This window comes from Oncorhynchus mykiss, chromosome 7 (genome assembly GCF_013265735.2).
Source record: "Oncorhynchus mykiss isolate Arlee chromosome 7, USDA_OmykA_1.1, whole genome shotgun sequence".
In the NCBI taxonomy this organism is placed as follows: Eukaryota; Metazoa; Chordata; class Actinopteri; order Salmoniformes; family Salmonidae; genus Oncorhynchus; species Oncorhynchus mykiss.
In genome coordinates this window covers 56,521,202-56,741,371 of record NC_048571.1, presented here as the reverse complement: position 1 = coordinate 56,741,371, position 220,170 = coordinate 56,521,202, and the positions used below count along the sequence as shown (strand labels likewise).

At 44.3% G+C, this 220,170-nt stretch overlaps 4 protein-coding genes across 20 annotated transcripts in view; 3 read left to right on the top strand and 1 right to left on the bottom strand.

The window, feature by feature from the left end:
- Positions 1–21,184: 21,184 nt before the first annotated feature.
- myog (myogenin) lies at positions 21,185–24,496 on the top strand. Its single transcript, NM_001124727.1, is given in 3 exon segments — positions 21,185–21,757; positions 23,265–23,364; positions 23,459–24,496. Coding segments are annotated over 3 exon segments (765 nt in total). The 5' UTR covers positions 21,185–21,217; the 3' UTR covers positions 23,584–24,496.
- A 62-nt stretch (positions 24,497–24,558) lies between these two features.
- ppfia4 (PTPRF interacting protein alpha 4) lies at positions 24,559–135,480 on the bottom strand. Of its 14 annotated transcripts, XM_036983576.1 has the most exons (31): positions 134,842–135,478; positions 134,356–134,705; positions 53,228–53,329; positions 52,995–53,159; positions 52,845–52,919; positions 50,486–50,557; positions 44,319–44,540; positions 43,845–43,991; positions 42,172–42,306; positions 41,827–41,910; positions 38,678–38,809; positions 38,451–38,513; positions 38,165–38,256; positions 37,825–37,954; positions 37,004–37,200; positions 35,690–35,918; positions 35,427–35,462; positions 35,076–35,203; positions 34,768–34,898; positions 34,587–34,671; positions 34,252–34,333; positions 33,859–34,059; positions 33,485–33,547; positions 31,006–31,032; positions 30,602–30,777; positions 30,302–30,399; positions 29,327–29,502; positions 27,062–27,130; positions 26,737–26,923; positions 26,373–26,468; positions 24,559–26,189 (listed from the first exon to the last, which is right to left on the bottom strand). In XM_036983576.1, exons 2-30 carry the CDS (start codon positions 134,608–134,610, stop codon positions 26,410–26,412), a joined length of 3,618 nt encoding a protein of 1,205 aa, XP_036839471.1. In that variant the 5' UTR covers positions 134,611–134,705; positions 134,842–135,478; the 3' UTR covers positions 24,559–26,189; positions 26,373–26,409. The 14 variants fall into 14 exon arrangements, with proteins under 14 accessions (XP_036839471.1, XP_036839474.1, XP_036839470.1 ...); XM_036983579.1 differs by having other exon boundaries at positions 43,845–43,979; positions 134,356–135,479; XM_036983575.1 differs by having other exon boundaries at positions 134,356–135,478.
- Positions 135,481–136,777: 1,297 nt separating this feature from the next.
- On the top strand, positions 136,778–142,129 carry tmem183a (transmembrane protein 183A). Its single transcript, XM_021609806.2, has 8 exons — positions 136,778–137,002; positions 138,665–138,754; positions 138,864–139,034; positions 139,300–139,459; positions 139,642–139,822; positions 140,378–140,458; positions 140,575–140,733; positions 140,904–142,129. Exons 1-8 carry the CDS (start codon positions 136,939–136,941, stop codon positions 141,087–141,089), a joined length of 1,092 nt encoding a protein of 363 aa, XP_021465481.1. The 5' UTR covers positions 136,778–136,938; the 3' UTR covers positions 141,090–142,129.
- Positions 142,130–148,360: 6,231 nt separating this feature from the next.
- tfeb (transcription factor EB) overlaps positions 148,361–220,170 on the top strand; it is a 110,639-nt gene continuing 38,829 nt past the window's right edge. For 2 of the 4 annotated variants that reach the window (XM_036983572.1, XM_036983569.1), the window contains exons 1-2: positions 148,361–148,643; positions 188,268–188,379. The gene's annotated coding sequence lies outside the window, so the exon portion shown is untranslated. Of the gene's footprint in view, positions 148,644–186,023; positions 186,160–188,267; positions 188,380–220,170 lie in introns of those variants that run through there. The other 2 variants (XM_036983570.1, XM_036983571.1) reach the window with 2 other exon arrangements.

The window sequence follows — 220,170 nt, the reverse complement described above, 5'->3', positions numbered from 1 at the left end:
GTGTGTGTGATTAAGTTAGGGCTGTGTACAGTGTTGTGTGTGTGATTAAGTTAGGTCTGTGTACAGTGTTGTGTGTGTGATTAAGTTAGGTCTGTGTACAGTGTGTGTGATTAAGTTAGGGCTGTGTACAGTGTGTGTGTGTGATTAAGTTAGGTCTGTGTACAGTGTGTGTGATTAAGTTAGGGCTGTGTACAGTGTGTGTGATTAAGTTAGGGCTGTGTACAGTGTGTGTGATAAAGTTAGGGCTGTTTACAGTGTTGTGTGTGTGATTAAGTTAGGGCTGTGTACAGTGTTGTGTGTGTGATTAAGTTAGGTCTGTGTACAGTGTTGTGTGTGTGATTAAGTTAGGTCTGTGTACAGTGTGTGTGATTAAGTTAGGTCTGTGTACAGTGTTGTGTGTGTGATTAAGTTAGGGCTGTGTACAGTGTTGTGTGTGTGATAAAGTTAGGGCTGTTTACAGTGTTGTGTGTGTGATTAAGTTAGGTCTGTGTACAGTGTTGTGTGTGTGATTAAGTTAGGTCTGTGTACAGTGTGTGTGATTAAGTTAGGTCTGTGTACAGTGTTGTGTGTGTGATTAAGTTAGGGCTGTGTACAGTGTGTGTGATAAAGTTAGGTCTGTGTACAGTGTTGTGTGTGTGATTAAGTTAGGGCTGTGTACAGTGTGTGTGATTAAGTTAGGTCTGTGTACAGTGTGTGTGATTAAGTTAGGTCTGTGTACAGTGTTGTGTGTGTGATTAAGTTAGGGCTGTGTACAGTGTGTGTGATTAAGTTAGGTCTGTGTACAGTGTGTGTGATTAAGTTAGGGCTGTGTACAGTGTTGTGTGTGTGATTAAGTTAGGGCTGTTTACAGTGTTGTGTGTGTGATTAAGTTAGGGCTGTGTACAGTGTGTGTGTGTGATTAAGTTAGGGCTGTTTACAGTGTTGTGTGTGTGATTAAGTTAGGTCTGTGTACAGTGTTGTGTGTGTGATTAAGTTAGGGCTGTGTACAGTGTGTGTGATTAAGTTAGGGCTGTGTACAGTGTTGTGTGTGTGATTAAGTTAGGTCTGTGTACAGTGTTGTGTGTGTGATTAAGTTAGGTCTGTGTACAGTGTGTGTGTGTGATTAAGTTAGGTCTGTGTACAGTGTGTGTGATTAAGTTAGGGCTGTGTACAGTGTGTGTGATAAAGTTAGGGCTGTTTACAGTGTTGTGTGTGTGATTAAGTTAGGGCTGTGTACAGTGTTGTGTGTGTGATTAAGTTAGGGCTGTGTACAGTGTTGTGTGTGTGATTAAGTTAGGTCTGTGTACAGTGTTGTGTGTGTGATTAAGTTAGGGCTGTGTACAGTGTGTGTGATTAAGTTAGGGCTGTGTACAGTGTGTGTGATAAAGTTAGGGCTGTTTACAGTGTTGTGTGTGTGATTAAGTTAGGGCTGTGTACAGTGTTGTGTGTGTGATTAAGTTAGGTCTGTGTACAGTGTTGTGTGTGTGATTAAGTTAGGTCTGTGTACAGTGTGAGTGATTAAGTTAGGTCTGTGTACAGTGTTGTGTGTGTGATTAAGTTAGGGCTGTGTACAGTGTGTGTGATTAAGTTAGGGCTGTGTACAGTGTTGTGTGTGTGATTAAGTTAGGTCTGTGTACAGTGTTGTGTGTGTGATTAAGTTAGGTCTGTTTACAGTGTTGTGTGTGTGATTAAGTTAGGGCTGTGTACAGTGTGTGTGATTAAGTTAGGTCTGTGTACAGTGTGTGTGATTAAGTTACGTCTGTGTACAGTGTGTGTGATTAAGTTAGGTCTGTGTACAGTGTTGTGTGTGTGATTAAGTTAGGGCTGTGTACAGTGTGTGTGATTAAGTTAGGTCTGTGTACAGTGTGTGTGATTAAGTTAGGGCTGTGTACAGTGTTGTGTGTGTGATTAAGTTAGGTCTGTGTACAGTGTTGTGTGTGTGATTAAGTTAGGGCTGTGTACAGTGTTGTGTGTGTGATTAAGTTAGGGCTGTGTACAGTGTTGTGATTAAGTTAGGTCTGTGTACAGTGTTGTGTGTGTGATTAAGTTAGGTCTGTGTACAGTGTTGTGTGTGTGATTAAGTTAGGTCTGTGTACAGTGTTGTGTGTGTGATAAAGTTAGGGCTGTGTACAGTGTTGTGTGTGTGATTAAGTTAGGTCTGTGTAGTGTTGTGTGTGTGATTAAGTTAGGTCTGTGTACAGTGTTGTGTGTGTGATTAAGTTAGGTCTGTGTACAGTGTTGTGTGTGTGATTAAGTTAGGGCTGTGTACAGTGTTGTGTGTGTGATTAAGTTAGGTCTGTGTAGTGTTGTGTGTGTGATTAAGTTAGGTCTGTGTAGTGTTGTGTGTGTGATTAAGTTAGGTCTGTGTACAGTGTGTGTAATTAAGTTAGGGCTGTGTACAGTGTGTGTGATTAAGTTAGGGCTGTGTACAGTGTGTGTGATTAAGTTAGGTCTGTGTACAGTGTGTGTGATAAAGTTAGGTCTGTGTACAGTGTGTGTGATTAAGTTAGGGCTGTGTACAGTGTTGTGTGTGTGATTAAGTTAGGTCTGTGTACAGTGTGTGTGATTAAGTTAGGGCTGTGTACAGTGTTGTGTGTGTGATTAAGTTAGGTCTGTGTAGTGTTGTGTGTGTGATTAAGTTAGGTCTGTGTACAGTGTTGTGTGTGTGATTAAGTTAGGGCTGTGTACAGTGTGTGTGATAAAGTTAGGGCTGTTTACAGTGTTGTGTGTGTGATTAAGTTAGGGCTGTGTACAGTGTTGTGTGTGTGATTAAGTTAGGGCTGTGTACAGTGTGTGTGATTAAGTTAGGGCTGTGTACAGTGTTGTGTGTGTGATTAAGTTAGGTCTGTGTACAGTGTGTGTGATTAAGTTAGGTCTGTGTAGTGTTGTGTGTGTGATTAAGTTAGGGCTGTGTACAGTGTTGTGTGTGTGATTAAGTTAGGGCTGTGTACAGTGTTGTGTGTGTGATTAAGTTAGGTCTGTGTACAGTGTTGTGTGTGTGATTAAGTTAGGTCTGTGTACAGTGTGTGTGATTAAGTTAGGGCTGTGTACAGTGTGTGTGTGTGATTAAGTTAGGTCTGTGTACAGTGTGTGTGATTAAGTTAGGGCTGTGTACAGTGTGTGTGATTAAGTTAGGGCTGTGTACAGTGTGTGTGATAAAGTTAGGGCTGTTTACAGTGTTGTGTGTGTGATTAAGTTAGGGCTGTGTACAGTGTTGTGTGTGTGATTAAGTTAGGTCTGTGTACAGTGTTGTGTGTGTGATTAAGTTAGGTCTGTGTACAGTGTGTGTGATTAAGTTAGGTCTGTGTACAGTGTTGTGTGTGTGATTAAGTTAGGGCTGTGTACAGTGTTGTGTGTGTGATAAAGTTAGGGCTGTTTACAGTGTTGTGTGTGTGATTAAGTTAGGTCTGTGTACAGTGTTGTGTGTGTGATTAAGTTAGGTCTGTGTACAGTGTGTGTGATTAAGTTAGGTCTGTGTACAGTGTTGTGTGTGTGATTAAGTTAGGGCTGTGTACAGTGTGTGTGATAAAGTTAGGTCTGTGTACAGTGTTGTGTGTGTGATTAAGTTAGGGCTGTGTACAGTGTGTGTGATTAAGTTAGGTCTGTGTACAGTGTGCGTGATTAAGTTAGGTCTGTGTACAGTGTTGTGTGTGTGATTAAGTTAGGGCTGTGTACAGTGTGTGTGATTAAGTTAGGTCTGTGTACAGTGTGTGTGATTAAGTTAGGGCTGTGTACAGTGTTGTGTGTGTGATTAAGTTAGGGCTGTTTACAGTGTTGTGTGTGTGATTAAGTTAGGGCTGTGTACAGTGTGTGTGTGTGATTAAGTTAGGGCTGTTTACAGTGTTGTGTGTGTGATTAAGTTAGGTCTGTGTACAGTGTTGTGTGTGTGATTAAGTTAGGGCTGTGTACAGTGTGTGTGATTAAGTTAGGGCTGTGTACAGTGTTGTGTGTGTGATTAAGTTAGGTCTGTGTACAGTGTTGTGTGTGTGATTAAGTTAGGTCCGTTTACAGTGTTGTGTGTGTGATTAAGTTAGGGCTGTGTACAGTGTGTGTGATTAAGTTAGGTCTGTGTACAGTGTGTGTGATTAAGTTAGGTCTGTGTACAGTGTGTGTGATTAAGTTAGGTCTGTGTACAGTGTGTGTGATTAAGTTAGGTCTGTGTACAGTGTTGTGTGTGTGATTAAGTTAGGGCTGTGTACAGTGTGTGTGATTAAGTTAGGTCTGTGTACAGTGTGTGTGATTAAGTTAGGGCTGTGTACAGTGTTGTGTGTGTGATTAAGTTAGGTCTGTGTACAGTGTTGTGTGTGTGATTAAGTTAGGGCTGTGTACAGTGTTGTGTGTGTGATTAAGTTAGGGCTGTGTACAGTGTTGTGATTAAGTTAGGTCTGTGTACAGTGTTGTGTGTGTGATTAAGTTAGGTCTTTGTACAGTGTTGTGTGTGTGATTAAGTTAGGTCTGTGTACAGTGTTGTGTGTGTGATAAAGTTAGGGCTGTGTACAGTGTTGTGTGTGTGATAAAGTTAGGGCTGTTTACAGTGTTGTGTGTGTGATTAAGTTAGGGCTGTGTACAGTGTTGTGTGTGTGATTAAGTTAGGTCTGTGTAGTGTTGTGTGTGTGATTAAGTTAGGTCTGTGTACAGTGTTGTGTGTGTGATTAAGTTAGGTCTGTGTACAGTGTTGTGTGTGTGATTAAGTTAGGGCTGTGTACAGTGTTGTGTGTGTGATTAAGTTAGGTCTGTGTAGTGTTGTGTGTGTGATTAAGTTAGGTCTGTGTAGTGTTGTGTGTGTGATTAAGTTAGGTCTGTGTACAGTGTGTGTGATTAAGTTAGGGCTGTGTACAGTGTTGTGTGTGTGATTAAGTTAGGGCTGTGTACAGTGTTGTGTGTGTGATTAAGTTAGGGCTGTGTACAGTGTTGTGTGTGTGATTAAGTTAGGTCTGTGTACAGTGTGTGTGATTAAGTTAGGTCTGTGTACAGTGTGTGTGATTAAGTTAGGGCTGTGTACAGTGTGTGTGATTAAGTTAGGGCTGTGTACAGTGTGTGTGATTAAGTTAGGTCTGTGTACAGTGTGTGTGATAAAGTTAGGTCTGTGTACAGTGTGTGTGATTAAGTTAGGGCTGTGTACAGTGTTGTGTGTGTGATTAAGTTAGGTCTGTGTACAGTGTGTGTGATTAAGTTAGGGCTGTGTACAGTGTTGTGTGTGTGATTAAGTTAGGTCTGTGTAGTGTTGTGTGTGTGATTAAGTTAGGTCTGTGTACAGTGTTGTGTGTGTGATTAAGTTAGGGCTGTGTACAGTGTGTGTGATTAAGTTAGGGCTGTGTACAGTGTTGTGTGTGTGATTAAGTTAGGTCTGTGTACAGTGTGTGTGATTAAGTTAGGTCTGTGTAGTGTTGTGTGTGTGATTAAGTTAGGGCTGTGTACAGTGTTGTGTGTGTGATTAAGTTAGGGCTGTGTACAGTGTTGTGTGTGTGATTAAGTTAGGTCTGTGTACAGTGTTGTGTGTGTGATTAAGTTAGGTCTGTGTACAGTGTGTGTGATTAAGTTAGGGCTGTGTACAGTGTGTGTGTGTGTGATTAAGTTAGGTCTGTGTACAGTGTGTGTGATTAAGTTAGGGCTGTGTACAGTGTGTGTGATTAAGTTAGGGCTGTGTACAGTGTGTGTTATAAAGTTAGGGCTGTTTACAGTGTTGTGTGTGTGATTAAGTTAGGGCTGTGTACAGTGTTGTGTGTGTGATTAAGTTAGGTCTGTGTACAGTGTTGTGTGTGTGATTAAGTTAGGTCTGTGTACAGTGTGTGTGATAAAGTTAGGGCTGTTTACAGTGTTGTGTGTGTGATTAAGTTAGGTCTGTGTACAGTGTTGTGTGTGTGATTAAGTTAGGGCTGTGTACAGTGTTGTGTGTGTGATTAAGTTAGGGCTGTGTACAGTGTGTGTGATTAAGTTAGGGCTGTGTACAGTGTGTGTGATTAAGTTAGGGCTGTGTACAGTGTGTGTGATTAAGTTAGGGCTGTTTACAGTGTTGTGTGTGTGATTAAGTTAGGTCTGTGTACAGTGTGTGTGATTAAGTTAGGTCTGTGTACAGTGTTGTGTGTGTGATTAAGTTAGGGCTGTGTACAGTGTGTGTGATTAAGTTAGGTCTGTGTACAGTGTGTGTGATTAAGTTAGGGCTGTGTACAGTGTTGTGTGTGTGATTAAGTTAGGTCTGTGTACAGTGTTGTGTGTGTGATTAAGTTAGGGCTGTGTACAGTGTTGTGTGTGTGATTAAGTTAGGGCTGTGTACAGTGTTGTGATTAAGTTAGGTCTGTGTACAGTGTTGTGTGTGTGATTAAGTTAGGTCTTTGTACAGTGTTGTGTGTGTGATTAAGTTAGGTCTGTGTACAGTGTTGTGTGTGTGATAAAGTTAGGGCTGTGTACAGTGTTGTGTGTGTGATAAAGTTAGGGCTGTTTACAGTGTTGTGTGTGTGATTAAGTTAGGGCTGTGTACAGTGTTGTGTGTGTGATTAAGTTAGGTCTGTGTACAGTGTGTGTGATTAAGTTAGGGCTGTGTACAGTGTTGTGTGTGTGATTAAGTTAGGTCTGTGTAGTGTTGTGTGTGTGATTAAGTTAGGTCTGTGTACAGTGTTGTGTGTGTGATTAAGTTAGGGCTGTGTACAGTGTGTGTGATTAAGTTAGGGCTGTGTACAGTGTTGTGTGTGTGATTAAGTTAGGTCTGTGTACAGTGTGTGTGATTAAGTTAGGTCTGTGTAGTGTTGTGTGTGTGATTAAGTTAGGGCTGTGTACAGTGTTGTGTGTGTGATTAAGTTAGGGCTGTGTACAGTGTTGTGTGTGTGATTAAGTTAGGTCTGTGTACAGTGTTGTGTGTGTGATTAAGTTAGGTCTGTGTACAGTGTGTGTGATTAAGTTAGGGCTGTGTACAGTGTGTGTGTGTGTGATTAAGTTAGGTCTGTGTACAGTGTGTGTGATTAAGTTAGGGCTGTGTACAGTGTGTGTGATTAAGTTAGGGCTGTGTACAGTGTGTGTTATAAAGTTAGGGCTGTTTACAGTGTTGTGTGTGTGATTAAGTTAGGGCTGTGTACAGTGTTGTGTGTGTGATTAAGTTAGGTCTGTGTACAGTGTTGTGTGTGTGATTAAGTTAGGTCTGTGTACAGTGTGTGTGATAAAGTTAGGGCTGTTTACAGTGTTGTGTGTGTGATTAAGTTAGGTCTGTGTACAGTGTTGTGTGTGTGATTAAGTTAGGGCTGTGTACAGTGTTGTGTGTGTGATTAAGTTAGGGCTGTGTACAGTGTGTGTGATTAAGTTAGGGCTGTGTACAGTGTGTGTGATTAAGTTAGGGCTGTGTACAGTGTGTGTGATTAAGTTAGGGCTGTTTACAGTGTTGTGTGTGTGATTAAGTTAGGTCTGTGTACAGTGTGTGTGATTAAGTTAGGTCTGTGTACAGTGTTGTGTGTGTGATTAAGTTAGGGCTGTGTACAGTGTGTGTGATTAAGTTAGGTCTGTGTACAGTGTGTGTGATTAAGTTAGGGCTGTGTACAGTGTTGTGTGTGTGATTAAGTTAGGTCTGTGTACAGTGTTGTGTGTGTGATTAAGTTAGGGCTGTGTACAGTGTTGTGTGTGTGATTAAGTTAGGGCTGTGTACAGTGTTGTGATTAAGTTAGGTCTGTGTACAGTGTTGTGTGTGTGATTAAGTTAGGTCTTTGTACAGTGTTGTGTGTGTGATTAAGTTAGGTCTGTGTACAGTGTTGTGTGTGTGATAAAGTTAGGGCTGTGTACAGTGTTGTGTGTGTGATAAAGTTAGGGCTGTTTACAGTGTTGTGTGTGTGATTAAGTTAGGGCTGTGTACAGTGTTGTGTGTGTGATTAAGTTAGGTCTGTGTAGTGTTGTGTGTGTGATTAAGTTAGGTCTGTGTACAGTGTTGTGTGTGTGATTAAGTTAGGTCTGTGTACAGTGTTGTGTGTGTGATTAAGTTAGGGCTGTGTACAGTGTTGTGTGTGTGATTAAGTTAGGTCTGTGTAGTGTTGTGTGTGTGATTAAGTTAGGTCTGTGTAGTGTTGTGTGTGTGATTAAGTTAGGTCTGTGTACAGTGTGTGTGATTAAGTTAGGGCTGTGTACAGTGTTGTGTGTGTGATTAAGTTAGGGCTGTGTACAGTGTTGTGTGTGTGATTAAGTTAGGGCTGTGTACAGTGTTGTGTGTGTGATTAAGTTAGGTCTGTGTACAGTGTGTGTGATTAAGTTAGGTCTGTGTACAGTGTGTGTGATTAAGTTAGGGCTGTGTACAGTGTGTGTGATTAAGTTAGGGCTGTGTACAGTGTGTGTGATTAAGTTAGGTCTGTGTACAGTGTGTGTGATAAAGTTAGGTCTGTGTACAGTGTGTGTGATTAAGTTAGGGCTGTGTACAGTGTTGTGTGTGTGATTAAGTTAGGTCTGTGTACAGTGTGTGTGATTAAGTTAGGGCTGTGTACAGTGTTGTGTGTGTGATTAAGTTAGGTCTGTGTAGTGTTGTGTGTGTGATTAAGTTAGGTCTGTGTACAGTGTTGTGTGTGTGATTAAGTTAGGGCTGTGTACAGTGTGTGTGATTAAGTTAGGGCTGTGTACAGTGTTGTGTGTGTGATTAAGTTAGGTCTGTGTACAGTGTGTGTGATTAAGTTAGGTCTGTGTAGTGTTGTGTGTGTGATTAAGTTAGGGCTGTGTACAGTGTTGTGTGTGTGATTAAGTTAGGGCTGTGTACAGTGTTGTGTGTGTGATTAAGTTAGGTCTGTGTACAGTGTTGTGTGTGTGATTAAGTTAGGTCTGTGTACAGTGTGTGTGATTAAGTTAGGGCTGTGTACAGTGTGTGTGTGTGTGATTAAGTTAGGTCTGTGTACAGTGTGTGTGATTAAGTTAGGGCTGTGTACAGTGTGTGTGATTAAGTTAGGGCTGTGTACAGTGTGTGTTATAAAGTTAGGGCTGTTTACAGTGTTGTGTGTGTGATTAAGTTAGGGCTGTGTACAGTGTTGTGTGTGTGATTAAGTTAGGTCTGTGTACAGTGTTGTGTGTGTGATTAAGTTAGGTCTGTGTACAGTGTGTGTGATAAAGTTAGGGCTGTTTACAGTGTTGTGTGTGTGATTAAGTTAGGTCTGTGTACAGTGTTGTGTGTGTGATTAAGTTAGGGCTGTGTACAGTGTTGTGTGTGTGATTAAGTTAGGGCTGTGTACAGTGTGTGTGATTAAGTTAGGGCTGTGTACAGTGTGTGTGATTAAGTTAGGGCTGTGTACAGTGTGTGTGATTAAGTTAGGGCTGTTTACAGTGTTGTGTGTGTGATTAAGTTAGGTCTGTGTACAGTGTGTGTGATTAAGTTAGGTCTGTGTACAGTGTTGTGTGTGTGATAAAGTTAGGGCTGTTTACAGTGTTGTGTGTGTGATTAAGTTAGGGCTGTGTACAGTGTGTGTGATAAAGTTAGGGCTGTTTACAGTGTTGTGTGTGTGATTGAGGTTTGTTTTCCAGTGGGGTATACTGTATTGGTATGTTCCAGATCGTGAGTGAGGGTATGTGTTGTGTGTTTGTGTCAGTGAATGGGGGGGTATGTGATACAGTGGGGTATGCCCTGTATGTAATATATGTATGTATACTGCCAGTTAGTGGGATGCCAGTGTGGGGCAGGGCAGTGGACAGACTCAGATCATTCCTGTGATTTAACATGACACCACTTGCACTAAGACTGCGACAGCTGCGTATGCACATGCCGCCCATTCTGTTTGTTGTAGGGGCTTACGCTGCGATAAAAGGCCCAGTGAGGAGTAGTGTGGCTGGGCCCAGAGCATTACTCTTTCCCCCCAATTTAGAAGGCTTTTCACCCGGCCTCCAGGGCTCTGGAAGAACACAGGTGGGACGCTTCATCCTGGAAAAGGATGAATGGGAGTATTCAAATGATGATTGGTGTCATATAACCTTTACAAATCACTCAAATTACATGATGTAAGTTCTTCATTACTTAACAGCAGACACGGGGGACACTGGTTGGTTACATACAGTAGTTATGATGATGGAGCAGACCTTAGTGTTCTGGTTGGTTACATACAGTAGTTATGATGATGGAGCAGACCTTAGTGTTCTGGTTGGTTACATACAGTAGTTATGATGATGGAGCAGACCTTAGTGTTCTGGTTGGTTACATACAGTAGTTATGATGATGGAGCAGACCTTAATGTTCTGGTTGGTTACATACAGTAATTATGATGATGGAGCAGACCTTAATGTTCTGGTTGGTTACATACAGTAGTTATGATGATGGAGCAGACCCTAGTGTTCTGGTTGGTTACATACAGTAGTTATGATGATGGAGCAGACCTTAGTGTTCTGGTTGGTTACATATCGTAGTTATGATGATGGAGCAGACCTTATTGTTCTGGTTGGTTACATACAGTAATTATGATGATGGAGCAGACCTTAATGTTCTGGTTGGTTACATACAGTAGTTATGATGATGGAGCAGACCCTAGTGTTCTGGTTGGTTACATACAGTAGTTATGATGATGGAGCAGACCTTAGTGTTCTGGTTGGTTACATACAGTAGTTATGATGATGGAGCAGACCTTAATGTTCTGGTTGGTTACATACAGTAGTTATGATGATGGAGCAGACCTTAGTGTTCTGGTTGGTTACATACAGTAGTTATGATGATGGAGCAGACCTTAGTGTTCTGGTTGGTTACATACAGTAGTTATGATGATGGAGCAGACCTTAATGTTCTGGTTGGTTACATACAGTAGTTATGATGATGGAGCAGACCTTAGTGTTCTGGTTGGTTACATACAGTAGTTATGATGATGGAGCAGACCTTAGTGTTCTGGTTGGTTACATACAGTAGTTATGATGATGGAGCAGACCTTAGTGTTCTGGTTGGTTACATATCGTAGTTATGATGATGGAGCAGACCTTAATGTTCTGGTTGGTTACATACAGTAGTTATGAACCACCACATTCAATTCTCTGTTAACAGCACTGGTGGACATTCATGCAGTCAGTTCGACATTTGCACGTTCCCTCAAAACTTGATCTCCTCTATTTATCCAATTTGAGAAATCTACTTTTATAGGACTGCATAAATTGCTATATCTTTATACTGACTGTCCAAGATCCTTTTCCTTAAGGTTCATCAATATTTACTCTATAGTGCTGTGTTGAAATCAGTGAGAACGTATAAGTATGATGGTCTAAGAGCAATCCTATCTTCTGTGTGTTAAAACCAAACCATTCCCCTGATCCCTATTCCTGTACAGTATGTTACACCAAAACCATCCCACCAATCTGAATTCATGTACCCTGTGGGTTACATCCAAACCCTCTTCCCTTCTCATCTGTCTTCAAATGTAATCAATCACATTTTTTTATAAAGACCTTTTTACATCAGCAGATGTCACAAAGTGCTTATACAGAAACCAAACCTAAAACCCCAAATAGCAAGTAATGCAGATGTCTTGTATGAGGATGGCAGGATGGTTGACAATTTGACCCCCCATGGCTCTTCTTCGTGGCGTAGCGTCTTGATAAACAGTTTGAGGGCTGTCTTAGAGGCTCCATACGCTGCTAGGCAGGGGAAGACATGTAAATAAGATGTGAGATAACTAAACTAACTACTTCCCACAACAACTGATTGCCTTTATGAAAATGAATGATGTACATGGTTCTGTTTAGGATTATCTTGATAGGGTTGGGCCGATGTATGATAACTAGACACCAACCAATATATTGTTTCAACAATATTATCGTCTAACATATATACCACCAATAACCGATATTCAATAAATAGGATGAACATTCGGAAACTCTGATCTGACCACGTGCGGTCATTCTCACGACTGGGGGCGGGACCACATTGATATTTAAATTCTTATGGGGCCCCTGATTAGTTTATCAATACCCCTATTTCTGCTGGTATGAGTCTATAAAAGCGTTGGATGAACAGTTGAATCAGTTTGGGAGAAGACTTCTTGAAGTGTGGTTGGTAGCTTTACAGTAATTTTTACATTGAAGTAGCTAATGCTAACACTTTTTTTATTCAACAATGGGCATAACATGCTAATGGTGTAGTTAATGGTGTAATTACCTTGACATGCTTTTCAGATAGTGACTAGACAGAAGCCACTGAGTCTTCTTTATTCTAAATGGAGAAGTAAAATAAATACAAACGAATCAAGCTAATTTCTAAGGTAAAAACCGGTTGCTATCCAGTCAGCAGAACACACTGTTGCTCCTCAGCATAGGCAGCTATCTATTGCTACTTTTTGTTTCAGCACCTTGCCCGACCTGTCTCCCCTTTTCACAGCTAGCACGCATATGTTAGTCGTAGCAACAGTAACTATGGGGTGGAGTAAGGAATCAGCATCCAAAACGTTTGTTTGTGAAGCGGATCGGCGCGACATTCGGTAGGCACTCAGATCTGGCACTAACACCAACAGACAGACACGGAGAGGGGTAGAGGGCGGTAGCGTTAGGTATCTCTGCCCAACAATACATCTAATTGATTGATTGTTGTTATTTAGAAGTCTTAAAAGCAGGGGCACAACTTTCACTGAGGACAGACATGTCCCGCCCACATTCTAAAATTGCATTTTTGTCCCCCCCCAGTTTTATAATGTGGAATGTGACACAAAACAGGGCATTGGTTTGCTTTAGGACCATACTGACGACTCCGAGTAATCGGGTAGGCTGTTATGTCCCACCTCTAAAACCAAAGTTTCGCCCCAGTATAAAAGTATGCCTACTAGCCTGAAGGATGATTCTTTGGAGAGCATAGAGATAGATAGATGGCTGGCTGGCTGCTACTGCTTGAGCAGAGATGAGACGATGATTTAGACTCATCAAATAAAATAAATGTATATACACAGCTGAAATATTTTATTCAAGTATAGTAATGTGAATAAAGGGTGGTTTATTAATAAGTGATATGCAGCAATGTGCAGTCACTACCATCATAGGGGTTTTATTAATGAAATAATAGTCATTATCATATATATATGATACTAAAAACAAATATGTAATATACACAACCAAAATATAAAGTCATGTGAATAAATGAAGGTTAGAGCCTAATAAGTGCTACTAATAAAAATAGTAATTATTACTAGCACTGGGCAGTCACTAACATACCTTTTTTGTCCAAATCAGGGGGGTATTCCCTTACATCAATTATTACTAGCACTGGGCAGTCACTAACATCAATTATTGTTTTCTGTGATATTACATAATTTAACCCACATAATACATTTACTATAAAAATAATAGTAATCAAAATCGAAACTGAAAACTGTGATTATTTCTAAAAAAACAAACCGAAACTGACCTCAAATGGTTAGGGTTAGGGTTAGTCAGCATCGCCATGACATCGTCTGCAAGCGTGATTGGGGATTTCTATTGGAGAAGCAGTCTGCCTATCTTCATACTGTACTGTCCTTGATGTCACTTTTAATTGACTAATAGGTAGATTGATTGATTAATACACCCTTGCCTTCCCCACACATGGGTACATCAACCGACCACAACCATGGGCATGTGATATGTGTGATCGGTTGATTGGCTAATGTATTGATGGTGTGATTGACATACAGTCATACTTTCCCTTCTCCCATTTAGCTGTAGACTGACAGGTTGTTGTGTAGAGTTCCCCATAGCAACAGCCCATCTCCTTGACGATGGACAAGGGGGCATCTGTCGCTGTCGCAATGGTTATGCAGTCCATTATATTTTTCTAAGAGTTGAGAGCCGAGCCAGAGAGAGGATACATTCCTGGACTAATACAGCCACACTCTGGGTATCTACACTAGGAGACAAATTGGATCCTCAACCGCTTCCCCTCCTCAAATCCTAATCTCAACCATCAGATGGAAAAATGTCGAACTGGCCATAGATCCGTGTGTAGGAACAACTTCATCCTACTCTGTCATCCTTTTCCTTACGATCTACAAGGACATTTACATCTAGGTCATATTATTGACATACAGTACTCTCTTATCCAGAGCAACTTATAACATGTACACTACAAGAAGGAATGAATATTATTAATTGTAACAATTACAGCTTTAGAATAAAGACTACGATTTAAAACACTACCCCTCTCCTCTCCCCCTTCACTCCCAGCCCATCTCAGCTGTCCCGCAATGTGCTGCTGCTTGTCATTGAGGAAAAGTGGAACACTGTTGGCAATAACCAGACCACACACACACATGCACCCAAACACACACACTTAACATTTTTTACTGTGGATATTCAAAGTGAAGAGGTCTGTTTTGACAACAGTGACAATGCCTGTCAAAATGTCCAACCAGGATATGATGACTACTCAGACTACTCATCAGTCAAACAGAGCTGTGAATGAGTCTCAGGGCTTGTGTGTTGGATTCCAAAGATAAACTAATATAGAACAACTGCAGACCAGAAGTAAACATTGTGGACACCCTGGTGACTGTACCTCACTGTTCCCCTTCACTTCTAAATGCAGAGAGGGGACTTTTCCCCAACCTGGGGGGTGTCGGGGGAGTATACGGCTGGCACACACAAGTTCTCAGGTTCTGCTGAAAATGAGGTGGGGAGGTGTGTGAGTGTGTATGTGTAGGACAGATTTTTTTTAGGGGGGGGGGGGGGGGGTTATGAGTGACTCTAACACACTGCTGCCCCCCTCTTACTGAGACCCACACAGGCATCTTTGTACTCCTTCCACCATCAGTGACCATCCATCACTGGCTAACCTGACAGCCCCCCCCCCCCCCACACACACACAAGCCTGCACTCAACTGTAGTAATATTACCCTCTACCCTGTCCCAGACCACTACTCAACCTAGCCATGTCCCAGACCACTACCCAACCTAGCCCTGTCCCAGACCACTACCCAACCTAGCCCTGTCCCAGACCACTACCCAAACTATCCCTTTCCCAGACCACTACCCAAACTATCCCTTTCCCAGACTACTACCCAAACTATCCCTGTCCAAGGCCACCACTACCCAACCTAGCCCTTTCCCAGACCACTATCCAAACTATCCCTGTCCAAGGCCACCACTACCCAACCTAGCCCTGTCCCAGACCACTACCCAACCTAGCCCTGTCCCAGACCACTACCCAACCTAGCCCTGTCCAAGGCCACCACTACCCAACCTAGCCCTGTCCCAGACCACTACCCAACCTAGCCCTGTCCCAGACCACTACCCAACCTAGCCCTGTCCAAGGCCACCACTACCCAACCTAGCCCTTTCCCAGACCACTACCCAACCTAGCCCTGTCCCAGACCACTACCCAACCTAGCCCTGTCCCAGACCACTACCCAACCTAGCCCTGTCCCAGACCACTACCCAAACTATCCCTTTCCCAGACCACTACCCAAACTATCCCTTTCCCAGACTACTACCCAAACTATCCCTGTCCAAGGCCACCACTACCCAACCTAGCCCTTTCCCAGACCACTACCCAAACTATCCCTGTCCCAGACCACTACCCAACCTAGCCTTGTCCCAGACCACTACCCAACCTAGCCCTTTCCCAGACCACTACCCAAACTATCCCTGTCCAAGGCCACCACTACCCAACCTAGCCTTGTCCCAGACCACTACCAAACTTAGCCCTGTCTCAGACCACTACCCAACCTAGCCCTGTCCCAGACCACTACCCAACCTAGCCCTGTCCCAGACCACTACCCAACCTAGCCCTGTCCAATGCCACTACCCAACCTAGCCTTGTCCCAGACCACTACCCAACCTAGCCCTTTCCCAGACCACTACCCAAACTATCCCTGTCCAAGGCCACCACTACCCAACCTAGCCTTGTCCCAGACCACTACCAAACTTAGCCCTGTCTCAGACCACTACCCAACCTAGCCCTGTCCCAGACCACTACCCAACCTAGCCCTGTCCCAGACCACTACCCAACCTAGCCCTGTCCAATGCCACCACTACCCAACCTAGCCCTTTCCCAGACCACTACCCAACCTAGCCCTGTCCCAGACCACTACCCAACCTAGCCCTGTCCCAGACCACTACCCAACCTAGCCCTGTCCCAGACCACTACCCAAACTATCCCTTTCCCAGACCACTACCCAAACTATCCCTTTCCCAGACCACTACCCAAACTATCCCTTTCCCAGACCACTAACCAAACTATCCCTTTCCCAGACTACTACCCAAACTATCCCTGTCCAAGGCCACCACTACCCAACCTAGCCCTTTCCCAGACCACTACCCAAACTATCCCTGTCAAAGGCCAATACTACCCAACTTAGCCCTGTCCCAGACCACTACCCAACCTAGCCCTGTCCCAGACCACTACCCAACCTAGCCCTGTCCCAGACCACTACCCAACCTAGCCCTGTCCCAGACCACTACCCAAACTATCCCTGTCCAAGACCACCACTACCCAACCTAGCCTTGTCCCAGACCACTACCCAACCTAGCCTTGTCCCAGACCACTACCCAACCTAGCCCTTTCCCAGACCACTACCCAAACTATCCCTGTCCAAGGCCACTACTACCCAACCTAGCCTTGTCCCAGACCACTACCCAACCTAGCCCTGTCCCAGACCACTACCCAACCTAGCCCTGTCCCAGACCACTACCCAAACTATCCCTTTCCCAGACCACTACCCAAACTATCCCTTTCCCAGACCACTACCCAAACTATCCCTTTCCCAGACCACTACCCAAACTATCCCTTTCCTAGATTACTACCAAAACTATCCCTGTCCAAGGCCACCACTACCCAACCTAGCCCTTTCCCAGACCACTACCCAAACTATCCCTGTCCAAGGCCACCACTACCCAACCTAGCCCTGTCCCAGACCACTACCCAACCTAGCCCTGTCCCAGACCACTACCCAACCTAGCCCTGTCCCAGACAACTACACAACCTAGCCCTGTCCCAGACCACTACCCAAACTATCCCTGTCCAAGACCACCACTACCCAACCTAGCCTTGTCCCAGACCACTACCCAACCTAGCCTTGTCCCAGACCACTAACCAACCTAGCCCTGTCCCAGACCACTACCCTACCTAGCCCTGTCCCAGACCACTACCCAACCTAGCCCTGTCCCAGACCACTACCCACCCTAGCCCTGTCCCAGACCACTACCCAACCTAGCCCTGTCCCAGACCACTACCCAAACTATCCCTGTCCAAGACCACCACTACCCAACCTAGCCTTGTCCCAGACCACTACCCAACCTAGCCCTGTCCCAGACCACTACCCAACCTAGCCCTGTCCCAGACCACTACCCAACCTAGCCCTGTCCCAGACCACTACCCAACCTAGCCCTGTCCAAGACCACCACTACCCAACCTAGCTCTGTCCAAGACCACCACTACCCAACCTAGCCCTGTCCAAGACCACCACTACCCAACCTAGCCCTTTCCCAGACCACTACCCAAACTATCCCTGTCCAAGACCACCACTACCCAACCTAGCCTTGTCCCAGACCACTACCCAACCTAGCCCTGTCCCAGACCACTACCCAACCTAGCCCTGTCCCAGACCACTACCCAACCTAGCCCTGTCCCAGACCACTACCCAACCTAGCCCTGTCCAAGACCACCACTACCCAACCTAGCTCTGTCCAAGACCACCACTACCCAACCTAGCCCTGTCCAAGACCACCACTACCCAACCTAGCCCTTTCCCAGACCACTGCCCAAACTATCCCTGTCCAAGACCACCACTACCCAACCTAGCTCTGTCCAAGACCACCACTACCCAACCTAGCCCTGTCCCAGACCACTACCCAAACTATCCCTGTCCAAGACCACCACTACCCAACCTAGCCCTGTCCCAGACCACTGCCCAAACTATCCCTGCCCAAGACCACCACTACCAAACCTAGCCTTGTCCCAGACCACTACCCAAACTATCCCTGTCCAAGACCACCACTACCCAACCTAGCCCTGTCCCAGACCACTACCCAACCTAGCCCTGCCCAAGATCATTACCCAACCTAGCCCTGTCCCAGACCATTACCCAACCTAGCCCTGTCCTAGACCATTACCCAACCTAGCCCTGTCCCAGACCACTACCCAACCTAGCCCTGTCCCAGACCATTACCCAACCTGTCCCAGACCACTACCCAACCTAGCCCTGTCCCAGACCACTACCCAACCTAGCCCTGTCCCAGACCACTACCCAACCTAGCCCTGTCCCAGACCATTACCCAACCTATCCCTGTCCCAGACCACTACCCAACCTAGCCCTGTCCCAGACCATTACCCAACCTAGCCCTGTCCCAGACCATTCCCCAACCTCTGTCTCTCTCATAGACCCCCAGACAGGGCTATGAGAGAGACAGACAGAGAAACAGACAGGGCTATGAGAGAGAGACAGACAGAGAGACAGACAGGGCTGTGAGACAGACAGACAGGGCTATGAGAGAGAAATACGGGGCTATGAGAGAGATAGACAGGGCTATGAGAGAGACAGACAGGGCTATGAGAAGGACAGACAGGGCTATGAGAGAGACAGACAGGGCTATGATAGGGACAGACAGGGCTATGAGACAGACAGACAGGGCTATGAGACAGACAGACAGAGCTATGAGTCAGACAGACAGGGCTATGAGACAGACAGACAGGGCTATGAGAGGGACAGACAGGGCTATGAGACAGACAGACAGGGCTATGAGACAGACAGACAGGGCTATGAGAGAGACATACGGGGCTATGATAGGGACAGACAGGGCTATGAGAAGGACAGACAGGGCTATGAGAGAGACAGACAGGGCTATGATAGGGACAGACAGGGCTATGATAGGGACAGACAGGGCTATGAGAGGGACAGACAGGGCTATGATAGGGACAGACAGGGCTATGAGACAGACAGACAGGGCTATGAGACAGACAGACAGGGCTATGAGACAGACAGACAGGGCTATGAGACAGACAGACAGGGCTATGAGAGGGACAGACAGGGCTATGAGACAGACAGACAGGGCTATGAGACAGACAGACAGGGCTATGAGAGGGACAGACAGGGCTATGAGACAGACAGACAGGGCTATGAGACAGACAGACAGGGCTATGAGAGAGACATACGGGGCTATGATAGGGACAGACAGGGCTATGATAGGGACAGACAGGGCTACGAGACAGACAGACAGGGCTATGAGACAGACAGACAGGGCTATGAGAGAGACATACGGGGTTATGATAGGGACAGACAACGCTGTGAGACAGACAGACAGGGCTATGAGAGAGACAGACAGGGCTATGAGAGAGACAGACAGGGCTATGACAGGGACAGACAGGGCTATGATAGGGACAGACAGGGCTATGAGACAGACAGACAGGGCTATGAGACAGACAGACAGGGCTATGAGACAGACAGACAGGGCTATGAGAGGGACAGACAGGGCTATGAGACAGACAGACAGGGCTATGAGACAGACAGACAGGGCTATGAGAGAGACATACGGGGCTATGATAGGGACAGACAGGGCTATGATAGGGACAGACAGGGCTACGAGACAGACAGACAGGGCTACGAGACAGACAGACAGGGCTATGAGACAGACAGACAGGGCTATGAGAGAGACATACGGGGTTATGATAGGGACAGACAGCGCTGTGAGACAGACAGACAGGGCTATGAGAGAGACAGACAGGGCTATGAGAGAGACAGACAGGGCTATGACAGGGACAGACATGGCTATGAGAGAGACAGACAGGCTATGATAGGGACAGACAGGGCTATGAGACAGACAGACAGGGCTATGAGACAGACAGACAGGGCTATGAGACAGACAGACAGGGCTATGAGAGGGACAGACAGGGCTATGAGACAGACAGACAGGGCTATGAGACAGACAGACAGGGCTATGAGAGAGACATACGGGGCTATGATAGGGACAGACAGGGCTATGATAGGGACAGACAGGGCTACGAGACAGACAGACAGGGCTACGAGACAGACAGACAGGGCTATGAGACAGACAGACAGGGCTATGAGAGAGACATACGGGGTTATGATAGGGACAGACAGCGCTGTGAGACAGACAGACAGGGCTATGAGAGAGACAGACAGGGCTATGAGAGAGACAGACAGGGCTATGACAGGGACAGACATGGCTATGAGAGAGACAGACAGGCTATGATAGGGACAGACAGGACCATGGTGCATCCGAACGGAAGCCTGTCAGAATTAGCCTGTGAGCTATGAGGTGAGACGAGTCTTGAGGGATTAGCGACAGGCAGCTAGGCTAACACTCTGTCCAGGGTCAGGACAACCAAGGCCATCACAAATATCTTACCTGATGTAAATCTCACTGTTAAGACACATACCAGGCAATGTACAGACTGTACTCGACAGTGGAGAATTGGCCCACAGTCACTCAGGGGTGTCCAGTTATGTGTCTCCATCCATTCTCTTGGGCTTAAAGCCAAATAATAAGGACTTTCTATTGGATGTGGAAAACATGTCGAGATTTAACTCCATGTCCCCATGAACTTCACACAGATAAAACATCAGTCAAACATATCCATACTGAACATCTTCATACCTTATTTTCAGAATGAATCAAAATAACTTTCCTTCAATTAATAACTTCAACAAAAGCTGCTGTGATACTTTCTGTCATCGAGTATGGGGATTTGAGAGTGGAGGTGACAGCTGTGTGTAGACTGTATGGTAGGGGACTTCAGGTATGATGTCGTGGAGGGGGACGTGAGGCAGGGAATAGCTCACTAAGGCAGCCATCTTTGATCCCATGGTCAGATCTGAGGTAATTAGACCAATTTCCATGGCAACCAGATCACATTCCATTATCTACTACGCCATTGGCCGACGCTCTACCTTGCACACATGCACACACACACGCACACACACGCGAGTGAGTACATAGACATAGCTTCCTATGCACACATATACACACAAACACACACACACACACACACGTACATACACACGTTCCTGAAGCCCTGGAGAGCAGGGCCCAACAGAGATGTGAAGTTTAGATGTGCAGCAACAGCTAAACGCCGTGTCAGGTTTCTCTGGGCTCGTGCTAAATTTAACCCTCTGATCCTGCAGCAGTCAGAGGGTTTAAATGCCAACCTGCAGTTGCTGCTCCACACCAGTTGTTCTCCACACATCTTCCTCTCTCCACTAACCCAGGCCAGAAGTGGGAGAGGCTCACTCACACACTCTCTCCAACACACTCAGACCTAACACCCCTATAGAACACACACAGTAGAGCCCAGAGGAACCAAACCAGAGTCTTCGCCCCCTAAACTTCAGCGTCGACCAGTATGGAGCTTTTCGAGACCAACCCCTACTTCTTCCCCGACCAACGCTTCTACGAAGGGGGGGACAACTTCTACCAGTCCCGGCTGCCGGGTGGGTATGACCAGGGGGGCTACCAGGAGCGCGGGGGTTCCATGATGGGACTTTGTGGGGGTCTATCCGGGGGGGTTGGGGTAGGGTTGGGTGGAGGTATGGAGGACAAGGCAACCCCCTCTGGTCTCTCCCCCCACCCGGAGCCCCACTGCCCCGGCCAGTGCCTACCCTGGGCCTGCAAGCTGTGCAAACGCAAGACAGTGACCATGGACCGGCGGAAAGCGGCCACAATGCGTGAGAAGAGGAGGCTGAAGAAGGTGAACGAGGCATTCGAGGCCCTGAAGAGGAGCACCCTGATGAACCCCAACCAGAGGCTGCCCAAGGTGGAGATCCTGAGGAGTGCCATCCAGTACATTGAGAGGCTGCAGGCACTTGTCTCCTCCCTCAACCAGCAGGAGAACGACCAGGGAACACAGGGCTTACAATACCGCACCGGACCTGCTCAACCCAGGGTGAGTAGGAGACAGGAACGCAGGGAGGAAGAGATGGACGGAGTGAGGGATGAAAGAACCACACCAACCTACAGTAGAGGTCTGGGAGAAAGAGCAAGGTAGAAGGGAGGAGAGAGGGATGGAGGGAGGTTAACAGAGATACATGATAATGGGAGTGGTTGAGGAGGAAGAGAAAGAATATGAGGAAAAGGCTAAATGAGAGAAAAGATGTGAATAAAGTGAGAGAGGGAATGACACAGTAGAAGAGAGGCGTCAAAGAGGGAGAGGCAGACTGGAGAGGGATGAAGGGAATGAGGAGTGAAGAAAGAGGGAGAGGCAGACTGGAGAGGGATGAAGGGAATGAGGAGTGAAGAAAGAGGGAGAGGCAGACTGGAGAGGGATGAAGGGAATGAGGAGTGAAGAAAGAGGGAGAGGCAGACTGGAGAGGGATGAAGGGAATGAGGAGTGAAGAAAGAGGGACCAGAGACTTGGAAACGGATGCAAATGACATGGATGGGAATAATCACCCCCAACATTTAGGAAATAATGTTATTTGAGTACATGTAGGCCTACAGGCATTAACAGTGCTTTAGGTAAGGCAGGCGAGGCGGTTGGGTGTGTTAGTTGTAAAGGCTTTTTATATGTCTGTGTGTGCTAGTGTGAGTCTGGTAGGAGGGTAGGTCTACGTCTGGTGTGTAAACTCTGATATATGGTGTTCGCCGCTCGTAGAATACAAGGTTTCAACAGAACAGTTCCAGAACAGAGCTCTTACATTCATTGACAAATGTCATAGACAAGTACTGCGGACAGAGCCCTCATCAAACCATCCACTAGCAACACAGACAGAACAGCACTTAGAGTTGAAACATTGAAACATATTGAAATATTGAAACATTTCACCCTCGAGTGCGTGAATTCCCTTGGGAGTGCTGCTATGGCTATTGTTTTAAAAGACATGCGACATACATCATTTGTATCCCTCATAAGTACTTCAAACACAGCACTCACCTAATCTTGATTTAGTTTCATCTTAACCTACCAGCTTTCAGAAACAGTTGTAATGGATAATGTGTTATGACACAGTAGTACAATCAATTATTCATAAAGTAATTGATGAAGCTGTGTGTGTAGTGAGTGGAGTTGTGGGTAGTGTAGTGTGTGTGCTTCACTTGGTAGAGCATGGCGCTTCCAATGCCAGGGTTGTGGATTCGATTCTCATGGGGACCAGTACGAAAAAATCTGAAAATGTATTCACTCACTGCTGTAGCGTCTGCTAAATGACAATTAAAAAAATAAATTTGTTGATGAATCATTGAAAAAGAGACAGGCAACACCAGCTTCTTAGCTACGACAGACAAAGATGATCAATAGTGTCAATAGTGTGTGTTTGTCGTTGTGAGTAGCGTAGTGTGTGTGTATAGTTGTGAATGAGATGATGTGTGTGTCACTGGCATCGTCTGTGTGGGGTGGGGCGTGACGTGTCACACAAAGCGGGGTGAATGACAGTGCCTTGTCTCCATGGTAACAGGTGTCGTCGTCGAGTGAGCAGGGATCAGGCAGCACCTGCTGTAGCAGCCCAGAGTGGAGCAACACCTCAGACCACTGTGCCCAGAGCTACAGCAACGAGGGTAAACACACAATGTATTACATTTCAGCAATGCACCCTGAACTTGTTGAAAATGTTAGCTGTTTTGACGCTCTCTCTCTCATGTCTCTCTCTAGACCTCCTGAGTGCAGACTCTCCAGAGCAGACTAACCTGCGCTCTCTGACGTCCATCGTGGACAGCATCACAGCAGCAGAGGGGGCTCCGCTGGCCTACCCTGTACCTGTGGACATTCCCAAATAAACCCAGAGCAGCAGACAGACATGTGTGCTGTTAACAGGTCCAATACATCACAAACCATCTTTTTTTACTCCCTTCCATGAGGAGGTAGTCACTGATGGGATATAACTGGATAGGTGAAAGCTATGCAGCAAAACCTACTGTACACTCCACCATCCAAGCATGTTAGATCAGTGACTACTTCAATGAAGGGAGGAAAGAAGGCCAGGCCCTGTGTGTCCCAGCTAGTTGCAAGCTAGCACTTGGACACCACACAGCACCATACACACCCACACACCATACAACACCATACACACCAACATAGGCCAGGAGGTTTTTCCAGGACTAACTCCTGGCCCTAACCTAAAGCCCTCACACCTCTTCCAGGCCTGAGGCCTTATTCCCTACCTACCAAACCCTGTGGTCCACGTCTCCCTACCAGTAGGTTACGGGTCAGATCCTAACCTGAGAACCCACTGACATCAATCTATGCATGTTTTAGGACAAAAATCCAGTTCCCTGTGTGGATCTCAAGTTAGAACTGAGGCCCTAAGTGCCACTGGAAAGGAGCAACGAGAATTATGGTTTTCTGTCCTGACTTAATGCAGAAAAATATATGTTTCCTCCTTTTCTAAATCTTTCCCTGATCTATCTTGCATTCTGTTTGCGTGTGTTATGCTTAAAAACATTAGTTTATTATTTGTGGGGCCAATATGTACCATGGCAGTTTTGACCAATGCATCTGCTTAATTTAAACTGGTAATGAATGCTAGTGATGTAAATACGTTCCGTTTTCTACAGAGTGGTTTTGCTATTTTATTTTCTATTTTTTTTGCTAACTTATTTTTGAGTTTTATAATAAAGATTGTTGTGTATTTGTAGATGTCCCAAGAAGTGATGTTTCTGTCTAAACTTGCATTAAAGACCATTTTCAATACTTGGCCGCAGTTAACGTCTTAACCAACCATCACCTCAAAATGAACACACAACATCAACATGTATCTTTACAAAAAACAGCTTTACTTATGTCTATAGTGTCATAAATACAATACACTTTTTAAATAGCCAAATAATAAAATCTTGATTTGTCAGCATCATTTCACACCTGGAATAAATACACACACAGTACTCGTAGCTGCCACAGTAACACATTACATCTTTTAGACACCTTTAAAACATTGGCTGTAAAATCAAAAGAAATACACCCATCCAACACTTCACTAGTTCACTGACAGAGCTCTCTCATTGGAGGAGAGGAGGTCATACACACAACACGTGCTAGTGCTCGGGCAGCATCATTGGCCACTTTCACATCCCCATGGCAACTGGACAGGAAAGGGGCGGCAGGGGAAAAGTCCATATATGGCATCATCACTGTCTCTGTCAGGTGTCCTGTTTGTGAGGATTTCGTTTGGCTGATGCCTAGCAGCAATTTACTGTTTGATTTGAAACGAAGTAGAGAAAAACAACACCATCCATCCATGGAGGTTAGTCTAGGGTTTGGCTTTCGTAACATGCTGTTTCCCTTAAGTCTCAAATATTGGAGCCTATTGCTTTCATTTACACACACAGCTCATCCTGTATCCTCTCATATCTACAGGATCACCTACTCTACTCATGGTAGCTACATCAGTGTCAAATAGAGGAAGGAAACAAGTGGAGATAGGAAAGAGCAGGAGGAAAGGAGAAAAGGAGATGGGAAAGGAGGATAGGAGATATGAAAAGAGAGAAGGAAAGTAGGGATAAAAGGCAGGAAAGGTAACTGAACCGTTTAGGTCTGGACCCAAGAACCTGTGGCTGAGAATCATAGTAGTAGTATCACATAGAGTAACAGGCCCCTGCTTAGTGAGTCCTTCATATAACTCCAGACACTGACAGCATATAAGACACACAGAGGTCCAACACACAAATAGAACAGTCACCACCGAATACAGGGCATTGGGTTTCATACAGCAATGATATTATAATATTCTCCATAAATAATTCCAATATATATATTTATATATATTTATATAAAAAAACATATGTCATCCATTTTATTTACAGAGAGACAATAAATGATTAATACCTTGCATAACCGAGGGGACGACGTGTAGGTGGAAAACACCCAGGAGCTAGAGTAGAGTTAGACTAGAACCCACAAATTAGCAATTAGGTCTAGAACCCACAGAGTAGGAATTAGGACTAGAACCCAGAGATTCGGAATTAGGACTAGAACCCACAGAGTAGGAATTAGGACTAGTACTCACAGATTCGGAATTAGGACTAGAACCCACAGAGTAGGAATTAGGAATAGAACCCACAGATAAAGAATTAGGACTAGAACCGACAGATTAGGAATTAGGACTATGCGGGAGCACGACACCACAACAACAAGGCTACTGGGGGTACTGGGTTTACTGGGAATAGCAACTGGGCCGAGTCTCCTTTACAGCAGCGAGTGTGGCAATGAGCACGCTCAGAGTTCAAAGGTCAAAAAGTCAGAGGTCACCTCCGAATTGCACGTGTCCCACGGAGAAGGTGAGAGGTGACGCTGGATACAGGTCCCTTAACGTCAAGATCTCTCCCAAATTTGGCATGTCACTCTCGAAAGGCCGCAAGCATGTGTCCATACAGGTCATGGGAATAAACTGAGAGAGATACAAAGGAAGACAGAAGGAGAAAGCGAGGGAGAGAAAGAAAGAGGGAGAGAGAGAGGGTTGGCAACTGGGGTGGAACTAGCATGAGGTTTCCCTAAACCTTTTGTTAGCATTGCTCAGTCAGGAATAGGCTAATGGTCCTAGCCATTTGTTAGCATTGCTAGGATGTCTTACCTGTTAACGTTAGCTCCTGTTAGTAAGTGGAGTGGAGTTAGCATGAGTACGTCCGTACAGCAGAGGGGTCGAGTCTCTGGGGAGCCGGGGGAGGAGCTAGACAGTGTGTGGCAGAAGTGGGCGTGGCCGAGCGGGACAGAGAGGAGACAGCGTGCAGTGAGACAGGCAAAGCAAAGAGACCGGCACACACTCACACACGCATAAATGCCCTCACACACATCAAGCGTTAAGATGAAATCATTTTGTGGCTGTTATTGTTAGGGCTTGCATTGTCAGTGAATCGCAAAATACACTCAAATCACATCCACACGACTGCAATTCATTTAACTACGACCTCACAGTACCCCTTTCCAAACACACACACCTTCTGGTTGCAGCTGTTTCCTGGGCACCAGGGCCATGGATGGGGGCATGGACATGGAGGGCATACGGAACCCAGCGGGCAGTGTTTCCATGGAGCCCGCCATCATGCCCATTCCCCCTCCTCCCTCCCGCGCTCGGAAACGCTTACGCCACGATGGAGAGCGGCGGAACGTCTTATCATCCCCACTCTACACAGAGAGAGAAAGTAAACAAACAAACAGCCATGTAAAAGCAGTCAAAGTGGTTATAAAGAAACAGAATCCATATTTCACAGGAAGACGGCAAAACTGAAACACTTGTGGGTCCATTATATCCTTATTACTCACCTCCTCCAGTCTGCGGTCAGTGCCCAGAGCCAGGACGTTGTTGAACTCTCTCTCTAGAACCTGCCGAGCCTGGCGCACACACACACAGCATTTATACAGCATTTATACAACGGGTGGGTCTAATCCTGAATGCTGGTTAAAAGTGCAATCCATCCCGTCTATTCCACAAGTTATCACCGGCTAAATCTATAGTGGTAAAATGCCTATTTTGCCTCTGTTCCATCTGACAGCGCAATCCACTGTCTCATCAGCCCAGCCAGGCAATCTATATACTTTATCTCCACTATAAAAAGCATCTAGACATTATCTCACATTTCTTTTAGACAACAGTTGAGATTTGTATAAACCTTAGTGTCTGTCTCTCCGACATTTGCAACATTGTTTCAATTTTCAAATTTGATCTCCAACTGTCCCACAGTAATGAACGTGTAGGGAGTGGGTCAAGAGTTGGGACGAAAGAGAAAGGCAGGCAGCGTTTCTCAGCCAGTCGAAATCATGAATCAGCTGGCATCATTTTTATGGATATATATACAAAGAAATGTCAATTGAAAAAGGGTCAAACGAAACCAAATGCAGCTAGTTTGCAGTCTTCCCAGCTTCAGATTGAAGTTATTGTGTTAGCTGTGTTGTTGGCTAGCTCCTCTGAACAACAGCGTCCTGACGAGAGAGCACATTTTCTATGCCTGGTGAAATGGTGCCTAATTAGCTCATTGTTATGGTTGTATCCAAATAAATGTCACTAGAAAACAACTTAAACAAATGCAACTACTGTTGTTGATTTTTCTTCACTGATTGGCGTGACTCTAAGTAAGTCGTAGTTGGCTAGCTAGCAAGCAAAGGGATAAGAATGTTTCCAGCCAGAATGGCAACCGAACCAATAGAACGAATGACCAGCCGGCTTGGGTAGCAACCCTAGATTTGTTTCGGGACTATATCTTGTGGAAGGATGAAATAGTATGACAAAAGTTATCAAAATAAAGTGTTTAATTAAAATATGTCAATCATTGTTTGAAAATGTTGTTAACCCATTGTATAATAGTGATAATGTTTTCGAAGCCAGTGGAGGATATATTGGCATGGTTTGCCGGCCCGAGACGAACTCCCATGCCAATATATCCTCCAAACACCAGCTTTTCTGGCATTATCACTTAAATAGACAGCTGGCGTTACTCCTAGGGCTGTGGCAGTCATGACATTTTGTCAGCCGGTAGGTAATTGTCAAGCAAATGACTGCCGGTCTCACAGTAATTGACCGTTATTTAACATAAACATGTTTAGCATCTCCGGGCTTCCACACCATAGACATTTGACTGGTAAACTCATGGGTACACTCGCAAAGGCTGCTTGGTATTGTGGTGCAATAATTTATATTGTAATGCAGAATGTTCATTCAAATAATACTAACTAATGTGGCTCATGCAATGGAATGTATACTTCCTGCTTTGCTCCAATGGGTGCACTCAAAATGGCTACAAGTCCACCCATTATGTCATCATTGACTGGGGACGTCCGTTCTATTATGTGTAGGCCAACTGTAGGACAGTGAGAACAGCAGTAACGTTATGGCTAGCCTCAATAAACCTAGTTTCTCTCGGTTTGATGCAGTCAAGTCAGGTACTATGTAATCGGATGGAATGATAAATAACTAGCAAGAAGTTAGTCTAGCGCACGATAACAGTGGTTGCGGTCTCTCCCTCCATGCCTGCTCTGGTGTTCCGAGCCTCCAGTGTCTTACTCACACAAACACACACACACTCGGCCTCTGCTCCCTAATAGTCTAGAGCTGCTCGCTCTGTGCCTCTCTCTCTCTCCCTTTCTCTACAGCTCTGTTTTGATAAAGTAGCGAAACAATGGGCTTTTCTGCTGCTTCCCTCACTCAGATCGGACCGGTTGTCTTGTAGGTCCTTTCAGAACGGGTTTTAAAAATGTATTTATGCATATTCCGGTGCTTTCCGTGTCCATTTCCAAACAGGAGCCCTAATTCTCATCATCATTTGTCCTCATCATTCAGATTATTCACATTTAACCATGAAGTGTTTAGAGAGTAATTAGAGGGACAATAGAGCACTGAGTACCAGGCAATTAGCGTTTGGTAAACTACCCATCAGCAGCATTGATTTGAGCAGTTTTGAATGCCAACGGTCACAGGGAATTTGACTGGGTCATGACTCGTGACTGGTGTGGCGGTAATATACTAACTGTGACAGCCCTAGTCATTCCTACACAGCGCTAGTCCCTCGACCAAGGGTGTGTGTCTGTGTGTACCTGTGTGTTCTGCATGGGGATCTGCAATATGAGAGCCAGGCTGCTGTAGTCGAAGGTCTCATCCAGAGCAATGAGAGCCCCGTGGACTCCACTCTCCATCAGGTTGGTATTGTAGTCCTTCAGACCTATACTCTGGACCCAGTGCACTACCTGCTCATTGGTCCACACTAACGCATCTACAGAGAGGGGGGAGGGGGTATGGAAAGAGGGGGAGAGGAGAGAGAGACGGGAGAGGTGTATTACTATCACAGCATATAGACCAGTGCATCTAATAAACAGACAGAGAATATCATATCAGAAGTATTCACACTCCAATAGTGTACTCTCAATGGCATACTGCCTTTGTTCTGAATAAGCACAGCTGTCACCCAGCTTTTTCAGAGAGGAACAGGCGGTGTGTGTGTGTGTGTGAGGAGGGGGGCTTCTGATGTGACAGGACAGCTGAGTCAAGTTCATATGCAGTGCTGAAGGTCATAAGGTAGCAAAGCTTTAGCTGGCTCTCTGTGTGTGTGTGTTCATGTGCGTGTGCGTGCGTGTGCGTGCGAGTGCGTGTGTGTTCGTGTGCGTGTGTGTGTGTGTTCGTGTGTGTGTGTGTTCGTGTGCGTGTGTGTTCATGCTTGTGTGTGTGTTCGTGTGCGTGCGTGTGTGTGTGTGTTCGTGTGCGTGCGTGCGTGTGTGTGTGTGTGTGGAGATAGCAGTAAAAGGCTCAGCTGTCCATACATAGAGCTCCAACCCTCTTAAATCCCGTGTGGCTCAGTTGGTAGAGAATGGTGCTTGCAACTCCAGGGTTGTTAGTTTGATTCCCATGGGGGACCAGTATGAAAATGTATGAACTCACTACTGTAAGTCGCTCTGGATAAGAGTGTCTGCTAAATGACTAAAATGTAAATGTGCTGTGTCTGCAGACCACTGAGACAGGATCTCACATGATGATATTTATAATGAGAGATCCTGTCTATGAGTATGGATGTTTACCTTTCATGTCGTGCATGCTCTCCTCTCTACGACGGTCCAGGTCTTTCCTGTCGTAATTGAGTCTCTTCAAGCACATAATCCCATACTGCAGACTGGCCCTGATACACACAATATTATTTGTGAATTTTATATTCCCACATTTTTATGGGTTAAATGTCATTGTTGACTGCACAAATTGAATACATATGTCATCACTGTTATGCCTATTTTTCCTATATTGATATTGAAAGTGTAGCATGGCAGCTCCAAAGAACGGTTGCTGTTAGCCGTGGTGGCTGGCTGGTTACCATGGTGACTGACCTGTGAAAGCTGTCAACCATCTTGAGGTGTGTGCGGAGGTCTTTCTTGGTCAGGTGGTCCAGCATGCGGGCGTCCACCAGACACTCCATGAAGTAGGAGCGGTACTGAGGCAGACCCAGGCTGGGCAGCCACTCATTACCGATCCACTCATGGTTCATATCCCCGTATGCCAGAGTCTGTGTGTCAGGAGGGACACAGTTAGTGAGTATGTTTGGCTGAGATTAGATACAATTGAGAGGTTCATCTGTGTACGTGGATTAACCAAAAGGGTAGGCGTGTGTGTATGTGTGTATGTGTGTGTGTGTGTGGTCTGAGACTGTGCTCTCTGTGACATGGTGACTACCCCCCTGGCTCAGGTAATTGTTGTGATAACAACGACAGGTGTTAGTGGGAGGAGTTCTCACCTGAGCCCAGCTGCCCTCCTCATTCTCCTGAGTGATTGACAGCGTGGCAGAGACAGGACAGATTGGGTTAGACGCATGCACACAGTTAGCTAATGCTAATCACACACTGAGCTCTACAAATCTCTCCCTCGCCCTCCATTTGGCAACTCTGACCACAACTCTCTCCTCCTGATTCCTTCTTACAAGCAAAAATTAAAGCAGGAAGCACCAGTGACCAGTGACTCGGTCTATAAAAAAGTGGTCAGATGAAGCAGATACTAAACTACAGGACTGTTTTGCTAGCACAGACTGGAATATGTTCCGGGATTCTTCCAATGGCATTGAGGAGTACACCACATCAGTCACTGGCTTTATCAATAAGTTCATCGAGGACGTCGTCACCACAGTGACTGTACGTACATACCCCAACCTAGAAGCCATGGATTACAGGCAACATTCACACTGAGCTAAATGGTAGAGCTGCAGCTTTCAAGGAGCGGTACTCTAATCAGGAAGCTTATAAGAAATCCCGCTATGCCCTCCGACACACTATCAAACAGGCAAAGCCTCAATACAGGGCTAAGATCGAATCGTACTACACCGGCTCCGACGCTCGTCGGATGTGGCAGGGCTTGCAAACTATTACAGACTACAAAGGGAAGCACAGACGAGAGCTTCCCAGTGGCACGAGCCTACCAGACAAGCTAAATAACTTCTATGCTCTCTTCGAGGCAAGTAATACTGAAACATGCATGAGAGCATCAGCTGTACCGACTGTGTGATCACGCTCTTCGCAACCGATGTGAGTAAGACCTTTAAACAGGTCGACGTTCACAAGGCCGCAGGACCAGGCAGATTACCAGGACGTGTAGTGCGAACATGCGCTGACCAACTGGCAAGTGTCTTCACTGACATTTTCAACCTCTCCCTGTCCGAGTCTGTAATACCAACATGTTTCAAGCAGACCGCCATAGTCCCTGTGCCCACGAACACTAAGGTAACCTGCCTAAAAGACTACTAACCCGTAGCACTCACGTCTGTAGTCATGAAATGCTTTGAAAGGCTGGTCATGGCTCTCATCAACACCATTATCCCAGAAACCGTAGATCCACTCCAATTTGCACACCGCCCCAACACAGATCCACAGATGACGCCATCTCTATTGCACTCCACACTGCCCTTTCCCACAGAAGGAACACCTACGTGAGAATGCTATTCATTGACTACAGCTCAGCGTTCAACATCATAGTGCTCTCAAAGCTCATCACTAAGCTAAGGACCCTGGGACTAAACACTTCCATCTGCAACTGGATCCTGGACTTCCTGATGGGCCGCCCCCAGGTGGTGAGAGTAGGTAACAACACATCCATCACGCTGATCCTCAACACGGAGGCACCCCAGGGGTGCTTGCTCAGTCCCCTCCTGTACTCCATGTTCATTCATGACTGCATGGCCAGGCACGACTCCAACATCATTAAGATTGCAGATGACGCAACAGTGGTAGGCCTGATCACTGACAATGATGAGACAGCCTATAGGGAGGTCAGAGACCTGACCATGTGGTGTCAGGACAACAACCTCTCCCTCAACATGATCAAGACAAAGGAGATGATTGTGGACCACAGGAAAAGGAGGCCCGAGCACGCCCCCATTCTCATCGACAGGGCTGCAGCGGAGCAGGTTTGAGAGCGTCAAGTTCCTTGGCGTCGACATCACCAACAAACTAACATGGTCCAAGCACACCAAGACAGTTGTGAAGAGGACACAACAAAACCTATTCCCCCTCAGGAGACTGAAAAGATTTGGCATGGGTCCTCAGATCCTGAAAAGGTTTTACAGCTGCACCATCGAGAGCATCCTGATCGGTTGCATCTCTGCCTGGTATGGCAACATAATTACCTCAATTACCTCGACACTGGTGCCTCCGCACATTGACACATTGACTCTGTACCGGTACCCCCTGTATATAGCACCACTATTGTTATTTACTGCTGCTCTTGAATTATTTGTTATTCTTATCCCTTACTTTCTTTTACAAAACAGCATTGTTGGTTAAGGGCTTGTAAGTAAGCATTTCACTGTAAGCTCTACCTGTTGACAAATACAATTTGATTGACATTTTTTGAGTGATCTGAGTCCCATGCACCAATGTAACCGACCAGGTACTGAACCCAGAAAAGCCATATGGAGAGATGGATCAACTTTAACACCAGAATGCTGAGACGTAATTCATCACAACACACCCAACACAACCTAACAGACAACCAGCATAAATCTACACACAATAACCCATCAAAACAACAGAGCCTAATATGGGGCACCAAAGACATGCTAACCCAGGCACAAACAAGGAGGCAGTATGCGTTGTAGTTGTAGGAGGCTGGGGATGAGCGTTTGCAGAAGCAGGCATATGTGTAGCACAGCGGGGCAGAGTGTGTGTGGGTGTGTGATGTGTGTGGTGTGTGTGTGGTGGGGAGGGGGTCACACAGATGGCACTGACCGCTTTAGTGGAGGAAGCCAGGTTCTCCATCTCTTCATGGGTTAACCACACATTTCCGGAGGACTGTGCAGAGAGGGAGAGCACGCACGAGCACGCACACACAATTACAGACAGACAACAAAGAAAAGCACGCACACACGCATACAGTGTCTGTAGTGAGAGGGAGTGTGTCAGGCAGGCAGTATCTGGCACACTGTTGAGAGAGTAGGTTTCCCGCTCCACCCCATGCAGCACAGTGGACAGAGTGAAGAGTACTGTCAACTCCAAAAGCACTATCATTACAGGGTCAGTGAAGTGACAGGTGATGGGCAGTGTGTGTGTATGTACCATGAGCGGTACAAAGAGGCTGTGTGTGTGTGTGTGTGTGTTTGTACCGTTCTAGAGGTGAGCGGGGCAGAGGGGCTGGTGAGGGACACCATCTCCTGGATGGCCAGTCTCAGTTTGAGGCGGTGCAGGGGGTTACTGATGCCAATCTCCCTCTGGATCTCTGTGTCCGACAGGGCCGACATGATGGCACCGCTCTTCACGTTGGCACGACACGCTGCCACGTACCAGGCGGGCATCCCCACCCACAACTACATTGGTGAGAGAGAGCATCATCTTCATCATCACCACCACTGTCAACATCCTAATCACACACAGTATAACACTCCAGGTGATTATATGGTAGGGCAAGGTTAAGGTAGAGTAGGGTTTAGGGGAATCTGGAGGCTAGGGATAGGGTAAGGTTGTGGTGGAGGTTAGGGGTCAGGAGTTAGAGGTTATACCTCTAGCCAGGAGACCACAGTTGGTCCATCCCACTGAGCGAAGGGCAGTCCTCTCCTCCTGGCCTCCTCTAGCAGCTCATGTCTGACACAGAGACAGGGGAGAGATAGAAACGGAGAGAAAGAGAGAGGAGAGTAAACAACTAATGTTGGCATGGCCTCTGGAGCACATGAATGTTTTATTCTACTACGGAACAGAGTGAGGCCAGGGTTTCACAGCTTCCAAAATGTATTCACAATTCAACTGACAGAGACACCACCAATTGACCTTGCATTTAGACAGAAAGAGAAAGAGAGAGTGTGTGTGTGTGTGTGTGAGTGGTAGGTAAAGGTCTTACTTCTTCTTCATCCTGCGGTCTCTCTCTGCCTGCGTGCCCAGCTTGCCCAGAGTCATGGTGTCTCCGATGCTCATCTCAAAGTCTACTGAGACACACAACACAACAGACATAGCATCACTCACACATACCTGTACATACAGTAGCCTACAGAAGACAGAGATTACAGGTCCAGCTGAGTTACCTCCCGGCATCAGGGCAGGCAGAGGGTGTCCCTCCCTCCCCAGTGTCCCTCCTCCCTCCATCCTGCCCTTCTCCTTGCTCTTCCCAAACAGACGACCTATAGATGACTTGATGCCCTTCTTCGCTTTACCCCTGTAGAGAGAGAGAGAGAAAGAGAGAGAGAGTGAGCGAGGGAGAGAGAGAGAGAGAGACACAAAGTATAAGTGGGATTGAAAGAATGTGTGTGTATGTGGGGGAGGGGGGTTGTATGTATGTGTGTGTGTGTGTGTGTGTGTGTGTGTGTGTGTGTGTGTGTGTGTGTGTGTGTACCCTCGTCCGTCCTCCAGACTGCCAGTGAGCTGGGCGAAGTTGGTCTCCAGTCTCAGACTGCGGGGAGAGGAGGGGGGAGACGTCTCACACTTGATAGTAGCCTTGTCCTCACGAGCTTCCACTGGAGACTGGAGGGAGAGAGAGAGGTGAGAAAGAGTGAAGCCACCTTTATCTGTCAGGAGGCTTCAAATAGGAGCTTTCTCAGAGAGGCTGTGACAACACCTTGTCCAGCGGGAAGGATCCTGTCTTTCCAATCGCAACCTTGAAAACTTTGTTCATTTCAGTAACTCTCCATATCTGGGAGCTGTACTGCCTCTCTTAGTTGTGTAGATAAAGAGAAAACTGACTTACTGCTATTTTTCTACGGTGTTTCCTTAAGTCGCTAGGCTGTTAAAGACAGGAGGGAGGCACAGACACACCAACACATAGTTAGAGGCAACCAGTTGTTAGACATACAATCAAAACCAGTTACTGGGGTTACCGAAGAGAGAATGAATAAGCAGCAGTTGAGTGACTTTTTGTTTCACACTGTAAACATTGTGTGTGAGTACATCCATCCAAACATGTTTTCAGGTCAGTCCTCTCTGATGGTTAAGTGCATGTCTGCGTCTCACCAGGGTCATGATTCCCAGCTGGTGGCTGGCGTTGTGGGTGTTGTGTTTGGGGGTAGAGCGTCCGCTGGTGGGAGGGGACGAGGAGGAAGCCAGGGACTGGGCAGTGGCTGAGCTGGGCATGGTTCGGGGGCGGAGTGTAACGTTGAGTCCGTCCATGCTACCACTGTTCACACGAGACTCTATCTCATCTGCCCTAAGGTCAGCAGACTCCCTCTCCACCTGGATCATCCTGAACACCAGAGAGTACAGTGGGATGAGACACAATAACTACATCTTACACACATAATAACTACATCATACACACATAATAACTACATCATACACACAATAACTACATCTTACACACATCATAACTACATCATACACACAATAACTACATCTTACACACATAATAACTACATCATACACATAATAACTACATCATACACACATAATAACTACATCATACACATAATAACTACATCATACACACAATAACTACATCATACACACAATAACTACATCATACACACATAATAACTACATCATACACACAATAACTACATCATACACACACAATAACTACATCTTACACACATAATAACTACATCATACACACAATAACTACATCATACACACATAATAACTATATCATACACACAAAATAACTACATCATACACACACAATAACTACATCATACACACAATAACTACATTTTACACACATAATAACTACATCATACACACACAATAACTATATCATACACACAATAACTACATCTTACACACATAATAACTACATCATACACACAATAACTACATCTTACACACACAATAACTACATCATACACACATAATAACTACATCATACACACATAATAACTACATCATACACACAATAACTACATCATACACACATAATAACTACATCATACACACATAATAACTACATCATACACACATAATAACTACATCATACACACATAATAACTACATCATACACACAATAACTACATCATACACACATAATAACTACATCATACACACATAATAACTACATCATACACACAATAACTACATCATACACACATAGCAACTACATCATACACACATAATAACCAGCAGTATAAAGCATGTTCCCTGGGTGAGTGAGTTAAAGAAAAATGGTGCATCAAAAATGGGGGAAAGAACTTGCACATCGCTCTGCCTAGGAGTAACACAACCCTCAGGAAAGGAAGAAGCCAAGGCTTCAGATTCTGGAAAATGCTGGAGATATTATGGTGGAAGGTAGGGAGGGAGATTGCGATAGTTGTCTGCGTTGGTGTGTTCTCCTACCTGATCTCCTCGTTGATGGCATCCAGCTGCTCCTGCAACATCAGAGCCAGAGTCTGTGCATCTGATTGGCCGCTGGGTGAAAGGAGGACGGAGCTAACATCATCATCTAGGTCTGACTCAGCCTCCACATCACTGCCCAGGAGGTGACTGACACTGCCACGTAGAGATGAGTATTCCTGCTCAAACACCGCACACACCTGTATGGTAAATACACACACACACACACTGTTAGACACCGCACACACCATTACGATAGATACACACACACACACACACACACACACACACGTTACACACGGCATACACATGTACGACAGTTACACATTGCACACATCAGATTACACACAGTCTGCTCAGATACCCAAACAAATCCACACTCACACCTCATATACTTAAACACTTTAGAAACACACATGTTAATAAAGACATACCACTTACATAACACATACGTACGTCCAAGGTAGCAGGGGTCAGAGAGAGAAGCATTGGTTAGGTGAGAGCTGTATGTAATGAGGGACAAATGCAGTGTGTTAAGCTTAACAACCATCAGCCATATTACTGCCCTCATCAGGGCCATCAGCCATGAGGGAGAGGAGGGGAAGAGAGGAGGAAGAGAGGAGACACTAACAAAGGGGAGGAGAGGGGGCATATGTGGAGAGGAAGACAGGATATGTGGTGTTTCATGACATAGCTTGGAATGGGCACAGAAATTGGACACACAGGCCGAGGGGAGGGTACCAAGTTTGGCACAGGTGTGTGCGTGTGGTGTGTGTGTGTGGTGGGTGTGTGGTGTACGTGTGTGTTTGTGAGTATGTGGTTACCTTGTTGGGTTCGTTGCGTAGCGCTGCCAGGCGGCCCTTCTGTGCCCGTCTGATGACAGCAGAGCTGTAGTGCCCATCCTGCCCTTCTACCACTGAGAAACGCAGGTCACTGGCACTGCCCATGTGAGACCTATACACACACACACACACACACACACACACACACACACACACACACACACACACACACACACACACACACACACACACACGCACACACGCACACACACACACACACACACACACACAAAACCTGGTCAGTATAGGGTGCTAGTATGGGGCAAGTGTGGGACTAGTGTGTGTGTATAGTGTGTGTGTTTGTGTGTGTATGTCTGTGTACCGTGGGTGTGATCCATCTCCAAACACTCCACTCCGGCGTTTCAAGTGGTCGATCTCATTCCGCAGCTTCTCAATCTCACCAATCAGACGCTCCTGACGAATGAAGGCATTGTCGGATTGAACAACATCAATGTCCAATCACAATATTTGTAACAGTTCAACTCTCATCCAATACATGTGGCTCTCCATAAAGTTTGTGCGTGAAACGTTTCAATGAATAGAACGTTGGATGCATAGAGGGATGTGTGTTGTGTTGTTCATGTGTTGTGTGTCCAGGCCTGACTCACCCTGGTGTGGTGGAACTCCTCCAGCTGTTTCTGGGAGTTCTCCAGATCCTGAATCAGGGAGTTCTGGAACAAACAGGAAGAGGATAAAACATCACTGTTCAGCTATAGTTTGGGAATCACTAGTTTATAGAGGCCTGAGTAAGTCGTATTTGTGTGTGTGTGTTGCGCGCGTGTGTGTGTGTGTGTTGCGCGTGTGTGTGTGTGTGTGTGTGTGTAGCGTGTCATGCCTTGTCCTCCAGTGCTGCCATGCGTTCTTTAAGGTGAAGCTGCAGTCTCTCGTTAGACTCAGTGAGCAGACGGTCTACTGTGTCAGACAAACGCTTGTTGTGTTCTTCATTCATCTTCTCTCTCTGACGTGCCTGAGAGAGGGACGGAGAGACAGAGAAAGGGAGTGAAAGAGAGAGAGAGGATGAAAAGTTCATGACTTTTGTCACCCACATACAGAAGTACTCCATACACTCCATGAGCACAGCACTAGAAAACAGAATGAGAGAGAAAGGACTTGATTTGACAACATTGTATTCTGCAGTCAGAGGAAACACTACCTTGACATCATACCACAACCACACACACACATTCACAGCTGGTTCCTCATAGAGCTACTTTAACTATACCCATGAGCTCACATGCAGAGATAGAATCTAGACGTGTGAATTATTCCAATTGTAAATATATATAGTCAGAGCTCTGTGGGGTAACAGGCTACAGCAGGAAACGTGTGTATTCGGCTCATATTTATAAAGCAAAAGGCATAGTGAGTGTGTGATACTCTAAATATGGAGTTGTCCCCCCTTTGCTGCTATAACAGCTTCCACTCTTTTGGGAAGGCTTTCCACTAGATGTGGGGGCTTGCTTCCATTTAGCCACAAGAGCATTAGTGAGGTTGGGTACTGATGTTGAGCGATTAGGCCTGGCTCGCAGTCGACGTTCCAATTCATCCCAAAGGTGTTTGATGTGATTGAGGCCATGGCTCTGTGCAGGTCAGTCAAGTTCTTCTACACCGATCTTGACAAACCATTTCTGTATGGACCTCACTTTGTGCACAGGGGCATTGTCATGCTGAAACAGGAAAGGGCTTTCCCCAAACTGTTGCCATAAAGTTGGAAGCACAGAATCGTCTAGAATGTCATTGTATGCTGTAGCGTTAAGATTTCCCTTCACTGAAAAAATAGCAGACCATTATTCCTCCTCCACCAAACTTTACAGTTGGCACTATGCATGGGCCAGGTAGTGGTCTCCTGGCATCCGCCAAACCCAGATTCATTATCTGGACTGCCAGATAATGAAGTGTGATTCATCACTCCAGAGAACGTATTTCCACTGCTCCAGAGACCAATGGCGGCGAGCTTTACACCACTCCAGCCGTTGCTTGGCATTGCGCATGGTGATCTTAGGCTTGTGTGTGGCTGCTCGGCCATGGAAACCCCTTTTATGAAGCTCCTGGTGAACAGTTCTTGTGCTGACTGTCACACTCTGACCATTATTTGCGTTGTTTGTTTCTATGTTTTGAATGGTCAGGGTGTGATATGAGGGGGCATTCTATGTCTATGTCTAGTTGCCTGTGTCTGCACTGTTTATATATAGTGTCACGTTCGTTTGATATTTTGTTTGTTTGTTTAGTGTACTTCGTGTTTTTTCGTTATTCATTAAAAGTATGTATTCACACCAAGCTGCGCTTTGGTCTCCTCACTACGACGATCGTGACAGAATAACCCACCAACAATGGACCAAGCAGCGTGGTAACGGCCAGCAGCAGCAAGACTCATGGAGAACGCAGGACTCATGGACTTGGGAGGAGATTCTGGACGGTGAAGGACCATGGGCACAGCTAGGGGAATATCGCCGCCCCAAAGCAGAGCTGGAGGCAGTGAAAGCAGAGAGGCGCCGGTATTAGGAGGCAGCACGGCAGGGTGGCTGAAAGCCCGAGAGGCAGCCCCAAAAATGTCTTCGGGGAGGCACACAGGGAGTGTGGCGAAGCCAGGTAGGAGACCTGCGCCAACTTCCTGCGCTTATCGGAGAGAGAGAGGAACCGGGCAGGCATCGTGTTATGCGGTGGAGCGCACTGTGTCCCCGGTGCGTGTGCATAGCCCGGTGCGGTACATTCCAGCTCCTCATATCGGCCGGGCTAGAGTGGGCATCGAGCCAGGTACCATGAAGCCGGCTCTACGCATCTGGGCTCCAGTGCGTCTCCTCGGGCCGGCATACATGGCACCAGCCTTACGCATGGTGTCCCCGGTTCGCCAGCACAGCCCAGTGCGGCCTATTCCACCTCGCCGCACTAGCCTGGCTACGTGGAGCATTCAACCAGGTAAGGTTGGGCAGGCTCGGTGCTCAAGATCTCCAGTGCGCCTTCACGGTCCAGTCTATCCGGTGCCACCTCCACGTACCAGCCCTCCGGTGGCAGCCCCCCGCACCAGGCTCTCCGTCTCATCCCTACAGGTGCTCCCGCCTGTCCAGCGCTGCCAGAGCCTTCCTCCTGCCCAGCACCACCAGAGTCTCTCGTCTGTCCTGAGCCGCCAGAGTCTCCCGTCTGTCCTGAGCTGCCAGAGTCTCCCGTCTGTCCTGAGCCATCAGTCAGCCAGGAGCTGCCAGACCCGTCAGTCAGCCAGGATCTGCCAGAGCCGTCAGTCAGCCAGGAGCTGCCAGAGCCGCCAGTCAGCCAGGAGCTGCCAGAGCCGTCAGCCAGCCAGGAGCTGCCAGAGCCGTCAATCAGTCCGGAGCTGCCCCTCAGTCCAGAGCTGCCTCTCAGTCCGGAGCTGCCCCTCAGTCCGGAGCTGCCCCTCAGTCTGGAGCGGCTCCTCAGTCCGGAGGCGCTCCTCAGTCCAGTGGGGCCTTTAATTTTTTCATTTTTCATTTGACCTTTATTTAACCAGTCAAGTCAGTTAAGAACAAATTCTTATTTTCAATGACGGCCTAGTTAAATAAAGGTTACATAAATAAAATTTAAATAAATCACGGGGTTTGCGCCACCAAGATTTACATGCTAAAATCGCCACTGCTACTGCCACTGTTTGTCTATGGAGATTGCATGGCTGAGTGCTCGATTTTATACAGCTTTCAGCAACGGGTGTGGCTGAAATAGCCAAATCCACTAATTTGAAGGGGTGTCCACATACTTTTGTATATATAGTGTATATGAGGATCTCAGGGTGTGTCTGTGTGTGTGTGTGTGTGTGTGTGTGTGTGTGTGTGTGTGTGAACATGAAGAGACAAAGTCAAGGGGCCAGGCTAATGTGAAGCGTCGGCCTACGCTGCACTCAGAGAGAGGTCAGAGAAAGCCTGCAAGGCAAGACTACATGCACGCACACACGCGCGCACGTGCGCACACACGCACACACACACACACACACACACACACACACACACACACACACACCCTGCTCAGTTCCTGGTTCTTCTCCTCCAGTTGTGACTCCAGCTGTCTGAGTCGCTCCTCAACGTTGCCATGTCGCTCCTCGGCCTGCAGGGGGAGTCACAGGACCCAACTCAATCAAACCTGCATTCCAGTATTTACACACCGAGCTCTTTTTCACATTGTCGAAAAACAGTTATTGTTTTGGTTACTGTGAAATCCTACAACTATTACCAGATACCTTCCCCTTACAGCTAGATACCCATCTGTTGTCAGAATAACAAATGTACGTGCATCAAGTTTGCTATGGTGTGTTCGATTGACATCCAGCCTCCGTATGTTTAGGACTGTGACTGTGTGTGTTGTTACCTTGGTGAGGGCTGCCACCCTCTGTGCCAACTCTGCCTCCACCTCTGGTAGTGTCTCAGCCTTCCTCATGGTCTGAGCCAGCCTCTGCTCTGCCAACTCTAACAACTCCTGCAGCTGACGCACCTTCTCCTCACTCTGACAGAGGTGGAGGGAGAGAGAGAGGGAGAGAGATAGAGAGGGAGGGAGAGAGAGGGGGAGGGAGAGAGAGGTGGAGAGGGGGGAGGGAGAGAGATAGAGAGGGAGGGAGGGAGAGAGAGAGGGAGAGAGAGAGAGATGGAGAGAGAGGGGGAGGGAGGGAGAGAGAGAGGGGGAGAGATAGAGAGGGAGGGAGAGGGGGGAGGGAGAGAGAGAGGTGGAGAGGGAGGGAGAGAGAGAGGGAGAGAGAGAGAGAGGTGGAGAGGGGGGAGAGAGATAGAGAGGGAGGGAGAGAGAGAGGTGGAGAGGGGGGAGGGAGAGAGATAGAGAGGGAGGGAGGGAGAGAGAGAGGGAGAGAGAGGGGGAGGGAGAGAGATAGAGAGGGAGGGAGAGAGAGAGGTGGAGAGGAGGAGGGAGAGAGATAAAGAGGGAGGGAGAGAGAGAGACGGAGAGAGGTGGCAGGGAGGGAGATAGAGAAGGAGGGAGAGAGAGAGGTAGAGAGAGGGGGAGGGAGATAGATAGAGAGGGAGTGAGTGAGAGAGGTGGAGAGAGGGGGAGGGAGGGAGATAGAGAAGGAGGGAGAGAGAGGTAGAGAGAGGGGAGGGAGAGAGATAGAGAGGGAGGGAGAGAGGGAGGTGGAGAGAGGGAGATAGAGAAGGAGGGAGAGAGAGAGGTAGAGAGAGGGGGAGGGAGAGAGATAGAGAGGGAGGGAGAGAGAGAGATGGAGAGAGGTGGCAGGGAGGGAGATAGAGAAGGAGGGAGAGAGAGAGGTAGAGAGAGGGGGAGGGAGATAGATAGAGCGGGAGGGAGCGAGAGAGGTGGAGAGAAAGAGAGAGATGATCACATACATATTTGAGATGTTTGGACTCAATGTCATAACTTAAAATGTTGTATTTTTATTATCAGTGGTTACAAAAGCAGTGTTTGCTCCATCTACACTGAGTGTACAAACATCAGGAACACCTGCTCTTTCCATGATATACACAACTGTGGGAAGCATTGGAGTCAACGTGTGTGTGTGTGCGCGTGCGTGCGTGTGTGTGTGCGTGGGTGTGTGTGTGTGTGTGCTAGTGATATATTTACATCATTTCCCATCAATTCCCATTATTAAAGTGGCTGGAGTTGAGTCAGTGTCAGTGTGTTGGCAGCAGCCACTCAATGTTAGTGGTGGCTGTTTAACAGTCTGATGGCCTTGAGATAGAAGCTGTTTTTCAGTCTCTCGGTCCCAGCTTTGATGCACCTGTACTGACCTAGCCTTCTGGATGATAGCGGGGTGAACAGGCAGTGGCTCGGGTGGTTGATGTCCTTGATGATCTTTATGGCCTTCCTGTGACATCGGGTGGTGTAGGTGTCCTGGAGGGCAGGTAGTTTGCCCCCGGTGATGCGTTGTGCAGACCTCACTACCCTCTGGAGAGCCTTATGGTTGAGGGCGAACCAGTAATGACCCCCTCCAGCCTCCCTGAGATGTGTATGTGTTCGTATGTGTCGTTCCCATGCACAGTCGATGGGGACTTATTCAGCATGTATGTGTGTGTTACCTGTCGGTGCAGAGAGTCCTTGGTAACCAGTTCGTTCTCCAGTTTGTCGTTGAGGTCGTGGATGTGTGTGGTTTCCCTCTGAGCGGCCAGGTAACGTTTCTCTAACGTTGTAATCCGCTCCTCCATATCCTCCCTCTGCGCCAGCCCCTACAACAGGCATACAGTAAGAGAGAAAATACAGTGTGTGTGTTCATACTAGGAAACTCAGTAACGGTACCCCCTGTATATAGCCCCATTACTGTTATTTTATTGTGTTACTTTTTATTATTTTTACTTTAGTTTATTTGATAAATATACTCTTGTAAGTCAGCATTTCCCTGTAAGGTCTACACTTGTTGTATTCGGCACATGTGAAGTTTGATTTGCCTATTCATGTGGACACTGGCGAGTTCTATACAATCAACAGTGTTTATGTTTATGAATGAGACATATCGATTCCCCCTTCTCTTCTCCTCTCTCCTCAATTACGCTCACCTCTCTCTGTTCCCTCTGTTGTTTGACTGACAGCTCCTCGCTGCGACTCAGGTCTCGGCGAGTGTTGGCTAGCTCCGCCTCCAGCTCTGCCACTCGTGTACTGAGCGTGCCCGAACGCTCACGGCTCTGAGCCAGCTCATGATTGGTCCGATCCAGAAGCTCCTGCAGCTCCACTGACCTGCTGCCATCGTCATGGGCGTCTATGGAACCGTTAGGTAGCCTCTGAAGGGTCACACACACACACACACACACACACACACACACACACACACACACACACACACACACACACACACACACTTGTTTTTTCAGAGAGAGAGAGATAGCTAGAGTAAGGGGAGGTTGCATGTTGTCATGATGATGCTGTTTACACTTGAAGAGCGTATCTTCTGCTAATGTTTGAGGTCTTAGTGACTCAGAAAGGCACCATTTGTGTGGCGTGTTTGTCTGATGTGTTTGTGTGGTGTGTGTGTGTGTTTGTGTGGTGAGATGTTGTTTTGACGTTTCTCTCTCACCCCAAAGTAAAATGAATTAAGTGGTGTTAATGAACCTTCAGGGAGACACATTGAGACAGGCAGGGCAGCGGGCAGCCCTACCATCAGGACCTCCCTCCCTCTCTCCTATTCATCTTTCTTCATACGCACGCACAGACCCACATGTTGCCACTCAGACTCCAATTATTAGATTTTTCTCATTCATATCATAGCTAGAGAACATAAGAGTATCTGTCTGTCTCTGCCCCTTCCTGTACAGTTCCTAGGGCCGCATTTCCCACACTCGGTTCTCTGACCCCAAGGGGTGCACGTTTTGGTTTTTGCCCTAACACTACACACCTGATTCCAATTATCAAAGCTTGATGATGAGTTGATTATTTGAATCAGCTGTGAAGTACTAAGGCAAAAACCAAAGCGTGCAGCCAGGGGGGGCCCCAGGACCGAGTTTGGGAAACACTGTCCTAGGGTGTGTTAGGCAAGGTCTATTTAAATCATTCCAGGAGCTGCCAGTCTGTCGGTAGGTATTAATCTAAGGGTTAGGAAGGAGGTAAGGGCTGTGGTGAGGGGAAGCGTGTGTGGCTGGGTGGGGGTTAGACTACAGTGAGTTGACAGGTCTCTGGGGCAGTGTGTCGCTGTGAAGTAGGGGAATCTGGACAAATCTCTCTCTCTCTCTCACTCTCTGGGGCAGTGTGGCGCTGTGAAGTAGGGGAATCTGGACAAATCTCTCTCTCTCTCTCTCTCTGGGGCAGTGTGGTGCTGTGAAGTAGGGGAATCTGGACAAATCTCTCTCTCTCTCTGGGGCAGTGTGTCGCTGTGAAGTAGGGGAATCTGCACAAATCTCTCTCTCTCTCTCTCTTTCTCTGGGGCAGTGTGGCGCTGTCAAGTAGGGGAATCTGGACAAATCTCTCTCTTTCTCTGGGGCAGTGTGGCGCTGTGAAGTAGGGGAATCTGGACAAATCTCTCTCTCTCTCTGGGGCAGTGTGGCGCTGTGAAGTAGGGGAATCTGGACAAATCTCTCTCTTTCACTCTCTGGGGCAGTGTGTCGCTGTGAAGTAGGGGAATCTGGACAAATCTCTCTCTCTCTCTCTCTCTCTCTGGGGCAGTGTGGCGCTGTGAAGTAGGGGAATCTGGACAAATCTCTCTCTCTCTCTGGGGCAGTGTGGCGCTGTGAAGTAGGGGAATCTGGACAAATCTCTCTCTCTCTCTCTGGGGCAGTGTGGCGCTGTGAAGTAGGGGAATCTGGACAAATCTCTCTCTCTCTCTGGGGCAGTGTGGCGCTGTGAAGTAGGGGAATATGGACAAATCTCTCTGTCTCTCTGGGGCAGTGTGAAGTAGGGGAACCTGGACAAATCTCTCTCTCTCACTCTCTGGGGCAGTGTGGCGCTGTGAAGTAGGGGAATCTGGACAAATCTCTCTCTCTCTCTGGGGCAGTGTGGCGCTGTGAAGTAGGGGAATATGGACAAATCTCTCTGTCTCTCTGGGGCAGTGTGAAGTAGGGGAACCTGGACAAATCTCTCTCTCTCACTCTCTGGGGCAGTGTGGCGCTGTGAAGTAGGGGAATCTGGACAAATCTCTCTCTCTCTCTGGGGCAGTGTGGAGCTGTGAAGTAGGGGAATCTGGACAAATCTCTCTCTCTCTCTCACTCTCTGGGGCAGTGTGGCGCTGTGAAGTAGGGGAATCTGGACAAATCTCTCTCTCTCTCTGGGGCAGTGTGGCGCTGTGAAGTAGGGGAATCTGGACAAATCTCTCTCTCTCTCTCTGGGGCAGTGTGGCGCTATGAAATAGGGGAATCTGGACAAATCTCTCTCTTTCTCTGGGGCAGTGTGAAGTAGGGGAACCTGGACAAATCTCTCTCTCTCTCTCTCTGGGGCAGTGTGGCGCTATGAAATAGGGGAATCTGGACAAATCTCTCTCTCTCTCTGGGGCAGTGTGGCGCTGTAAAATAGTGGAATCTGGACAAATCTCTCTCTCTCTCTGGGGCAGTGTGGCGCTGTGAAGTAGGGGAATCTGGACAAATCTCTCTCTCTCTCTCTCTCTCTCTGGTGCACTGTGAAGTAGGGGAATCTGGACAAATCTCTCTCTCTCTCTGGGGCAGTGTGGCGCTGTGAAGTAGGGGAATCTGGACAAATCTCTCGCTCTCTCTCTCTCTGGGGCAGTGTGGCGCTGTGAAGTAGGGGAATCTGGACAAATCTCTCTCTCTCTCTCTCCGGGGCAGTGTGGCGCTATGAAATAGGGGAATCTGGACAAATCTCTCTCTCTCTCTGGGGCAGTGTGGCGCTGTGAAGTAGGGGAATCTGGACAAATCTCTCTCTCTCTCTCTCTCTGGGGCAGTGTGGCGCTGTGAAGTAGGGGAATCTGGACAAATCTCTCTCTCTCTCTGGGGCAGTGTGGCGCTGTGAAGTAGGGGAATCTGGACAAATCTCTCTCTCTCTCTCTCTGGGGCAGTGTGTCGCTGTGAAGAAGGGGAACCTGGACAAATCTCTCTCTCTCTCTCTCTCTCTCTGGGGCAGTGTGGCGCTGTGAAGTAGGGGAATCTGGACAAATCTCTCTCTCTCTCTCTCTCTGGGGCAGTGTGTCGCTGTGAAGAAGGGGAACCTGGACAGATCTCTCCCTCTCTCTCTCTCTGGGGCAGTGTGGCGCTGTGAAGTAGGGGAATCTGGACAAATCTCTCTCTCTCTCTCTGGGGCAGTGTGGCGCTGTGAAGAAGGGGAACCTGGACAAATCTCTCTCTCCCTCTCTCTCTGGGGCAGTGTGGCGCTGTGAAATAGTGGAATCTGGACAAATCTCTCTCTCTCTCTCTCTCTCTGGGGCAGTGTGGCGCTGTGAAGAAGGGGAACCTGGACAAATCTCTCTCTCCCTCTCTCTGGGGCAGTGTGGCGCTGTGAAGTAGGGGAATCTGGACAAATCTCTCTCTCTCTCACTCTCTGGGGCAGTGTGGCGCTGTGAAGTAGGGGAATCTGGACAAATCTCTCTCTCTCTGGGGCAGTGTGGCGCTGGGAAGTAGGGGAATCTGGACAAATCTCTCTCTCTCTGGGGCAGTGTGGCGCTGTGAAGTAGGGGAATCTGGACAAATCTCTCTCTCTCTCTGGGGCAGTGTGGTGCTGTGAAGTAGGGGAATCTGGACAAATCTCTCTCTCTCTCTCTCTCTCTCTCTCTGGGACAGTGTGGCGCTGTGAAGTAGGGGAATCTGGACAAATCTCTCTCTCTCTCTCTCTCTCTGGGGCAGTGTGGCACTGTGAAGAAGGGGAATCTGGACAAATCTCTCTCTCTGGGGCAGTGTGGCGCTGTGAAGTAGGGGAATCTGGACAAATCTCTCTCTCTCTCTCTCTGGGGCAGTGTGGCGCTGTGAAGTAGGGGAATCTGGACAAATCTCTCTCTCTCTCTCTGGGGCAGTGTGGCGCTGTGAAGTAGGGGAATCTGGACAAATCTCTCTCACTCTCTGGGGCAGTGTGGCGCTGTGAAGTAGGGGAATCTGGACAAATCTCTCTCTCCCTCTCTCTCTGGGGCAGTGTGGCGCTGTGAAGTAGGGGAATCTGGACAAATCTCTCTCTCTCTCTCACTCTCTGGGGCAGTGTGGCGCTGTGAAGTAGGGGAATCTGGACAAATCTCTCTCTCTCTCTCTCTCTCTCTCTGGGGCAGTGTGGTGCTGTGAAGTAGGGGAATCTGGACAAATCTCTCTCTCTCTCTCTGGGGCAGTGTGGCACTGAGAATTAGGGGAATCTGGACAAATCTCTCTCTCTCTCTCTCTCTCTCTCTCTCTGGGGCAGTGTGGCACTGTGAAGTAGGGGAATCTGGACAAATCTCTCTCTCTCTCTGGGGCAGTGTGGCACTGAGAATTAGGGGAATCTGGACAAATCTCTCTCTCTCTCACACTCTGGAGCAGTGTGGTGCTGTGAAGTAGGGGAATCTGGACAAATCTCTCTCTCTCTCTGGGGCAGTGTGGCACTGAGAATTAGGGGAATCTGGACAAATCTCTCTCTCTCTCACACTCTCTGGAGCAGTGTGGTGCTGTGAAGTAGGGGAATCTGGACAAATCTCTCTCTCTCTCTGGGGCAGTGTGGCGCTGTGAAGTAGGGGAATCTGGACAAATCTCTCCCTGGGGCAGTGTGGCGCTGTGAAGTAGGGGAATCTGGACAAATCTCTCTCTCTGGAGCAGTGTCGTGCTGTGAAGTAGAGGAATCTGGACAAATCTCTCTCTGTCTCTCTCGCTCTTATTATGATTATAAAGCTTTATAACATAACCCATACATCCCAGGTAAACTTCCAACCATGTTTCTAATGCTCAATAAATCCTCTGTCCAGAGTATTAGGTCATCTGACCCTCTTGTGGGATTTCTGACCAGGCACAAACTGTCCTCCATGTTTAATTACATAAAGCTTCATTATTCCCCATGGACAGAAACAGACATTGTTACATAACACGTGCTCATTTCAGAGAATAATACTAGGAGAGGGAGAGAAGACGGGGCTCTTTGGTAATACAGTAGGGCTCAACTGCATTGCAATCATCACAATGGCAAAAGAGCTTTAAACCACAGAGTAGATTCTGCATTTAGCCTAACTCATCAGCAGTGTGTGTATGTGTGTGTGTGTGTGTGTGTGTGTGTGTGTGTGTGTGTGTGTGTGTGTGTGAGAGAGAGAGAGAGAGCGAGAGAAAGACAGATAGACATATCGATAGACAGAGAAAGAGAGAGGAGGGAGACAGATAGACAGAGAGAGGAGGGAGACAGACAAACAGACAGAGGAGGGAGACAGACAAACAGACAGAGAGAGGAGGGAGACAGACAAGCAGACAGAGAGAGGAGGGAGACAGACAAACAGAAAGAGAGAGGAGGGAGACAGACAAACAGACAGAGAGAGGAGGGAGACAGACCTACAGACAGAGAGAGGAGACAGACACACAGACATAGAGAGGAGGGGGACAGACAAACAGACAGAGAAATGAGGGAGACAGACAGACAGAAAGAGAGAGGAGGGAGACAGACAAACAGAGAGAGGAGGGAGACAGACACACAGACAGAGAGAGGAGGGAGACAGACAAACAGAAAGAGAGAGGAGGGAGACAGACAAACAGACAGAGAGAGGAGGGAGACAGACAAACAGAAAGAGAGAGGAGGGAGACAGACAGACAGAGAGAGGAGGGAGACAGACAAACAGACAGAGAGAGGAGAGAGACAGACAAACAGACAGAGAGAGGAGGGAGACAGACCTACAGACAGAGAGAGGAGGGAGACAGACCTACAGACAGAGAGAGGAAAGAGACAGACAAACAGACAGAGAGAGGAGGGAGACAGACAGACAGAGAGAGGAGGGAGACAAACAGACAGAGAGAGGAGAGAGACAGACAAACAGACAGAGAGAGGAGGGAGACAGACCTACAGACAGAGATAAGAGGGAGACAGACAAACAGACAGAGAGAGGAGGGAGACAGACAAACAGACAGAGAGAGGAGGGAGACAGACAAACAGACAGAGAGAGGAGGGAGACAGACAAACAGACAGAGAGAGGAGGGAGACAGACAAACAGACAGAGAGAGGAGGGAGACAGACAAACAGACAGAGAGAGGAGGGAGACAGACAAACAGACAGAGAGAGGAGGGAGACAGACCTACAGACAGAGAGAGGAGGGAGACAGACCTACAGACAGAGAGAGGAAAGAGACAGACAAACAGACCTTCCAGGTGGGTTTGGTAGCATCATTCCTGTCCAAAGATTCTCCCTCCTTCCTCTGCCTCACAATGATCAGCTGCAGACACACACACACACACACACACACACACACACACACACACACACACACACACAGAGGGTCACCTCTAGGTCAAAGGCGGAGTAGCAGGCATCTAACTGATTCTGGATGCAGGTTTGTCTACACTAGCTTGTGTTTGAGTGCTGGTAGGTGTTTTGTCTTTAGGCCAGAATGAAGGAGGAAATCCAAAGCTGCATCACGTTGCTCTTCAGGGACTCACACACACACACACACACACACACACACACACACACACACAAACACACACAAAATAGAATTTGAACAGTTCTGACTTTTCCATTTAAAAAAAAATGTGTTTTCCTACCTTGTCAGGACATTTGGGTGAATTGTTAAGACATTGGGGTCCTGACAAGGTAGGAAAACAAGTATACACACACACACACACACACACACACACACACACACACACACACACACACACACACACACACACACACACCTCTGAGCTGAGATGATTAGATGTGATATTGTTGTCCTGGTGAGGCCCTCTGGTCCCTCAGAATGTGTGGGAGTGAGATGGCTATGCCTCCTCTATCTACCTGTCCTTCCATATCTCTTTGTGTATCTATTCTACAGCTTCCTACAGCAGCACCAATGGAAGTGCTGATCCCAGTTCCAGAGTTCTAACAGGCTGTGACTGTCCCCAGTTGAGACAGATGTTCCTGGCTGCTGCAGGCCCAAGACTCCCCATCCCATCACTTCACACAGGAACATCACAGCACCAGGTACACACTTCAGGAATATTCAGGGAACTCTGTGGAATGGGCAATGAACGTTTCTCTAAACGTTGCTCTAAACTTCCTTACTCTTTTAGTACTGCTTCTATAATAATCTGAGAGAAAATACAATGTGTTTTCCTGGCGATATTGTGGCCATTAAAATTCTTATCTCAAACAGTTTGTGAAAACTGCATTTCTGTTCTATTCTGTTATGTTCTATTCTGTTCTGTTCTATTCTGTTGTATTCTGTTGTATTCTATTCTATTCTGTTCTATTCTATTCTGTTCTGTTCTGTTCTGTTCTGTTCTATTCTGTTCTATTCTATTCTATTCTATTCTGTACTATTCTATTCTGATCTATTCTATTCTGTTCTATTCTGTTCTATTCTATTCTGTTCTATTCTATTCTATTCTGTTCTATTATATTCTATTATATTCTATTCTATTCTGTTCTATTCTATTCTGTTCTATTCTGTTCTATTCTATTCTGATCTATTCTATTCTGATCTATTCTATTATATTCTATTCTGTTCTATTCTGTTCTATTCTATTCTGTTCTATTCTATCCTGATCTATTATATTATATTATATTATATTCTGTTCTATTCTATTCTGTTCTATTATGTTCTATTCTGTTCTATTCTATTCTGATCTATTCTATTATATTCTATTCTGTTCTATTCTGTTCTATTATATTCTGTTCTATTCTGTTCTATTATATTCTGTTCTATTCTGTTCTATTCTATTCTGTTCTATTCTATTCTGATCTATTCTATTCTGTTCTTTTCTATTCTGTTATATTCTATTCTGTTATATTCTATTCTGTTCTTTTCTATTCTGTTCTATTCTATTCTGTTCTATTCTGTTCTATTCTGTTCTGTTATATTATATTCTGTTCTATTCTATTCTGTTCTATTCTATTCTGTTCTATTCTATTCTATGCTCCAGTGAGTTGGGGAGACAGTGGGTGAAAGGTGCAACACACAGTACAGGACCAAAAAATGAACCTAACAAGTTGTTATTTTGGATCCCATTTGGGTTTTCCTGTGCACAGCACAGCTTGTACTGAATGTTTAGTTTAATTTGCCTTTGTAATGGATTCTAGTTGAACAGATGAGGACAGGAGAAAGGGAGAGAGAGAGAGAAAGATAGAGGGAACAAATTATTGAATGAACAAGTAAGAGACATTTTAACAGAAAGAGAGTGTGCCTTGGATCTGTGTGTGTGCTTAAGAGAGAAAGAGAGCGGTCGAGGGAGAACACAGAGAGAGAGAGAGAGAGAGAGAGAGAGAGAGAGAGAGAGAGAGAGAGAGAGAGAGAGAGAGAGAGAGAGAGAGAGAGAGAGAGAGAGAGAGAGAGAGAGAGAGAGAGAGAGAGAGAGAGAGAGAGAGAGAGAGAGAGAGAGAGAGAGAGAGAGAGAGAGAGAGAGAGAGAGAGAACAGAAAAGACAGTCCCTTGGTTGCGTGTTGGTCGTTCAGAAAAGCTAGCAGACTGAGGGCATCAGCAGATGGCAGGTGAGGACACACACACACAAACACACACACACCTCCTGAGTTGTGGCTGATAACTGTCCCTCTAGTGTAGTCACTCTCTCAAGAGCCACCCGAAGCCTCTCACGCACCTGTAAGACACAACCAGTGTTAGTTTGGATTGGAATAAAAGCCCGGTTTTCAGTGAGATAAAGGTACATTTTTACCTTCTCATCCAGGGCTTTGTGGTGTTCGAACAGGGACTTGAGGGCCTTGAGGACCTCCACCTCGCTGGAGACCCCAGAGGGAGGAGGAGCTTGTCTCTTCACCACGGTCATCCTCAGACTGCGCTCGTGACGAGACACCAGACACTCCAGATGTTCCAAGAGAAGCTAGAGCAGAGACATCACACATGTTATACACATATTATACACTCAGTAACGCACACACTCACTCTTACCCTGGTGTTGTTCCTCTCAGCTTTCAGTTCAGATATCTCCTCTTCTTTCTCCAGCAGCTGTTCCCGACACACGTTCAGCTCCTTGGTCAGAGTGGCAAACTCCTGGGAAAAAACAGAAGATAAGATTGATGAGTTCACATTTTCTAAAGAATTTGCAGAGCATCAGTAGTTCACAGACAGTGCTTGTAGAACCTTCCACATTCACATCACATGTTTATCCCAGACCATTTCACCTGCACCACCATTTCACCTGCACCACGGGCCCCACCATATCACCTGCACCACAGGCCCCACCATTTCACCTGCACCATGGGCTCAACCATTTCACCTGCACCACGGGCCCCACCATTTAACCTGCACCAAGGGCCCTGCCATTTTCACCTGCACCACAGGCCAAACACCATTCACCTGCACCATGCCAGGGAGATACTGTGTATTCTATCACCACTTTACTTGGGGTATTTATGTCCAATCCCCAGGAACCTCTCCTCTAAACAGCACAGTGTCAGTCAGCACCTGACAAAGTGTCCCAGTTGTGAGTTGAACAGATGAATGCTTACTATACATACAGGGGGACAGGATGTCATTACATGGCATAATACAGGAGCAGTGACACATACAGTAGTCTGTTAAAACCCACCTCTCTGTTCTCTAATGTTGATGCTTGTTACTTAGGGGATAGGGCTGAGAGAGAAGGGGTGTGTGTGTGTGTGTGTATTACTGCATGTCTCTTGGCACTATGTTGGCAGATCCCTGAGTCTCTGGCTCTGATCCAACTCCAATACCCTGCAGCTTTTAATACTCTGACACGCAGACACACACACATTGATAAAGACACGCACACACACACATCGATAGACCCATGGACACACACACACACATATACGGAGAGAGAAACATGCAGTGTGGTGGGTCTCTAGACTGGGTGGGCCCTGTAGCAGTGAGACTGCAGTCTTGCGTGGTGTTATGAGTTTGGAGAAGCCCTCAGTACTAAAACTAATCAAAACAGCTGCTCCTCTCAGCCTACGTGGGCTAGGCCACACACACACACACACACACACACACACACACACACACACACACACACACACAAAGACACACACACACAAAATGTGACAAAGACAAGTGTCTGTGCTCCCGTCTCTATAATGACTATTCTGTTCTGTCCTGAGTCACTGAGTTTGGATTTCACATGAACACAAACACACAAACACCCCACAAACACACACAGAGTATGGTTTTCAGATCACCCAGACTGGTAGCAGAGAAGAAAAGAGGAGGGAGAGAGGGAGGAAAAGAAGAAGGAAGAGGAAAGGGTAAAAAGGGTCAGTGCATTCATTTTACCATTGTTTTTCACTGGAGGCCAGTGGAAACCTACCAACAGATGTTCCATCTCACGGTCTCTCACTGTCTATTTCAATCAGAGCAAAAGCCTCATCACCCCCCCCCCCCCCTCTTCCTCATCCTTTTAGCTGCTCTCTCCTCTCCCCCCTCTGTTCCTATCAGCTTCTCGTGCACGTCAGGAAAAACCAATTGGGAGAAGCATGGATTCATAAACGCTTGAGAATAAACAAAAGGGGATTGAAAACACGCATCCTTGATCAGAGATGAGTGTTGTTCATTCTCCCCCCAACCCTCCTCTCTTTATCTATCATCCTTCACACAGAATAATCAACCAAAATCATGGCTTTGTATTTGAGCTGTAATTCTGAGTGTGTTGAATGATGTCATGGTGCCCTCCAGACTAGTTAATAAAAGATCCAGACGGCTTTAGTGCTTGTTGTGGTTCCATGGACCATGGTTACCCCTGAGTGAACTGGAGCACAGAGGACAGATACTGCTGCTATCTCTCTCTGTGTCTCCATCTCTCTAATACACACTCAAAGGCTACATATTGAAGCTGGAAAATCTTCTGGAAGTCCGGAACAGGCCATTTTGTCTGCCACAAACCACAATCCGATGTGTGAGATGTGTTGGTATTTCTGAGTTAGACTGTGAGCCGTTGCCAAGCAATGCTGAGCTCAGACATTGTAAAGGGATTTCTCTCCTTGGCTTCCTTAAGCAGTTTGGGATTAAGGGATGAAAGCAATATGCTGGACTGAAAAGTGTATGTTGGTGTGTGTGTTTCTCGTTCTCTGTGTGTGTATGTAGGATGTTGTACTACAGTCTGACAGACTCAAACTCTCTAAGGAAATCAATTCTAGATTCCACATCGAACAGACAACAAAACACACACACACACACACACACACAATATCAACACACAAGTACACATTCACTATATTTCAGAGCCAGATGAGTCATTTTAGAACAGTCAGTCAAACACATCCAGTTACTGTCTTTACAGCTCAGAGAGAATGACCTTCAGTAAGTATGGGTATGTGCGTACTGCATAAATATAATAAATACTTGTATTAGAAGTGTGTGTAAATGTGAGTGTTAGGTTTTACCGTTTTAGCCTACGTCCTACACTTAGGCATTTAAATGAAGCCAAACCCTGAGACACGCAAGTGACACAACCCCCTTTACAACCTCCGAACACACCATGGTGTGTGTGTGCCTCCAGTCACTATTATAGATAGGATAGGAGAATTGGCTAATCTTGTCGTGGTGTAATTGACTTGTAAACCCCTGTGTTTGTCTGTGCATGTGTTTAGTGTCTCAGTCCTCCTGGGATTGGTGGAAAGATAATTAACGCTACACTTCCTGGACCAATCACATTAGAGGAAAGTGTGCTGGAACTGTCAATCACAATAAAGCCCAGCCTCTGGAGGGACTTACACATTGTTCTCTTTTTAAAGACTGCTCCACAATCAGCACTTTTTCTCAAACAAGGACACACAAAAGCACACACTCTCTCTCTATCTATGGCTGAGTGATACTTAGGGCTCTATTTTCGGCTGGTGTTAAGCCTGCACAACTGTCAAATGCACGCTTGTTTGCAATTTCGACCTGTTAATGCCAGCGCTCTTCTATTTTCAAACCCTAGCATCAGGATTGGTCATTTATCTGCCTTATATGAGCTCGCTTGCGCTGAGGTGGAAGGGTTCACACTATATCACAATCTCTGAGGTGGAAGGGTTCACACTATATCACAATCTCTGAGGTGGAAGGGTTCACACTATATCACAATCTCTGAGGTGGAAGGGCTCACACTATATCACAATCTCTGAGGTGGAAGGGTTCACACTATATCACAATCTCTGAGGTGGAAGGGTTCACACTATATCACAATCTCTGAGGTGGAAGGGTTCACACTATATCACAATCTCTGAGGTGGAAGGGTTCACACTATATCACCATCTCTGAGGTGGAAGGGTTCACACTATATCACAATCTCTGAGGTGGAAGGGTTCACACTATATCACCATCTCTGAGGTGGAAGGGCTCACACTATATCACCATCTCTGAGGTGGAAGGGTTCACACTATATCACCATCTCTGAGGTGGAAGGGTTCACACTATATCACCATCTCTGAGGTGGAAGGGTTCACACTATATCACAATCTCTGAGGTGGAAGGGCTCACACTATATCACCATCTCTGAGGTGGAAGGGTTCACACTATATCACCATCTCTGAGGTGGAAGGGCTCACACTATATCACCATCTCTGAGGTGGAAGGGTTCACACTATATCACAATCTCTGAGGTGGAAGGGCTCACACTATATCACCATCTCTGAGGTGGAAGGGTTCACACTATATCACCATCTCTGAGGTGGAAGGGTTCACACTATATCACAATCTCTGAGGTGGAAGGGTTCACACTATATCACAATCTCTGTGGTGGAAGGGTTCACACTATATCACAATCTCTGAGGTGGAAGGGTTCACACTATATCACAATCTCTGAGGTGGAAGGGTTCACACTATATCACAATCTCTGAGGTGGAAGGGTTCACACTATATCACAATCTCTGAGGTGGAAGGGCTCACACTATATCACAATCTCTGAGGTGGAAGGGTTCACACTATATCACCATCTCTGAGGTGGAAGGGTTCACACTATATCACCATCTCTGAGGTGGAAGGGTTCACACTATATCACCATCTCTGAGGAGGAAGGGCTCACACTATATCACCATCTCTGAGGTGGAAGGGTTCACACTATATCACCATCTCTGAGGTGGAAGGGTTCACACTATATCACAATCTCTGAGGTGGAAGGGTTCACACTATATCACAATCTCTGAGGTGGAAGGGTTCACACTATATCACAATCTCTGAGGTGGAAGGGTTCACACTATATCACAATCTCTGAGGTGGAAGGGTTCACACTATATCACAATCTCTGAGGTGGAAGGGTTCACACTATATCACAATCTCTGAGGTGGAAGGGTTCACACTATATCACAATCTCTGAGGTGGAAGGGTTCACACTATATCACAATCTCTGAGGTGGAAGGGTTCACACTATATCACAATCTCTGAGGTGGAAGGGCTCACACTATATCACAATCTCTGAGGTGGAAGGGTTCACACTATATCACCATCTCTGAGGTGGAAGGGTTCACACTATATCACAATCTCTGAGGTGGAAGGGTTCACACTATATCACAATCTCTGAGGTGGAAGGGTTCACACTATATCACCATCTCTGAGGTGGAAGGGTTCACACTATATCACCATCTCTGAGGTGGAAGGGTTCACACTATATCACCATCTCTGAGGTGGAAGGGCTCACACTATATCACCATCTCTGAGGTGGAAGGGTTCACACTATATCACCATCTCTGAGGTGTATTCTTTAAGACATGCGCCAAAGTGCCAATTTCAGTTTTCGCTGGTCAGGATATTTAAAGAGCGACTGACCCTAAAAAGCAACTAATCCCTTTGAAAACGGCCTATGTGGCATTGATGAGTCAGAAACATTTCTTCTATTGTCAAAATATACTACAGTGTAAATAGGATAATTTAGGCCTACCTACAGAGTATATATATATATACAGTGCCTTGCGAAAGTATTCGGCCCCATTGAACTTTGCGACCTTTTGCCACATTTCAGGCTTCAAACATAAAGATATAAAACTGTATTTTTTTGTGAAGAATCAACAACAAGTGGGACACAATCATGAAGTATAACGACATTTATTGGATATTTCAAACTTTTTTAACAAATCAAAAACTGAAAAATTGGGCGTGCAAAATTATTCAGCCCCTTTACTTTCAGTGCAGCAAACTCTCTCCAGAAGTTCAGCGAGGATCTCTGAATGATCCAATGTTGACCTAAATGACTAATGATGATAAATACAATCCACCTGTGTGTAATCAAGTCTCCGTATAAATGCACCTGCACTGTGATAGTCTCAGAGGTCCGTTAAAAGCGCAGAGAGCATCATGAAGAACAAGGAACACACCAGGCAGGTCCGAGATACTGTTGTGAAGAAGTTTAAAGCCGGATTTGGATACAAAAAGATTTCACAAGCTTTAAACATCCCAAGGAGTACTGTGCAAGCGATAATATTGAAATGGAAAGAGTATCAGACCACTGCAAATCTACCAAGACCTGGCCGTCCCTCTAAACTTTCAGCTCATACAAGGAGAAGACTGATCAGAGATGCAGCCAAGAGGCCCATGATCACTCTGGATGAACTGCAGAGATCTATAGCTGAGGTGGGAGACTCTGTCCATAGGACAACAATCAGTCGTATATTGCACAAATCTGGCCTTTATGGAAGAGTGGCAAGAAAGCCATTTCTTAAAGATATCCATAAAAAGTGTTGTTTAAAGTTTGCCACAAGCCACCTGGGAGACACACCAAACATGTGGAAGAAGGTGCTCTGGTCAGATGAAACCAAAATTGAACTTTTTGGCAACAATGCAAAACGTTATGTTTGGCGTAAAAGCAACACAGCTGAACACACCATCACCACTGTCAAACATGGTGGTGGCAGCAGCATGGTTTGGGCCTGCTTTTCTTCAGCAGGGACAGGGAAGATGGTTAAAATTGATGGGAAGATGAATGGAGCCAAATACAGGACCATTCTGGAAGTCCATGTCTGGACTCCATTCTGGACTCCTGATGGAGTCTGCAAAAGACCTGAGACTGGGATGGAGATTTGTCTTCCAACAAGACAATGATCCAAAACATAAAGCAAAATCTACAATGGAATGGTTCAAAAATAAACATATCCAGGTGTTAGAATGGCCAAGTCAAAGTCCAGACCTGAATCCAATCGAGAATCTGTGGAAAGAACTGAAAACTGCTGTTCACAAATGCTCTCCATCCAACCTCACTGAGCTCGAGCTGTTTTGCAAGGAGGAATGGGAAAAATGTCAGTCTCTCGATGTGCAAAACTGATAGAGACATAACCCAAGCGACTTACAGCTGTAATCGCAGCAAAAAGTGGCGCTACAAAGTATTAACTTAAGGAGGCTGAATAATTTTGCACGCCCAATTTTTCAGTTTTTGATTTGTTAAAAAAGTTTGAAATATCCAATAAATGTCGTTCCACTTCATGATTGTGTCCCACTTGTTGTTGATTCTTCACAAAAAAATACAGTTTTATATCTTTATGTTTGAAGCCTGAAATGTGGCAAAAGGTCGCAAAGTTCAAGAGGGCCGAATACTTTCGCAAGGCACTGTATATATATACACACAGTGGGGAGAACAAGTATTTGATACACTGCCGATTTTGCAGGTTTTCCTACTTACAAAGCATGTAGAGGTCTGTAATTTTAAACATAGGTACACTTCAACTGTGAGAGACGGAATCTAAAACGAAAATGCAGAAAATCACATTGTATGATTTTTAAGTAAATCATTTGCATTTTATTGCATGACATAAGTATTTGATCACCTACCAACCAGTAAGAATTCCGGCTCTCACAGACCTTTTTCTTTAAGAAGCCCCCCTGTTCTCCACTCATTACCTGTATTAACTGCACCTGTTTGAACTTGTTACCTGTATAAAAGACACCTGTCCACACACTCAATCAAACAGACTCCAACCTCTCCACATTGGCCAAGACCAGACAGCTGTGTAAGGACATCAGGGCTAAAATTGTAGACCTATACAAAGCCGGGATGGGCGACAGGACAATAGGCAAGCAGCTTGGTGAGAAGGCAACAACTGTTGGCGCAATTATTAGAAAATGGAAGAAGTTCAAGATGACGGTCAATCACCCTCGGTCTGGGGCTCCATGCAAGATCTCACCTCGTGGGGCATCAATGATCATGAGGAAGGTGAGGGATCAGCCCAGAACTACACGGCAGGACCTGGTCAATGACCTGAAGAGAGCTGGGACCACAGTCTCAAAGAAAACCATTAGTAACACACTACGCCGTCATGGATTAAAATTCTGCAGCGCACGCAAGGTCCCCCTGCTCAAGCCAGCGCATATCCAGGCCCGTCTGAAATTTGCCAATGACCATCTGGATGATCCAGAGGAGGAATGGGAGAAGGTCATGTGGTCTGATAAGACAAAAATATTGCTTTTTGGTCTAAACTCCACTCACCGTGTTTGGAGGAAGAAGAAGGATGAGTACAACCCCAAGAATACATCCCAACAGTGAAGCATGGAGGTGGAAACATCATTCTTTGGGGATGCTTTTCTGCAAAGGGGACAGGGCGAGTGCACCGTATTGAGGGGAGGATGGATGGGGCCATGTATCGCGAGATCTTGGCCAACAACCTCCTTCCCCGAAGATGGGTCGTGGCTGGGTCTTCCAGCATGTCAACGACCCGAAACACACAGCCAGGGCAACTAAGGAGTGGCTCCGTAAGAAGCATCTCAAGGTCCTGGAGTGGCCTAGCCAGTCTCCTGACCTGAACCCAATAGAACATCTTTGGAGGGAGCTGAAAGTCCATATTGGCCAGCGACAGCCCTGAAACCTGAAGGACCTGGAGAAGGTCTGTATGGAGGAGTGGGCCAAAATCTCTGCTGCAGTATGTGCATACCTGGTCAAGAACTACAGGAAACGTATGATCTCTGTAATTGCAAACAAACGTTTCTGTACCAAATATTAAGTTCTGCTTTTCTGATGTATCAAATACTTATGTCATGCAATAAAATGCAAATTAATTACTTAAAAATCATACAATGTGATTTTCTGGATTATTGTTTTAGATTCCGCAGTTGAAGTGTACCCATGATACAAATTACAGACCTATACATGCTTTGTAAGTAGGAAAACCTGCAAAATCGACAGTGTATCAAATACTTGTTCTCCCCACTGTATTGTGGAAGGACCACCAGAGGACCCAAGGCCGGGCCTATGATAAGTCTGCGACCCCCCGTGAGTTCACCGTGGGAGAGAAAGTGATGGTGCCCACGGCCGAACATCGCTTGCTGGCGCAGTGGAGGGGGCCCTACGAGGTAATGAGAAGGGTCTCACCGGTCAATTACCTCATCAAGCAACCTGACAGGAGGAAGAAGGTCCAACTCTATCACATAAACCTGTTGAAGACGTACCATGGACGAGAGGAGGAGGTGGCTTTGATGGCCCTGGAGGGCAAAGGAAAAGAGGAGGCTCTACCACAGGTGCGCCGTGGCCAAACTCTCCTACCGGAGCAGTCAAGACAGCTAGACAAGCTGATTATGAACTTCGGGCGAATATTCTCTCCATTCCCAGGACAAACAGATGTCCTGTTCCACCATATCCACACTGAACCCGGCAAGAAGGTGCATATCCGCCCTTACAGGATTCCTGAGGCTCGCCGAGTCATCGCTAAAAAAGAGGTGAGGGAGATGTTGAGGATGGGCGTGATCGAGCCATCGACGAGTGAGTGGTCCAGTCCCATAGTCCTGGTCCCCAAATCCGATGGTAGTATGAGACTCTGCAACGACTTTAGGGGTGTGAATGCCATCTCTACATTCTATGCGTATCCCATGCCCCGCGTGGATGAACTCTTGGAGCGCTTAGGAAAGGCCAAGTTCATCACTACCCTGGATTTGACGAAGGGATATTGGCAAGTGCCGGTGGCTCCGGAGGATCGCCCAAAGACTGCCTTCGCAACCCCAGAGGGGCTTTTCCAGTATGTGAGGATGCCCTTCGGACTGCATGGTGCCGCTGCAACTTTCCAACGCCTCATGGATGCCATTCTACGGCCCCATCAAGAGTATGCAGCGACGTACATAGACGATGTGGTCATCCACAGCGAGGACTGGGATAGTCACCTCCTGCGATTACGGGCGGTGCTCGTGAGTTTGGAAGCCACAGGGTTGACAGCCAATCCAAATAAATGCTGCCTGGGCCTGTCCGAAGCGGAATACCTGGGGTACACCGTGGGGAATGGGAAAATACGCCCACAGGCAGAGAAGACCAGGGCAATTCGTGACTGGCCTTGACCCCGGACCAAGCGAGACGTTCGGGCCTTCTTAGGGATAACAGGATATTATCGCCGTTTTATCCCGGGATATGCAACCATTGCCAACCCCCTCACAAACCTCACCAGGAAAAACCTGCCAAACCAGGTAGAGTGGAAAGACGAGACGGAAGAGGCCTTTCAATTGCTAAAAGATGGCCTGTGTTCTGATCCCATTCTACAGGCTCCGGACTTCTCACAAGAGTTCATTGTGCAGGTCGACGCCTCGGATACAGGGCTCGGGGCCGTACTAGCTCAGGGTAAAGGTGAAGCAGAGAAGCCGATTCTCTTCATTAGTAGGAAGCTCAGCGATCGGGAACAGAGGTATGCGACCGTAGAGAAAGAGGCCTTAGCCATCAAGTGGACCCTCGATTATCTCCGGTACTACCTACTGGGTCGGAGGTTTGCATTAGTTACTGACCATGCGCCCCTCACGTGGATGGCTGGTAAGAGAAACAATAACAGAATAGCCAGATGGTTTTTGTCTTTACAACCGTTCTCTTTCCATGTCATCCACAGGGCGGGATCGAGGAACGGGAATGCAGACGCGCTGTCCCGACGCGACCAAGACGGTGCGTCTGGCGCCCGACCTTCCGGTTCGGTCCTGGGGGGGGGGGGGAAGGTATGTGGAAGGACCACCAGAGGGCAGGCTGGGCTCATGGATAGTAGCCCAACAAGGCATGGGAGACAAGGTAACCAGAGGCAATTAAGCACAGCTGACGGTACTAATGACATACTCTCCTTCCCCTATAAGAGAGAGAATGGAACCAGCAGCGGGGGAGGGGGAAAACTATCTCTGGAAGATGGCCACCAAGAGAGAGGAGCTATCCAGGAAGAACCACTAAGACGGTGACAATCCCGTGACTTTTTGTTGTAGTTTAAAGATAATCCTATTGTGTTCCTGTTTCATCTGGAGAAGAAGATGTATGTTTTTTCCTTGGAAGATTTTCATTGATTATGTTGGAGTGTTTGTGTTGACCAAATGCCCTCAATAGAGAACTGTGTTCAATCAAGAAAACCTACTCCTGACTCGTTTATTCCACCTTCCCGCTTTAGAGTGACGCCCAATTACTTGGTCCACTCACAGTGTATATATATATATATATATATATATATAAACAACTTGTAGTCTCTGCCCAGCCTGGCAAGAGTGGCCAAAAGGGTGTTTAGCATTCCCAGTGGCTCTGCAAGTGTAGAGAGGATATTCTCCACTGCTGACCTGCTCTCCAGACACCATCACATTAGCCTGAAGACAAAGACTGGCCAAAGTCCTGTTTCTAAAAATGTATTCTAAAAATAAATTCAAAGGCTCGAATAAGTAATTTTTTCTAACAAGTCATTCTGAGTAAGTCACAGCCTATATGTGCAGTTTCTAGACTATAATGATCAGGGTTGGGAAGTAACATATTAAATGTAAGGGATTACAAAAATATGGTCACTGTAATCCGTTACGTTACCAACTAAAATATTGTAATCAGATTACAGATACTTTTGAAAAACTAGATGAATACTTGGAGGATTACTTTTAAATTCAGAAAGAATGTTGCGGAAAACAAATCTTTGACACTGTTTTCTCAATGACATTCAAATCAGCATTGAAAAAAGGAGCAAGTTTAAGTTTGTTCCACCTGAGCGTGTCTGACCACAAGTCAGAGACCACTATGATGACACACCAAATGTGTTCGATGGATTGCAGGGAAAGAGCAGGAATAGTCTTTTGTAGGCTACAGTCTAAGCTATGTCTTCCAATGGTGCGACTGCTGTCGGCATCCAAAGATTATCCAACTTGAATAAACACTTGGAGGTCAGGATGACAGCAGTGGTGTAGTCTAAGGCGATACGGATATCACTTATTATTGATATCTACACAGCACATTGATGTGAATCACACTGCTCTCTCATTTGGCTGTTTGAGCCTTACAGATTGTGGTTGTTGTGGATGGCTGTTCACAAATCTAAATGTCAATCAAATCCAAATCTAAATCTAAAATTTGAACCATATAATGGTGCAATTCAAGAAGTTTAAGCTGCTTATCATTGTTTGTATTTGCTACATCCATTTTTGGACGTATAAATGATATACATATATATATATATATACATACATATATACACATATATGTATATATGTATACAGATTGTGTATATATGTATATATAATTTACAAGTCAAAAAATGGATGTAGTGGGCCTCCCGGGTGGCGCAGTGGTTAAGGGCGCTGTACTGCAGCGCCAGCTGTGCCATCAGAGTCCCTGGGTTCGCGCCCAGGCTCTGTCGTAACCGGCCGCGACCGGGAGGTCCGTGGGGCGACGCACAATTGGCCTAGCGTCGCCCGGGTTAGGGAGGGCTTGGTCGGTAGGGGTGTCCTTGTCTCATCGCGCACCAGCGACTCCTGTGGCGGGCTGGGCGCAGTGTACGCTAACCAAGGTGGCCAGGTGCACGGTGTTTCCTCCGGCGCATTGGTGCGGCTGGCTTCCGGGTTGGATGTGCGCTGTGTTAAAGAAGCAGCGGCTTGGTTGGTTGTGTATCGGAGGACGCATGACTTTCAACCTTCGTCTCTCCCGAGCCCGTACGGGAGTTGTAGCGATGAGACAAGATACTACAACAATTGGATAATACGAAATTGGGGAGAAAAAGGGGTAAAAATTCAACAAAAATATTAAATAAATAAAAAATAAAAAATGGATGTAGCAACTACAAACAATGATAAGCAGCTTAAACTTCTTGAATTACACCATTACATGGTTAAAATAGACATTTAGATTTGTGAACAGCCATGCACAACAACCACAATCTGTAAGGCTCAAACAGCTAAATGAGAGAGCAGCAGTGTGATTCACATCAATGTGCTGTGTAGATATCAATAATAAGTGATATCCGTATCGCCTATCCACTGCTGTCATCCTGACCTCCAAGTGTGTGATTCACACATATATATATGATATATATATATATGATACTATCAGTATCAGTCAAAAGTTTGGACACAAGGGTTTTTCTTTATTTTTACTATTTTCTTGTAGCGTCATACCCAAGAAGACCGGGGTGTAATCGCTGCCAAAGTTGCTTCAACAAAGTACTGATATTTCAGTTTTATATTTGTAATAAATTAGCAAAAATGTCTAAAAGACAGTTTTTGCTTTGTCATTATGGGGTATTGTGTGTAGATTGACGAGGGAAAAATGATTTAATACATTTTAGAATAATGCTGTAAGGTAACAAAATGTGGGAAAAGTTAAGGGGTCTGAATACTTTCCGAAGGCCCTGTATATCCATCCCCGTCTCCAAAGAGCCAACTTCTCTGGTTACCAAAGACGCGCTCCTCCAAACATACTGTAGGCTATTCAAAATGTTCATTTCTATAATGCCATATCAACAGTAGGCCTGGGCTATATCTTGCTTATCTTGCTTAAGTGCCTCTCACATACAATTTACAGGAGGGCACCTAGTATTTTTTGTTGTTGTTGAGAAGTGCGATGCATAAAGGCCTATACTCGTTGAAGCCAATTACCACAATGTTGACTGTCAACACTCCAAACATATTGAACAAACAGTGGATTTATTTTTGTTGTTGTACTGTTGCAGTCACTCGTTACTGTAGCCTATGTCATTTAATAAACTGTAGTATCAATCCACAATGGACTAGGATGAGAATAATCCATTCCCCCAGTCGAATTGATGACAACGCAAAGACCGTAAATTAACTACAGAGGTTGAGACAAATGCATGCAGTATTAAGCCAGGGTTTGGCCAGTGAGTGACCAAACCCTCATCACACCTACAACTTGTTAATTCATCAAAACCCAGGCCTTTCACACTACCGCCAGCTATTGCACTCATAATATTTCTGACACACCCCTGGACCTATAGCACTACCACCAGCACTTAGATACTATTACATTAGATTTGTTAAAATAGAGCCCTTATGGTGAAATGAGCAGAGAATAAAGGGATGGAGGAAGGATGACAGGAGGAGAGAAAACGATGGGGAGCCCTGAACGACTGCTTCCTTAAGGAGAGTCAGATATCAGGGCTGAGAAAGTCTACCACTGCAGAGAGAGAAAAAGAGAGAGAGAGCGAGATGGGAGAGGAAGAGGGAGCGAGAGGGGGGAGAGAGAGAGGAGGAGGGAGCGAGAGGAAGAGGGAGTGAGAGGAAGAGGTTGACAATGATCAATCAGACACATCATGTATAAGAAACAGATTGCCTTTAATCAAGCATCCAGGTATGCAATATGTTTAGTACTTCTGAACGACAGGCGTGGTATGACTCCTTGTCTACAAGGCTCTTTGAGAACATATTATAGAACAAACAGTAAAAACATAGGCCTATTTTTTAAGAAACATGGATTGTCGTTTTTCTGGGGCCGCGGAAAGAAAGCACAAGGATGACTTAGCGGCCCCAACCAACACTCCCCCAGATATTTTGTAACATGCCATAGAAGTCCTCTGTGATGGAGAACGGCTGTGACGGTCATGGAATTTTGTATGACGGTAATTTGCCAGCCAAAAGCACATTTACTCCTCTCTCCACTTCTGACTGCATGTGCTGCTGTAGAAATTGCCAGGGTTAGAGGTTCCAAGCCTGTTCTATTCATTTTATTTCTATGTGTGCTGCTGAATTGTGGGGGGTGTTGCCAAGGCAACTGAAGACTCCTTTGCTACAACACCTTGTTTGTTTCAGCAAGGAACAACAAAGTTTCATCCCATTGTTAAGAGTCCATGTTACCGCAGTAACGGACTCAACCACACGAATGGCAGGCTGCCCCATCTTCAGTCACTTGTTCCTTCCAAAAACGGTTATGATTTTATTTTCATGACGGTCTTCATTCGTAACCGTCGGTTACACGGTTATACAGTAACTGTGCCAGCCCTTCACACACACAAAGAACCTTGCCCTGGCTTTGGTTTTTGATTGGCTGTGACTAATCGTCAACTGGAGCGTCTGCCTGCACACATATGTCGCCATGACAACACATCATTAGGCAAGTTGGAAGTGTCTGAGATAGCATAAAAACACACACACACACACACACACACACACACACACACACACACACACACACACACACACACACACACACACACACACACACACAGCATGGTGTGCCAGCTCCATGGGCCTCCCTCACAGGGGAAGCTAACTGCAGCACTCCTCAGCTCCTCAGACACAATGATTACTGACACGATAATACTCATATCACAGACCACAACTACTGACTCTACAGCTCTGGGAGTAGAATTAAAGAAGAGAAGAACCATGTGAGAAGAACCATGTGAGAAGAACTGACAGTAGGAATGTCTGTATAAAGTGAATGCAGAACTCTGCTTCAAGTGTTTCTTCACTGTATGAAAGACTGAATAACAACAGTCCTCAGTGAACACACAGCTTGTGATGATTCTTCACGGCCAAGACAGTCAGGCTCAGTGAAATGATGAATGAACATTCAGCATGAGCATCATGACTCAAACAAATTAGACTAAAATGCCAATAACAGCAGCACACTTGAGAGTGACACAATAGGCATTAACTGAAGCATACTGCACTGTAACAACAGCACCACAGAAAAGCTACCGTCACTCCTGTGAGACGGAGTCTGAAAATACCAGGCGATCCTATTGACAGGCAGAGAGGAGAGGACAGTCAGAGAGCGAGACACTGTATGGACAGAAGCTAGACAGAGACAGATAAATATGCCTGGTTCAGACAGCTGGGTAAATGGGACCTGAAGTACACACTTGAAGAGGGATTAAGAAAGCTTTATCTAAAGTGAGGTGTTAGAATGAGTGTGTGTCTGGGGGAAGACTGCTTCAGCTAGGTGTTAAGAACAATACAAGCTCCTTTATCTGATGCACTGACAGGTGTGAATAGAGAGATGATTTAAACACACATCTCATGGTAAGGGAGGCCTTACGGATGCATGACAATTATGTGCCAAAGATGATATGCTTAAAAGTCACATTGTCATAATATATAAGTGCTGAGCAAGACACTGCATAAAAGCCTGCTTCTATACTTTAAGAATGTCAAACAGATGCAGGGACAGTCTGTGTGACAGCATTCTGACTGCAGTGAAAAGAGCTGGCAACAACACAGCCTTCCCCTCTCTCTCTCCTTCTCTCCCCCCTCTCGCTCTTATCAATTTCAATTTTCAATCTCTCTCTCTCCTTCTCTCCCTCCTCCCTCTTGCTCTTCTCTATCACTCTCTCACTCCTCTTGTTCTTCTCTCTCTCTCCTTTTCTCCCCCCTCTCGCTCTTCTCTCTCTGTCTCTCTCCCTCCCACTTCTCGCGCTTATCTCTCTCTCTCTCTCTCCTCTCCCCCCCCTCCCTCTCTCTCTCTCTGTGTCTCTCCCCCTCCCTCTCTCTCACACCCCTCTTTCTCTCTGTTTTACGCTCTCTCTCTGTCTCTCCCCCTCCCTCTCTCTCACCCCTCTTTCTCTCTGTCTCTCCCCCTCCCTCTCTCTCTCACCCCTCTTTCTCTCTGTCTCTCCCCCTCCCTCTCTCTCTCACCCCTCTCTCTCTCTGTCTCTCCCCCTCCCTCTCTCTCTCACCCCTCTCTCTCTCTGTCTCTCCCCCTCCCGCTCTCTCACCCCTCTCTCTCTCTGTTCATACAAAAAAGTGCCAACTCCCCTAAAGTTACCAAACTTTTCTTTCTCTCTCCCCTCTCTTCTCTTTGAATGCTGCAGAATGGCAGGCAGCCACAGCGGCAAATCAAAATGTTTCCCTGGGAGAGAAGCTGTCTGCTATGCCTCCTGTCTTACTGCCTCAAAAGCCAAAAACTTTTCAGTAAATATTGTATACCTCATGTTCTGAATTCACTTCACACCATTGATCTGAAAACATTTTCCATTGACCTGAAAACAACATGAGTGAGAGGGGAGAGGCTGGGCAGGGAGGTGAACAGGGGAAGGGGGTGGACTTGAGTGATATCTGAGCTGTAGTGATGAACACAGACATGTGCTTTACCAGACTCAGAGGCATACATTTTTTTACATTTTACATTTTTGTCATTTAGCAGACACTCTTATCCAGAGCGACTTACAGTAGTGAGTTCATACATTTTCATACTGGTCCCCCATGGGAATCAAACTAACAATCATGGAGTTGCAAGCACCATTCTCTACCAACTGAGCCACACGCGATGCGCGTACACACCATAACCCATGCCATACACACAGTTATGTGGTTTCTAGTGGTCCCAAAACTGATCCATGTGGTTAGATCTCTTCCTGGTACATGTAGGTGTTAAAGTGGATCCCTTCCTGGTACATGTAGGTGTTAAAGTGGATCCCTACCTGGTACATGTAGGTGTTAAAGTGGATCCCTACCTGGTACATGTAGGTGTTAATTAAAGTGGATCCCTACCTGGTACATGTAGGTGTTAAAGTGGATCCCATTCTGGAGATGGATCTTCACTGTTGGATTCATGACGGAATATCATATCAGATCCCAAACCAGACCAACCAATCCCAGAGAGATAGAGAGAGAGAGCTTGTGTCTCATGTGCTCCTAAATCCCTGCTGTGTGACAGTGAGCCTGGTTGGAATAAAGGAGGTTCCTCTCTGCTGGGACAAACGACAGAGCTACACTACTGTACTATGCTGCTACAACTACAGCTTACAGCATGGGCTACAGCAGAGAGAGGGAGGGAGGGTGCAGGAGTAGAGGGAGAGCTAGAAGGGGAGACAGAATGAGGGAGGAGAGAGGGAGAGATGGGGGGTGCATGGTTGAGGCAGGGCTGCACTAAATATGGGTTGTTGTGATACAACATAGGAATAGCGAGAGAGAGGGAGGAAGGGAGGGAGATATGAGGAGAGGTGTGTAGTGAGTGGTCAGCTGACTGGACAGGGTTGGACTTAGAGGACTGCTGAGGGGCTGTGTGGCCACCCGTTCACAAACACACTCTCTCGTTCTCTGGGCTAAAAATTGACCTGCCCACCTGGCATTTGCCCGAAATGCCAGGTGGCCAGTCCAACCCTGCATGTGTTAGAACTTGGCTTTACTGTTGAATGGATGGTTAGAACAGAAGTGTTCACTGGCATCACCTAGCTTAAAGAAACAATGCCACTTGTTTAGTAATTAATCAGATAATCACTGGTGACCCATTTTAGTTTCCAATCCTACTGAAAGATCAGCCTTTTGTATTCACAACTGACAGACTACCAACCCAACTCCTCACCAAGGGTTTTTTCAGCACAAAATATTATTCTCTCTCTCTCGAACACACATTCTCTTTCTCTCTCTGACATACATTATCTTTCTCTCTCTGACATACATTCTCTCTCTATCTCTCTCTCTCTCTCTCTCTCTCTCTCGTATATCTATAAATGGAGGTGGGTTCAGGACCTAAAAACACATAAAAAAAGGTGGTGCTGAGTCTGGAGGGGGCAGATTAGTGGAGCTGATGCGGGGTGATGTTGACAATCGGTCTTCTTATATAACTGATCCGACACACACCCCGCTCTGCACACCTGTCATTGACTGTACTGTACCGTGTGTGTAGATACCACGACAGAAAATGAAAAGACAAACGCTTGCATATCTTTTAGAGCAAGAACATATAAAATCAGTGTGTGAGTGTTTGATTACATATGGTCCATAAGTCTTACAGGGATAGAGAGAGAGAGAGAGAGAGAGAGAGGCAGGGAGAGACAAAGAGAGAGAGAGAGGCAGGGAGAGACAAAGAGCGAGAGAGAGAGACAGGGAGAGACAAAGAGAGAGAGAGGCAGGGAGAGACAGAGAGAAAGAGAGAGGCAGGGAGAGACAAAGAGCGAGAGAGAGAGGCAGGGAGAGACAAAGAGCGAGAGAGAGAGGCAGGGAGAGACAAAGAGTGAGAGAGAGAGGCAGGGAGAGACAAAGAGCGAGAGAGAGGCAGGGAGAGACAAAGAGAGAGAGAGGCAGGGAGAGACAAAGAGCGAGAGAGAGGCAGGGAGAGACAAAGAGAGAGAGAGGCAGGGAGAGACAGAGAGAAAGAGAGAGGCAGGGAGAGACCAAGAGTGAGAGAGAGAGGCAGGGAGAGACAAAGAGCGAGAGAGAGAGGCAGGGAGAGACAAAGAGCGAGAGAGAGAGAGGCAGGAAGAGACAAAGAGCGAGAGAGAGAGGCAGGGAGAGACAAAGAGCGAGAGAGAGAGAGGCAGGGAGAGACAAAGAGCGAGAGAGAGAGGCAGGGAGAGAAAGAGCGAGAGAGAGAGGCAGGGAGAGACAAAGAGCGAGAGAGAGAGAGAGGCAGGGAGAGTCAAAGAGCGAGAGAGAGAGGCAGGGAGAGACAAAGAGAGAGAGGCAGGGAGAGACAAAGAGCGAGAGAGAGAGGCAGGGAGGGACAAAGAGCGAGAGAGAGAGGCAGGGAGAGAAAAAGAGCGAGAGAGAGAGGCAGGGAGAGACAAAGAGCGAGAGAGAGAGAGAGGCAGGGAGAGACAAAGAGCAAGAGAGAGGCAGGGAGAGACAAAGAGCGAGAGAGAGAGAGAGGCAGGGAGAGTCAAAGAGCGAGAGTGAGAGAGAGGCAGGGAGAGTCAAAGAGCGAGAGAGAGAGGCAGGGAGAGACAAAGAGCAAGAGAGAGGCAGGGAGAGACAAAGAGCGAGAGAGAGAGAGAGGCAGGGAGAGTCAAAGAGCGAGAGAGAGAGAGAGGCAGGGAGAGTCAAAGAGCGAGAGAGAGAGGCAGGGAGGGACAAAGAGCGAGAGAGAGAGGCAGGGAGAGACAAAGAGCGAGAGAGAGAGGCAGGGAGAGACAAAGAGCGAGAGAGAGAGAGAGGCAGAGAGAGACAAAGAGCAAGAGAGAGGCAGGGAGAGACAAAGAGCGAGAGAGAGAGAGAGGCAGGGAGAGTCAAAGAGCGAGAGAGAGAGAGAGGCAGGGAGAGACAGAGCGAGAGAGAGAGAGGCAGGGAGAGACAAAGAGCAAGAGAGAGGCAGGGAGAGACAAAGAGCGAGAGAGAGAGAGAGGCAGGGAGAGTCAAAGAGCGAGAGAGAGAGAGAGGCAGGGAGAGTCAAAGAGCGAGAGAGAGAGGCAGGGAGAGACAAAGAGCGAAAGAGAGAGGCAGGGAGAGACAAAGAGAGAGAGGGAGAGGCAGGGAGAGACAAAGAGAGAGAGGGAGAGGCAGGGAGAGACAAAGAGAGAGAGAGAGAGAGGCAGGGAGAGACAAAGAGAGAGAGGGAGAGGCAGGGAGAGACAAAGGGAGAGAGGGAGAGGCAGGGAGAGACAAAGAGAGAGAGGGAGAGGCAGGGAGAGACAAAGAGAGAGAGGGAGAGGCAGGGAGAAACAAAGAGAGATAGAGAGAGGCAGGGAGATGATTGGCGCCCCGTTCTATGTTTGGCTTCTGCGTTCACACACTAATTCCACAGCTGCCTGGCTGCTTTGACAGACACACAGACAAACACACACGTGTGTGTGTGTTCACACACATCTCAAAAAACAGCCCTAGAGAGAGGGGGGAGAAGAGGAGAAAATGGAGGGATGTAGAGAAGAGAAGAGGAGGATGAGAAGGAGAGAGAAAAATATTGAAAAATAATAACATGAGGAATAAATACACAATGAGTAACGATAACCTGGTACCAGTACCGAGTCGATGTGCAGGGGTATGAGGTAATTGAGGTAGATATGTACATATAGGTAGGGGTAAAGTGACTGGGCCGTACGCACTACCCTCTGTAGCGCCTTACAGTCGGATGCCAAGCAGTTGCCATACCAAGAGGTGATGCAGCCAATCAAGATGCTCACAATGGTGCAGCTGCATAACTTTTTGAGGATCTGAGGGCCCATGCCAAATCTTTCAGCCTCCTGAGGAGGAAGAGGCATTGTCGTGCCCTTTTCACGACTGTGTTAGTGTGTGTGGACCATCATAAGTCCTTAGTGATGTGGAAGCTTTTGACCCACTACACTAAAGCCCTGTCGATGTGTGTGAGATAGTGAGAGATGAGAACTCAAACATCAAGCTGAACACGCAGCCTGTTGTATTCCTGCTAGCTCAAGACAGCCTACTGCAGGCGTTCGGCCTGTCTGTCTGTCTGGGCCCTGCTTGGACCTGGTTGTCAAGGAAACAAAAGAGAGGAACTCAAAACACAGCAAGACGAACATGGTTAGAGAGAGAGAGAGCAACAGCAGGAAAGATATCGTGAGATTTAGAGAAGAAAAGAGAGTGACTGTGAAAGAGTGAGTGAGACAGCGAGAGGCCTGTGATGGACTGTGAAAAAGCACACCTCAAAATCTCAGAATAACTGCTATGACTGCCAAGGAACCAAACTAACTCTGATATAAGGTACAAATTATATGTGAAACTGTGCACAGCCAAAGAAGAACCATTCCTTGCACTCAATGCACTCCATGCCAGTTCATTCATTCGGATGATATCGAGATCCAACATGGCCGTCTAGTGACTGTGGAACAGTTGTCCAGGTATAGTGATGCAAAAAAGTATTTAGTCATCCACCAATTGTGCAAGTTCTCCCACTTAAAAATATGAGAGAGGCCTGTAATTTTCATCATAGCTACACTTCAACTATGACAGACAAAATGAGGGAAAAAAATCCAGAAAATCACATTGTAGGATTTTTTATGAATTTATTTGCAAATTATGGTGGAAAATAAGTATTTGGTCAATAACAAAAGTTTATCTCAATACTTTGTTATATACCCTTTGTTGGCAATGACAGAGGTCAAACGTTTTCTGTAAGTCTTCACAAGGTTTTCACACACTGTTGCCCATTCCTCCATGCAGATCTCCTCTAGAGCAGTGATGTTTTGGGGCTGTTGCTGGGCAACATGGACTTTCAACACCCTCCAAAGATTTTCTATGGGGTTGAGATCTGGAGACTGGCTAGGCCACTCCAGGACCTTGAAATGCTTCTTACGAAGCCACTCCTTCGTTGCCCGGGCGGTGTGTTTGGGATCATTGTCATGCTGAAAGACCCAGCCACATTTCATCTTCAATGCCCTTGCTGATGGAAGGAGGTTTTCACTCAAAATCTCACGATACATGGCCCCATTCATTCTTTCCTTTACACGGATCAGTCGTCCTGGTCCCTTTGCAGAAAAACTGCCCCAAAGCCTGATGTTTCCACCCCCATGCTTCACAGTAGGTATGGTGTTCTTTGGATGCAACTCTGCATTCTTTGTCCTCCAAACACGACGAGTTGAGTTTTTACCAATAAGTTCTATTTTGGTTTTATCTGACCATATGACATTCTCCCAATCTACTTCTGGATCATCCAAATGCTCTCTAGCAAACTTCAGACGGGCCTGAACATGGAAACTATGCAGTGTTTTGTTTTTTTACGTGTTATTTCTTACATTAGTACCCCAGGTCATCTTAGGTTTCATTACATACAGTCGAGAAGAACTACTGAATATAAGATCAGCGTCAACTCACCATCAGTACGACTAAGAATATGTTTTTCGCGACGCGGATCCTGTGTTCTGCCTTTCACCCAGAACAACGGAATGGATCCCATGCAGCGACCAAAAAAAACGACTCCGAAAAAGAGGGAAAAGAGGCGGTCTTCTGGTCAGACTCCGGAGACGGGCACATCGTGCACCACTCCCTAGCATCCTTCTCGCCAATGTCCAGTCTCTTGACAACAAGGTTGATGAAATCCGAGCAAGGGTAGCATTCCAGAGGGACATCAGAGACTGTAACGTTCTTTGCTTCACGGAAACATGGCTCACTGGAGAGACGCTATCGGGGGCGGTGCAGCCAGCGGGGTTTCTCCACGCATCGCGCCGACAGAAACAAACATCTTTCTGGTAAGAAGAGGGGCGGGGGCGTATGCCTTATGGCTAACGAGACATGGTGTGATGAAAGAAACATACAGGAACTCAAATCCTTCTGTTCACCTGATTTAGAATTCCTCACAATCAAATGTAGACCGCATTATCTACCAAGAGAATTCTCTTCGATTATAATCACAGCCGTATATATCCCCCCCCAAGCAGACACATCGATGGCTCTGAACAAACTTTATTTGACTCTTTGCAAACTGGAATCCATTTATCCGGAGGCTGCATTCATTGTCGCTGGGGATTTTAACAAGGCTAATCTGAAAACAAGACTCCCTAAATTTTATCAGCATATCGATTGCGCAACCAGGGGTGGAAAAACCTTGGATCATTGTTACTCTAACTTCCGCAACGCATATAAGGCCCTGCCCCGCCCTCCTTTCGGAAAAGCTGACCACGACTCCATTTTGTTGATCCCTGCCTACAGACAGAAACTAAAACAAGAGGCTCCCACGCTGAGGTCCACACTCCAAGACTGCTTCCATCACGTGGACTGGGACATGTTTCGTATTGCGTCAGATAACAATATTGACGAATACGCTGATTCGGTGTGCGAGTTCATTAGAACGTGCGTTGAAGATGTCGTTCCCATAGCAACGATTAAAACATTCCCTAACCAGAAACCATGGATTGATGGCAGCATTCGCGTGAAACTGAAAGCGCGAACCACTGCTTTTAATCAGGGCAAGATGACTGGTAACATGACCGAATACAAACAGTGCAGCTATTCCCTCCGCAAGGCTATCAAACAAGCTAAGCGTCAGTACAGAGACAAAGTAGAATCTCAATTCAACGGCTCAGACACAAGAGGCATGTGGCAGGGTCTACAGTCAATCACGGACTACAAGAAGAAATCCAGCCCAGTCACGGACCAGGATGTCCTGCTCCCAGGCAGACTAAATAACTTTTTTGCCCGCTTTGAGGACAATACAGTGCCACTGACACGGCCTGCAACGAAAACATGCGGACTCTCCTTCACTGCAGCCGAGGTGAGTAAGACATTTAAACGTGTTAACCCTCGCAAGGCTGCAGGCCCAGACGGCATCCCCAGCCGCGCCCTCAGAGCATGCACAGACCAGCTGGCCGGTGTGTTTACGGACATATTCAATCAATCCCTATACCAGTCTGCTGTTCCCACATGCTTCAAGTGGGCCACCATTGTTCCTGTTCCCAAGAAAGCTAAGGTAACTGAGCTAAACGACTACCTCCCCGTAGCACTCACTTCCGTCATCATGAAGTGCTTTGAGAGACTAGTCAAGGACCATATCACCTCCACCCTACCCGACACCCTAGACCCACTCCAATTTGCTTACCACCCAAATAGGTCCACAGACGATGCAATCTCAACCACACTGCACACTGCCCTAACCCATCTGGACAAGAGGAATACCTATGTGAGAATGCTGTTCATCGACTACAGCTCGGCATTCAACACCATAGTACCCTCCAAGCTCGTCATCAAGCTCGAGACCCTGGGTCTCGACCCCGCCCTGTGCAACTGGGTACTGGACTTCCTGACGGGCCGCCCCCCAGGTGGCGAGGGTAGGCAACAACATCTCCACCCCGCTGATCCTCAACACTGGGGCCCCACAAGGGTGAGTTCTGAGCCCTCTCCTGTACTCCCTGTTCACCCACGACTGCGTGGCAACGCACGCCTCCAACTCAATCATCAAGTTTGCGGACGACACAACAGTGGTTGGCTTGATTACCAACAACGACGAGACGGCCTACAGGGAGGAGGTGAGGGCCCTCGGAGTGTGGTGTCAGGAAAATAACCTCACACTCAACGCCAACAAAACTAAGGAGATGATTGTGGACTTCAGGAAACAGCAGAGGGAACACCCCCCTATCCACATCGATGGAACAGTAGTGGAGAGGGTAGCAAGTTTTAAGTTCCTCGGCATACACATCACAGACAAACTGAATTGGTCCACTCACACAGACAGCATCGTGAAGAAGGCGCAGCAGCGCCTCTTCAACCTCAGGAGGCTGAAGAAATTCGGTTTGTCACCAAAAGCACTCACAAACTTCTACAGATGCACAATCGAGAGCATCCTGGCGGGCTGTATCACCACCTGGTACGGCAACTGCACCGCCCACAACCGTAAGGCTCTCCAGAGGGTAGTGAGGTCTGCACAACGCATCACCGGGGGCAAACTACCTGCCCTCCAGGACACCTACACCACCCGATGTTACAGGAAGGCCATAAAGATCATCAAGGACATCAACCACCCGAGCCACTGCCTGTTCACCCCGCTAGCATCCAGAAGGCGAGGTCAGTACAGGTGCATCAAAGCTGGGACCGAGAGACTGAAAAACAGCTTCTATCTCAAGGCCATCAGACTGTTAAACAGCCACCACTAACATTGAGTGGCTGCTGCCAACACACTGACACTGACACTGACTCAACTCCAGCCACTTTAATAATGGGAATTGATGGGAAATGATGTAAATATATCACTAGCCACTTTAAACAATGCTACCTTATATAATGTTACTTACCCTACATTATTCATCTCATATGCATACGTATATACTGTACTCTATATCATCGACTGCATCCTTATGTAACACATGTATCACTAGCCACTTTAACTATGCCACTTTGTTTACATACTCACCTCATGTATATACTGTACTCGATACCATCTACTGTATCGTGCCTATGCTGCTCTGTACCATCACTCATTCATATATCCTTATGTACATATTCTTTATCCCCTTACACTGTGTAAAAGACAGTAGTTCTGGAATTGTTAGTTAGATTACTTGTTGGTTATTACTGCATTGTCGGAACTAGAAGCACAAGCATTTCGCTACCCTCGCATTAACATCTGCTAACCATGTGTATGTGGCAAATAAAATTTGATTTGATTTGATTTGAACATGTACTGGCTTAAGCAAGGGGACACGTCTGGCACTGCAGGATTTGAGTCCCTGGCGGCGTAGTACTTACTTTGGTCCCAGCTCTCTGAAGGTCATTCACTAGGTCCCCCCGTGTGGTTCTGGGATTTTTGCTCACCATTCTTGTGATCATTTTGACCCCACGGGGTGAGATCTTGCGTGGAGCCCCAGATCGAGGGAGATTATCAGTGGTCTTGTATGTCTTCCATTTCCTAATAATTGCTCCCACAGTTGATTTCTTCAAACCAAGCTGCTTACCTATTGCAGATTCAGTCTTCCCAGCCTGGTGCAGGTCTACAATTGTGTTTCTGGTGTCCTTTGACAGCTCTTTGGTCTTGGCCATAGTGGAGTTTGGAGTGTGACTGTTTGAGGTTGTGGACAGGTGTCTTTTATACTGATAACAAGTTCAAACAGGTGCCATTAATACAGGTAATGAGTGGGGGACAGAGGAGCCTCTTAAATAAGAAGTTACAGGTCTGTGAGAGCCAGAAATCTTGCTTGTTTATAGGTGACCAAATACTTATTTTCCACCATAATTTGCAAATAAATTCATAAAAAATCCTACAATGTGATTTTCTGGAATGTATTTTCTAATTTTGTCTGTCATAGCTGAAGTGTACCTCTAAAGAAAATTACAGGCCTCTCTCATCTTTTTAAGTGGGAGAACTTGCACAATAGGTGGCTGACTAAATACTTTTTTGCCCCACTGTAAATAGAGAGGTTCAGGTCAGTCCAGCAGTGGTCATCTCCTCTCCACTGGGACAGAGTGATTGCAGCCAGCCTGCTGCCTGCTGGTCACATTAGTAAGGAGACAGAGACACCTAGTGCCAACAGATGGTACTCATTCTTAACATGGAAGGACAGAGGGAAGGAAGAGAGGAAGGATCCATTTAACAATTTTGGAACAGAAACCTTTTTAGCAGGGGTTCCACTCTAGCTTTCACCGATGCAGTTGGTGAGAGACAGGCACAGACAGAAAGATAGACAGCCAGCCAGCCAGACAGACAGAGAGACAGGCAGAGAGACAGAGAGACAGACAGACAGACAGCCAGCCAGCCAGCCAGCCAGTCAGCCAGCCAGCCAGCCAGCCAGCCAGCCAGACAGACAGAGAGACAGAGAGACAGACAGTCAGCCAGCCAGCCAGCCAGACAGACAGAGAGACAGAGAGACAGACAGACAGACTTAGCAGCAGAGAATGAACAGGAGGAAAAATCTCTCAACTCTCCATCAGCCTCTCCCTTTTCTGCACTGTCTTCCGCTCTTACTCTTTCCATCTCCCTACCTCTCCTACTAACTAACCCTCCTTGGCCTTCCCCCTCTCTCTCCTGCTCTCCCTCCCCCTCTCTGTCTCTCTCTCTATGCTGTTTCTCTAAGCATAGCTGGAGTTTATCTCAGCTGAACATGCCCTCTCTGAGTAGCCATTTTAAAACACAACATAATATGGTTTGAGCTAACAGACACACACACACACACACACACATGAACACACACAAACAGTCCGACTTTGGGGAGCACAGTCCTGCATGTGGACTAAGATGTACATGTGGAAAGGTCAACTCCTGCATTCTAAGACAGGACTGTAGGACAGGACTGTAGGGTATAGCAATGGCTTCACACCAGCTCTCACTGGCACTGGGAATAGGGGGAGAGGAGAGAGGAGGAGGGGAAGGAATTACGAAGGGGAGAGATGGATGTGTGTATAGGAGGTCAGGGGCGCTACTTTTACCCTTCACAGGGCACCGAGTGCAGCGTCGCAGTGACATGGGGAAACTCTACACCCTGTGTGTGTCTGTGTGTGTGTGTGTGTGTCTGTGTGCGTGTGTGTGTGTCTCTGTGTGTGTCTGTGTGTGTGTGTGTGTGCGTGCGTGGATGCATGCGTGCGCATGTGGCTGCAGTGAAAGAGGCATGACAGGAACCTCGCGTGGCACCTGCGAGTGAGGCGTCAGACAGCCCCGCCTTTCATCCCTCCTCTCTTCTCATCCATCACTTCATTATTGTGTCAGGTATTTAATATATATCTTGTGTTAAAATAAAGACAATTACATGTGCCTCATTTGCATAAATAAACCAGAAGTATTTGCATATGTGAATAAATTAACATAACGGCTGCAACCACCAAACACTTGCTCTGTTTACCCTACCTAAACTCATCTGCGCTGTCTAGACTGCCTCATTAATTACTGTTGTTGTCATTTTCTCTTGCATAATTCAACAAGCGTGTCAATAGCTGGATACCCTCGGATTAAAAATAAACACGTTCGGCTTTAGATTAAACCTATCTATACAGGTTGGTGGCACCTTAATTGGGGAGAACGGGCTCGTGGTAATGGCTGGAAGGGCACGAATGGAATGGCATTCCACCTATTGCAGCCATTACCACGATTATTATGAGCCGTCCTCCCCTCAATAGCCTCCACTGATACATACCAGGGGTTGAAACCGGGAACAGAACCAAAAACCATTTTCAAGGAACAGAATCAGAACAGGGAATGAAAATGATCTATACTGTTCCAAAACATAAATGTTATTTTAAAAGCATGGAAACTGGTTAATAACGTTATTTTACGTTCCAGGCATTTTTTTTTTTACAATCCCACAATCCCCAGTGTCTGCCTGAAAGCTGAAAATCTATGCCAGTGTGTGTGCATGTGTAGGCTATGGCCCCTCCCCTCTGGAGCATAGCTGTAGCGTACTGAAATTACAAGCACGATTCTGTAGATAGGGAGAGAGATGTTTAATTAGAGAAGAATGAATTAAGTTGTTCAATGCCAGTTAGGGATACTATAGTTATCACATTTCACATTGGATTCATTAACTATAAAAAGGTAAGAAGTGATTTTACAGTGCCTTCAGAAAGTATTCAGACCCCTTGACTTTTTCCACATTTTGTTACGTTACAGCCTTATCCTAAAATTGATTAAATAGTTTTTCCCCCTCATCAATCTACACACAATACCCCATAATGACAAAGCAAAAATAGTTTTTGGGATATTTTAGCAAATGTATTACAAAATAAAAACTAAAAAACGGAATCTTCTTGGGTATGATGCTATAAGCTTGGCACACCTGTATTTGGGGAGTTTCTCCCATTCTTCTCTGCAGATCCTCTCAAGCTCTGTCAGGTTGGACGGGGAGTGTTGCTGCACAGCTATTTTCAGGTCTCTTCAGATGTCACGCCCTGGCCATAGAGAGGCTTTTTATTCTCTATTTTGGTTAGGCCAGGGTGTGACTAGGGTGGGCATTCTATGTCCTTTTATCTATGTTTTTGTATTTCTATGTCTTGGCCTGGTATGGTTCTCAATCAGGGACAGCTGTCTGTCGTTGTCTCTGATTGAGAACCATACATAGGTACCCTTTTCCCCCACCTGTTTTGTGGGAAGTTAACTTTGTAGTTGTTCAGGGCACATAGCCCAAAGCTTACCGGTTGTTTTTTTGTTCTTCGTTTTGTCTGTGTTATTTTTAAATAAAGTTCAAATGTACGCTTACCATGCTGCACCTTGGTCCTTCAGCCAGCCGTGACACCAGAGATGTTAGATCGGGTTCAAGTCACTAATATCACTATAATCCCAGTGTTCATTTTCAGAAGTTGCATTAATTTCAGCTCATCTAATTTGTAAACACTATATAAAATGTTTACTTTTTAAAAATTCCACAAAAAATGAACACCCATCAAAATAAAGTTATCTTTCTTGTCTTTCTTGTGATGTGTCGAGACGGTGCATTAAATCCCAGACGAAGCTTTACCGTTCTTATAGAATGAACGGACAGACAATGTACTCCATTTACTCCATTTCAGCAATTACTGGGGTGTGCTTTATATATCATTATCAACATGTTCTTGGTCGTAGCGTTATCGGGAAAAAACTACAGGCACAAGCAAGAGCATGAAAGAGTCGCAGGAGTAAATTGAAAGTCATTAATCCAGTGAGCTTTAAGTGACAGGTGGATTTCCCTTCATACACAGGACATCTTAAGATGGACGGACAAGTTGCTACTGATCAAATATCAAATCATATTGTATTTGTCACATACAAACCCTACTAAATGCTAACTTACAAGCCCTTAACCAACAATGCAGTTTAAGAAATAGAGTTAAGATAATTTTGACTAAATAAACTAAAGTCAAACATTTAATAAAAAGTAACACAATAAAATAACAATAACGAGGCTATATACAGGGGGTACCGGTACCGAGGTACATGTATGTAGGGATAAAGTGACTATGCATGGATAATAAACAGAGTAGCAGCACTGTAAAAACAAGGGGGGGGGGGGGGTTCAATGTAAATAATCTGGGTGGCCATTTGATTCATTGTTCAGTAGTCTTACAACTTTGGGGTAGAAGCTGTTAAGGCGCTCCGGTACCACTTGCCGTGCGGAAGCAGAGAGATCAGCCTATGACTTGGATGACTGGTGTCTTTGACAATTGTTTGGGCCTTCCTCTAACACTGTCTAGTATATAGGTCCTGGATGGCAGGAAGCTTGGCCCCAGTGGTGTACCGGGCCGTATGCACTACCCTCTTTAGGCACCTTACGGTCAGATGCGGAGCCGTTGCCATACCAGGCAGTGATGCAATGCTCTCGATGGTGCAGCTGTAGAACTTTTTGAGAATCTAGGGACACATGCCAAATCTTTTCAGTCTCCTGAGGGGGAAAAGGTTTTGTGGTGCTGTCTTCACGACTGTCTTGGTGTGTTTGGACCATGATAGTTTGTTGGTGATGTGAACACCAAGGGATTTGAAACTCTTGACCAACTCCACTACATCCCCGTCGATGTGAATGGGGCCGTGTTCGGCCCTCCTTTTCCTATAGTCCACGATCAACTCCTTTGTCTTGTTCACGTTGAGGGAGAGGTTGTTGTCCTGACACCACACTGCTGGTTTTCTGACCTCCTCTCCCCATTGACTTAATGATAGTGGGACCTCCCGAGTGTCGCAGCGGTCTAATGCTTGAGGCATCACTACAGAGCCAGGTTCGATCCCGAGCTGTGTCACAGCTGGCCTCGACCGGGAGACCCATGAGGCAACGCACAATTGGCCCAGCGTCGCCCGGGTTAGGGGAGGGTTTGGCCGGCCAGGATGTCCTTGTCCCATCACGCTCTAGCGACTCCTGTGGCGGGCAGGCACATGCACGCTGACACGGGCACCAGTTGTACGGTGTGTCCTCTGCTTGCCTCAAAGTGAGCATAAAAGGCATTTAGCTCATCTGGGCAGCTCGAGTCTGGGTTTCCCTTTGTAGTCTGTAATAGTTTGCAAGCCACATCCGACGAGCATCAGAGCCGGTGTAGTAGGATTCGATCTTAGTCCTGTATGTGTGTGCACACGCACGCACACGTGTTTGAGTGTGTCTGACGGTGTGAGCAGCATGGAACATGAATCATAACTATGACATTCTGTTTAACGACTGTTTAAAGAGATTCCTAAAATACATTGCTGGTCATGGCACACACCACATATGTACACATACACACAGAACTATCTTAGTACAGCAGTGACATCATCACATTCTCTACAACTAGACTGTTGCTACCCTTCACCCAAAGAAGCTGTCCTTTTCTGGTTTAATGGTACCAACAGGTGGACCATGGCATCGAGAGAGAGAAAGAAGATCACAGCAGCGTGGTGTGGCCCGTTGCCATGACAAAAGAGAAACCAGTGGATCACAAATAACATTGTAAATACCACCAATATGTATCTGTTTATTTATTTTTTTGTACTACAACTATTTGCACATTGATAAAACACTGTACATAGCTGATAATATAACACTTGAAATGTCTATATTTTTCTAACGAGAGAGAGAAAGAGAGAGAGTGAGAGAGAGAAAGAGAGAGTGAGAGAAAGAGAGAGAAAGAGAGATAGAAAGTGTGAGAGAGAGAGAGAAAGAGAGAGTGAGAGAGAGAAAGAGAGAGATTGAGAGAAAGAGAGAAAGAGAGAGCGAGAGAGAGAGAGAGCAAGAGAAAGAGAGAAAGAGAGAGAGCGGGAGAGAGAGAGAGCGAGAGAGAGAGCGAGAGAGAGAGCGAGAGAGAGCGAAAGCGAGAGAAAGTGAGAGAGAGAGAGCGAAAGCGAGAGAAAGTGAGAGAGAGAGAGCGAAAGAGAGAGAACGAGAGAGCGAAAGCGAGAGAAATTGAGAGAGAGAGAGCGAAAGAGAGAGAGAGAGAGAGAGAGAGAGAGAGAGAGAGAGAGAGAGAGAGAGAGAGAGAGAGCTTGAGCATGTGAGCTTGGGTTACAAGGCCGGAAAGCTTCAGAATGAAAAATCACATTTTATAAATAAATCATTCACTGCCCAGTGATAGTCACGCACGCACGCACCCACGCACGCACACACGACCATCACAGCACGGGTTGGATTAGCACAGTGCCATATTTAAAGAGCAATGTGTGTGTGTGTATGTGCGTACAGTCACCTCCAAAATGATCGACTCCCTTGATAAAGCAAAAAATACTGTAGAAAATAAATAATGCAAATACTGAGCTACATTGAATGCAATTTTTTGGGGACAATTATATTATTTAATACTACAATTTCTCAGAGTAACTGATGTTTAAAAGTCATCTTTTTTTCTGAAAAAGATAAGTGTAAAAATTATCAGCACCCATTTTCAATACTTTCTGCGAGGATTACAGCCCTGAGACTTTTTCTAAAATGTTTTATGAAATTGGAGAAAACATTGGGAGGGATCTTAGACCATTCCTCATTACATAATATTTCCAGATCCTTGATATCCTTCGGTCTGCGCTTATGGACTGCTCTCTTCAATTCAAACCACAGGTTTTTAATGTGGTTCAAGTCTGAAGATTGAGCTGACTGAGATGGCCACTGCAAAACATTGATTTTATGGTAATTGAACCATTTCTTTGTGGATTTTGATGTGTGCTTGGGTTCATTGTCTTGTTGGTAGATCCACTTGCAGCCAAGTATTAGCCTCCTAGCAGAGGCAACCTCGTTTTTGGCTAGAATGCCTCCAGAACAGTAAAACAGCAAACAAACCAAAAAAATTGGGGGATGCATGCCAACAAAGCCACTACACAACACTAAACAATACATGAATTGCACTATAACGGTGACAAACGGTGTCCACAAACTGTTAGAGCCTACATACAGCTGTCCCAAGAGTCTCAACAACAGTCCCAACATCTTCCCACTGCTACACCTGGCTATCAGAGGAGCCTTGTCTGGCAGCGAAACAGTTCATTCAGCCTCATTTACTGGCTTTAAAAAAAACAAAGCTGATATGGCTGACTTGCTTAAACAAATGTGTTTTTAATGACAATTGAGATGTACAAATTATGGCATAAGGGGACAACAAGGGGATGAGGCAATCCATCATTTTGATTAAGACATTAATGAGCGAGCTAGGACAGACGCAGTCAATATAACTATTTGTTCAATAGTTTTAAAATGTACAGCAATAGAATTCAGAACGTGGGCCGTTCTTAGCGTGTTCTCCCTGTACACCAAGTCAGAACCGTAGGATAAATAAATGGGGCATATAAGCAGACAATGTAAGCTCTGACAATATTCAAAGATTACATTTCTCTAAAACACATTATAGGCTACATGTGCACCACCAAGTCAGTAAAGTAGATTAAATTAAAAGGGGAAAATAGACCAAATTATTAGGGTGAGGCTGGGCTACTAACAGCTTACTACACAACATAAACGTAGTATTCCTTTCTTAGTTACATTATACATATCTCCCTGGCATATTACATCATTTATGCAGCAGCATACAATATATTTTTGGACTCATGTTGTTGTGCTGTGTTCACTTGAACCTGAAGGAGGCGCGGCGGTCCTTCTTGGGCAAATTTTGTCATCAAATTTTGTCATCAAAGTCTGCCATTCTTTCGATTTATAGTGTTTTCAAGAGAACTGGTAACTCGGGGAAAAAACAAGGTTGAATCATGATGACGTCAGTGATCTTCAGGTCGTAGTTCTAGAAAGAGGCCCAAGTTCCCGACTTACAATTCCGAGTTGGATGACCATTCAAAATGGCGCAACTAGAAAACATTACCAACCCCGCTGTATTTTTCACTGGCTGCCCCACCACCACAGAAAGCACTGAGCTAGGCTGAAACACCTGTATGTTTGTATGCGTTGAGTTATTAACTCAATTACTATTCTTTTTTTTTACATTGTTTGCAAACTACTATGTGACACATATTAATGCAAATATAACATGCCAAAAAATAGCTAAAAAAGTGTGGCTCAAAAGAGGTGGGGCTCTGCCTCACTTACCCTGAATGATGGGTCACATGCGTGTTACCACATTTTTATTCCCCAATAAAACAGGAAAATATTTGATTTTCTTTGATTTTATTCATAAGACTCTTTAAGGATGCCAATAATTTGGACACCTATATTTTTGAGAATTGTTTTCATTACTTGTTAAACAAAATATCGTTCTCTGAGAAATTGTAATTGTAAAAATTGTAAACAATATAATTTTCATAACTATTTGAGCATATAATATCGCTCAGTATACTTATTATTTATTTTAATACAGTATTCTTTGCAAATCTTCATCCAATAGCTTTGGAGGTGACTGTATATGTTTGGCTTTATCTGTGATGTGCTTTCTGAGCCCATGTCACAGCGTTGTGAGAAGGCACTAGATTTAACCCTTTCATATCGGGCCCTGACTCTTCAAATCAAATCAAACTTAGCATAGGAGAAAATCACAATTGACCCAAATCAGGAGGCCAAATGGCGTCAGAAACATGACGGCAATCATGGGTGTGTGTGTGTGTGCGTGTGTGTGTGTGTTAGCGTACAAGTATGTGTTGTGGCCTAGGCCTGGGCTTATTTTAGCCAGGGTTAACTATTTTTATTCATTTCTTTTTATTTAAATAGGCAAGTCAGTTAAGATCAAATTCTTATTTACAATGACGGCCTACCCAGGCCAAACCCAGACGATGCTGGGCCAATTGTACGCCGCCTTATGGGACTCCCAATCACGGCCGGATGTGATGCAGCCTGGATTCGAACCAGGTACTGCAGTGACGTCTCTTGCCCTGAGATGCAGTGTCTTAGACCACTGCGCCTCTCAACAGTGAAGAATGTGCAGGCTGTTCTGTGCTGGTACAGAGGCTCTGTGCTGTTACACTCTACAGCCCTAAGTGCCATTGTTAGACTCTGCTCTACTCTGCTGTCCCCTCCCCCTCCTCCTCCTTCCATCACTGGCCTTGGTACAGGAGGATCTCTCACTTCATGAGTCATACATCCTCAACTGACTGAGACTCTGGCTGGCTCTCTCTGCCAGCCAGAGTGATGCAGCCAGGTACTGTACCAACCCTGAGCCAGGCACGCAGTGTGTGTGACTGTGAGTGCATCTCTCTGTGTGTGTGTGTGTGTGTGTGTGTGTGTGTGTGTATATATATGTGTGTGTGTGTGTGTGTGTGTGTGTGTGTGTGTGTGTGAGTGTGTGTGTGTGTGTGTGTGTGTGTGTGTGTGTGTAGCCAGGTCATCCGTGATACAAGTCAGTATTCGACATCCATCCATGTCTGAGAACGTCCGGAGATGATGTGGAAAAACAGCCACTTGGCGCAACACTGTGTGCTGTTACCTTCAAGTAGGCCTCTGATTCCAAAGGTTGCAAGTTTGAATCTAGAGATAGAAAGTTGTCTTTAAGATTTTGGTTTTAAGCCGATCCCAAACCTTAACCCTTACCATTCAGAGTTAATGCCTAAACTGAACCTTATACACTTCGAATTTTGGATGACAGTAATTGATCAGCCATATGACCGCAGTCTACAGACTGCAAAAAAACATTAAAATAGCCCAAAAATGATAATGATCATCTCCTTCGCTACTGACTGTTTGTGCTGCCATAGAAATAGACTGATAGAAATATAATACATTGTCATTTCTATGTGTGCTGGTGCTGCATTGATGTTGGATGTGGCCTAGGTATCCGAAGACTCTAGTGCTAGACTGCTAGTGTCTTGTTTCAGCAAGGAGCAACTAAGTTTCATCACCTTGTTGAGTCAATTTAACCACAGAATCGGACTCAACTGCACGAATGCCTAGCTGTCTTCAGTCAGCTGTTCGTAAAAATAAATCCACAACCGTGTGTGTGGCCAGCCCTAGCGTGTGGCCAGCCCTAGCGTGTGGCCAACCCTAGCGTGTGGCCAGCAGAGCAGTCCCAGTGTGTGAGCTCATGTGTTGTGAGGGTCTATAAATAATACAGATGACATCCGCCTGAAACGGCGGCGTGGAGCCACTGATGATGTCATAGAGGAACACCTGTCTGCCACTCTGCCATCTCAGAACCTTCTGGGAATAACTAGATGATGGGCTGGGTCTGAGATGGAGACGACAGGAATGATCCCTGCTGAACACACACACACCACAGCCTTAACACTAATACTAAAGCTGAGCCTGATCAAAGTGTAAAACTAAAATGACATTAACTACAAAATGAATCTAACGCCCTCTTTGATGTTATAATGGCTTGTGAATGGGATTCATAATTAAAGACATGCTCCGGGACGTTGGCGACTAAGTCTTTTTTTAAAACCTCCCGCTTTGGGCTGGATTTGTCAATGTGTAGTTCATACAGTGCCTTCAGAAAGTATTCATATCCTTTGACTTATTGCACATTTTGTTGTGTTACAGCCTTGTTACTGCGCTTTGGCAGTAGATCAGCAAGTGCTTTCAAGGTTAAAACAACAGAGAGGCGTTTGTGTTACCATCAGTAATACTGTAAAGCCTGATCTGAGACTGTAAGTGGAGATAGAAGTGGATTCTAATGCACACACACACAAAGTTGCTGATGGCTGGTGTCTGGGATGGCAGAAGGTGTCAGGAAGTCAACACCAGATACACCCTCCCCCGCCCCCCTTGTTTCCATGGAGACTAGATTCATGGGGCTCAGGAGGTGAGCCAGCTAGAGAAAACCCTGAGTTTGCACAACCACACACACACACACACATACATACGTATACTGGTACTGTATGTATGTACTTCATTCACTAGGACGGAGGTGCATGTTGTGTTTTCGAGATTAAATCAATTCCAATTCTGTGCGTGTGCAAATATAGCAGAGCCCATAGAAGCCCTGCTTCTTAATCACTACCTGCCCTGCCCAAAACCACTCAGTCACTATCAATTACACCTACTCAGGGCACATTAGAACACAATAGGGATTACTGCTGAGCACTAAACACCATTTGTCACACACATCTCCACACTTAACAGTGAGAGCTGCAGGGAGAGAGGGAGAGGGAGGGAAAGAGAGAGAGATAGAAAGAGGGGCAGGCAGGGATGCAGTATATCATGATTGCTATGATAAAGTTGCTAGCCTTGAGTGGAGGAGGAATTGGAAAGCGAGGAGCGTGCTTGTTTATGTGTGTTTATGTGTGTGTGTGTGTGTGTGTGTTTGAAACCGATGGGACGGACACATAGTCTGCTGGGTCAGCATTAAACAGGAGCCATTCTGAGCTGTGTATTCCCACTGGGTTGGGGCAGGAAGAGCAAAGGGTCTGTGTGTGTGTGTGTGTGTGTTTGTCAGGAGAACGATGATGCACTGAGGGGAAAAAAGGTCAATACTGTACACATTCCAAGGACACTGGATAAGCCATCCCAACCAATAGAGCTATGGGAGTTTTTTTTTATGTATTTAACTAGACAATTAAGTCAATTAAGAACAAATTCTTATTTTCAATGACAGCCTAGGAACAGTGGGTTAACTGCCTCGTTCAGGGGCAGAACAGCAGATTTTGTATCTTGTCAGCTCGGGGATTCGATCTTGCAACCTTTCGGTTACTAGTCCAATGCTCTAACCACTAGGCTACGCAGGACCACATTAGAACCAGAGAGAGCAATGAGAATGGACAACCATGAAGGGGCAATCACTAACGACTTATTTCTGTGTGTATTTCTAGTTAATGGCTATTTCACTGCTACACTTCAGACTATCCATGTTCCCTCCCTTCTTCCTCACAACTCCAGCATGAAAGAATGCATACTGTCTCCCTTTTTCTTCCCTTCTCTCTCCCCCCATCTCTTTCTCCCCTTGTCTCTCTAACCTCCTCCATCTCCCTCACCCTCTCTCCCTCTCCTCCAGCCGTGCATAGTCATTAAAGAGACAGGAATCTTATTAATCTGGCAACCATGGAAACAGTTTGGTTTCAGGATCAGACACAAATCTATTTTTAAACAGAGAGGAGGAGGAGAGATGGGTGGACAGGGAGGAGAGGATAGGAGGAGTGGATGGGTGGACAGGGAGGAGAGGATAGGAGGAGTGGATGGGTGGACAGGGAGGAGAGGATAGGGGGAGTGGATGGGTGGACAGGGAGGAGAGGATAGGGGGAGTGGATGGGTGGACAGGAGGAGAGGATAGGAGGAGTGGATGGGAGGACAGGGAGGAGAGGATAGGAGGAGTGGATGGGTGGACAGGGAGGAGAGGATAGGAGGAGTGGATGGGTGTACAGGGAGGAGAGGATAGGAGGAGTGGATGGGTGGACAGGGAGGAGAGGATAGGAGGAGTGGATGGGTGAACAGGGGGGAGAGGATAGGAGGAGTGGATGGGAGGAGTGGATGGGAGGACAGCGAGGAGAGGATAGGGGGAGTGGATGGGTGGACATGGAGGAGAGGATAGAGGGAGTGGATGGGAGGATAGGAGGAGAGGATAGGGGGAGTGGATGGGTGGACATGGAGGAGAGGATAGGGGGAGTGGATGGGAGGACATGGAGGAGAGGATAGGGGGTGTGGAAGGGTGGACATGGAGGAGAGGATAGGGGGAGTGGATGGGAGGACAGCGAGGAGAGGATAGGGGGAGTGGATGGGAGGATAGGAGGAGTGGATAGAGGGAGTGGATGGGTGGACAGGGAGGAGAGGATAGGGGGAGTGGATGGGAGGACAGCGAGGAGAGGATAGGGGGAGTGGATGGGTGGACAGGGAGGAGAGGATAGGAGGAGTGGATGGGTGGACAGGGAGGAGAGGATAGGAGGAGTGGATGGGTGGACAGGAGGAGAGGATATGAGGAGTGGATGGGTGAACAGGGAGGAGAGGATAGGAGGAGTAAATGGGAGGAGTGGATGGGAGGATAGGAGGAGTGGATGGGAGGAGTGGATGGGAGGACAGCGAGGAGAGGATAGGGGGAGTGGATGGGTGGACAGGGAGGAGAGGATAGGGGGAGTGGATGGGAGGATAGGAGGAGAGGATAGGGGGAGTGGATGGGAGGACAGCGAGGAGAGGATAGGGGGAGTGGATGGGAGGATAGGAGGAGTGGATAGGGGGAGTGGATGGGTGGACAGGGAGGAGAGGATAGGGGGAGTGGATGGGAGGACAGCGAGGAGAGGATAGGGGGAGTGGATGGATGGACAGGGAGGAGAGGATAGGAGGAGTGGATGAGAGGATAGGAGTAGTGGATGGGAAGACTGGGAAGAGAGGATAGGAGGAGTGGTTGGGAGAACATGAAGGAGAGGATAGGAGGAGTGGTTGGGAGGACTGGGAAGAGAGGATAGGAGGAGTGGTTGGGAGGACTAGGAAGAGAGGATAGGAGGAGTGGATAGGAGGAGTGGTTGGGAGGACTGGGAAGAGAGGATAGGAGGAGTGGATGGGAGGAATGGGAAGAGAGGATAGGAGGAGTGGTTGGGAGGACAGGGAGGAGAGGATAGGGGGAGTGGATGGGTGAACAGGGAGGTGAGGATAGGAGGAGTGGATGGGAGGAGTGGATGGGAGGACAGCGAGGAGAGGATAGGGGGAGTGGATGGGTGGACAGGGAGGAGAGGATAGGGGGAGTGGATGGGAGGATAGGAGGAGAGGATAGGAGGAGTGTTTGGGAGGACATGCAGGAGTAGATAGGATGAGTGTTTGGGAGGACATGAAGGAGAGGATAGGAGGAGTGGATGGGAGGACATGAAGGAGAGGATAGGAGGAGTGGATGGGAGGACATGAAGGTGAGGATAGGAGGAGTGGATGGGAGGACATGAAGGAGAGGATAGGAGGAAGAGATGTCACAGCATTGTGTGTATACAGTGGCTTCAGAAGGTATTCTAAATAAACAGAGTAAAACTCACAGACGACTGGTAAATCTCAAACCAAGTTTATTCACCCACTGGGTCAAACAGCTGCAGAAGACAAAGACATATTCACACAAGCACTGTTATTTAAACCTTCCTCCTATGCTGAGTCTCCTCCTTACACATCTGAACAGCCAATACATCTCTGTTACTCGACTGGACTTCAGTGATGCCTGTTCTTTCTCACTTCATCTGACCTAAACTTGGCCCAAATTCCTCACTCCTCCCCAACTCACGGCTGTCCTACAGTACCAAATCTGTTGACTGAAACCAGACTGTGGCCCGTCTCCTCTCCATAGGATACCTGATGGCTAACAATAACATGTTCTGACAGAATGTAAACGTTATGCATTCCAGCCTCTCTCTCAGTATCATGAATAAGGATATTTCATATTTCAAGTTTAGAAGTCATCAGTTGTAATTAATTTCCAACAATCTACACAAACTGCTCTGTAATGTCAAAGCGGAAGAAAAATTCTAACTTAAAAATACACACATCTTGATCAGATAAGTATTCAACCCCCTGAGTCACTACACGTTAGAATCACCTTTGGCAGCAATTACAGCTGTGAGTCTTTCTGTGTAAGACTATAAGAGATTTGCACACCTGGATTGTACAATATTTGCACATGATCCTTTTTAAAATTCTTTAAGCTCTTTCAAGTTGGTTGTTGATCCTTGCTAGACAGCCATTTTCAAGCCTTGCCATACATTTTCAAGCCGATTTAAGTAAAAACTGTAACTAGGCCATTCAGAAACATTCAATATCATCTTGGTAAGCAACTCCAGTGTATATTTGGCCTTGTGTTTTAGGTTATTGTCCTGCTGAAAGGTGAATTTGTCTCCTAGTATCTGTTGGAAAGCAGACAACCAGGTTTTCCTCTAGGATTGTGCCTGTGCTTAGCTCTATCACATGTATTTTTATCCTAAACAAACTTCCTAGTCCTTGTCAATGACACAATACCCATTACATGATGCAGCCACCACCATGCTTGAACATAGGAATATGAATAGTGGTATTAAGTAATGTGTTGTGTTGGATTTGCCCCAAACATAACAGTTTGTATTTTGGACATAAAGTCAATTTCTTTGCCAGATTTTTTGCAGTTTTACTTTACTGCCTTATTACAAACAGGATGCAGGCTTCCTTCTTTTCCCTCTGTCATTTAGGTTAGTATTGTGATGTAACCTCATTGTCACGCCCTGATCTGTTTCACCTGTCTTTGTGATTGTTTCCACCCACCTCCAGGTGTCGCCCATCTTCCCCATTATCCCCATTATCATCTTGTTTGTTCAAGTCTACCAGTGTTTTGTGTCTCAGCTCCTGCTTGTTCCAGTTTCTCTTTTCTCGTCCTTCTGGTTTTTGACTCTTGCCTGTCCTGACCCTGTACCCGCCCGCCTGACCACTCTGCCTGTCCCTGAGCCTGCCGTCCTGTACCTTTGCTCCACCTCTGGATTACCAACCTCTGCCTGACACTGAGCCTGCCTGCCGTCCTGTACCTTGGTCTCTACTCTGGATTATCAACCCCTGCCTGCCTTGACCTGTCATTTGCCTACCCCTGTTGTTACAATAAACATTGTTACTTCACACAGTCTGCACTTGGGTCTTACCTTGTTATCTGATAGTATGAACTGGCAATGACTGACCCAACAGACTTGGACCAGCTATGCAATGCCATCTCCTCCCAAGGAGCCCTTATTGGTAGACAAGAGGAGATGCTTCGTGGTCTGATGGAAGGGTTCCAGGACGTGGCCGAACGTCACGACCTAGCCTTGGACACATTGCAGGAGCAATTCCGTCGGTTGCCTACTGGGCAGCCTACCACGACGGTACACTCCCAGCCCCTCTGTAACCCGGCTGGTAGTAGTGACATCACCCCAGTTTCGCGGGAACCCCACTTACCTCCCCCGGAGCAGTACGATGGAGTTTCCAGAACCTGCCGGGCTTTTCTCTCCCAGTGCTCCCTCATTTTCTCTCTGCAGCCTTCTTCATTCCCCTCGGACCGCTCAAAGATGGCATACATCATTACTCTGATGTCCAGGAGGACACTTGCCTGGGCCACGGCGGTGTGGGAGCAACAATCCGCCATCTGCTTCAGTCTGGAGGTATTTGTGGCGGAGGTGTGAAGTTTGAGGGTCTGGTGTCTGGGAGAGAGGCTGCCTGGAAGTTACTCCAGCTTCGGCAGGACACCTTCAGTGTGGCAGACTATGAACCTGGAAGTTACTCCAGCTTCGGCAGGACACCCTCAGTGTGGCAGACTATGAACCTGGAAGTTACTCCAGCTTCGGCAGGACACCCTCAGTGTGGCAGACTATGAACCTGGAAGTTACTCCAGCTTCGGCAGGACACCCTCCCTCAGTGTGACAGACTATGAACCTGGAAGTTACTCCAGCTTCGGCAGGACACCCTCAGTGTGGCAGACTATGCGATGGAGTTCCGCACGCTAGCAGCGGAGGGTACCTGGAACCCGGATGCGCTGCTCGTCACGTTCCTGCACGGATTATCGGAGGAGGTAAAGGATGAGCTGGCAGCCAGAGAACTACCGACAGATCTCGACTCACTCATCACTTTAACCATCCGGATCGATGGTCGGCTATGGGAACGTAGGAGGGAGAATAGGTCTGATTGCGGTCCCAATCGCTCACTCAGGGATCCCACCTGGCATCTGATGAACTCCGGAAGTCCCCGGCGTCTACGTCCCTGACAGGTCCCGAGCTTACCCAAGTGCCTCCGGAGACTGCTGATTCATCTCTTCCCGAGCCGATGCAGCTCGGCAGGGCTAAGCTGTCTCCAGTCGAACGAGTACCAGAGACCCAGAGTTGTCTGTATTGCGGTACTGCTGGTTATTTTGTGCCTACCTGTCCCTTCAAGAGACCTAGCTCATTTGTTGGAGTGGGTACACTGGTGGGTCTTAAATATAATTGTTCTTCTCGCCCCCCTCTCCATGCCACCCTGCTCTGGAGCGACCAGGCAAAGTCTCTCCAGGTACTCATTGACTCGGGGGCTGATGTGAGTCTCATGGACGTTACTCTGGTGTATGATCTGGGCATCCCCACTCAACCCCTCTCCATTCCCATGGGTGCTACAGCGCTGAATGAGCGGTCAACCACCGGATCACTCCCGTCAACCTACGAGTGTTGGGGAACCACAACAAGACGATCCAATTCCTGCTGGTTGAGTCGTTGCAGGTTCCCGTGGTATTGGGATTCTCTTGGCTCAAGCGACACAATCCCTACATTGACTTTGCTACTGGTGCCATTGTGGGCTGGAGCCAGTCCTGCCACACTCATTGCCTGAAGTCAGCTCTGCCTGCCCCGGGATGTCTTCCTGGGGGCTTGGAAATTGCCCTGGACCTCTCTGCCAACGGCGCAGAGTACCAGGACCTTCGGGAGGGGTTCAGTAAGGCTCAGGCCACTTTCCGCAGCAAGCAGTATCTAAGAAGGTCAAGCCTGAGGCGCTGGCACGTTGCTATAGTGCTGCGGCTACACCCCTGGAAGCCGAGACCTTTCCCCCCCCAGCTCCAAGATCATTAGCCCCTCTGTCGCCCCGTACCCTCCGTATTTTTCCTACCTTTTCTGTGTCTAGAGTCAAAACCATGTCTGACTGCCCCTTGTCTTCTGTTTCTAGGCCCATCCCTCCCACCCATGCATCGATGTCCCTGAGCCTGCCTGCCTGCCGTCCTGTACCTTTGCTCCACCTCTGGATTACCAACCTCTGCCTGACCTGACACTGAGCCTGCCTGCCGTCCTGTAACTTGGCCCCAACTCTAGATCATCGACCCCCTGCCTGACTTGACCTGTCGTTTGCCTGCCCCTGTTGCAATAAACATTGTTACGTCACACAGACTGCACTTAGGTCTTACCATGGTGAAATGCCTGAGTGGTTTCCTTCCTCTCCGGCAACTGAGTTAGTAAGGACGCCTGTATCTTTGTAGTGACTGGGTGTATTGATCAAATCAAAAAAACATTTGGTCACATATACAGGATTAGCAGATGTTATTGCGAGTGTAGGGAAATGATTGTGCTTCTAGTTCCGACAGTGCAGTAATATCTAACAATTCCAAAAATATTTTCTGGGCTAACAATATAAGAAATAATACATAACAAATACTGCATAGTTTCCAGAGGCGATCCTCTCTGTTGGCGCCATCCAAAGTGTAATTTATTACTTCACCATGCTCAAAGGGAAATGCAATGTCTATTGTTGGTCATTTTTTATGTACACCTACCAATAGGTGCCCTTCGAGGCATTGAAAAATCTCCCTGGTCTTTGTGGTTAAATCTTTTTGAAATTAACTGCTCAACTGAGTTAAGTCAGCTAGAAAAGGATCAGAGAAAATGGCTTCTCTATCCACCCTGCCTGAATGTCACACCATACTACACGAGAGAGAGAGAGATTAGGCTCAGGAGAAGAGAGGGAGAAAAGGCGAATGGAAAGATGGGATGAAATTGAAGAGGCTGGGGAAGGAAAAGTGAGGGTGGGACAAAAGTAGAGAGAGTGAGAGGAGAGATGGTTCTGTCTGACTCAGGATATGGAGTGAGCTCAACATGACCTTTACATAACACGACCAGTAGGGTTGGGAGGTATCCAGAATTTCATACCGTCATAACGTGTCTGTACCATACCGGGGTGCACACAATGGTTTCAAATAACAATTTAGGCAACAGGGATCTTGATCCAGGAGTGGGATGAATGTCTCTGCTGTTGCCAAGAAGCTTGATCTGGACATCCAGCCGCTTAGCTAGCGAGTTAGCAAACCAAATACATAGCTGGAGCCCTGAGCTGGATATCATTTATTTGACACATCTTATATTTCATATAGTTATACTTAATTTATAGTTTATAAGCAGTGGTGTAGCACACACCCCCGTGACAAAAACATTGTCCAAGCCTAACAACCCGGGGCACTGCTCCTCACACACAGTGTGCTGACGTGTTCTCATAAACACACTTACAGACCGTGCTGATTTGTTCACATAAACACACACACAGCGTGCTGACGTGTTCACTTAAACACACACACAGAGCTTGCTGACGTGTTCACATAAACACACACACAGAGTGTGCTGACGTATTCACATACCACACACACACAGAGCGTGCTGACGTGTTCACATAACACACACACACACAGAGCGTGCTGACGTGTTCACATAAACACACACACAGAGCGTGCTGACGTGTTCACATAAACACACACATAGAGCGTGCTGACGTGTTCACATAAACACACACAGAGCGTGCTGACGTGTTCACATAAACACACACAGAGCGTGCTGACGTGTTCACATAACACACACAGAGCGTGCTGACGTGTTCACATAACACACACACACAGCGTGCTGACGTGTTCACATAAACACACACACAGACCGTGCTGACGTGTTCACATAAACACACACACACAGCGTGCTGATGTGTTCACATAAAACACACACACAGACCGTGCTGACGTGTTCACATAAACACACACACAGAGCGTACTGACGTGTTCACATAAACACACACAGAGCGTGCTGACGTGTTCACATAACACACTTACAGAGCGTGCTGACGTATTCACATAACACACACACACAGAGCGTGCTGACGTATTCACATAACACACACACACAGAGCGTACTGACGTGTTCACATAAACACACACACAGAGCGTACTGACGTGTTGACATAAACACACACACAGAGCGTGCTGACGTGTTCACATAAACACACACAGAGCGTGCTGACGTGTTCACATAAACACACAAACACAGAGCGTGCTGACGTGTTCACATAAACACACACACACAGAGCGTGCTAACGTGTTCACATAAATACACACACACAGCGTCCGCACACACACACACACACAGCGTGCACGAACACACACACACTCAAATATAGAGCACAATACTTTACATGCCCACACTCAGGCACACAAACAGACACTAACACACACTATACACATATCTTAACCTTGTGTTAGTCATGTCTCCGGCTCACCAGTTGAGCAGTGTAGTGTGGACTCACACACACACACACACACACACACACACACACACACACACACACACACACACACACACACACACACACACACACACACACACACACACACACACATTCTGTCACAGTGCTAGGGGAAACATTCTCTGTTGTCTCCTTAGACAGCAGCCCTGCATGATTGCTTTGGACCATCTCCCCTGAACTAAACTAGGCCATGTGTCTGTGTGAGTGTTAAAAAGAGCAAGGGGTGAAAGGGGAGGGAGACAGAGGGAGAGAGAGAAAGGGGAAGGCAGCATACTGTAAATGATTTATTCTTGCACTAAGGCAGGCCATGTCACTCACCCATTATTCTAATTTTGCTTCCAATGCTTATTGACCTTCATCAGAGAGAGAGAGATGGGCCTAGCACGTCTGTATAGAAATGGAGTGTGTCTGTAATCAGAGGGGTATGGGGGAGGGTAGCAGTTGTGCCTATTAGTAGTGTAATTAAATGAAATACATGTGGTCTTTACAGTGCTCTATGGGCAAACACTCAGGACATCCTCTTAACAGTTGTTCATCATCATCTCCACATGCTCCAATCAAATATACATGCACTCGCACACGCAAACAATCAGATGTGTTCAGGCACAGAACTCTGATGTCACAGGCCCATTGGACCTCCTCTCATTTAATGAGCAGGCTTTGATCATCATGGTTGTGTGAATGTGCCTAATATACTTACTGTCAGGTTTCAGCACTGACAATGTGTATGACCCAGCCCCCCCCCCCCCCCCCCCCCCCCCCCCCCCACCCTGCCCACTAGGACACCGACCTCCAGTTAGGTATGGAGTACGGCAAGTAGATGAAGACAAAGTACTATCTGACACAGAGTTGACGAATAGACCCCTCATCACAGCACTCTTCAACCCTGCACTACTGATAAGACAGAGGGAGAGGAGGGGGCAAGAGAGAGGAGAGGGGGTAGTTCCATTGCTAGGGATGGATGAACCCAGATTGGTTGGACGTCAGTTGTCTGTGAGTGATGATATTAGCCCAGTTAAAGACTTAATGGAGTTGCATGATCCCTGCCCTGCTCTCTCCATGGAAGCATGAACACAAGCTCACCCAGTCTCTGTGCATGTCTACCAGGCCACAGATGTACAGTAAGATGCCCTCGCAGTCTCTCTGCAACCAATGACCTTCTACCTCACTGCTCTTTCATTTTAGACCACACACACACACACACACACGCACACATTGGTACACACACACACAGGCCTTCGCCCAATGCCTGTCAAGCCAGACATGAACCTGCCCAGGGTGACTGGTACAGTCCAGGATTTATTTATGACACTGTGGGGGAGTGTCTGTGCTACTGTGTATAGCCTATAGATCTGGTGTGCGTGTGTTTCTGACTGCATATGACTCTGACTGTAGCTGGTCTGATGATGCATGATGGAAGTCCCTTCAGCATGACTTCAAGACAGTTCCCAGCTATTATATGGTTCCTCTTATTCAGAACAGCCCTGTCCCTGGTTCGGCATTCAACAAGAACTCAGTGGATGTTTGCTATGGGCTACTCCTGCCTGGTGGAGAGGTCAGAATAAACACAGACAAGAGAACAAGCCAGAGAATGGAGAGCAAAATGGCGATTGAGGGAATCTCCATGGTTTAATTTCAGAGGGGTGTGAGGTTGATTGTAACAGTGAGGCTGATGAAGTAAATGCATTTTTGTTGCCAAAGTTTGGCTTTTTATTAGCAGTGAGGAATAACAGTCCTACAATACATACAATATTTACCAAAACAACAAACCGGTCAAAGAGCAACAAAGAACATAAACGTGATAAAATACGAGCTTGCTTCAATCATGCCTGAAAACTTGGCAGTATTCCGACCTGTTACTGTATATATATTTTTATTGAACCTTTATTTAACAAAGCAAGTCAGTTAAGAACAAATTCTTATTTAGAATGAAGGCTCAGGAACAGTGGGTTAACTGCTGTTAACAATTGTGATGACCTTTGCAAAGGAAGATTACCCTTGCAAATAGAAACTCTCGGCCAAACACTCCATTCCTAATTTCACCCGTGTTAATCATGGCCAAAAAGCTACGTTTTCATAAATTTTTCCAATATATCAAATCAAATCAAGCTTAATTCATACAGCACATTTCAGACATGTAATTGAACACAATGTGCTTCATAGGAAAGAATAAATAAAAACAAAATGGAAATATTCACTAGACAAACATAAGAGGATTTTTTATATTTTTTAAATAACAATAAAACTGAATGACTTAAAAGCATCCTAAGGAAAAGCAAAGATAAAAAAAAGTGTGTTATAACATCTCCTTTAAAAATGTCAACAGTTTCGACCTCCCTCAGGTTCTCTGGCAGGCTATTCCAGAGGCTGGGGGCATAGTAACTAAAGGCTACCTCTCCATGCCTCTTGGTTCTAGGCTTTGGGATAGTTAAAAGGCCAGAAAACCTGAGTGACCTACTGGGTGCAGAGACCTTAAAACCAGTGTAATGTGTGCTCTTAGTCTGGTCTTGGTCAGTACCCATGCTGCAGCATTCTGCATGTTTTGCAGTTGACCAATGGCTTTCTTGGGTAGACCAGACAGGAGCGCATTACAGTAGTCAAACCTGCTTGTAATAAAAGCATGGATGAGTCTCTCTGTATCAGCCTGAGAGAAAAATGGCCGCACTTTGGCAATGTTCGTCAGGTGATAAAAAGCTGGAGGAAGTTGTGAGCCATCCAAGTTGTAAGCCATCATAGTATTTAAATCACTAATACAGTCTAGCAATTTATCCATAGAGCTAAAATCCTCTGGTGACACAGAAATGTAAAGTTGAGTATCAATGCTGTGTTTTCTGATAACACTGCAAAGGGGTAACATATATAAACTGAACAGTACTGGACCCAAAATTGAACCTTGTGGAACAGCACGTGATATGTATTTTCTCTGAGTTATGATCACCACAGGTGACAAACTCTCGACCGGTTAAATAGGTCCTAAACCAATTCAGAACTGTACTGGAGAGGCCAACCCACCTCTCCAGTCTGTCCAGAAGGACATCATGGTCAACAGCGTCGCATGCAGCACTTAAAACTAAGAGTACAATGACATAGAGCTGTTTGGCATCTGTGTTAGCTCTAATACCATGTCCCACTTTAACTAAGGCTCTGTGCTGTGGTGGGCATGAACACCAGATTGGAATTATTCACAAATACAGTTAGCACTTAAAAAAATAATTTTGCTGTTTGAAAACCAATTTCTCCAGAATTTTCCTTGAAAATGGAATGTTGGAGATTGGCAGAGAAATGCTAAGAGCTGAAGAATCTAAGCAATTTTTACTTTGTGGCTGTGGAATCTAGTGGGAAACTGTTTGTCATCCGCACATGGGCTTGAAAATCACTGCATCAGTTTAAGCACCACCTCCGCACAATCCTGATTTGTCTAAATAATCAATGACAAAAACCCCAAACCAGGAACAACTGCTGATCATAATCACAATCACATTTCTACATGAGCCTTGATAGATTCTCGCCATTTAATGTCCACGAAAAATCTGTCCACGAGCGATTAAAAGTACAGTAGCATTACAGGTGTGTTACTGGAGGTGTCAACAGAAGGAGACATTATCTGCTGCTTCAGCAGGGTCCCACTGGGCACAAACTGGTTGAATCAACATTGTTTCAATGTCATTTGTGACGTGGAAAAGTCATCAACGTAAACTGTTGTTTTGAGGGTGAAATTTCAACCACAGGACTGTCATCATGGTAACCAAATTTCAACATAGACAAACCTTGCAAAATATGTTGAATTTGTACCTTTAAAACAACATCAGATTTTCCACTATCAGAAAAATAACATTAGGCTAGGCAGCATCTCCTTCTGGAGAACTCCACGGACAATTCCTTCAACCTCATGGCTTGGTTTTTGCTCTGACATGCACTGTCAACTGTGGGACCAAATCATGTCCAATCAATTGAATTTACCACAGGTGGACTCCAATCAAGTTGTAGAAACATCTCAAGGATGATCAATGGAAACAGGATTGCCCTGAGCTCAATTTCAAGTGTCACAGCAAAGGATCTGAAAACTTATTTAAAAAGCAGTTTATTTAATTTTAAATACATTCGCAAACATTTCTAAAAACCTGTTTTTGTATTTTGCGGTATTGTATGTAGATTGACGATAAAAAATAATATTTTACCAATATTAGATTAACGGCAGTAAAGTAACAAAATGCGGTAAAAGTCAATCGGTCTGAATACTTTCCGAATGCACCATATACAGTGCGGCAAAAAAGTTTTTAGTTAGTATTTAGCCACCAATTGTGCAAGTTCTCCCACTGAAAAAGATGAGAGAGGCCTGTAATTTTCATCATATGTACACTTCAACTATGACAGACAAAATGGAGAAAAAAAATCCAGAAAATCACATTGTAGGATTTTTTATGAATTTATTTGCAAATTATGGTGGAAAATAAGTATTTGGTCAATAACAAAAGTTTATCTCAATACTTTGTTATGTACCCTTTGTTGGCAATGACAGAGGTCAAACGCTTTCTGTAAGTCTTCACAAGGTTTTCACACACTGTTGCAGGTATTTTGGCCCATTCCTCCATGCAGATCTCCTCCAGAGCAGTGATGTTTTGGGGCTGTTGCTGGGCAACACGGACTTTCAACTCCCTCCAAAGATTTTCTATGGGGTTGAGATCTGGAGACTGGCTAGGCCACTCCAGGACCTTGAAATGCTTCTTACGAAGCCACTCCTTCGTTGCCCGGGCGGTGTGTTTGGGATCATTGTCATGCTGAAAGACCCAGCCACGGTTCATCTTCAATGCCCTTGCTGATGGAAGGAGGTTTTCACTCAAAATCTCACGATACATGGCCCCATTCATTCTTTCCTTTACACGGATCAGTCGTCCTGGTCCCTTTGCAGAAAAACAGCCCCAAAGCATGATGTTTCCACCCCCATGCTTCACAGTAGGTATGGTGTTCTTTGGATGCAAAAAGTTATATTTTGGTTTCATCTGACCATATGACATTCTCCCAATCTTCTTCTGGATCATACAAATGCTCTCTAGCAAACTTCAGATGGGCCTGGACATGTACTGGCTTAAGCAGGGGGACACGTCTGGCACTGCAGGATTTGAGTCCCTGGCGGCGTAGTGTGTTACTGATGGTAGGTTTTGTTACTTTGGTCCCAGCTCTCTGCAGGTCATTCACTAGGCCCCCCCGTGTGGTTCTGGGATTTTTGCTCACAGTTCTTGTGATCATTTTGACCCCACGGGGTGAGATCTTGCATGGAGCCCCAGATCGAGGGAGATTATCAGTGGTCTTGTATGTCTTCCATTTCCTAATAATTGCTCCCACAGTTGATTTCTTCAAACCAAGCTGCTTACTTATTGCAGATTCAGTCTTCCCAGCCTGGTGCAGGTCTACAATTTTGTTTCTGGTGTCCTTTGACATCTCTTTGGTCTTGGCCATAGTGGAGTTTGGAGTGTGACTGTTTGAGGTTGCGAACAGGTGTCTTTTATACTGATAACGAGTGGAGGACAGCGGAGCCTCTTAAATAAGTTACAGGTCTGTGAGAGCCAGAAATCTTACTTGTTTGTAGGTGACCAAATACTTATTTTCCACCATAATTTGCAAATAAATTCATTAAAAATCCTATAATGTGATTTTCTGGATTTTTTTTCTAATTTTGTCTGTCATAGTTGAAGTGTACATATGATGAAAATTACAGGCCTCTCTCATCTTTTTAAGTGGGAGAACTTGCACAATTTGTGGCTGATTAAATACTTTTTTGCCCCACTGTATAAAAATGGCATTGTTTTAAAGTGGCTAGTGATACTAGTATTACATCAAGATGGCAAGATGCAGTAGATGCTATAGAGTACAGTATATACATATGAGATGAGTAATGTAGGGTATGTAAACATTATATGAAGTGGCATTGTTTCAAGTGGCTGGTGATACATTTTTTACATCAATTCTTACATTATTAAAGTGGCTGGAGTTGAGTAGGTATGTTGGCAGCACTCATTCAATGTTAGTGGCGGCTGTTTAACAATCTGATGGCCTTGAAAAATAAGCTGTTTTTCCTGCTTTGATGCACCTGTACTGACCTCGCCTTCTGGATGATAGCGGGGTGAACAGGCAGTGGCTCGGTGGTGTAGGTGTCCTGGAGGGCAGGTAGTTTGCCCCCGGTGATGCGTTGTGCAGACCTCACTACCCTCTGGAGAGCCTTACGGTTGTGGGCGGAGCAGTCTCGATTGTGCATCTGCAGAAGTTTGTGAGTGCTTTTGGTGACAAGCCAAATTTCTTCAGCCTCCTGAGGTTGAAGAGGCGCTGTTGTGCCTTCTTCACGACGCTGTCTGTGTGGTTGGACCATTTGAGTTTGTCAGTGATGTGTACGCCGAGGAACTTAAAACTTATTACCCTCTCCACTACTGTCCCGTCGATGTGGATAGGGGGGTGCTCCCTCTGCTGTTTCCTGAAGTCCACAATCATCTCCTTTGTTTTGTTGACGTTGAGTGTGAGGTTATTTTCCTGACACCACACTCCGAGGGCCCTAACCTCCTCCCTGTAGGCCGTCTCGTCGTTGTTGGTAATCAAGCCTACCACTGTAGTGTCGTCTGCAAACTTGATAATTGAGTTGGAGGCGTGCATGGCCAAGCAGCCGTGGGTGAACAGGAGAGGGCTCAGAATGCACCCTTGTGGGGCCCCAGTGTTGAGGATCAGCGGGGTGGAGATGTTGTTACCTACCGTCACCACCTGGGGGCAGCCCGCCAGGAAGTCCAGTACCCAGTTGCACATGGCGGGGTAGAGACCCAGGGTCTCGAGCTTGATGACGAGTTTGGAGGGTACTATGGTGTTAAATGCTGAGCTGTAGTCGATGAACAGCATTCTCACATAGGTATTCCTCTTGTCCAGATGGGTTAGGGCAGTGTGCAGTGTGGTTGCGATTGCATCGTCTGTGGACCTATTGGGGCGATAAGCAAATTGGAGTGGGTCTAGGGTGTCAGGTAGGGTGGAGGTGATATGGTCCTTGACTAGTCTCTCAAAGCACTTCATGATGACGGAAGTGATTGCTACGGGGAGGTAGTTGTTTAGCTCAGTTACCTTAGCTTTCTTGGGAACATCAATAATCAGAACCCATGGCTCAATCCGTGGAATAGAGATTGGTGGAGAACAACGTGATATCATTGTATGCAGATTACATTTCACTGTATTTATCTGAACCAGAACATTCAACTGTTGGACACATATGGTGCTGTATCAGGATTCAAGGTGAATTGGGAGAAAACTGAAATAATGCCCATTTCTAATTTCAAGCTTGGAAAGTAGATTTCAGTGAAAATGGAAAATGGCCCATAAGAAATGCAGTACCTGAGTGTGTTGATACCATGCACAAATCAACTACTTCTTTACTAGATAAGACTGAATCCAATGTTCAGAGATGGAGAACTCTCCCTATTTCTATGTTAGGTAGGGTCAACATAATTCAAATAAATAATCACCAAGGTTGATGTATTTATTCCAAGACTTTAGCAGTTTCAATTCCATCCAACTTCTTTAAGAAAATGGCCTACTCTCAAACTTTGTTTGGAATGGAAAGCTCTCAAGAGTCAAATTGAATGTTTTCACACTTACCTTATAAAATGTATTACAGGGCCGCGCAACGGCGTTCACTTAAACAACAGACCAGAACGTTTTCGGCACTGAGCAAATTTCAGGTCTGCTGAGCGCAAACTTGAATGTTGTGAAAATTCTGTGCAACTTCCGGTGAGCGTTTACTGCGAACACTGAGGCTGTATCCACTTTACGTTACAGTTACATTACAGATAGAAGCCTACTGTGGAAATTTGATCATAATGTAGGCTTATCAGAGTGGCCTACCATCGAAAATAATGGAGAAAAATGCCTCCCATAAAATGTTTATCATTCAGCCTGCTGTAGCAGCCAATGTGTGGTGTTCAATGTAGGCCTACATTCCATGAATATTTTGAAAATAAACATGCAGGGCTTGACATTAACCTGTTAATCCACTTGTCCTTCAGACAAGGAGGAGCCTGAAAATGTTGTGTTGTTTGATGCAAAAACAAAACGGTTTAGAAAATAAAATGCATTTTTATTCCCATACCGTTATCACAGAGAATCAGACAAATTATGCTACCCTCTCCCTATTGGCTATGAAAGCTTATTCAAGACCGTCTCAAAATACAACACTGCCCCTTTAAGATAAATGCACACATTTTGTGCACACACTTTGTGCTCTTGTAGGAAGCAATCGCTCCCCAATTGTTGACTAGAAATTAGCTATAACTGGGAAAACAACTCACTAACTAGCAAAGAATATGAACAAATGTGCACAGGTGGCTGGCTACATGCCGCTCTTGCTTTGATCTCAAAACAAGCGCATCTATTTGCGACCGCTCATGCTGTAAACACAGTCCAGTTGAAAGTGAATGTCACAGATCCATATACGGCAATGGCTATTTGCATATAGGCGTACTGAAGCTCTATTTGGTTATGGCACTCCGGTCTGTGTTGAGTATGGGCCTGAGTCGTGCCTGTTAATGCAATAGAATCCAACTTCAATGTGCTCTGCCTACAACAAAATCGCATGCACAGTTAGTTTTGCATGCTAAGTCTTGCATAGTTTGTTTTGTTTTGGTATGTTACATTGACAGTGGCTAATATCGCGTTGATTCAATCACAATTCCCACAGTAGAGCGAAACGTTGATCGTGTTAACTGAAAGGGAAAAACTTGAGAAAGTTGCTTCTCTGCACGGGCTGATATTTCTTCTGCGGGGCAGCTTAGAGGGAACATTGCAGCAGAATATCCTTGTGCTTGGAGTATTGAAGCCATAAATTTAATGCCCTATGATTTAAAATGTGTTCACTATTTTGGGTCCAAGGCAACAACAAAAAAATATACAAATCCAATGATTTTCAATTTGGATTTGGGAAAATGTACATAAATTCATTAAATGGAAAAAAACGCAGATCGCCAGGCACCCCTATTTGGAACAACCCCACATTACCTCCAGCATTTAATGACAATACTTTTAAGACCTGGTTCCAAAGTGGCATCAGTATTTTTGAACATATGTATTATCATGGCTCTCCACCGTCATTCAATCAATTATAAGAAAGATGTGGGTTATCCAAGACAAGTTTCTTTAAATCTAAGACATCTTATTAAATCGCTTCAACAGAATCCGGATTAACCTAAAGCATCTAGCATTTAAGAAATACTGAAAGAAGCTCTAAGGACAAAGAAGTTGATTGTCAAGTTATATCAATGGTTGATTTAATTTCTACCTGATAACTCAGAACCTAAGGAAAAAATGGGAAACAGATCTCAGAGAAGAAATTGATGAGAACTATTGGTCACAGATATGTGAAAATGTTCATATTTGCTCCTTAGTCATAAATTATTGCAATTCAAGATAATCCATATGATTTACTACCCTCCTGCCATAACGCATGTAATGCACCCAGAAATGTCATATCTCTGTTGGAGATACAAAATACTAAAATAAACACGATTACTTACATTCGGAACGTATTCAGACCCCTTGATTTTTTCCACATTATTATTACGATACTGCGTTATTCTGAAATTGATTAAATTGTTTTTTACCCCCATCAATATACACACTATACCTCCTAATGACAAAGCGAAAACAGGATTTTAGAAATGTTTGCAAATTTATTACGAATAAAAAAACAGAAGTACCTCATTTAAATAAGTATTCAGACCCTTTGCTATGAGACTCGAAATTGAGCTCAGGTGCATCCTGTTTCCATTGATCATCCTTGAGATGTTTCTTCAACTTGATTGGAGTCCACCTGTGGTAAATTCAATTGATTGGACATGATTTGGAAAGTCACACCCCTGTCTATTTAAGGTCCAACAGTTGACAGTACATGTCAGAGCTAAAACCAAGCCATGAGGTTGAAGGAATGGTCCATAGAGCTCCGAGACAGGATTGTGTGTAGGCATAGATCTGGGGAAGGGTACCAAAAAAATGTCTGCAGCATTGAAGGTCCCCAAGAACACAGTGGCCTCCATGATTCTTAAAAGGAACAAGTTTGTAACCACCAGGACTCTTCCTAGAGCTGGCTCACTTGGTCACACTGAGCAATCGGGGGAGAAAGGCCTTGGTCAGGGAGGTGACCAAGAACCTGATGGTCACTTTGACAGAGCTCCAGAGTTCCTCTGAGGAGATGAGAGAACGTTCCAGAAGGACAACCATCTCTGTAGCACTTCACCATTCAGGCCTTTATGGTAGAGTGGCCAGACGGAAGCCACTCCTCAGTAAAAGGCACATGACAGCACGCTTAGAGTTGCCAAAAGGTACCTAAAGACTCTCAGACATGAGAAACAAGAATGCTAAGCGTCACGTCTGGAGGAAACCTGGCACCATCCCTATGGTGAAGCACGGTGGTGGCAGCATCATGCTGTGGGGATGTTTTTCAGTGGCAGGGCAAAACGAAGCAAAGTACAGAGAGCTCCTTGATGAAATCCTGCTCTAGAGTGCTCAGGACCTCAGACTGGGGCGAAGGTTCACCTTCCAACAGGACAACGACCCTAAGCACACAGCCAAGACAATGCAGATGTGGTTTTGGGACAAGTCTCTGAATGTCCTTGATTTGTTTTTTTAATTTTTAATTTATTTAAACTTTATTTAACCAGGCAAGTCAGTTAAGAACAATTTCTTATTTTCAATGACGGCCTAGGAACAGTGGGTTAACTGCCTGTTCAGGGGCAGAACGACAGACCTTCCGGTTACTAGTCCAACACTCTAACCACTAGGCTACCCTGCCGCCCCTGATTGGCCCAGGCAGAGCCCGGACTTAACAGCTCTGGTGAGACTTGAAAATAGCTGTGCTTTGTGAAGCAAAAAGTGCTTCAACAAAGTACTGATTAAAGGGTCAGAAAACTTATGTAAGTGTGTGTTTCAGTTTTTATTTTATTGTATACATTTCTAAAAATTGATGAGGGAGAAAAAGAATTGAATCAATTTCAGAATAAGGCTGTAGCGTAACAAAATGTGAAAAAAGTCAAGGGGTTTGAATATTTTCTGAATGCACTGTATGCTGTGGTCCTGTGACAAACGGACACATTTTTGGGATAATGTCTGTGCTATTTTATCATTGTGTCTAGGAATTTATATCCATCCATCTCCACGATTATGTCTCTTGGGAAATGTAAATAATACTTTCAAAAACAGTATAGCTGTCAATTGGAAAGCATCATCCTCACCATCAATAGCGAACTGGAGGGCTGAACTACGTAGTTACATTCCATTCAATTCTGTGTTTGATCAAATTAAGCAAAAAAAAAAACACGTTTGATATAATCTGTAAACTTTACATTGACCATCTTGAGGAGTGTGACATCTCCCAACATACATCATCATCGTGTTTGGATTTGATATGTTCAGTGCCATCAGAAAGTATTCACACACCTTGACTTCTTCTACATTTCAGATGTTTTTGTCACTGGCTTACACACGATATCCCATAATGTCAAAGTGGAATTAGGTTTCTGTTATTTTTCCAATTTAAAAAAAATGAAAAGCTGAAATGTCTTGAGTCAATAAGTATTCAATCCCTTTGTTATGGCAAGCCTAAATAAGTTCAGGAGTAAAAATATGCTTAAGAAGTCACATAATAAGTTGCTTAAAGGGTCATATAATTAGTTGCACCATCCAAACGCTGCACAGTATGAACACACGGTGATCATGCTTTACCATACTGTGTTCTGTCTAGAGATACAGTAGGATTTTAACACAGTTATAGCTCAGGAGGAGATTGCCATCCGGAGAGCTTGACCTCTGCCAGAGGAAAACTATCTGACAGAAGTATATATCAGGAGCTATTGAAGAGAAACTGGACCAGAACAGCAATGGGCTCTCTCTGTCTGTCTCTCTGTCTGTCTGTCTGTCTCTCTGTCTGTCTGTCTGTATGAATGAATGAATTACACTGGGCTGTGGGTAGGAAGCCTGTTCATCTGTTAATGTGTATACAATATAGGCATTAATGTATGGATAGTGGCCATTGCTATTGACATATTATAAGAGGTGAGTTAGAACGATAAAACACAAACACTGACTCAGCTCTTCTCCTTCTGGTAAGCAGAGGCAGATGGATGAAGAGATAGGGAGAAATGGAAAGAGAGAGAGAGAGAGAGAAGCTGCAGCAGTTCTTGGCCATGGCCCACAGTGAAGATGGATGTGGTTTATGTGAATGAGATGTGAGCTCCACATTCCCTCCCCTGGGTGGGTTTGTTTCAGCTGCACTGTCATTTCAGCCCAGGCCTCCCAGTCTTAATGTTGAGATACTGTATACCTACTGAGGAGAGGGAGGAGGAGATGGTGTTTGATATATAGGATAAAAAGAGATTTGTCCTCTATCTTTAATAACTTATTATTTACAGAAGTGATGGTGATCTGTCCTCATCAATCTCACCCCATCTGATGCTATACAAAGGTGATACTGTTAAACAGGTCATCAGCAAAGCAAACGGACAGAATACACATCCAGGCATACTCACATGCACATACCTAACCCTCATCATAGGCTTACATGAGAGACACAAACATTTCAGATCCCCCTGCTGAAATACCATGACATAAATACACTTTAAAGGGTCATTTCACCGCTGCTCTTTCACTGTATATGTCCATTAATGTCCTTAACATATCATTTGTGTCACTACACGCAAATACAAGCATTTATGCATCTCGCGGGTGGAAACAGGCCATCTACATTTCCTAGTTGTAGCCAACCACAATATCCAGAATTCATAGCTATTGATACAAGGGGGCTGGGTGGATATAGTCAGTGGTGTAGTGGAGGGTGTCCACTGTATACCCACTTATTTTTCAGTGGTCATTGAGAATAATCACTTCTTAATCCCCACTGGTATGTATCAAAGTAGTGTAGTGAAGGTATACTCCATATCAATTATTAGGGCTGAGTGAACAGATTTGTAGCTTAAAATGTTGATAAACTATTATTTCTTAACATTTTAGCTGCAGCAATGTACACATGGCAGAAGGGCTACACGTGAATGTTCCAAAATGCAATTTCCTGGAAAACAAGCGGTTTCATGAACAGAGATGGAAATATATGTCAGAAAGGTGGGATTTAAAGATCCAAAAACTATCATTGGTTGCTAATATGATTAGGATAATGCCTCTAGACATTGTCGCCACTTTTCTATGGTGGAATGTATAGGCTACTTTGAAGCAAGGTAAGACATGCCTCATAATATGAAGCAAAACAGACAGGTTTCAAACAATTAAGGAACAGGAAAAATATAGCGATGCTCAAAAGTGGTCTCCTGGTGTGGTTTAAGCATAGTTATAGAATTAGAATATACAATTTAGTTGATTTTCTGTTAAAAAAGTGTGACTTTGAGAACGAAACCCCTGAGAAAATTGGGGTTAATCTGAAACCTGTGAATCTCTGACTCAGTTGATCTGTTTCAATAGAAGGCCTACTATTAGCCTACTGCACGGTACAGCTTGGGTTGTCCTGACTGTGAAAGACCAATATGGGACTGATCATTTTAGGTCACGTCACTGTTTCTCACAGAATATTTCACACACAGCACTTTTCCATCGCTGGGTGGGCCATTTAGATTTTTTTGTGCAAAATTAGAGTATACCCACTTCTCAATGGACCACTGGATATTGTACCTTGTTTGAGTGTGTATTGACGGGGACAAAGTAGTGAAATGTTAGTTAATCATTGACTAGTTTGCGTCCTACAGACTAATCCTGCTGATAATGACCTTGACAACAGCTTCAGTAGTACAGATCCCGTAGACCATTGGATGAAAGTCTTCAGCCAGGAATCAGCTCAACATCATCTGACTCTGAGAGTTAAAGACTTCATGGGGCTGGCAAGAGACAAAGTGTATAGTCTATGAGTCCAAGGTCATGGACCTCATGAAGTCCTGCTAGACCAGCTACAACACAAGATGAGGTTCACCAGCTGAAGAACATTCATAACCCTGCCTGGAATATTCAGCCAATACAATATCCATATTCAGTTAGAGTGATGGTGTAGTATAATATAGAATACCTAGTATGCTCACAACTGCATTGTGGTATAGATACTGCTAGTTCTTATACATACTGTATGTATTTAGTACTGACTAAATTATTCCAGCTGCATCAAAAACCAATAAACCAATACATTGAAATGTATTTGGAAATAACTAGCTACAGTTTTACTGCATGGGTTTATCATGGGAGTTGGTGTATCATTTCAACTTTCAATATAATATATTAGTCTGTCAATGGAGCAAATAAGTAGACATGGCTTGCATTCAAGACAAAGTGAATTTGCTCTGGAGACCGAGGTGAGTTTACACAGCAGTATTCAGGAACAATTATGGCAATGTATGACATACACACAGTATAATAAAAATATAATACTAACTCCTATATAAATACTACAGTTCTACAAAGGCAATAGCTGCATATCATGTGTTTGGGGGGTGCCTCGACCTGACCCTCTACAGTAAGAACTGACCGCGATCTAATTTGTTGCAGCACAGACATTCCTCTTCCGTCGGCATGGATGGACAGCACCCTCAGAAACTGACCGTGGCTCCGCATTGCTGCTTGCTGTCTTTCAATTGTTTTTCCTCGCTCTCTCAACTCCTCTTCAGTGTATTCCGGCTCAAATTAACAGGGCTGTATGTCCCTATGTAAAATAACATAAAAAATGGTTTGGTTGTCCAGCTCTTCTTGGAAAGAGGAATCATCAGAAGCCGCCATTGTAATTATTTAGAAATCTCGGATTGACATTGCACGGTAACATAGTTCCCGTTAAAACTGTAGATACCCCCATTTTGAAAAGCCTGCCTTCGAAGGTAAATGGGGTAAATGGGTAAATGGGTAAATGAGTCAACCTAGATATCCTGCAATGTTGTGGCAGGTAGGAACATCATTGAGACAAGTCCAATGGCTTTATTGAACAAGGACAACCATATCTACTCGCTGCCGGCGTGATTGTGTAATCGGCAAAACACAAAGGCCACAATAATTGCTACAATAAATGACTCCATTCGCTCTGAAATCAGACAGCAGGCTCATCATTGGTTGAACTCTCCTGGCGTGAAAATGTAAAAAAATACTACTATGGTGCATAATTATGTCTGAAACACCTCATCACTCAGAATTGCATAGAGAGAATGGAAAAGCATCCCAAATAGTGTCTAGCAGTGAGGTTTCCCTTTTATGCCAGGAAAACATAACTAGTTAATGTATTTCCCACTATAGTCTCTTATCTAAAGGCTCCCAGTCCAGACACTCCCTGTAAGCCTCTCCCTGGTTACCTGGTGTTCCAGGGAAACAAACGGGCATCTGACTGGCTAAAAGTGCCTGGTTTTGGGGGGACAGATGGCCCTGGCAGTACCACACAGAGATCGATGGACAGAGGGAGCATGGAGATGAGATGGAACATGGGGCGAGGGAGCTAGCGTAGCAGGCTAATATTCTATTAGCTCTCACAACTATCAGACTGTGTGGCCCTGGGCCAGGGGCCTGACTTACCCAGCAAGCTACCAGACACACAGTAAAGAGAGGACCCAGCATACACATAAAACGGTGAGAAGATGGGGGTTTCCTGAATATGACTAAACCATTTCATGGATGGATGGAAACAGAATGTGAAGAATATAATACAACAACTGTTTATGTGAGAAATAGTAAATAACAGAGAAGTAGAGAGGGGGGAATTTATGGAGAGAGCGAGGCAAAAAGTGAAATAGCTGAGAAGGACAGAGAGACAATGTCATGTAATGTCAGTCAGAAATACAGCTCTGGGGACGTAGAGCAGAGGGATTCATAATTACAGTCCATTTACTTGAACACATTAACATCTCACTGATGGCTAACTCTGACAGTAACCCTGACTGACTCTACCATGGTAACTCTGACAGTAACCCTGACTGACTCTACCATGGTAACTCTGACAGTAACCCTGACTGACTCTACCATGGTAACTCTGACAGTAACCCTGACTGACTCTACCATGGTAACTCTGACAGTAACCCTGACTGACTCTACCATGGTAACTCTGACAGTAACCCTGACTGACTCTACCATGGTAACTCTGACAGTAACCCTGACTGACTCTACCATGGTAACTCTGACAGTAACCCTGACTGACTCTACCATGGTAACTCTGACAGTAACCCTGACTGACTTTACCATGGTAACTCTGACAGTAACCCTGACTGACTCTACCATGGTAACTCTGACAGTAACCCTGACTGACTCTACCATGGTAACTCTGACAGTAACCCTGACTGACTCTACCATGGTAACCCTGACTGACTCTACCATGGTAACTCTGACAGTAACCCTGACTGACTCTACTATGGTAACTCTGACAGTAACCCTGACTGACTCTACCATGGTAACTCTGACAGTAACCCTGACTGACTCTACCATGGTAACTCTGACAGTAACCCTGACTGACTCTACCATGGTAACCCTGACTGACTCTACCATGGTAACTCTGACAGTAACCCTGACTGACTCTACCATGGTAACTCTGACAGTAACCCTGACTGACTTTACCATGGTAACCCTGACTGACTGACGAGGTTGATTGTTATATAACATTGTATGATGTAAGATTTGGAGGTTATAAGTGAATGTGGATATATTTTTCACTGAATAACCCTCTTAATGTAAGATGGCGCCGGAGAAGATGGCAGACGTTTTATGTGCCCTCAGCCGATTGTTTTTTGTTGGTCATTTATTTTTGTACTTATTTTGTACATAATGTTGCCGGTACCGTCTCTTTTTTACTGCTGCTCTTTCATTTCTTGTTACTTTTATCTCTTATTCTTATCCTTTTTTGAACTGCATTGTTGGTTAGGGGCTTGTATGTAACTATTTCACTGTAAGGTCTACACTTGTTGTATTCGGCGCATGTGAATAATACCGTTTGATTTTGATTTGATTTAATTTAATATTCTCCCGTCATGGTGCATGAAGCAGCCTTGTCCACCGATGCGTATGCAACGCTAGCCGTGGGCACATCTCACACACACACACACACACACACACACACACACACACACACACACACACACACACACACACACACACACCACTGTTGGATTGTACTTCCGTGTGAAGGACTATGTGCTGACTACTATTTTGCCATACAGTACCCTTAGAGTGGCTGTACTGTTCTGCCCTGTACTGTAATATTGTACTGTACTGTGAGGGGGTTGAGAGGAGCTGTGCAGATGGAACGTATCTGGAGGAGTTATGTCTCCTAATGGAGCAGCTAATGGAGTACTGCTGGGTTATTGATGAGAGAGAACAGGGAGAGAACAGAGGAGAGGACCAAAGAGAGGAGGAGAGGACAGAGTTAAACAGTGGAGGGAGAGAGAGGAACATGAGCAGGACAAGATGATGGGGAAGGAGAGAATAAGGAGAAGAGGAGAGGATGGATTGCTTTTTGGGGAGAGTCCCAGGTTCCAATTTTAAGAACTTTCTGACAAACATGTATTTATTTAAATGTTACTCAGACAATTTGATTGATTGATTACAAAACACTAATCAGATTGGTCACAACGCAAACTCCCACAGAAGCATCCTGGAAGAAATAAGAGCAGGACTCAAATTCATCTTGAAAAGAGAGGGAATAGAAAACCAGGGAGGATCGGAGGAGGGAGGGCAGGAGGAGAGATAGAGGGATGAAGGGCAGGAGGAGGACAGAGACAAAAATACCTGAGAGAGTGATATCTGAGATGGGAGGAGGATGGTGGAGGCAGGTAACTCTCTCAGGCAGTAGAATATAGCAAGACATAGAAACCTAATTACAGTGACTCCATTGTGGGTTGTGGACCCACTGAGGCAATATTTCATAGGAAATCCTATTAGGTTGTACATTGGGTTTGGTAACTTGGTGGGTCACAAGGAAAACTGGTAACACTTAATAATAGCTTTCATTAATGAGTCATTAACTATTAACAAGTAGTAGGAGAAGATTAAAAGTTAAAATATGTTTATTGTCACGTTACCAAAACACCCCTAAGATGCAATTGGAACACAGTCTGCACATGGTTCCCTACATTTACATATTAGTCATTTAGCAGACGCTCTTCTCTAAAGTAACTTACAGTAGTGAGTGCCTACATTTTCATACACTTTCCTCCTACTGTTCCCCCGTGGGAATCGAACTCACAACCCTGCTTTACCAACCGGGCCACATGGGACGTATATGTTTTGACATCCCAGTGAGTACACCTCACCTCAGCCAGTGTAGAGGCATGAGGCGCCAGTAGGACTGTTGCGGTGACCGTATTTACCACCACACCGGCAGTCAGCAGTCATCAAATTCCATGTGACCGTTTAGTCACTGTAATTAGGCTTCTCCAAGCTCTGATGCTGCTGCTGGTCATTAGTAGCCTACCAAACGTGCTAACTGCCTGGTACTCAGCACTCTGTTGTCCCTCCAATCACTCTGACATCAATGCAAATGTAATCAAAAATCTAATCATTAGAACACATGAGCTCATGTTGCGCAACATTTCGATAGGCTATGCAATTGCATGAGAAAACAGAGTGATGGCCTCTACTAAAAAGAGGAGGATCCCATCAGCTTTCTATAGGCTAGGCCTACTATATTTATTTCCTAATATTAAGCACATTGCTTATATTTACAACAGGAGTATAGCCTACCTGGCCGGCATGAAAATGAACCACGGAGGACACTTTTTCCATTCGCTATTTAAGTGCATCGATTACGTGTTTTCCCCCCCGCTGCCCCTGTTTTAAGACAGGTGCATGATAATGTTCCATTCTAAATCAAAACAAATTTCACACATTATTTAGTATATGTAAAGACAAGATTCAATCAAGAATAGACTGATGGGTGACAATATTAGCCTATCACTTGTGAATGATATATTATCACCTGTGAATGATGCTCAGCATAAGAAACAATGCCTTTTTTGCGACTTTATCTAATCATAGTCGCACACCTCATGTAGCCTAGCCCATAAGCCTGTATGTTTTGATAAGGTTTGTATTACAACTAAAGTGGCCAAATAACTTCTTAAAATTAAGCACATTCTGCTTTACAAGGGGTGTAGAGCCTAACTGGCATGCATAAGCAGCCTGTGAGTTACAAGTTTGGGAAAGATCATTTTCACCATAAAAATGCACCTTTATAATAAAAACATTACATGCATAATTGCTGTTGTGGTCACAAAAGTTCTGATCTGTTGCGTCAGCCTCATTTGGTAAAAATAGTTTTTTTGATGCTACTGGTTGTATTAAATTTGGGATCTATCACATCCCACCACTGTCCCAGACTATATTTGGAATATTTATTTCTCACACAGAATAGGTCGACTTTTGTACTATGGGGGATAGTAGATTGACATATGCTAGTGCTTTTGCTGTACGTTAGGCCTACTCATCTTGTTGGCTGACGAAAAGTAAATGTGGACAGTTCCAATATCTTCAATATGCACCTCGGAATTGGATAAGAACGCGCGCGGTTACATCCCCGATGTGTCTGTCTTCACTTGTAGCCTGTGAGAAGACCTGATCACGTGACGGAGAGCCATGTGAGTGAGAAGTGCTTCGGAGCGCACAGTACTCAGGGAGAAGGGCACTTGCCACAAAAAGCATGGATTTTTACCACACACAAAGGGGATGCCGCCGTGAAATTTGGGCCATTATCAAGTGCTTGTCAAATTGTGAATGAGTGACTGATGAAGTGTGTACAGCCTGCGCAAAAAACAAAGCAGCGCTCATGCCTTTCAAGCGACTTTTTTCAAATCATCATTAGAGTAGCATCATATACCGTATTAAAAATCTAAACATATAGCCCAACGTTTGTAGAACAACTAAAGTTACATTAATAACTCTAAATTAAGCATATAGGAATCCCTATTTCTTTAACCGCTCAACACAGAATAGCCACGTGAGCACTCCATCAAATCGTTTGGAGAAAATATCCTTTCTATTTTGTACAGCTTTGTTCAATTGTATTCTTCATATTATAAAATAATGCCACAGAATTCTAAGCAAATTGTGTCTGCTAAATGAACTAGTGTAGCCCACAGCCATATGACACAGCCAGATCAGGGCCAAAGATAAGGACAACTCAGAATATGCTATTCTGTTCTTCTAAAATAGACATTTTCTTCATATCATGCTTCCTCGATCGGGGCTGTTTGATACCCCTGTTTCCTTCCTGCAATCTGAGAGGTGCGGTGGCTACTGAGTCTTTCACCTCCACCCCTCCTTTCTCTACCTCTTTCTCTCTCTTTCAAGTTTCAATGTCAAGTTCACAAATACAGTGAAATGCCTTTCTCGATAGCTCCAAACCCAACAATGCAGTAATCAATGTCGTGTAGTAATAAAAATACCATAAGGTAGAACAAAGAAAATAAAAATAAGAAATAACAAGAACCTGAGAAGTAAGTAAGCTATTTACAGGACCAGTTCCAAAACCATATTTACATGCAGGGATACTGCAGTGATAGATGTAGATATCTATAGGGGAAAGGTGACTAGGCATCAGAATATGATAGAGAAACAGCAGCGTATATGATAATTGTATGTGAGTGTGTATGCGTGTGTTTTAAATGTGTCAGTTATGTGTGTGTGAGCAAATTAAGTGAGTGTGTGTGTGTGTGTGTGTGAGAGTTGTAGAGTCCTGTCAGTGTGCACAGAGACAGCGCAAAAATTGTAAGAAAATACAAGGGTCAACTCAGATAGTCCGTGTAGCCATTTTGTTAACTATTTAGCAGTCTTATGGCTTGGGGATAGAAGTTGTTCAAAAGCATGTTGGTGTCGGACTTGATACACCGGTCCCGCTTGCCATGTGGAAGCAGAGAGAACAGTTTATGGCTTGGGTGTCTGGAGTCTTTAATGATTTTCCAGGCCTTCCTTTCACACCGCCTGATATAGAGGTCCTGGATTGCAGGGAGCCCAGCCCGAGTGATTTACTGGGCTGTCAATCGCATTGACCTACAGAGGGTGGTGCTGTTGCCATATCAAGCATTGATGCAGCCAGTCAAGATGCTCTCAATGGTGCAGATGTAGAACTTTATCAGGATTTGATGGCCCATGCCAAACATTTACAACTTGAGGGGGAAGAGGCACTGTAGCACCTTCTTCACTCCTGGTTTTGTGTGTGTGGAACATTTGAAGTCTTTAGTGATTTGGGCACAGAGGAAATTGAAGCTCTCGACCCGCTCCACTGCGTCCCGTCGATGTGGATGGGGGCGTGCTCGTTTTCCTTGTCTCCACGATCAGCTCCTTGGTCTTACTGAAGTTGAGGGAGAAGTTGTTCGTCCCGGCACCATACTGCCAGGTCACTGACCTCCTCCCTGTAGGCTGCCTCATCGTTGCCGGTGATCAGGCCTACCTCTGTTGTGTTGGAGTCATGGGTAGCCACACAGTTGTGGGTGAACAGGGAGTACAGGAGGGGACTCAGCACACACCCCTGTGGGGCCCCCGTATTGAGGGTCAGCGTGGCGGAGGTGATGTTTCCTACCCTCACCACCTGGGGTTGGCCTGTGAGGAAGTCCAGGATCCCATTACAGAGAGAGGTGTTCAGTCCCAGGATCCTAAGCTTGGTGACGAGCTTGGAGGGGACAATGGTGTTGAACGAGCTGTAGTCAATTAACAGCATTCTCACATAGGTATTCCTCTTGTCTATGTGGGTGAGGGCTGTGTGGAGAGCAATTCAGATTACATCGTCTATGGATATGTTGGGGCAGTATGCAAATTGGAGTGGGTCTAGGGTGTCTGGGATGATGGAGTTGATGTGTGCCATAACCAGCTTTTCAAAGCATTTCATGATTACTGATGTGAGTGCTTCAGGGTGGTAGACATTGTGGTATAAAGCCTTAAAGGTGCTGCATGGTCATTCCGACATCTGCATTGGCCGTGCATCATTTATGGTGATATAGCCTCTGTAGAAGTTAGGGCATTCATACTTCTTGTGCTTCACGGAGCAGAGCTGTTGTGAAGGAAGTTGTCAAGGAAATGAGTTTGTGTTTATACAAGACCTCCCACCCCCACCTACTGTCAATCAATCATGTCAATGTGGATCTATACAGAGCCAGTGCGGTACCGAGCTCTGCATGCATTCAGAGGCTCCGCAATTGCGTCACACCATCCGTACAGCGCCTCCGAGCACATTTTCAAATCAAGCATAATTAGTCTCTCAGAGTTCTTGGGAACAGGCATGATGGTGGTCTGCTTGAGACGTGGGGATTACAGACTGGGACAAGGAGAGGTTGAAAATGACTGTGAATATGCCTGCCAGCTGTTCTGCGCATACTCTGAGAATGCACCCTAGAATATTGTCTGGCTACGTGGCCTTGCGAGTGTTGATCTGATTAAAAACCTTACTCAACACAGCCTCGAAGAGAGTCAGATCACCAATTCCTCTGGGTTGGTGGGGGCCCTCACGCACGGCGCGGTGTTGTTATTGTCGAAGCATGAATAAAATGCATTGAGTTGGTCTGGTAGAGAGGCATCGTTGGGCAGATCACGGCTGGGTTTTCCGTTGTAATCCGTAATGGACTGTAGCCCCTGCCACATGCGGTGGGCGTCGGAGCCTGTGTAATAAGATTCCACCTTGTCCCTATATTATACTTTTGCGCCTTAGGATCTGTGCTGACACAATATTGGGGAGGTGCACAAGCCTGTGTGTGTGCTCAGACTAAAGAGACAGCTGCTTTCAACCCCTATCACATCATTTAGGCTACACGGGCCAGATACAGGGCCCACTGAGTCCGACCTGAACTTCTCTCTCTCTCTCACACACACACACACACACACACACACACACACACACACACACACACACAGTGTCTGTCCGGGCCTTCATACAGAGACGCACACATCTCCTGTGACAGTGTCAGAACAAGTCTGCTTAAACAGTCACATACAACAGAGAAGAAAGCAGAGGGAGATGTGTGTGTAAGGTAGGGGGGAGAGAGAATTTTGATTTAAAAGCTCATTTGTCTGGGGGAGAGCCCACCCCAGAGGGCTGCATTATAAACCGTAATAGCTTAACATGTTAATCTGCGACTCTTTTCTTTGAGCTTAATGAACACATTCATCCTCGGGTGTGTGTGTACTTGGTGTGGGTGTGTGTGTGTCATTAGAGTCAAGTTATTCTGAGATATATGCATACATGAACGCACATTAAACACAGATTACACATAAGCTACCGGTCAAAAGTTTTAGAACACCTACTCATTTAAGGGTTTTCTTTATTTTTACTATTTTCTACATTGTAGAATAATAGTGAAGACATCAACACTATGAAATAACACACATGGAATCATGTAGTTACCAAAAAAAGTGTTCAACAAATCAAAATGTATTTTATAGTTAAGATTCTTCAAATAGCCACCCTTTGCCTTGATGACTGGGTGTCAGGATGGGGTAAGACAGGGTGTCAGGGTGGGGTAAGACAGGGTGTCAGGGTGGGGTAAGACAGGGTGTCAGGGTGGGGTAAGACAGGGTGTCAGGGTGGGGTAAGACAGGGTGTCCGGGTGGGGTAAGACAGGGTGTTAGGAGGGGTAAGACAGGGTGTTAGGAGGGGTAAGACAGGGTGTCAGGGTGGGGTAAGACAGGGTGTCAGGTTAGGGTAAGACAGGGTGTCAGGGTGGGGTAAGACAGGGTGTCAGGTTGGGGTAAGACAGGGTGTCAACGTGGGGTAAGACAGGGTGTCCGGGTGGGGTAAGACAGGGTGTCAGGGTAGGGTAAGACAGGGATCTAATGATGCCATGACTGATAAATCAGCACAATCAGAGCACAGGGGATGGGTATTATTCCCAACCAAAAACACACATCAACATACACACAACATTTACAGACTACAGTATGTGTGTGTGTGTGTGTGTGGTCTCTCCCATCCGCTCTTTCAGTGAGGAGTTAACTGTCTGCTTTAGTGAGCTCAAGCCACAGCCATAATGCCTCTCTCTGCCCCAGGCTTCTGACTGGATAACTAATATGTCTGTTATAATTGAAATAAAACATTAAGCTGAACCTACCAGAATTTGACAACAGTTCGACAGTGCGTTCACACACACACAAACTGAAGCAGGCAGCCACAGGCCATGTACAGTAGCAGGCAGCCATGTTCAGTAGTGTAAAGCACTAAGTAAAAATACTTTAAAGTACTACTTAAGTAGTTTTTGTGGGTATCTGTACTTTACTTGATTTATTTATCTATATTATTTTTTTACCCCAATTTCGTGGTATCCAATTATTAGTAGTTACTGTTTTGTCTCATCGCCTCAACTCCCGTACGGGCTCGGGAGAGACGAAGGTCGAGAGCCATGCGTCCTCCGAAACACAACCCAAACAAGCTGCACTGCTTCTTAACACAGTGCGCATCCAACCCGGAAGCCAGCCGCACCAATGTGTTGGAGGAAACACTGTACACCTAGCGACCTGTTTAGTGTGCACTGCGCCCGGCCCGCCACAGGAGTTGCTAGTGCGCGATGAGACAAGGATATCCCTACCGGTCAAACCCTACCTAACTCAAACGACACTAGGCCAATTGTGCGTCGCCCCATGGACCTCCCGGTCGCGGCCGGTTGCGACAGAGCCTGGGTTTGAATCCAGAGTCTCTGGTGGCACAGCTAGCACTGCAGTGCCTGAGACCACTACGATGCAGTGCCTGAGACCACTACGATGCAGTGCCTGAGACCACTGCACCACCTGAGAGGCTTACTATTTATATTTTTGACAACTTTTACTCTTCTCTTCTCTACGATCCTAAAGAAAGTAAATGTACTTTTTACTCCATATATTTTCCCTGACTCTCAAAAGTACTCGTTACATTTTAAAAGCTTAGCAGTACAGGAAAATGGTCCAATTCACACAGGTATCAAGAGAACATCCAAATCAAATCACATTTTATTGGTCTCATACACGTGTTTAGCAGATGTTATTGAAGGTGTAGTGAAATGTTTGTGTTTCTAGCTCCAACAGTGCAGTAATATCTAAAAGTCATATTTAACAATTTCACAACATTACACACAAATCTAAAGTAAAGGAATGGAATTAAAAATATATACATATTTGGGCGAGCAATGTTGGAGTGGCCTAGACCCAGACACATTAGAATAGAATAGAATACACTATATACACATGAGACGAGTAATGCAAAATATGTAAACATTATTAAAGTGCCTAGTGTTCCATTATTAAAATGGCCAGTCTATATTTCAACTGGCTCACCCGTCTCAATGTCTCCTGAATGCCCATCTGCTAGCCTGCTCGGCGCGGCCTGCTAGCTGTCTAGAGCACACCGGACTGTTAGCTGAAGAAGTCCATCAGCAAATTTTTTAGGGCTACTATACCTATTTTGCCAATTGGCCTGGACCCTTCTACGACATGGAGCCCTGCTGATCCATCACGACTGGTCTGACGACATAACCACATGAACGGGCTACACACATCCTACCATACCTTTGTCTGTACATTATGCCTTGAATCTATTCTACCGTGCCCAGAAACCTGCTCCTATTACTCTCTGTTTCGTACTAGACGACCAGTTCTTATAGCCTTTAGCCATACCCTTATCCTGCTCCTCCTCTGTTCCTCTGGTGATGTAGAGGTTAACCCAGGCCCTGCAGTGCCTTCCTAACCATCTTAAATAAGCATGCCCCATTCAGAAAATGTAAAACCAGGAACAGATTTAGCCATTGGTTCACTCCAAACCTGACTGCCCTTGACCAGCACAAAAACATCCTATGGCGTATTGCATTAGCATCGAATAGCCTCTGCGATATGCAACTTTTCAGTTAGGAAGTTAGGAACCAATATACGCAGGCAGTTAGGAAAGCAAAGGCTAGCTTTTTCAAACAGAAATTTGCATCCTGTAGCACAAACTCCAAAAAGTTCTCCTCCCAGCTGCCCACTGCACTGAGGCTAGGAAACACTGTCACCACCGATAAATTCATGACAATTGAGAATTTCAATAAGCATTCTTCTACGGCTGGCCTTGCTTTTCACCTGGCTACACTACCCCGGTCAACAGCCCTGCACCCACCACAGCAACTCGCCCAAGCCTTCCCCATTTCTCTTTCACTCAAATCCAGATAGCTGATGTTATGAAAGAGCAGCAAAATCTGGACCCCTACAAATCAGCCGGGCTAGACAATCTGGACCCTCTCTTTCTAAAATTATCAGCCGAAATTGTTGCAACCCCTATTACTAGCCTGTTCAACCTCTCTTTCTGTCTGAGATCCCCAAAGATTGGAAAGCTGCCATGGTCATCCCCCTCTACAAAGGGGTAGACACTCTAGACCCAAACTGCTACAGACCTATATCTATCCTACCCTGTATTTCTAAGGTTTTCGAAAGCCAAGTCAACAAACAGATCACCAACCATTTAGAATCCCACCGTACCTTCTCCTCCATGCAATCTGGTTTCAGAGCTGGTCATGGGTGCACCTCAGCCACGCTCAAGGTCCTAAACAATATCATAACCATAAGAGACAATGCTGTACAACTGTATTCATCGACCTGGCCAAGGCTTTCGACTCTGTCAATCACCACATTCTTATCGGCAGACTCGACAGCCTTGGTTTCTCAAATGACTGCCTCGCCTGGTTCACCAACTACTTCTCAGACAGAGTTCAGTGTGTCAAATCAGAAGGCCTGTTGTCTGGACTTCTGGCAGTCTCTATGGGGGTGCCACAGGGTTCAATTATCGGGCCGACTCTCTTCTCTGTATACATCAATAATGTCGCTCTTGCTGCTGGTGATTCTCTGATCCACCTCTACGCAGACGACACCATTCTGTATACTTCTGGCCCTTCGTTGGACACTGTGTTAACTAACCTCCAAACGAGCTTCAATGCCACACACCATTCCTTCAGTGGCCTCCAACTGCTCTTAAATGCAAGTAAAACTAAATGCATGCTCTTCAATCGATCACTGCCCGCACCTGCCCACCCGTCCAGCATCACTACTCTGGACGGTTCTGACTTAGAATATGTGTACAACTACAAATACCTAGTTGTCTGGTTAGACTGTAAACTCTCCTTCCAGACTCACATTAAGCATCTCCAATCCAAAATTAAATCTAGAATCGGTTTCCTATTTCGCAACAAAGCATCCTTCACTCATGCTGCCAAACATCGTAAAACTTACTATCCTACCGATCCTTGACTTCGGCGATGTAATTTACAAAATAGCCTACAAACACTCTACTCAGCAAATTGGATGCAGTCTTTCAAAGTACCAGCCGTTTTGTCACCAAAGCCCCATATACTACCCAACACTGCGACCTGTATTATCTCATTGGCTGGCCCTCGCTTCATACTCGTCGCCAAACCCACTGGCTCCAGGTCATCTATAAGTATTTTCTAGGTAAAGCCCCACCTTATCTCAGCTCACTGGTCACCATAGCAGCACCCACCCGTAGCACGCGCTCCAGCAGGTATATCTCTTCTAGATTTAATTTTGGATTGGAGATGCTTAATGTGAGTCTGGAAGGAGAGTTTACAGTCTCACTAACTTTAAGCACCGGAGCCAATTCCTCCTTTGGCCGCCTTTCCTTCCAGTTCTCTGCTGCCAATGACTGGAACGACCTGAAAAAAAAATAATCACTGAAGCTGGAGACTCATATCTCCCTCACTAACTTTAAGCACCAGCTGTCAGAGCAGCTCACAGATAACTGTACCTGTATATAGCCCATCTGTAAATAGCCCATCCAACTACCTCATCCCCCATACTATTATTTATTTGATTTATTTTGCTCCTTTTCACCCCAGTATCTCTACTTGCGCACTCATCTTCTGCACATCTATCACTCCAGTATTTAATTGCTATAATGTAATTATCTCGCCACTATGGCCTATTTATTGCCTTATCTCCCTTATCCTACCTCATTTTCACACACTGTCTATAGACCTTTTATATTGTATTATTGACTGCATGTTTGTTTATTCCATGTGTAACTCTGTGTTGTTTGTGTCGCACTGCTTTGCTTTATCTTGGCCAGGTCGCAGTTGTAAATGAGAACTTGTTCTCAACTAGCCAACCTGGTTAAATAAAGGTGAAAACAAATGTATATAGGACAGGAAGTTTGTCCCCGGTGATGCACAGACCGCACCACCCCTTGGAGAGCCCTGCGGTTGTGGGCGGTGCAGTTGCCGTACCAGGCTGACAGGATGCTCTCAATTGTGCATCTGTAAAAGTTTGTGAGGGTTTAAGGTGCCAAGCCAAATTTCCTCAACCTCCTGAGGTTGAAGAGGCGCTGTTGTGCCTTCTTCACCACACTGCCTGTGTGGGTGGACCATTTCAGTTTGTCAGTGATGTGTATGCCGAGGAACTTGAAGCTTTCCACCTTCTCCACTGCGGTCCCATCGATGTGGATAGGTGGGTGCTCCCTCTGCTGTTTCCTGAAGTCCACAATCAGCTCCTTTGTTTTAGATACTTTGAGTGAGAGGTTATTTTCCTGGCACCATAATCCCAGGGCCCTCACCTCCTCCCTGTAGGCTGTCTCGTCATTGCTGGTCATCCCTACTGCCTCTGATCTGGCGGACTCCCTAACACAAATGCTTCATTTATAAATTATGGAGTGTGCCCATGGCTATCCATTTCCTGGTTGCTAAAATTCTAATCATTCATCTAATTTCAGTTTGTGGCAAAACAAGCAAGTAGAAAATCATTTGACCATTTAAACTGCTGTGAAATATATTTTCTATAACCAAAAATATTGTATTTTCAGCTGTTTGAAGCTGGTGTAGAAAACCGAAAGTAAAAGACGCGAAAACAATTCTTAAAAGTGGGAAGCATTGAAATAGCGCACATAGAACAGATCTACCGGTTCTTAGACTTGCTTTCAATGAGAATGACAGATCTTTAACTCACATTTCTATGTCAGGTTGCCCAAAAAGGTACATATTGCAGCTTTAATATAAGGAATTTGATATGATTTATACTTTTACGTTCGATACTTAACCCTTGCGTAGTCTTAACATTCTGTATACTCTCCTTGTCCTCATGGTCAAAAATGACCCGCCTTCACTTAAATCCCTAACATAAAGCAGCTTAATTGAATTTTAAACTACAAATCTTTAGCATGAAGAAACAACCTGTCATTCATCACAAACTTTGTGAATATCCTGGTTTTCCCTCTTCACAATGCAGAAAGACTGCATTTAATCAGTGGACACCATTCGTTTTTATTACAACACACCTGTCATAATTGTTTTCTTTACTAAAGTAGAGGATTATTATTATTATAATTGAGAAAGGTCCTGCATAGGTGTAAACATACCGTAGTTATACTGACCCAAGAAAATAGTCCGATAGATCTATTCAGATAGCAGCCGATAAGACAGCTAACGATTAGCGGGCCGCAGATGGGCGTTCTGGTAACGTTGCGACGGAGGGGCCAGTTGGATATCTCCCTCGAGCAGATAACGTCTGTAGTCCAGTCGTGAAGGCCCGGTGGGGCTCCGCATCGGCAGTAAAACGGATAGGGTCCAGATAGGTGATTGTAGCCCAGGAGTTGCTGATGGAACTCTTCAGCTGGCTAGCTCTGGAATAATTGATGTTTGCTCTGGGACAAACGTAAGCCAATAGTCACTCGGATAGAAGCTTGCTGGCTGTCAGATCCAAGTGTAAATATCCAGAGCTTGTGGTAGAAATCCGGGGATATGGAGAGAAAATAGGTCCAGTATGCTCTGGTCTGAGTCGCGTTGTACAAAACTGGCGTTGTACAAAATCGTCCAGTAAACTGGCTAGCTTCTGGGCTAACTTCTGGCTAACTTCTATTGTGGATTTCAGATTTGAGGTGAATAATACTTTTTTTTTTTTTTTTTTTTAATTGGTGAGGCGGGTTGCAGGAGAGTGTTTTGAAATTGAGACTTAAAAAAAAATATATATATATAAAAAGATGCGAAGAAAATATGTAAATATATATACAGTGGTGCAAAAAAGTATTTAGTCAGCCACCAATTGTGCAAGTTCACCCACTTAAAAAGATGCGAGAGGCCTGTAATTTTCATCCTAGGTACACTTCAACTATGACAGACAAAACGAGAAAATAAAATCCAGAAAATCACATTGTAGGATTTTTTATTAATTTATTTGCAAATTATGGTGGAAAATAAGTGTACACTTCCAATGTGATTTTCTGGATTTTTTTTCTCATTTTCTCTGTCATAGTTGAAGTGTACCTATGATGAAAATTACAGACCTCTCATCTTTTTAAGTGGGAGAACTTGCACAATTGGTGGCTGACTAAATACTTTTTTGCCCCACTGTATACACGGGATACGACAAGACGAGGACAAAGGACGTCTGACTGCTATGCCATCTTGATTGTACATGAATAATGAATCATAACCAGTAGTATCTACCAGGAATAATGAACCATAACCCGTAGTATCTACCAGGAATAATGAATCATAACCAGTAGTATCTACCAGGAATAATGAATCATAACCAGTAGTATCTACCAGGAATAATGAATCATAACCAGTAGTATCTACCAGGAATAATGAATCATAACCAGTAGTATCTACCAGGAATAATGAATCATAACCAGTAGTATCTACCAGGAATAATGAATCATAACCAGTAGTATCTACCAGGAATAATGAATCATAACCAGTAGTATACACCAGGAAGAGTGAATCATAACCAGTAGTATCTACCAGGAATAATGAATCATAACCAGTAGTATCTACCAGGAATAATGAATCATAACCAGTAGTATCTACCAGGAATAATGAATCATAACCAGTAGTATACACCAGGAAGAGTGAATCAAATAATAATGAAAGATGTTTGGTGAATCTATGAATTATGTATGACCACTGGAGTTTTTGCCACTCTAAATATATTTTTTTATAGAATATTTTGAAATGCATTTCATCACTCAAAATCTTGCCAAAGCATATTCTGTAAGAGTGGTTAACATGAACTTAAAATAATTTGACAGTATTTATATGAATCGGGTCATGAACAAGGGAGAGGTTAAACGTAGGGTACTGTAAGTCTGACAAGCTTATTCCCACACTTTACGATAACTCTGTTGCAGTGGTCTTAGGTAGTCTCCATACAGGCTATTCCCTCCATCGCGACACCACTGCTCAGTTGAAGAGCGTGTGATCTCCATGCAGCACCACAGCACCATGTGCCTTTGGAAGAGCACCCCTCAGCCTCAGAAGATGCTCTTCATAGGTCATAGAGTCATTATACCCTAATGTAGGACTATATGCCTACTAGCCAAAATAAAGCGCAGAGCATGCATGATGCTTGCAACTCATCCTTCATTCAGTTCAGTCAGTCAGTATGTCATCCATTCAGTCATTTGCCTGAGTTGCAATAGGAACTAAATCACAGAATAGAACAGTCTTATCCATTTCTTTATTGAAATCCATGTGTGTATTCAAATTTGTCAAATTTCTCCAAAGTTCTTTAGCCTATCACTTTAATAATTCAATAATTAATGTTGGCCTATACAAATTAAAAAGGCCTTCAACTTGTATGCATTGCAATTTAAGATATAATTTTGGGTACGAGTGTCTTTTAATTGTAGAACTTTATTTGTGTTTTACAACTGTTTTTATTATAGGGCTCACCTATAGAGACCCTAGCTCACAGTCCTCTAAATATAGCCTCTAAATATTTTTTCACCAAAATAGTTGAAGCACGTGCAGTGGCTGATAGGGAAAACAGATCTGGCAATAATAATAGGCTATAGATAGTCTTGATCATTTGGGACCCCTTGGCTATTTCGCTCAGGAGAGGTTATAGCCAAGACTTAATCAATATTTTGTTTTGTCTCATTTATTAATATGGATATACCCTCTGTGTGATGAGGTTGTATAACACAAATGGCTATAACAAGCCTACATACAGAGTGGAATTCACTAATACAACAGTCAAAAGGCCTAATATAAGGCCTACAGTCCGCGTTCCCAACTACTGGAAAAAGTGTGACTCATCGTTACAATAGCCCCACGCGGCTATAAAAATTAATTATGCAATTGTATGGCCATTAAATAACACAAAACAGCATGGCATATTTATATAGTGGAATAGGTCTATCCTAAATCATATTTACTTTCTATTTTGCAGCTCAGGCGGTTATTCTAGACAATGCTCTTATGTGTCTTTATCATTCTCACACAAGTCATTTGCTAAAGGCCCAAGCCTATACTACGTCATTTACTGGTATAACCTTGTTATTGAATGCAGTTCTAAAACAAGCTCTAGACTTTTATTTTGGAAATTAAACCAGAAGCTGCAAAGCAACTCTGATGTCTGGTCTGAAGTTGTTTGATTGACTATCTAACTTCAAATAGCTACGTTCGGTTCATGTCCTTTGCAGATGCCACATTACTGACAAAAGTTTGTACGCATAAAAAAGATGTGTAACCGAGTGAAGGGAGACATAAAGTAAGAATTGAAAGAATAAGTGTTAATTCATAGTTGTAACGTAGGGTTTGTACGTTTACAGATCCATTCATGTTTGACGCATGGCTTTTCTTACGACGCTAACAATTTACGTATGGATTTTCTTATAGTCCTAACGATACGTTTGTTCAACCTTTTGGCAGGTATCTGGCTACATAGTCTAGTTTGTGGTGCGGGAATAATTACAAGCAGAGAATGCCAAAGCTGTCATCAAGGCAAGGGGTGGCTACTTTGAAGAATCTCTTTGTTTAACACTTTTTTGGTTCCTACATGATTTCACATGTGTTATTTCATAGTTTTGATGTCTTCACTATTATTCTACAATGTAGAAAATAGTAAAAATAAAGAAAAACCCTTGAATGAGTAGGTGTGTCCAAATTTTTTTCACTGGTACTGTACATATTCATATTTTTTTAAGTGGTCATTTAGCAGACACTCTTATCGAGAGCAACTTACAGGAGCAATTAGGGTTAAATGCCTTACTCAAGGACAGACAGATTTTTCACCTAGTCTGCTTGGGAATTCGAACCAGCGACCTTTCGATTACTGGACCAATACTCTTTAACTCTAGGCTACCTGCTGCCTGTTCCGGGATTTATCCGATGGCATTGAGGAGTTTATCACATCAGTCACAAGGCTTCATTAATAAGGGCATCGATGATGTCGTCCCCAGAAGCTTGGATTACAGGCAACAGGCCAGAGCTTCCGCATTCAAGGAGTGGGACACTAATCTGGATGCTTATAAAAAAAATCCCACTACACACTCCGACAAACCATCAAACAGGCAACGTGTCAATACAGGACCAAGATCGAATCCTACTACATGCTCGTCAGATGTGGCAGGTCTCGCAAAATATCATGGAATACAAAGGGAAAACCAGCCGTGAACTGTCCAGTAACGCAACCACATAGCTGAGAAAAGTAGGGGTGCTGCAGCACCCCCTGAAAAATCTGAACATCAAAAGATATATAAATTCTCACAAAAGTAATGCATTGTATTAGCGGACGAATGTAGCCGACTGTAGAGAGGGCAAATCCACCCTCCCTTCTTCGCTGTGAAAGAAATCACACCACCTCCAAACATCTTCCCGCGGCTATGCGCAAGCCTACCAGATGAGCTAAATACCTTCTATGCTCAGGCTAGCAACACTGAACCATGCATGAGAGAACCAGCTGTTCTGGATGATTGAGTGATTACCCACTCCGTAGCCGATGTAAGTATGACCTTTAAACAGGTTAACATTCACAAAGCCACTGGGCCAGACGGATTACCTGGATGCGTACTCAGAGCATGCGCTGACCTGCTGCCTAGTGTCTTCACTGACATTTTCAACCTCTCCCTGTCTGAGTCTGTAATACCTACATGTTTAAAGCAGACCTCCATAGTCCCTGTGCCCAAGAAAGCCAAGGTAGCCTGTCTAAATTACTATTGTACCATAGCACTCACATCTGTAGTCATGAAATGCTTTGAAAGGCTGGTCATGGCTCTTATCAACACCATCATCCCAGACACCCTGGACCCACTCCAATTTGTTTACCGTCTCAACAGATTTACAGATGATGCAATCTCTATTGCACTCCACACTGCCCTTTCCCACATGGACAAAAGGAATACCTACGTAAGAATACTGTTCATTGACTACAGCTCCGCGTTAAACATCATAGTGCCCTGCAAGCTCATCACTAAGCTAAGGACCTTTGGATTAAAAATCTCCCTCTGCAAATAGATCCTGGACTTCCTGATGGGCCGCCCCCAGGTGTTGAGGGTAGGCAACAACACATCCGCCACACTGACCGTCAACACGGGGGCCACTCAGGGGTGCGTGCTTAGTCCCCTCCTGTACTCCCTGTTCACCCACATCTGCGTGGCCACGTATAACTCAAACACCAGCATTAAGTTTGCTGACAACACAACAGGATAGGCCTGATCACTGACGACGATGAGACAGATTATAGGGAGAAGGTCAGAGACCTGGCAATGTGTTTCCAGGACAACTGCCTCTCCCCCAATGTCTGCAAGACAAAGAAGCTGATCGTGGACTACAGGAAACAGAGGGCCGAGCATGCCCCCATCCACATCGATGAGGCTGTAGTGGAGCAGGTCGAGAAGTTAAAGTTAATCAGTGTCCACATCACTAAGGAATTATTATGGTCCACACACACCAACACAGTCTTCCCCCCCAAGAGTCTGAAAAGATTTGGCATGGCCCCACAGATCCTCAAAAAGTTAGAAAGCTGCACCATTGAGAGCATCTTGACTGGTTGCATCACATCAGCAGTGTGGTTCTCCAATAAACTCAAAAACCCACAATCACACATTCCAAATTGAAACACATTTTTTGGTAGGATTTTCTTTTTTTTACAATAACAACCTTACATAAACAAAATACAATGAACAGACACAGACAAATTTAAACAAACATGATTGACATCACACCTGCTCAGACGCACATGTTCCCACCTCAACCATGCGTATGTCTCAACCACAATCTCCCTCAACCTTCATCCCCTGGAACTTTAAAGTGCTTGTAGCACTCTATTCTAGATGGCCTCAAATTGCACTCTTCTATTTTTCTCTGTAGCCCACACCTTTTCAATATATAAAAAATAATACATTTAATTCATCCACTGTCGAAGAGACGGAGGAGGATCATTTGATGTTCAGTTTATGAGTAGAAGTTTTTTCAAAATCATTAGTGAGAAAAGTATGGTCCACCCCATTGGGCATATGAGGGTTTGGGCTATGTCCCAATTCTCCAACTTTCTACCGTTGTGCCATTGCACAGTACCCATCATAGATTTCATGCAGACTGACGTTTGATGTCATGGATCTTGCCCTGGAGGCAGAACTGAGCGATTTCCACTCGATGGGCTAGCTGCAAGGTCAAAAATTGGCTATATCCCAAAATACATCAAAACAAAAATGTGCTTTTTGTTCTTAATTTGTGGTTAGGGTTAGGTATCAGGGTTAGCAGTGTGGTTAAGGTTAGGGTTAAGATCAAGGTAAGGTTTAAAATCTGATCCAGGCTGCATCACTTCTGGCCGTGATTGGGAGTCCCATAGGATGCACAATTGGCCCAGCGTCGCCTGGGTTCGCCGTCATTGTAAATAAGAATGATTTCTTAACTGACTTGCCTAGTTAAATAAATGTTAAACTTAAAAAAATATATATATGGCTGTGCCAGCTAGTGACCACTGGAGCTGCCTCCAGAACAAGATTCATTACAATAAATACCAACCTGTGGATTCCATGGTGGTACTCCCTCCATTCAATGCTTCCTTACATGAATCCAATGCTTTCTTACACCAATCCAATGCTTTTAAACCAATGACAGGGAGTTGGCAAATGCACACTTTGGCAGAAGGGTGGAGAATCGGGATGCAGCCACAGTCTCCTTTCCTTGGCTCCTGTCCTTCATTGCCATTGATAGGTCATTATAGAGATTGAGGGGAAGAGCAAGGGGGCTTGAACCAGTGACCCTGTGGTAAGAGAGGATTAACTATAGACCATGACCATCATCTCCTCTAGCACAACAGCAGTAGTCTGGGGAGGACACCCCTTAAGATCCACACCTCTTGGCAGAACCTCTGCTGGGTTATGGAGGTAATTGGATACATGTATGTGTGTGTGGTGTTCTCTCTCACCTGAGGTAGAGCCGCGTAGATCTGACGCTGGAGCACATCCCTTTCATGCAGCGCACCCTGCAGCTTGGTCTGTGATTGGATGAGTGTCTCCTGGGTCTCGCGCAGGGACTCCAGCAGCTTATCTCTCTCGTCCAGCATGTTGACCATCAGTTGTTCGAAGTTGGCTTCCGGGTCCGAGCCGTTCTGAGCCCCTCCACCCCGGGGAGGACCCCCCGAGTCCCCCTCGGTGATCGTTGGCATCACCTCGCACATCATATTCGCTGCTTGGTGCTTATAGTCCTATAGGCGTGTATCGCTGTAATGATATGGGCGATATCCTCTGCTCTCTGTAGGCTACTCGCTGCCGCTGGCTAATAAACACAATGATTGATTGATGTGAATAGACTATTTATCGTTGATGATCGCGATTATTAGAAAATGGCATTAATCATCTTAATGAAAAACTTTCTTCCAGAATCATGAAATTTAAATCAGGCGATTGTTGACCTTTTTTCCATGTCTGCCGGCGATGGTTCATCTGGCACATCCGCCCAACCCCGCGCGCCACTCATGTAATTCCAGTGCGTGTGATTTGATTGACGGATCAGATACACTGTGATGCCGCCGCTGACCCTGTCGATGACATGTTCCAATCAACTGATCTGGGTTCCGAGGTTTATTAGGCGCTCTTTTGCTTCAACAGACACCAGTTGCCGATAACCTTTTCACAGAGAGACGGCGATAGCCAGCTAGGCATGTCTGCGGCATCTGCCTTCTCAACCCCCCGCTGCCATCTCCACACCGCCACCGAGCAGACACACACACCACTCCTCCCTCTCCCTCACACACGGGCTCCCGCAGCTGTCACCACTACCGCTACGGAAACCGAGCAACTCGCCGCTTTCTACAAAATAATTTAAGCATCATTTACATCTATGTCACCGCATGTGACCACAGCAATCCACATGGTCGCACGTCGTTTATTTCCCCCCTTTTGACCAGCGGACAAATTCAGTATTGTGTTAAGACAACGGAAAATCTTCGAACGCTCTCTCCATAAAAAAATGTAACATTTGCTCTAGCGGCAGAAGAACCCCTCACATCAGCACCACCTTGCGCGTCGACGCGCTATTATGCCACGCCGTGCATGCGCGCTCTGGCGACTGAGACCAAAATTGTGTCATGCGCAGCGCAGCCTGATGGGACCCGTTATGAATTATGGAACTGGAATTAAATGGAAACTAAAATACCGCATTGGGATATAAACTGGATGTTATTCATAAACAAATGCATTAGGGTGCCTAGCCTATAGCCCATTGGACAATAGTCTGCCCATAACCCTTCCAAACATTGGCTTCTGTTTGTCTTATTTTAGTGCGTTGTTCAGTAACACCACCACGCCTGGATGCTTGTGTTATATCTATAAATGCTGCATTTACCATTCATGAATCTATTTCTCATCTGATGCATTTTCGCCGGTATGGCAGAGCTATGACACAAATCCGGGATATTCAAAGATTCTAGTACGACTATGGCTGACATTGCAATTTCCGATTCCTGTAGTGGGCTAGGCTACTGCACTGTAAAGACTATAAATTCATGTTTTGACTCATGTTATGACCAAATCATAAAATGTAGGACGTCAGTAAGCTAAAATGGTTTCATAGTAGCCTGGCTGTCTCTCTTATGCTACTTCATAAGATTTAAGATGACAAAATATGTTGGGATTTTAACTCAACCTTCATCAGAGATACTATTGAGGAGATGGAAAATTCCATTGGAATCGTATTAACGCCCGTTGTGTACGTTGCCCACGGGCCGTCAATGTAGCGGTGCATTCTGGGAGAAGGGGCGCTAGCCTAAAAACACAATATGAACATATATTTCGTAAACAATAAGTACAACATTATCAAATATTTTCCGAGATAGTTCACTTGTTATCTGTAATATAGTATAGCTTGAAATCGTGACATTACGTACTTTCGAGGAATAGGCAGGGTTTTCAACATTTGATGCGTTCAAGACAACTGGGACCTACGTGGTCAAATCACAACGTTAGTAATCTTCAAGTCGGAGCTCTAGAAAGAGGCCCGAATTCCCGAGGCGGAATTGTTAGTTGGATGACCGTTCAAAACTATTTTCCCAGTCAGAGCTAGTTTTTTCAAAGTTAACAGTTGTTTGAACGCGGCATCATACCCTGATTTTGATAAGGGATTGCGTGACGATTACACAATTGTTCGACAGTCTGCTGGTGAGGCGTTATACGTTCCTCCATTCCTTTTCCAATGGGATTCCTATCTCCTCCTTTCCTTAATATATCTGTCCTCATTCTGGGTAACCGACTAATCTGATTGGCGAATGACCACTCTTGTCCAATCAAATTCGATAAGGATGAGCTCGTCGTTGACAACTGAAACGAAGGAAGTCTCGCGTTATTTAATGAACGTCAACTAATTTGCGTCAGTCCCATGATGGCTGACGATCCTGGAGGAACATTTTTCGATTGCTGTCCCACTTTTTTCTCTTTCTCTTTACCTCTGCTTGTCATAGAGACATGGCAGGACACACAGCCTCGATAAGTGGCCACAGACCCCTCTTACCGTCATGCCCAAGAAAGGGAACCGAAAACGGCTGAAATTTCGGTCCGGGGACATCTGCTCCGAGTCAGGTAGCTAGCTCGCTAAAGCGAAGTCTTTCAGTGGTGGACATATTGGGTTGATCCTCGAGGATAAAAATCAAACTACCCGATTCTATTACCATCATTGATTAAACATATAATAATTGCATGTGCATATTCATGAGGCTTGCAATGTCAGAAAGGTATGTAAAGGCCTATTTTTGGTTGATGTCAGGCATGCCCATCAGAGGCGAATCGCAGTGTAGCTAACGTTAGTCAGTAGGGTTCGTGGGTGGAATCACTGGTGAAGCCGAGTCAATTTAAAAAAAGTCATATTACAACCTATGTTGGGATATTTGCGTTTGCTCTGTAACTTATAAATACAAATACAACGTTTTTAATCTCAAAACCAGAGAGCAGGTTCAGTCCACAAAGCAAATATTGCTTTGAAAGTTATGACCTGCAGCATGGTCAAGCAAGTTAATGTTTGACAGTTCACTAAAACACATACTGATTTATAACTACAGTTACTGCAAGTCAGCACAAATACAACAGGAGCACTGCCTCTGCTATTCCAGCACCATTTCAAATGAAACATTTAAATAAAATCAAGATATACTTAGTTTAATACACGGAAAACAAACTTACAGATCCCAAAAACAATTTAGTCCAATCAATGTTGCTAAATATCATGTGGCTGTCTATGGTACTGATTTTTGTCAGTGTGCACATGTAAGAAAAAAACTAAAATTCCCTCACCCTACTTGTAGACTAGTTGAATGCCATCCTCTCTTACATGTTGGCAAAATGGGCTATGGCTCTGTTATATAGTACGTTTTTGGTTTATTTTCATAGGCTAGCATGCATTTTAGCTAGGTTGCCTAACTTCCTCACATGGGCTAAAATTAACCACATACGTTAGCTAGTTAACGTGTGCTAACTAGGCTTCATCTAAGCTACATATTGAACTTCAATCGTCTCAGACCAGTGGCAGAATATATTCATTTATGGTTAGCTCATTTTTATTGGTCAAATATTTGGGGAAGCCTGGCTTCCCATGGGGCTCCTGAGTGGCGCAGCAGTCTAAGACACTGCATCTCAGTGCTAGACAACACTGAGTGTAGTTAGACTTCTCATTGTATTCCTTTCTCTGCTGTGTTCTGAGAAAAGTGAAAGGGCGTGTTCGAGCGGATCACTTTTGTCAAGCCGGTGACCATCGGCTTGCATACTTGGTGCTTTCAAGACAACTGGGAACTCCGAAAAAACAAATAGGAAAATTGGAGCTGCCATGCATTGAGCCTTGATGTTGATGACGTGTCTGACTTTCTGCTGTCGCAGATGCACCACTCCCCTGACTTGACTGATTGACTTTCGTCTACAGTCGGTTGCTTACCGTTAGCACTGAAATGAGCACAAAGAAAAGTCATGTTTGAGCCTATCAAATACATGATGCATCTTGGGTAAATTGTGACTGATTGACTGACTGATCGACAAGTAGTTATTTATGATGCAAAGGGAGTTGTTAATCAGTCAGTAGGCAGTTGCCTGCAGTGTCGAACAAGCCAAAAGTGTCTGACATACCTAACTAGTGTTCAGGTCACCACAGACAAAGGAAAAGGCATGAGGGGAGCAAGAAGTTGTTTAGTACTATTGAGATGCACCCTATGTTATTGTGAGCTCTTGGTAAACGGCATATTCTCCCCTCTCTTGCAGTGACTGTCGCTGATTTTGCCAATGCTGACCCAGCCGTTGTGAAGTCGGGGAGGGTGAAAAAGGCTGTTGCCAATGCAGTTGAAAAAGAAGGTAAGATCATCAATCAAAATGCTTGGGCATGTCCATTCTACACACACAGCAATACATTGATAAACCACATTATTGTGCTTACTAACTTTCCACTGTGCTTGTCCTGCAGTGAAGTTGTTGTGTGGACTGGAGGCGTCACAGGGTTCCTTACAGGAGGTGTTCTCGTCAGTGTCCAGCCTCACCGGAGACGCCCTTGAGAGTAGCGACGACCTCGACCCCAGGGAGGATGGAGTGAACGAGCCTAAAGAGGCACGCAAGAAGAAAAACAAGAGAAGGAAAGGTACACCGCCTCTAGTCATGCATTTTAGAGTTGAGGGCTGCGTCTCATTCCAGATGGTTGCTCCCTTCCCTCTGTCCATGTTAACTGATATTACACAGTGTAACTGGGTAGGTGATAGCAATAAGCTGTAAACTAGGCCTACTTGGAGCTATTGTGTTCACCTATCCAGTCATTTCAGCACCGTATGTGAACAAGGATGGATAGGAGTGAACAACTTTTCTGAATAAAACACAGCCCATCGTTTGACTCTTATCTGTTTTCCCAGAGTGTAGCGAGTGCAGTGATGGAGAGGACTACACAGTGGATATCTGGCTGGTGCTGGCTTCTTATATCCGTCCAGAGGATGTGTGTACGTTTGCTCTGATCTGCAGAAACGCCTGGACCGTCACCTGCACTGCTGCCTTCTGGACCAGACTATACAAAAGGTAGGGTTAGACATTTTCATTGCCACAACTGATATTTTAGGTGGGCTCCTGCAGCTCTTGATAAGACTTGAATCCTGGAAAGTCAGATGCCCTTGGCAACTGGCCCCTAAAGGAGAAGTAGCCTAGTTTTCTTATTTATGTATTTTCTCTCCCTCTATCCCCTGTCTCTCCCGCTCCTATAGACACTACAGTCTGGATGCTTACCTGCCGTTTCGTCTGCAGCCAGACTCCATAGCAAGGAAGCGTTGTCTACGGGCTCGTGTGATTCGCTCCCTCTTCCACCTGTATGAGCCATTCAGCTCACGTGTCTCCCTAAGCCCCGCCCTCCCCGAGTCCCCGCCCACCACGCTACTTAACTCCAAGGTAAAGAATCAAGATGGCAACAGGCTAGCGGTTGTGCCATAGAACTGTATGGTGTGTGGAGTTAGAGGTTCTCTCCTTATTCGGATCCTGTGAGGGTCTGATAAATTGATCTGTACTATAACTCACTAATCCTGATCCATCAAGTTCTGGCTTTAATGTGCACTTGACACTTGTGCAATCCAATGCTAAGAGATGTTTTACCTTTTTTCTTTGCACCCCAGTATCTCTACTTGCACGTTCATCTTCTGCACATCTACCATTCGTGTTTAATTGCTATATTGTAATTACTTCGCCACCAGGGCCTATTTATTGCCTTAACTCCCTTGTCTTACCTCATTTGCACTCACTGTATATAGACTTTTTGTATTTTGTTCTACTGTATTATTGACTATATTTTGTTTATTCCATGTGTAACTCTGTGTTGTTGTATGTGTCGAACTGCTATGCTTTATCTTGGCCAGGTCGCAGTTGCAAATGAGAACTTGTTCTCAACTAGCCTACCTGGTTAAATAAAGGTACAAATAAAAAATGTTTTACCTGTTTTCTCCTCTGCAGTGTCTGCTGTTCTGGGTCAATAAGGTTGTGGGCACTCGACCTGAGCCCATGTGGGAGTTCAACTTCAAGTTTGTGAAGCAGGTATGTATTCATGCCGAACTGTCTGAAGTACACTAGTGAAACATGTTTACTTTAAATTTGAAATAAAACATTTAATTGTATTGAAGGATACCATAGTTTGTGTGTCTCTCCTCTAGGCGATGAGGTGTAAGGCTGGCAGTGCCACCCGGGGTCTGCTGCTGCCCCGTCAGTATGAGGAGGTCCATGCCAACCCAGACTCAGACTGCTACCTGCTGCAGGTCACCACCCTCAACTTCATCTTCACCTCAATTGTCATGGGGATGACCCTTTCCCTGGTCAGTACACCACTCACTCATCCTGGTTTTTACTCTGTAAAGACCGTCTCCATCCATGAAGTTGCATTGTTAGTCACAATGTGGTTGTACCTCATAGTGGGGCTGTTTTAGGAGAGGGGAACCTGTGCCTCCTTCCTGTCTAACCCACTCTGTCTCTGTTCCCTCTCCAGTTTAACGTCAATGTGAATGCGGACATGCGTCACCACAGAGTGTGTCTGGTGTTCCAGGACTCTCCTCTCCAGCAGGGGAGGAGGAAAGGGGAGCAGGGGGGGACACAGGTGGTGCTGGACCCTGTACACAGCGTGAGACTCATGGACTGGTGGCATCCTCAGTACCCTTCATCCCCCTACACCTAGAGCCCTCATATTATCCCACATGCTCCACACAACACCCATTTAGTCCTAGAAATCACTGTAACCGTCTGCTCGAACACCTAGAGCGCCCAAAACCATCCACAATACCGTCTCCCTGTACACCCAGAACCTTGCTTCACCTCACCCTTCTCCAGCCCCCAACACAGTCCTCTAGTGTATTATTTACATCCCCCTACACCAAAAACCACCTACCTCCTCAGTACCCTAGCTCTCTATAGACAAACCCTCAACTTCCAATCCCCCTTACATTGCCTACCCTCAGACCACCCTATAAGTTTGTTGAACAGATGTAGACAATGTAATTTCTTTTAATATTTCCTCTCTAACTGTGACCTCTAAGGGACTTTTGATTTCACTTATTGATTTGACTATTCTACGGGCCAAAATTATGATTTGCTGCTTGCGTAATTATTTGATTTGATACCTCTAATCATTGCTTACTTTTAAATTGTAATTTTTAAAACCCCACCTCCTGATTCATCCCCTGTGTATTCTCCTCAGGAAGTAATGTCAGATCTGAAAACTCTGGTCAGTTCTGAGGCTGCTGCATTGTAGCGGAGCAGCATTTTATATCCTGCCTCTGTCTGTTAGAATGTTTATGAACACCAGGAGACCAGTCGTATGTAAACAATGACCAGTAGAAACATGTGAATCATGCTTAATTTCAAAAAAAAAAAAGGGGTGTATTTGAAGAATCAACATATAATACCCACAGGAGACTATTTCAGTTTTACTATTTACTCAATCGTCCAATCAAAATGCATTTAAGAACATTTGTGTTTGAATTCAGAAGTTTATCGTGTGTAGTGAAAAGCAAAGCTTTTTGTTGATCAGACCTGAAATTGCTTTATTGTAAATACATGTATAGCTGATTGACCTTGTGAAGGACATGTATACATGTTTGGCTGTGCGAGCCATCCATAATATCATTCCGCATGTAAAGTCTGGAAGCTGTCTGTATGTGATCTGATTGTTTGGCCAACCTCCTGTACTGTAATACAACTAAAGAACCCCTTCCATACTATTCTTTATTTCTCTATCAATACAAATGGGGTTTCTTACTATCATATGTTTCACATATGGTGATATATACTTAAAATGTTGCTGCTATATAGCCGGTGGGGTAAAGTAATACTGTATTTAGCCTATCCAACTGTTTCCTTGACAATAGTGCCCTTTTGTGGTAAACAGAGGTAACATGGAAAATGTAACTTTAAAAAAAATATTTTATTTAACCAGGTAAGCCAGTTAAGAACAAATTCTTATTTACAATGACGCCTTATGGGACTCCCAATCACATCTGGTTGTGATACAGCCTGGATTCGAACCAGGGTGTCTGTAGTGACGCCTCTAGTGCTGAGATGCAGTGACTTAAAATGCTGCACCACTCGAGTGTAGCTGCATAGATATATTTGATAGATTTTGGGGTGAAAGCATTTGTACAGTTTAAACCATTAAAAAAAAGAAATCCCAGACTATCACACATTAAATTGTTAAATGTGGTCAATTTAATGTTTATCCATGTATTTCAATGTGGATAATTGATTGTTGAATTACACCTGAGCCGGAATCCACAAAGACAATAGGGTGAGGCCACGCAACCAGTAACGGTGCGTGGGTAAAATCACTGGGGAAGTAAGGAAAAAAGCCATATTACAACTTAGTGCATTCAGACCCCTTGACATTTTCCACATATTAACTTAAGTATTCAGACCCTCTGCTTTGAGACTTGAAATTGAGCTCAGGTGCATCCTGTTTCCATTGACAATTTTTTAGATGTTTCTACAGCTTGATTGGAGTCCACCTGTGCTAAATTCCATTGATTGGACATGATTTGGGAAGGTACACACCTGCCTATATACAGTGCATTCGGGAAGCATTCAGACCTCTTGACTTATGAGTGGCCCGCCCGGATTTGAACCCGATCGAAAGTCTCTGGAGAGACCATAAAAACAGCATGATGACTTTGCTCATTGTAGATATATATATAATTCATTCTTCCATCTATCCATGTGCTTTCGTCCTGTCACCTTCTCCCTTGACTTGTGCACGGAAGTCCACAACACATCAGCGCTCTGTGACTAGGCAAAAAAAACTTTCCAAGGCAAACCTTCATACCATGGCCGCTAACCGCTACACACAGCCTACGTTGTTGTCGCATCATAGTCAACTAGAACTAACGCTTTACTAAACCCGCTACAATCATGCAGTACGGTGTACATTCAGAAAGCAGTTTAGCAGTTACACCAGCGGGCCCTGTGGCAGTAAATTAATCAAACCAAAAGCTTACATTGACTTGGAAGAGTTCCAGTGTTGGATAGACATAGCATCCTTCTCTGTTTGAGTAGGCTGAAGTATGGTTACACCATGGTGCTATTCTACAGACTGCTACTGTAGAACATCATTGCAAAACTCTGTTTTGATCAATTATTTGGTGGCATGAATATATTTAGTATAGTTTGTCTATAAATTATCACTTTTTTTGGTTGACTATTTTTATGAAATTCACTGAGGATGGTCCTCTTCATCTCTGAGAAACAGAAACCTCCACTGGTTGACTCACCCTACTTGTAGATCAATGCCAATGCCATCCTCTCTTTCATGTTGATGAAACGGTCTATCACTGTGTCATACAGTACACAATTTTATTTTTGCTGTCCAAGGCTACCCGGCTAAAATGCTTGCTCGCTAGCCATACTTCCATTCATGGGCAACGTTAGCAAGTTAACATTAGCCTTCTACAACTAGCTACATATTTAACTTACATCCTCTCAGGGGCACAACAATGTATGAATTAATGGTTGGCTCAGAATCGTCATTATAATCATTGGCCAGTACGGAGAATTAAGTAAAACCACAAGTCCAAATCCTTATCTCCATCCATGGCTAATTTAGGAAAGGGACAAATTTAGTTAGATAGCTAGAGCACTGGAGGGCAACAACACAACAATTCAAGTTCTTTCTGTCAATGACTTATGCTCTCAATGCGATCTGATAGGAGTGATGCCAAAATCCAACCTGGTTACCCTTGACACTTTTTTTTGGTGCACCAGGACCATTCACCATTGAGATTGCCCAGTTTAGCTCAATGCTGGCTTCCCTTGTATTCCATTTAATGCTTTGGGCCGCAACAATGTCATACTCGTTTGCACCAGACAGCATCAGCCAGATAGTTGCCAAAAGGTTGAACATGCGTATTGTTAGCATAGTAAGAAAATCCATACTTAAATTGTTAGGATCATAAGAAAAGGCATGCGTGAAACATGAAATGTAACCGTTGAATGAGGTCTGTAAACGTACAAACCCTACGTTACGACTATGAATGAACATTTACACGTCTAATTCTTACTTCGTCTCCTTTCACTTGGTTAGACATTTTTTTTATACGTTACAAACTTTTATCAGGAACGTGGACTCTGCAAAGGACATGAACCGCACGTATCTAGTTGAAGTTAGCTAGTCAATCAAGCAACTTCATACCAGACAATAGAGTTGCTTTGCAGCTTCTGGTTTAATTTCCCAAATTAAAGTCTAGAGCTTGTTTCAGAACGGCATTCGATAACACTGTTATACCAGTAGATGGCGTAGTATTGGCTTGGGCCTTCAGAAAATTACTTGTGAGAGAATTAAACTATAAAGCCACAGAAGAGCATTGTCTAGGGCAGGTATTCCCAAACTGGGGTACGCGTACCCCCAGGTGTACATGCAATGACGTTCTGTACCATCACTCATTCATATATTTGTATGTACATATTCTTTATCCCTTTACACTTGTGTGTATAAGGTAGTTGTTTTGGAATTGTTAGGTTAGATTACTCGTTGGTTATTACTGCATTGTCGGAACTAGAAGCACAAGCATTTCGCTACACTCGCATTAACATCTGCTAACCATGTCTGTGTGACAAATAACATTTGATTTGATTTGAATGCCGTCGGGGTACGCCAAATAAGCGAGATTCATATAAAATAAAAAAAGAGCCCACAGAATGGGATGGCGCAATATTGAATTAGTCATATTTTGATAAGGTGGATGCATGGGGATGTCCACGTCACCCAGAGATATGCCCATGCTGTAAAAATACACCTAGTGGACTGAAACTTCACTGTTGTAGGCATAATACAGCTAGTATCTAGACTTGCGCTGAGGAGTAATAGAGAATGGAGACTTTGAAAACGGTTACCCTTACTTTTTTTGTACTGTTATGTTTGTTTGGGTAGCACTCCTCACAGGCTGTTTGGTGTAGGGTTTTCTTGTTGGTGAGATGAATCTGCAAAACTCTTAAAGGTGTTATTGTACTTCAGAATTGTAACAAGATTTGTTCAAGCCTAAAATGTTAGTTTGTAATCGTAACATGGTGTTTGTATGTTAACAGATTAAATGTCACATTTCATGTTTCAAGGATGGCTTTTCTTACGATCCTAACATTGAACGTACTGTATTGTTAGGATCGTAAGAAAATCTATAAGTACATTAAATCTTTTGGTAGCTATCTGGCTCCATATACAGTGGGGCAAAAAAGTATTTAGTCAGCCACCAATTGTGCAAGTTCTCCTACTTAAAAAATATGAGAGAGGCCTGTAATTGTCATCACAGGTACACTTCAACTATGACAGACAAAATGAGAAAAAGAAATCCAGAAAATCACATTGTAGGATTTTTAATGAATGTATTTGCAAATTATGGTGGAAAATAAGTATTTGGTCACCTACAAACAAGCAAGATTTCTGGCTCTCACAGACCTGTAACTTCTTCTTTAAGAGGCTCCTCTGTCCTCCACTCGTTACCTGTATTAATGGCACCTGTTTGAACTTGTTATCAGTATAAAATACACCTGTCCACAACCTCAAACAGTCACACTCCAAACTCTGGCCAAGACCAAAGAGCTGTCAAAGGACACCAGAAACAAAATTGTAGACCTGCACCAGGCTGGGAAGACTGAATCTGCAATAGGTAAGCAGCTTGTTTTGAAGAAATCAACTGTGGGAGCAATTATTAGGAAATGGAAGACATACAAGACCACTGATAATCTCCCTCAATCTGGGGCTCCACGCAAGGTCTCACCCCGTGGGGTAAAAATGATCACAAGAACGGTGAGCAAAAATCCCAGAACCACACACCACTACCATCAGTAACACACTACGCTGCCAGGGACTCAAATCCTGCAGTGCCAGACGTGTCCCCCTGCTTAAGCCAGTACATGTCCAGGCCCGTCTGAAGTTCGCTAGAGAGCATTTGGATGATCCAGAGAAGATTGGGAGAATGTTATATGGTCAGATGAAACCAAAATATAACTTTTTGGTAAAAACTCAACTCGTCGTGTTTGGAGGACAAAGAATGCTGAGTTGCACCCAAAGAACACCATACCTACTGTGAAGCATTGGTGTGGAAACATCATACTTTGGGGCTGTTTTTCTGCAAAGGGACCAGGAAGACTGATCCGTGTAAAGGAAAGAATGAATGGGGCCATGTATCGTGAGATTTTGAGTGAAAACCACCTTCCATCCGCAAGGGCATTGAAGATGAAATGTGGCTGGGTCTTTCAGCATGACAATGATCCCAAACACACCGCCCGGGCAACGAAGGAGTGGCTTCGTAAGAAGCATTTCAAGGTCCTGGAGTGGCCTAGCCAGTCTCCAGATCTCAACCCCATAGAAAATCTTTGGAGGGAGTTGAAAGTCCGTATTGCCCAGCAACAGCCCCAAAACATCACTGCTCTAGAGGAGATCTGCATGGAGGAATGGGCCAAAATACCAGCAACAGTGTGTGAAAACCTTGTGAAGACTTACAGAAAACGTTTGACCTCTGTCATTGCCAACAAAGGGTATATAACAAAGTATTGAGATAAACTTTTGTTATTGACCAAATACTTATTTTCCACCATCATTTGCAAATAAATTCATTAAAAATCCTACAATGTGATTTTCTGGATTTTTTTTCTCATTTTGTCTATCATAGTTGAAGTGTACCTATGATGAACATTACAGGCCTCTCATCTTTTAAGTGGGAGAACTTGCACAATTAGTGGCTGACTAAATACTTTTTTGCCCCACTGTAGATGGCCTACATGTCAAGGGACAGGGTTGCTGTTTCACTCACTCGGATGCTTTCTCCTGTGAGATACAATTAGGCTCTTGTGAATTTAAGACAAGTAATGAAACACAGAGAGACAAAAGATATATCAATTAATATATATATTTTTCTTGGTAATTATTTTGGGGAAGCCTGGCTTCTCTTGGCACCATGAATACACTGATTGCAACTACTGTGAAACCCCGCCATTCAGTTTCAACACCATGATTTAATAGCAATACACACACAAGCATTAGTGAGAGCAAAGACAAGGAAGGTATGCAGCAATGTATGGTCCATTTAAAAGGAAAATTGTCAGGCAGTTGGGAATGTGGGACCATTAAAGCCAATCCTGGTTCAACCAAGTAAAGTACTGGGGTATAATCCTTACTCCAAACAGTTGCAAAACGTTTGCAACGTAAACTAGTGTTTCTATTGGACAGGTTCAGCAAACAGGGAGGGTCCTACCTAAATCTGTCCAATAGAAAAATAATGTTTTGTAACTGTTTAGAGTAGCCTAAGGATAACACCCCATGCATGCACTGACAGTCAACTCAACTATAAAACGTCACTTCCCCCGAACATACCCTTGTCCAATAGAACTACACGAACCCCAAAATAATATGCATTGTTTTTTATGTGATTCCAATGGTTTTTTTTAAATATTGCTTTTATTCCTCTGTGGTTGATGTAAGTAACATAGATTTACATTAAAATATATTAATTGCAATATTAACATCAAATATAAACGTAGTAATAAACAGATTAGGAATATTGTTTGTGATACTACATTTCCCTCAGAAAGATTTTTTTGGCCGAACACGCTATGGAAAGATTCAAACTGAATATTCTGTGGAATGGAGAAGGAGACCATTTAGCATTAGTTTTTTTTGTTGCCTGTATTTATCGTAGAATGTTTTGGATTGACATACAGAATTTTGTTACAAAGAAAACAGGACAAGTTGTACAATTGAATGGTTTTGATAATGATTTATTTCAGAAAATCTGATATTGATAAAATTGTTGTATATTTAATTAAACTGCTAATAATATTAGTTTGTTTAGGATTCCTAGCAATATAAATAGTTTGTATATATGTTTGTTTGCAAAACATTTTTTACGACACCCCCCCATATTTCTATGTGCGCTCTTCCAACCCCGTCTATTGGTTGCCGGAGTTGTCACAAGTGAACACAGGTGACCTGGGACTCGCCAAGCCCCGCTGACAACATCACAGCCAGCGGAAATAAAAACAATTAGCAGCTGGAGTGCCAGTATCATCAATTTTTCTGAAATTATTAATGACACATAATGCCTTTTTTTTTATATATATATTTTTTTTTAGCGTAGTTTGTGTTTGAGGATACGAGCGATTCCACTGACCGCATTGGAGCGCACTGGTGGAAGACCCACGTAATTTCCAGAACCTGCACTCCCAACTTCGTATCATCTGACCTTCAGAGCGTGTAAGTAATATTCCACCGATTAACTTCTGCGAATCGTAAATCGCCATGGGCCAACTCTGGAAAACTAGCTAGGTTATTTTATATTAAAGTAGCTGATCATGCATTGTGGGCCATAGTTTCCACTTTGAAAATCGATTTCACTGTCATTCAGCTCCAGCGTTCACGGACACTGCTGGATAAAAAGGCTTGTGTTTTTACCATTTTAAGTGTCTTGAATTTTTTTATTCATGTTTTGCCTAAGAATAAACAATATAGGCTAGGTAATTGCATTAATAAACAGTATAGGTTAAATAATTGTATTTGTTGGATATGAGTTGGTAGTCAGCCCATCCTTTTCCTAAAGCATTGACAGCTACAAACATGTTATAAATATTTATGCTATGTTTGTGCAATTTGGTGCACTTTTTTAAATCTCTGAACTGTCAAATGCAATTTCCTACCCTGATGACTTTGCCATTTATGACCAACCTCTGGTTTCCGTGGACATATGGTTGATGACACTCTATCCAGAGCTATGCCGCTGCTATGTATAAACCGTGTTTGTGATACCCCGATACACCTCTTATATAAGGATAACTTTGCTGGAAAGCCGGGCGCTGGGGGCCAAACAGAGCCTATCAAGCAGGCTGGTCTCACTAGACGTACCCATAGTAGGGTGTCCAATCAAATACGCATATATAGACTAATGGGTAAAGTAATGCTCCTCCTCTAAGAAAACAATGGTCCAAACCTAATGTCTCTGTCATCTGTTCAAATGTTATTCCAGTTCTTACCTTTTGTAGGATGGCCAAGAGTACAGCCTGGTGTCATAGACTGTACATAACATAGTAAATGTAAATACAGGAAATTCAAAATAGTCTTTATTTTATTTAACCTTTGTTAGGTTAAATAATTTTAACCCCAGAAACAGCTGGGGTTAACTTTAGAACCCAGTTCCTACATTTGAATATAAAAATTGATTTTATCAAACAAAACTATGCTACATTTTATCTCTGGGAGCCTCAGGATGACAAAACAGATTACTGAATGTAAGTACATTATTTACCTTCAGCGGTGAATGTATCAAACCAGTTGCCGTGTAAGTTTTTATTTTTTATGTGTGTGTGTGTGTGTGTGTGTGTGTGTGTATTCTCCTCAAACAATAGCGTAGTTTTTAGATTATCCGACAGTACCATCCTATTGTTAACCCTAAACTTAACCTAACCCTAACACCTTAACCCCTAGCCTAGCTAATGTTAGCCACCTAGCTAATGTTAGAATTAGCCACAGCAAATTGGAATGCATAACACCTCAAATGTGTTGTTATGTTTAGAAAGGAACAAATATTTTTTTCCAACATTCACAAAGTGAGAGAGCGAGAGAGAGACTCCATCATTCACCTCTCTGTAGTCCAGGGTTTGACTGCAAGAAGCCCAAACGGATATCATTATTTCACTAAAACACAATTTCAAACCTTGCTTACAATTTTTTTTTATTTTTTTATGTCCAACAATGAAAATAAAATTATGAAAAACATTATTTTTGCTCAGAAAACATGGGGGGCCAAATAAAACCACCTGCGGACTGAAGGTTGGGGAACCCTGGTGTAGTTCATACTAGGCCTATATGCAGTATAATAATAATAATAATAATAATAATAATAATAATAATAATAATAATAATAATAATAATAATAATAATAATAATAATAATAATAATAATGATGAACTGGGTGGTTCGAGCCCTGAATGCTGATTGGCTGACAGCCGTGGTATATCAGACTGTATACACCAGGTATGATAAAGCATTTATTTTTACTGCTCTAATTACGTTGGTAACCAGTTTTATAAAATAAATAAGGCACCTCGTGGGTTTGTGGTATATGGCCAATATACCACGGCTAAGGGCTGTATCCAGGCACTCCGCGTTGCATATAAGAATGGCCCTTAGCCGTGGTATATTGGCCATATAACACACCCTCTTGGGCCTTATTGCGTAAGCATATTTGTACATGTTATAACACACAGTGGGAAACTGAGTTCTGTTGCCTGACCCTCACCATTTAAGACAATAGGGTTCAAATGTAATTTGGTTAGGCCTGGTCTTTTATCCATCTCACTAAGTCCTGACTACATACCATTGACACTTCTATTTTAGAGGAAATCTCCCATTCTCACCCTGACTCAACTACTTTCACTATTGGGCGATTCCATTACATTTGCATGCAAAATCACAACTTTAATGTCTTATAGACTAGACAAACAAAATAAATTAAACGTTTTATGTTTGTAGGGATGGGCAACTAGTGGCCCCCATTTTTGTAGGTCTGCTGACCAATAATTAAAAAAACATACATACATTAGGAACTCAGTCTGGGTCTCAACTTACTGTTGAGAGTTAGAATAATAGAATACACAGACATTTCTGAACACAGAAATGAAAATGTTAAAAAGATTGTCATTTCCATTATTAGGATTTTAGTGAGGAAAAACAACGTGATGGATGTTAGATTCAGAAATTGCCATTAAATTCTTAAAGATTTGGCCTCCCAGGTGGCGCAGTGGTCTGCGCCACGCTGCATCGCAGCGCTAGCTGCGGCGCGAACTCTGGGTTCGCGCCCAGGCTCTGTCGCAGCCGGCCGCGACTGGGAGGTCCGTGGCCTAGCGTCGTCCGGGTTAGGGAGGGCCGGTAGGGATATCCTTGTCTCATCGCGCACCAGCGACTCCTGTGGCGGGCCGGGCGCAGTGCACGCTAACCAAGGTGCACAGTGTTTCCTCCGACACATTGGTGCGGCTGGCTTCCGGGTTGGATGCGCGCTGTGTTAAGAAGTAGTGCGGCTTGGTTGTGTTTCTGATGTAAACTTCTGACCCACTGGGAATGTGATGAAAGAAATAAAAGCTGAAATAAATAATTATTCTATTATTCTGACATTTCAAATTCCCAGGTGGCGCAGTGGTCACTGCACACTGCAGTGGTCACTGCATCACTGCAGTGGTCACTGCATTGCAGCTAGCTGTGCCACCCGAGCCCGTACGGAAGTTGTAACAATGAGACAAGATAGTAACTACTAATTGGATACTACGAAAAAGGGGGTAAAAAAATAAATACATCTAAACTTGTGGTCAATCACAAGAAAGCGTACTTTAGTAGTGTACAAGACCAGGCACCCTAACATGTACAGTTGAAGTCAGAAGTTTACATACACCAAATACATTTTCACAATTCCTGACATTTAATCCTAGTAAAAATTCCCTGTCAGTTAGGATCACCACTTTATTTTAAGAATGTGAAATGTCAGAATAATAGAATAATATTTATTTCAGCTTTTATTTCTTTCATCACATTCCCAGTGGGTCAGAAGTTTACATACACTCAATCAGTATTTGGTAGCATTGCCTTTAAATTGTTAAACTTGGGTCAAACATTTCAGGTAGCCTTCCACAAGCTTCCCACAATAAGTTGGGTACATTTCTGCCCATTCCTCCTGACAATGCTGGTGCAACTGATTCAGGTTTGTAGGCCTCCTTGCTCGCACACACTTTTTTTCAGTTCTGCCCACAAATTGTCTATAGGATTGAGGTCATGGCTTTGTGATGGCCTCTCCAATACCTTGACTCAACTTTGGATGTATGCTTGTGGTCATTGTCCATTTCAAAGACCCATTTGCGACCAGGCTTTAACTTCCTGACTGTCTTGATGTTGCTTCAAGATATTCACATTTCCTCGTGATGCCATCCATTTTGTGAAGTGCACCAGTCCCTCCTGCAGCAAAGCACACCCACAGCATGATGCTGCCACCCATGTTCCTCACGGTTGGGATGGTGTTCTTCGGCTTGGTAGTGCGGCTTGGTTGTGTTTCTGATGTAAACTTCTGACCCACTGGGAATGTGATGAAAGAAATAAAAGCTGAAATAAATAATTATTCTATTATTCTGACATTTCAAATTCCCAGGTGGCGCAGTGGTCACTGCACACTGCAGTGGTCACTGCACACTGCAGTGGTCACTGCATCACTGCAGTGGTCACTGCATTGCAGCTAGCTGTGCCACCCGAGCCCGTACGGGAGTTGTAACAATGAGACAAGATAGTAACTACTAATTGGATACTACGAAAAAGGGGGTAAAAAAATAAATACATCTAAACTTGTGGTCAATCACAAGAAAGCGTACTTTAGTAGTGTACAAGACCAGGCACCCTAACATGTACAGTTGAAGTCAGAAGTTTACATACACCAAATACATTTTCACAATTCCTGACATTTAATCCTAGTAAAAATTCCCTGTCAGTTAGGATCACCACTTTATTTTAAGAATGTGAAATGTCAGAATAATAGAATAATATTTATTTCAGCTTTTATTTCTTTCATCACATTCCCAGTGGGTCAGAAGTTTACATACACTCAATCAGTATTTGGTAGCATTGCCTTTAAATTGTTAAACTTGGGTCAAACATTTCAGGTAGCCTTCCACAAGCTTCCCACAATAAGTTGGGTACATTTCTGCCCATTCCTCCTGACAATGCTGGTGCAACTGAGTCAGGTTTGTAGGCCTCCTTGCTCGCACACACTTTTTTTCAGTTCTGCCCACAAATTGTCTATAGGATTGAGGTCATGGCTTTGTGATGGCCTCTCCAATACCTTGACTCAACTTTGGATGTATGCTTGTGGTCATTGTCCATTTCAAAGACCCATTTGCGACCAGGCTTTAACTTCCTGACTGTCTTGATGTTGCTTCAAGATATTCACATTTCCTCGTGATGCCATCCATTTTGTGAAGTGCACCAGTCCCTCCTGCAGCAAAGCACACCCACAGCATGATGCTGCCACCCATGTTCCTCACGGTTGGGATGGTGTTCTTCGGCTTGCAAGCCTCCCGCTTTTTCCTCCTAACATAACGATGGTCATTATGGCCAAACAGTTATATTTTTGTTTCATCAGACCAGAGGAAATTTCACCAGAAAGTACGATCTTTGTGCAGTTGCAAACCGTAGTTTGGCTTTTTTATGGCGGTTTTGGAGCAGTGGCTTCTTCCTTGCTGAGCGGCCTGTCAGGTTGTCGATATAGGACTTGTTTTACTGTGGATATAGATACTTTTGTGCCTGTTTCCTCCAGCATCTTCACAAGGTCCTTTGCTGCTGTTCTGGGATTGATTTGCACTTTTTACACCAAAGTACGTTCATCTCTAGGAGCCAGAACGCGTCTCCCTCCTGAGCGGTATGATGGCTGCGTGGTCCCATGGTGTTTATACTTGCGTACTATTTTTTGCACAGATGAACGTGGTACCTTCAGGCGTTTAGAAATTGCTCCCAAGGATGAACCAGACTTGTGGAGGTCTACCAATTTATTTTTTTTCTGAAGTCTTAGCTGATTTCTATTGATTTTCCCATGATGTCAAGCAAAGAGGCACTGGGTTTGAAAGTAGGCCTTGAAATGCATCCACAGATAAACCTCCAATTGTCTCAAATGTCAATTAGCCTATCCAAAGCTTCTAAAGCCATGACATCATTTTCTGGAGTTTTCCAAGCTGTTTAAAGGCACAGTCAACTTAGTGTATGTAAACTTCTGACCCCCTGGGATTGTGAAATAATTTCTCTGTAAACAATTGTTGGAAAAATTACTTGTGTCATGCGCAAAGTAGTTGTCCTAACCGACTTGCCAAAACTATAGTTTGTTAACAAGAAATTTGTGGAGTAATTGAAAAATGAGTTTTAATGACTCAAGTCTATGTAAACTTCAGTCTTCAACTGTGTGTGTGTGTATATATATGTATGTACGGAGTAATGTTATATATATTACTACCGTTCAACAGTTTGGGGTCACTTTTTTTGTCCCTTAAAATACATCGAATTGATCAGTAATAGAGTGGAAACATGGTTAATGTTGTAAATGACTATTGTAGCTGGAAATGGCAGCTTTTTAATGGAAGATCTACATAGGAGTACAGAGGCCCATTATCAGCAACCATCACTCCTGTGTTCCAGTGGCACGTTGTGTTCGCTAATCCAAGTTTATAATTTTAAAAGGCTAATTGATCGTTAGGAAACCATTTTGCAATTATGTTAGCACAGCTGAAAACTGTTGTGATGATTTTAAAGAAGCCATAAAACTGGCCTTCTTTAGACTAGTTGAGTATCTGGATCCTCATCATTTATGGGTTCGATTACAGGCTCAAAATGTCCAGAAACAAAGACCTGAAACTCGTCAGTCTATTCTTGTTCTGAGAAATGGAGAATGTGAGAAATTACTCCCATGTGAGAAATTACCAAGAAACTGAAGATCTGGTACAACGTGGTGTACCAGGGAGTGGTACACAGAAGAAAATACAAATCTTTGAAATTGTTGCCAATTTTTTATATTGTTGTTCTCTCTCTCACTCACTCACTCACTCACTCACTCACTCACTCACTCACTCACTCACTCACTCACTCACTCACTCACTCACTCACTCACTCACTCACTCACTCACTCACTCACTCACTCACTCACTCATTCACTCACTCACTCACTCACTCTCACTCATAATTATGAACATGGTTTCATTTGTAAATGACTAACTTGATTTGTGCTCAGGTTGACCTCTACACAGAATCGCCCTATTAGACATTTCTGAGAAATAGCCTGTCAGTGTATGACCTCAAAGCAACCTTTTCACATGTATTCATGACCTTCATATGGGCAATGCTCAATGTCAGCAGGCGTTCCACAACTAAAGTTCCAAGCATACAGACTTTGTTTGTAAACAGTCAGAACAATTTAACATCTACATACAGACTTTAACTACAGTAAATTATGTATTTGTATATCAAATATGAATTTCTACAGGTCAACAGCAGAAATATTAGTCTTCTGGCCTGTTCAGTGAATTGTGAAATGGAGAACATACAGTAGAATAGACCCATATTGTCTGTAGCACAACAGGTAAGCACTATTTGAGGAATGTGGATGGATGGGCCGTTTATAAAAAAACAACAAAAAAACATGGTGGGATGTCTGTCTGCAACCCCCCCACTCCCTGCACTTCTATACAGGTTGTGGTATCGTCGTACCATCGTTCTCTCATCCTCAGCTTTACAATATTACCGGCTTATTACACAAGGGGGCGCCAGAGAAATGCAAAAAATACCATTGGTTGTCGCTTGCCACAAAGCTAACAAAATTGGCACAAGTAACAGTGAATTTCCATGGAGGCTGCTAGCTAAATATGCTAACGATTGCACATTAAAATAAATGAATTGCAAAGAACGGTAATCTAGCTCATAAAGTTATACATAGGTAGGAGCTACTGAATGTCATTTCTGGTGAATTTGGACATTTACAAGTTAATGTGATCATGGTGTAAATGTATTCGTGTCTGAAGGAAGAACAGTACTGGCTCTGGAGCAGCATGTTTACATGCTGTGTGGATTCTAGTCGCTACGGCTCTGGGAAAAGTTTGGGGAGGATCAGACTGCCCAGAATGGAGAGGAGAAAAAAACACAAGGAAATCAAAAGATGTCAGTGGCAGCTGTATAGAACTCAACCAAAGGACTTTGACTGAACAAACATGGCAGAAAGCTAGTTACATATATTGCAGCTTAAAGGTTAAATTCACTGTTAGAACCTTTGTAGGAGCATCGTTAAATCTCGGAGCTGGTTCCCAAAAGCATTGTTATTAACATTGCACTTAAATTATGAGCATTTAACGCTTGCCTAAGGTCACTCGTAGAACATCTAAGTGCTTGGTTAGATACATTTTTGCCCTCCCACGTCGTTTTCTAGTCTACTCAGATATCTGCTAAACACGGAATCACATGGTTTATTCATCTTTGTGATCAATTGATACAATTGATACAAGCAAGCGACGTATAAAAAGTGAGATGACTTCATTAAAATATAAACCGTAGGCTATGTCAGGTTTTCATCAAGGACCTCTCTACTTTGCTCCGTTCATCTTTCCCTCGATCCTGAATACTTCCCGTCCCTACCGCTGAAAAACACCCCCACAGCATGCCTCCACCATACTTCATCTTAGGGTTGGTGCAAGGTTTCCTCCAGACATGATGCTTGGAATTCAGGCCAAAGAGTTCAATCTTGCTTTCATCAGACCAGAGAATCCAAGGAAGCAGCTGCTCTTCCTGTGGTCCAGCAAAATTAATGCAGTTTGAAAATATTGTAATGTTTTTTAAATTGTACAGACTTTGTGCCCTCTGGCCCACCACTACTACTCCACCACTACTATATACAGTGCCTTGCGAAAGTATTCGGCCCCCTTGAACTTTGCGACCTTTTGCCACATTTCAGGCTTCAAACATAAAGATATAAAACTGTATTTTTTTGTGAAGAATCAACAACAAGTGGGACACAATCATGAAGTGGAACGACATTTGGATATTGGATATTTTAAACTTTTTTAACAAATCAAAAACTGAAAAATTGGGCGTGCAAAATTATTCAGCCCCCTTAAGTTAATACTTTGTAGCGCCACCTTTTGCTGCGATTACAGCTGTAAGTCGCTTGGGGTATGTCTCTATCAGTTTTGCACATCGAGAGACTGACATATTTTCCCATTCCTCCTTGCAAAACAGCTTGAGCTCAGTGAGGTTGGATGGAGAGCATTTGTGAACAGCAGTTTTCAGTTCTTTCCACAGATTCTCGATTGGATTCAGGTCTGGACTTTGACTTGGCCATTCTAACACCTGGATATGTTTATTTTTGAACCATTCCATTGTAGATTTTGCTTTATGTTTTGGATCATTGTCTTGTTGGATGACAAATCTCCTTCCCAGTCTCAGGTCTTTTGCAGACTCCATCAGGTTTTCTTCCAGAATGGTCCTGTATTTGGCTCCATCCATCTTCCCATCAATTTTAACCATCTTCCCTGTCCCTGCTGAAGAAAAGCAGGCCCAAACCATGATGCTGCCACCACCATGTTTGACAGTGGGGATGGTGTGTTCAGGGTGATGGGCTGTGTTGCTTTTACGCCAAACATAACGTTTTGCATTGTTGCCAAAAAGTTCAATTTTGGTTTCATCTGACCAGAGCACCTTCTTCCACATGTTTGGTGTGTCTCCCAGGTGGCTTGTGGCAAACTTTAAACAACACTTTTTATGGATATCTTTAAGAAATTGCTTTCTTCTTGCCACTCTTCCATAAAGGCCAGATTTGTGCAATATACGACTGATTGTTGTCCTATGGACAGAGTCTCCCACCTCAGCTGTAGAACTCTGCAGTTCATCCAGAGTGATCATGGGCCTCTTGGCTGCATCTCTGATCAGTCTTCTCCTTGATGAGCTGAAAGTTTAGAGGGACGGCCAGGTCTTGGTAGATTTGCAGTGGTCTGATACTCCTTCCATTTCAATATTATCGCTTACACAGTGCTCCTTGGGATGTTTAAAGCTTGGGAAATCTTTTTGTATCCAAATCCAGCTTTAAACTTCTTCACAACAGTATCTCGGACCTGCCTGGTGTGTTCCTTGTTCTTCATGATGCTCTCTGCGCTTTTAACGGACCTCTGAGACTATCACAGTGCAGGTGCATTTATACGGAGACTTGATTACACACAGGTGGATTGTATTTATCCTCATTAGTCATTTAGGTCAACATTGGATCATTCAGAGATCCTCACTGAACTGCTGGAGAGAGTTTGCTGCACTGAAAGTAAAGGGGCTGAATAATTTTGCACGCCCAATTTTTCAGTTTTTGATTTGTTAAAAAAGTTTGAAATATCCAATAAATGTCGTTCCACTTCATGATTGTGTCCCACTTGTTGTTGATTCTTCACAAAAAAATACAGTTTTATATCTTTATGTTTGAAGCATGAAATGTGGCAAAAGGTCGCAAAGTTCAAGGGGGCCGAATACTTTCGCAAGGCACTGTGTGTGTATATATATATATATATATCAGTACAAAATCCATGTGTGTAAGCATGTGTCTGTGCCTATGTTTGTTGCTTCACAGTCCCCACTGTTCCATAAGGTGTTTTTTTATATTTTTAAAATCTAATTTTAATGCTTGCATAAGGTACCTGAGGTGAGGTAAGTTAAGTACAGTCCAGAAAAACACTGAACCACTGCTACTCTAACTTCTGCGACGCATACAAGGCCCTCCCCTGCCCTCCCTTTGGCAAATCCAACCACGACTCCATCTTGCTCGTACTGTCCTATAGGCAGAAACTCGATCAGGATGTACCCATGACTAGAACCATTCAACGCTGGTCTGACCAATCGGAATCCACGCTTCAAGATTGTTTTGATCACGTGGACTGGAAGATGTTCTTGGGAAGCCTCAGACAATGACAACCATTTATACGCTGACTCGGTGAGTGAGTTTATTAGGAAGTGCATTGGAGATGTTGTACCCAACCAGAAACTATAAAAAAAACTACCCCAACCAGAAACTATGGATAGAAGGCGGCATTTGTGCAAAACTGAAAGCGCGAACCACCGCATTCAACAATGGAAAGAGGTCGGGGAATATGGCTGAATATGAACAGTGTAGTTATTCCCTCTGCTAGGCAATCAAACAAGCAATGTCAGTATAGGGACAAAATGGAGACTCAATTTAATGGCCCGGACTCGAGACGTATGTGGCAGGGTCTACAGGCAATTACAGACTACAAAAAGAACCAGACACGTCATGGACACTGACGTCTTGCTTCCAGACAAGCTAAACCCCTTTGCCTGCTTTGAGGATAACAACCACTGACGCAACCTGCTACCAAGACATTTAAATGTGTTAACCCTCGCAAGGCTGCTGGCCCAGACAGCATCCCTAGCTGCGTCCTCAGCGCATGCGCAGACCAGCTGGCTGGTGTGTTTACGGACATATTCATTCGCTCCCTATCCCAGTCTGCTGTCCCCACATGCTTCAAGATGGCCACCATTGTTCCTGTACTAAAGAAGGCATAGATACCTGAACTAAATGACTATCGCCCCGTAGCACTCACTTCTGTCATCATGAAGTGCTTTGAGAGACTAGTCAAGGCTCATATCACTGCCACCAACTTGAGTTTGCATACTGCCCCAACAGGTCCACAGACAATGCAATCGCCATCACACTGCACACGGCCCTATCCCATCTGGACAATAGGAATGCCTATGGAAGAATGCTGCTCATTGACTAGAGCTCAGCATTCAACACCATAGTATCCTCCAAGCTCATCATTAAGCTTAAGGCTCTGGGTCTCAACCCGCCCTGTGCAATTGGGTCCTGGCCTTTCTGACGGGCCGCCCCCAGGTGGTGAAGGTAGGAAACAACATCCACTTCTCTGGTCCTCAACACTGGGGCCCCACACGGGTGCGTGCTCAGTCCCCTCCTGTATGGCCATGCACGCAGTCAAGTTTGCGGAATACACAATAGTAGTGGGCTTGATTACCATCAACATCGAGCTGGAGGGAGCTCCCCCTATCCACATTGACGGGACAGCAGTGGAGAAGGTGGAAAGCTTCAAGTTCCTCGGCGTACACATCACGGACAAACTGAATTGGTCCACCCAAACAGACAGCGTTGTGAAGAAGGCGCAACAGTGCCTCTTCAACCTCAGGAGGCTGAAGAAATTTGACTTGTCACCTAAATCCTTCAGATGCACAATTGAGAGCATCCTGTCGGGCTGTATCACCGCCTGGTACGGTAACTGCTCCGCCCACAACTGCAAGGCTCTCCAGAGGGTAGCGCAGTCTGCACAACGCATCATCAGGGGCAAACTACCTGCCCTCCAGGACACCTACAGCACCTGATGTCACAGGAAGGTCAAAAAGATCATCAAGGACAACAACCACCCGAGCCACAGCCTGTTCACCCCGCTACCATCCAGAAGGCGAGGTCAGTACAGGTGCATCAAAGCTGGGACAGAATGACTGAAACAGCTTATCTCTAGTCCATCAGACTGCTAAACCAACACTTGCTAAACAACCAACACTAACACAGAGATGCTGCTTGCAACAGAGGTCAAATGTTTTCTGTAAGTCTTCACAAGGTTTTCACACACTTGCTGGTATGTTGGCCCATTCCTCCATGCAGATCTCCTCTACAGCAGTGATGTTTTGGGGCTGTTGCTGGGCAACACTGACTTTCAACTCCCTCAAATTTTCTATGGGGTTGAGATCTGGAGACTGGCTAGGCCACTCCAGGACCTTGAAATGCTTCTTAAGAAGCCACTCCTTCGTTGCCCGGGCGGTTTGTTTGGGATCATTGTCATGCTGAAAGACCCAGCCACGTTTCATCTTCAATGCCCTTACTAATGGAAGGAGGTTTTCACTCAAAATCTCACGATACATGGCCCCATTCATTCTTTCCTTTACACGGATCAGTCGTCCTGGTCCCTTTGCAGAAAAACAGCCCCAAAGCATGATTTTTCCACCCCCATGCTTCACAGTAGGCATGGTGTTCTTTAGATGCAACTCAGCATTCTTTGTCCTCCAAACACGACGAGTTGAGTTTACCAAAAAGTTATATTTTGGTTTCATCTGACCATATGACATTCTCCCAATCTTCTTCTGGATCATCCAAATGCTCTCTAGCAAACTTCAGACGGGCCTGGACATGTACTGGCTTAAGCAGGGGGACACGTCTGGCACTGCAGGATTTGAGTCCCTTGCGGCGTAGTGTGTTACTGATGGTAGGGACAGCAGTGGAGAAGGCGTAGTGTGTTACTGATGGTAGGCTTTGTTACTTTGGTCTCAGCTCTCTGCAGGTCATTCACTAGGTCCCCCCGTGCGGTTCTGGGATTTTTGCTCACCGTTCTTGTGATCATTTTGACCCCACAGGGTGAGATCTTGCGTGGAGCCCCAGATCGAGGGAGATTATCAGTGGTCTTGTATGTCTTCCATTTCCTAATAATTACTCCCACAGTTGATTTCTTCAAACTGCTTACCTATTGCAGATGCAGTCTTCCCAGCCTGGTGCAGGTCTACAATTTTGTTTCTGGTGTCCTTTGACAGCTCTTTGGTCTTGGCCATAGTGGAGTTTGGAGTGTGACTGTTTGAGGTTGTGGACAGTTGTCTTTTTTATACTGATAACAACTTCAAACAGGTGCCATTAATACATGTAACGAGTGGAGGACAGAGGAGCCTCTTAAATAAGAAGTTACAGGTCTGTGAGAGCCAGAAATCTTGCTTGTTTGTAGGTGACCAAATACTTATTTTCCACCATAATTTGCAAATAAATTCATTAAAAATCCTACAATGTGATTTTTCTGGATTTCTTTTTCTCATTTTGTCTGTCATAGTTGAAGTGTACCTATGAGGAAAATTACAGGCCCCTCTCATCTTTTTAAGTGGGAGAACTTGCACAATTGGTGGCTGACTAAATACGTGTGTGTGTGTGTGTATATCGTATAAAAAAAACCGTGTGTCTCCCTTGATCCTAGGTCCTGGCAGTGTTGTGCAGACTCAGGACTACTTAGGTTTGGAGAAATACCCAGATTTAAAGAGGAGTCCGTCATTTTCTTTCTAATGATCATGATCTTTTCGTCAAAGAAGTTAATTAATTTATCACTGCTGAAGTGAAAGCCATCCTCTCTTGTGGAATGCTGCTTTTTAGTTAGCTTTGCGACAGTATCAAAAATACATTTTGGATTCTTCTTATTCTCCTCAATTATGTTGGAAAAATAGGATGATCATGCAGCAGTGAGGCTCTTCGATACTGCATGGTACTGTCTTTCCAAGCTAATCAGAAGACTTCCAGTTTGGTGGAGCACCATTTCCATTCAAGTTTTCTGGAAGTTTGATTCAGGGCTCGGCTATCTTGATTTTTGTATTCTGATGTCCTTGGGTAGGTGGATGGAGTCTGGAAGGGCATCTAGGAATCTTTGCGTTGTCTGAGAATTTATAGCATGGCTTTTGATGATCCTTGGTTGGGGTCTGAGGAGATTATTTGTTGCGATTACAAACATTATAAAATGGTGGTCCGATAGTCCAGGATTATGAGGAAAAACATTTTAGATCCACAATATTTATTCCACGGGACAAAACTAGGTCCAGAGTACGACAGTGAGTAGGTCCGGAGACACGTTGGACAAAACCGTCGATGATGGTTCCGAAAACCTTTTGGAGTGAGCCTGTGGACTTTTCCATGTGAATATTCATGTCACCAAAAATTTCAATATTATCTGCCATGACTACAAGGTCCAATGAGAATTCAGGGAACTAAGTGAGGAACGCTGTATGTGGCCCAGGAGGCCTGTAAACAGTAACTATAAAAAGTGATTGAGTAGGCTGCATAGATTTCATGACTAGAAGCTGAAGAGACAAATGCAGTCATATTTGTATTTTTTTTTTTTGTAAATTCAAATTTGCTATCGGAAGTCTTAGCAATACCACAGCTTTTGCAGGATGCTCGGGGGATCTGGTCACCTAGTGTAACTAGTAGGAGAGGTCTCATTTAACACAGTAAATTGATCAGGCTTAAGCCATGTTTCAGTCAGGCCAGTCACATCAAGATTATGATTAGTTCATTGACTAGAACTGCCTTGGAAGTGAGGGTTCTAACATTAAAAGTAGCCCCATTTTGAGAAATCACAATCTCTTTCAATAATGACAGGAGGAGGTCTTTATTCCAGTGAGATTGCTAGTTCAAACATCGCCATGTTTTTAGTTTTGCTCAACCTAGATCTGAGGCACAGACACGGTCTCAATGGGGATAGCTGAGCTGACTACACTGACTGTGCTAGTGGCAGACTCCACAGAGCTGGCAGGCTGGCTATCTCATTGTGGAGTTAGAGCCAGCCTTGTCTATGTTCATAGATAAGATGAGAGCTAGGATGGAGTCCATCACTCCCCTGCAGGCCAGGCTTGGTCCTGTTTGTGGGTGAGTACCAAAAAGAGGGCCAATTATCTATAAATAATATATTTTGGGAGGGGCAGAAAACAGTTTACAATGAGTGATTGAGTTGTGAGAGACTGCTGTAGTGCTCATCACTCCCCCTAACTGGGAGGGGGGCCAGAGACAATTACTTGATGCCAACATCTTTCTAACTGATTTACATGCTGAAGCTACAGTATGTTGCACTTGGTGACCTCTGACTGTTTCATCCTAACATCGTTGGTGCCGACGTGGATAACAATATCCCTATACTCTCTACACACACCAGTTTTAGCCTTAGCCAGCACCATCTTCAGATTAGCCTTAACGTCGGTAGCCCTGCCTCCGGTAAACAGTGTATGATCGCTGGGTGATTCTTTTTAAGTCTAATACTGCGGGTAATGGAGTCGCCAATGACTCGGGTATTGAATTTGTCAAAGCTAATGGTGGGAGGCTTCGGCGTCTCAAACCCCGTAACAGGTGGAGGAGAGACCAGAGAAGGCTTGTCCTCTGACTCTGACCCGTTGCTTAGTGGGGAAAACCAGTTTAAAGTTTCTGTCGGCTGAATGAGCGACACCGGTTGAACATTCCTACAGCATTTTCTTCCAGAAGCCATGAGAAAATTGTCCGGCTGCGGGGACTGTGCCAGGGGATTTATACTACTATCTGTACTTATTGGTGGCTCAGATTCTGTTTCATCCTTTCCTAAACTTAAATTACCCTTGCCTAATGATTGCATCTGACGCTGGGCTTGCAGCACGGCTATCCTCACCATAAGGCGATCGTTCTCCTGGGGCTGTAGGTAGCCTAGTGGTTAGAGCATTGGGCCAGTAACCGAAAGGTTGGTAGATCAAATCCCTGGGCTGACAAGGTAAAAATCTGTTGTTCTGCCCCTGAACAAGATACTGTTCCTAGGCTGTTGTAAATAAGAATTTGTTCTTAAGACTTGCCTAGTTAAATAAAATATTATGAGTACAGCGACTGCAATTAGAAGGTATAATGTTACTTAGCTTCGGCTGGTGGAGGTCTTTATAGAACCATGTCCGGGGTGGAACATTTTTAAATATAGAACGGTAATTAAAAAGTAAAAACCGTGAAGTTGGCAGGTAGCTAAGTAACGTTAGCAACAGTAGACTGAGTGGAACCACGTCAAGGTTAATTCCATTCTCTTGACGAGACTCAAAGCTAGCTTGTGTGTCAGTGGAGTGCATGACTTTGTCTGTGCCATAGGTCATGAATTAGGAAAATCTATATTGCTAATGACATATGAGAGGAGTTATTATTATTATTATTATTATTATTATTATTATTATTATTATTATTATTATTGCTAGCCCTTTCTTTGTAATATTGGAATTAAGATATTGAATTACTGTCTGATCGTACATCCTTAATATGATTTAGTTATAAAACCATTGAGTTAAATCTGTCCACACAACCTGCTGACATAGGGACCAGGCAGTTGTTTGTGTGTGTGTCCCTACATTCAGTTTGTGTAGTTGGTGCCAGTGCTCTACTTAGTCAGTTTCTCTAGTTTGGGCCTTTTTCTGTTAATGTGCAACCTGATCTGGTTTCCCCTTCTTTTCTCTCTCCCTCTCGCGCCCTCTCTCTCTCAAAACAAAATGCAGCTGCAGTACACCAACTACCCCTGGAAGATTAAGTTCACCGTAGGTTATAGGTTATTGGGGACATTGTTTGTTTGATAAACTAGAATAGACCATGTTAACTGATGCACGGTTAGATTTCTCATAATTTCAACATGGCCTATCACTAGAAGTATCAGTTACACATGTTTACTGTTAACAGCTTCCATTTCCTTAGAAAGGGGTGTGTCAGTAAGACTACCAGACGGGCTTGTTCCAGTGCTCATGTTATGGCTGTATCCTGTGTTTTTCTGTATTTTCAGGCTACTTGGACTAGTGTCTACATGGAAGTGGTGGTGACGGGGTTAATTTACTACAGGTAAACACAGGCATCTAGAGATGGGGTCAGTGGTGCCTGTAATCAGATGAGAAAGCAGCCGGTTGTGTGTGTGTGTGTGTGTGTATACACGCCCTGCCCTGGTTCCTAGAAGTCTGGTATGGGCAATTCCACAGTAACGGACTTATGCTTTGACTCAGTTTCACTTTAAAGTGGATACCAAACAATTTACATTTTATTTCAAAGTTGAACAAACATTGCAAGTCTATAAACAAGGACTACTTTAAAACATTTATACAGAAAATGGCACAAAAACACATTTGCTGGAAGAATTGTGCTGATGCAAATTTGCTAACAGAATTAAAATCTATTTTTTTTATGTGACCACGGTTTCCAGAAAGCTGTTAAAAATGGGAGCAGATACTGTATTTAAGATTCAAAAGATGTCTGCAGAAAGAATGGGGTATCAGATATGACATTACACACGGAGTTTGAAATGATTATCTTTTGGTTATTGAACTATAGTAGGTGAAGTGGATTTACATCCAGTAATGAATTATGCTAATGGTATTGCATCATGGGTCCCTGATCTGTACTATACAGAAATGCACAATTATGGATTTCATATTTTCTTCTTGGTGATCCTGACTAGGTGCACAAAGGTATAAATATGCAATATCCTTCTTTTGCATATTTGGGTATTATTCTACACACTGGCTATTACCACTGGTTGGTCTGGAACAGACCAAATTTGAACCAATCGTAGAAGTCTGTTTCACAAGTTTGGATGTCACTATACAGCACAGTAAAGTAGATGTTTTCAGAATAGACTCTACTTCTCTTTACTGTGCTGTACTTTTCTTTACTGTTCTCTACTGTACTGTCCAAACTTGTGAAACAAGTATTTCTCTACACTCACGTTATCTGCTAACCATGTTTATGTGACCAATAACATTTGATTTGACATAGATGTCTATTTGGTTCAAATGTGGTAGGTCCAGGGTGGACTGACAAATGTCAACTACTTTTCAACGTCTGTGGTTTTCCGGTGCTCAGTGGGTGAGGATGCTGGTTACAGTAAATGGAAAGCGGGTAGGTGTCAGTAAGATACTGGAGAGGGGACATTTACTAGAGAGCGGGGTCATCCAGACTGTTTTCAGTCTTGCTTTGACCACAGGAAGAGAAAGAAAACCGTTATAAACTGAACATAACGATATGCCAGTTGAAAGGAGGACAGTAGCAGGTGATCCAACTGCGGTTTGACTACTATAATTTCCAGTAATTGCAGTAATTCTATTACAGATTTGAGTTTTAATCACTTCAAGTTTGTTTAAAGTTCATGAATAATTCAGTCAAAACACTAATTGGTCGGTGTACCACTACTTGTTACTTATGTGAACTTTCATGAATCCTTCAGCATGAGGGAGAGCGATTTAGAAACTATCTTAAAGATGATACAGTAGGTGGGGTTTTCATAAAGGAATTACAAAGCGCAAGGCAATATTTCTTCAACTTAGTTTGAGAAATAGTTTACCCTCTCTAAGTGTTTTATTAGTTGTCAGGGGTCTCCAAAATGATTATGCTGTGATCTATTTCCATTACCGTATGACCTTTCTTTGGTAGATGTTCTTGAAGATCTGGTTTCCATCTGACCAGAAGTCAAAGCCTTTGTTTATTCCTAATTGTTAGGATGGAAAATGGTTGTAAAATCTATATATGACCAGTTTGTGTTTGTGCCTCTTGCGTTTTGATCGGCTTATACATATGACCAAAGGGTCAGGGTTGGTGTTCTGTTAAAGAAAACAACAACATTCATAAATGGAGTGTTATGCAGCCCTAATGCACCAACTCCTCTGTAAAGTACAAATTAACAGGGGACATGAATAGCTATGCTAGCCAAATGATGCCACGTGCAGTAATGAGCTAGCATGTACAGGATTCACAAATCAACAGATAAAAAGTTAATAAATTAATGAAATGTGTAAATATCACCAATATACTGGTAGAGGACTATAATATCACTAATCTACTGGTAGAGGACTATAATATCACAATGTCAGTGACAATATACACTAAATATCTGTGTTTAACCATAGAATTGATTGATTTTTGTGGGACAATTTTTCAGTAACCTTCCTCTTCCACATAGACACATTAGAAAGGGAAGAGTTAAGGGGGGCAGGGGATGTTTGAGGGGGAATGCAGAAGAAGGAAGTGTGCGTCATTAAAGGGGCACTTACAACAACATAAGGAATGTACACTAATATCTGGCATGGGAACAATGCAGATTTTGTGTAATTATACAACGTCAAATTCAGCACTTGTTACATATAAATGCTTTCATTTTAAAAAAGACTCTTAGCTTTCATTTGACACCCAATTTGACATGTTCCTATAAACTTCATGTTGGTGCTCATGGGTCCTTTTTAGATGGAAATGCCCTTATTTGAAAGCTTCAGTGGGTACTCTGTGCTGCCTGATAGGTGTTTTTACTAGAATGCATACTTGGCTGACTCTTCAGTAGCACATGTGAGGTCTGTGATATGGAGTCACGTTATGGGAAATTATGTTGACCTTTAATGATTTGCTTCCGAAGTCATGAGTAGTAGACTTTCGTCTCTCCAGAGTCCGTACGGGAGTTGCAGTGATGAGACAGGACTGTAACTACCAATTGGATCCCACAAAGTTAGGGGGGAAAAATGGGTAAAAAAAGAAATAGAAAAGTAGAAAAAAATAGATTTCCTCTTATGACAAAACACATTCTGCCAATAACTGCCATGTTCTCATCTATACTTTGAAAAACAAAAACACCAGGGTTAAACTGACAGACTGATTGACCAGAATGATGAAATGAGATTGAATTTGAAGCATGTGTGACACTGCTTCCTCTTAGCCCCACCCTCAGGGTCCCACTTCCTCTTTCTGAGTCTGATAGACCACAACCTATCAACTCTTCGCTTAGTAGTAGTCATTTCTGGAACCTGGAGTTTTTCCTGAGCTCATGACCCTGAAACATTTTAGGTCCTCATTATAGGCTACAATGAGAGCTCATTTCATCAGTTAACTCCTGTCGTCTCGTTCTCCCCAAAAATCAATCTGTCATGATTTTTCCACTCAAAAATAGTCTAACGTGGAGCTGAGTTCATATTTCCTCATCTGTTGCTTAGCCCTGGCTAAATGCATTAGGGGAACTCTGTAGGCCCCAATATCAAATGAATGGACACGCACACTGTCCAATCCAAGGCTACTTTATTGTCAGGAAAAACATGCACAACATTATCACTACCGAACTGTAGGAATAGTCGATGGGGAAATGAAGGTGGCCTACTGTATAAGGTTTAATTTATATAAGCTCTCTGCCTGAACTGGATGGACATAAAGACAAACTACTATATTCTTCAAAAACACACCCATACATATTATTCACACACATTTCTCCCAGGCCATTAAGTGCGGGTGAAGACGCGTTGTAAAGACTGTCTGTCCCATCAATGTTCCTGCTCAGTACTCAGTTGTTTCTAAGGTGCTTAAAGCCATCTGATATCAGCACTTCCTGCTTCAGTGTTGAGAGAATTCCTTCCCTTAATGTTGATAACAGTACCTCAGCTCCCTCATCTCTTATCTCAGTCTCAGCAGAACACTTATCTAGCAGCATTCGTAACGCTGGAAACATTCCTATTTTAATACTGCCTCATATGACATGGAGAAGCTTTATTGACATTTCTGATATGTCTTTTTGACATGTTTTCTGTCCGTGTTTTATCTAGGCCTAATTGTGTGTGTGTGTGTGTGTGTGTGTGTGTGTGTTAAATCCACCAGAACCCCCCCCCCCCCCCCCCCCCTCCATGTTTAGTGATAAAGATTTGATGTGTTGAGCAGATCCTAAGTTGGCGTTACTGTTATAGTGACTTCCATGATGGTGCCACCAGTATTAGCAGTTTTAAGATATGATGCACACACACGGTTTGTTCTCTCAGTATTTCTCGTATTGAAACATGGCCACCATCAGCAGCGGCAACTGATTTAGCTCCCAAAACATCTCACCTCTCTCTCTCTCTCTCCTCCACTCTATCTGGCAGGCATAGTTGCCATACTTTGAAGTGAGTAGCTCTCTGTGGAGTGGCGGGGAGAGGGAGAGAGAAAAGAAGGGTGGTGGAATGGTGGGTATTCTTTTCGTGACGTCAGTAAGAGTGTGTGAGCGCCCAGACCTCGCCGACATTTCCTAATCTCCCAACTCATCTCCCAAACGCCTTTCATTCCAACTCTGCCAGCATTCCAACTTTTTATCCATGCCCCAAAAATGCTGTGTTGCTGGTAACTACCTCCCCAGTTCCCACCATGACTCTCTTTCTCTCTTACTCATGCTTCTACACCTGCATTGCTTGCTGTTTGCGGTTTTAGGCTGGGTTTTTGTACAGCACTTTGAGATATCAGCTGATGTACGAAGGGCTATATAAATACATTTGATTTGATTTATACTCACGTATGAGCAGTGGTGGAAAAAGTATCCAATCGTCATACTTGAGCAAAAGTAAAGATGCCTTAATAGAAAATGACTCAAGTGAAAGTCACCCAGTAAAATACTACTTAAGAAAAGTCTAAAAGTATTTGATTTTAAATATATACTAAAGTATCAAAAGTAAAACTATAAATCATTTTAAATTATTATATTAAGCAAACCAGGTGGCACAATTTTATTTAAATGTTTTATTTACAGGTAACCAGGGGCACATTCCAACACTCATAATTAGATATGTTCTCTTTAAGTGTGTGAATTGGACTATTTTCCTGTCCTGCTAAGTATTGAAAATGTAACGAGTACTTTTGGGTGTCAGGGAAAATGTATGGAGTAAAAAGTAGACTTTTCTTTGGGAATGTAGTGAAGTAGAAGTAGTAAAAAATATTAAAATAAAATACAGAACACAAACGACTTAAGTACTTTACACCACTGCGTATGAGTGCCTACACAAATGGGCACACATGCATAGTGGCCATATTGGAATGATCTTTTAAAGATTGCTTTCCTTATCCAACCATCCCTCCGAGGCCTCTGTTCTGGCACACCTGCAACAGTGTGAAATGTGTGCTATTTATTGGTCTGTAAAGAATCCTGTAGAATTTAGAAGCGTGTCTGTTGTGACAATTCATTCTGTTCCCTCTATGGCCCTCTCACGAGTCTCTCTTATTGACAGCAGTGCTTCTCCCATCAGCCCAGAGGAGAGTGGAAACACAGATACACACGGCTGTTGTTAAGGCCCTCAACCCTACACAACCCCACACTGATTAACATCTCTCAACATGCACAAGTCATCTGCAGTTCCCTCTTTCTCTCTCTAAGAGGACCTGGTGAGAGCTGAATGTCAGGTTCCTGCATGTGCGTGTGTTTAAAAAAAAAAAAAAAAAAATGTATGGGCCCGGCCTCCTCTACATGGGCCATTGACAGGAGTGCAAGGCTTTGTTGGTCAGACTTCCCTCCCACACATGAGCTCAGCGATTGGTCAGCAGCAACCAGCAGGCAGCAGCTCCTCTAGCCAATCAGCAGGCGAGCCTGCCCTGACCCAAAATAACACTCAATACACTGAAGTCTTTATCAGGCTATTAAAGATGCCACAGTGTGTTTGCAAACAAGGCCTTGTTAGCACAGATGAATGTGAGACCCATGCCTCAGTCAAGTTCTGTTTTTCCTCACACCCCTGATGTTGCTGTGTCTGAATATGTCCAGTGGGTTGGGATGGAAAGAGCAGAGAGGTGAGAGAAGAGAAACACAGCTGGCTCTTTTTAAAGCACAACAAGCTTCCCTCTAGCAAAAGCCAACCAAAATCAGCCTGCTGGATTTCTCGGTCTCTCTCACCCTACAGCAGGGGTCTTCAACATTTTTCATGTGGAGTGCCAATTTACAATTTATCTTAGCATTTTTATGCGCACATTTCGTGGAAGTTATTTTTAAAATTATAATAACGTCTTTATCTCAATCATTGTCATGTGATTAATCTAAATTAAAATGATAGAAATCTACTGTGTGCCATTGGCAGCTAAAGAACCCAGAGATTAGCCTAATACAGTGCATTCTGAAAGTATTCAGACCCCTTTCCCACATTTTGTCACGTTACACAATACTGGAGGTCGACCGATTTTTAAACGGAATGGCCAATTTTTTTAATTTTTTTAATTTTTTTAATTAGGGCCGATTTCAAGTTTTCATAACGATCAGTATTTTTCAGTATCAGTATTTTTGGACACAGATTTGGCAGATGATGATTTTTTTTACACCTTTATTTAACTAGGCAAGTCAGTTAAGAACACATTCTTACTTTCAATGACGGCCTAGGAACGGTGGGTTAACTGCCTTGTTCAGGGGCAGAACGACAGATTTTCACCTTGTCAGCTCCGGGATTCAATCTTGCAACCTTACAGTTAACTAGTCCAACGCTCTAACCACCTGCCTCTCATTGCACTCCACGAGGAGCCTACCTGTTACGCGAATGCAGTAAGAAGCCAAGGTAAGTTGCTAGCTAGCATTAAACTTATCTTATAAAAAACAATTAGAATCACTAGTTAAACTAGTAATATCATCAACCATTGTAGTTATCTAGCATGTCCTGTGTTGCATATAATTGATGCAACACAGGCGGATGATTAAACAAAAGAGCATTTGTGAAAAAAGCACAATCGTTGAACGACTGTACCTAACCATAAACATCAATGCCTTTCTTAAAATCAATACACAGAAGTATATATTTTTAAACCTGCATATTTAGCTAAAAGATATCCAGGTTAGCAGGCAATATTAACCAGGTGAAATTGTGTCACTTCTCTTGTGTTCATTGCACGCAGAGTCAGGGTATATGCAACGGTTTGGGCCGCCTGGCTCGTTGGGAACTAATTTGCCAGAATTTTACGTAATTATGACATACAGTGGGGCAAAAAAGTATTTAGTCAGCCACCAATTGTGCAAGTTCTCCCACTTAAGATGAGAGGCCTGTAATTTTCATCATAGGTACACTTCAACTATGACAGACAAAATGAGAAAACAAAATCCAGAAAATCACATTGTAGGATTTTTAATGAATTTATTTGCAAATGATGGTGGAAAATAAGTATTTGGTCAATAACAAAAGTTTATCTCAATACTTTGTTATATACCCTTTGTTGGCAATGACGGAGGTCAAACGTTTTCTGTAAGTCTTCACAAGGTTTTCACACACTGTTGCTGGTATTTTGGCCCATTCCTCCATGCAGATCTCCTCTAGAGCAGTGATGTTTTGGGGCTGTTGCTGGGCAACACGGACTTTCAACTCCCTCCAAAGATTTTCTATGGGGTTGAGATCTGGAGACAGGCTAGGCCACTCCAGGACCTTGAAATGATTCTTACGAAGCCACTCCTTCGTTGCCCGGGCGGTGTGTTTGGGATCATTGTCATGCTGAAAGACACAGCCACGTTTCATCTTCAATGCCCTTGCTGATGGAAGGAGGTTTTCACTCAAAATGTCACGATACATGGCCCCATTCATTCTTTCCTTTACACGGATCAGTCGTCCTGGTCCCTTTGCAGAAAAACAGACCCAAAGCATGATGTTTCCACTCCCATGCTTCACAGTAGGTATGGTGTTCTTTGGATGCAACTCAGCATTCTTTGTCCTCCAAACACGACGAGTTGAGTTTACCAAAAAGTTATATTTTGGTTTCATCTGACCATATGTCATTATCCCAATCTTCTTCTGGATCATACAAATGCTCTCTAGCAAACTTCAGATGGGCCTGGACATGTACTGGCTTAAGCAGGGGGACACGTCTGGCACTGCAGGATTTGAGTCCCTGGCGGCGTAGTGTGTTACCGATGGTAGGTTTTGTTACTTTGGTCCCAGCTCTCTGCAGGTCATTCACTAGGTCCCCCCGTGTGGTTCTGGGATTTTTGCTCACCGTGGTGAGACCTTGCGTGGAGCCCCAGATCGAGGGAGATTATCAGTGGTCTGGTATGTCTTCCATTTCCTAATAATTGCTCCCACCGTTGATTTCTTCAAACCAAGCTGCTTACCTATTGCAGATTCAGTCTTCCCAGCCTGGTGTAGGTCTACAATTTTGTTTCTGGTGTCCTTTGACAGCTCTTTGGTCTTGGCCATAGTGGAGTTTGGAGTGTGACTGTTTGAGGTTGTGGACAGATGTCTTTTCATACTGATAACAAGTTTAAACAGGTGCCATTAATACAGGTAACCAGTGGAGGACAGAGGAGCCTCTTAAAGAAGTTACAGGTCTGTGAGAGCCAGAAATCTTGCTTGTTTGTAGGTGACCAAATACTTATTTTCCACCATAATTTGCAAATAAATTCATTAAAAATCCTACAATGTGATTTTCTGGATTTTTTTTGCTCATTTTGTCTGTCATAGTTGAAGTGTACCTATGATGAAAATTACAGGCCTCTTCTTTTTAAGTGGGAGAACTTGCACAATTGGTGGCTGACTAAATACTTTTTTACCCCACTGTACATTGAAGGTTGTACAATGTAACAGGAATATTTAGACTTATGGATGCCACCCTTTAGATAAAATACCGAACCGTTCCGTAATATCACTGAAATAATAAATGTTTTGTTTTCGAAATTATAGTTTCCGGATTTGACCATATTAATGACCAAAGGCTCGTATTTCTGTGTGTTATGTTATAATGAAGTCTATGATTTGATAGAGCAGTCTGACTGAGCGATGGTAGGCAGCAGCAGGCTCATAAGCATTCATTCAAACAGCACTTTCGTGCCGTTTTGCCAGCAGCTCTTCGCAATGCTTCAAGCATTGCGCTGTTTATGACTTCAAGCCTATCAACTCCTGAGATTAGGCTTGTGTAACCAATGTGAAATGGCTAGCTAGTAAGCGGGGTGCGCGCTAATAGCATTTCAAACGTCACTCGCTCTGAGACTTGAAGTAGTTGTTCCCCTTGCTCTGCAAGGGCCACGGCTTTTGTGGCGCGATGGGTAACGATGTTTCGAGGGTGGCTGTTGTCGATGTGTTCCTGGTTCGAGCCCAGGTAAGGGCGAGAAGAGGGACGGAAGCTATACTGTTACACTGGCAATACTATAGTGCCTATAAGAACATCCAATAATCAAAGGTATATGAAATACAAATGGTATAGAGAGAGTCCTATAAATACTATATTAACTACAACCTAAAACCTCTTACCTTGGAATATTGAAGTCTCATGTTAAAAGGAAGCACCGACTTTCATATTTTCTGAACAAGGAACTGAAACGTTAGCTTTTTTACATGGCATATATTGCACTTTTAATTTCTTCAACACGTTGTTTTTGCATTATTTAAACCAAATTGAACATGTTTCATTATTTATTTGAGGCTAAATTGATTTTTATTGATGTATTATGTTAAGTTAAAATAAGTGTTCATTCAGTATTGTTTTTGTAATAATGACATTTACAACAATCGGCTGATTTAATCGGTATCGCCTTTTTTGGTCCTCCAGTAATCGGTAGTGGTATTGGCGTTAAAAATTATAATCGGTCGACCTCGACACAATACCTCATAATGACGAAGTGAAAATGGGTTTTTAGACATTTTTGCAAATGTATTTAAAAAAAAAAACTGAAATATCACATTTACATAATGACCCTTTGCTATGAGACTTGACATTTGAGCTCCGGTGCATACTTTTTTCATTGTTCATCCTTGATGTTTCTACAATTGGATTGGACTCCATCTGTGTTAAATTCAACTGATTAGTCATGATTTGGAAAGGCACATACCTGTCTATATAAGGTCCCACAGTTGACAGTGCATGTCGGAGTGAAAACCAAGCCATGAGGTCGAAAGAATTGTCCCTAGAGCTCCGAGACAGAATTTTGTAGAGGCACAGTTCTGGGGAAGGGTACCAAAACATTTCTGCAGCATTGAAGGTCCCCAAGAACACAGTGGCCTCCATCATTCTTAAATGGAAGAAGTTTGTAACCACCAAGACTCATCCTAGAGCTGGCCCCCCAGCCAAACCGAAACTTGTTTCTCACGAGTGTAGCATAGTTTGTGTGCTCAGCAAACAATGTGTCAATGCTGACAATGAGAACAGTAAACGACTGTTATAATAGTATATTGAATGCATTAACAGAAATGACTGTAACCAAACATTGTAGATTAAAAATGATGGGGATTAAAGGTATTTCTCTTGCGATATGTCATGGGGAATTTATAGATGCTAACAATCAAAGGGCTAACAAGTCACACAATTAAGTTATGAAACAATGAATGCGCTCAAATTGGCGTGAGATAATGCATTCTGGAGAGAGACTCGCCTTGTGCATTTTAGCCACACTCCCCTTCTTGACTCAGTATTTTTAATAATACCCAAGACGCATTATCTTCACACATACTATAGGCCTAAGGAATACTTTAACAAATAGTGTGAAAATCAAAGCAGTAGTCATTGCTTGGCGTGCCAAGGCAAATACCTTTGCGTGCCAGCCTTGGCACACGTGCCTTACGTTGCCCATGCCTGCTCTACAGAGTGATGTGGCTGTGTCAAGATCCTGATTGATTGGTGAAAGACCACAATCTAAAACACACTGACCAAACAATCAATATGCTCAACACAAAAACAGCACTGTCCACAATGGTCCCCAGAGCCACACTGTGGAGTAAGATAGTTTGACCATCACAATTCCAACCAATAAGCATTAGGATAAACATTTATCGTAAAACTAGAAGACATAACATGATAATACTCAAAGCAGGGGATTATTGACCGGTGACAGCCCTGAGAATTTGCAGAATTGTAAACCTTGTTTAATTGATGTTTCCTTAAGGTGTGTTGTGCTGAAAAGGTCATGACCTCTCTAGAATGAACCCATGTTCAGCATGCTGTTCCTGTGTCAGTCCACATATCCAGGACATGCATACAACAACCATGTTTAGCCAAACCACAAAGATTCTATTTGGATATATATTTAGTGAATGCTGCTCATTAACAAAAGTATCTTATCAGGCTAGGGGAGATAAGAATGACCACAGGATGTTCAGGAAATTCTTCCCTTCTGCCAATAAGCAACTTTCCAATTTTACCCTCCTCTCACTGATTATCAATATGTGGTATTACCTTGGTTATTAGTAGTGACAGCCATAATCTAAGAGGAGTTAGCTGGCCCTGTTCTAGATCATCAAATCTGTGATGCATTGTGGGCAAATTGGGACTGAATGATTGATCTACACATAATTTAAGAGTTCTTTATAATCCAAGATGGCGTAGCAGTCGGACGTCTTGTCATGTCCCTTGTATATATAGTTTTTTACATATTTTTCTTCGCATATCTTTTAAAACATTTTGCTAAACCTCAACTTCGAAATACTCTCCTGCAACCCGCCTCACCCAATGTAGCGCGGATCTGCTTTTTTTTTCTGAAGTACTTATATTTACTTCGGATCCGGAACCCCTCAACTGAAGCTAGCCAGCTAACTACCAGCAAACCATTGCTAGCGGTCATCAGCTAACCTTTAGCTCGGAAAGCTCTCGCCAGTTCGAACAACGCGACTCTAACCAGAGCATAACGGACCTATTATTATTTTTAATTTTTTTTATCCCCGGATTCCCACCGGATTCCCACCGCAAACGGAACATTTTCAGCTGGATCTTCACAACTAGCTAACTAGCTAACCGCAACCCCGGATGATTACTCCTGGCTAGCGTTTCCATCCACTTAGCTTGAAGCTAGCCCGGCCAGAGCTCCTGTGCTACCACCGACGCATACTCCTGGGCTACAATATCCGCACCCACGACCGGTCTATCGATGTCACCGCATGAAGAGGCATAAACAGACTCACCCCATCGCGACGTCCCCCAAATACTAACTTTCTAGCCCTTGCTATCTGCTTGTTGCTAATTCGGCCTGCTAACTGCTAGCTTGTTTAGCCCCGGTCCGCTAACTGCTACCTTGCTCAGCCCCGGCCTACTAACTGTTAGCTTGTTAGCACAGGCCTGCTAACTGTCTGTATCGCCGCGTCCCCAGCCAGCCCAACCACTCACTGGACCCATATTTACTTTCAATCTCTTTTCGATTTTTAATTCGATTATACCTTCCGGTAACCTGCCTCACCCTGTGATACGGAATCGCTATTATGTTTAATTTTTAGAACACATTCAAGAACCTCCAGAAGCTAACCAGCTAACTAGCTACAAGCTATTTAGTCATTGTTAGCCACTGCTAGCGACTATACCTTCTGCACAGTCAGCCAGTTTTTAATTTGATTTTTTAACCTGGATAATACTCGCCAGTCCCATCCACCGCTGCCCCCTGGACACTGATCACTTGGCTACATAGCTGATGCATGCTGGACTGTCCATTAATCACGGTACTCCATTATGCTTGTTTATGTTTTATTTGTCGGCCCCAGCCGCACTCAGGCTCTGTGTGTAGTTAATCCGACCCTCCCTGCCTAGTCAACGCCATTTTACCTGCTGTTGTTGTGCTAGCTGATTAGCTGTTGTCTCACCTACTGTTTAGCCAGCTCTCCCAATTCAACACCTGTGATTACTGTATGCCTCGCTGTATGTCTCTCTCAAATGTCAATATGCCTTGTATACTGTTGTTCAGGTTAGTTATCATTGTTTTAGTTTACAATGGAGCCCCTAGTTCCACTCTTCATACCCCTGATACCTCCTTTGTCCCATCTCCCACACATGCGGTGACATCACCCATTACAACCAGCATGTCCAGAGATACAACCTCTCTCATCATCACCCAGTGCCTGGGCTTACCTCTGCTGTACCCGCACCCCACCATACCCCTGTCTGCGCATTATGCCCTGAATATATTCTACCATGCCCAGAAATCTGCTCCTTTTACTCTCTGTCCCCAACGCTCTAGGTGACCAGTTTTGATAGCCTTTAGCCGCACCCTCATACTACTCCTCCTCTGTTCCGCGGGTGATGTGGAGGTAAACCCAGGCCCTGCATGTCCCCAGGCACCCTCATTTGTTGACTTCTGTGATCGAAAAAGCCTTGGTTTCATGTATGTCAACATCAGAAGCCTCCTCCCTAAGTTTGTTTTACTCACTGCTTTAGCACACTCTGCTAACCGTGATGTCCTTGCTGTGTCTGAATCCTGGCCCAGGAAGGCCACCAAAAATTCTGAGATTTCCATACCCAACTATAACATTTTCCGTCAAGATAGAACCGCCAAAGGGGGAGGAGTTGCAGTCTACTGCAGAGATAGCCTGCAAAGTAATGTCATACTTTCCAGGTCCATACCCAAACAGTTCGAACTACTCATTTTAAAAATGACTCTCTCCAGAAATAAGTCTCTCACTGTTGCCGCCTGCTACCGACCCCCCCCCCCCCCAGCTCCCAGCTGTGCCCTGGACACCATTTGTGAATTGATCGCCCCCCATCTAGCTTCAGAGTTTGTTCTGTTAGGTGACCTAAACTGGGATATGCTTAGGCAGTCCTACAATCTAAGCTAGATGCCCTCAATCTCACACAAATCATCAAGGAACCCACCAGGTACAACCCTAAATCTGTAAACAAGGGCACCCTCATAGATGTCATCCTGACCAACTGGCCCTACAAATACACCTCCGCTGTCTTCAACCAGGATCTCAGCGATCACTGCCTCATTGCCTGTATCCGCTACAGAGCCGCAGTCAAACGACCACCCCTCATCACTGTCAAACGCTCCCTAAAACACTTCTGTGAGCAGGCCTTTCTAATCGACCTGGCCCGGGTATCCTGGAAGGACATTGACCTCATCCCGTCAGTTGAGGATGCCTGGTCATTCTTTAAAAGTAACTTCCTCACCATTTTAGATAAGCATGCTCCGTTCAAAAAATGCAGAACTAAGAACAGATATAGCCCTTGGTTCACTCCAGACCTGACTGCACTCGACCAGCACAAAAACATCCTGTGGCGGACTGCAATAGCATCGAATAGTCCCCGCGATATGCAACTGTTCAGGGAAGTCAGGAACCAATACACGCAGTCGGTCAGGAAAGCTAAGGCCAGCTTCTTCAGGCAGAAATTTGCATCTTGTAGCTCCAACTCCAAAAAGTTCTGGGACACTGAAGTCCATGGAGAACAAGAGCACCTCCTCCCAGCTGCCCACTGCACTGAGGCTAGGTAACACGGTCACCACCGATAAATCCATGATTATCAAACTTCAACAAGCATTTCTCTACGGCTGGCCATGCCTCCCCCCCCGCAGCTACTCGCCCAAGCTTCTCCGGGTTCTCCTTTACCCAAATCCATATAGCAGATGTTCTGAAAGAGCTGCAAAACCTGGACCTGTACAAATCAGCTGGGCTTGACAATCTGGACCCTCTATTTCTGAAACTATCCGCCGCCATTGTCGCAACCCCTATTACCAGCCTGTTCAACCTCTCTTTCATATCGTCTGAGATCCCCAAGGATTGGAAAGCTGCCGCAGTCATCCCCTCTTCAAAGGGGGAGACACCCTGGACCCAAACTGTTACAGACCTATATCCATCCTGCCCTGCCTATCTAAGGTCTTCGAAAGCCAAGTCAACAAACAGGTCACTGACCATCTCGAATCCCACCGTACCTTCTCCGCTGTGCAAATTTCCGAGCCGGTCACGGGTGCACCTCAGCCACGCTCAAGGTACTAAACGGTATCATAACCGCCATCGATAAAAGACAGTACTGTGCAGCCGTCTTCATCGACCTTGCCAAGGCTTTCAACTCTGTCAATCACCATATTCTTATCGGCAGACTCAGTAGCCTCGGTTTTTCTGATGACTGCCTTGCCTGGTTCACCAACTACTTTGCAGACAGAGTTCAGTGTGTCAAATCGGAGGGCATGCTGTCCGGTCCTCTGGCAGTCTCTATGGGGGTGCCACAGGGTTCAATTCTTGGGCCGACTCTTTTCTCTGTATATATCAATGATGTTGCTCTTGCTGCGGGCGATTCCCTGATCCACCTCTACGCAGACGACACCATTCTATATACTTCCGGCCCGTCCTTGGACACTGTGCTATCTAACCTCCAAACGAGCTTCAATGCCATACAACACTCCTTCCGTGGCCTCCAACTGCTCTTAAACGCTAGTAAAACCAAATGCATGCTTTTCAACCGCTCGCTGCCTGCACCCGCACGCCTGACTAGCATCACCACCCTGGATGGTTCCGACCTTGAATATGTGGACATCTATAAGTACCTAGGTGTCTGGCTAGACTGTAAACTCTCCTTCCAGACTCATATCAAACATCTCCAATCTAAAATCAAATCTAGAGTCGGCTTTCTATTCCGCAACAAAGCCTTCTTCACTCACGCCGCCAAACTTACCCCAGTAAAACTGACTATCCTACCGATCCTCGACTTCGGCGATGTCATCTACAAAATTGCTTCCAACACTCTACTCAGCAAACTGGATGCAGTTTATCACAGTGCGATCCGTTTTGTCACTAAAGCACCTTATACCACCCACCACTGCGACCTGTATGCTCTAGTCGGCTGGCCCTCGCTACATATTCGTCGCCAGACCCACTGGCTCCAGGTCATCTACAAGTCCATGCTAGGTAAAGCTCCGCCTTATCTCAGTTCACTGGTCACGATGGCAACACCCACCCGTAACACGTGCTGTAGCAGGTGTATCTCACTGATCATCCCTAAAGCCAACACCTCATTTGGCCGCCTTTCGTTACAGTTCTCTGCTGCCTGTGACTGGAACGAATTGCAAAAATCGCTGAAGTTGGAGACTTTTATCTCCCTCACCAACTTCAAACATCTGCTATCTGAGCAGCTAACCAATCGCTGCAGCTGTACATAGTCTATCGGTAAATAGCCCACCCATTTTTACCTACCTCATCCCCATACTGTTTTTATTTATTTCATTTTCTGCTCTTTTGCACACCAATATCTCTACCTATACATGACCATCTGATCATTTATCACTCCAGTGTTAATCTGCAAAATTGTAATTATTCGCCTACCTCCTCATGCCTTTTGCACACAATGTACAGTGCCTTGCGAAAGTATTCGGCCCCCTTGAACTTTGCAACCTTTTGCCACATTTCAGGCTTCAAACATAAAGATATAAAACTGTATTTTTTTGTGAAGAATCAACAGCAAGTGGGACACAATCATGAAGTGGAACGACATTTATTGGATATTTCATACTTTTTTAACAAATCAAAAACTGAAAAATTGGGCGTGCAAAATTATTCAGCCCCTTTACTTTCAGTGCAGCAAACTCTCTCCAGAAGTTCAGTGAGGATCTCTGAATGATCCAATGTTGACCTAAATGACTAATGATGATAAATACAATCCACCTGTGTGTAATCATGTCTCCGTATAAATGCACCTGCACTGTGATAGTCTCAGAGATCCGTCAAAAGCGCAGAGAGAATGAAGAACAAGGAACACACCAGGCAGGTCCGAGATACTGTTGTGAAGAAGTTTAAAGCCGGATTTGGATACAAAAGATTTCCCAAGCTTTAAACATCCCAAGGAGCACTGTGCAAGCGATAATATTGAAATGGAAGGAGTATCAGACCACTGCAAATCTACCAAGACCTGGCCGTCCCTCTAAACTTTCAGCTCATACAAGGAGAAGACTGATCAGAGATGCAGCCAAGAGGCCCATGATCACTCTGGATGAACTGCAGAGATCTACAGCTGAGGTGGGAGACTCTGTCCATAGGACAACAATCAGTCGTATATTGCACAAATCTGGCCTTTATGGAAGAGTGGCAAGAAGAAAGCCATTTCTTAAAGATATCCATAAAAAGTGTCGTTTAAAGTTTGCCACAAGCCACCTGGGAGACACACCAAACATGTGGAAGAAGGTGCTCTGGTCAGATGAAACCAAAATTGAACTTTTTGGCAACAATGCAAAACGTTATGTTTGGCGTAAAAGGAACACAGCTGAACACACCATCCCCACTGTCAAACATGGTGGTGGCAGCATCATGGTTTGGGCCTGCTTTTCTTCAGCAGGGACAGGGAAGATGGTTAAAATTGATGGGAAGATGGATGGAGCCAAATACAGGACCATTCTGGAAGAAACCCCGATGGAGTCTGCAAAAGACCTGAGACTGGGACGGAGATTTGTCTTCCAACAAGACAATGATCCAAAACATAAAGCAAAATCTACAATGGAATGGTTCAAAAATAAACATATCCAGGTGTTAGAATGGCCAAGTCAAAGTCCAGACCAGAATCCAATCGAGAATCTGTGGAAAGAACTGAAAACTGCTGTTCACAAATGCTCTCCATCCAACCTCACTGAGCTCGAGCTGTTTTGCAAGGAGGAATGGGAAAAAATGTCAGTCTCTCGATGTGCAAAACTGATAGAGACATACCCCAAGCGACTTACAGCTGTAATCGCAGCAAAAGGTGGCGCAACAAAGTATTAACTTAAGGGGGCTGAATAATTTTGCACGCCCAATTTTTCAGTTTTTGATTTGTTAAAAAAGTTTGAAATATCCAATAAATGTCGTTCCACTTCATGATTGTGTCCCACTTGTTGTTGATTCTTCACAAAAAAATACAGTTTTATATCTTTATGTTTGAAGCCTGAAATGTGGCAAAAGGTCGCAAAGTTCAAGGGGGCCGAATACTTTCGCAAGGCACTGTATATAAACTCTCCTTTTTTCTACTGTATTATTGACTTGTTAATTGTTTACTCCATGTGTAACTCTGTGTTGTCTGTTCACACTGCTATGCTTTATCTTGGCCAGGTCGCAGTTGCAAATGAGAACTTGTTCTCGACTAGCCTACCTGGTTAAATAAAGGTGAAATAAAAAAATAAAACATTTTAAAAAAAAATGACAGGTGAATTGTAGATCAGTCTGTTGTGACTCACCTGCGATGCCGGCTGCGATGTCGAACAAGCCCACTGTCTTCCATACACTAACAGTTTTTTGGGGGGATTTTGTTGTCTTGATTTGTTTTGTCTGGTCATCCTTTTGAGTGATCACATGACCTGTTTGTAAACATGAGCCATGTGACCCAGTCAAAGGGTTGGTGTGTGTGTGTGTGTGTTAGTGAGTCAGTTGTTTTCCAACCTGGTTTCTGGTAAAGAGCACCTCACACTTTCTACAACTACATGAGGAAAGGGCTTTTCTCCTCTGTAGGATGAACCTGTCAGGGCCTCCATCAGAGGTTGGTACAGAGATCTAATCGGAGTGTTTGGAAAAATATGCCCCCAGGGACACAGCCTATCAGACCTGGGTGTTCCACGGTGGCCATTTTGTGCCAGAGCTTCACTCCACTTGGGCTATCATAGTGGAGAGGTGCGACTGGGGAGTGAATTCCCTCTCTTGGGTTAGGCTGTCGAGACACTGTCACCCATCTGTCTCAGACCTGATTCAGGGAACAGGATATGATATCTTAAAGGGGCAGAATAAGAATAGGAGGTAGATCGAAACTGCCCTTAAAGCTGCAATATGTAACTTTTTTTGGGCGACCTTACCAAGTTCACATATGAGTTATAGATCTGTCATTGAAAGCAAGCCTAACACGGAACCCAAACCAGCTGCGCGCTTGCATCATCGTGCATAAATGTATTTTGCCCCCCCCCCCACACCAAACGTGATCATGACACTCAGGTTAAAATATCAAAACAAACTCTGAACTAATGACATTAATTTGGGGACAGGTTGAAAAGCATTAAACATGAATGGCAATTTAGCTAGCTAGCTTGCACTTGCTAGCTAACTTTAATTTGTCATATTTAGCTAGCTTGCTGTTGCTAGCTAATTTGTCCTGGGATATAAACATTGAGTTGTTATTTTACCTGAAATGCACAAGGACCTCTACTCCGACAATAAATCCACACATAAAACGGTCAATCGATTCTAGTCATCTCTCCTCCTTCCAGGCTTTCATCTTTGAACTTATATGGGGATCGCATCTAAACTTTCATTATATTACAACGACAACCGGCAACAAAGTTAGTCTTTCAATCACCGACGTGGGTATAACCAATGAGGAGATGGCACGTGTGTACCTGCTTCTATGAACCAATGAGGAGATGGCACGTGGGTACCTGCTTCTATAAACCAATGAGGAGATGACTTTCAGTGTGATCTGCGTCAGAAATAGGAAGGACTTCTATTTTAGCCCTTGGCGTCGTAGACGCTCATTGGCACGCGCGAGCAGTGTGGGTGCAACAATTGAATAACATGGATTTCTAAATTTACGTGTCTGGTCTGGTCAGCATGTAAGGAGCGGTATAGCTGTTCTATGTGCTCTATTTCTATGTGTCACATGCACAAGTTTTGATTTTGCACACCAACTTCAAACAGCTGAAACATTTTGTGGGGGGGTATGGAAAATGTATTAATTTCACTGCGGTTTAGATGGTATGATGATTCTATACACTATACTTGCTTGTTTTGTGTCACAAACTGAAATTAGGTGAACTATTGGCGGACAATAGTGCACCTGTAACTACTGATACAGGGTCAGCTGTTAAAGGTAGACTCGGTGAGATGACATTGCAACGTACAGCACTGCAGATATAGAGATGAGTGCAATGCAAGACTTTGTTCTCACAGAGTATCTGCGCATGTGCACGTGTGCCTTTCACGCCGATACAACGTAGTAGCTATGGCAACAATACAGAAGTTTAGCCTCCTGCTTCAATGCTCTAAGGTGTTACCGAAGTTGACCCATGTATTTGCTTTGAGTCGCGTCATCATACTGTCTACCTTTTTAATCCACCACCCTAATGAGTTAGTATTGGGAGTAGGGTAATCTGATCCTAGATCTGATGTCAATTTATACCGCGAGTGCAGAGTGGCACCAGCAGATGGGGCTAAACTTTTCTGAACAGATTGGGCAGAAACTCCTACCTGTGTACAGGTGGAATGTGTCTTTTGCTGTCATTCCAGCTATATCAACCCCTCCTTTAATTATTTAGACCAAGATTTCCTCTTAAAATAATCACGAGGACATGTTTGTTGTTTTAATGGAATGAGATCTACTGTGACTCAATTTATGGTTGGTCAACTGTAGCATTTCTTAAAAATGGTTTAGGGAATGTTTGGTTCCGCCTCTGCACCCATGTGTTTAGGTCTCTGCAATGTCATTCCTTAGGCTGTTATCTGATGAAAAATGCCATTTTATTTCCAGTCTTCAGACTACATGTTTGAACAGCACTCTGTCCTGTAACAGACAACATAATGGCCTGCCACCTTCTACTGATAACCAACTGGAGATACCAAGCGCAATAAACATGTATTACCTGCTTGTCTTCAGGAGCTTGCGCAGGTGTTATCAGAGATTCTTATCGTTGTGGAAGTGTGTGTCAGTGGACAGGAGTCTGTGTGTCGAGCGTGGGAGTGGAGTTCTGTGGGAATTCTGTGTTTTTGGCAGGTGGCGTCTGCTGCGGGGATCCGGACACTGAGTCCCCCATGGGGCGGCAGGGTAGTCTAGTGGTTAGAGCGTTGGACTAGTAACCGAAAGTTTGCAAGTTCAAACCCCCGAGCTGACAAGGTACAAATCTGTCATTCTGCCCCTGAACAGGCAGTTAACCCACTGTCCCTAGGCTGTCATTGTAAATAAGAATTTGTTCTTAACTGACTTGCCTAGTTAAATAAAGGTGTAAAAAAAAAAATTAAAAACAATTCTCCCATGGACAGCATTCTGGTTAATTTAGGGGAAGTGGAGGAATAGGAGAGGGAACAGAGTTGGCTTGAGGAGGAAGGGACAGGGACTAACTATGTCCCTGTGACTATTTTTGAGTGGAGAGGCACAGTGTCACGAGCAGAGACCAGAGAGAGAGTGTCTATAAGAGCTCAACCAGCCTAGCAGAGCGTGTCTCTCGTTTTGTGTGTAGTTGAGGTGTCTGGGATACAGTAACAGAATATGTTGCTCTGAGGATTGTCCTTCTCCCTGGTAAGGATGTGGGATTACCTGTGTCGTGATCTTTTCCCCACATCTGTCTCTGTTTCCATCTCGCTGTGGGATTGGCTCTGTGTGGAAACGACTGGACTCTGGAATTTCCTCATGGTGCTTTGGGTCGTGAGCAAGGAATGGGCTATAATTTGTCACTGGGCCACTGGAAGGTTGTTTGAATACATGCTTTGTGTGGTGGGTTGTTGGGTAGACTGGCTTCATTGTATAATGGGCAACTTGCCATGCAAAATGAAAGAATCATGTTTATTATTAAAGAACTCAGTTATGCGCATCCAAACCATTAGTGTTACTTCGACCAATGGCAAAATTATCTTCTAATGCCTTGTGGTGTTTTTCTGTAATTTATATGGAAATGTGGGAATATACACTGGTCCTCAAGGTCTTGCTGGCTGTTGTATTTTCGAGTGAAATAGCACGGTGGTTAATTTGTATGGTAAAGGCCTTGCCTACAGGCTTAGTAAAGATAATTCAGATGTGTAACCTTGAGGCCAGAGAGTCCACTCATCTGCTACTTTGACAGGTTTGAATTAGTCCCTGATTTAGAGGGGAAGGATGAAAACCATAATTTATGTTGACCTGAACGTGTATAGCCCTTGTTTATGATTTGTGTGGTTGATATGGTTGAGGCCAGGCAGGCAGGTTGTTTCCCTGGCCTGCTGTAACAGAGGAAGTTGTTGCTTCACTCCTGATCTCACTAGGAGTTGTGAAATCCAAGCCCATGAGGAAGGGAAACATTGTTTGTGGTTGTTTTGATGATGCAGCTCTTTTGTCTTTATTTAAGACTGATTTTGAATATGGATCGGGCTGCACCTCAGTGTAAAGTGTTGTTCTCTCCTCGTCTTTTCCACTGACATTAAGGACATGGACAGGGGAAAGCAACATCCTGGTAACTTGATTACATACTTAGCCCCTCTTTGCTCCCTGTGGAAAATAAGGTCGCAAAAAAACATCCGCCATGCCGGGCGGCCCTCTGCTTTCAGATAACATGCTGACCATACGGGCGGCCCTCTGCTTTCAGATAACATGCTGACCATACGGGCGGCCCTCTGCTTTCAGATAACATGCTGACCATACGGGCGGCCCTCTGCTTTCAGATAACATGCTGACACGTGTGTGTGAGCGTTGCAAAATACATTCACACATGTTATTCAATCATTTCTTCCAAACTGCTTGCGTGTGTCAACGATCATCTGCTTAGCCAGGCGCTAAAATAGAACTTGGACTTCTATCTTTGATGCTTGACGTTCCCATCTCCTCATTGGTTTTTAGGAGCATATACCCATGTGGGTGATTGAAAGATGAACTTAGGTCCACACTCCAGTCTAGTTGGTGGTGGCAATGCACCTTAAAGTTGGTTGCCAACCGCCATATAAAGTCCACAGAAGAAAAATAAATGTTTACCAGAAACTAACTAGGTTTCACCTTATATCTGTGGATTAATTTTTGGAGTAGAGAACACACTATTTTGTGACTCGAAATCTACAAAGATCCCATAAAAAAGGACTGCGTTTCAGGTAAAATAACAACCCAATTTTTATATCCCAGGTCAAATTAGCTAGCACCAGTAAGCTAGCTAGCTAAATGGCCATGAATGTTTCATGTGTTTCAACCTATCACCAAATTAATACAGTTGGTTCAGAGTTCGTTTTGATATTTCAACCTGCGTCTCCTGATTTGCATCTGATGTGGATAGACAAAATCAACATGCGAGCGATGGTGCAAGCACACGTGTACCCGATCCAGTCAACATTCAAGTGCCAATGAAGGAGATGAAGCTCTTTGTCAGTGTCTGCTAGCTCACTGACATTGTTGTGAGCACATACGCAATTAAATTGATGTGCTGTACGCACACACCTCCACACGGTGTTTTGCATCAATTGTTTTGGAAAGTCATTTCTATTATAAACCTGAGTATGTGTGCTGTTGCCTCACAGTAGCCTATGATGCCAGACCACCTGACTGGAACAGTTACTTCTGCTACTGTACTGTCCTACTAATATAACAAAGTACAACCTTGTTACAACAGTGCACATCCAGGTACTGCTGTAGTCTCATAGATGTTTTTCTCTCTCTGTGTCTGCCTGTAGTTTCCAGTCCTCTCCAGGGTGTCCAGAGATGTAGGGAGCAGTGGGAGGGAGCACCCCCCCCCCCCCCCCCCCCCCCTTCTCACTCTCTCAGCACCACTTTACTTACAAAGAGGTACAGTAAATGTGTGTGTGTGTGTCACTGTTTGTTTCTCACTTTTTTGTCTTGGTGTTCCTCTGTGTTAACTGTATTCAGAGAGGGAGTGAAGCAGGGTGTGCCAGGGCTCATTTTCAAAAAGGGATGCTATCCGAATGTGACTTCCCTGGTTTAATAATGGATAATTGCCATGCTGGCAATTCGATGCCATTTCATTTTGGTATCTCAAATTGTTCTGGCAATTCTCAGAAACTTCATTGGTAGGAAGGATGTTTGATGTTTTCTTTTTTTTTTTTACATTTGGCACAAAAACATTTTCATGAAAGTGGACATTTTTCAGCCCAATGATCTGTTAACTGTACCTAATAGACAACATCTAGGTGTCATTATACTCCTAGTAGTGTGCTTTAAAATATGGAGTATTGCTATATTCAGACTTTATTTGTCATTGAAACTATTAATATGTCAAAAGTACACTTTTTGATTTGGTTCATATTTAGACATATTGTTTTAAGCAATATAATCTACAAGTACATCACATTTCTAGTGGGCTCTCTACAACTTTTAAAGTTCTGATCTATTTTATGAACACCCCCAACTCAGTGAATGGAAAAATGGATTCAAAGTCAACTCCCTTCACTGTTGGTTTGTTGCAATCCTAAAGGAGGGCTGTGATTGATTAATGATTTTTGATGTAATTGTATATGTATATAATTTATTCAACTTTGGCAGAGAGCCCACTATGGAAAGTTGTTCACTGATCATTACGTGAGGCATGCACGTTCACTGATCATTACGTGAGGCATGCACGTTCACTGATCATTACGTGAGGCATGCACGTTCACTGATCATTACGTGAGGCATGCACGTTCACTGATCATTACGGGAGGCATGTATGCTGTAGGTCTAAAAAGGGTGTAAAAGGGCCACTTTAATTCTAATAATAATTAAAGTGTGGGCCATGCTGTTGTGGAATCGCCCATTTAATATGTTCCTGCTTAGTTCATGTGGTCAGGACAACATCCGGACCCTATGAAGAGCTAGTGGTCAGTGTTAAAGGAACTGGTACCTGGAGTCACCTGGATTCACCTTTTCAGGGTCGTAATCCCATCCCTAACCTGTAGCTGCCCCTGTATAGAAGTAGGGAAACCCCTCAACTCTCTGTTCCCTCTCTGGACTCTCTGTGGTTGAGTCTTCTCAAACCACATCTCCTCTGAGTGAATGCAGCCCTGCTCAGTCTATGGTATCAGATGGAGGTGTTTGTTATATTTGGTGTATCTGATCTGAGGGTGAATGGCAGCTATTTACCAGTCACTGTCTCTCACAGAGTAAATGAGGGAACCACAGAGGTGTGTGTTTCTCACTACCTACAGTAGTCTGTGTTGGATGACACTGCATCTCATGTGACAAAAATATGATTCAGTGAAATTTCCCTCAAAATTACATACCAAGTTTCAGACTGAGAAATAATGATTTTCAAATACCTGTGAATCTGATGCATTTTGTTATTCAATTATACTGAATATCTGTTTGTTGTTAAAGCTACAGTATATAAAAACTGACCCTAGATCAGAAACTTGATGGACCAGGTTTAGAGTGTGTAGTTGGGGAAGTGTTGGTCTTTGTCATTTAGGAGTATAAGCAGTGTGTGAGTTACATGGCCCAGGGGGGGGCTCAGCCCCTTCAAATGAGACATGCACTCCCCTAAATGCAACAAAAGTCAAACTTTGGGGGGACTCAAATTGAACCACTCTCCTATTTGTTTAAAATTCAAATTTGTATTGCCACAGTGGTAAATATGAAAATGAAAACTTATTCCAAATTAAATGAACACCCCCACCTCTGTGTCATGGTTTAAACCAGTGACAGTTGGTTCAGGTTCTTTCAATCACATTAATCTCTCTTCTCCGCCTGTCTGCCTCTCTCTCCATCTGTTTTGAGCTTTCGCTAGTGAACTTACAACATTGTTTCAACTGGGCCCCTCAGTTTCCTGCGCCAATGAGCTCGGGACAGACGCAGCTGTATTTGCGTCCTGTATTTCAGACCCTTTTCAGGTGTCTGGACTTTTCTTGTTACAAAAATGTCTGGCCATTTGTCAGCATGATGAATCCAGTGGCCCTTTACAGTCTTACCTGTATACAGGTTGAAAATGGCAGATTTGGACACTAAGCGCCTAAATTGGATTGCAGTGATTCCTCTGGGGGGTAAATGCTGAGTGATTTAAATGGTGTAAATTACGAGGACTCAAAGTATTTTGAAAGATTAGATTATAATAAATACAGTGGGGCAAAAAATTTAGTCAGCCACCAATTGTGCAAGTTCTCCCACTTAAAAAGATGAGAGGCCTGTAATTTTCATCATTGGTACACTTCAACTATGACAGACAAAATGAGAAGAAAGAAAATCCAGAAAATCACATTGTAGGATTTTTTATGAATTTATTTGCAAATTATGGTGGAAATTAAGTATTTGGTCAATAACAAAAGTTTCTCAATACTTTGTTTATATACCCTTTATTGGCAATGACAGAGGTGAAGACTTACTGAAAACGTTTGACAAGGTTTTCACACAATGTTGCTGGTATTTTGGCCCATTCCTCCATGCAGATCTCCTCTAGAACAGTGATGTTTTGGGGCTGTTGCTGGGCAACACGGACTTTCAACTCCCTCCAAAATTTTCTATGGGGTTGAGATCTGGAGACTGGCTAAGCCACTCTAGGACCTTGAAATGCTTCTTACGAAGCCACTCCTTCGTTGCCCGGGCGGTGTGTTTGGGATCATTGTCATGCTGAAAGACCCAGCCATCTTCAAATCCCTTGCTGATGGTAGGCTTTGTTACTTTGGTCCCAGCTCTCTGCAGGTCATTCACTAGGTCCCCCTGTGTGGTTCTGGGATTTGTGCTCACCGTTCTTGTGATCATTTTGACCCCACGGGGTGAGATCTTGCGTGGAGCCCCAGATCGAGGGAGATTATCAGTGGTCTTGTATGTCCTCCATTTCCTAATAATTGCTCCCACAGTTGATTTCTTCAAACCAAGCTGCTTACCTATTGCAGATTCAGTCTTCCCAGCCTGGTGCAGGTCTACAATTTTTCCTCAACAGAATGAGTTTGTTGAATTGAGAAGACAATTTGCTGCGGACCACGCATCTGAATGCACTAATGACTACATTCTATGTAGTATGCATGCCAAAATGATCTGCTTCTCTAAATTGCATTGTGAAAGCCTAACACTGTAAGATTTATTTTTGTAATTTAGCTAGTCTTGTTGGCAATCAAATACAATTTAATTGGTCACATACACATGGTTAGCAGATGTTATTGCGAGTGTAGCGAAATTCTTGTGCTTCTAGATCCGACAGTGCAGCAGTATCTAACAGGTAATATCTAACAATTCCACAACAAAACCTAATATCGAACAAATTCCACAACAAAACCTTAAACACACAATCCAGTGAAGGAATGGAATAAGAATATATACACTGCTCAAAAAAATAAAGGGAACACTAAAATAACACATCCTAGATCTGAATGAATGAAATTCTTATTAAATACTTTTTTCTTTACTTAGTTGAATGTGCTGACAACAAAATCACACACAAATTATCAATGGAAATCAAATTTATCAACCCATGGAGGTCTGGATTTGGAGTCACACTCAAAATTAAAGTGGAAAACCACACTACAGGCTGATCCAACTTTGATGTAATGTCCTTAAAACAAGTCAAAATGAGGCTCCGTAGCGTGTGTGGCCTCCACGTGCCTGTATGACCTCCCTACAACGCCTGGGCATGCTCCTGATGAGGTGGCGGATGGTCTCCTGAGGGATCTCTTCCCAGACCTGGACTAAAGCATCTGCCAACTCCTGGACAGTCTGTGGTGCAACGTGGCGTTGGTGGATGGAGCGAGACATGATGTCCCAGATGTGCTCAATTGGATTCAGGTCTGGGGAATGGGCGGGCCAGTCCATAGCATCAATGTCTTCCTCTTGCAGGAACTGCTGACATACTCCAGCCACATGAGGTCTAGCATTGTCTTGCATTAGGAGGAACCCAGGGCCAACTGCACCAGCATATGGTCTCACGAGGGGTCTGAGGATCTCATCTCGGTACCTAATGGCAGTCAGGCTACCTCTGGCGAGCACATGGAGGTGCGGCCCCCCCAAAGAAATGCCACCCCACACCATGACTCACGCACCGCCAAACCGGTCATGCTGGAGGATGTTGCAGGCAGCAGAACGTTCTCCATGGCGTCTCCAGACTGTCACGTCTGTCACATGTGCTCAGTGTGAACCTGCTTTCATCTGTGAAGAGCACAGGGCACCCGTGGAGAATTTGCCAATCTTGGTGTTCTCTGGCAAATCCCAAACGTCCTGCACGGTATTGGGCTGTAAGCACAACCCCCACCTGTGGACGTCGGGCTGTCATTACCACCCTCATGGAGTCTGTTTCTGACCGTTTGAGCAGACACATGCACATTTGTGGCCTGCTGTGGAGGTCATTTTGCAGGGCTCTGGCAGTGCTCCTCCTTGCACAAAGGCGGAGGTAGCGGTCCTGCTGCTGGGTTGTTGCCCTCCTACGGCCTCCTCCACGTCTCCTGATGTACTGGCCTGTCTCCTGGTAGCGCCTCCATGCTCTGGACACTACGCTGACCGACACACAAAACCTTCTTGCCACAGCTTGCATTGATGTGCCATCCTGGATGAGCTGCACTACCTGAGCCACTTGTGTGGGTTGTAGACTTCGTCTTATGCTACCACTAGAGTGAAAGCACCGGCAGCATTCAAAAGTGACCAAAACATCAGCCATGAAGCATAGGAACTGAGAAGTGGTCTGTGGTCAGCACCTGCAGAACCACTCCTTTATTGGGGGTGTCTTGCTAATTGACTATAATTTCCACCTGTTTTCCATTTGCACAACAGCATGTGAAAGGAAGCAACACTGACATTACATAAGTGGACAGTTTGATTTCACAGAAGTGTGATTGACTTGGAGTTACATTGTGTTGTTTAAGTGTTCCCTTTATTTTTTTGAGCAGTGTACATATAAGTATATGGATGAGCATAGGCAAGATGGTATAAAATACAGTATATACAGTTGAAGTCGGAAGTTTACATACACCTTAGCCAAATGCATTTAAACTCTGTTTTTTACAATTCCTGACATTTAATCCTAGTAAAAATTCCCTGTCATAGGTCAGTTAGGATCACCACTTTATTTTAAGAATGTGAAATGTCAGAATAATAGTAGAGTGATTTATTTCAGATTTTATTTCTTTCATCACATTCCCAGTCGGTCAGAAGTTTACATACACTCAATTAGCATTTGGTAGCATTGCCTTCAAAATGTTTAACTTGGGTCAAAAGTTACAGGTAGCCTTCCACAAACTTCCCACAATAAGTTGGGTGAATTTTGGCCCATTCCTCTAGACAGAGCTGGTGTAACGGAGTCAGGTTTGTAGGACTCCTTGCTTACACACACGTTTTCAGTTCTGCACACAAATGTTCTATAGGATTGAGGTCATGGCTTGGTGATGGCCACTACAATACCTTGACTCTGTTGTCCGGAAGCCATTTTGCCAGAACTTTGGAAGTATGCTTGGGGTCATTGTCCATTTGGAAGACCCATTTGTGACCAAGCTTTAATTTCCCGACTGAAGTCTTGAGATGTTGCTTCAATATATCCACATCATTTTCCCCCCTCATGATACCATCTATTTTGTGAAGTGCACCAGTCCCTCCTGTAGCAAAGCACCCCCACAACATGTTGCTGCCACCCCCGTGCTTCACGGTTAGGATGGTGTTCTTCGGCTTGCAAGCCTCCCCATTTGTCCTCCAAAATGGTCATTATGTCCCAAATGTATTTATATAGACCTTCTTACATCAGCTGATATATCAAAGTGCTGTACAGATACCCAGCCTAAAACGGCAAGCAATGCAGGTGTAGAAGCACGGTGGCTAAGAAAATCTCCATAGAAAGGCCGAAACCTAGAGAGGAACTATGAGCTATGAGGGGTGGCCAGTCCTCTTCTGGCTGTGCCGGGTGGAGGTTATAACAGAACATGGCCAAGATGTTCAAATGTTCATAGATGACCAGCAGGGTCAAATAATAATAATCACAGTGGTTGTCGAGGATGCAACATGTCAGCACCTCAGGAGTACATGTCAGTTGGCTTTTCATAGCCGATCATTCAGAGTATCTCTACTGCTCCTGCTATCTCTAGAGAGTTGAAAACAGCAGGTCTGGGACAGGTAGCACGTCCGGTGAACAAGTCAGGGTTCCATAGCCGCAGGCAGAACAGTTGAAGCTGGAGCAGCAGCAGCAAACAGTTCTCTTTTTGTTTCAATAGACCAGAGGACATTTCTCCAAAAAGTACCATCTTTGTCCCCATGTGCAGTTGCAAACCGTAGTCTGGCTTTTTGGTGGTGGTTTTGGAGCAGTGGCTTCTTCCTTACTGAGCGGCCTTTCAGGTTATGTCGATATAGGACTCGTTTTACTGTGGATATAGATACTTTGTACCTGTTTCCTCCAGCATCTTCACAAGGTCCTTTGCTGTTGTTCTGGGATTGATTTGCACTTTTCGCAACAAAGTACGTTCATCTCTAGGAGACAGAACGCGTCTCCTTCTTGAGCGGTATAACGGCTGCGTGGTCCCATGGTGTTTATACTTGCGTACTATAAAGCCATGACATGTTCTTTCATTTTCCAAGCTGTTTAAAAGGCACAGTCAACTTAGTGTATAAACTTCTGACCCACTGGAATTGTGATACAGTGAAATAATCTGTCCCTTTTAATTGCTACCATAATCTGTCTGTAATCAATTGTTGGAAAAATTACTTGTCATGTAGATGTCCTACCCGACTTGCCTAAACTATAGTTTGTTAACAAGAAATTTGTGGAGTGTTTGAAAAACAAGTTCTATTGACTTCAACCTAAGTGCATGTAAACTTCTGACTTCAACTGTACATATGAGATGAGTAATGCAAGATATGTGAACTTTATTAAAGTGGCATTATTTATTAAGTGACTAGTTTATTTATTTATAATTTATTAAAGTTGCCAATGATTTCAAGTCTGTATGTAGGCAGAAGCCTCTGTTAGTGATGGCTGTTTAACAGTCTGACAGGCCTTGAGATAGAAGCTGTTTTTCAGTCTCTCGTCCCAGCTTTGATGCACCTGTTCTGACCTCGCCTTCTGGATGGTAAGCGGGGTGAACAGGCTGTGGCTCGGGTGGTTGTTGTCCTTGATTAACTTTTTGACCTTTCTGTGACATCAGGTGCTGTAGGTGTCTTGCAGGTCAGGTAGTTTGCCCCTGGTGATGCGTTGTGCAGACCGCACCACCCTCTGGTGAGCTCTGCTGTTGTGGGCGGTGCAGTTGCCATACCAGATGGTGATACAGTCTGACAGGATGCTCTCAATTGTGCGTCGGTAAAAGTTTAAGGGATTTAGGTGACAAACTGTTGCGCCGCCTTCACCACACTGGACCATTTCAGTTTGTCCGTGATGTGTACACCGAGGAACTTAACCTTCCACCTTCTCCACTACTGTCCCCTCCATGCGGATAGGGGGGTGCTCCCTCTGCTGTTTCCTGAAATCCACGATCATCTCCTTTGTTTTGTTAATGTTGAGTGAGAGGTTATTTTCCTGGCACCACACTCAGAGTGCCCTCACCACCTCTTGTCGTTGTTGGTAGTCAATCCTAGTTCTGTTGTACCGTCTGCAAACTTGATGATTGAGTTGGAGGAGTGCATGACGAGGAGTCATGGGTGAACAGGGAGTAGAGGAGGGGGCTGAGCACGCACCCTTGTGGGGCCCCAGTGTTGAGGATCAGCGAAGTGGCGATGTTGTTTCCTACCTTCACCACCTGGGGGCAGCCCGTCAGGAAGTCCAGGACTCAATTATACAGGGTGGGGTTGGAACAAGCTCTCAAATTATGCTCACCTGACCTAGATTGCAATTTCTAATGGACTGCGTAAACAACAGTTATTGTGTAATGGCTGGGATGCAGGGCTGTGGTTGTGGTTGTTCTAGTTCCTCAATGGCACAGCTTGGAGAGCTCATAAAAGTGTATTGAAATGAATTAGAAACTGCACACTTTGGAGAGGTGTGTGGCCACTTGTAATTACCAGTAAGACATCTCACTCAACATAGGTGCAACGTAAGACAAAACTATATCTCAACTTCTCCAAGAATTTTCCTATTATATTGCTGAATGTATCCAGAGTATTTTCAGATCATGTTATCAACAAATGTGGTGAAAAGTATAGTAAATGTGAAATGCTGATGAAATCAGGCTTGTCAGGTGGACTGTTGTCCTTACATTTAGTCTAATAATTTTCCCTTTTAATTGCCACCATGGTAATGCATATGCTTTCCATATTTCTTATGTAAGAAACATTTTAATTTAGTCCTCTCCATATAGGCCAAGTCACACTAGTGTACAGGGCTAATTCAGACTACAAGAGTGGAGCACTAATTACAATCACTGCAAGTTATTTCACGCAAGCACAAAGCACACATCTGGGTTTGGTGGATGCCAGGAGAACGCTACCTACCTGAATGCATATTGGAAACTAAAGTTTGGAGGAGGAATAATGGTCTGGGACTGCTTTTCATGGCCCCTTAGTTCCAATGACATTCTCAACGATTCTGTGCTCCCAACTTTGTGGCAACAGTTTGGGGAAGGCCCTTTCTTGTTTCAGCATGACAATGCCCCTGTGCACAAAGCGAGGTTTTTTGGTTTGTCGATTTTAGTGTGGAAGAACTTGACTGGCCTGCACAGAGCCCGTGAATGGAAGCAAGTCCCCTCAGCAATCTAGGCTGTTATAGCAGCAAAAGGGGGGACCAACTCTGTATTTATGCCCATGATTTTGGAATAAAATGTTTGACGAGCACATACTTTTGGCCATGTAGTGTAATTCACACTGAGTGTTAGGTTGGTGTCTATGTAGTCAGAATCGCTGATTGGGTGTGTCCATGGTCGTCGGAAGCAGCTGTTTGTGTGGCAAGACCAAATGGGGAGAAACGGGTGCTGTGAAGCCTGGCAGAAAACTCACTCACTGTGGCAACTCTACACTGTGCATGTCTGCTAGTAACGGCTGTATACTGGCATGTTACGGACACTAACTGCAAGGTCTCCATGTTCAGTGACAAGTGTTGCACGCACACACACAAAACAAACAGTGTGCACACACACACACACACAAACAGTGTGTACACACACACACACAAACAGTGTGCACACACAAACAAACAGTGTGCACACACACACACACAAACAGTGTGCACACACAAACAAACAGTGTGCACACACAGAGGACTCAGGGGAACAGGGTGTTACACAAAAGGGGAACAGAGAGTGAGAAGAGTTATTTAGGGCTTTAGGTGGCATACGTCTTACAATAGAAAGGCTGTTTCTTGCTCTGTGTGTGTCTCTTGCTCTGTGTGTGTCTCTTGCTCTGTGTGTGTCTCTTGCTCTGTGTGTCTCTCGCTCTGTGTGTGTCTCGCTCTGTGTGTCTCTCGCTCTGTGTGTCTCTCGCTCTCTCGCTCTGTGTCTTGCGCTCTCGCTCTGTGTGTCTCTCGCTCTGTCTCTCGCTCTCTTTCGCTCTGTGTCTGTCTCGCGCTCTGTGTCTGTCTCGCGCTCTGTGTCTGTCTCGCGCTCTGTGTCTGTCTCGCGCTCTGTGTCTGTCTCGCGCTCTGTGTCTGTCTCGCGCTCTGTGTCTGTCTCGCGCTCTGTGTCTGTCTCGCGCTCTGTGTCTGTCTCGCGCTCTGTGTCTGTCTCGCGCTCTGTGTCTGTCTCGCGCTCTGTGTCTGTCTCGCGCTCTGTGTCTGTCTCGCGCTCTGTGTCTGTCTCGCGCTCTGTGTCTGTCTCGCGCTCTGTGTCTGTCTCGCGCTCTGTGTCTGTCTCGCGCTCTGTGTCTGTCTCGCGCTCTGTGTCTGTCTCGCGCTCTGTGTCTGTCTCGCGCTCTGTGTCTGTCTCGCGCTCTGTGTCTGTCTCGCGCTCTGTGTCTGTCTCGCGCTCTGTGTCTGTCTCGCGCTCTGTGTCTCGCTCTGTGTCTCGCGCTCTGTGTCTCGCTCTGTGTCTCGCTCTCGCTCTCTCTCTCGCGCTCTCGCTCTGTGTCTCGCTCTCGCTCTCTCTGTCTCCAGAGCAGTGATGTTTTGGGGCTGTTGCTGGGCAACATGGACTTTCAACTTCCTCCAAAGATTTTCTATGGGGTTGAGATCTGGAGACGGGCTAGGCCACTACTTCGTTGCCTGGGCGGTGTGTTTGGGATCATTATAATGCTGAAAGACCCAGCCACATTTCATCTTCAATGCCCTTGCTGATGGAAGGAGGTTTTCACTCAAAATGTCACAATACATGGCCCCATTCATTCTTTACTTTACACGGATCAGTCGTCTTGGTCCCTTTGCAGAAAAACAGCCCCAAAGCATGATTTTTCCACCCCCATACTTCACAGTAGGTATGGTGTTCTTTGGATGCAACTCAGCATTCTTTGTCCTCCAAAAACGACGAGTTTAGTTTTTACCAAAAAGTTATATTTTGGATTCATCTGACCATATGACATTCTCCCAATCTTCTCTGGATCATCCAAATGTTCTCTAGCAAACTTCAGACGGGCCTGGACATGTACTGGCTTAAGCAGGGGGACACGTCTGGCACTGCAGGATTTGAGTCCCTGGCGGCGTAGTGTGTTACTGATGGTAGGTTTTGTTACTTTGGTCCCAGCTCTCTGCAGGTCATTCACTAGGTCCCCACCGTGTGGTTCTGGGATTTTTGCTCACCGTTCTTGTGATCATTTTGACCCCACGGAGTGAGATCTTGCGTGGAGCCCCAGATCGAGGGAGATTATCAGTGGTCTTGTATGTCTTCCATTTCTTAATAATTGCTCCCACATTTCTTCAAACCAAGCTGCTTACCTATTGAAGATTCAGTCTTCCCAGCCTGGTGCAGGTCTACAATTTTGTTTCTGGTGTCCTTTGACAGCTCTTTGGTCTTGGCCATAGTGGAGTTTGGAGTGTGACTGTTTGAGGTTGTGGACAGGTGTCTTTTATACTGATAACAAGTTCAAACAGGTGCCATTAATATAGGTAACGAGTGGAGGACAGAGGAGCCTCTTAAAGAAGTTACAGGTCTGTGAGAGCCAGAAATCTTGCTTGTTTGTAGGTGACCAAATACTTATTTTCCAACATAATTTGCAAATAAATTCATAAAAAATCCTACAATGTGATTTTCTGGATTTTCTTTGCTCATTTTGTCTGTCATAGTTGAAGTGTACCTATGATAAATTACAGGCCTCATCTTTTTAAGTGGGAGAACTTGCACAATTGGTGGCTGACTAAATACTTTTTTGCCCCACTGTGTGTGTGTGTGTATGTGTGTGTGTGTGTGTGTGTGTGTATGTGTATATATATATATATATATATATGTGTATATATATATATGTATGACATTTGTAATGTCTTTATTGTTTTGAAACTTCTGTATGTGTAATGTTTACTGTACATTTTTATTGTTATTTCACTTTTGTATATCTACCTCACTTGCATTGGCAATGTTAACATATGTTTCCCATGCCAATAAAGCCCCTCGTATTGAATTGAGAGACACACAGACAAAGAGAGAGAGAGACACACAAAGAAAGAGATACAGAGAGACACCCAGAGAAACACACAGAGGTAAGGCAGGTGGAGCTGGAACAGCAGGTGATTACACTCCAGTCACCACAGACAACAGTCCAGCACAACAACACTCTCTTAACCAGAGCTGGAGGTAGAGAGAGACATATCTGCACTCTGGACAGTGGTGAGAATACTTCAACAGGAGCAGGAGAAGAACAGAGCACTAGAGGAGAGGATCAGATTGCTGGAAGAGAGGTTGAGGGGGATGGCGTGTGACAGAACAACCCACTAGAGAGGTGGCCACCCCCGCAGAGAAGCCAGCAGAACAGTCCACACCAGACCCTGACCATAGCGTCAACATCACAGCAGAACAGACAAATGAAGAACCCCAAGCCCAGCGGCTCTCACCCCCTCTGAGCACCCCGATAGCCCTTCTGACAACCCCCCCACACCCACTGGGGACATACACAAGACACAGATTGTTCTCCTTATGGACTCAAATGGGAAATATATACAACAACAAAACACTTTTCCCCCAAACACAGTGTGTCTAAACTCTGGTGTCCAAACACCCAACACGCCCAGACCTTCTGTTTGAGGACCAAGTAGGGTCACCCAGCCACATAATAATACACACCGGTACAAACCACCTGAAAGCACAGCAGGAAAGGGTGGCCACAGCACTGAAGGGAGTGATTGAAAAATCTTCTTCTACTTTCCCCAACGCACAAGTGGTTATCTCCACCCTGCTACCACGAATAGACTTCCTCCCTGCCACAATACAGCGGGTAAATGCAAGTATTTCCCGTGACTGTACCTCAAAACCAAATGTTTTCCTGGCCCTTGAACAGCCTCTATGACCAGGTCCACCTCTACAAGGCAGCAGTGCCCACCTTTGCCCGGACTCTAAAGGACATCGCTCTCAAACATAACCTGTGGGAAGTGTTGGGGCTAACAGATCAATAGACACCCCGCCCAGACCAGCGAGACACTCTCCCAGACCTGCGGGAATCCCCCCCTGGACCTACACATAGAGGACCCACGCCAAGAGGACTTACATCCAGACCACAGCACCACAGGCCACACCCTCACCCTCACCCCAACCAATCAACACCCTCCCACGTCAACCATGCCCACACCCCATTTAGGCCCCCTCAGATCAGACCTATGCCCTTCGTGCCCACCCCATGCACCCCACCCCCGCAAAGAGGGCCTCAACATGGAAGTAACACATACGCCCAGGCAGTGAGCAGGCAAACAGGCCCAACCCCCACTCGTACACTAGCCCAAGCCAATGGCATGTAACAGATGCTCCGCAGGCTCTTCTCACACTTACTGGCCCAAGGCCAAACCACACGACCAACAACATTGGACACTTTATGGAACACAAAGCCTTCACTATCTCATCCTGGAATATCCAAGGCCTGAGGTCATCTGCCTTTGGCCTAAAGAGCAGGAACCCGGACTTCATCAAAGAAATCGGTAATGCAGACATTGTCATCCTGCAAGAAACCTGGTATAGAGGAGATGGACCCACTGGTTGCCCTCTAGGTTACAGAGAGCTGGTAGTCCCATCCACCAAACTGCCAGGCGTGCTCTGAATTCTGTCACTTGTCACATTACCAAGAGATTTGTAAGTTTGTAGAAAGTTTTGTACATTTGTAGAAAGAAAAATTTGCAAGTAAAAAAAAAAATGGTTTGAGCGTCTTTGGGGGCAGGACCTCTTTTTCTCCTGACCAATCAGCCAAAACCACAGCTGCCTTTTGCTGCAAACGTTGGCTGGATTATTCCATCAATCAAATCTCAGGAAGTACCTTGAAGAGGACAAGTCATTTCTACAAAGTAACGTTATTAATGTTACTCGGCCTGAAGTACTAGAATAAAACATTCTATTTGAAGGTAATCATCTTTTGTGAACATCGTTTTTTGTTTTTAACTTTGGTGAGAAAAGTGCAAATCAATCCCAGATCAAGAGCAAAGGAACTTGTGAAGATGCTGGAGGTAACAGGTACGAAAGTATCTATATTCACAGTAAAAATTCCTATATCGACGTAATCTGAAAGGCCGATCAGCAAGGAAGAAGCCACTGCTCCAAAACCACCATAAAAAAGCCAGACTACGGTTTGCAACTGCACATGGGGACAAAGATCATACTTTTTGGATAAATGTCCTCTGGTCTGATGAAACAAAAATAGAACTGTTTGGCCATAATGACCATCGTTATGTTTGGAGGGAAAATGGGGAGGCTTGCAAGCTGAAGAACACCATCCCAACCGTGAAGCACGGGGGTGGCAGCATCATGTTGTGGGGGTGCTTTGCTGCAGGAGGGACTGGTGCACTTCACAAAATAGATATCATCATGAGGTAGGAAAATGTATGTAGATATATTGAAGCAACATCTCAAGACATCAGTCAGGAAGTTAAAGCTTGGTCACAAATGGGTCTTCCAAATGGCCAATGACCCCAAGCATACTTCGAAAGTTGTGGCAAAATGGCTTAAGGACAACAAAGTCAAGGTGTTGGAGTGGCCATCACAAAGCCATGACCTCAATCCTGTAGAAAATGTGTGGCCAGAACTGAAAAAGCATGTGCGAGCAGGGAGGCCTACAAACCTGACTCAGTTACACCAGCTCTGTCAGGAGGAATGGGCTGAAATTCACCCAACTTATTGTGGGAAGCTTGTGGAAGGCTACCGGAAATGTTTGACAGTTAAACAAGTTAAACATTTTGAAGGCAATGCTACCAAATGCTAATTGAGTGTATGTAAACTTCTGACCCACTGGGAATGTGATGTAAGAAATAAAATCTGAAATAAATCATTATCTCTACTATTATTCTGACATTTCACATTCTTAAAATAAAGTGGTGATCCTAACTGACCTAAGACGGGGAATTTTTACTAGGATTAAATGTCAGGAATTGTCAAAAACTTTGTTGAAATGTATCTGGCTAAGGTGTATGTAAACTTCTGACTTCAACTGTAAATGCTAAATTGAAAGTGCTTTGGGGGGGACGACTTCCACCATCACTGTAGCTAATAATGTTGGCTTTCTAGAAAATAACTATTTGCGGTTTTAAAGACTTGTTGCTGACTTTTGAACACTTTTTGTCAAACTACTTCATTCCGCTGCCTGTTTATTGATTAATTGGTGACTGAAAAGGTTGTCAAGAAAAAGGCCCATTCTGCACATAGCTGTGTTTTGGAAAATTTGTCTGAATAGGCTTGTGCACGTTTACATGAGTGTTTAATTAACCTAGTTGGCCAAATTACTGAATGACCAGGCTTATTGTTATTCATGTTTTTGATACGGCATTTGGGGTGGAGAGGGAGTAAGATCACTAAAAAGCAGAATGCTGCCAGACAACCACAAGGACCCTAGAGGTATTACAGTCAATTCTTCTGAACTGGATATTGTATGAGAATTGCCCATTTATATCAATGACACTAACAAAATGGTTGGATTCTTCAGCTACGTGCTGTAATTGCTAATCATGTATTTATTGTAATCTCGCTATCATGCTGTGACATGGAAGAACTGGGATATTTTCAGCTTCCAGGAATTGTGTACAGATCCTTTCGACATGAGGCCGTGCATTATCATGCTGAAACGTGATGGTGGCGTAAGAATGGTACGACAATGGGCCTCAGGATCTTTTCATGCTTTCTCGGTGCATTCAAATTGTCATCAATAAAATACAGTTGTGTTCGTTGTCCGTAGCTCATGCATGCCCATACCATAACGCCACTGCCACCGTGGGGCACTTTGTTAACAATGTTGACGTCAGCAAACGGCTCACCCACACGCCGCCACACACTGTCATCTGCCCGGTCCAGTTGAAAACAGGATTCGTCTGTGAAGATCACACTTCTCCAGCGTGCCAGCGGACATCAAAAGTGAGCCCACTGCTGAACTGAAGTCCGGTCAAGACCCTGGTGAGGATGACGAGTGAGCATATGAGCTTCCCTGAGTCATTTAACAGGTTGTGCAAACTCACATTTTCATCAGCTGTCCGGGTGGCTGGTCCCACAGGTGAAGAAGCCAGATGTGGAGGTCCTGGGTTGGTGTGGTTACATGTGGTCTATGGTTGTGAGGCCGGTTGGACATACTGCCAAATTCTCTAAAATGATGTTGGAGGCAGCTTATGGTAGAGAAATTGACATTCAAATTGTCTGGCAACAACTCAGATAGACTTTCCTCCAGTCAGCATGCCAATTGCACGCTCCCTCAACTTGAGACATCCGTGGCGTTGTGTGGCACAACTGCACTTTTTAGATTGGCCTTTTATCGTACCAAGCACAAGGTGCACCTGTGTAATAATCATGCTGTTTAAGCAGCTTCTTGATATACCACACCTGTCTTCTGGATGGATTATCTTGGCAAAGGAGAAATGCTCACTAACAGGGATGTAAACAAATTTGTGCACAATCTGAGAGACATTTTTTGTGCGCATGGAACATTTCTTGGATATTTTATTTCAGCTCATGAAACATGGGACCAACACTTTACATGTTTTATATTTTTGTTCAGTTGTACATGAATAAAAATGTATTCACCCTGGACATGAGACTTGCATTGATTTTTGTTAAAATTTTGGAGTCATAGGTACCAAGTGTTGTCTTGATGGAGAAGGTCTGCATGTTGTTTTTGAGGTTTAAGTTCCAAAAGTAGTTAGCATTTTCCTCACATTTCTATTATGAATAAGTTAGTGTTTTGTAACAGGACTGAGTTTTTGGAAACCCTGATCTAGGGTGCCATGACCCAGCTGGGGACACATGTTAGTTTGTCTGGGAGACTTTGAGGGGCGAGATGGCATGAGTTTGAGTGAGCACAGTAAATCCAATTCAACCAGTGGCCCTGGATAATAATGTATGCTATATGTCATCACACAGACAGTCATAGCGAAGGAGGTTTCTACAGTACATCAAGTTTACTTCCACCAGCGGCACTAACTTCTCTGCTCTGAAGAGGTCGCAGGTCAGACGGCTCTGGAGGTCCTTGGAATATTCTCTCTGTAGCTCCTGTAGAAATATGGATCGAGGTACTGAATCCAGTTGTCAGAGAGCAAGAGTTAAAGGACAATTCCACACACAATCTATCCTTTTGGTATTTGTTTCATTCAACATTGTTGCCATAGTCGCAATGTTTTGCTTGTCAGCACTCAAGTTTTAAAGATATGCAATTTTGAAAATACAGAAATCATCCCTGTATGCTGCGTTCTATATTTTTGAGGACTACAGTATAAGGGTGCCTTCCAATCAGACAAATTGATGTGTAAAAGACATAGTGCCCCAATGGCTTTCGAAAGGAGGAGTGTGTTCAGGGGGAGGCGTTGTGTTGTCTGTCAGAAAAGTTGCCAAAGAGCATCCTTCAACCAATTAAAAAAAACATAGAACAGTGTTTTTTTTCTTGGCCAAACAACTGTGTTGGACATTCGTTTCATGCATTTTGGTTTAAAGGCAGCCTTACTCTGTGGTTCTTTATGTCTAGCTTCGCTCTCATTTTCCCTAAACCCCCAGCCCCTTGACCTCCCATTGGCCAAAGGCCTCCTGCCAAACCCTCTGAGTCTCTGACAGGGAGTGACTCCAGGAGAAAACATGTTCATGATGCGTAGGGCTTTTCCACTGCTCATGAGTGGAGTATTATAAATCTATTTTTAAAATATGCATGACTTAGTGACTTTAACCTGGATGCAGGGAAATGTCCTGCAGGACTCCTGCCTTGGAGTATGGTTGTATCTACAGTCCCTTCAGAAAGTAGTCGCACTCCTTGACATTTTCCACATTTTGCTGTGCTACAGCCTGAATATAAAACGGGTAAAATGTTGTTTTTGTGTCACTAGCCTACACACTACCCATTAATGTAAAAGCAGAATTATGTTTTTAGAAATATTTCCAAATGAAAAGCTGAAATGCCTTTAGTCAATAAGTATTCAACCCTTTTGTTATGGCAAGCCTAAATAAGTTCAGGATTTAAAATGTTCTTAACAATTTACATAAATTGCATGATGGTGTTTAGGTACTTATTCAAAAAATCATGTTAATCTCTGTACCCCTCACACACAATTATCTGTAAGGTCATTTTTAGTCGAGCAGTGAATTTCAAACGGACTCGACCACAAAGCCCATGGAGGTTTTCCAATGCCTTGCGAATAAGGGCACCTATTGGTAGATGGGTTAAAAAAAGGAGACATTGAGTATCCCTAAGAGTATGGTGCAGTTATCAATTACACTTTGCATTGTGTATCAATACACCCAGTCACTACAAAGATACAGGCATCCTTCCTAACTCAGGATCTGCTCAGGGATTTCACCATGAGGCCAAAGGTGACTTTAAAACCGTTAGTTTTAATGGCTGTGATAGGAGAAAACTGAGGATGGATCAAAACATTAGTTATTCCACAATACTAACCTAAATGACAGAGTGAAAAGAAAGAAGCCTGTACAGAATAAAAAATATTCCAAAACATGCATCCTGTTTGCAATAAGGCACTAAAGTAAAACTTCAAAAAAACGTGGCAAAGACATTTAACTTTGTCCTGAGTACAAAGTGTTCTGTTTTGGGCAAACACAACACACCATGGAGTACCCCTCTTCATATTTTCAAGCATGGTGGTGGCTGCATCATGTTATGGGTATACTTTGTCATTATGGGGTATTGTGTTTAGTTGGGTGAAAGAGAAATTGATTGAATCCATTTTCAATTGGGGCTGAAACACAAGTTGTGGAATAAGTAAAGGGATCTGAATACTTTCTGAAGGCACCATCTCCACCAGGCTCCTGTAAATCTGATGACAAACCTGCATAGATTTAATACAAATAATGGTACCTGTATTTAGTCAATTGAAGTCATGACAGCCACAAGTTTTTTGTTTTTGTTTTTTTCATTTTTATATACACAGGAGTGTACAGGATTTTGTACCAGCACTTCCCTAACACCTCATTCAACTAACTGTGGTCTAAATTGATCAAAAACTTGCACACAGTTCAGTACCCTGGGACAGAAATCACCCACTTCTGTACTATTGAATGAGCTTCTCAAGTTACAAGCTTACAATTCTGCATGATAGAGAATAACGTGTGGATCTAGTTATATCTAACCTTGTCAATAAACTCCAAGAACAAGTGTCAATTTAGCGAGCTTGCTAAATGCATGTATATCAACTTTATCAAACAGATGGTTAACTAGAAAATATTATGATTTGTTTTCCCCTCGCATCTATAGCCGCCTGATGAAGCTAGTGAGTTGATAAACTTGTATCATGGGTTGAATGTCAGAAGCCAGCTAGCTAGCATTAGCTGCTGTTAATTTAGTTCTGAATTATAACATTTTGTATTTCACAAGTTAAACAAACTACTGTCAAAAAATCGATGTACACATAAAATAGATTGTTTAATTCTAGTACTTCGGGCCGAGTAGCGTTAATACTTCCTTCAAGGTACTTCCTGAGATTTGATTGATTGGAACATTTCAGCCAATGTTTGCAGCAATTTTATACTGTGGTTTTGGCTGATTGGTCAGAAGTAAAAGGTCCTACACCCCAAGCTGCTCAAACCATTTTTTTTACTAGTAAATATCTTTCTACAAACGTACAAATATCTAATGTGACGGAACTCAGAGCGTGCACAGCTAAAAAAAAATAAGTGTAGTTTTGATTCACAGCAGAATATTCATAGTCGTAAATGGACAAGTAATAATTCGGAAAATAAATTATGCTTTCAAATCTTATTGAATGTATTCAAATGTCAAGTTTGCCACCGTTGTTACATTTCACACATATCATTTTGCAAAATTTAATTGCACATTTGTGAATCGTACTTGCTACCATGAATCTCAATGTGCGACGACAAATTCTAAATACAAACTCACAGGGTTCTGTTGTTATTATCCAATATAAAGAGAGCTTTGAAGCTGAGCCGCTGTGACATCAGTGTCTGGCACACAATGGCCGCTTTGTGCTCCCACCGCGTCACAGATGCCTGCGAAACCAAGTGTATGCCAGGCAATTGAAGGGCTTAGTGGGAGAACCTGCTGCCGGTAACAGTGTGTCACTAAGTGAGATGTGGAAATGAGACTGTATTTATATTTTGTATTTATTAGGGATCCCCATTTAGCTGCTGCCAAAAGATAAAATAGTAATCATACAACATTACACCACTACATACAGTGGGGCAAAAAGGTATTTAGTCAGCCACCAATTGTGCAAGTTCTCCCACTTAAAAAGGTATTTCTGTTTTTTTGTTTTTAAAAACTGTTCACTTTCTCATTATGGGATATTGTGTGTAGATTGCTGAGGAAACATTTTAGAACAAGGCTGTAATGTAACAAAATGTGGAAAAAGTATTTCTGAATGCACTGTATAGCCTCATTGTAATTTTGTTTATTTTTGTAATTTTTTTTACTCTATTTTATTTGGTAAATATTTTCTTAACTCTATTTTCCTAACTGCATCGTTGGTTAAGCATTTCACAGTAAGGTCTACACCTGTTGTTTTCGGCGCATTTGATTTGATTATATACAGGGTCAGTCAGTTCCAGGACCATATTTACAATGTTAATTTAAGTGTTATTTGTCACATGTGCCAAATACTACAAAACTGTCAAATGCTTACTTACCTACAAGCCCTTAACCAACAATGCAGCATTTTTTTTTTAATTAAGAAAATATTTGCTTAAAAAAATGTATTCAGGGTTTACCGCTACCGAGTCAATGTGCGGAGATACAGATTAGTTGAGGTAATCAAGGTAACATGTACTGTAGGTAGGGGTAAAGTGAATAAGCATACAGTCGTGGCCAAAAGTTTTGAGAATGACACTAATATTAATTTTTGTCAGATGTTACTATGGAATACAGAAGTATAATTACAAGCGTTTCATAAGTGTCAAAGGCTTTTATTGACAATTACATGAAGTTGATGCAAAGAGTCAGTATTTGCAGTGTTGACCCTTCTTTTTCAAGACCTCTGCAATCCGCCCTGGCATGCTGTCAATTAACTTCGGGGCCACATCCTGACTGATGACAGCCCATTCTTGCATAATCAATGCTTGGAGTTTGTCAGAATTTGTGGGTTTTTGTTTGTCCACCCGCCTCTTGAGGATTGACCACAAGTTCTCAATGGGATTAAGGCTGGGGAGTTTCCTGGCCATGGACCCAAAATATTGATGTTTTGTTCCCTGAGCCACTTAGTTATCACTTTTGCCTTATGGCAAGGTGCTCCATCATGCTGGAAAATGCATTGTTCGTCACCAAACTGTTCCTGGATGGTTGGGAGAAGTTGCTCTCGGAGGATGTGTTGGTACCATTCTTTATTCAAGGCTGTGTTCTTAGGCAAAATTGTGAGTGAGCCCACTCCCTTGGCTGAGAAGCAACCCCACACATGAATAGTCTCAGGATGCTTTACTGTTGGCATGAAACAGGACTGATGGTAGCGCTCACCTTGTTTTCTCCGCACAAGCTTTTTTCCGGATGCCCCAAACATTCATCGGAGAAAATTACTTTACCCCTGTCCTCAGCAGTCCAATCCCTGTACCTTTTGCAGAATATCAGTCTGTCACTTATGTTTTTCCTGGAGAGGAGTGGCTTCTTTGCTGCCCTTCTTGACACCAGGCCATCCTCCAAAAGTCTTTGCCTCACTTTGTGTGCAGATTAGAGGTCGACCGATTTATGAGTTTTCAACGCCGATATATATATTTGTAATAATGACAATTACAACAATACTGAATGATCACTTATTTTAACTTAATATAATACATCAACAAAATCAATTTAGCCTCAAGTAAATAATGAAACATGTTCAATTTGTAATTTGGTTTTAAATAATGCAAAAAAAAAGTGTTGGAGAAGAAAGTAAAAGTGCAATATGTGCTATGTAAGAAAGCTAACGTTTCAGTTCCTAGCTCAGAACATGAGAACATATGAAAGCTGGTGGTTCCTTTTAACATGAGTCTTCAATATTCCCAGGTAAGAAGTTTTAGGTTGTAGTTATTATTGGAATTATAGGACTATTTCCCTCTATACCATTTGTATTTCATTAACCTTTGCCTATTGGATGTTCTTATAGGCACTTTAGTATTGCCAGTGTAACAGTATAGCTTCCGTCCCTCTAGTTAGTGCGCGCTAACTAGCTAGCCATTTCACTTCGGTTACACCAGCCTCATCTCGGGAGTTGATAGGCTTGAAGTCATAAACAGCGCAATGCTTGACGCACAACGAAGAGCTGCTGGCGAAACGCACGAAAGTACTGTTTGAATGAATGTTTACGCGCCTGCTTCTGCCTACCACCGCTCAGTCAGATACTTGTATGCTTGCATGCTCAGTCAGATTATATGCAACGCAGGACACGCTAGATAATATCTAGTAATATCATCAATAATGTGTAGTTAACTAGTGATTATGATTGATTGTTTTTTCTAAGATAAGTTTAATGCTAACTAGCAACTTACCTTGGCTTACTGCATTCGCATAACAGGTAATCAATCTCCTTGTGGAGTGCAATGAGAGAGAGGCAGGTTGTTATTGCGTTGGACTAGTTAACTGTAAGGTTGCAAGATTGGATCCCCCGAGCTGACAAGGTGAAAAGCTGTCGTTCTGCCCCTGAACAAGGCTGTTAACCAACCGTTCCTAGGCCGTCATTGAAAAAAAGAATGTGTTCTTAACTGACTTGCCTAGGTAAATAAAGGTATAAAAAAAAAAATAATAATAATCGGCGCCCAAAAATACCGATTTCCGATTGTTATGAAAACTTAAAATCGGCCCTTCCGATTAATCGGTCGAACTCTAGTGCAGATGCACTCACACCTGCCTGCTGCCATTCCTGAGCAACCTCTGTACTAGTGGTGCCCCGATCCCGCAGCTGAATCAACTGCAGGTGATGGTCCTGCCGCTTGCTGGACTTTCTTGGGCGCCCTGAAGCCTTCTTCACAACAATTGAACCGCTCTCCTTGAAGTTCTTGATGATTTGAAAAATGGTTGATTTAGGTGCAATGTTACTGGCAGTAATATCCTTGCCTGTGAAGCCCTTTTTGCGCAAAGCAATGATGAAGGCACTTGTTTCCTTGCAGGTAACCATGGTTGACAGAGGAAGAACAATGATTCCAAGAACCACCCTCCTTTTGAAGCTTCCAGTCTGTTATTCAAACTCAATCAGCATAACAGAGTGAACTCCAGCCTTGTCCTCGTCAACACTCACACTTGTGTTAACGAGAGAATCACTGACATGATGTCAGCTGGTCCTTTTGTGGCAGGGCTGTAAATGCAGTGGAAATGTTTTTTGGGGATTCAGTTAATTTGCATGGCCAAGAGGGACTTTGCAATGAATTGCAATTCATCTGATCACTCTTCATAACATTCTGGAGTATATGCAAATTGCCATCATACAAATATTAATTTTCAAAGTCTGCTGCCTCAGTTTGTATCATTCTCAGAACTTTTGGCCACGACTGTAGATCATAAACGGCGAGTAGCAGCAGCGTGCCGAGCAGTTGCCATACCAAGCGGTGATGCAACCAGTCGATGGTGCAGCTGTAGAACTTTTTGAGGATCTGAGGACCCATGCCCATGTCCTCTTCACAACTGTACTTGGTGTTTTTGGACCATAATAGTTTGTTAGTGATATGGACGCCAAGGACCTTGGAGCTCTCTACAATATGCAGGGATATTGGAGTGGAGTGATACTGGAGTGATAGTGGTGGGTAAGGTGACTAGTTATCAGTATATACAGTGTATGATAAACAGAGTAGCAGCAGCGTGTGTGTCGTCAGTGTAAAGGTGTGTGTGTGTGTGTGTGTGTGTGTGTGAGTGAGCAAATGATGTAGTGAGTGTTGGTGTGCATGATGTGTAGGGCCCTATGAGTGTGTTTTTATACAAATCAACTGTACTAGTTGTTCAGGCTCTGGTCTTGTCCCGCCTTGATTACTGTCTAGTAATATGGTCAAGTGCAGCAAAGATGGATGCAGCTGGCTCAAAACAGAACAGCACATCTTGCCCTCAACTTCACACACAGAACTAACATCAAGAACATGCATGCCAGCTTTTCCTGGTTGAGGGTTGATGAGCGATGAACTGATTCCCTTCTAGTTTTTATGAGAACTGTTACTGTGATGAAAATTCCAGATTGTCTGCATAATCAGATAACATACAGCTCAGACACCCATACATACCCCACAAGACATGTCACCAGGGGTCTCTTCACAGTCCCCATGTCCAAAACAAATTCACGGGAATGCACAGTAATTTTTTTTTAAAACATACATTTTTATTAACGATCACATAAAGAACATGTACCATACATACACAACTTATCTTTACTGTCTTTACTAAGGAGCGTAGTTAGTCACATGTTAAGGGTACATTTTGGCTGTATAGAGCAACTATTTCTAGAGTTTGAATTATACCATTTTGATTAAGCCACTCAAAAACAACAGACAAACAAAAATCCCATGAATTACAGAATAAGACACATACGATATGTCAAACTCTGACCAAACACTTTCATACCTATGCTGTCTGTTACAAGATTGAAGTAATTCTCTCAACGTCAGCAAGTTCCTCGCAAAGACCTAACCACACATCTTTGGAGGGTGCATGTTAATTTTTCCAGCATTTTGTTACATTTCCTTGCTGCTGCTTAAAGATGATCTATCAATTTAAAATCAAATTTTATTTGTCACATACACATTATTTAGCAGATGTTAATGCGAGTGTAGCGAAATGCTTGTGCTTCTAGTTCCGACCATGCAGTAATATCTAACAAGTAATCTAACCGAACAATTTCACAACTACTACCTTATACACAAAAGTGTAAAGGAATGAATATGTACATAAAAATATATGAATGAGCGATGACCGAACGGCATAGGCAAGATGGTATAGAGTACAGTATACTTGAAAATAAAAGAGAGCCGCACACTAGGAGCTCAGATGCAAAAATGTAATTACCAAAAATGTTTCGACAGCCAAGCTGTCTTCATCAGGGTATAATCACAAACACTGCGGGATGACTCGTTTATGTAGTGTCAAAAGACACAGGTGTCTGTAATCATGGCCAAGAGTGGCCTAATATCAATTGTTAATGATCAAATATTAAAATGTCATACAAACAACAAATGGATAGCATACGATCATAGATTAATTTGACTACACAAGCTTACAAACAATTACAAGGGCAAAGTCACAAGAATGGCTTCAGATCAAAGTCTACGTTGAGACCGAAGGGCGCAAGGGTCTTTAAGTTAAAGATCCAGGCAGCCTCTCGTTTTAACAATACATTATCAAGGTCACACAGAGTACAGTATATCAAATCAAATCAAATGTATTTATATAGCCCTTCGTACATCAGCTGACATCTCAAAGTGCTGTACAGAAACCCAGCCTAAAACCCCAAACAGCAAGCAATGCAGGAGTAGAAGCACGGTGGCTAGGAAAAACTCCCTAGAAAGGCCAAAACCTAGGAAGAAACCTAGAGAGGAACCAGGCTATGTGGGGTGGCCAGTCCTCTTCTGGCTGTGCCGGGTGGAGATTATAACAGAACATGATCAAGATGTTCAAATGTTCATAAATTACCAGCATGGTCGAATAATAAATAATAAGGCAGAACAGTTGAAACTGGAGCAGGAGCACAGTCAGGTGGACTGGGGACAGCAAGGAGTCATCATGTCAGGTATTCCTGGGGCATGGTCCTAGGGCTCAGGTCCTCCGAGAGAGAGAAAGAAAGAGAGAATTAGAGAGAGCATATGTGGGATGGCCAGTCCTCTTCTGGCTGTGCCGGGTGGAGATTATAACAGAACATGGCCAAGATGTTCAAATGTTCATAAATGACCAGCATGGTCGAATGATAATAAGGCAGAACAGTTGAAACTGGAGCAGCAGCACGGCCAGGTGGACTGGGGACAGCAAGGAGTCATCATGTCAGGTAGTCCTGGGGCATGGTCCTAGGGCTCAGGTCCTCCGAGAGAGAGAAAGAGAGGAGGAGAGAATTAGAGAACGCACACTAAGATTCACACAGGACACTGAATAGGACAGGATAAGTACTCCAGATATAACAAACTGACCCTAGCCCCCCGACACATAAACTACTGCAGCATAAATACTGGAGGCTGAGACAGGAGGGGTCAGGAGACACTGTGGCCCCATCCGAGGACACCCCCGGACAGGGCCAAACAGGAAGGATATAACCCCACCCACTTTGCCAAAGCACAGCCCCCACACCACTAGAGGGATATCTTCAACCACCAACTTACCATCCTGAGACAAGGCTGAGTATAGCCCACAAAGACCTCCGCCACGGCACAACCCAAGGGGAGGGGGGGGGGGGGGGGGGGGGCGCCAACCCAGACAGGATGACCACATCAGTGAATCAACCCACTCAGGTGATGCACCCCCTCCAGGGACGGCATAAGAGAGCCCCAGTAAGCCAGTGACTCAGCCCCTGTAATAGGGTTAGAGGCAGAGAATCCCAGTGGAAAGAGGGGAACCGGCCAGGCAGAGACAGCAAGGGCGGTTCGTTGCTCCAGAGCCTTTCCGTTCACCCTCCCACTCCTGGGCCAGACTACACTCAATCAAATGACCCACTGAAGAGATGAGTCTTCAGTAGAGACTTAAAGGTTGAGACCGAGTTTGCGTCTCTGACATGGGTAGGCAGACCGTTCCATAAAAATGGAGCTCTATAGGAGAAAGCCCTGCCTCCAGCTGTTTGCTTAGAAATTCTAGGGACAATTAGGAGGCCTGCGTCTTGTGACCTTAGCGTACGTGTAGGTATGTACGGCAGGACCAAATCAGAGAGATAGGTAGGAGCAAGCCCATGTAATGCTTTGTAGGTTAGCAGTAAAACCTTGAAATCAGCCCTTGCTTTGACAGGAAGCCAGTGTAGAGAGGATAGCACTGGAGTAATATGATCAAATTTTTTGGTTCTAGTCAGGATTCTAGCAGCCGTATTTAGCACTAACTGAAGTTTATTTAGTGCTTTATCCGGGTAGCCGGAAAGTAGAGCATTGCAGTAGTCTAACCTAGTGACAAAAGCATGGATTAATTTTTCTGCATCATTTTTGGACAAAGTTTCTTATTTTTGCAATGTTACGTAGATGGAAAAAAGCTGTCCTTGAAATGGTCTTGATATGTTCTTCAAAAGAGAGATCAGGGTCCAGAGTAACGCCGAGGTCCTTCACAGTTTTATTTGAGACGACTGTACAACCATTAAGATTAATTGTCAGATTCAACAGAAGATCTCTTTGTTTCTTGGGACCTAGAACAGGCATCTCTGTTTTGTCCGAGTTTAAAAGTAGAAAGTTTGCAGCCATCCACTTCCTTATGTCTGAAACACATTCTTCTAGCAAGGGCAATTTTGGGGCTTCACCATGTTTCATTGAAATGTACAGCTGTGTGTCATCCGCATAGCAGTGAAAGTTAACATTATGTTTTCGAATAACATCCCCAAGAGGTAAAATATATATAGTGAAAACAATAGTGGTCCTAAAATGGAACCTTGAGGAACACCGAAATTTACAGTTGATTTGTCAGAGGACAAACCATTCAGAGACAAACTGATATCTTTCCGACAGATAAGATCTAAACCAGGCCAGAACTTGTCCGTGTAGACCGTGTACTTCCAGTTTGGTGTGGCGCCATTTCCGTTCCAATTTTCTGGAAGCTTGCTTCGGAGCTCGGGTATTTTCTGTGTACCAGGGAGCTAGTTTCTTATGAGAAATATTTTTAGTTTTTAGGGGTGCAACTGCATCTAGGGTATTGCGCAAGGTTAAATTGAGTTCCTCCGTTAGGTGGTTAACTGATTTTTGTCCTCTGGCGTCCTTGGGTAGACCGAGGGAATCTGGAAGGACATCAAGGAATCTTTGCGTTGTCTGTGAATTTATAGCACGACTTTTGATGATCCTTGGTTGGGGTCTGAGCAGATTATTTGTTGCAATTGCAAACGTAATAAAATGGTGGTCCGATAGTCCAGGATTATGAGGAAAAACATTAAGATCCACAACATTTATTCCATGGGACAAAACTAGGTCCAGCGTATGACTGTGACAGTGAGTGGGTCCAGAGACATGTTGGACAAAACCCACTGAGTCGATGATGTATGTAAAAACTTGCTCACCGAATCAGCGTATTCATCAATGTTATTGTCCGACGCTATACGGAACATATCCCAGTCCACGTTATCGAAGCAATCTTGAAGCGTGGAATCCGATTGGTCGGACCAGCGTTGAACAGATCTGAGCACGGGCGCTTCCTGTTTTAGTTTCTGGGAGCAACAAAATGGAGTTGTGGTCAGATTTTCCAAAAGGAGGGTGGGGGAGGGCTTTTTATGCAATGATCCAGGGTTTTGCCAGCCCGGGTCGCATATTTGATATGCTGAGAAAATTTAGGGAGCCTTGTTTTCAGGTTAGCCTTGTTAAAATCCCCAGCTACAATAAATGCAGCCTCAGGATATGTGGTTTCCAGTTTACATAGTCAGATGAAGTCCTTTCAGGGCCATCGATGTGTCTGCTTGGGGGGGATATACATGACTGTGATTATGATCGAAGAGAATTCTCTTGGTAGATAATGCGGTCGGCATTTCCAAAAGGAATTCTAGGTCAGGTGAACAAAAGGACTTGAGTTCCTGTATGTTGTTATGATCACACCACGTCTCGTTAATCATAAGGCATACACCCCCGCCCTTCTTCTTACCAGAGAGATGTTTGTTTCTGTCGGCGCGATGCGTGAAGAAGCCAGCTGGCTGTACCAACTCTGATGACGTATCCCAAGTGAGCCATGTTTCCATGAAACAAAGAACGTTACAATCTTTGTCTATCTGGAAGACAACCCTTGCTCGGATTTCGTCTACCTTGTTGTCAAGAGACTGGACATTGGCGAGTAGTATGCTCGGGAGTGGTGCGCGATGTGCCCGTCTACGGAGCCTGACCAGAAGACCACTGCTTTTGCCCCTTCTTCGGCGCCGTTGTTTTGGGTTGCCGGCTGGGATCCGATCTATTGTCCTGGGTGGTGGATCAAACAAAGGATCCGCTTCGGTAAAGTCGTATTCCTGCTCGTAATGTTGGTGAGTTGACGTTGCTCTTATATCCAATAGTTCCTCCCGACTGTATGTAATAAAACCTAAGATTTCCTGGGGAAACAATGTAAGAAATATCACAAAAAAACGAAATACTGCATATTTTCCTAGGAACGCGAAGCGAGATGGCCATCTCTGTCAGCGCCAGAAGTAAGTGGAGAGGATTGGAGTGTATCCACAGGACCAATACCTAGGAGGAGATGACCTGGGTCTGGTTGAATAATAATACCTGTGATGTCCTGAATAACATGGAGAATTTCAGACCAAAAAGACTGGATTTTCCGACATTGACAAAATATGTGATAAAGTACCTATTTGTCGACACTCCCTCATACACATAGGTAATATTCATATTTTCATTTTATTAAGTTTATCAGGGATCATAAAAAAACGATGTAGTACTTTGAATTTAAACTCCTTTGTTCGGTTACATGTAGTGGCTTTATATAGTGTTTTGGCAATGCACAGTATTATACAGAGCTATGATTGCATGGAACGCCCATCTCCAATTACTCAAGCAAACTGCAAAATTACATAAAACAAATGGATAAAACAACAGCTCATGGCAAAGTAGGGACTGTGAAATTACACACACACACACACACACACACACAGGCCCACTCTATCACACTATAACACTCACAATCTGCACACACTATTCTTTAGTTGTATTTGTTGTATATTGTTGTATTTAAAGTGTGTGTGTGAACTTGTTTTGTAACTTTTTGTGTCATCTGTTTTTGTGTGGACCCCAGGAAGAATAGCTGCTACTTCGGCAAAAGAGAGCCGAATAAACCAATAATGTCATCATGGCGGTGTGAGCAGAGTGTGTTTGAGAGAGCGTGAAATAATGCATTGGCAGCACTGAAGTGACTCAGGTGGTGTCCAGTGGGAAGCTTAGCCAGACACAAACTGTTGAAGCATGTCGCGCAGCCCTCTGCTAGTTTAAAGTTTTGCTATTTTAGTATCATGTTCCCAATTGTTTACTTTTGGGTAGGAGCAAGGGCTCTATTTTGGAACAGAACATGCAGTTAAAATCAGAAGTTTACATAACACTTAGGTTGGAATCATTAAAACTAGTTTTTCAACCACTCCACACATTTCTTGTTAACAGACTATAGTTTTGGCAAGTCGTTTAGGACATCTACTTTGTGGATGACACAAGTCATTTTCCAACAATTGTTTACAGTGAAATTATTTCACTTATAATTCAGTGTATCACAATTCTAGTGGGTCAGAAGTTTACATACACTAAGTTGACTGTGCCTTTTAAACAGCTTGGAATATTCCAGAAAATGATGTCATGGTTTTAGAAGCTTCTGATAGGCTAATTGACATCATTTGAGTCAATTGGAGGTGTACCTGTGGATGCATTTCAAGGCCTACCTTCAAACTCAGTGCCTCTTTGCTTGACATAATGGGAAAATCAAAAGAAATCAGCCAAGACCTCCACAAGTCTGGTTCATCCTTGGGAGCAATTTCCAAACACCTGAAGGTACCGTGTTCATCTGTACAAACAATAGTACGCAAGTATAAACACCATGGGACCACGCAGCCTTCATACCGCTCAGGAAGGAGACGTGTTCTGTCTCCTAGAGATGAACGTACTTTGGTGCGAAAAGTGCAAATCAATCACAGAACAACAGCAAAGGACCCTTGTGAAGATGCTGGAGGAAACCGGTACAAAAGTATCTATATCCACAGTGAAACGAGTCCTATATCGACATAACCTGAAAGGCCGCTCAGCATGGAAGAAGCCACTGCTCAAAAACCGCGATTAAAATGCCAGACCACAGTTTGCAACTGCACATGGAGACAAAGATTGTACTTTTTTGAGAAATGTCCTCTGGTCTGATGAAACAAAAATAGAACTGTTTGGCCATGATGACCATTGTTATGTTTGGAGGATAAAGGAGGATGCTTGCAAGCCGAAGAACACCATCCCATCCGTGAAGCACGGGGGTGGCAGCATCATGTTGTGGCGGTGCTTTGCTGCAGGAGGGACTGGTGCACTTCACAAAATAGATGTCATCATGAGGTAGGAAAAGTATGTGTATATATTGAAGCAACATCTCAAGACATCAGTCAGGAAGTTAAAGCCTGGTCGCAAATGGGTCTTCCAAATGGACAATGACCCCAAGCATACTTCCAAAGTTGTGGCAAAATGGCTTAAGGACAACAAAGTCAAGGTATTGGAGTGGCTTGCATAATGTCCTGACCTCAATCCTATAGAAAATGTGTGGGCAGAACTGAAAAAGCATGTGCGAGCAAGGAGACAGTTACACCAGCTCTGAAAGGAGGAATGGGCCAATATTCACCCAACTTATTGTGGGAGGGTTGTGGAAGGCTACCTGAAACATTTGACCCAAGTTAAACATTTTGTAGGCAATGCTACCAAATACTAATTGACTGTATGTAAACGTCTGACCCACTGGGAATGTGATGAAAGAAATAAAAGCTGAAATAAATCATTCTCACTACTATTATTCTGACATTTCACATTCTTAAAATAAAGTGGTGATCCTAACTGACCTAAGACAGATAATTTTTACTAGGATTTAATGTCAGGAATTGTGATAAACTGAGTTTAATGTATTTGGCTAAGGTGTATGTAATTTTCCGACTTCAACTGTATGTCCTTGAGTGTTGGCATGCATTAGCGTTAAGCTAAGCAAATAATTGTCATAAGCCTGTCACATAAAGGTTTGCTAGCTAATATGCTAAGCCTTAACCCGCTAGAGCACATCGAGGCATGCTAATATGAAGCTCCGCTAGATCACAGATGTGCAGGAAAGATTAGCATGCTAAGCTAAACGAATGCTAAGCTAAACTTAAGAGGCACTTGTCTCCCTCTGGCAAGCATTCCTACCCGAGCCGATTTGAGTTTTGAGATGTAATCACCCCATTCGTCAGGGTGTATAAATACACTGTGTGTGTTGGATGGGTATGTTCAGTGAGGTGAGGGTTGTCTTACAAGTACTTTTAGAGTTATGGGATGGACTAGAGTTGCAGGAAAGAACCTGCTTGAGCACAGGGCCTGTCAGTGTTTTGTTTTGGTGGTAGTAGTAGTGGTGGACAAGATTATTATTATTATTTTTTTTTCTTGGTCAAGTCATGTTTCTGATATAGTGTATTTGCAG

Excerpts from the sequence above, each read along its gene's own strand:
- ppfia4 (XM_036983575.1), bottom strand. The coding sequence starts at position 134,610 with ATGATGTGCGAGGTGATGCCAACGATCACCGAGGGGGACTCGGGGGGT. Across the intron at positions 43,992-44,318 it reads AACAGAGGGAACAGAGAGAG|GGGCTGGCGCAGAGGGAGGA; the intron begins GTGAGCGTAATT and ends TGCCTGTTGTAG. Across the intron at positions 29,503-30,301 it reads GAGCATGCACGACATGAAAG|ATGCGTTAGTGTGGACCAAT; the intron begins GTAAACATCCAT and ends CCCTCTCTGTAG.
- tmem183a (XM_021609806.2), top strand. The coding sequence starts at position 136,939 with ATGCCCAAGAAAGGGAACCGAAAACGGCTGAAATTTCGGTCCGGGGAC. Across the intron at positions 138,755-138,863 it reads CAATGCAGTTGAAAAAGAAG|TGAAGTTGTTGTGTGGACTG; the intron begins GTAAGATCATCA and ends CTTGTCCTGCAG. Across the intron at positions 140,459-140,574 it reads ACTTCAAGTTTGTGAAGCAG|GCGATGAGGTGTAAGGCTGG; the intron begins GTATGTATTCAT and ends TCTCTCCTCTAG.